Source organism: Ambystoma mexicanum, chromosome 13 (genome assembly GCF_040938575.1).
Source record: "Ambystoma mexicanum isolate Mex_15411 chromosome 13, UKY_AmexF1_1, whole genome shotgun sequence".
NCBI classification, from domain to species: domain Eukaryota; kingdom Metazoa; phylum Chordata; class Amphibia; order Caudata; family Ambystomatidae; genus Ambystoma; species Ambystoma mexicanum.
This window is the reverse complement of record NC_090938.1, coordinates 780293413-780495854: the sequence shown is the minus strand read 5'-3', so window position 1 is coordinate 780495854 and position 202442 is coordinate 780293413. Positions and strand designations below refer to the sequence as shown.

Here is a 202442-nt window from a genome sequence, read left to right as displayed (position 1 = left end):
CGTCTATGGATGTGTGCTCATAGAAAGACACACACCACGGACAGGCAATGCGGGCCTGATTCACGGAATGACAAATTAGAGTTTTGAGACCAGGTGATTATAAAATGTGTATGCACGCATGTCACCGGCTGCGTAGGGTCTGGGCACCGGTAGATCACAACTGCTGTCACGCATGTGTGATAACCATGGGTGGAGCATGGCAAATGACTTGTAGATGCAAGGGATGAGAACCACTGGGGGTCACAAGGCGTGCCCTTGCCAATGCAGTGCACAGAACCGGTTGGCAGTGGTACACCTCACACAACATATGCCTATCCAAAGTTGAAAAGGAGTAAGGACCCTTGTGTGTTCTGCCTCGCGTATTAAGAACTATCAGGAACAGTCAATGGGATTCAGGTGGGGTATAGCATTAGAAACGGTCCCTGTTAGGCTATACCAGCACCACCATTTTAGGGATTTGCCTGGTCTTCTATTAGAATCGCCATGAAGGGTTTCTAAATGTGCCAGAATAATTTTCCATGGTGACATATGAGAAGGGTTCCAACTCTCTTTTCCTGTCCTCTGTTTTCAGATACAGTCCCAACAGAACCCAAAACCACACTTAACCACAACCGCACAACACTGGAGCTATGGCAATACTCAAAGTATTGGGTAGTTCAGTAGTGTGCAAAGGGTGTGGGATAGCACATCAAGTGGCTTACCATTGACTTCACTGTGCCACAATGAATGCTTTGTTGTAATGTGTCTATCTTTCCCATCTCCCTGGCATGCTGTTCAGGATGTTTGTTTGCATGTATGAGGTAACTAGTGCTCAGAGTATTCACTGTCCTATGAGTGCGCTGCTTTCCCTATTTTGCCAACCTCTAAAGCCTGAAAAGTAGATGCACGCAGGATTGACATGCGGCCAAAATTTCACCAGACGTACAGATGGATGAACTTATCTGGTCTGTTGTTAAATCTCAGTTACCAGTTTAATAATAATAATAATAATAATAATAATAATTAATGGTATCCACACTACGGAATAATTGCTCATTTTACTATAGCTGATATGATAGCTCAGTGAGTTGAGCGCTTGCTGCTGCGATGTGTGTGTGATCTGCAGGTTGCAGGTTTGAACGGTTCCATGTAATAATGTCGCCACAAAAATCTCGCCATACAAAAATATTGCCGAAAAATAGCCCTTTTTTGTGGCGACATTATTGCATGCAACATATGGGGGACACCCCCGCAACCCCCAAACTTTTTTTTTTGTAAATGTTTTTTTTTTGCCCCTGTCCCCATATATATGGTCACCCATATAATATCGCCGCAACCTTTTCCCGGAGATATTATTTACAGCGACCATATATATGGGGATAATATTACTTGATACCATTCGAACCATCTCAGCCTCTCATCCTTCTGAGGTCGATAAATGAGAACCAACACAGGTTGGGTGATATTGTATGCACATTTGTTCTATAAAAAAGAGCTTAAGCGTAAGTGCTATACAATAACATATTATCATTTGGCCGTGGACGTCTGTTTGCATTCACAGTAATTTGACAATATGGATCTATACACACAGATATTAATGGAACATATGGTGATCCATTATTGTAGAAATGTACATCACATTAGTGAAATTATAACCATATTTTTCGTAGTGTACTTAGGAGCAATGCTATTCGATGCCACTTCCTGTTTTGTCAAGGGGTGAAAGGTCGTGTTCATGCTACTCCTGCGCCTCGGAGCTGTGGACCCTGTCACAGAACTGTATGCAAAGTTATGTTATTTTATGAGTTGTAATGTAACAGACACATGAACCCTCCATAAGTAGCATTTTCTGTAAAGTCATGAATTGACGCAATTCACAGATGATGGTTTGAGGTCCACGGGGTGGGCCACTCTTTTGAGGCGAGGGGTGGGCCACTCTTTTGAGGCGAGGGGTGGGACACTTTTCTTTGTTGTCCGGGCTTATTTCTTGTCCCAGTCTGACCCTGGTTAATGGACAATATAGACCCTAATTTCCTAAAACGCACAGATTGCACAGAGGAGGCTGCACATATATGTATGTATGTGGACTACCGCCCCCCCCACCCCTCTGTGTGCAGTTTTGAATCATTGCACAAAAATGTGCACAAGTAACATGTAGATCAGAGAGGACTGCCCGGTGAAAGGCAATTCCAATGGATTCCTATGGGACTGCCTGATGAAAGGCATTTCCAACGGTGAAAGGCAATTCCAATGGATTCCTATGGGACTGCCTGATGAAAGGCATTTCCAATGGATTCCTATGGGACTACCTGGTGAAAGGCATTTCCAATGGATTCCTATGGGACTGCCTGGTGAAAGGCATTTCCAATGGATTCCTATGGGACTGCCTGGTGAAAGGCATTTCCAATGGATTCCTATGGGACTACCTGGTGAAAGGCATTTCCAATGGATTCCTATGGGACTGCCTGGTGAAAGGCATTTCCAATGGATTCCTATGGGACTACCTGGTGAAAGGCATTTCCAATGGATTCCTATGGGACTGCCTGGTGAAAGGCATTTCCAATGGATTCCTATCGGACTACCTGGTGAAAGGCATTTCCAATGGATTCCTATGGGACTGCCTGGTGAAAGGCATTTCCAATGGATTCCTATAGGACTGCCCGGTGAAAGGCATTTCCAATGGATTCCTATGGGACTGCCTGGTGAAAGGCATTTCCAATGCATTCCTATGGCACCGGATGGATTCCATCTGCTTTTTGCTAGAAGCAGGGCCATTGCGTGGGAATCCAATGTGTAAATGCCTTCATTTCCGGCAGGCAGAGAACGGGTAAGGGGGCAACGAAAACCTTAATTTCATTCAAACTTTGCCCCACCCGGATTGCAAAAAAGTGAATATGCTTGGATTGTTAAATCAAGTGTAAAACCACGCGTACACCATTTACGCCTGTTTTTACACATGATTTAGAAGTCCCGGATCTTCAAACTGTGCCCCAGAGTGTCTTAGGGTGCAGCACGGGCAGGATCTCACACACACAGTGGCTAGTGTTCAGGGCCAGCGACTGCCCAAATGCAGGACCAAGGGTGAGGGTGAGCTGAGCTTCCTACCGCCCCCCATGTCTCTGCTTCAGGGGAAAGTACCCGGGGTGAAGCCTTGTATTGTAGTATATTCTGAAACAATAGTGTGTGGGGGAAAGAAAGAAAAGGTGGGAGGAGAGAGAGATCAAGAAAGGGCTGGAGAGAGAGAGAGAAATAGAGAAAGGGCTAGAGATAGAGGGATAGAGAAAGAAAGAAAGGGCTGAAGAGAGAGAGGAGTATACAGAGGTCAAAGTGGGAGGGAACTAAAGGGTACGACGTTCCCGTACGTCTTGGGGAAATCTGCCATTGTTCCCTTACTTTATGTGACCCTGGAGTACCATTCCAGGACAGTAGGAAAGGCCACCTTTGTTTTTATTTTTTTTACTTTTCCCCTGCAGGGGATCCGCACCTAGGCCCTGCCAATAACAATGCAGTGTCACATCTCATAGCACTCTCTCATATGTACTGGATTGGCCTTTTAAAAATGTAAATGGCCTCTTTGGGACATAAAGCCCATTCCCAAGCAGTCAAAAGGCCCAGCTTGGCAGTGGTCTGGGAATTGCTGTAGGTGGAGTGGAGTTTGCAGGTCACGGTGGGAGCTGTCAGTGGCTATAGTCCTGGGCATGTCCTTTAGGAGGTGCCAATGGTTGAGTGGGCTTCATAAAGCAGCATGCTGAGGAGGACAATGACACACTAATGGTGGTCTTTTAAATGCATAGAGGTTACCAGTGAGAAAAACATCATCAAAATATAGTGATTGACAATACTGGCTATAACCACTAGATGGCACCATCAGCCATGTTTAGCAACACATCCCCTGTCCAAGACATTTGAAATTAGGATTTTTTGGTTTTTAACACTGATGGATTTGTTTTTCAACATGAAAGGAAGAGAAAATATAGAGAAAATATTTTTTGAAGACTTGTACTTCGAATGATTTAATAAAATAAATACACATGAACCACTCTTTCAAAGGATCGATTGGACTGTGCACAGATTTATTTTGATCTGATTTCGATTTTATCCCCTGGACAATCCTTCCTCCCATAGAAAATCCACTGGACAATCCTTGCACCCATGGGAAATCCCCCGGACAACCCTTCCTCCCATAGAAAATCCACTGGACAATCCTTGCACCCATGGGAAATCCCCTGGACAATCCTTCCTCCCATAGAAAATCCACTGGACAATCCTTCCTCCCATAGAAAATCCACTGGACAATCCTTGCACCCATGGGAAATCCCCTGGACAACCCTTCCTCCCATAGAAAATCCACTGGACAATCCTTGCACCCATAGAAAATCCACTGGACAATCCTTGCACCCATGGGAAATCCCCTGGACAATCCTTCCTCCCATAGAAAATCCACTGGACAATCCTTTCACCCATGGGAAATCCCCTGGACAACCCTTCCTCCCATAGAAAATCCACTGGACAACCCTTGCACCCATGGGAAATCCCCCGGACAACCCTTCCTCCCATAGAAAATCCACTGGACAATCCTTGCACCCATGGGAAATCCCCTGGACAATCCTTCCTCCCATAGAAAATCCCCTGGACAATCCTTCCTCCCATAGAAAATCCCCTGGACAATCCTTGCACCCATGGGAAATCCCCCGGACAACCCTTCCTCCCATAGAAAATCCACTGGACAATCCTTGCACCCATGGGAAATCCCCTGGACAATCCTTCCTCCCATAGAAAATCCACTGGACAATCCTTCCTCCCATAGAAAATCCACTGGACAATCCTTGCACCCATGGGAAATCCCCTGGACAACCCTTCCTCCCATAGAAAATCCACTGGACAATCCTTGCACCCATAGAAAATCCACTGGACAATCCTTGCACCCATGGGAAATCCCCTGGACAATCCTTCCTCCCATAGAAAATCCACTGGACAATCCTTTCACCCATGGGAAATCCCCTGGACAACCCTTCCTCCCATAGAAAATCCACTGGACAACCCTTGCACCCATGGGAAATCCCCTGGACAATCCTTCCTCCCATAGAAAATCCACTGGACAATCCTTTCACCCATGGGAAATCCCCTGGACAACCCTTCCTCCCATAGAAAATCCACTGGACAATCCTTGCACCCATGGGAAATCCCCTGGACAATCCTTCCTCCCTTATACAATCCACTGGACAATCCTTCCACCCAAGGGAAATCACCTGGACAATCCTTCCACCCATGGGAGATTCCCAGACAATCCTTCCACGCATGGGAAATCCCACAAACATTCTTCCACCCATGGGAAATCCCCTGGACAATCCTTCTACCCATGGGAAATACCCTAGACAATCTTTCCACCCATTGCAAATACCCTAGACAATCCTTCCACCCATGGGAAATCCCCTGGACAATCCTTTCACCCATTGGAAATCCCCTGGCCAACCCTTCCATTAGCGATTCCCTGGACAATCCCTCCACCCATGGGAAATCCCCTGGACAATCCTTCCCCAGGGAAATCTCCTGGACAATCTTTCCACCCATTGCAAATACCCTGGACAATCCTTGCACCCGTGGGAAATCCCCTGGACAATCCTTCCACCCATGGGAAATCTCCCTGAACAATCCTTCCACCCATGGAAAATCCCCTGGACAATCCTTCCACCCATGGGTGATTCCTCTGGACAATCCTTCCACCATGGGTCATCTGCTAGCTAACCCATCCACCCATAGGTTATCCCCTAGAGCAGGGGTGCAAAACTGATTTTGACAGAGGGCCGAAAGTATCTTACAAGATGGCTATAGTGGGCCAAAAAGTAAATGTGGGTGGGGCGGTAGGCGCGGTGGGGCGTGGTGTGGCAGGAGGCTTTTTCAACCCCCTATTTTTATTAAACACTATGCCCCATAGCCCCCACCCCTCAAGCAAACACTATGCCCCATGGCTCCCACCCCCAAACACTATGCCCCATGACACCCACCCCTCATGCAAACACTATGCCCCATGGCCCCCACCCCTCATGCAAACACTATGCCCCAAGACACCCACCCCTCAAGCAAACACTATGCCCCATGGCTCCCACCCCTCAACCAAACACTATGCCCCATGACACCCACCCCTCATGCAAACACTATGCCCCATGGCCCCCACCCATCATGCAAACACTATGCCCCAAGACACCCACCCCTCATGCAAACACTATGCCTCAAGACACCCACCCCTCATGCAAACACTATGCCCCAAGACACCCACCCCTCATGCAAACACTATGCCCCAAGACACCCACCCCTCAAGCAAACACTATGCCCCATGACACCCACCCCTCATGCAAACACTATGCCCCATGGCCCCCACTCATCATGCAAACACTATGCCCCAAGACACCCACCGCTCAAGCAAACACTATGCCCCATGGCCGCGACCCCTCATGCAAACACTATGCCCCAAGACACCCACCCCTCATGCAAACACTATGCCCCAAGACACCCACCCCTCAAGCAAACACTATGCCCCATGACACCCACCACTCATGCAAACACTATGCCCCATGGCCCCCACTCATCATGCAAACACTATGCCCCAAGACACCCACCGCTCAAGCAAACACTATGCCCCATGGCCCCGACCCCTCATGCAAACACTATGCCCCAAGACACCCACCCCTCAACCAAACACTATGCCCCATGGCCCCGACCCCTCATGCAAACACTATGCCCCAAGACACCCACCCCTCAACCAAACACTATGCCCCATGACACCCACCCCTCATGCAAACACTATGTCCCATACTCATACAGACCCCAACCCCCCCACCCCTGCATACAAACCCACAAGCATACACCATGCACCCATACAGACCCGAACCCCCCACCCCCAACTCAGCACACAAACCCACAAGCATACACCATGCACCCATACAAACTCGAGCCCCCCTAACTCAGCACACAAACTCGCAAGCATGCACGCATACAGACTCGGACCCCCCACATCTCAACATACACTGAACGTGCACACAACAACAACAAACATTCAGGCAGACCCGACCCCACCCTCCCAGCATCTCAACATACACTGCACTTGCACACAAACATATTCAGGCAGACCCGACCCCACCACCCCCCCACATCTCAACATACACTGCACTTGCCCACAAACACATTCAGGCAGACCCGACACCCCCCCCCCCCCGTCCGCATCTCAACACACACTGCACTTGCACACAAACACATTCAGGCAGACCCGACACACACCCCCTCTCCGCATCTCAACATACACTGCAGACATACAAATACAAACACACCCATAGACACCCGACACCCCCCCCACCTCCGCATCTCAACATACAATGCAGACATACAAATACAAACACACCCGACACACACCCCCACCTCCGCATCTCAACATACATACAAAAACAAAAAACACAGGACGGAGCCGAGACAGACACACACACAAACATACAGCCCCCCCACCATGTACTTACCCAGACGTCCTGGAACGCTGGCGAGGCTTCTGGCACTGCCCAAATCGTTTTGGGTTGGGTGTACCTCTACATCTGTGCACCCCGGTGCACAGATGTAGAAGTATACCCAACCTAAAACGATTTTTAGAAATTGAGGGACAGATGCAAAGCAAGAGCCTCTTTTTTCTCCGGCTTTTACCCGGGCCGCCAGAGAGAGACAGTATGGATGGAACAAAGGGCCATCCATACTGCCCCTCTTCTGTGCTGCCCGTGGGGGGGTGGGGATTGCTCAGCCCCGACTTCATTCTGCCGGGGGTGGGGGGGAGGAGGGCCCCGCAGCCCCCCCTACTCTGCACCCCTGCCAGGGCAGATTAGGTCACTGAGCCCCAGCTTCCCTGGCAGCATACACACACACACTGCGTGACTCACGGCCCGGCAAGGAAAACAAAGACTTTCTTAATGGAGGGCGACCTTTGCTGCTTGCGGGCCGCCTTCCATTAGGAAAGTCTTCAACCCTGCCGGGCCGCATCCAGCAGCATCACGGGCCGCACTTGGCCCGCGGGCCGTATGTTGTGCACCCATGCCCTAGAGTAACCTACCCACGGGGGACCCCCAAAATAATCCACCTGACTAATGACCTTGAAGAAACCTTCCATCCAAGAGTAATTCTCTAGATCAATCCTACACATGGGTGATGCCCTAGAATAAATCTTCAGCCATTGGGTGATCCCCAGGCCTAGACCAAAGGTCTGCAACCTGTGCTTTGAAACGCTTTGGACCCCAGCTCTCATAATCCTTCACCATTCTCAATACTGGCTAGGGCAGATGGGAGTGGTAGCACAAAACATTTGGGGAGCTTAGACCAATGTTTCCACCCCTGGGCAGCACTCTAGCTCTCCCACATCTACCGTGGCTCTTCAACAGCTACCTTGCCCCTCTGGGCCACCTGTACTCCTTCTCTCCTCCCTTGCACTGTTACGCAGGCAACACGTAGCTCTCCTTCAAGCTTCCCTCTACTGCCTCCTCTTCCTCCTCTCTTATCCCTGACTGTCTGACTGTTATTCAGGCATTGTGTGCTGCCAATGATCTCTGTCTTAATGCCAGTAAGACTGAGATCCTTCTCATTGGGACCCCAGCTCCCTCCTACCCTCTGGCCGCCATCTATGGGTCCCCTCTCCTCACCCTCTTGTAAGGCAAGAAATCTTGGTGTCATCTTTCACTCCTCTCTCTCCTTCTCTTCTCACATCGTGGACCTTGCCAAGAAGGCCCACTATCAGCGACACCTCCTCAGGGGCATTCTCCCTTTCCTCACTTTCCCCAGGAAACTCAATGTCTCCAGAGCTCTGGTCCTCTCCAGGCTGGACTACTGCAACAGCCTCTTCCTCTTCCTCAAGCTTCCTTTATCTTCCCTTCGCCCCCTTCAACTAATCCAGAATAGGACCCCAAGACCTATCCTTGGCCTCAAGCCCAGGGACCCCATCTCTTCAGCCCTAAAATCTCTCCACTGGCTCCCGGTTGCTGTGAGGATCAAGTTCAAGACTCCCTGCATCATCCACAAGGATTTCTAGGGCCTGGGACCCTGCTACATCCAACTCTCTCTCCCTAAATATCTCCCTGCTAGAGCCCTTCGGTCTTCTAGCTCCACCTTTCTGCAGTTCAGACGCTTCGCTAAGCAGAGAGCGGGGGGTAGATCTCTCTCTTTTGCAGGAGCCTCCCACTGGAATTGTCTCCCTGCCCCTCCCAGGCTTGAGCTGGATCTCCTTAAGTTCTGCAAGCTCCTCAAGACCCTCCTTTTCTCTTCTTCCTTCCGTCTCCCCCTCCCCTGCTAACACCCATGTCTGTTGCAGTGACTGGCTGCCAGGTTCCCTCTGAGTTCAACAAGGCACCAGCCCCCCCCACTCAGTCCAGCCCCCTCCTCGCACTTAGCTTGCAGACCATCACCCCCTGCACCTCTTGCAATCCCTTGCACTTGCCCTCCTGGCCTACCCTTAGCACTCGTCGTGCCCCTGTGGCACACTCCCCACCACCCCCTGTTTTCACTTGCACTCTCTCCTCTTTATCCTGCACTTTCCTTCCCATCATAGGACTTTGCATTTTGTGGAGACCGCCCCTCTCTCCTTTGCACTTCTTGTTACGGCACTTGTACGATCCGAATGCCACAAGGCCTAGTAGGACCATTCTTATCTTTCTCCCTTGTCCCCCCCACCCCCTTTTTGTCTTGTGACCCATTGATACACCATTTGTTGTATGGGTGCCTTACAAATATCCCATAAATAAAATCCATTCTCCAGCTTGATCAACTGGGTGCATGCCACTGGCCTGATCACCCAAACAGATCCCTCTGCTGATTGCACCCGTGTGCTGCTTTTGGTCATCCATATGTGTTCACCTAGGCTGCCATTCAGGCCGAACCCCCGGGACTGCACTTGAGCCTGATCTTCACTCACTGTCCAGGATGATGAATGGGGCAGATCACTGGAGGGGAAGTTGACCGCACCGTCTGGTCGAACCCTCGTTCCCAGACCCCTGATCCGTACAGGGGCCTGGGCACAAGAAGGAACATTAACATGACGCTTCTGGAGGATCCTGTGACTTTGACCCCCGGGTACAAGTCTTCGCTTATTTTCTGCTGCCTTGCACCTGGGACTGGCTTTTACTGGGGTGTACTGGTAAGTACAACTCAAGCTGTCATCGGCAAGTCCTTATATATTCCATCTCAAGGATTTTTAACCAAATTTAACATGGATTCCCATCCTTGAACAATTTATTGTCAGCCAATCAGATTCTCTCCTGTTCCATTGCCCTTCCAGAGCTTCTCCTGATTGGTTCATGGGCACACTCATAACCTGGCACAAGCTGAAAGGTTTTCAGGGAAGCACAGGCCTTTGCAGATTGGACAGAAATGTGAGAGCAATGAGCAGTGAGAGGGAATTCAACTTCCTAATTGATTGTATTTTTTTAATTAAAAGTCAATTAACACAAGCTTTCCAAGAAGCCTCAAAACACACACATATTCATATCTATATATACTTGAAAAAGACTTTAACGCGTTGTGTTTAACATCATTGGGTAGAGCTTGGCACCAGGCGGACACAACAGGGAAAGTAAAAATATCTATACTCAGCCCAACCAAAAACACAGCCCCAGATTTTAAGATTATGAAATGGGCCCTAATTCTTTTTGCCATAGCAAGCCAATTGATGACTGAATCATTACTAACAGCACCTGCTTGCCTTTTCAAGGCCTTCTGAGGATGCAGCCTGACCCACATAAAAACAAGGAGACTTCCTTACAGCCCGCTCCTCTGAAAGACCACTAGTGCTTGGATAGAGAGTCACATGTCATGTGTATGTGACCCCATTCCAGACCAACTGGCCTGTTAGAATACCTCCCAATTCCACCAAGCTTTAGTTTGTCCCTGGAGGTTGCTCTCAAAATGCAGCGCCTCCTCTCCCCCACCCCCACCCGCAGACAGAAGCCCCTCCCATTTTCCCCAAGCACGCATGTGGTTACAGCAGTTGGGCCAGGAGAACCATGGAGGCCACCAGTGCCACTAGCAGGGAGGGCCGGGCCAGCCCGGTGCTGCCAGAGTTGCAGAAGTCTCCATCACAGCAGGTGAAAGTGGAGGTGTAGTTGACGCCAAGGTAGGCTGTCGTCTCGGTGATGCCGCACTGCGCTGCCTCAAGGCATTTCTTCTTGGTGAGCACCTGATGGCCGGCTGTGGGGAGGAGGGGAAAAGGTATATAATTACACTTTGAATTTAAAATAAATTGACAATCGTTGGCCTTTCAAATACACATTGAATGCCCAGGAACATCTGGCTTGCTATCATGGAAGAGCAATGGGCATCTTTTGCCAACCACAGAGAAGCAGCCCCTCTCTCAGATGGTCCCATCTTAATCTACAGGCTAGATTGTGACTGAAAATAACAATTCTGATTGGCTAGCTCATGCTCATACAGACCACTCCCCGCCTTGCTCACGTAGGAGCTGCCCCTGAGCACCCATGCAGAGAATCCTGGAAAAATGCCAACATTTCCGCCACAGTTTCCCCAGACATTTTTCTGTGGCTCACTTTCAATCCTATTTGTGGATATTGCCCCAGATTAATCTGGTTAACTAGAGGTCACAGTTGCACAGGTTACCTGAATAAATAGGCATCAGGGACTACAGTGTCTTGCGTAAATCAAACACAGACACCAGCAAATGAATCAGCCTTCTCCCCAGAGTATGCAAAGCATAATCTACAGCAGGCGCCTGCAAGCCTCGGCTCTTCAGATGTTTCACAAAACAATTCCTACCAGTCCTATGCACTAAAGTTGATGTTGAGGGATTATGGGAGTGCTAGTTCAAAACATCTGACACGTCAATCATTGCAGAGCCACCATATTCTGCTTGGAACTTCTTTGAGATGTTTATATTTCTTCTAATAATCATTATAATAATACACAATACGTTCCAAGTGCAAAAGTACCCAACCTTTCCTGCACAATAAGCCACAATGATTTAGCAGGAAAGGTGGAGTGTTCAAATGTTAGTACACATTTTAAGCGAAGAGGAATTGACCATAACCGCTCATTAAGAAGCTCTGTAAAATCTTATCAGTTCAACATCCAATGACAAGTTTTGTACCGAAAAAACACAAACATCCGTCACTCCACTGAACCTTAACCTCTAACTCCAGCCCGTTCAGTTGTCCCCAGCCCATTCTTTATTCTTGAAAATCAGGTAACAGACTATTAACTTGTTTCTTCAACCAATGATGCTTATAATAGAGGCTGCTTCAACTGCATTCAGAACTTGGAAGAACTATCGGACATGCCTAGATTTGCACTCTTTCAGGAACACGTTTTTGGGTTTCACCACAGAGTTACTGCTACGGGTACTTGAATTATTTGTGTTAAAAAAATGTATGTTATTATGGTACACATTCAAATTCAAGGAACAGCGATGGGGGCCAGGATAGGACCAAACTGTGTAATAATTTTTCTGCCAGACATGAAATAGCAAACACTGATACATCTTCATCAATGAGGTTCATGTTTCAACAACTGGTACAGTTTCATTGATGATATGCTTTGGTTATCAAATGACCAAAGTGTACAACTGCAAGAGTTTACCAATTGGATGCATTTGTATTTTTTGTATTTATTTTATCTAAATGATCTCAGGTTTAAACAACCCCTACACATATTAAAGGCAGTGAACAGTGGATCATCACACTTTGATATAAAACGTGAGTTCAAAATGGTTAACAATCCATCACAAATATTACAAAAACGTCCAGCATGTCTAATTTGTGTTACCAATATGCAAACACTTCATATTTGTATATTAGGTTAATAACATCCAATTGCTAATTACTTTTAAAAAGTTCATAACAATGTAACAATCAAATAAGTATGAAATGTGTCTCTCTAATATAATAAATGTGACCACCTCTGTCCACACCTGCGTACTCCATCTTGCTCCTCTCCCCCTTCCAGGCATGCCCCTAATACAAAGACCCTAGGAAGTTGAAGGCCATGTTGATGCTCTTCTGTGTGCCTCATTAGTTGTGTATATTTATATTTCCAAATACATTTTAAGAATTCAGAGGTTTTTATTACACAATTCCAATTTTGAATGAGCAATTATTGCTCAATTGCACCTCGATGAGTCCAGAATTAGACCACCATTATTATGAGCAATAGCATATGCTAGCAGAAATTCTGCATGGTGTGGGAATTCTATATTTTAGATTAATGTAAGACACTTCTGTATCTGTGTATTCTGCAAATTCCAAAGAAAGTGATCCTAACAAGTGATTTCCAACAGGAGGAATTCTCAAGAGAGGAGACAGCAAATATTGGGATACTTGTATGGATTTAGCATTCAAATTGAGTACTGTGATATTGGTAAGGATTTACATTAGAAAACACAATCAGGTTCAAAGTGCCCAGAATACTGCTGTGACCACAGAGTTTAATCATGAACATCCATGTAGTACTGGCCACCTGGATACAACTCGGAAGACGCAGGTAATAAGATGACTCACAAAGGTGCTGGGAAGATGACCTTGAATGTGGATTATTTTTTGCTCTTGAAAGGTGAGTAGGGAGAGGAATCCCCAATGTGGATACAAGTGTTGACTGCGATGTTGCTGCCTCTGAACTCTGCAGCTTCATTTCCTCCCATCTCTGCAGCTTTATAGCCACTGAACATTACAGCCTTGATGTCAATGAACTCTGCAGTGTTTCAGACTCTGAATTCTGAAGCCTCATTGCCTCAATTCTCTAGCCTCGTTGCCTATGCACTCTGCGGTCTCGATGCCTCTGAAATCTGCAGTCTCAATGCCTCTGAACTCTCCAGTCTCAATGCCCGCGGAAATGTGCAGCTTCATTGCCCTTGAATTCCTCACTCACCGTACATCTGAATGTTGGTTCCTCTGAACACTGCTAGCTGCAACACGTGCTGCTGTTACACCTTTGCCTGCACGGGGATCCTGCTTGCAGACACTGACTGTAACAGTGAGTACAGCCTTGCACAAGGATTGGGATTGCTCTGGTATTGAGACAAAGAAGATGGCTATGGAATTGTACCGCTGGAACAGCCAGGCATGTCCAGCTAAGAAGTTTCACTATTGTCAGCAATTGAACTTAATGATCCACACCTGTGGTCATTTTACAATTCCAATGAGTATAAAAAGCCTTGCTGCACAGCACGAAGGGGAACAGAGAAGCGGGCTGGAGCAAAGCAGCTGGCTGGAGAAAGAGGATCGGGAGTCCGAACACGTGTAGAGCAGGTGAGAGGGATGTCATGTCAGAGGCTGGCCAAAAGAGGGTCTGGAAGCCCTGTAAGCCCTCCCACGCAGTGGGTCTCTATTGCCTCCGCGAAGGGAGAGCAGAGTAACGGGAAGCCGGAAAGCAGCACGAGGCACAGAGAGAAGCCAAAGGGAGCTGCAGTGTGGAGCTGGTGAGTGAAAACAAGCAAACACTCCTAACGGGGTGCTCTGGGAGCCTGAAACAAGCACTCTTGAATATCGAATGAACTGAAAATGATTAAAAGCACTTTTGAATGCCGAAAAAATTGCTTTAGAAAACCGAATGAACTGAAAGTTGTTATTACCTCTTTTGAAGACTTAAACAGATAGTTTTGTATACCAAACAAATTGGAAAACATTATAAGCACTTTTGAATGGTGCTCAGAACAAAAGCAAGTTATGAGTATTTGTGAACAGAATGAGAGTAAGGTGGTTCAAGTAGCAGAAACCATGGTGTAGAGAAGAAGCCCAGTACTCCTACCGGAAGTCCCGCCCCCATCCTGCCTATATGTTGACAACCGGAAATTGCGACATGCGCAAGGCCAGTAATGGTACCTATACCGCGAAGAGTGCTTGAAACAAGGTATCCATTGACAAAACCCTATATGTATCCGTGGAGAAATGATGGTCTTCTGAAGGAAGTTCCGGAAGAAGTGTGAAAGAAAATGGAAGAGAAGACTGGTGACGTCACACAAAGAAGAAATGACGCACCCAGAAGAGATGCTGATGAAGAAAGAATATAGACCTTATAGAATCTGATGATGAAGTAGCGAATTAAGCAACATTTCAGGAGCGAAATGAAGACTGCTCGTGCGGAGAAGCACTGAAGAAAATGTCAAACCATTTTACAATTGTACAGATGCAGTAACGCAAGTAGACGAAGTAATCATAAGGCTGGCTAAGTAGTAAATAGATTGCAGGCGGTGTGCCATTGTATTTGTATAGGAATGTATAGGATCTGGATGTTCCACGACACATTGAAGTAAACTCGGACCACGTGAATGAAAAGGCTGGAAATGTGGCGCAGCGAAGGAAGATTTGAGAAAGGCTTGCCTGGCACAGTGTCAAGAGTCGGGGCCACCGAGAGCCTGGTTATCTACTTAGAAGGATACAATAACATGAGAAGTAAGCTGAGCTCCTGTTTGAGGTGTAATGGAAAAACATTAGAAGCACCAGGTTTTCTCCATTTAATAATATAAAATGCAACAAAGGAGCTCACAACATGGTCTTGAGTCACATGGTCAGATGAAAATAGACTTTGGGGCGAGCTACACCGAGACCAGAAGATAAGGTCATGCCTTCACTCCCTTTTTTTCTCAGGCACGGAGAGCCTGCACAAGACCAAGTTCAAACATAGTAACTGAATGGTAGACGGCAGGAGTGATGATGGATGTTGGGCTAATTGGCTGTGGAGGCATGACTAGGCTGACCTCCTAGCACCAGGGTACCAGCCTGTGTGCAGCTATGGAGTGGAATATTCCAGAAGGGTACAAGTGTGGCATCCAATTATAGAGGGCCACGTATCAAAGAGCCCTATAGTTTGAGAAGCCAATAGGACATTGTGTATTAGTCCAACACGGAAGATGACTCGCACTTGGGGTGGGCTTAGTTGTCCACCTGACTTTAGAAACCCAATCACAACTCCATACCCCATAGAAAGTATATGTAGATGTTCCCCGTAGACCAACCACAATCCCACTTAGGTTTTCTTATTTTGCCACGTAGTATGATGTCACTTGTGATGATTTTTTGCTATATAAGGATGTTTTTTATTAAATGCTTCGAGTGAATGTTGTGCGGCGTCCGTTGATGCCCGCTGTACTCCCCGTTTTAACAAATGGTATTAAACCAGCTGCGATTTTTTTCCCAAACTTCCTGAGTCGTTCTGAATATTGATATATGAGTAAGGTCTGCATCCCCATCCATCTCAGATACTGTTACCTCGTCTTAAAGGGCCCAACACGGGTTCACTAGAATTAATGGTTTGAGACACAAGTGCTGGCAAAGCCAAGAGAAAAACCAAGAAGGGTATGAAATGAGAAACCAAGTATTGGGCAAAGTAAAAAGAGTTCAAGAATCTCCTGGTTAAGAGGACACCCGTATTGGCTAGAGCCAGAAGAATACAAAAGGTGTAACATGGACAGTGACAAACAAGACCACGGCAAAGTGTTGGAACAGTCTTACACTGATGAAAGAGACAAGTGTCAAAGACAAAGGAAAGCAGTGGACAATTGTTAATGGGAAGCTTAATGGGTATTGGTTGCGTGACCTAGAATGGGTGGACCGTGTGGTACGACAACTGCGCCTAGACCGAGTGACCCCCTGTATGGAAAAAGCCTATGAAAGTACCCATAAAGAAGCTGATGACATAAGAGCTGGTAAGTGTCCCAAAGAATGATGTTGTTTTGAAAAGGTGGAAGATTTGAACTCTTGGGCAAGGGAACCCCGATACATTGTGAACTGTTTTTGACCTGTGGAAGGGGGTGCTGATTACAAATCGGGAGCTAGAAGAAGCTCAGAACTTTCTTTTCAACACTATTCATTTTGATGTTGACATCCCTACACATTGCATTCCGTTAGTTTTGAGGACAAGTATAGGTTTTGGACACAGACAGACTTTTAAGTTGAATTTACTGACTCAGACTATCCTTAGTTTATTTAGGTAGGGAAATCCCACCTTAGCATCGGGCAAGTTAGCCCTTACTCCATCCTGACATTTAAGCTAATAACGTTTTTGATATCCTATTCTGAATCTGTTGTCTGTGTCTACTCCATGATGCCATCACAATAGCCCCAACAATGTGTTGTCCCCTCCCTCTGCTCCTCGATCACTAATGACCCACTCATGCCGTTACTGGGTTATGTGCTCATGCGTACTCTTTTGGCAAGTCTGGAATCTTTTCTGTTGAGGGTTTAACTTCCTGCACTGGAATCCCTGCCAGAGTCTTCCCTTCCTTATCATCCTCGTAAGACTGAAACAATGGGATCCCAGCTCTCCAAACACTTGACTTAGACCTAGCCAAGTTTAGAATCCAGGTCAAAATCTTGTATATCGTCCTCTGTTTCCTCTACGACAGGGGCCCAGACTCCACAGAGAAGCTATTCACCTGCTTCGCACCTGTCGGAACGCTCCGATCCAGCAATGCAGCTCTCGTAACAGTCCGATACTTCAACCTGAAGTGGCATGGACGATGCTCCTTCTCATTTCTGGCAACCACCACATGGAGCACCATATCGAGGTGTGCCCGTGCATTGGAACACAGCCTCACCGTCAGAAAATCACTTAGAGGGTTGTTGTTTCCCAGACAATAGCAGACAACAGTGGAATGTACACAGACCATTACAGACGTGGGTTCCATGACCCACTGTGAGCACAAAGCCGCAAACGTGAACACTGTTTCGGCCAAACTCATTTGGGTAGGAATCACCAAATGTCCTCCATTACAGACACAAGATACCAACCCCACCCCGCAAGCCCATGTCCAGCCCAGTCCCAGTACATACAGAGTAGGCCACACATACTTCATAAGAGCCAGGGGACCTCACCACCACCCCAGAGCAAGAACCGTAACACAGAGACCATTGCAATCCACCGAATCACAATCAAGTAACCGCCCACATCGGACACAGGAAGTGACATCTATTCCTTCCCAACATCCCTGATGTACCGACCTGCTGGCCGAAGTCTTACCTGGTGAGCTCGCCCACCAGCCACAGAAGCCACAGATATCAGAATGCTGATCCCCCGGACCGGCATTAGGAGCACCATGCAGAGGCATCACTAGCAGGGTGTGGGGGGGCTATATCCCTGGGTCTTAGGTTGTAGCCCCGGATAGAAGCTCAGGTGCTACAATCAAAGGCTAGCTAACAGTCCCAACATTTGCATAGCCACAGATTTTTTCCAGACCTAGCAACACCCCTGACTGTTACCAGCAAGGTGGAGGATCCGGACACAGGGTTTCCGCATCATGCAGGAACTCTCTCCAACCTCAACAGAATGCTGTGAACCCAGAGGAAGCAACAAAAACATTTTTATGCGTCAAGATGAGGTTGAACGTTTCATTTAGGTCACCTCCTTGTAATCTACATTTAGGGTTCCTCATCCCTCTTAACTGTACCCTGTGTTTCTCTATACCTATAGTGTGCTGTCATTGGTTTGCCTGAACCATGTGGTTCTCTGCATTTACAGATTCTCAATACCAGCCCACTAAACCCCTGTCTTAGTTTTTTGTTCGGTTTTTTATCTCCCGCCCACTAAACCCCTGTCTTTGTTGCATTTTCAGTTTCTCAGCTCCAGTCCACTTAATCTTTTATTTTTCTATGCTAGGATTTGGCTAAACCCTTTATTTATCTGTATTCAGTTTTTCATTCATTCCCACTGAACCCTGTCTTAGTTGTATTTTCAGTTTCTCATCACCATCCACACTAAACCCCTGTCTTAGTTGTATTTTCAGTTTCTCATCACCATCCCCACTAGACCCTGTCTTAGTTGTATTTTCAGTTTCTCATCACCATCCCCACTAAACCCCTGTCTTAGTTGTATTTTCAGTTTTTCATCTCCAGCCTAGCAAACCCCTATATTAGTTGTATTTTCAGTTTTACAAAAGTAGCGGGCGCCCCTCTCTTGCAAGAACAGACATGATAACCTGTTCAGTGGTTATTAACCACTTGAGAGTTCGCAGCCACTGCTTTTACTCACTGTGCCTTTCACAGATGGGAAATATCCATTTGCATATCAGTCTTTGTCCTGCCCACGGGCAGTCCAGCAGCGAAATACAATGGCAATTCCAATCTGAACGAGAGTACCACCAGCAACCCCATACACGTGTTTCACCCTTGTTGGGGATCATCAGTGAGGTGAAACTGATGCCTCTCTAAGCACAGTGAGAGGGAGACCACGTCTGGTTGCCCCCAGGAGACCTAGGGTTACCAATCCCAGGTTCCTTAAAAAATAGTTTTACAAAAGTAGCGGGCGCCCCTCTCTCGCAAGAACAGACATGATAACCTGTTCAGTGGTTATTAACCACTTGAGAGTTCGCAGCCACTGCTTTTACTCACTGTGCCTTTCACAGATGGGAAATATCCATTTGCATATCAGTCTTTGTCCTGCCCAGGGGCAGTCCAGCACCGAAATACAATGGCAATTCCAATCTGAACGAGAGTACCACCAGCAACCCCATACACGTGTTTCACCCTTGTTGGGGATCATCAGTGAGGTGAAGCTGATGCCTCTCTAAGCACAGTGAGAGGGAGACCACGTCTGGTTGCCCCCAGGAGACCTAGGGTTACCAATCCCAGGTTCCTTAAAAAAATAGTTTTACAAAAGTAGCGGGCGCCCCTCTCTCGCAAGAACAGACATGATAACCTGTTCAGTGGTTATTAACCACTTGAGAGTTCGAACTCTCAAGTGGTTAATAACCACTGAACAGGTTATCAGGCCTTGTTCTGTCGAGAGAGGGGCGCCCGCTACCTTTGCAAACTAAATTTCAAGGAACCTGGGATTGGTAACCCTAGGTCTCCTGGGGGCAACCAGACGTGGTCTCCCTCTCACTGTGCTTAGAGAGGCATCAGCTTCACCTCACTGATGATCCCCAACAAGGGTGAAACACGTCTATGGGGTTGCTGGTGGTACTCTTGTTCAGGTTGGAATTGCCATTGCATTTCGGTGCTGGACTGCCCCTGGGCAGGACAAAGACTGATATGCAAATTGATATTTCCCATCTGTGAAAGGCACAGTGAGTAAAAGCAGTGGCTGCGAACTCTCAAGTGGTTAATAACCACTGAACAGGTTATCAGGCCTTGTTCTGTCGAGAGAGGGGCGCCCGCTACCTTTGCAAACTAAATTTCAAGGAACCTGGGATTGGTAACCCTAGGTCTCCTGGGGGCAACCAGACGTGGTCTCCCTCTCACTGTGCTTAGAGAGGCATCAGCTTCACCTCACTGATGATCCCCAACAAGGGTGAAACACGTGTATGGGGTTGCTGGTGGTACTCTTGTTCAGGTTGGAATTGCCATTGCATTTCGGTGCTGGACTGCCCCTGGGCAGGACAAAGACTGATATGCAAATGGATATTTCCCATCTGTGAAAGGCACAGTGAGTAAAAGCAGTGGCTGCGAACTCTCAAGTGGTTAATAACCACTGAACAGGTTATCAGGCCTTGTTCTGTCGAGAGAGGGGCGCCCGCTACCTTTGCAAACTAAATTTCAAGGAACCTGGGATTGGTAACCCTAGGTCTCCTGGGGGCAACCAGACGTGGTCTCCCTCTCACTGTGCTTAGAGAGGCATCAGCTTCACCTCACTGATGATCCCCAACAAGGGTGAAACACGTGTATGGGGTTGCTGGTGGTACTCTTGTTCAGGTTGGAATTGCCATTGCATTTCGGTGCTGGACTGCCCCTGGGCAGGACAAAGACTGATATGCAAATGGATATTTCCCATCTGTGAAAGGCACAGTGAGTAAAAGCAGTGGCTGCGAACTCTCAAGTGGTTAATAACCACTGAACAGGTTATCAGGCCTTGTTCTGTCGAGAGAGGGGCGCCCGCTACCTTTGCAAACTAGTTGTATTTTCAGTTTCTCATCTCCAGCCCACTAAACCCCTGTCTTAGTTGTATTTTCAGTTTCTCATCTCCAGCCCACTAAACCCCTGTCTTAGTTGTATTTTCAGTTTTTCATCTCTAGCCCACTAAACCCCTGTCTTAGTTGTATTTTCAGTTTCTCATCACCATCCCCACTAAACCCCTGTCTTAGTTGTATTTTCAGTTTTTCATCTCCAGCCCAGCAAACCCCTATATTAGTTGTATTTTCAGTTTCTCATCTCCAGCCCACTAAACCCCTGTCTTAGTTGTATTTTCAGTTTCTCATCTCCAGCCCACTAAACCCCTGTCTTAGTTGTATTTTCAGTTTTTCATCTCCAGCCCACTAAACCCCTGTCTTAGTTGTATTTTCAGTTTCTCATCACCAGCCCACTAAACCTCTGTCTTAGTTGTATTTTCAGTTTCTCATCTCCAGCCCACTAAACCCCTGTCTTAGTTGTATTTTCAGTTTCTCATCACCAGCCCACTAAACCCCTGTCTTAGTTGTATTTTCAGTTTCTCATCTCCAGCCCACTAAACCCCTGTCTTAGTTGTATTTTCAGTTTCTCATCTCCAGCCCACTAAACCCCTGTCTTAGTTGTATTTTCAGTTTTTCATCTCCAGCCCACTAAACCCCTGTCTTAGTTGTATTTTCAGTTTCTCATCACCAGCCCACTAAACCCCTGTCTTAGTTGTATTTTCAGTTTCTCATCTCCAGCCCACTAAACCCCTGTCTTAGTTGTATTTTCAGTTTCTCATCTCCAGCCCACTAAACCCCTGTCTTAGTTGTATTTTCAGTTTTTCATCTCCAGCCCACTAAACCCCTGTCTTAGTTGTATTTTCAGTTTCTCATCACCAGCCCACTAAACCCCTGTCTTAGTTGTATTTTCAGTTTCTCATCAGCAGCCCACTAAACCCCTGTTTTAGTTGTATTTTCAGTTGTTCATCTCCAGCCCACAAAACCCCTGTCTTAGTTATATTTTCAGTTTCTCATATCCAGTCCACTTAATCTTTTATTTCTCTATTATAGGATTTGGCTAAAACCTTTATTTATCTGTATTCAGTTTTTCATTCATTCCAACTGAACCTTTTGTTTCCTTATGCTTATAGTTTATCATCTCTGTCTACAGCTGCCCATGTTTCTCTGCACGCACAGTTTCTCATTGCCTGCTCACTGAACATTTTGTATTTTTTATGTGTAGAGTTTGTGTTACGCGGTCCACTAAAGTCTTTGTTTCTCTGTATTTACATGTTCTCATTGCCTGCCCACTGAATCCTTTGATTCTTTGTAGGGACAGTTTCTCATTGCCTACCATCTGAGGGGCGTGCTTGTCTGTATTTACATTTTACCATTACCTGCCCACTGAGCCATGCGTTTCTCTGTATTTCTAAATGCTCACCACCTGCCTGCTAAACCCTGTGTTATCTGCATTTACAAGTTCCCTTTGGCTGTCTACTAAACCCTTTGTTTCTCATTAGTTAAAGTTTCTTACTGCCTGACCTTTGAGCCCTGTGCTTTTCTTCATTTGGAGTTGCCCGCCCACTAAACTCTGTATTTCTCTGTATTTGCAGTTTATAATTGCCTGCCCAATGAACCATGTGTCTCTCTGTATTTACATTTTATCATTGCCTGCCCAATGAAACATGTGTCTCTCTATATTTACAGTTTATCATCACCTGTGCATTGAATCTTCTGTTTCTATGTATTAAGAGTTTAACATAATTTGTCATCAAACCCTTTGTTTTTCTGTATTTGGTTTCTCATTCATGCACTCTGAACCTTTTGTTCTCTACACATAGAGTTTACCATAGTCCACAAAAACGGTGTTTCTCTGTAGGCATAATTTATCTTTGCCTGCCCACTGAACCTTTTGTTTCTCTAATACTTACTATGTCATAGTCTTTTGACTGAACCCTGTGTTTCACTTTAGTTATAGTTTCTCATTGCTGCCCACTGAACCTTTTGTTTCTCTGTACTTTGTCATAGTCTTTTTACTGAACCCTTTGTTTCTCTGCAGATAAAGTTTCTCATCGCTGCCCACTGAACCCTTTGTTTCTCTGTAGTTACAGTTTCTCATCGCTGCCCACTGAACCTTTTGTTTCTCTATACTTACTTTGTCATAGTCTTTGGCTGAACCCTGTTTTTCTCTGCATTTACAGTTTCTCATTGCCTGCCCACTGACGTTTGTGTTTCTCTGTATTTATAGCTTCTCATCCCCTTCCCACTGAAGCCTTGTTTCTATATATTTACAGTTTCCTATTGATGCCTACTGAACCCTGTCTTTCTCTATATTTGCAATTTCTCACCACCTGCCTACTAAGCCGTGTTTCGTTGCCTGCCCAGTTTGTCACTGCCTGCCCACTGATCATTTTGTGTTTCTATATGTGGAGCTTGTCATACTCTGTCCACTAGACTCTGTTCCTCTGTATTTACATCCTCTCATTGCCTGCCCAGTGTACCTTGTGTTTCTCTGTATTTGCAGTTTCTCACCACCTACTGGCTGAATCCTGTGTTTATCTGCATTTACAATTTCCTTTTGCCTTTCCACTAAACCCTGTTTTTTCTTTATTTACAGTTTCTCGCCACCTGCCCACTGAATCCTTTGTTTATCTGTATTAAAGAGTTTATCATAATTTGTCATTAAACCCTTTGTTTCTATGCATTTGGTTTCTCATTCATGCGCACTGAACCTTTTTTTTCTATACATAGATCTTATCATAGCCTGTCCACAAAAACCTGTGTTTCTCTGTATGCACAATTTCTGGTTGCCTGCCCACTGAACCTTTTGTTTCTTCATATGTAGAGTTTGTCGCAGTTTGTCCACTGAACCCTGTGTTTTTCTGTTTTAGAGTTTCTCATCGCCTGCCTTCTGAAACCTTTGTTTATCTTCATTTACAGTTTCTCTTTGCCTGTCCACTAAAGGCCTGATTCTGAGGTGCATGCCAACATAGGAAAGTGTTCTTCCCTGAAGGAAGAACACTTTCCTTAAAAGAACTATGTTCTGTCAAAGTGAAAATAGGACTGCCTGTAATCAAAGCCTCTTTTGCCTGATTTACGTCTTGACAACAGCCCTAGCAACCATCGGGAGTGCAGTCACTGCGAGGGGACTCTCCTTTTAAAAGTCCTGGTTTGCATGTCACAAAAATGAGTTAAAATACGGCACTAGGCTGCAGCGCCACATTTCTAGTTTACTGAAAGCTTAAGAAAACCTTCTTAAATTAGAAAAGAGGCAGTCTTTTAGGAAATGCTCACAGTGCCACTGGTGCATGAGTTTCTATCAAAACAATACATTTTTGCAGCATTCGTTGCTGGAAAGCGCGCCACCTCCCCTCCAATTCTTCTGCCCCTCTCAGAATGGTGATGCTGGACACTGGGGCAGAGAAGGCCTGATTTCTTCACAAGGTTTCGCACAAGCTCAATATATCGGGCCCGACATGGCAAATGTCTCTGTATTTGCACATCATGCACCTGCAGGCCACGCCTCCGTCGTCGTCGGTGCACCTACCTGCGTGGCCGACGATGGTGGCGCACACCTCCCCCGGATCGCAGATCTCGGTGGTGGTGTAGCAGGGGATGTTGCCGAGCGTGAACTTGCACTTTAGGCACTTGCGCGGCGCGTCCCCTTCTTCACCTGTCCATGAACACAGAGAGAGAGAAAAAGAGAGAGAGAGAAGGCTGGGTGAATCCGGGGGTGAAGTACTACTAAGAGTAGGAGGCAGCATCATGAATAAACACATTCCACATCTAGCGCTTGCTCTCAGTCTCGCAACTTCCAAGCGCGTTACTGGTTAGAAGCAACACTACGACACTTATGTGGCAACTGGTAAATCTTACAGACAGTGGAGTAACTTTGGTGAAAATGTTGGGAGGCGGGGTGTGATATCTAAATGAAAGGGGCCCCTGCCAAATGAGTGGGACGAAAGGATCTATGTTATAACCCCGAAAAAAATAACTGGGCTGAAAAAATGATTTTTTTAAATCGAATTTGAAAATTCTTTTTTTGGACTTTTTTTTCTATTTTAAATGTGGGGGAGAACCCCTGCAGCCTCCCCCCACACCAACATTCCCCCTTCCTTAAAGTATTCCCATAATTTTTTTTTATTTTTTTTTTTGCCTTTTCCGTGATCCTGAGTCTTGTCCCTTGAGCGTTAAGATCGAGTTCTGCACACATTGTGTGGTTTTTCGGCGGATTAGTTAACCAGGTAGTCTCCAGCAGATTGTGGTCACTGTCCCTTGTTTTAATCACTTTGAAGGAATTAATGTGTAGTAATAGAGGACGTGATACCAGAATGTAGTCGATTGTGGAGTTTGAATTCGCTCCTTCCCATGTAGGGAGTCTGTTTGGGTCAGCAAAGACTTGATCCAGGTTGTCGAAAGATCTCGATTTCATAAGGTTTTGCCATTTGATGGATCTCTGGTCAGTTGGACGTTTTTTACATTTGGATGCCTTTGACTTTTCGCTCTGCTGGCTATGGATGTTTAGATCTCCGCATAGGACTACGTAGTCTGGGTGGTGTGTGACTTGCGCCCAGTCCAGTTCTTGTTCTATTGTTTTGATAAATTTCCCACACTCAACAGTTGCCGGGTTCCAATAGATGGTGACAATTATGATTTTCTTCGTTGTTAGTTTATTTGATTTTTCATCTGTTGTTTTCCAGTTTAGTTTGACCATCATCATGAAGTGATTTTCTTTTATTTTATATGAGTCCGTTAGGCCTCGGCCACCGCGGATTGCGATGAGCAGCCCCGCTGTAGGGCGGCCTAAGAGGCCCTTCTTGGCCACCACTGTGTGGGTCTCGTAGCCGTCGAGAATTGGGGGTAGAAGAAGCCATGTCTCCTGAAGACAGATAATGTCGTAGACTGTTAAGTTCGTGGATCCTGGGGTTGTTAGGTGAAGAAAACCTCGGGTGTTCCACGAACACATTTTTATTTGGTCTTGGGCTTTGGGGATCTGATGGGTGTAGGTGTTGCTGAGAGATCTTCTCTTGGGTGGCTATTTTTGTAAGTTTTGTTTGAGGGCTTTCGGCAGCCAGGACCAAAATGAATGGGGAGGTGAGGGTTGAGATGTGCTTACAGCCCCCTGGTATGTCTCATATTGGACTGTCCTTTGGAGCTTTGGAAGTTCTTTTGAGTATTTGGTTATTGCAGTTGTCGTAGGTTTTTCAATTTTCTTGAGCGCTGGAGTCGAGTTTTCCAAGCTTTTAGCGGGTCTAGTGTGATTTTGCTTTTGGTTCGCTTTGCTCATAGCTGGTTTTTGGACCCGCACGGGGGTGTTTGCTGGTTTTTTTCTGGACGGAGGCCGGGCTTGGTATGACGATTGATAGTATTCAGTTTTTCTTTTGGGCTCTTGAGCGTATTTGTTTTCTCGACAATCACGTGGATTAATTTCTCTTAATGATCTCGTAAGGTCATATCCCATAATTAAGAGTTCTTCAAGGGCAGACTTGAAAGCGTTGTTTATTGTTTGTGACGCTATGTATAAATGAGAAATAGCTTTGGGACCCTTATGGCTAGGGTCGACAATCTGGAGGTCGGCTGATTTGACTGAACTGAGTGTCGGGATATAACTAAACAGGTCCATCACTCCTCTTCTGTTTAGTATCACTTTGTCAGTGTTGCCCGGTATCTGCTCAAGTTTCCATATCCATCTTGTTTGAGTTTTTGAATGATATTTATCAGTTTTTGATTTGTAGGTTGTCCTCGTAGGTTCCTTTACATGGTTTCTGGTTTGTGATTTCTGCGACTGAGCTTTGAGTCTGCAAGAAGGGGGGCTACTGCTCGATCTTCGGGTAAACCTTATTGGTTGCCGACAAGGTTGTGCTTCGCGTTTATCGCTTTCTGGCTTGTAGGGTTTGGAGTTCAGTTCGGCCCTCGTCTTTCCCAGTAAGCGGTCTTTTGAGATGCGATTAGTCATGGTCGACCGCTGTTTTCGTTCTTTGTCGGTGAAAAAAGGTCGTTCCATGGTCGCTCGTTTTGTGTCGAGGTTTTCATCCGGGGTTGTACTTGTTGTTTGTAGGGCTGTTGTTCCTTGCACCTCTTGGGATTGGGTTATGGATTGGTCTGTAAAATGTTGAGTGATGTTCAGGAGGTCTTCGTCGTTCAGAGAAGTTTCAACTTCTTTTTCGTGGTTGATCTTGTTTACTTCACGGTGTAGTTTGGCTGTTCCTTTCTCTTTTGACTGGGTTGTTGTATATGGGTAGCTAACACTGCTGAATTAGCAGGGACCTGTTGTTGGAAGATTGGTTCGAGTGCCATGGTTCCGTTTCTTTTAGGGTTTACTTCTTTCCCTCCTTTTGGTGACGTGGAGTTCTCTTTCGTGGTGATTGGAGGTACAGTTAAATCTATGAATGAATGGGTTTGCGTGCCTTTGGAAGTTTTTTGTGTCATTTCTTGTGAGGAGGGGCACTTGATTTGAGGCTGTTTTTGGAGTGAGAGTATGGAAGGTTCTTGAATTTGTTTTTTCTCTGACGACTGGATCTTTGCTTCTAAGGCCAAGATGTAGCCTTCCAAGAAAGTTAATTTATTTAGCATTGTCGTTTGAATCGATGTGTGGTCTTTCATCGTGTCTCCGATTGTTTCATACAATTTGACGAATGGATTTAGCGCTATTGATAGAGCTGACATCAGAGTGCAAGTGTCCAGTTTTTTGGGCTGAGAGTCGTTTAAGGGTATGTGACTTTGTGAAGACGGTCTGCTTTTGGAGGGTGATGGGAGTCGTATGCCAGGTGTCATGGCAGTTGTTGATCTTCTGGATGGAAGGTCAAAAGAGTGTCTTCTTTGGTTGTTGTAATTGTCCAAGTTTGAGTAGAAAGAGTCTAAAGTTTTCTCAAACTGGAGACTATTTTTTGATCTGACAAGGTGATTTCTTTCAGGGACTCTTTCCTGGGGTTGGTTTGTGGGCTTGGACGCCTCTCCTAGGGGTGGCGGCACAGGCTCTGTAGGTTGTTCATTTTGGGCGTTGTTGTCGCTTTGCCGAGGACTTAGGGCCTTTTCAAGTATCAAGACTTGTGGTACTGGTGGAGTGATGCTCGTCGAAGTGAGGTCTGATGGATCCAATGGCGTCAAACTATGTCGAAGGGGTGTGGACCTCTCCTCTTCCCGTATCTCTTGATTTGGAGGGTGCGGTAGAGTCTGGGTTTCTTGGACTGTGTTAGTATGGCTATGTAGGAGAGGCTGAGTAAAAGCTGACGTTAAGGCCGTTGTGTTGCTAACTGGAGGAGCAACTAGTATAGATATGGGAATTGGTGGTGGGGATGAAGTTTGCGCGTTCGTCTCGTTCTCGTTTTCAGAGGTTATTTGTGGAATTGTTGGTGTTACTTGTCCAGAAAAGTGACTTTTTATCGGGTCCCTAGCGGGTGCAGCTCTATTGTCTTTGTTTGAAGGAAGGTAGGGTAATTTTCGGTTTGCTTGTATCAGCCTGCGATGTTTTCGAGGGGGAGTAATTGCGTCTGCTGCCTCGAGGATTTCAGCATCTGTCAGTTCTTTACATTTTTGTTGAATGGCTTTAGAATGCTTGTGAAAGAAGTCTGATAAGAGCTTCAAGGGGTGTTGAGGTTTTTTGAGGCCCTTTCTTGGTATTTTGGGAGTCATCCGTGATGTTTTGGTGGAGCTCACTTGTTTTGATAAGGGCTCGGTTTTTTTGTTGAGGTCGTCAATCAACCGAGGTCTCTTTTTTATTGTGTTATCAGAGGGTGTAACCCTCGTTTTACTGGGTCGTAGGGGGTCTAAGACGATCCTCTCAGTTTTGTCAGCGTTAGCCTGGGCTAGTGTGGAATTTGGGGCTTCATCGTCGTGGATTGATGTGACTGACTGGGCTCCCGCCAGAGGAGGCGCTGTTGTAGATTCACTCCTGCTTGCCGGCGTCGGAAGCGCACCTTCCGCTCCTGGTCTCCTCTGGCCCGACGGCTTTTGATCCTCAAGTCGGCGCCCCCCCGACAGGACGGGTGCCGCTGCCCTCGTCTTCCCCAAAGGGGGGGGAGAGGAATCTCCTTCCGGCGAGGCGTCGTCCGGGTCAGCCGATTTCTTCTCCAGGCTCGATGTGCTCTCCGATGCTGGTCCGCTCTGCACCGGCTCCCCTCCGGGAGGCCATGGAGCCGCGGCCGCAGTCGGGGTCGGCCCATCAGGCGTCGGCAGGCTCTTCGATGGTGGGGGTCCATGATCCGGAGCGGTCCCGTCCCCTGGCGGCTGACGGCTGTCCAGCACGACCACCCGCGGCAGGTCCAGCAACGGAGCCTGGGAAGTCGACGCGGCCGCCCCTCCGGGCTGTCGCGGAGTTCCCGTCGGTACCGAGCCAGCCCGCGGCGGTGGAGTGGAGACCCCAGGCATCAGGGACGGTGGAAGTTCAGCGTCGTGTAGATCCGGTGACATAGCGTTTTCATCCGGTGAGTCCGCTTCGTTAAAGTTTTGGAGTTGTTTAGAGTTGCGGGCATCAAAGGGCGGATTAGTAGGTTTATTGCCATTGCCTTGCCCCAAGGTCGTGCGTCTTTTACCCAGATGCGCTAATGTTTTAGGGCCGGGGCTCTGGGATGGTGGATGGTCCTCTGATATTTCTCCCTGAATCACAGGGGAATGATTGCAGTTGGCTGGGTTAATTGCGAAAGTGTTTTTAGAAGACTGTTTGGCATTACTCCTTAGAAATCGACTTGTCGTGTCTTCAACGTCAAGTAACTGTGGTTTAGATGGTAAGGTGGCGGTCGAGCCCGACCTGCCTGACATGACTGCAGGACTGCCACTCGCCGCCACTCCGCGCCGCTCCGCGGGGTAAATGGTGTTTTATGGTGAGAGGTGTAACAGGAAACACACCCCCAGCAGTAAAACTAAGAGAAAGACTGGACGTAGAGAGTTCACTGCAGGACTGCCACTCGCCGCCACTCCGCGCCGCTCCGCGGGGTAAATGGTGTTTTATGGTGAGAGGTGTAACAGGAAACACACCCCCAGCAGTAAAACTAAGAGAAAGACTGGACGTAGAGAGTTCACTGCAGGACTGCCACTCGCCGCCACTCCGCGCCGCTCCGCGGGGTAAATGGTGTTTTATGGTGAGAGGTGTAACAGGAAACACACCCCCAGCAGTAAAACTAAGAGAAAGACTGGACGTAGAGAGTTCACTGCAGGACTGCCACTCGCCGCCACTCCGCCCATAATAATAGTAATTCAATAAAACAATTCGGCCTTTTCGGCCTCGCTATTTTTAACTTTGTTTTCTTCAGGCGATACTGGACAAAAAAGGTGTGGCACAAAAGTTGAGGGGACAAATACTCTTGTCCCCCCCTAAAATTACGCCCATGCTTACGGAAGCAGCAGACCAACGAAATGCACATGGCTTTTGGATGAAGAAAAGGGACCAAGATAGTGAAGTAAATACCATGGGATTGAAGAGATTAGTTCTGTGCGTGAGAAGCAAAGATGAGAAACATAACATTGCATTCAAGAGGCATCCTAAGCTGGACTCCTAAATGAGAGTTTCAGAGTCCTGATGAAGGTCAGAGGGACACCAGAGCTGCTGTTTACCCTAAAATACAGGCCGAAACACGGAGTGTTGACATAGTGCAGTGCGAAGAGTCAGATGACATTTGTATATTACAGAACAAAAGACTTCATATTTTAGCCACATTGCTGACGGGCGATAATTATGGCACCGATGGAAGTTGTAAAGAGAGCACACATAAATATGACACCTAGGTCTGTTCAGAGAGTTTACATATATGCATACATGTATTTCTCATGAGACCAATGTACATTTACGATGAACTGGAACAATGTTGTAGTGTCATTCATAAGCTTTGTTGGCACCCCGAGAATGCCACAGGGACATGCTCTGACTGTGAGCTGCAGTTCTGAACAAAGCACACATGCCCCACGCATCTCTTGACTTTCAATCAATTCGCTCATTTCGGGACAAACCCCAGAAAACAGCGCTGATAGTGATCAAAAGGCAATTTATTGCGACACAATTTTGCTACTCACATCAAACATACTGAGCATTAATATGAATAAATACATTACCTCCCCAATTTAAAGGTTCAATAAATTCACATTCTGTACAATTTCCCCGAAGCACAATGGGGAATTTGCTACTACAAAAACCTGAAAATGTGCATACATGGATGCCTGGCTATGCACAGTCCTTCCAGTCAAGCAGAAAGTCCCACCTTGCACCCTAGAGTGCCACGCCCTTAGCATCTTGTCTGCTCCACGGCCCCACCTTGAGGCTGCGTATCTGCTATGCTTGGACCCCTAGTGGCGTATCATGATCGGGAAGCATTGATACCACTCAACTGCCCTCGCTGCCGCAGGTGATGTGGGAGGTGTGAGAAACCTGAGGGCGTCCTCACAACTGCTCCTCAGGCATCTTCTGTTTAGGTGGCTAGGGAAAGGCCATCGCTTTTGGATCCCGATCCTGGGGGTGAACTAGCGAGGGAGGATCACCTGTGCGGAGGGTCCCTCCGGATTGGGGAGAGGGTGCCACAGGGCAAGACACGGTGTCTCCCTTTTCTGACATGGCCTACCCTCCATCAGCCTTTGTAAGATATTGTTGTACATATCCTCATCTTCCCCCTGAAATCTCCCAAAGGACTGAGGAGAGGAAGATGCCACAAAGAGTAATGCAGATAACCTATAGAAAACACCACTATGGTACTGGGACTAAGAGGAGGGATCCTGATGAACACCAAGCTAAAGGTCAGGCATGTCCCAGTAATTGGCTTAATTGGAGTCAGGCAAACCAGGCAAGTGACTCACACCTAAAACCTCTTGAGGGGGCCCAGGTGTATAAATGTGGAACAGAGAAAGCAGAAAGCGAGCAGGACCTGGAGCAAGAGGAGGAAGGCCAGCACAGCCCGCTAGAAGCCAGAGAAAAATGAGACACTGTGACGCTGAAGGACTGCATGGTGAAGCAGAGTATTATTGCGTGGCAAGGGAGCCGTGTCTCTAGGGAGCCGGAGAAGGGAATGATGGAAGTTGTCGGGACGTTCACTTTGGCCGGGAAATGCTTGTTTCCCTGATGGAAGAGCCATCCGGTGGTGTATCTGGGGCAGGCGGTGAGACCCTGACCTCAAATCCCAGAAAGCATCATAACAAAGAAACACAAGAAAGCAACGCTGCAACCGGGGGGTTTCAAAGAAATGCGCAGAAACACGGTGCATGTATGAAATTGAATGAATTACAATGAAGCGGAGTGGTCGCGTGCAGACGGCATGTTCTTGAAAGCCTCCAAGTGAAGTGGAAGAATGAAATGACATGAATGCAAGACACTGAAAGGATTTTTGTGGAAACACTATAGAGAAAGTAAACCAACATGAGAATCCTATGAATAAAAAGCTGAAAGCTGTGGATGAGCAGCCTAGGGGAGCAAGTGAAGTGCGCGTAAAAAGGGGAGCCAGGGAAGGGCAAGCAAAATGCTGAATGCGCAAAACTATGTTGAATAAGTAGAATGAAGGCTGTAAATAAAAGCCACCAAAGTACATTATAGAAAAGAGAGCCCAAGAAGTGTCAAGAAAGGCAGATTCTTAGCCTGTGAACTTGTGAGTATTAGTGAATCGCCAAAGAAGCAGGAATCTGGGCAATGGCAACTGGTTGCGTGACATGTAATGGGGGGGCCATGCAGCCTAACACCTGCGCCTAGACCAGCAAGCCCCAACACATCCAGTAGAAGGGCGAAAACAACCCTAAAACAAGATAAAGCTGAACATTGTGAGATTGTTCTGTGAACCACTGCTTCAAGCTTGGGGAAATGGAACCCTAAGCTCCTTTGGAACATTGTTTTTGGGAACAGTTTTTGAAGCTTGGGGAAGGCAACACTGAACTCTTTTGGACATTGCTTTGTGAAGCAGTGCTTTAAGCTTGGGGAAGTGAACCCTGAGCTCCATTGGAACATTGTTTGTGGGAACTAGTGCTTTAAGCTTGGGGAAGTGAACCCTGAGCGCCATTGGAACATTGTTTGTGGGAACTAGTGCTTTAAGCTTGGGGAAGTGAACCCTTAGCTCCTTTTGGAACATTGTTTTAGGAACCAGTGCTTGAAGCTTGGGGAAGTGAACCCTGAGCTCCTTTGTAACAGTGTTTTATGAACCAGTGCTTGAAACTTAGGGAAGGGAACACTATGCTCCTTTGTTACATTGTTTTATGAACCAGTGCTTTAAGCTTGGGCAAGTGAACCCCTAGCTCCTTTGTAACATTGTTTTATCAACCAGTTCTTTAAGCTTGGGGAAAGGAAACCTGAGCTCCTTTGTAACATTGTTTTATGAACCAGTGCTTTAAGCTTGGGGAAGGGAACCCTGAGCTCCTTTGTAACATTGTTTTATTAACCAGTGCTTTAAGATCGCGGAAGGGAACCCTGAGCTCCTTTGGAACATTGTGTGTGGGTACCAATGCTTGAAGCTTGGGCAAGTGAACCCTGAGCTCCTTTTGTAACATTGTTTTATGAACGAGTGCTTGAAGCTTAGGGAAGGGATCCCTGAGCTCCTTTGGAACATTGTGTGTGGGAACCAGTGCTTGAAGCTTGGGGAAGTGAACCCTGAGGTCCTTTGTAACATTGTTTTATGAACCAGTGCTTGAAGCTTAGGGAAGGGAAGCCTGAGCACCTTTGTAACATTGTTTTATTAACCAGTGCTTTAAGATCGCAGAAGGGAACCCTGAGCTCCTTTGGAACATTGTGTGTGGGAACCAATGCTTGAAGCTTGGGCAAGTGAACCCTGAGCTCCTTTGTAACATTGTTTTATGAACGAGTGCTTGAAGCTTAGGGAAGGGATCCCTGAGCTCCTTTGGAACATTGTGTGTGGGAACCAGTGCTTGAAGCTTGGGGAAGTGAACCCTGAGGTCCTTTGTAACATTGTTTTATGAACCAGTGCTTGAAGCTTAGGGAAGGGAAGCCTGAGCACCTTTGTAACATTGTTTTGTGAACCAGTGCTTGAAGCTTGGGGAAGGGAACCCTGAGCTCCACTGGAACATTGTGTGTGGGAACCAGTGCTTGAAGCTTGGGCAAGTGAACCCTGAGCTCCTTTGTAACATTGTTTTATGAACCAGTGCTTGAAGCTTAGGGAAGGGAAGCCTGAGCACCTTTGTACCATTGTTTTATTAACCAGTGCTTTAAGATCGCGGAAGGGAACCCTGAGCTCCTTTGGAACATTGTGTGTGGGAACCAGTGCTTGAAGCTTGGGGAAGTGAACCCTGAGGTCCTTTGTAACATTGTTTTATGAACCAGTGCTTGAAGCTTAGCGAAGGGAAGCCTGAGCACCTTTGTAACATTGTTTTGTGAACCAGTGCTTGAAGCTTGGGGAAGGGAACCCTGAGCTCCACTGGAACATTGTTTGTGGGAAACAGTGCTTGAAGCTTGGGGAAGTGAACCCTGAGCTCCTTTGGAACATTGGTTTTGGGAACCAGTGCTTGAAGCTTGGGGTAGGGAACCCTGAACTCTTTTGTACATTGCTTTGTGAAGCAGTGTTTATAGCTCGGGGAAGCCTAAGCTCCTTTTGAACTGTGTATAGTGAAACAAAGTGACTTTGGCAAAGAAACACTAAAGTCCTGAAGGAACATTTGAAACCGATAATTGTTGGAACTGTATCCTGAACTTGGGGATGGGAGCTACAGACTGCTCCAGACGTTATGTTGAACACTAGTTGAGTTAAAATAACCCTACACTCTGTTCTGTTGTTACCTCTGGAAAGTGCTCAGTTATGTATCTGTACTGTTGTACACCTCTGTAAAGCGCTCTGTTGTTTCTCGAAGCCAGGTTCACTCTCAATTAATACAATAATAATAATAACAATAATAATAAATAATAAAATGACCAGCTCAGGCTTCAGTCTAGGGGTCTCATTCCGAGTTTGGAGGCACCATGGCTGCCTCCAAACTTGGGTCTGGGTCCGTGGTGTCGGAATGGGGACTTACCGGGAAATTCCGACCTATGTGGACCGGGTAAGTCCCCATTTCGAAAACCATTCCCCATTCCTATTTGAGCCCCCATAGGGCTCAATGGGAATGGGGAAGGAGCTAATAACGGGCCCGCAAATTGCGGGCCCGTTATTAGCTCCATGGTGCCTTAACAGGTCCCACTAAGACAGGCTGATAAAACCAGCTGGTCCTGGTGGGACCCGCTAAGGGACCTCGTAATAGGGCGGTAGAGGGTTAACGGCACCGACATCCTTACCGTTGCCGTTAACCCCCTACCACCAGGGTCAGAATGACCCCCTAGGTCTCTGTTGGCCACCTACTGCTGGCAGGGCCATGAATTTCCACAGGTAGACCAGGTCTACGCGATGCACGTGATTCTGCACCTCGCCCTCTGCTCCACCCAGGGCCGCATTGATACTCCCCGATTTATTTACTGTCAGACAGAGTCTGGATGCCTGCTTTTGGATCCACTGGATGTTCTGGATCTCTTTCCCTGGGGATCTTGCAGTAGTAATCTAGACAGGAGAGAACTGAGGTTCCAGTGACCTGTGTCTAGAAGAAGGAAGACTTCCTGGTGACAACTGCGATTGATGGAGGGGACCACATGCATGTGAGAAACCAGATTCTAATACTTTCCAACTTCTCTACTGCTTTCTGTGGAGGCCCAGCTCTTGGCACCAGCAGGAAGGAATACTATTACCATTGGCTCGATCGGGCACCATGACCTCTGGTCTTGACTGGTTGAAGAACAGAAGTAGTCTTGGGAGGCTTCTGTTGGAAGCCGATTGTTCTCCTGATCCACTGTCCTGGATTACTCCTCGGCCTAAGGGAGCCGGGACCTGTATGTCTCGCCTCAGCTCAGGGCAACCGGTACATCTTGAATAGCACTGGGGATAAGGGGAGGACTTGGGGTCAGACAGTGGTGACATGGTGGTGCAGGGGCGTTTCTGATTTGTTGGCTCCCCGGTTGATCGTAGAGTCTAATGGAGCGATGATAATGAGAAACCAGCCCATTTTTCCAGGTGATCCTGTAGATTTAATGATCCACTGTGTTGTTAGCTGCTGAGAGGTCAGGGAGGATAAAGGCTTCTGGTTGGCCAACAGTGAGTGATGAGAGTAGACCAACTTTTGTCTGATTAGATGCCCAATAGAGTTCTAATGTATTTATAGTTTATTTATACAGTGCTTATACACAGGTGAAGTGCTTCAAAGCGGGAAGGTAACAAGGGAATACAGTAATCATTCTTAGGCCTTGAAGATTCCGAATGATCAAAACAGAGAAAGAAAACTAGAATACTAGGCCTGACAACATTTCTCCTAGTGTACGTGCATGAAGTGTTATAATTGCGACCAAGCTCGGGAGTGGGAGACGAGAAAGAGTGAGGGGAGGGGAGGGTAGACAGGACAGACAATAAACTAGTCCTAGAACATTTAGGTAATGCATACGTACATACGGAGGTGCGGGATGGGGACGGGGAGGGGGGAACAAAACGAGTCCCATCCAGCAGGGCCCTGGGTTAAGTGCAGAGAGGTTGCCCCGCTCATGGAGCATTAGCTGAAAGTGCAGTAATGCTGAAAAAAGTGCAGCGGCACGGAGGCAAGTGCAAAAGACTGGCGGGGGAGCCTGGGACCTGTAAGGCCCTGGAAGTGAACCAGGAAACCTGTCAGCAAAACAGAACAGAGTTAGTGGGGGAAGGGAAGGAGGGAGGAGAGAAAGAAAGGAGGTTAGCAAGGGAGAAGAAGTGAGGAGAAGGGAAAAGGAAGGTATTGAGTAGTTTCCAGAGAGAGGAAGGGAGGCTGTTTAAGAGGGAGGCACCTGCAGAAGATCAAGATCTACCCCCAAATCTCTGTTCGTGAAAGCGGCTCACCCGCAGAAAGTTGGAGGAGGACGAGTGGAGGACTCTAGAGGGAGCGTATTTACGAAGAGAGTGTTGTAGATAGTGTGGGGCCTGGCCCCAGAAAGCCTTGTGGATTATTCAGAGGATCTTGAACTTGCAGCCACGGGGAGCCAGTGCCGAAGAAATGTGGTCCCAGGGTTTGAGGCCAAGGATAAGTCTTGCAGCTCTGTACTGGGTGAGTTGTAGAGGACGGAGAGTAGAAGCAGGAAGATTGAGAAAGAGGCTGTTGCAATAGTCCAGTCTAGAGAGAATCAGGGCTCTCAAGGTGATGAGCTTCTCGGGGAAAGTGAGAAAAGGTAGAATACCTCTGAGGAGGTGCAGCTGATAGTGTGACTTCTTAGAGACATCAGAGATGTGAGGAGAGAAGGAGAGTTTGGAGTCGAAGATGACCCCAAGATTTCTTTCCTCATTGGTAGGCGAAGGTGCAGGGCCAAGGGAGGAAGGCCAGTGAGAGAGTGGGAAAGCGGGAGCAGGGGTCTCAATGAGTACGATCTCGGTCTTACTGGCATTCAGGCAGATATCATTGGCAGCACGCCAAGCCTGAATTGAGGATAGACAATCCGGGATAAGCGAGGAGGAGGAGGCCGAGGTTAGCCTGAAAGAGAGCTGCGTGTCATCCACATAACACTGAAAGTTAGAGGTAAAGGTAGAGATTCTGGGGGTGCAGGGCCAAGGGGGCCATGTGGATGTTGAAAAACCAGGGGAAAGGTTAGATCCCTGGGGGACACAACACATAGAGAGACTGGTAGAGGAGAGAAAAGGCCTGCATTCCACCTGGGAGGGCCGGTCAGAGAGAAAGGAGGCGAGCCATGCCAGTGCCTGATCTGTGATGCCCAGGGTATCACGGAGACGGGTGATCAGGATGTTGTGGTTTACCATATCGAAAGCAGAAGAAAGATTGAGAAGAATGAGGACAGAGGGAGAGCTGGTGTCAAGATTTGAGTGCAGGTCTTCACGGATGTTCAGAAGAGCAGTTTCCGTGCCTCTGGTTTCTCTAAAGCCAGACTGAGGGTCATGGAAACAACCAACAGATTCAGTATTGAGGGTAAGTTGAGTGATAGCCAGCTTCTCCAGGAGTTTTTCCAGGAAAGAGGTGATGGAGATCAGGCAATAGTTTGCCAGAATGGACGGATCGGCGGAGAGTTTTTGAGCAGAGGGTGCACAAGAGAGTGCTTGAGAGGAGAGGGGAAAACGCCAGTGGCAAAAGAGAGGTTGCAGAGGTCGGCCAAGGCTGGAGCGAGAGTACAATATTTTCCTTGATGTTTTTGGAGGGGCAGGGACCCACCTGTTTGGAAGAGGCTTTCATAGACCAGACTTGTCTAGCGACCTCATCAGGTGTGACCTGGGGGAGGGAGGAGAGAAGAGGGGCAAGGGTGGAGGCAGCCAAAGGGGGCCCAGGAGATGTTGGAGCAGGAAGGGGAGCGGAAGAGAATGTTGACAGGATGTCCTGTGTTTTGGTGGTGAAATGTGCGGCCAGGGCTGAGCAAAGGGTCTGGGTGGGTGCAGTAGAGGATGCAGCTGCAGTAGGGTTGGCCAGCTCCTTGCAGACTTTAAAAGGTTTGCTCATGTTGTTAGATGCCGTGGAGATGCAGGCTTGAATGTAAACTCTTTTCTTGGTATGGACGCAGAGTCTATATTGCCTTTGAAGAAGATGGCAAGCTAGCTTGTCAGAGGGTGCACCTGAAGATCCCCATTTCCGTTTGGCTGCCCTGCACTTGCATTTAAGGGCAGCCAGATCGGAGTGGTACCAAGAGTTGCACTTTTTGTCAGGCTTCAGTCAGACCCTCATGACAGGGGCAAGAATGTCAAGAGTGTTGGAGATGGAACGGTGAAGATTAGAGAGGGCTGTATCAGGGTGTGAGTCAGCCGCCGGAGTAGAAGAAGGAGAGTAGGTGGAGGCAAAGGTAGCCATTGACACTCTATTCATGGGTCGGGTGACCTTGAAGGCAGGAGGTGGTGTAGGGTGTGCCAGTGCTAGAGGAGAAGAGAGCTTCATGTGGGAAGAGAGAAGAGAAGCCCAGATTGGTGGTCTGGGAGTACAAGGTTCATGCCCGTCAGTTCCAGCAGCTGCCCTCTGACCTCACCCTCCATGATCGTGCTCGGAAAGAGAGGCTCAGTTTGAGGTGATACTTTGGCCACGTTGTTTTGGTAGGCCAGTGCCTTTTTGGGTAACGCTGTTAAAATAATGTGGGTGATGGCTAAGTGGCCTGAACTTCATGCCAAGGATGCGTTTCTCAGACAAAATGCCTGTAGCTGAGATGTCTCCAAGGCCTTTGATATTTACCCAGGCATGCTGGCACCAGCTGGTAGCACGCCCTCATCTTCCCAGCAGCCGAGAATGCTGGGGGAGGGGTATAGTGATGAAAGAGTTAAAAGGTGCTTGGGTCTCGGTGGTGAGAGGATGGGAGGGGATTGACTCGTTCTGGATGAGACCTGGGACGCTTTTGGATTTTTCCTCCAAAGAACGATAGGAGGTCCTTGCAAAGATGGGCGAGGCATGTGTGGGGTTGTTGGTCCATTCGGAGTCTGCCACTTTTTTAAAGACTCTGCCCACCTCACAGCTTTGTGTGGGTGCCTTGGTGTCCAGTAGAGCTGTCCTGACGTCTTCTGATTGGCCCTGGCTTGATCAGCCTGGTCTGCTTAGCTTTTCCAGTGTTCCCTAGTATGTCCCATCCTGTTCATTTTGGATACCTATCCCTTACGGCATTGCTTTCTTTGCCGGGCTTGGTTTTTTAGGCCACCTGGTGTTACCACCGGAGTTGGACCCGAGTCTCCAATACATTTTTCCCTGAAAGTGGTAGTGGGTTTGGGTGGTCAGTGCCGGATCGATGGATTCCGTGAGGCACCTTTGTTTCTGGACCGGCAAACTTGTAATGAGGCCCATTTTCTGTGAAAGTGCTCATGTCCACGCTGTGGCTCTGGCAGGCATGATTATGTGGCATGGAGTGGACTTACTGTGGCATTGATGGGCACTAGTTTGCAATCCTGGTTTAGTTTATAGGATGTTGTGCACATAGTGTGCCACTGGCAGGCATGAATATGTGGCATGGAGTGTGATTACTGTGGCATTGATGGACACTAGTTTGCAATCCTGGTTTAGTATATAGGATGGTGTACACATAGTGTGGAACTGGTTGGCATGAATATGTGGCAGAAAGTGGGCTTACTCTGGCATTGATGAACCCTAGTTTGCAATCTTGGTTTAGTATATAGGATGGCGTACACATAGCTTGGCAGTGTGGAACTGGCTGGCATGAACATGTGGCATGGAGTGTACTTACTGTGGCATTGATGAACCCTGGTTTGCAATCCTGGTTTAGTATATAGGATGGCGTGCACATAGTTTGGCAGAGTGGAACTGGCTGGCATGAATATGTGACATGGAGTGTATTTACTGTGGCATTGATTAACCCTGGTTTGCAATCCTGGTTTAGTATATAGGATGGCGTGCACATAGTGTGGCAGAGTGGCACTGGCTGGCATGAATATGTGGCATGGAGTGTACTTACTCTGGCATTGATGAACCCTAGTTTGCAATCCTGGTTTAGTATAGAGGATGGCGTGCACATAGTGTGGCAGAGTGGCACTGGCTGGCATGAATATGTGGCATGGTGTGTACTTACTCTGGCATTGATGAACCCTAGTTTGCAATCCTAGTTTAGTATAGAGGATGGTGTGCACATAGTGTGGCAGATTGGCACTGGCTGGCATGAATATGTGGCATGGAGTGTACTTACTCTGGCATTGATGAACTCTAGTTTGCAATCCTGGTTTAGTATAGAGGATGGTGTGCACATAGTGTGGCAGAGTGGCACTGGCTGGCATGAATATGTGGCATGGAGTGTACTTACTCTGGCATTGATGAACCCTAGTTTGCAATCCTGGTTTAGTATAGAGGATGGTGTGCACATAGTGTGGCAGAGTGGCACTGGCTGGCATGAATATGTGGCATGGTGTGTACTTACTCTGGCATTGATGAACCCTAGTTTGCAATCCTGGTTTAGTATAGAGGATGGTGTGCACATAGTGTGGCAGAGTGGCACTGGCTGGCATGAATATGTGGGATGGTGTGTACTTACTCTGGCATTGATGAACCCTAGTTTGCAATCCTGGTTTAGTATAGAGGATGGTGTGCACATGGTGTGGCAGAGTGGCACTGGCTGGCATGAATATGTGGCATGGAGTGTACTTACTCTGGCATTGATGAACCCTAGTTTGCAATCCTGGTTTAGTATAGAGGATGGTGTGCACATGGTGTGGCAGAGTGGCACTGGCGGGCATGAATAAGTGGCATGGTGTGTACTTACTCTGGCATTGATGAACCCTAGTTTGCAATCCTGGTTTAGTATAGAGGATGGTGTGCACATAGTGTGGCAGAGTGGCACTGGCTGGCATGAATATGTGGCATGGAGTGTACTTACTCTGGCATTGATGGACACTAGTTTGCAATCCTGGTTTAGTATAGAGGATGGTGTGCACATAGTGTGGCAGAGTGGCACTGGCTGGCATGAATATGTGGCATGGAGTGTACTTACTCTGGCATTGATGGACACTAGTTTGCAATCCTGGTTTAGTATAGAGGATGGTGTGCACATAGTGTGGCAGAGTGGCACTGGCTGGCATGAATATGTGGGATGGTGTGTACTTACTCTGGCATTGATGAACCCTAGTTTGCAATCCTGGTTTAGTATAGAGGATGGTGTGCACATAGTGTGGCAGAGTGGCACTGGCTGGCATGAATATGTGGGATGGTGTGTACTTACTCTGGCATTGATGAACCCTAGTTTGCAATCCTGGTTTAGTATAGAGGATGGTGTGCACATAGTGTGGCAGAGTGGCACTGGCTGGCATGAATATGTGGCATGGAGTGTACTTACTCTGGCATTGATGAACCCTAGTTTGCAATCCTGGTTTAGTATAGAGGATGGTGTGCACATGGTGTGGCAGAGTGGCACTGGCGGGCATGAATAAGTGGCATGGTGTGTACTTACTCTGGCATTGATGAACCCTAGTTTGCAATCCCGGTTTAGTATAGAGGATGGTGTGCACATAGTGTGGCAGAGTGGCACTGGCTGGCATGAATATGTGGCATGGTGTGTACTTACTCTGGCATTGATGAACCCTAGTTTGCAATCCCGGTTTAGTATAGAGGATGGTGTGCACATAGTGTGGCAGATTGGCACTGGCTGGCATGAATATGTGGCATGGAGTGTACTTACTCTGGCATTGATGAACCCTAGTTTGCAATCCTGGTTTAGTATAGAGGATGGTGTGCACATAGTGTGGCAGAGTGGCACTGGCTGGCATGAATATGTGGCATGGTGTGTACTTACTCTGGCATTGATGAACCCTAGTTTGCAATCCTGGTTTAGTATAGAGGATGGTGTGCACATAGTGTGGCAGAGTGGCACTGGCTGGCATGAATATGTGGCATGGTGTGTACTTACTCTGGCATTGATGAACCCTAGTTTGCAATCCTGGTTTAGTATAGAGGATGGTGTGCACATAGTGTGGCAGATTGGCACTGGCTGGCATGAATATGTGGCATGGAGTGTACTTACTCTGGCATTGATGAACCCTAGTTTGCAATCCTGGTTTAGTATAGAGGATGGTGTGCACATAGTGTGGCAGAGTGGCACTGGCTGGCATGAATATGTGGCATGGTGTGTACTTACTCTGGCATTGATGAACCCTAGTTTGCAATCCTGGTTTAGTATAGAGGATGGTGTGCACATAGTGTGACAGATTGGCACTGGCTGGCATGAATATGTGGCATGGAGTGTACTTACTCTGGCATTGATGAACCCTAGTTTGCAATCCTGGTTTAGTATAGAGGATGGTGTGCACATAGTGTGACAGATTGGCACTGGCTGGCATGAATATGTGGCATGGAGTGTACTTACTCTGGCATTGATGAACCCTAGTTTGCAATCCTGGTTTAGTATAGAGGATGGTGTACACATAGTGTGGCAGTGTGGCACTGGCTGGCATGAATATGTGGCATGGTGTGTACTTACTCTGGCATTGATGAACCCTAGTTTGCAATCCTGGTTTAGTATAGAGGATGGTGTGCACATGGTGTGGCAGTAACAAGCTATTTTCTTTGGTGCTAAATTAGTGCCCTGCCACCGACACACTATTCTTTGCACATTGCGTGTGCACTGCGGCACTGCAGTCCAATAGTCTCTGGCATAAAAGAACGCCTGGAGACATCCTCTGGGTGGTAGCGTTGCACGGTATAAATCAACATAGCATAACATAAGGATGACTGTGCTTTACGTAAGAGGAAACTTCACGATGCATGTGCGACAATTTCGAACTGATTACAGTAGTAATTTCATGCTGGCTGGGATAGTCAATTGTTATGGTAATAGCATGCTACCTGTAGGCTAATTTCATGCGGATTGCCATTGTAATTGCATGGCACCTGTAGGGTAATTTCATGCTGATTGTCATGGTATGGGGATTTCGTGCTGATTATCATGATAATTGCTTGCCACCTGCGGGGTAATTTCATGCCGATTGTTAATGTAATGGTAATAGTATGCCACCTGTAGGGTAATTTCATGCTGATTGTCATGGTATGGGGATTTCATGCTTATTCTCGTGGTACTAGCTTGCTGATTGTGATGGTAATTGCATGCCACCTGTAGGGTAATTTCACGCTGATTTTCATGTTAACTACATGCCACCTGTGGGGTCATTTCATGCTGATTGTCATGGTAATTGCATGCTGATTGCCATGGTAATAGTATGCCACCTGTAGGGTAATTTCATACTGATTGTTATGGTAATGGTAATAGTATGCCACCTGTAGGGTAATTTCATGCTGATTGTGATTATGATTTCACGCTAATTGTAAGGTAATTGTATGCATGTTACGTCACTAAGCTGTGTACTGCACCGAATCCCTACCATAGAGGTTTCACAGCACTGAATCCTTATCTGAGGTGCATGGTGCGTCTGACCAGGGTCCCCAGACCTTGGTCTGCTGGGAAGACTAGCATGAGCAAGCTTGAAGTGAGAAGGAGCGAAAGCGTGAAAGGAGTTTGCCGACAAAGGGAGGTAGTTAGGCAGGGCTAGTGGGGATGCGTCTTTGTGCATTATATGTGGACATCTTCTATAGAATGATGACACTGAAGAGTATGTGTTGAGCTGATATACGAACTGGGAGTCCATTTAGAGGGGCCCGAGAGCGTGCTTGGGTAATCCTGGTCGATATGGAGGCTTAAAATACCTGCCATGTCTTTTTATGGTACCGCAGTCTAATTCAATAGAAGCAGATGTGAGAGGTGAATGTTGTTGATAACAAAATGCAAGGGAGTGGAATTGATAAAGTAAATATGTCATGTGTGTCTCTAGGTGTAAAGTAAATGATGTACTGTATAGTGCTTGATGCCAGTCTGGCCACCTCACAGCACTGAGGAGTGTGGAGGGGATGCTTTCAGGCTGCAAGCCAACAATACATGCATGTATGTGCCCAAAGAGCAGTACTGAAGGCACCGCCAGGCACGCAAGGCCACTTGCATAGTAGGGCTAAGTGGGTGACCCGGAAGACACCTCCGGGTTAGGGTGGGCTTTAGTTTACACCTTCCGGATACAGCCCCGCAGGCTGCGGCCTGAGCAGGCATGCCGCTAACTTGGAATGTCACCTTCCTTGTGGTTGCTATGGTAGTCACTACACTTGTGGTCATTTCATGCTGATTTTTATGGTAATTTGACAGTGATGATAATTTCAGCCGACTGGATTTCATACCAGTTGAGGGTAATTTTATGCTGAATGCATGGGCAATTTCATGCGAGCTGTAGGGTAAATTTATGCTGACTGTGATGGTAATTTCCTTATTATTAAAGGGTTTTTATACTGTGCCAGTTCTCCTCTGTAATAGTCCTCCCTCTCCTCTATCTCTACCTGTGGTGTTCCCCAGGAGTCTACCCTCTCTCCCTGGCTGTTCAACCAATACATGGCACTTTTGCCAACCTCATCGCTGCTCTCTGTCCCAACTTCCAGTGCTATGCGGATGACACTCGGCTCATTTTCAGGCTACACTCAGTCACCTCTTCTCTCTCTCTCATTTCCAACTGTCTGTCCGCCATCCAGGAGTGGTGTGCCGCCAATGATCTCTGCCTTAATGCCAGTAAGACCGAGATTCTCTTCATCGACATGCCCACTCCCTCCTTTCCTGTCACTCTCTGTCCGGCCTCTCTTGGCCCTCAACCTGCTCCCACCTGTGAGGCTAAAAACATCGGGGTCATCTTCCACTCCACACTCTCCTTCTCTCCCCACATCACTACCAGCTGCACCTCCTCAGAGGTATTCTCCCTTTCCTCTCCTTCCCCCAGAAGCTCACTGTCTCCAGAGCTCTGGTTCTCTTTAGGCTCGACTATTGCAACAGCCTCTTTCTAAATCTGCCTGCTTCTACTCTCCGCCCTCTGCAACTCATCCAGAACAGGACTGTGAGACTTCCTTGCCTCAAGCCCAGGGATCGTATCTCTCCAGGACTGAAATCTCTGCACTGGCTCCCAGTGGCTGCGAGGATAAAGTTGAAGAGCCTCTGCATTGTCCAGAAGGCCTTCTGGGGCCACAATACCTTCAACTCTCTCTTCCTAAATATTTTCCTTCTCAAGCTCTTCGCTCATCCGCCTCCAACTCCCTTAGGCTCAGTCGCTTCTCCAAGCAACGAGTTGGTGGTAGATCTCTCTCTTCGGCTGGGGCCTCCCTCTGGAACAGCCTCCTTCCCTCCCTGAAACTTGAGGAGAATCATCTCCGGTTCCGGAAGCACCTCAAAACATTTCTCTTTGCTTCTGCTTTTTCTCCTCCTCTACCCTGCTGACTTTCTGGCTGAAACTGAATCTGCACTGGTCACTTGGCCACCCTCTGTTCTCTGGCCCAGGTCCCCTCCCACGCCAGTCGCACACCTGCACTGCCTTCCTGGCAACCCCCATACTTGGGAGTGTTTCTGTATCCCTACAGTCCCAATAGCACCACTTACACCTGATTTCTGCACTTATCCCTGCACTTGCCAACTGATGTCTGCACTTACCCTTACACTCGCCAGCAGCTGGCTGTACCGTACTTATTTATTCTATTATCCTATGTACTGCACTGTCCCTTCCCCCTTTCCATGCACTTGCGCGATCTGCATGACACCTGGCCTAGTAGGATCGTTGTCTCTGTCTTCCCTCTGTTCCCCCTCCCTTGCCTCGTCGCGCCTTGAAACACTTGTGTATAGGCGCGTTATAAATGCCATATCATATCATATATCATATCAGTCTCAAACCACGTAAACCTTATCCGAATTAGGGGAATTCCGTCCTTCCCAGGGAACGCGGGACGCAAGTCTGCCTGAAGGCATGGACCGGAAAATAATTTGGTGCAACAGAAAGAAAGTAGAGTCTGTTGTAGTTGGAATGGTGTGTATTTAAAAACGGGAAAATGTGTGTAAGCGAGTGCTTGAATTATAGCGTGGAGGTGTTCTGAGTGCACATGTGAAGTTTGGGCGTGTGAGGGCCTCAATGTGTGCTCGGGCAGTCCTAAGCATGCTGTGGGCCAGGTTTGAGAAGGTTGTGGTAGGTGGGCTGACCAAAGACCCTGGATAGCAATCCTGAGTGTACGTGTTGATTGTGTGAAGAAAATTGAAATAGAAAAGGGACCATAACACTATATGGACGGAATCAAGAGCCATGTTTTTCATTCTCAATAATTACCCTCTAGCCACGAGCCCCACAGCTATTAATAATCAGTGCCATATCCATGCACACGCAGGAGAAATAGAATAACAGATAATATCTAGTTCTTATATAGCTGCACACCCATGGGTCTCAGAGCGCTGAAATAATAGATGACATGACTATCCCACAGAGTGGTACTCATTTTATCGACCTCCGAAGGATGAAAGGCCGAGTTGACCTTGAGGGGGGAGGGGATTTGAACCTGCCACAGCACGCTGCGCACCGATATCAGGGGCTGTGCTATCTGCCCGACGCAACACTGGGCGGATATCTCATTCATATTGTGAGGTTCCATGTATGCAGCGAGCCCCGTGCAGCCCAAAGTTGTGCCAATGCAGAGCACTTCCTGCTTATTGCTGTGCTCATGTCTTGCCAGCTATGTAATGTAGTGGCCCTTTAAAGGGGGCGTGGTTAGGAGACACGGGTTACCACCACGTCACCAAGTTAATAAAAGGGGCCACTGCAGGCACGTGAGATATTGCAGTGGAGACCCAGTTAGCGGCAACTCCTGGCTCCTGTGGTCCTTGTGTCGTGTCTTACTGTGGCTGTCTGGGCTTGTGTGACCACAGTGCCCAGGCGTTGTGTGCTTGGTGCCCCCAGTGCTACATTAGCAGCGGGTGATCCCGCGACCTGAGGGTGATCCCTCTTGCATCCTGAAGAGCGTGCCTGCTGTAGATCCAGGTCATCCTGGGGTCCCGTGGCCTGCTCTGGTGCCCCGGAGCACGCCATCACACTGGCGACGAAGGTGGTGTGGCATACGCTGCAGAAGAACCCGAGAGGCGGCATTGGCCGCGTGTTGCAAGGAGGCGTGGACTTCATTCGAGAAGGCAGCGGGAGGAAAGAAGGACCGCCGGTGGCCTGTTTTGAGGATGCGGTGCACGGGAGGAAAGCGAGCAGTGATCGGCCACGGAAGATGGAGAAGGAGTGAGCGGTGTGAATGCAGTAAGTGGAGCCTACAGCGGGATGGCCAAGCCGGTGGCCCACCTCGCGGCTGCTACAGGTGCCCCTCGGAGGGGCTGTGCCGTTTCAGACAAGGGAACGGACACAAGTGAGGTGCGGCGTCGGCCACTTAGCATAAGGAGTGAAGCCGGGCCTGCGGCGGTGAAACTGTTACAAATGCAGCTGTGTGAAGCTGCAAGCACCCTGTAGTCCTCAGAAAGGCAAATCGGGGCAAGGGGCCAATCACTGCCAGAGCCCACGCATTCCCCACCTGGGATATCAAAAATAAATGAAATAAAATAAAAAATGTGGACAGGTGCAGAAGAACCACTCTCCAGCCCACCAGAGAGGGCAACGCCATTCCACCCCACCTGGAGCAGTGTCCAGCCCACCAGAGAGGGCAACGCCATTCCACCCCACCTGGAGCAGTGTCCAGCCCACCAGAGAGGGGCAACACCATTCCAGCCCACCAATCTTTTGCCCCACCAACAAGTACTGCAAAAAAAGGGGTGTCTAAGACAAGGACACCACACGTGACAAACCCCAAACACACCGCAAGGGTAGCGGCTCCACCCAGGAGTGCTTGTGTGCCCTGGCGTCAGTGGGGGACCCACATAAGGGACCATCATGAGTACGGAGGATGTTGACGACCAGGGGTCATTCCTAAAAAGTGGTCAACTCGCCCCATTACGGATCTTCGACGTGGTGGGAGCACCTGCCAGCTTGGGCCCTCGCCGGGCGGCGTGGGTCGAAGATCTAGAGTTAGATTTTGAAGCCGTAGAGATCAAGGACAAAGCAAAACTACCAACCCTCCTATATTCAGCCGGCCCCGCAGTCCAGAGACTGTTTAATATATTGCAGCCCACGGACCAATCGTACGCAGCAGCAATTAGAGCCCTGAAGGCATATTTCATGCCGATGGTAAACAGGGACTACGAGAGGTTCCGTATGTGCAGCACGAGACAAGAAGAAGGGGAGAGCCTGGACGCATTCCATGGGAGGCTTCGGGGCATTGCGCTGTCTTGTGCCCCGGGAAATGTCAAGGAAGATGAGGTGAGAGCACAAATAATATACGGATGCAGCTCCACCAAGCTGCGCAGGCAAGTTCTCAGCGAACCAGGGCTGAGCCTAGACATGATCCTGGAGTTAGGCCGGGCCCAAGAGCTGGCGGAGGTGCCCGCCTCAGTCATGGATAACTCAATGCAGTTCATCAAGCTTGAGGAGCCTTTACAGTGAGTGAAGCTGGAGGAGGCATACGCTGTGGGCAGATGGCAAGGTGGCAGAACCACCAGAAGAGGGGAATGGCCGCGGAAGGTGGCAGGCAACATGTGCCCCCAGTGCGGATGGGACCTGCCGCACGCCAATGAGTGTCCTGCGAAAGGGCACACATGCGGGAGGTGCGGGCAAAGATGGATACTTTGCCTGGGGGTGCCTCGCACCGGCACCCGTCAGCGAAGCCAGCACCCAAGGAGGAAGCCAGGCAACGACAAACGTCGAGAAGGAAGTACCCCAAGTGCGAAGTGGTCCATGCAGCGGACAACCAGGAGCATCAGTACATGCTCGAAGACGAGGAAGACGAAGAGGATGGGCTCCTCCTATAGTGGGGCGGCACCGACGGCCAGCAACAGTCTGGGAGAAGGAGCTCTGTTGGGAAAGGACGTGTCCCGCCAGGACAGTTTGACCCTGGCATACTATGAACAGCCTGGAGCCTGGAAGAAGGCATTCGTGGGAGGGGCACCAACATGTTCAGAATGTGTTACCGTTAATCAACAATGGTGCGGACTGGAAGACACCAAACATGTTTGTGGCTAGCAAGCCTGTGTTAAATGTTAATGTTGTTTGTTTCATAATAATAAAGGAGGGATGTAATGTAGTGGCCCTTTAAAGGGGGCGTGGTCAGGAGACACAACCACCATGTCACCAAGTTAATAAAAGGGGCCACTGCAGGCATGTGAGGTATTGCAGTGGAGGTCCTTGTGTCGTGTCTTACTGTGGCTGCCTGGGCCTGTGTGACCACAGTGCCCAGGCGTTGTGTGCTGGGTGCCCCCAGTGCTACATTAGCAGTGGGTGATTCCGCGACCTGAGGGTGATCCCTGCCTGCTGTAGATCCAGGTGATCCTGGGATCCCGTGGCCTGCTCTGGTGCCCCGGAGCACGCCATCACAAGCTAGAGAGTAAGTGCAGCTGCCTGTGATGGGAATTTCAAACTGGCTGCATGACCTCCGGGAAGTGAACGGAAGCGGAAGTACCCCTGAGCCGCACATATTATGCAGAGAACCTGCACATTCTGGGCAAATCGTGTTTAAATGGACTTTTCAATTATGCTATTGTCTATAAATAATCAGCGGGTGCGCACCCCTCGCCCGCCCTTCTGTACATGTTGTACCCACTTACTCTCTGGGCATGGCTGTGTCTGCCAGGACGCCCACAGGCAGGAGTGTCCTTTGCAGAGGGCTGGCTTGCTTTCTGCCGGACACCGTGGGAGGCTGTGGAATGTCACAGGAGCGCGCCGGGCTGCCAGGCCCTGCCTCACATGAGCCGACACCCCGATGAGCTTTTTCCATCTGCCCAGTGCCGCCTGCCAGGGCGCTGACGAGAAAACAGGACAGAAAGTACTCGCGGGGCCTTCAGGGCACCGGGGTTCAACATTCCGCGCACACCCGCCCAGCCCGTGTATGTTTATGGGGCGAGGTCTGGCAGCCTGAAAGCGGAAGCAGCCACCCCACTCTGAGCCGCAGAGAGGCACAACAGGTCCACCCTGGCCTGCAGGAGAACGCAACCCCTGCACCCAGGCCTGCAGGACCACCCGACCACTCCACCCTGGCCTTCAGGAGAATGCAACCACTCCACCCTGGCCTACAGGAACACGCGACCACTCCACCCTGGCCTTCAGGAGAATGCAACCACTCCACCCTGCCCTGCAGGAACACCCGACCACTCCACCCTGCACTGCAGCAACACCCTACCACTCCACCCTGCAGGAACACCCGACCACTCCACCCTGGCCTGCAGGAAAATGCAACCACTCCACCCTGGCCTGCAGAAACACACAGCCACTCCATCCTGCCCTGCCGGAAAAGCGATTACTCCACCCTGGCCTGCAAGCGAACGCAACCACACCACGCTGGCCTGCAGGAGAACACAACCACTCCACACTGGCCTGCAAGAACACCCGACTTCTCCACCCTGCCCTGCAGGAACACCAGACCACTCCACCATGGCCTGCAGCAACACCCGACCACTCCACCCTGGCCTTCAGGAGAATGCAACCACTCCACCCTGCCCTGCAGGAACACCCGACCACTCCACCCTGCACTGCAGCAACACCCTACCACTCCACCCTGCAGGAACACCCGACCACTCCACCCTGGCCTGCAGGAAAATGCAACCACTCCACCCTGGCCTGCAGAAACACACAGCCACTCCACCCTGCCCTGCCGGAAAAGCGATTACTCCACCCTGGCCTGCAAGCGAACGCAACCACCCCACGCTGGCCTGCAGGAGAACACAACCACTCCACACTGGCCTGCAAGAACACCCGACTTCTCCACCCTGCCCTGCAGGAACACCCGACCACTCCACCATGGCCTGCAGCAACACCCGACCACTCCACCCTGGCCTTCAGGAGAATGCAACCACTCCACCCAAAACTACAGGAACACCCGACCACTCCACCCTGGCCTGCAGGAGAATGCGACCAGTCCACTCTGGCCTGAAGGAGAACGCAACCAGTCCACCATGGCCTGTAGCAGCACCCGACCACTCCACCCTGGCCTGCAAAACACAACCCCCGTATTTGCATTTATTGGGGAACAGGGTGTCATTTAAAACAAAAATCACTTACAAAGTAAACAATAACAAGGTTTCCTTTACACAAGAGCATTGTTTGGTTAAGTGACGTACACCGGGTGGGGAAAGGATAGGAGTGGGAACATCTTCTAGGGACAGGACCTGGAGGATATAACAATATTATTTAACATTGACAACAATCCACCCAGAACACAGCTACTCTGCCCTGGCCTGGAGAAGGACACAGCTACTCTGCCCTGAACTGGAGTAGGACACAACTACTCTGCCAGGGCCTGAACGACAACACAGCTACTCTGCCCTGACCTGGAGTAGGACACAGCGACTCTGTCCTGACCTGGATTAGGACACAGCGACTCTGCCCTGATCTGGAGTAGGACACAGCTACTCTGCCCTGAACTGGAGTAGGACACAGCTACTCTGTCTGGGTTCTGGAGGATAACACAGCTACTCTGCCCTGTCCTGGAGTAGGACACACCTACTCTGTCCTGATCTGAGTAGGACACAGCTACTCTGCCCTCACCTGGAGGAGAACACAGCTACTCTGCCCTGACCTGGAGTAGGGCACATCGATTCTGCCCTGACCTGGAGTAGGACACAGCTACTCTGCCCTGACCTGGAGTAGTACACAGCTACTTTGTCCTGGCCTGGATGATAACACAGCTAATCTGCCCTGACCTGGAGGACAACACAGCATCTCTGCCCTGACCTGAAGGAGAGCACAGCTACTCTGCACTGACCTGGAGGAAAACACAGCATCTCTGCCCTGACCTGAAGGAGAGCACAGCTACTCTGCACTGACCTGGAGGAAAACACAGCTACTCTGCCCTGGCCCGGAGGAGAACACAGCTACTCTGCCCTGACCTGGAGGAAAACACAGCTACCCTGCCCTGACCTGGAGGAAACACAGCTATGCTGCCCTGACCTGGGGTAGGACACAGCTACTCTGCGCTGATCTGCAGTAGGACACAGCTACTTTGCCCTGATCTGGAGTAGGACACAGCTACTCTGCCCTAACCTGGAGTAGGACACAGCTACTCTGCCCTGGCCTGGAGAAGAACACAGCTACTCTGCCCTGGCCTGGAGAAGAACACAGCTACTCTGCCCTGAACTGGAGTAGGACACAGCTACTCTGCCCTGACCTGGAGTAGGACACAGCTACTTTGTCCCTGGCCTGGATGATAACAAAGCTAATCTGCCCTGACCTGGAGGAAAACACAGCTACTCTGCCCTGACCTGAAGGAGAGCACAGCTACTCTGCCCTGACCTGAAGGAGAGCACAGCTACTCTGCACTGACCTGAAGGAGAGCACAGCTACTCTGCCCTGGCCTGGTGGAGAACACGGCTACTCTGCCCTGACCTCAAGGAAAACACAGCTACTCTGCCCTGGCCTGGAGAAGAACACAGCTACCCTGCACTGACCTGGAGGAAACACAGCTACTCTGTGCTGACCTGGAGTAGGACACAGCTACTCTGTGCTGATCTGGAGTAGGACACAGCTACTCTGCCCTGATCTTGAGTAGGACACAGCTACTCTGCCCTAACCTGGAGTAGGACACAGCTACTCTGCCCTGGCCTGGAGAAGAACACAGCTACCCTGCACTGACCTGGAGGAAAACACAGCTACTCTGCCCTGACCTGGAGGAGAACACAGCTACTCTGCCCTGACTTGGAGGAAAACACAGCTACTCTGCACTCACCTGGAGTAGGACACAGCTACTCTGCCCTGGAGGAAACACAGCTACTCTGCCCTCACCTGGAGTAGGACACAGCTACTCTGCGTTGCTCTGGAGTAGGACGCAGCTACTCTGCCCTGAATTGGAGTAGGACCCAGCTACTCTGCCCTGACCTGGAGTAGGACACAGCTACTTTGTCCCTGGCCTGGATGATAACAAAGCTAATCTGCCCTGACCTGGAGGATAACACAGCTACTCTGCCCTGTCCTGGAGTAGGACACACCTACTCTGTCCTGATCTGAGTAGGACACAGCTACTCTGCCCTCACCTGGAGGAGAACACAGCTACTCTGCCCTGACCTGGAGTAGGGCACATCGATTCTGCCCTGACCTGGAGTAGGACACAGCTACTCTGCCCTGACCTGGAGTAGTACACAGCTACTTTGTCCTGGCCTGGATGATAACACAGCTAATCTGCCCTGACCTGGAGGACAACACAGCATCTCTGCCCTGACCTGAAGGAGAGCACAGCTATTCTGCACTGACCTGGAGGAAAACACAGCATCTCTGCCCTGACCTGAAGGAGAGCACAGCTACTCTGCACTGACCTGGAGGAAAACACAGCTACTCTGCCCTGGCCCGGAGGAGAACACAGCTACTCTGCCCTGACCTGGAGGAAAACACAGCTACCCTGCCCTGACCTGGAGGAAACACAGCTACGCTGCACTGACCTGGGGTAGGACACAGCTACTCTGCGCTGATCTGCAGTAGGACACAGCTACTTTGCCCTGATCTGGAGTAGGACACAGCTACTCTGCCCTAACCTGGAGTAGGAAACAGCTACTCTGCCCTGGCCTGGAGAAGAACACAGCTACTCTGCCCTGAACTGGAGTAGGACACAGCTACTCTGCCCTGACCTGGAGTAGGACACAGCTACTTTGTCCCTGGCCTGGATGATAACAAAGCTAATCTGCCCTGACCTGGAGGAAAACACAGCTACTCTGCCCTGACCTGAAGGAGAGCACAGCTACTCTGCCCTGACCTGAAGGAGAGCACAGCTACTCTGCACTGACCTGAAGGAGAGCACAGCTACTCTGCCCTGGCCTGGTGGAGAACATGGCTACTCTGCCCTGACCTCAAGGAAAACACAGCTACTCTGCCCTGGCCTGGAGAAGAACACAGCTACCCTGCACTGACCTGGAGGAAACACAGCTACTCTGTGCTGACCTGGAGTAGGACACAGCTACTCTGTGCTGATCTGGAGTAGGACACAGCTACTCTGCCCTGATCTTGAGTAGGACACAGCTACTCTGCCCTAACCTGGAGTAGGACACAGCTACTCTGCCCTGGCCTGGAGAAGAACACAGCTACCCTGCACTGACCTGGAGGAAAACACAGCTACTCTGCCCTGACCTGGAGGAGAACACAGCTACTCTGCCCTGACTTGGAGGAAAACACAGCTACTCTGCCCTCACCTGGAGTAGGACACAGCTACTCTGCCCTGGAGGAAACACTGCTACTCTGCCCTCACCTGGAGTAGGACACAGCTACTCTGCGTTGCTCTGGAGTAGGACGCAGCTACTCTGCCCTGAATTGGAGTAGGACCCAGCTACTCTGCCCTGATCTGGAGTAGGACACAGCTACTCTGCCCTGATCTGGAGTAGGACACAGCTACTCTGCCCTGGCCTGGAGTAGGACACAGCTATTCTGACCTGGAGTAGGACAGCGCTACTCTGCCCTGACCTGGAGTAGGAAACAGCTACTCTGCCCTGACCTGGAGTAGGGCACAGCTACTCTGCCCTGATCTGGAGTAGGCTACAGCTACTCTGCCCTTGTATGGATGGAACACAGCTACTCTGCCCTGACCTGGAGGACAACACAGCTACTCTGCTCTGACCTGGAGGAGAACACAGCTACTCTGCATTGACCTGGAGGAGGAAAACACAGCTACTCTGCCCTGGCCTGGTGGAGAGCACAGCTACTCTGCCCTGACCTGGAGGAAAACACAGCTACTCTGCCCTGGCCTGGAGGAGAACACAGCTACTCTGCACTAGCCTGGAGGAAAACACAGCTACTCTGCACTGGCCTGGAGGAGAACACAGCTACTCTGCCCTGACCTGGAGGAGAACACAGCTACTTCGCCCTGACCTGGTGGAAAACACAGCTACTCGGCCCTGACCTGGAAGAAAACACAGCTACTCTGCCCTGGCCTGGAGGAGAACATGGCTACTCTGCCCTGGCCTGGAGGAGAACATGGCTACTCTGCCCTGACCTGGAGCAGAACAGAGGTACTCTGCCCTGACCTGGAGCAGAACAGAGGTACTCTGCCCTGATCCTGGATGAGAACACAGGCACTCTGCCTGACTTGGCGGAGAACACAGCTTCTCTGCTCTGACCTGGAGGAAAACACAGCTACTCTGCCCTGGCCTAGAGTAGGACACAGCTACTCTGCCCTGATCTGGAGTAGGACACAGCTACTCTGCTGTGATCTGGAGTAGGACACAGCTATTCTGACCTGGAGTAGGACAGCGCTACTCTGCCCTGACCTGGAGTAGGAAACAGCTACTCTGCCCTGAGCTGGAGTAGGGCACAGCTACTCTGCCCTGATCTGGAGTAGGCTACAGCTACTCTGCCCTGACCTGGAGGAGAACACAGCTACTCTGCATTGACCTGGAGGAGGAAAACACAGCTACTCTGCCCTGGCCTGGTGGAGAACACAGCTACTCTGCCTTGACCTGGAGGAAAACACAGCTACTCTGCCCTGGCCTGGAGGAGAACACAGCTACTCTACACTAACCTGGAGGAAAACACAGCTACTCTGCACTAACCTGGAGGAAAACACAGCTACGCTGCCCTGACCTGGAGGAGAACACAGCTACTCTGCCCTGACCTGGTGGAAAACACAGCTACTCTGCACTGACCTGGAAGAAAACACAGATACTCTGCCCTGGCCTGGAGGAGAACATGGCTACTCTGTCCTGACCTGGAGCAGAACAGAGGTACTCTGCCCTGATCCTGGACGAGAACACAGGCACTCTGCCTGACTTGGCGGAGAACACAGCTTCTCTGCTCTGACCTGGAGGAAAACACAGCTACTCTGCCCTGGCCTGGAGTAGGACACAGCTACTCTGCCCTGATCTGGAGTAGGACACAGCTACTCTGCCCTGGCCTGGATGAGAACACAGCTACTCTGCCCTGGCCTGGATGAGAACACAGCTACTCTGCCCTGACCTGGAGTAGGACACAGCTACTCTGCCCTGGCCTGGTGGAGAACACGGCTACTCTGCCCTGACCTCAAGGAAAACACAGCTACTCTGCCCTGGCCTGGAGAAGAACACAGCTACCCTGCACTGACCTGGAGGAAACACAGCTACTCTGTGCTGACCTGGAGTAGGACACAGCTACTCTGTGCTGATCTGGAGTAGGACACAGCTACTCTGCCCTGATCTTGAGTAGGACACAGCTACTCTGCCCTAACCTGGAGTAGGACACAGCTACTCTGCCCTGGCCTGGAGAAGAACACAGCTACCCTGCACTGACCTGGAGGAAAACACAGCTACTCTGCCCTGACCTGGAGGAGAACACAGCTACTCTGCCCTGACTTGGAGGAAAACACAGCTACTCTGCACTCACCTGGAGTAGGACACAGCTACTCTGCCCTGGAGGAAACACAGCTACTCTGCCCTCACCTGGAGTAGGACACAGCTACTCTGCGTTGCTCTGGAGTAGGACGCAGCTACTCTGCCCTGAATTGGAGTAGGACCCAGCTACTCTGCCCTGACCTGGAGTAGGACACAGCTACTTTGTCCCTGGCCTGGATGATAACAAAGCTAATCTGCCCTGACCTGGAGGATAACACAGCTACTCTGCCCTGTCCTGGAGTAGGACACACCTACTCTGTCCTGATCTGAGTAGGACACAGCTACTCTGCCCTCGCCTGGAGGAGAACACAGCTACTCTGCCCTGACCTGGAGTAGGGCACATCGATTCTGCCCTGACCTGGAGTAGGACACAGCTACTCTGCCCTGACCTGGAGTAGTACACAGCTACTTTGTCCTGGCCTGGATGATAACACAGCTAATCTGCCCTGACCTGGAGGACAACACAGCATCTCTGCCCTGACCTGAAGGAGAGCACAGCTATTCTGCACTGACCTGGAGGAAAACACAGCATCTCTGCCCTGACCTGAAGGAGAGCACAGCTACTCTGCACTGACCTGGAGGAAAACACAGCTACTCTGCCCTGGCCCGGAGGAGAACACAGCTACTCTGCCCTGACCTGGAGGAAAACACAGCTACCCTGCCCTGACCTGGAGGAAACACAGCTACGCTGCCCTGACCTGGGGTAGGACACAGCTACTCTGCGCTGATCTGCAGTAGGACACAGCTACTTTGCCCTGATCTGGAGTAGGACACAGCTACTCTGCCCTAACCTGGAGTAGGACACAGCTACTCTGCCCTGGCCTGGAGAAGAACACAGCTACTCTGCCCTGAACTGGAGTAGGACACAGCTACTCTGCCCTGACCTGGAGTAGGACACAGCTACTTTGTCCCTGGCCTGGATGATAACAAAGCTAATCTGCCCTGACCTGGAGGAAAACACAGCTACTCTGCCCTGACCTGAAGGAGAGCACAGCTACTCTGCACTGACCTGAAGGAGAGCACAGCTACTCTGCCCTGGCCTGGTGGAGAACATGGCTACTCTGCCCTGACCTCAAGGAAAACACAGCTACTCTGCCCTGGCCTGGAGAAGAACACAGCTACCCTGCACTGACCTGGAGGAAACACAGCTACTCTGTGCTGACCTGGAGTAGGACACAGCTACTCTGTGCTGATCTGGAGTAGGACACAGCTACTCCGCCCTGATCTTGAGTAGGACACAGCTACTCTGCCCTAACCTGGAGTAGGACACAGCTACTCTGCCCTGGCCTGGAGAAGAACACAGCTATCCTGCACTGACCTGGAGGAAAACACAGCTACTCTGCCCTGACCTGGAGGAGAACACAGCTACTCTGCCCTGACTTGGAGGAAAACACAGCTACTCTGCCCTGACTTGGAGGAAAACACAGCTACTCTGCCCTCACCTGGAGTAGGACACAGCTACTCTGCCCTGGAGGAAACACTGCTACTCTGCCCTCACCTGGAGTAGGACACAGCTACTCTGCGTTGCTCTGGAGTAGGACGCAGCTACTCTGCCCTGAATTGGAGTAGGACCCAGCTACTCTGCCCTGATCTGGAGTAGGACACAGCTACTCTGCCCTGGCCTGGAGTAGGACACAGCTATTCTGACCTGGAGTAGGACAGCGCTACTCTGCCCTGACCTGGAGTAGGAAACAGCTACTCTGCCCTGACCTGGAGTAGGGCACAGCTACTCTGCCCTGATCTGGAGTAGGCTACAGCTACTCTGCCCTTGTATGGATGGAACACAGCTACTCTGCCCTGACCTGGAGGACAACACAGCTACTCTGCTCTGACCTGGAGGAGAACACAGCTACTCTGCTCTGACCTGGAGGAGAACACAGCTACTCTGCATTGACCTGGAGGAGGAAAACACAGCTACTCTGCCCTGGCCTGGTGGAGAGCACAGCTACTCTGCCCTGACCTGGAGGAAAACACAGCTACTCTGCCCTGGCCTGGAGGAGAACACAGCTACTCTGCACTAGCCTGGAGGAGAACACAGCTACTCTGCACTGGCCTGGAGGAGAACACAGCTACTCTGCCCTGACCTGGAGGAGAACACAGCTACTTCGCCCTGACCTGGTGGAAAACACAGCTACTCGGCCCTGACCTGGAAGAAAACACAGCTACTCTGCCCTGGCCTGGAGGAGAACATGGCTACTCTGCCCTGGCCTGGAGGAGAACATGGCTACTCTGCCCTGACCTGGAGCAGAACAGAGGTACTCTGCCCTGACCTGGAGCAGAACAGAGGTACTCTGCCCTGATCCTGGATGAGAACACAGGCACTCTGCCTGACTTGGCGGAGAACACAGCTTCTCTGCTCTGACCTGGAGGAAAACACAGCTACTCTGCCCTGGCCTAGAGTAGGACACAGCTACTCTGCCCTGATCTGGAGTAGGACACAGCTACTCTGCTGTGATCTGGAGTAGGACACAGCTATTCTGACCTGGAGTAGGACAGCGCTACTCTGCCCTGACCTGGAGTAGGAAACAGCTACTCTGCCCTGAGCTGGAGTAGGGCACAGCTACTCTGCCCTGATCTGGAGTAGGCTACAGCTACTCTGCCCTGACCTGGAGGACAACACAGCTACTCTGCCCTGACCTGGAGGAGAACACAGCTACTCTGCATTGACCTGGAGGAGGAAAACACAGCTACTCTGCCCTGGCCTGGTGGAGAACACAGCTACTCTGCCTTGACCTGGAGGAAAACACAGCTACTCTGCCCTGGCCTGGAGGAGAACACAGCTACTCTACACTAACCTGGAGGAAAACACAGCTACTCTGCACTAACCTGGAGGAAAACACAGCTACGCTGCCCTGACCTGGAGGAGAACACAGCTACTCTGCCCTGACCTGGTGGAAAACACAGCTACTCTGCACTGACCTGGAAGAAAACACAGCTACTCTGCCCTGGCCTGGAGGAGAACATGGCTACTCTGTCCTGACCTGGAGCAGAACAGAGGTACTCTGCCCTGATCCTGGACGAGAACACAGGCACTCTGCCTGACTTGGCGGAGAACACAGCTTCTCTGCTCTGACCTGGAGGAAAACACAGCTACTCTGCCCTGGCCTGGAGTAGGACACAGCTACTCTGCCCTGATCTGGAGTAGGACACAGCTACTCTGCCCTGGCCTGGATGAGAACACAGCTACTCTGCCCTGGCCTGGATGAGAACACAGCTACTCTGCCCTGGCCTGGATGAGAACACAGCTACTCTGCCCTGACCTGGAGTAGGACACATCTATTCTGCCCTGACCTGGTGTAGGACACAGCTACTCTGCCCTGACCTGGAGGAAAACACAGCTACTGTGCCCTGAACTGGAGTAGGACACAGCTACTCTGCCCGGGAATGGAGGACAACACAGCTACTGTGCCCTGTCCTGGAGTAGGACATAGCTACTCTGTCCTGATCTGGAGTAGGACCCAGCTACTCTGCCCTGACCTGGAGGAGAACACAGCTACTCTGCCCTGACCTGGAGTAGGGCACATCTATTCTGCCCTGACCTGGAGTAGGACACAGCTACTCTGCCCTTGTATGGATGAGAACACAGCTACTCTGCCCTGACCTGGAGGACAACACAGCTACTCTGCCCTGACCTGGAGGAGAGCACAGCTACTCTGCACTGACCTGGAGGAAAACACAGCTACTCTGCCCTGGCCTGGAGGAGAACACAGCTACTCTGCCCTGACCTGGAGTAGGACACAGCTACTCTGTGCTGATCTGGAGTAGGACACAGCTACTCTGCCCTGATGTGCAGTAGGACACAGCTACTCTGCCCTGACCTGGAGTAGGACACAGCTACTCTGCCCTGACCTGGAGTAGGACACAGCTACTCTGCCCTGGCCTGGAGAAGAACACAGCTACCCTGCACTGACCTGGAGGAAAACACAGCTACTCTGCCCTGACCTAGAGTAGGACACAGCTACTTTGCCCTGATCTGGAGTAGGACACAGCTACTCTGCCCTGCCCTGGAGTAGGACACAGCTACTCTGCCCTGGACTGGATGAGAACACAGCTACTCTGCCCTGTCCTGGAGTATGACACAGCTATTCTGCCCTGACCTGGAGTAGGACTGCGCTACTCTGACCTGACCTGGAGTAGGACACAGCTACTCTGCCCTGACGTGGAGTAGGACACAGCTACTCTGCCCTTGTATGGATGAGAACACAGCTACTCTGCCCTGACCTGGAGGACAACTCAGCTACTCTGCCCTGACCTGGAGGAGCACACAGCTACTCTGCCCTGACCTGGAGGAGCACACAGCTACTCTGCCCTGACCTGGAGGAGCACACAGCTACTCTGCCCTGACCTGGAGGAAAACATAGCTACTCTGCCCTGGCCTGGTGGAGAACACAGCTACTACACATTGACTTGGAGGAAAACACAGCTACTCTGCCCTGACCTGGAGTAGGACACAGCTACACTGCCCTGGCCTGGAGGAGTACACAGCTACTCTGCCCTGACCTGGAGCAGAACACAGGTACTCTGCCCTGACCTGGAGTAGGACACATCTATTCTGCCCTGACCTGGTGTAGGACACAGCTACTCTGCCCTGACCTGGAGGAAAACACAGCTACCCTGCCCGGAACTGGAGTAGGACACAGCTACTCTGCCCGGGCATGGAGGACAACACAGCTACTGTGCCCTGTCCTGGAGTAGGACATAGCTACTTTGTCCTGATCTGGAGTAGGACCCAGCTACTCTGCCCTGACCTGGAGGAGAACACAGCTACTCTGCCCTGACCTGGAGTAGGGCACATCTATTCTGCCCTGACCTGGAGTAGGGCACAGCTACTCTGCCCTTGTATGGATGAGAACACAGCTACTCTGCCCTGACCTGGAGGACAACACAGCTACTCTGCCCTGACCTGGAGGAGAGCACAGCTACTCTGCACTGACCTGGAGGAAAACACAGCTACTCTGCCCTGGCCTGGAGGAGAACACAGCTACTCTGCCCTGACCTGGAGTAGGACACAGCTACTCTGTGCTGATCTGGAGTAGGACACAGCTACTCTGCCCTGATCTGCAGTAGGACACAGCTACTCTGCCCTGACCTGGAGTAGGACACAGCTACTCTGCCCTGACCTGGAGTAGGACACAGCTACTCTGCCCTGGCCTGGAGAAGAACACAGCTACCCTGCACTGACCTGGAGGAAAACACAGCTACTCTGCCCTGACCTAGAGTTGGACACAGCTACTTTGCCCTGACCTGGAGTAGGACACAGCTACTCTGCCCTGCCCTGGAGTAGGACACAGCTACTCTGCCCTGGACTGGATGAGAACACAGCTACTCTACTCTGCCCTGTCCTGGAGTATGACACAGCTATTCTGCCCTGACCTGGAGTAGGACTGCGCTACTCTGCCCTGACCTGGAGTAGGACACAGCTACTCTGCCCTGACGTGGAGTAGGACACAGCTACTCTGCCCTTGTATGGATGAGACCACAGCTACTCTGCCCTGACCTGGAGGACAACTCAGCTACTCTGCCCTGACCTGGAGGAGCACACAGCTACTCTGCCCTGACCTGGAGGAGCACACAGCTACTCTGCCCTGACCTGGAGGAGCACACAGCTACTCTGCCCTGGCCTGGTGGAGAACACAGCTACTACACATTGACTTGGAGGAAAACACAGCTACTCTGCCCTGACCTGGAGTAGGACACAGCTACACTGCCCTGGCCTGGAGGAGTACACAGCTACTCTGCCCTGACCTGGAGCAGAACACAGCTACTCTGCCCTGACCTGGAGTAGGACACATCTATTCTGCCCTGACCTGGTGTAGGACACAGCTACTCTGCCCTGACCTGGAGGAAAACACAGCTACCCTGCCCGGAACTGGAGTAGGACACAGCTACTCTGCCCGGGCATGGAGGACAACACAGCTACTGTGCCCTGTCCTGGAGTAGGACATAGCTACTCTGTCCTGATCTGGAGTAGGGCCCAGCTACTCTGTGCTGATCTGGAGTAGGACACAGCTACTCTGCCCTGATCTGCAGTAGGACACAGCTACTCTGCCCTGACCTGGAGTAGGACACAGCTACTCTGCCCTGACCTGGAGTAGGACACAGCTACTCTGCCCTGGCCTGGAGAAGAACACAGCTACCCTGCACTGACCTGGAGGAAAACACAGCTACTCTGCCCTGACCTAGAGTAGGACACAGCTACTTTGCCCTGATCTGGAGTAGGACACAGCTACTCTGCCCTGCCCTGGAGTAGGACACAGCTACTCTGCCCTGGACTGGATGAGAACACAGCTACTCTGCCCTGTCCTGGAGTATGACACAGCTATTCTGCCCTGACCTGGAGTAGGACTGCGCTACTCTGCCCTGACCTGGAGTAGGACACAGCTACTCTGCCCTGACGTGGAGTAGGACACAGCTACTCTGCCCTTGTATGGATGAGAACACAGCTACTCTGCCCCGACCTGGAGGACAACTCAGCTACTCTGCCCTGACCTGGAGGAGCACACAGCTACTCTGCCCTGACCTGGAGGAGCACACAGCTACTCTGCCCTGACCTGGAGGAGCACACAGCTACTCTGCACTGACCTGGAGGAAAACATAGCTACTCTGCCCTGGCCTGGTGGAGAACACAGCTACTACACATTGACTTGGAGGAAAACACAGCTACTCTGCCCTGACCTGGAGTAGGACACAGCTACACTGCCCTGGCCTGGAGGAGTACACAGCTACTCTGCCCTGACCTGGAGCAGAACACAGGTACTCTGCCCTGACCTGGAGTAGGACACATCTATTCTGCCCTGACCTGGTGTAGGACACAGCTACTTTGCCCTGACCTGGAGGAAAACACAGCTACCCTGCCCGGAACTGGAGTAGGACACAGCTACTCTGCCCGGGCATGGAGGACAACACAGCTACTGTGCCCTGTCCTGGAGTAGGACATAGCTACTCTGTCCTGATCTGGAGTAGGACCCAGCTACTCTGCCCTGACCTGGAGGAGAACACAGCTACTCTGCCCTGACCTGGAGTAGGGCACATCTATTCTGCCCTGACCTGGAGTAGGGCACAGCTAGTTTGCCCTGGCCTAGATGATAACACAGCTACTCTGCCCTGACCTGGAGGAGATTACAGCTACTCTGCACTGACCTGGAGGAAAACACAGCTACTCTGCCCTGGCCTGGAGGAGAACACAGCTACTCTGCCCTGACCTGGAGTAGGACACAGCTACTCTGTGCTGATCTGGAGTAGGACACAGCTACTCTGCCCTGATCTGCAGTAGGACACAGCTACTCTGCCCTGACCTGGAGTAGGACACAGCTACTCTGCCCTGACCTGGAGTAGGACACAGCTACTCTGCCCTGACGTGGAGTACGACACAGCTACTCTGCCCTGGCCTGGAGAAGGACACAGCTACCCTGCACTGACCTGGAGGAAAACACAGCTACTCTGCCCTGACCTAGAGTAGGACACAGCTACTTTGCCCTGATCTGGAGTAGGACACAGCTACTCTGCCCTGCCCTGGAGTAGGACACAGCTACTCTGCCCTGGACTGGATGAGAACACAGCTACTCTGCCCTGTCCTGGAGTATGACACAGCTATTCTGCCCTGACCTGGAGTAGGACTGCGCTACTCTGCCCTGACCTGGAGTAGGACACAGCTACTCTGCCCTGACCTGGAGGAGAACACAGCTACTCTGCCCAGACCTGGTGGACACAGCTACTCTGCCCTGACCTGGCGGAGAACACAGTTACTCTGCCCTGGAAGAGAACACAGCTACTCTGCCCTGACCTGAAGGAGAACACAGCTACTGTGCCCGGACCTGGCGGAGAACACAGCTACTGTGCCCTGGAAGAGAACACAGCTACTCTGCCCTGATCCTGGAGGAGAACACAGCTTCTCTGTCCTGATCCCGGAGGAGAACACAGCTACTCTGTCCTGAGCTGGAGAACACAGCTACTCTGCCCTGGAAGAGAACACAGCTACTCTGCCCTGATTCTGGAGGAGAATACAGCTACTCTGCCCTGACCTGGCGCAGAACACAGCTACTCTGCCCTGAGCTGGAGGGCAGCACACCTGTAAGAGGCTGCCAAATATAGGAGAGATTGGTGTTGCCCCACTCCCCCATCTTCCCCGATACACCTAAAAAGTATGACTTCTCAGCACTCCTGAAACTTTCTAAACCACTCAGAATGTGCTTCGTGGAAGCTAGCAACGTGCTTACGCTGGTTTCTCATGTAGCGCTTGGACCACTCTCAGGCGGCTGTGGAGCGCTGAGGGGCAAGGCGAGAGAAGAAAGGGGGAGTAAACAAAAGAGACCCCCTTTACCTGCAGGAATCAATGGTGCTTCTGTCAGAGCAGCCAATCACTGAAACCCACCTGGTAGGAAACCTTCTCTCGAGAAAGGGACAGGGGGCCCGGGGCCTGTGGAGAGGCTGGGGTACCCAAGAAAGGCCGAGCTGGAAGAATTCAGACAGAACCATCACCCCAGGTGCTAATGGCAGATCCTGAGAGGCCCTGAGGGACCTCAGCCACGCCTATGACGCCAGGTGCTGACAGGAGATCTTGAGAGCCCCAGAGGGACCTCAGCCACGTCTATGACGCCAGGTGCTGACAGGAGATCCTGAGAGGCCCTGGGGGAGCTCATCCATGCCTATGACCCCAGGCACTGACAGGAGATCCTGAGAGGCCCTGAGGGAGCTCGGTCACGACTGACACCCCGGGTGCTGACAGGAGATCCTGAGAGGCCCTGATGGAGCTCAGTCATGCCTATGACCCCAGGCACTGACAGGAGATCCTGAGAGGCCCTGAGGGAGCTCGGTCATGACTGACACCTCAGATGCTGACAGGAGATCATGAGAGACCCTGAGGGAGCTCAGTCATGCCTATGACCCCCAGGTGCTGACAGGAGATCCTGAGAGGCCCTGATAGTGCTCAGCCATGCCTATGACCCCAGGTGCTGATAGGAGATCCTGAGAGGCCCTGATGGAGCTCAGCCATGCCTATCACCCCAGGTGCTGTCAGGAGATCCTGAGAGGCCCTGGGGGACCTCAGTCATGCCTATCACCCCAGGTGCTGACAGGAGACCCTGAGAGGCCCTGGGGAGCTCAGCCATACCTATCACCCCAGGTGCTGACAGGAGATCCTGAGAGGCCCTGAGGGAATGACCTCAGCCATGCCTATGGCCTCAGGTGGTGACAGGAGATCCTGAGAGCCCCTGAGGGACTTCATTCATGACTGACACCCCAGGTGCTGACAGGAGATCCTGAGAGGCCATGGGGGAGCTCAGCCATGCCTATGACCCCAGGCACTGACAGGATATCCTGAGAGGCCCTGAGGGAGCTCGGTCATGACTGATACCTCAGGTGCTGACAGGAGATCCTGAGAGGCCCTGATGGAGCTCAGTCATGCCTATGACCCCAGGCGCTGACAGGAGATCCTGAGAGGCCCTGAGGGAGCTCGGTCATGACTGACACCCCAGGTGCTGACAGGAGATCATGAGAGACCCTGAGGGAGCTCAGTCATGCCTATGACCCCCAGGTGCTGACAGGAGATCCTGAGAGGCCCTGATAGTGCTCAGCCATGCCTATGACCCCAGGTGCTGTCAGGAGATCATGAGAGGCCCTGGGGGACCTCAGTCATGCCTATCAGCTTAGGTGCTGACAGGAGATCCTGAGAGGCCCTGGGGATCTCAGCCATGCCTATCACCCCAGGTGCTGACAGGAGATCCTAAGAGCCCCTGAGGGACCGACCTCAGCCATGCCTATCACCCCAGGTGCTGACAGGAGCTCCTGAGAGGCCCTGAGGGACCAACCACAGCCATGCCTATCACCCCAGATGCTGACAGGAGACCCAGAGATGCCCTGGGGAGCCCAGCCATGCCGATCACCCCAGGTGCAGACAGGAGATCCTGAGAGCCCCTGAGGGACCTCAGTCATTCCTATGGCCGCAGGTGCTGACAGGAGATCCTGAGAGCCCCTGAGGGACCTCAGTCATTCTTATAGCCCCAGGGGCTGACAGAAGATCCTGAGAGCCCTGGGGCACCTCAGTCATGCCTATGCTCCCAGGTGCTGACAGGAGGCCCTGAGGGACCTCATTCATGACTGACACTCCAGGTGCTAACAGGAGATCCCGAGAGGCCCTGAGGGAGCTCAGCCACGCCCATCACTTGATGATGCTGACAGCAGATCCTGAGAGTCCCTAAAGGGACCTCAGCCATGCCTATCACCCTAGGTGATGACAGGAGATCCCGAGAGGCCCTGAGGGACCTCACCCATGACTGACACCCCAGGTGATGACCAGAGATCCTGATAGGCCTTGAGGGACAACAGTCGTGACTGACACCCCAGGTGCTGACAGGAGATCCTGAGAGGTCCTGAGGGAGCTCAGCCATGCCTATCACCCCAGGTGCAGACAGGAGATCCTGAGAGCCCCTAAGGGACCTCAGTCATGCCTATCACCCCAGGTTCAGACAGGAGATCCTGAGAGCCCCTGAGGGACCTCAGTCATTCCTATGGCCCCAGGTGCTGACAGGAGATCCTGAGAGCCCTGGGGGACCTCAGTCATGCCTATGCCCTCAGGTGCCGACAGGAGGCCCTGAGGGACCTCATTCATGACTGACACCCCAGGTGCTGACAGGAGATCCTGAGAGGCCCTGAGGGAGATCAGCCACGCCCGTCACTTGATGATGATAACAGGAGATCCTGAGAGTCCCCGAGGGACCTCAGCCATGCCTATCACCCCAGGTGATGACAGGAGATCCTGAGAGGCCCTGAGGGACCTCGGTCATGACTGACACCCCAGGTGCTGACAGGAGATCCTGGGAGGCCCAGAGGGAACTCATTCATGACTGTCACCGCAGGTGGTGACAGGAGATCCTGAGAGGCCCTGAGGGACCTCAGTCATGACTGACACCCCAGATGGTGACAGGAGATCCTCAGAGGCCCTGAGGGACCTCAGCAATACCTATCGCCCCAGTTGATGACAGGAGATCCTGAGAGGCCATTAGGGCCCTCAGTCATGACTGACACCCCAGGTGCTGACAGGAGATCCTGAGGGGTCCTGAGGGAGCTCAGCCATGTCCGTCACTTGATGGTGCTGACAGGAGATCCTCAGAGGCCCTGAGGGACCTCAGCCATGCCTATCATCCCAGGTGCTGACAGGAGATCCTGAGAGGCCCTGAGGGACCTCAGTCATGATTGACACCCCAGGTGCTGACTGGAGATCCTGAGGGGTCCTGAGGGAGCTCAGTCATACCTATGACCCCAGGTGCTGACAGGAGATCCTGAGAGGCCCTGAGGGAGCTCATTCATGCCTTTCACCCCAGGTGCTGACAGGAGATCCTGAGAGCCCCCGAGGGACCCCAGTCATGCCTATCACTCCAGGTGCTGACAGGAGATTCTGAGAGGCCCTGAGGGACCTCAGCCATGCCTATCACCCCAGGTGTAGACAGGAGATCTGAGAGGCCTTGAGGGAGCTCAGCCATGCCTATCACCCCAGGTGCTGACAGTGGATCCTGAGAGCCCCCAAGGGACCTCAGCCATGCCTATCACCCCAGGTGATGACAGGAGATCCCGAGAGGCCCTGAGGGACCTCACCCATGACTGACACCCCAGGTGCTGACAGGAAATCCTGAGAGGTCCTGAGGGAGCTCAGCCATGCCTATCACCCCAGGTGCAGACAGGAGATCCTGAGAGGCCCTGAGGGACCTCAGCCATGCCTACCACCCCAGGTGCAGACAGGAGATCCTGAGAGGCCCTGAGGGAACTCAGCCATGCCTACCACCCCTGGTGTGACAGGAGATCCTGATAGGCCCGGAGGGACCTCAGCCATGCCCATCACCGCAGGTGAAGATAAAAGCGCAGGAGAGAACTGAAGATGCCTTGTCCTTCGCCCAGGTCTCCAGCGAGGAAATCTAGGCCTACCTTCACACTGAAAGAGTGGACAGCTCCGAGGACTCCTGCACCATCCCTCTGACAGTGCAGGGATGGAGAACTGACCTGAACACCCCTCACGCACCCTCCTGAATCATGTGTAATCCGCTGGACCTGAGGCACCTCACTGTTAGAGAACACCCATCCCTCCGGCACAGATTCTTTTGTAGAAAACAGATTATATCTTCCTATGCAAATATCTTCTAAATCTCCTGAAAACTTGGTTCTCACCCATGGAGCTTCTCTTTATGTCTGTGGTGTTTCTCTGCCCCCCCCCCGTCCCACATTTCAGGGAGAGAGACACCCCTGGAGCATCCTAAAAGAAGGGGAGTGGATGAACCAGAGAGCGAGGCACAGGGATCCACCAACCATTTTGGTTGAAATGGGCCCAAGCCTCAGGGAGGCCCCCACCAGTTGCCCTCATGTTGGCAATGTTATGGCACAGCAACATCTCTATATATACAATGCTAAGGTATGTTTTGTATTCGGCTGATGCAATTTATGAGTGTTAGGTTGCCCTCTGCTGTCCAAATGGCAAATAGCACCTACTTCAACAACAGCTACAATTTCAACAAACAGAGGGAAACGCCATAGGACGAATGCCTCCTCACGAGCTAACACTGAAAGTAGGTGCTGTAATTATTCTACTACGTACACTTATGCCGTCATGGGAACTCAGCAATGGAAATAGGTTGACAATTACCCTTCTACAAAGACACATCATAGAGGCCTGTGTAATCAATGGACCTTAGATACTGTTCTTATACCGTGCACACCACTCATTCCATCTGATATGTTTAGCCTCTTCACTGACCATTAATACGTCACAGGGACCTACGCCCCCTTCCTGGAAGCGATCAGTGGTAATTCCGACATTTATGAAGGGGGACAGAAGTGACCCTATGAATTACCAACCAATACTGGCCTTCAAGACATGCTAGGGCGGCGTATGTTACGCCGGAACAGCCAGTTTTCTTTAAATTAGGACATTAAGTGAGCGCTTTGCAATGCGCACATTACAGGCTGCGTTGCTGGTACCGTCAGGCCATCACCTGGGCCCGCGGCCCTTCCCAGTATCCAGCAAGGTTCTTATCACCTTTCTGCCCTTTTACCGCGGTGTCGTCTGCATAATCACTCTTTGTCAGCAAGGTGCTAAACAGCTTTTCAGTGGAAAACACCATCTCAGTCACACCGCCGCAGATTTACCCCATGTGGCTCACACTACCCAAGTGCCACCCCCTGTGGGTCTCACTACCCAAGTGCTAGCACATCTGGCTCTCACTACCCAAGTGCTAGCAGACGTGGATCTCACTACCCAAGAGCTAGTTGATGCAGCTCTCTCTACGCAAGTGCTACCCTCTGTGGCTCACACAACGCAAGTGCTAGCTCATGTGGATCTCACTACCCAAGTGCTAGCACATCTGACTCTCACTACCCAAGTGCTAGCACATCTGACTCTCACTACCCAAGTGCTAGCACATCTGACTCTCACTACCCAAGTGCTAGCACATCTGACTCTCACTACCCAAGTGCTAGCCCATGTGACTCCCACTATTCAAGTGCTAGCCGAGGTGGCTCTCACTACCAAAGTGCTAGTCCATGTGACTCTCACTACCCAAGTGCTAACCCATGTGACTCCCACTACCCATGTGCTAGCCCATGTGGCTCTCACTACCCAAGTGCTAGCCGAGGTGGTTCTCACTACCAAAGTGCTAGTCCATGTTACTCTCACCACCCAGGTGCCACCCCCTCAGGCTCCCACTACCAAAGTGCTGGCCCATGTGACTCTCACTATTCAAGTTCTAGCCCATGTGGCTCTCACTATCCAAGTGCTAGTCCATGTGGCTCTCATTATCCAAGTACTAGCCCATGTGACTCTCACTACCCAAGTGCTAGGACATCTGGTTCTCACTACCCAAGTGCTAGGACATCTGGTTCTCACTACCCAAGTGCTAGCCTGTGTGGCTCTCACTACCCAAGTGCTAGCCTGTGTCGCTCTCACTACCCAAGTGCTAGCCCATGTGGGTCTCACTATCCAAGTGCTAGCCCATGTGTCTCTCACCACCCAAGTGCTAGCCCATGCAGCTCTCCCTACCCAAGTGCTACCCCTGTATCTCTCACTACCAAAGAGGTAGCCCATGCGTCTCTCACTACCCAAGTGCTAGCCTATGTGGCTCTCATTATCCAAGTGCTAGCCCAGGTGACTCTCACTACCCAAGTGCTAGCCCATGTGACTCTCACTACCTAAGTGCTAGGACACCTGGTTCTCACTTCCCAAGTGCTAGCCCATGCAGCTCTCCCTACCCAAGTGCTAGGACATCTGGTTCTCACTACCCAAGTGCTAGCCCATGCGTCTCCCACTACCCAAGTGTATCCCATGTGGCTCTCACTACCCAAGTGCTAGCCCATGTGGCTCTCACTGCACAAGTGCTAGTCCATGTGGCTCTCACCATCCAAGTGCTAGCCCCTGCAGCTCTAACTACCCACGTGCTACCCCTGTGGCTCTCACTACCAAAGCGCTAGCCCATGCGTCTCTCACTACCCAAGTGCTAGCCCATGTGGCTCTCATTATCCAAGTGCTAGCCCATGTGACTCTCACTACCCAAGTGCTTGTCCATGTGGATCTTACTACCTAAGTGCTAGGACATCTGGTTCACACTACCCAAGTGCTAACCCATGTGGCTCTCACTGCCCAAGTGCTAGCCCATGTGGCTCTCACTGCCCAAGTGCTAGCCCATGTGGCTCTCACTCCATCTGTGCTTGCTGACCCTCCTTTAGCCACCCTCCCACCATCCTTCTCGTCCTTTCCTCTTTTCACCCCTGACGAGGTTGCTAGACAAGTCCGATCTATGAAAGCCTCTTCAAAACAGGTTCATCCCTGTTCCTCTAAAACCATCAAGGACCACATTGACACCCTTGCTCCGGCCCTTGCTGACTTTTGAAACCACTCCTTGGCCTCTGGAGAAGCACTCCTTTGTGCATCCTCTTCTCAAGAAACCCACAGTTGATCCTTCTTGTCCAGCTAACTATCGCCCAATTTCCATTACTCCCTTTCTTGGCAAACTCCTGGAAAAGTTGGCCCTCTCTCAGCTTAACCTTCATTCCAATTCTGTTGGCTGTCTCCATGACCACCAGTCTGGCTTCAGAGCTGCCAGAAGCACAGAAACTGCTCTCCTAAACATCCGTGAAGATCTGCTCACCAACCTTGACTCTAACATTCCCTCTGTCCTCATCCTCCTCGATCTCTCTTCTGCCTTCGACACGGTCAACCATACCATCCTGCTCAACGGTCTCTGGGAAAACCTGGGTATCACTGATCAGGCTCTGGCCTGGGTGACCTCTTTCCTCTCAGATCGACCCTCCCAGGTCCAACTTGGGTCCTTCCTTTCATCTATCTTCCTCTCTACCTGTGGTGTTCCCCAGGGGTCTAACCTCTCGCCCTGGCTTTTCAACCAATACCTGACAACTCTTGCCCACTGCATTGCCATTTTCTGCTCAAATTTTCAGTGCTACGCTGACGACACTTAACTCATTTTCAGGCTTCCATCTGCCACCTCCTCTCCCTCTCTCATCTCTGATTGCCTAACTGCCATTCAAGATTGGTGTGCCGTCAATGATCTTTGTCTGAATGCCAACATGACGGAGATCCTCCTCATCGGCACACCTTCACCATCCTTTCCCCTCACTCTCTGGCTGGACTCCCTTGGCCCTCCTCCTACCTCCACCTGCGAGGCTGAGAACCTCGGGGTCCACTCTTTCCTTCTCCGCCCACATCTCTGAGGTCTCTAAAAAGTCAAATTTCCGACTGCACCTCCTCAGAGGTACTTTGCCTTTCCTCTCCTTCCCCCAGAAGCTCATGGTATCTCAAGCTCTAGTTCTCTCTAGCTTGGACTATTGTAACATCCTCTATCTAAATCTACCTGCCTCTACTCTCTGCCCTCTGCAACTAATCCAGAACAGGACTGCGAGACTTGTCCTTGGCCTCAAGCCCTGGGATCGTATCTCTCCAGCTCTGAAATCTCTCTACTGGCTCCCAGTGGATGCAAGGATTAAATTCAAAACCCTCTGCATTGTTCACAAGGCTTTCTGGGGCCTGGGTCCAAACTACCTTCAGCTATCCCTCTGCAAATACCTCCCCTCTCAAGCTCTTCGCTCCTCTACCTCGAACTCACTCAGGGTCAGTCGTTTTTCTAAGAAACGAGCTGGGGGTAGATCTCTGTCTTCGGCTGGGGCCTCCCTCTGGAACAGCCTCCCTGCCACTCTAAAACCTGAGGAGAACCATCTCTGGTTCCGGAAGCACCTCAAGACCTTCCTCTTTTCTTCTGCCTTCGCTCCCCCTCTCCCCTGCTGATCTGTTCTCTCTTGGCACCGTGCACCTGGCCACCCTCTGTCTTTTGGGCCCAGGTACCTGCTCATCCTGCCACCCTCCCGCACTGCCGCCGGGCCACCCCTTGCACTGGGGTCTGTATCTGTACCCATACTGCCCCCCTTTTTCTTCCTGCACTTATCAGACCTACCCTGTCTGCTTCCTTAAACCTAGCACTTGCAAATTGCTGGCTGCATTACCACTGTTTGTTGCCTTTATAATTTATTTATTGTTATCTATCTGTTTCTCCTCTGCTTCGCACTTTCCACCTCTCCCCCTTCCATGCACTTTTCCCCTCCCCTCCTCTCCCATGCAAATGCGCGTTCGCAATGTCACTGGGCCTAGTAAGATCGCTGTTTTTGTTCTCCCTGTTCCCCTCCCTTGCCTTGTCGCGCTCTGAAACACTTGTGTACGAGCGCGATAGAAATAAAATATCTATCAATCAATCAATCAATCAATCCAAGTTCTAGCACATGTGGCTCTCACTAATTGCTTCTGATGATGCAAATTCACAAATTCAACATCAAGTCATGAATTTGAAATGTCTTGAAAGAGGAAATCCAGAAGCACTTGCTGAAAAAATATAAAATACAAACTTTCCCTTCCAATAGAATTACAAAAAGCAGAATCTCCGAAAACATCTCTGGAATGATTCTTTATATCTGCCTACTCCTCACAAAGTGTCAGGATGAAGGCATTTCTACTACAGAGATTGATACAACCACAGTGCGCAAATACACACATGACTTTATAAAAAAAAATTGATATGTTAGATACAGCCTGTGGAGGAGCCGAACAAGGCCTCTTTCACTCTGCATGCATTCACTCAATCAGTGGACGGGAGACGGAGCTAAGGTTACCAACGTGCACCTTTATTAAAGTATAACTTCCAACTGCCGGCGTCCCGGCCAGCCCCTCCCTAACCCCCAACGTCACTTCCCATTCCCTCGAACAGCCTGCAACGGCAGACTCCCACATAACGATGTGGGCGGGCCGTCATGTGACCCGAGGTTTCGCAGCCTGACATCTCCCGCCTTTCTTAACTCATCAGTTCTCTGGTGTCTTTTACCACATTTCTTCTATGAGTCTCTGCGGCTTCATACGACTTTGTTGGGGTCGTCCAGATCTCTCTGGGATTGTTTGTCGGGCGCGTTCCGGCGTGCATCGTTCAGGGTCCTCATCTTCCGACGTTTCTCTGTCTCCTAGGTAGGGTTTGTCTGCTTCGTGCCAGTCTCTGGAGTCCTCATTTTATTCCCATCTCCTGCTGAGTGGTGTTTGCACCCTTTTGAACTGCAACACGTTTCGTGTTATCGAGAATCGTCCTTCTCTCTCCGTGGTGACCATGGTGCCCTTCCTTCTCGTTACTGTCAGTTGCTCGGGCGCGAATGGCGCGTCTTCTTTTCTGCCTGTGGCCTGGCGCATCAGCACCTGGTCGCCTGGTTCGACGTTTGACTCTTGCGCATTCCGGAGCATGTCTGACGTCTGTTTCATTTTCTCTTTTTCTTCTCAATCTGTTTCTCTGGCTTGAAGCTCCAGTGGTGTCTGGGCCTTCGGCGTCGAGTCCTCCGGTAGTTTTGTCTTTACGGGTCGCCGAAACATGTGGTCGGCCAGGCCGTGGTGCTGTGTGGGGTGTGTCTGTATTCCCTTAGGAGTTGGTATAAGGCTTGCTCAAAAGGTTTGTTTAGTATGTTAGCAATTTGTAGGGCTCTTTGATATTGGCCATGAACCTCTCGATGGTACTGTTGGCTTGGGGCCATCTCAGAGTTATCTTCCTATGGTTAAAACCCATATACCTGGCGAAGTTCTGGAAGTCTGCATGGGCAAAGGGCGGGCCGGTGTCTGATTTTATCACCCTGGGGACACCGTACGCAGACAGCATGCGGTCCAGGGCTGGTATGATGCATGTGGCAGCCGGGTTTTCCATGATCTGTGCTTCCAGGAATCGTGAGTGTTCATCCACTAGCACTAGTACATATGTGCCATTCCGCATGGGTGCAAACAGATCTACCGCCAGTTCGTCCCAGACTCTCTCTGGCATCTTGGACATTTGCATCGGGCTTGGGTGTGGTGGGGGAGCGAGTTGGGCCCATGTTGTGCATCTGCCTACTAGTGAGTCCACCATGGCATCGAGCTTTTGGAACCAGACTTTTTGTCTTAGGAGTCGTTTTGTTGCTGCTACTCCTCTACGCCCTTCATGTGCCAGTTGTATTGTCCTTTCTCGCAGTGATTCAGGTATTATAACTTTGCAGCCTTTTAGTATGATGTGATCGTCCACGACTGATAGTTCATCCCTCACTTGGTCGATCCACCAGATGTCGTCTCTCACTTTCTCTGGTTCCTGTTTTGCCTGTTGTTTCATGTGCGCTCGTTTGTCCGTTTGTATGCAGTGATTGACGATTTGTAGCACTGGATCTTGTTCACATTTGCTTATCACTTCCTCCCATTTTATGGGGAACGGCTGCAGGTGGTGTACCACATAGTTGATGTATGCATCCGCTATGGACGGTTGGGCCTGTGCCGGGCCCGAAGGGTGTCTGGACAAATAGTCTGCTGGATTGTCCTCCTTTCCCGGGCGATGTTTGATGTTGAATTTATAGTCCTGTAGCCTCAACCCCCACCTTGCTATTCTAGGAGGCATCCTGGCTTTGGGATCGCCGTAAATAGTGAGTAGAGCTTGATGGTCGGTGACGACTGTAAACTCTTTTCCGTACAGGAACAGGTGAAAATACTCACAGGCCCACACCACGGCCAGACTCTCTTTCTCGGCCTGGGAGTAGGCCTGTTCTGTGGACGTGAGGCTCCTGCTGGCGTAGGCCACTATGAATACTTTGGCCGGGTCTTCAGGGTCTTTTTGGGATAGGATGGCCCCCGGCCCTACGGGGCTGGCATCGACGATGACCTATGTGTCCCTTCTGGAGTCGAAGTATGTCATGTGTTCTGCCCTTGAGATGGACTGTCTGATGGACGCGAACGCTTGTTGACAGTCTCCTGACCACGTGAATGGTTGGTCTTTCCGTGTGAGCAGTTGTAGTGGGTTGCTTACCATCGCATAGTCTTTGAGATATCTCGAGCAATAGCTTGCGAGTCCTAGAAAAGAGCGTAGCTCTGATGTGTTTGTGGGGGGTAGCGTCGTGTTGAGTGCTGCGACCTTCTCTGGGTCAAGCCGCATGCCCTTTTCAGAAAAGATGTGCCCAAAGAATCTCAGTGAGCCCTTGCCAAACTCACACTTGTCTTTGTTGAGTGTGAGGCCGGCGGATTCCATGGCGGCACACACTCGGTGTAAGGCTGTGTCATGTTCCTCCTTGGTTTTGCGTAAGGAGGTGGATCATGTCAGTGATCCTCAGTGCTTGGTGTCTCTCCCTTTCGATGGCGACGTTGGCTCTCCTTATGTCCACGCATAGACATATCGAACCATCTGGGGATTTCTTCGGGACTGGGATAATTGGTGACACCCACGGTGTGGGCCCCTGTACGGGCTCGATGACTTGCAGCTTTATTAGTTTTTCGAGTTCCTCCACTAGTTGTTTTTGTATGTTAACTGGTATGCCCCTATAATGTTGTGCCACTGGTGGCATGTCCGTGTTAATTTAGAGGTGAACCTTTCTGTTTTTCAGCTTGCCTAGTCCTTTAAATAGTTTCGGGAATGCCTCATGGATCGCCTTAGGTGTAGCAAAGTATTTATGCGCCATTAGCTGGTATAGGATGTGCACCAGTCCCATGTCGACCGCCGTTTTAAAGCTTAGGCTGCATCCACTGTTAGCCTCCGTGTTTAGGATTTACAAGGGGATCTTTGCTGCATGCGATTTGTGTGAGCACCACGCAGTGATGGTGCCCTTGCACGGCAGTGGGGTGGTTGCACCGTAGGGGTAAATGTCAACGGTGGCCTTGCATACTTTTGGCTGACGAGATAGAGAGTTGAATGCTTGTTCACTGATAATGTTCACTGTAGCCCCCGTAGCAATTAGGAATTCTATTGAGGTATAATTTACTTGTAGCTTGATGATCGGGATATGCTGGGTGGCTGTCGCGTTGTTGAGGGCCCAGGCATATCCTTTTTTCTGTTGATCGTCCTCTGATGATGGTGTCTCTCTGCTGGATGGCAAGCGCATTTCTATGTATTGGACGAATAGTCGTCTCTGGCTGTGCCTCCCCCCTTCTTGTGGCCACCTGTCCTCTCTGGTATAGGTGTTTCTGCGTTCTTTGTCTTCTCTTCGTGAGGATGTGTGGTCCCATTCAGCCCTGTTGCTTGTTGGGCTGTGGCAGGTCGTCCTGCGGCGGTCTTGTATTCTCTGCCTGCTGGAACCAGCTGGGGGGGCGTTTTTGCACATCGCCCGGAAGTGGTCCATGCCCCCACATGCGGCACATTGTTGCCCTACGGCGGGGCAGTCCCTTGTGTGCGGGTATTTGTATCTGCACCTGTAACATGTGGCCTCCGGTCGTCACCCCACTGGATTTGCGGATGATTCCAGTCTGTTGACTGTGTCTGCAGGCAACGTGGGCTGTTGGATGTCGATTTTGCCTAGATTGTCTAGTTGTGTTTCGACAGTGGCTTCCATTCTGGCCAAGGTCAGGATTTCTTCTAGCGATCTTTGTTTTTGTAACAGTTGTTTTCTGAAAGATTGCGATTGACAGCCTGTGATCACTTGCGACCCTAGGGCTTCCTCATTTGAATAGCAGTGAAATTCACAGTAATTTTGTTTAATGCGCAGGTGCATAACATAGTTATCTAGCGATTCTCCTTTTCTTGTCGTGTGGAGTGAAAGATGTGGCGCTCATAATCGACATTTGTGTGTGGAGCAAAGTACTCAGACAGTTTGCGGTGAACCTCCTCATATGTTGCCGTGTCCCAATTGATTAATTTGCCTGCGATGTCTCTTATGGCTGGTCTTATGGCCATGGACAGTGTGTACTTCAGCCTGTCATCCTCTGCAAGGTCCACTGCTCCCGCATAGAATTTAAAGTCTCGCAGCCATGTGGCCCACCTGGGTCCCAGATAGGTTGTGTCTCGAATGTCAAATGGGTTTGGCATGTGCATCACTTGCGCAGCCCCTGCTGCCGCTGGTGTCTGGATGGCATTTCCTCCTGTGGCTCCCTCTGTACCCGCTGCTGCAGCTGTGGGTGCTGACGATGAGGCCATAGGTGCGGATGACGATGCCTGGTCTGTCATGGTGGGGCGCTAGTGATGTGTCTCACAGTCTGTTCTTTCTCCCGTGCTGTAGGATATGATAATGATGCAACTTTTACTTCCTTGATACTTTCTATGTTATGATTCTGTGTCTCCAGGCAAGCGGGCCTGTCTGCTGTCTTATCCGCAGCGTGTGGACCTTTTGCTTGTGCAGGGTACTTGTGTGGTGCCGTGGGTTGCCCTTCCAGGGTTGAACTTTGCAGCTTCTGTTTTCCCCCTCGCTCCTGATGCCTCTCACCTGTGTTTCCTCATGAGGGTGAGGGGGGGGGGGGCAGGGCGGTGACGTTTGCCGCGGGCTAGGTCTCTCCGCGGCCTACTGTGTTCCTTCTCTGGGTGTGGCTCTGCACCAGCCGTGCTGGGAGTGTTGCCGGCGCTCCCTCGTGGGCTGCGGGCGGGGCTCTGGTCAGTGTGCTTGTGGTGCAGCCTGCTGATTGTGGGCGGTGCCGCTGCTCACGTGCTACTCAGCACAGGGTCCAGGGTCTAGTGCGTGTCAGGGGCGCCGACGCGCAGCACTGCCCGACGGCAGCCCTCGGCATGCGTGGCATTCGGATCCATCGCCAGTGTGGAGGAGCCGAACAAGGCCCCTTTAACTCTGCATGCATTCACTCAATCAGTGGACTAGAGACGGAGCTAAGGTTACCAACGTGCACCTTTATTAAAGTATAACTTCCAACTGCTGGCGTCCGGGCCAGCCCCTCCCTAACCCACAACGTCACTTCCCATTCCCTCGAACAGTCCGCAACTCCGGACTCCCACATAACGTTGTGGGTGGGCCGTCATGTGACCTGAGGCTTCGCAGCCTGACACAGCCGACACGTGTTTCGACCACAGGTCTTCTTCTTAGGCTTGAACTTCTTGTTAATCCCACAACTGTGGGGTACGTACTAATGCAATCAATAATTAACTACAATGCGCAGAATAGATTTCAATTTCCGACAATAACTCTGCAAGTGCGGGATACTCATTCTTACGTCTCAACTATTTTTAGCTGGAATGTTGTGTATTTGTGCGGTGTGGTTGTACCAATCTTTGTAGTTGACTAATTGGTGGATCCCCTGGGTAGGGGGTTTCACGTCTCGACGCAACCACCTGCAGCTGCCTTACAATTGGCTATTAATTAGGTTGCACTTGATGAGACTGTTTTGTTATTAACTTGACAAGCACTGTGGCTCCCAGTCTCTTCTTCTGCCCTGGTTAATGTGTTAAGACATTTCTACTCAACAATTGGTGAATATTGAAATCAGTTCATAGAACATGTGAACTGTTTGCTAATATGTATACCGTTAGCGTAATAACGCAAATGTTTTTGAGCCAAACACAAGCAGCACTTATCCACACCTTTGTTGTCAAAACTGTAACAACTGCATGAGATATAAAACTATCTGACACCCTCATAGTGGCAAAGAAATTACATTTCTATTATATGATTCACGTGACAGCGATCACATGTCCATGTGGGATTTACTATGTACAATGCAGAACAACAAAATCCAATGTCTGGTGGAACAAACACTGCTCAAAATGTGAACTAAAGACTTTGGGCCCGATTTATGGAAAAGTGCGCAGAGATCCGGCAAAGCCTGTTCGCCGAGAATGACTCAGGGCGCAGAAGTTTTTCTGGACACTCAGCGTATTCATGGAATTGTCTGCGCAAAGAAACTGCAAACACAAGTTGCAGCCGGAACTCCCCCGAGACACCCACACGCAATTCAAAAACAGCCAGAACAGCTACCTTTGCATACTCCCCTGGGTGCAAATGCATGCACCCTTCAAGCAGTGCATAGGTTCCCCCGCATGCAGGCCTGCATCTGTGGGACCCTGCACTGTGGTGCCCCTTGACTGTTAGGCACCCCAACAACATGCGTACGATTTATCGTAATTCGGTTCAACTCGGAAAATCTGCATGCAAAGCCCTGTAAACCATTTCTGCACCCTGGTACACTGCGTATGCACACCCCTAAGTTAGATCGGAACCCTAGCTGCATACACGCACACCTAAATCTGAAACCCGATCTTACCTCAGCGTAGTGAATCCTATATGCAAGTGTCTGTACGCCTGCCTTCGTGTGGCGAATAGTATGAGGCTTTGAGTGGCCATTTCCCTGCTGAGAGGTTTCATGCTTGTATCCATGACTACAGATCATTTAACGCAATAGTGGGCATACAATGGACCGCCTGCGTGCCGACCCTCGTAAGGCCCATATTTTCCCTTGTTCTTCCTCATTTGCCGAGTTCTGCCCTCCCCCTACCCTGCCCTCGGCACAAGCCATGCCCACGCTCTGCAAGATGTCTGAGGCAAGGCACCTGGCCTCTCGCAGTGACGTGCCAAACCTGCCCGGAGTCCCTGCAAAGTGTGAAAAAAGTACAGCACAGTCGATTCCATGAATCGACAAACTGGATTTTGCATGCAGATTATTCCATGAATCGCACCCTATGTTTCCATATTGTACAAACTGAGAGAAAAACAACAAGCAATGGTAACAGGGCAGGGTACTATCACAAAGATAAGCTTTCTGGATTGTTTGTCTTCACACAGTAAGTCCATGGGGCTTGAACGAAAAATAACATTTGATTGTGTTTGATCTAATGTGTTGACTGAGATTCCCTGAATATACTTACATTTCTCCTTGATGTTTGAACTAAAATACTAGCATCTGTTCTATTTGTATCAGTCTATTTCTTGATGCCTGCCTTTGATCACTCTGCTTTTAGGTTATTTCGACACCTTTTGTCATGTTTAGTTTTTAATTGTTGTATTCACTGTACTGTGAACGCCGTTTAACTATTCATGAGTTGATTTTTAAAATACTTTCTGGTATTCAATTGGTTCTGATATGTTTTGGGCGCTTACATTCATTACATTCAATTACTCTGCTGATTGTGATTTTGTTTTCTTTTGTCACTGCTTTGTGTCTCCAATCTTCACTTGTGTATTTATTTACATCCAAATAAATACAAAACAAAAGGACCGACCCTCAAGGAGGCAAATGATTGCTTGCTGGTGGACCACGGGTTCATGTAACACAAATGATATACCCAGTTGTCAAAATATATACCTCAATTTATTCACAATGTATCAAAAAACACAGCCAAGATAACAAAAAAATTAGTTAAAGCAACAACCAGATCACACTGATGTGCACTTTCTGGTGTATTTTGTGAGGTTAGTGTGTGCAACACAATACACATCAAATTCTTATTTCATTGGAAACATCGAACGATACTCATACCCATGCAGACAGAATATGTCTCTGAGAAAGACGGATTTTGTGTTTTGAGCAGAAGGCACTACAGGTAACGGAGTAAAGTGTTACAAAAAACAAAGATAAGTTCCCTAGTTGGGAACTCACGTCCCCTGCACACTTTCACTGACGGGAAAACCAGACCAACAATTAGTTGTGTTTAAATTATAAATTTAGTAGTTACAAATGCTTTAGAAATGCAATAACTTAAAGAAAAGCTCATTAACACAAACTTAGGTCACAATAAACCGTCTTCTTTTTATTCATTTTCATGATGTGGTAGTCAAAAGGGGCCCAACGCGTTTCGAGTATTACACACTCTTCATCAGGGGCAATAAGCGATTTCTAAGAAAGAAATATATATTTACATCCATATTAGTGGCGGGTCAATCTTAGTGTAAACACAATACATTACTGACTGTCATTACATGATTACATCCTTTTTTCTAAAAGTAGACATTGTCTTTGAATAGAAGCATTTTAGCATAAGCTCAGTTGTGAAGACCTGATCCACATTTCTATACCTATGGGTTTCAATAAATTTGAACCAATCTTTTTTATAAATCAATGAGCAACAGAAAACGTTCTGGTTACGAATCCTGGTGTGCAGTGGATAGTATTAAAGAGAAAGAGAGAAACAAAGGATGCTGACCTTGTGATTGTTATTATCCATACGAAAATATTATGGAGCTTGAAAGAAGTTGTCAAAGTGGAAAAGTCCAGTTTACAAACTCATCTGTATCATTCTCCTGGTAAAGGCTTGGCTTCTGCTTCTAAAATCTCGAGGAACCCGCTACCTGTAAGTAAGGCCAAGGTTATAACTCTAAACACGAGAGGGGTCCACTAAATTGAGTGAGCCAAAGAATTTGTACTTACTTAGAAGCACTGAGGATATTTCTCTATGTGCGAGTCCAGCATGTGCCTTATCTCTAAGATTCGAGGTCCCAAAGCGCAGCCACCTCGGTGTCAACACGAATTCTAAGGGATACAAAGTCACAAATAAAAAAGGGGGGATAAAACTAAAGATGGTCTAATAAAGTTCCTAAATAGGAAGGGTTGTATAACTATGCTAACTATTCTCTATAGGGAGTATGGTCTCACCTGTAGCATGTACTCCAGTCCAACCGAAAGCAGGAACCATCACGAGTGACCGTACCCGTGCTAATCTGTGTGGTATCTTTTAAGGGGTGCATACTGATGACATCATCACGCGCATGCACGTGTGACACATCATCTTGAAATAATGAGCGCTCGGGCTCTCGTTAATAAAGAGCGCAATGTTATAGACCATGTTGGGGTAAACTAAGTGTGAGTAAGGAAACTCACAAACAAATGTTTTCAGTGTATCTCTGACAATTAGGAGGACGCGCTCTTTTTTTACATTGTGACGTAATCACGCGGCTCACGTGCATGACGTCACATGTAAACAACGGCCGGCCGAACGAACGCGCACTAGAATAATATAAGCGGGCTGTATATTACATAATATTAAAAGGTAAAAAAAGGGCTCTAAGTTCCTTCTTGATTAGTTCAGTGTTAGTGTGGAGGTGCAAATGGAGGCAATATGGAGATAGAAGTGGAAGGATGCTGGAGCATCAGAACAAGAGAAAACAAGTGAGAATCAGATAGACTACCCCTCTCTTTTAGTCTTATATGGAGCTTAGAAGAGAGTATCAGGAAACCTAACTGTATCAATGATTAGGAAATCGCCAGCGGAGAAAAAATTACACTGAACAATTCAAAATGTAACAAAGGTTCTGTCTCTTTAATAGTCATAAAACGTTTTTAAAAAAACAACATTTGTGAATTAACACTCAATCATACCACTCATTCTACATACATCTCATCTAACAGGGGAATTCTAAAGTGAATCTAAATCTTTATAGGCATAACATTGCTGTTTGAATGTGCATTTATGACAAAGGAAAAAACCATTTGTTTTTCCTAGAACAGTCGACATATGTTTCGGCCCGTTGTGATGTACCACTTTTGTCAACGGTGGTCACCCAAATAAATGTAAGGCCATCTTCAGGACGCCAATTGCTTTGTAGTTGATCAATCTTGATCCCCTTTTAGTACATACACACATCTGCAAAAGAATTTTTCATATATCAATGTAAATCTATTAATCTTATATTAGACTTTGCTGTAAAACATTTGTTTTTGTAAAATGAAAACGACAGACCAAGGTGCATTTCTCCCTAGAAACTCAATTTAAGAGTGATGGCTAGTTGTATATTGGGCTAAACCTACCTTTACCCCACTAAGACCATCTTAAGCTATTTAGACTATTGAGAAAAAATATATATACAGTCGAACGGTGTCTCTAAACTGTACTACTACTTTCGTCTTGGGTTGGTGTCACTTAATGGGACCCTGTGATCTGAATTCTCTTTAAACCATTTGCCAGATTTCGAAATATATTGAATACACTTACAACTACTTTCGTCTTGGGTTGATGTCACTTAATGAGACCCTGTGATCTAAATTCTCTTTAAACCATTTGCGAGGTTACAAAATATTTTAAATACACTTACATGTACACGTTCTATGTGACTAGAATTCTGCGTTTGTCTCGCTTGTCTGAGCTTGTTGTATTTGAATCTTCTAGCGCAGGTGTTTTTGGATTGCGCTCTATGATGCTGGTGCCTAAAATTAATTAAAGGAACTGTTTAGAGAAAGCACCTATGGATAATTTTGTATCGCTATTTAAATATATTACAATTCGTCACTGGCCTCTTCTACTAGAGTGAAAAAAGGTAATGACTTACAGATTAGTATCAGCTGTTGATAGTTGTTAATGCCTTAGTGGAAAGTTGCCGGATGTCTTCTAGTAGTTTAAGGTGGACTGAAGGGCTGTGAGTAGATTTGTTTCCTGTGGTACAAGACACCGAAGCTAAATGAGCCCGAAAGCACTTCAATGCGTGAAAAAACAGTTATACAAGTATTTGTAAATAGAAGCTCTATTCAGGCTGAGAGGCACGCAAACATTGCAAGTGTCTTTATTATTGTTTTGAAATTCATTGTTGCCACAACCCATCGGTTTTTATGCCGTTGGTATTAGATGTGCCCTGAAGCTGTTTGCTAGCCGACATATTATTGGATGCATTCTAATGCGAAAAAAGGACTCATTGGTTTCGTTATTTTAAATCTGTGTGAGTCTATTGGTTAATTACACTCCTAGAGGTATAAAAGACAGGAAAGGCAGGCCAATGATATTTTCCTGTTACAATCACTCAGATAGAAAGGCTATTTTGCCTTTAGAAGTCGAACAGAAAGAGCGCATATTTTACCTCTATTAGCTCTTTGGTCCTCGGCAGGCATTCGCTCGATGGCTAACTTGTCGCGGGCTTCGGTAACTAAGCTTGAAGTGAAATTAGGTCTAATTTATATACGGTCACATGATCTACAGTTGTCGACACGTGATCGCCAGTCTATTGTTGCACGCCTGAAGGATGATGGAACTGGTAGTTTAAAACACTACCGTGATCACAATATAATTGTTAGGTGTTACCGTTCTATATATTTAGCAAAGTGGTCTTTACTTGGGTTTGTTTGATCTAAATGTGTACATACAACTCGCGCGGTAGTAGAAATACTGTTGAAAGCCTAAATATAGGTAAAACTAGTGATGTATAACACTGTGACCTATATTAGTTCAGTTTTTAGTTCGTATTTACCAAACGTGTTTTTCTAGATTTTATCTGATTTTCATATATACGCTCAGATGGATTGAGCGAACTAATTAAGACTGTTACTCTGTGTAACTTTGGTGAAGCGTCTTGAAAGAACTATTAGTCGATGTAATTTTAGGCCCTATGACGGAGCCTAGTTTCTAATTTGTGCTTTTTGAGTAATGTTTCTATTTGGTATATTTATTTGACGTGATGGGTGTTCTGTGATAGTAGCGCGGGGGTCATGACCCTTAGGTTCGAAGAGCCGCGTCTCTGTGTACCTTAAAGAAGTGTGTTCCATTCTATGCCGATATTAAGGCCATGTTTCACAGTATCAAGGTTGTATATCCATTTCTGCTCGCATCTGGACAGGTTAAGGTCCATGTTGCCACCCTGGGGGATGATTGGATCACTTGGATTACACACCAAAGTAATTCTGTATATTTGTGTCCTTTGAGAACATAATGGGCCACCAAAGGTTTGTTATCTAGTTTGTTTCGAATACAGCATTTGTGTTCGCAAATTCTTTGGCGTACCTGTCGTTTGGTTTTGCCTATGTAAACTAAATCACATGGACATTTAATAGCGTACACTGCCCATTTGGTGAGGCAGTTGGTAAAGGTCTTCAAATGGATGGTGGTGTTACATAGTTGAATGCTTTTCATTGTCATGGTCTGTGCACATACAGAGCAATTGCCGCAACGATGATGGCCTATCACCGGTGGTAAGCCCCACAATTGGGTTTGGGTGGTGTTTGCCTTTGGGGGTCTCGGATATGTGTGGACTATGAGATCTTTTATATTACGTTGCCTTTTAAATGCAAAACGGGGCATAGAGGGACTAAAATCCTCCGTTTTAATCATGTGCCAGTGTCTTTTAACGATTTTTCTGAGATGGCTACTAATCGGGCTATATGTACTGACACATGTGATTTTGTCTTCTTTGTTGCGTTGAATGGGTTCTAGACATGTGGTTCTATTCATGTGTAGTGCTCTTTTGTATGCCTGCTGCACAGTTTTTTTCGGGTAGCCTCTATCTTGTAGCCTTTTCTTTAGTGATTTTCCATGTTGTTTATACATCTCTATTTGTGTACAGTTCCTGCGTACACGCAGAAATTGCCCATATGGCAGGCCTTCTTTCAAACCCAATGGGTGAAAGCTTTGGTAATTCAGCAAAGTGTTTTTATCTGTCGGTTTTCTATATAGACTGGTTGCTATGTCTCCTGTGTTTGTCTTTTGTATTTGAAGATCTAAGAAAGGAATGGTATATAAATCTGTGTGAATGGTGAACTGTATGTTGGGGTTTTGAGTGTTCAACCATTTATGAAAGAGGGCCAAATTGTCTGGCGTGTCTCTCCATATCATATAGACATCATCTATATATCGTAACCATGTTATGATTGATTTTGAGTAAGGATTTGCTAGATCGAAAATGGAGTGATGTTCCAAGTCGTCCATATATAAATTGGCCAAGTCTGGGGCGAAAGTTGCTCCCATGCTTGTGCCTTTGAGTTGATTGTAATAACGTCCGTTATATAAAAAGAAGTTTTCAGTGAGCGCTAGTCTAATGCATTCTAATATGAATGCTGTTGGGACGCTATCAAGTGTGCTAGTGCGTCTATTTAAATACTTAGCCATCACTCTTAAACAATCGTTTTGTGGGATGCTTGTATATAAGCTAACCACATCTAGAGTAACCAAGATATCTGTTGAATTTACATGGAACATTTCCAAAGTCTTAAGCATACTGGTGGTGTCTTTCACATATGACTTCATTTGAGACACAAAAGGTCTCAAAAACCAATCTGAATAGATAGAAAGGGGCTCAAGAATGGAATTGATGGCCGCTACGATTGGTCTACCTGGAGGTGTTTTCTCGTTCTTATGAATTTTGGGTAAAATATAAAAAGCCGGGGTGGTAGGGTGTAAATTGACTAGAAAATCTTTCTCTTCCGGATCTATCCATCCCTCTTCCGTCGCATGTTTCATTAGACTGGCTATTTCATCTTGCAGCCTAGGTGTAGGGTCTTGTGCCAGTTCCCTGTACGAAGTATTGTCATTCAGATGTTTCATGACTTCTGTTTCATAAGCGTCTTTCCCCCATAGGACTATTCCGCCCCCCTTATCTGCTGGCTTGATTACGAAAGAATCATTTAGCTGTAGAGATTTGAGGGCTTCTCTTTCTGATTTTGTGAGATTATCTCTGGAATTGTTTTTAGTATTAATGATTGTTTGGATTTCATGGGAAATCCTTTGTTCGAAAGCCACTATAGCTGGACTGACCATTGTGTTGGTTGGAGTGAATTTTGAAGGAGGTTTTAAACCTGTAGTTGTTGGTTCTTTTCTAGTGGACGTGGGATTCCGAAAAAAATACTTAAGGAGTATTTTTCGGTAGAATTCTTGCAGTTCCATTTCCGTCTCAAAGGATTTTGCTCTTGTTGTGGGTACGAAAGACAGCCCTTTGGATAGAACACTGATTTCCATAGCAGAAAGTACATAGGGACTGAGATTGAAAATGGGGACTACCATATCGGTGGAGGCCCCTGCCAGTTCCTGGTGTTCATTCTGGGTGGTCCTTGGTTCTTGTTGCGGCCCCGTTGTCCTCGTCCTCGAAAAAATTGTGGAGGGGGTCCTGCTTGGTCATTGTCTGAACCGCTACTTGTGGACGCATTGGAAGAGTTAGAGAAATTTACATAAGGTTGCTTCCTGTTTCCTATGTTGTAGCCTCTACCTTGATTGGCTTTCTGTAAATCTTCATAGTAACTTTCTATCAGATATGGATAGGTTTTTGTCTCTTTGTCTCCAAGCATCAGAACAAGGCCTGAGGGAGCACAGCCTGAGGGCGCTGAGTGAAGATCACGGCAGGACCTAGGGAGAGCAGCCGAGCCCATCATCTCAGGGTGCTGGTACATCAGAACAAGGCCTGAGGGAGCTCAGCCACATTCATTGCCTGAGGGTGTTGAGTGAAGATCAGGGTAAGACCTAAGGGAGTTCAGCCGAGCCCATCATCTCAGGGGTGCTGGAGCATCAGAACAAGGGCTGAGGGAGCTCAGCCACATTCATGGCCTCAGGGTGCTGAGTGAAGATCAGGGCAAGATCTAAGGGAGAGCAGCCGAGTCCATCATCTCACAGTGCTGGAACATCAGAACAAGGCCTGAGGGAGCTCAGCCACATTCATTGCCTGAGGGCGTGAGTGAAGATCAGGGCAACACCTAAGTGAGTGCAGCCGAGCCCATCATCTCAGGGTGCTGGAGCATCAGAACAAGGCCTGAGGGAGCACAGCCACATTCATGGCCTGAGGGCGCTGAGTGAAGATCAGGGCAGGACCTAGGGAGAGCAGCCGAGCCCATCATCTCAGGGTGCTGGTACATCAGAACAAGGCCTGAGGGAGCTCAGCCACATTCATTGCCTCAGGGCGCTGAGTGAAGATCAGGGCAAGATCTAAGGGAGTTCAGCCGAGCCCATCATCTCAGGGGTGCTGGAACATCAGAACAAGGCCTGAGGGAGCTCAGCCACATTCATGGCCTGAGGGCGCTGAGTGAAGATCAGAGCAAGACCTAAGGGAGTTCAGCCGAGCCCATAATCTCATAGTGCTGGGACATCAGAACAAGGCCTGAGGGGACTTAGCCCCGCCTTTCACTTCAGGGTGCTGGCTTAAGAACAGGACAAGGTGTGGGGGTGCAGACCCGCACTCCTCACCACAGGGTGCTGGTAGGTAACCCCAGAGGTGTAGATAGGGCCTCGGGCCCAACTACTTTAGCTTCAGGTCCCACTTGTTAGACAACCCTGGCTACGCCTCTGGGTAACCCCCTGGCCATATAAGGTTATTATTATCACAAGAGTCATAACTGCATGGGATTCAGTCGTCAGAGCCACGTGCCTGTGAGTAATCGCCACCACCCCGTCATCTTCCTCCCAAGTGTTATTTTCCAATAAACACAGCACTCAGAAACTCTCCTTTCCGCTTTCCCGCCCTGCCCGCTGCCCACGTGACGTGTAATCAAGCGGTGCCACTCCCGCCCGCGTTTCATCAGGAAACTGAAATGCGTCACAAGTGTTCCTCATGGCGGCTGAATGTTATTTTTGGAAAGGCAGCTGTCCAACAAAGTGCGCAACATTAAAAAAAAGAAACCTTGAAGAAATAAATAAAACGGGCACAGACTTGAACCACACCCTCGAAGAGGGCGTGTGCTCCTGGGCCCTGCCTCAAAGGCCTCTCCCCAACACTAGAAGCCGCTGGCGGCAGATATTGCTCATTTCGCCTCGACTTTTGGTGTTGCCAGTGGTTCCTCATGAACTTGTGGTGGTGATGGAGTAAGTGCCTGGTTTATCCACTGTGCCTGCATGGCGCACCCCGTCCCCACACCACCATGTGAGGCCTGTAGTTGGCTCTGTGAAGGCTGCTCCCTGTCTCCTGACTTTGGCCACCTGCTGTGAAGTAACATCAAAGCCCTCTTCTGAGAGTTAATGACGTAGGGCCTGATTCACCTGTGTTTTCTAATGTCGCAATCCCATAGGAACATGTTCTGTGAATCAGGCCCTTAATGGGGGCAGTAAATGCGCTACTGGTGTAATAAAAATGTCTTAATCAGATCTGTTTTCAGCCACTCAACTTATAAGCACTATGCAGCTTAATACCAAGCATTAGTGAATCATTTATTATAGAGATCAGATCCCTAAGCTGGGAGCGGGGTTCGAACTGGAGTTGCTCTGCATTGTCTTGCTTGCAAAACAAACACAGCGCCCCTGTGCTATCCTCCTGGACCATTTAGCAAAGTCAAGAATGTATACTTCTGCATAAGGCATTTGCCAGGCATTGCTATATATGCCGAGGTACCCTCAGCATTTTACAGCTGCTACCATTGAATGCCAGTTAATACCACTATGGCAGTGCCCAGCAAATGCCTTTCCAAAACGGTTGGCATTGCCAATACTTGTTTCAACAAGATTTCATCCGTCTTGATAGTGCTATTGTAAAACACAGCGTTGTAGGGTGGAGTGTAAGTAAGGAAACAACCAGATATGGGGTTTGAAGGTGGGGGTTGGGGAGTATGGGGATGGGGTTAAAGAGCACAGGGCAGGGGAGGGGACACAATTCCGCTACTTTTTCTTTTTTTTTTTACAGTTTAACCCCTGCGTGCTGCTGCGTGATGGAATAGACACGAAGGTGTGGCCACAGGGCCCAGGGTAGTGCAACAACTTGGACCTGAGAACACAACCATCAAAGAAAAGGCCGGGGCCCGAACCCCACCTTGTGGATGCAAACACTTGGGGTTTGCACCTGTTACGAAATGTCCACGGTTCTTATGGGAGCCAGTTAAAATATAGACCACAAATGATAGAATGTGCTAAATGTCGATGGAAACTCCGGGAAACACAGAATATTGAATTTGAAAATGATGATCAAACAAAAAAGTTTAATCTTAAGATCAACAGCCAGAGGTTGGATGGAGGAGAAGAGGTGCAGCAGGAGGAGAAGAGGTGCAGCGGGAGGAGAAGAGGTCCAGCAGGAGGAGAAGAGTCCAGCAGGAGGAGAAGAGGTCCAGCAGGAGGAGAAGAGTCCAGCAGGAGGAGAAGAGGTGCAGCAGGAGGAGAAGAGGTGCAGCAGGACGAGAAGAGGTGCAGCAGGAGGAGAAGAGGTGCAGCAGGAGGAGAAGAGGTCCAGCAGGAGGAGAAGAATCCAGCAGGACGATAAGAGGTGCAGCAGCAAGAGAAGAGGTGCAGCAGGAGGAGAAGAGGTGCAGCAGGAGGAGAAGAGGTCCAGCAGGAGGAGAAGAGGTGCAGCAGGAGGAGAAGAGGTCCAGAGGAGAAGAGTCCAGCAGGACGATAAGAGGTGCAGCAGCAAGAGAAGAGGTGCAGCAGGAGGAGAAGAGGTGCAGCAGGAGGAGAAGAGGCGCAGCAGGAGGAGAAGAGGTCCAGCAGGAGGAGAAGAGTCCAGCAGGAGGAGAAGAGGTGCAGCAGGAGGAGAAGAGGTGCAGCAGGAGGAGAAGAGGTCCAGCAGGAGGAGAAGAGTCCAGCAGGAGGAGAAGAGGTGCAGTAGGAGGAGAAGAGGTCCAGCAGGAGGAGAAGAGTCCAGCAGGAGGAGAAGAGGTGCAGCAGGAGGAGAAGAGGTGCAGTAGGACGAGAAGAGGTGCAGCAGGAGGAGAAGAGGTGCAGCAGGAGGAGAAGAGGTCCAGCAGGAGGAGAAGAGTCCAGCAGGACGATAAGAGGTGCAGCAGCAAGAGAAGAGGTGCAGCAGGAGGAGAAGAGGTGCAGCAGGAGGAGAAGAGGTCCAGCAGGAGGAGAAGAGGTGCAGCAGGAGGAGAAGAGGTCCAGCAGGAGGAGAAGAGGTCCAGCAGGAGGAGAAGAGGTGCAGCAGCAAGAGAAGAGGTGCAGCAGGAGGAGAAGAGGTGCAGCAGGACGAGAAGAGGCTCAGCAGGACGAGAAGAGGCTCAGCAGGACGAGAAGAGGTGCGGCAGGAGGAGAAGAGGCGCAGCAGGACGAGAAGAGGTGCAGCAGGAGGATAAGAGGGGCAGCAGGAGGAGAATAGGTGCGGCAGGAGGAGAAGAGGTCCAGCAGGAGGAGAAGAGGTGCAGCAGGAGGAGAAGAGGTGCAGCAGGAGGAGAAGAGGTCCAGCAGGAGGAGAAGAGTCCAGCAGAAGGAGAAGAGGTCCAGCATGAGGAGAAGAGGTGCAGCAGGAGGAGAAGAGGTCCAGCAGGAGGAGAAGAGTCCAGCAGAAGGAGAAGAGGTCCAGCAGGAGGAGAAGAGTCCAGCAGAAGGAGAAGAGTCCAGCAGGAGGAGAAGAGTCCAGCAGAAGGAGAAGAGGTGCGGCAGGAGGAGAAAAGGCGCAGCAGGACAAGAAGAGGTGCAGCAGCAAGAGAAGAGGTGCAGCAGGACGAGAAGAGGTGCAGCAGGAGGAGAAGAGGCGCAGCAGGACAAGAAGAGGTGTGACAGGAGGAGAAGAGGTGCGGCAGGAGAAGAAGAGGTCCGGCAGGAGGAGAAGAGGTGCAGCAGGAGGAGAAGAGGTGCAGCAGGAGGAGAAGAGGTCCGGCAGGAGGAGAAGAGGTGCAGCAGGAGAAAGTGGGCAGCAGGAGGAGGAGAGGTGCAGCAGGAGGAGAAGAGGTGCAGCAGGAAGAGAAGAGGTGCAGCAGGAGGAGAAGCGATGCAGCAGGAGGAGGAGAGGTGCAGGGGGAGGTGGAGCAGGAGAATAAGAGGTGCAGGAGAAGAAGAGGTGCAGCAGGAGGAGGAGAGGTGCAGCAGGAGGAGAAGAGGTGCAGCAGGAGAGATGCAGCAGGAGGAGAAGAGGTGCAACAGGAGGAGGAGAGGTGCAGCAGGAGGAGAAGAGGTGCAGCAGGAGGAGAAGACATGCAAAAGGAGGAGAAGAGGTGCAGCAGGAGGAGAAGAGTTACAGCACCCTGGAGCAGTAATCCTGCGTAGGGAGGGAGTAGGCCAGAGTAAAATATTGTCACGGGATTAAAAAGATGATGTTTTAAATACTTTTAAGGGTTACAAATAAGCAGATTTGGGGATGCACCACTTTCTGCACCACTTTCTGTTTCTAAGGAAAGACAGACATTTTTTCGAAACCAGGCAGAGTCGTTCTGTCATTGAAATTACACTGTTTCCATTCAAAATACACCTCATTTACTTCCAAGATTTTCATATGCGATCAGGGGTGGAGCGGCCACCAGAAGTGGCCTGGGGATGTTTCTCAAAGTGGCCCCGCACTACACTGTGTGAGCGAGACCAACCTCTCCTAGGACAGCAAGCGAGATATCTGAAAACACTCGCTTCAAATGGGATTAACAAGTACTTAACCATAGTGCCAACTCAGTACAAAGTCATTTTTGCAGCACAAAATGAGCTTTCCTCTGACTTTTACTTGCAAAAATACCTTTTGCACAGTTTCCAAAGTCACTTTTCAGCAGTGCAAAGTCACTTTGAAGCGTGCAGAAAATTCTGTGAATCGAGTCCTAAGTCTTTGCTTTAAAGAGATGTGAGGAAAGAGACTAGATGGAAAGAAGGCGTGGGGGGACTAGGGATGACCGAACAGAAAAAAACAGACGACCCAATGACTGCATAGACCCAGTTGTATATGGTGTGTCCTTTGCACGGCCTCTTTATTTATTCACATTTGTTAAGCGCACAGCAGCCCGTGGGCATTGTGGCGCTGGTTACAGTAGATGTTCATATCTTAGTTACAGTAGTCACATAAATACATACAGCATGAGATGGCATTGTGGCTTATAGCGCATAGATGCAGGGAGCATAGCAGTGCGCAGGTGCATACAGTGAGCTAGCAGCTAGTTGAAGAGTGTGGTTTTTAGATTTTTTTGGAAGGCCTGGAGAGAGGTTTCCGCTCTGAGGGCTGTGGGTAGCGTGTTCCAGAGTTTAGGTGCCAGATAGGGGAATCCTAGACCTCCTGCCTTGGCCCTGGTGATACGTGGCACTGTGAGTTGGTTGGTGTACTCGAGTCTGGTGGGTTTAGTGGATTGTGTTCTGACTAAAGAGTCCGATAAGTAAGAGGGTGCCGTTAGGTTGATGCATTTGTGTACGGTGGAGAGAATCTTGAAAGAGATTTCGGTCTTTAACTGGTAGCCAGTGAGGCTTCTCTCTTGCTTGGGAGATGTGCTATCTTTTGGAAATACTTAGAGCTGCTCTGAGAGAGTTGTTTTGAGTGGTTTGGAGTCTGGCTAAGTTTTTTTTTATGTCCCCTCTTGGAGGGAATTGCAGTAATCCAATTTAGCTCCTATTGTGGCTCTTGCAATGGAGAGGCAATTGTCTTTTGTTAGAAAAGGCTCTATGGCATTGATTAGTTTCGTACTCAGAGCGGAGGCTGATACAATGGCGCTAACTTGTTTATCCATAGATAGAGTAACATCAATGTGGACTCCGAGCGTTTTGACTGACGATAGGACTGGGATGATACAGTTGTCAATGCAGAAGTTTTGATAGGATGGACCCAGTTTGGCTAGCGTGGATTTTTGACCGAGAATGAGGATTTCAGTTTTATCCCTGTTGAGGCATAATCCATTGGTGGCCATCCAAGCTTGGATTGTGGAGTAAATTTGTTGAAGGGTAGAAGCGTCTTTGATATAGCTCCCGGTGAGGGGAAGGAGCACCTGAGTATCATCAGCATAGTTTGTGTATGTGATCCCAAGTGCATCCAGTTTATCAAAAAGGAGTTTAGTAAATAGATTGTAAAGCATAGGGGCAGCACAGGATCCCTGGGGAACACCACAGTGTATGACAGTGGGTTCAGCGTTTGCTATGTTGGAGAACACTTTCATGGCTCTGCCTTGTAGGAAGGACGTGATCCATGTTGCTGCGTGATTGGAGAAATGCGCAGCATGCGTTAGGTGGTTGGTGAGGGTGTTATGGTCAATGAGATCAAACGCTGCTGAGAGGTCTAGGAGCAGGAGTAAGGCAGGCTTACCCATGTCAAGTATGGAAGTGATTTGGTTTTTCAGATCTAGTAATGCGGATTCTGTTCCGTGTCCTTTGTGGAACCCTGATTTTCTCTTACCAAGGATAGAGTTGGTTTCGAGGTACAGTTGGATTTGCCTGTGGGCAGCCTTATCTAATATTTTAAGAAGAAATGGGACGGTAGTAATTGGTCTATAATTATTGGGTTGGGAGGGGTCTAATGTGGTTTTTTAGGAGTGGACATACCCACGCCTCTTTGAGGCAGTTGGGGACTATACCTGTTTTGAATGAGGCGTTTATGAAGGCTGTGATTAGTGGAGCAAGCTGCTCCGCGCATTCTTTGATAATTTTTGGGGGGTATACATCACCCTTGCATAGCGATGGTTTGAGATGTTTTAGGATGTCTAGGACATCTGTCTCAGATATTTCAGAGAAGGAGAAATTGGGATGGATGATGCCTGAGGGCTTGTGGTGGGTTTGCTTCTGGTGCTTCTGTTTAGGTAGTGCTTTGTAATGGTCAGAGATTTTGTTCTGGGGGAGGTCTATTTTTTTTTGCATGGCAGCTTGTATGCTGGAGCACCAGGCTGCATCTTTAACGATTTCGTCAGTGCAGATGGGAGGTATTGTTAATTCTTTAAAGATGGTAAAGAGCTCTTTGGATTGTGAGTTGGCCGAGGAGATTCTATTGTTGTAGGCTTCTGCTTTGGCTTTGAATATAGATTCTTTGTATTTTTTTGCGATGGTTCGGAAGATCTCTTTAGTGGTGTCACAGGGGTTAGCCTGCCAAGTTTTTAGCGCCTGCCGTTGGAGTTGCGCAGGTTAAGGAGCTCTTCTGTGAACCACGAGTTGGAGTGGAAGGATTTCTTTTCTTTTTTGTTTTCTAGCGGGACGACTGTGTTGATGGCGTTGGTCAATGTGTCTCTGAATAATTCCGCTAATATGACAGGGTCAGAAGAAAATGGTGGTGCTAGGCAGGGGAGGTTGAGATAGCCACTGATGTTCTCTGCAGTGAGTTTTTTTGCGCTTCTGGCTACTGTGGCCGGTGCTGTAGTGGTGGGCTTGGCGCATGGCGTTATGGGGATGGTGAATAGCAGGCAGTTATGGTCTGTCCATGGGAGGGCAGTATTGGAAACCATGTCTATAATCCAATCTAAGATGCAACCTTTTGCATGTGTGTGAGAAGTGACTTTCTGAGAGAAGCCAAGGTCACTAAGGTCCTTCGTGAAGGATGTGGCAGTTTTGTCATTGACGTCGTTGAAACCTAGATTGATGTCGCCTAGGAGTAGCGTTTTGGTGGATTTTTTTATATTGTTTCCTAAGAGGTGGGTAACTTGTCCTATGAAGTCTGACGGAGTTCCTGGAGGGCGGTAAAGCACATATACATTCATGGTACATTTTGGTGATAGGGCTATTTTGGCGGATAGGATGTCCACCTTTCCTTCTCCCTGGTGGGGTATAGGTTTGATAGATATGCTCTCTTTGAATATTAAGGCTATTCCTTCTCCTGTTTTGGCTAGCCTGTCCTGTCTGAGGATAGAGTAACCTTTGGGAAGTGCGATTGTGATAGCTGGGCCGGAGGCTTCGTGGAGCCAGGTCTCCGTGAAGGCAATTATGACTAGATCTTGGTTGGAGATAAGATTATTGACTTCTAGCGCATGGGCATTGAGCGAGTGAACATTGATTAGGGTGCATTTGTAGCGAAGGTGTTGGTGGTTAGTTTTATTAGGTTCTTTGATTTCTGATTTAAGAGATGAAGAGGATTGTTTAGTATTCTTGTAGGAGGGAGTCTGGTGGCGCACCTTAGTGCTGGAATTAAAATGTTGGCCAGAGGTGATTGGCGTTAGCTTTGCGTGTGGTCCTAGATCCTAGGTGCTTATTTCTGAGTGAGATAGAGGGGTGTAGGGTGGCAAGGTTCATAGGCTGAGTGCGGTTCCTAAGTCTGAATAGTCTGGAGTGCAGTGTAGTGGGGTGCATGGCTGCGAGCGTGGTGTGTTGGGAGGGCCTAGGCAGGAAGACTATGGTGTTGGAGTTAAGGCTGCTGTTGTACACGTGGGTGTCTTGACCTGGCCTGCGATCGCGTGTGAGCAGGTTGCCTAGCATGCATATGAGTAGTGTCAGGATGTGCATGTTGGAGTGGGGTGGCAGTCAAGACTTGTCAGTCTATCTGGCGTTTATTCCTTAGGGTAGTGATAACCTGGAGCGGCTGTTAGCACTATGGGCAATATGCAATTACTAGAGAATAAGGATCAATACTAGCAGTGCAGTCAATACAAGCTGGAGACAATAGTGGCAATGCAGTTACTAGAGAATAAGGATCAATACTAGCAATGCCGTCAATACAAGCTGGAGACAATAGTGGCAATGCAGTTACTAGAGAATAAGGATCAATGCTAGCAATGCCTTCAATACAAGCTGGAGACAATAGTGGCAATGCAGTTACTAGAGAGTAAGGATCAATGCTAGCAGTGCCGTCAATACAAGCTGGAGACAATAGTGGCAACGCAGTTACTAGAGAATAAGGATCAATGCTAGCAGCGCCGTCAATACAAGCTGGAGACAATAGTGGCAACGCAGTTACTAGAGAATAAGGATCAATGCTAGCAGTGCCGTCAATACAAGCTGGAGACAATAGTGGCAACGCAGTTACTAGAGAATAAGGATCAATGCTAGCAGTGCCGTCAATACAAGCTGGAGACAATAGTGGCAACGCAGTTACTAGAGAATAAGGATCGATGCTAGCAGTGCCGTCAATACAAGCTGGAGACAATAGTGGCAACGCAGTTACTAGAGAATAAGGATCAATACTAGCAGTGCCGTCAATACAAGCTGGAGACAATAGTGGCAACGCAGTTACTAGAGAATAAGGATCAATACTAGCAGCGCCGTCAATACAAGCTGGAGACAATAGTGGCAACGCAGTTACTAGAGAATAAGGATCAATGCTAGCAGTGCCGTCAATACAAGCTGGAGACAATAGTGGCAACGCAGTTACTAGAGAATAAGGATCAATGCTAGCAGTGAAGTCAATACAAGCTGGAGACAATAGTGGCAACGCAGTTACTAGAGAATAAGGATCAATGCTAGCAGCGCCGTCAATACAAGCTGGAGACAATAGTGGCAACGCAGTTACTAGAGAATAAGGATCAATGCTAGCAGCGCCGTCAATACAAGCTGGAGACAATAGTGGCAACGCAGTTACTAGAGAATAAGGATCAATGCTAGCAGCGCCGTCAATACAAGCTGGAGACAATAGTGGCAACGCAGTTACTAGAGAATAAGGATCAATGCTAGCAGCGCCGTCAATACAAGCTGGAGACAATAGTGGCAACGCAGTTACTAGAGAATAAGGATCAATACTAGCAGTGCCGTCAATACAAGCTGGAGACAATAGTGGCAGCGCAGTTACTAGAGAATAAGGATCAATACTAGCAGCGCCGTCAATACAAGCTGGAGACAATAGTGGCAACGCAGTTACTAGAGAATAAGGATCAATACTAGCAGCGCCGTCAATACAAGCTGGAGACAATAGTGGCAACGCAGTTACTAGAGAATAAGGATCAATGCTAGCAGCGCCGTCAATACAAGCTGGAGACAATAGTGGCAGTGCAGTTACTAGAGAATAAGGATCAATACTAGCAGCGCCGTCAATACAAGCTGGAGACAATAGTGGCAACGCAGTTACTAGAGAATAAGGATCAATGCTAGCAGCGCCGTCAATACAAGCTGGAGACAATAGTGGCAGTGCAGTTACTAGAGAATAAGGATCAATACTAGCAGTGCAGTCAATACAAGCTGGAGACAATAGTGGCAGCGCAGTTACTAGAGAATAAGGATCAATGCTAGCAGCGCCGTCAATACAAGCTGGAGACAATAGTGGCAACGCAGTTACTAGAGAATAAGGATCAATGCTAGCAGTGCCGTCAATACAAGCTGGAGACAATAGTGGCAACGCAGTTACTAGAGAATAAGGATCAATACTAGCAGTGCCGTCAATACAAGCTGGAGACAATAGTGGCAACGCAGTTACTAGAGAATAAGGATCAATACTAGCAGTGCCGTCAATACAAGCTGGAGACAATAGTGGCAACGCAGTTACTAGAGAATAAGGATCAATACTAGCAGCGCCGTCAATACAAGCTGGAGACAATAGTGGCAGCGCAGTTACTAGAGAATAAGGATCAATGCTAGCAGCGCCGTCAATACAAGCTGGAGACAATAGTGGCAACGCAGTTACTAGAGAATAAGGATCAATACTAGCAGCGCCGTCAATACAAGCTGGAGACAATAGTGGCAGCGCAGTTACTAGAGAATAAGGATCAATGCTAGCAGCGCCGTCAATACAAGCTGGAGACAATAGTGGCAGCGCAGTTACTAGAGAATAAGGATCAATGCTAGCAGCGAAGTCAATACAAGCTGGAGACAATAGTGGCAACGCAGTTACTAGAGAATAAGGATCAATGCTAGCAGCGCCGTCAATACAAGCTGGAGACAATAGTGGCAGCGCAGTTACTAGAGAATAAGGATCAATACTAGCAGTGCAGTCAATACAAGCTGGAGACAATAGTGGCAACGCAGTTACTAGAGAGTAAGGATCAATACTAGCAGCGCCGTCAATACAAGCTGGAGACAATAGTGGCAACGCAGTTACTAGAGAGTAAGGATCAATACTAGCAGTGCCGTCAATACAAGCTGGAGACAATAGTGGCAACGCAGTTACTAGAGAGTAAGGATCAATACTAGCAGCGCCGTCAATACAAGCTGGAGACAATAGTGGCAACGCAGTTACTAGAGAATAAGGATCAATGCTAGCAGTGCCGTCAATACAAGCTGGAGACAATAGTGGCAGCGCAGTTACTAGAGAATAAGGATCAATACTAGCAGTGCCGTCAATACAAGCTGGAGACAATAGTGGCAGTGCAGTTACTAGAGAATAAGGATCAATGCTAGCAGCGCCGTCAATACAAGCTGGAGACAATAGTGGCAACGCAGTTACTAGAGAATAAGGATCAATACTAGCAGTGCCGTCAATACAAGCTGGAGACAATAGTGGCAACGCAGTTACTAGAGAATAAGGATCAATGCTAGCAGCGCCGTCAATACAAGCTGGAGACAATAGTGGCAGCGCAGTTACTAGAGAATAAGGATCAATGCTAGCAGCGCCGTCAATACAAGCTGGAGACAATAGTGGCAGCGCAGTTACTAGAGAATAAGGATCAATGCTAGCAGCGCCGTCAATACAAGCTGGAGACAATAGTGGCAGTGCAGTTACTAGAGAATAAGGATCAATACTAGCAGCGCCGTCAATACAAGCTGGAGACAATAGTGGCAGTGCAGTTACTAGAGAATAAGGATCAATACTAGCAGTGCCGTCAATACAAGCTGGAGACAATAGTGGCAGTGCAGTTACTAGAGAATAAGGATCAATACTAGCAGCGCCGTCAATACAAGCTGGAGACAATAGTGGCAACGCAGTTACTAGAGAATAAGGATCAATACTAGCAGCGCAGTCAATACAAGCTGGAGACAATAGTGGCAACGCAGTTACTAGAGAATAAGGATCAATACTAGCAGCGCCGTCAATACAAGCTGGAGACAATAGTGGCAACGCAGTTACTAGAGAATAAGGATCAATGCTAGCAGTGCTGTCAATACAAGCTGGAGACAATAGTGGCAACGCAGTTACTAGAGAATAAGGGTCAATACTAGGAGTGCAGTCAATACTGGCTAAGGAACAAGGTGCTTACTATAAGCTATGGAGCGATAGTGGCAGTACTGGGGATGTCTGAGCAAAGCTTGACTAGTAAACAAGAATGTTTGGAGCATTAGGAGTCTAGCATGGTAACCCGTCTGCAGTTCCAGACGCTGTAACTGATTACACAAGGTAAGAGACGACGTACATAGTGACTGTGCCTATGTTATATATGTGTCCACTAAGGCAGTTAAGCAATATGCTACAGACTGTGCGATAAAACTTAATGAGGTATGAGTTTGTTGCATTACAGAGGGTTTGCTGGCATGTGGGTACAGAGTGGCAGAGATCCCTTATAGAAAGTGTGTGTTTTATGAGTCTATGCACGGTTCATTGTTATAGTGTGAAACCGTGAGAGTTAGTTTACAGAGAGCACTGTAGAAGGTGTGCTTACCTAGGGCTGAGCGGTGGGCAGAGTTCTGGGCCCCAGGCTCCTTTGGCTCTGGACAAGCTAAGACAGGGCTGCCTTGTTGGGCAGCCTTAGTGGGTGTGCCGTTGTTCGCCGGCCGGCGAGCGTGATTGGCTGATGTTGAATCAGAGAGCCAATCACATCGGCTGCATCCTGCAGAGGGCTGTGGCATCACAGGTAGATTTTCGGGTGGCCATGATGAAGCGGCGGCTGCCTCGTGGAGGACAATGGTGTCTGGGAGAAGGTGGCGGTGTTTGGCAAGCAGTGCCAAATTATTTCCCAGAAACTTAGATTTACTGCAGCTCACGTGCAATTATGGAGCGCAATGCTGGGATCAATTCAGATTTTGATGGCGAGGGTCCACGATGGTGCAGCGATCACTGCAACACGGCGTTGCATCCCAAAGCCTCCCTTGGGGAGGGGGCACTGCTCCTGCAGTGGTGAGAGGCCCTGTGCCTCCGAGCTTGATGCTTTGGGTGGGGTTGCTCACTGTTTTAATTAATCTTTTATAGCAGAAACCAAGTGCAGGACCGGGATTCGAACCTGTGTCGCTCTGACAGGTTTGGCATCGTTGCTGTTTGTTTGTATCTCTGTTTTGGGTATTTCTATTGCAAACTGACTTGGTCCTAGGTGCTCAGGCCCTGAACCACTCACAAAACACCGAAAGGGAGTCCGACATTTTAGGGGAAGCATTCCACCAAGGAGGGGTTTATTTATTTATTCATTCATTTATAAAACGCTCAAAACCCAAAGGTAGCTAGGCGCTGATATAAACTTAAGAAGATGGTTACAGGTATTTGGAACATAGCGTAATGGTTGCAGAGTTACACTTTGACCCAAGAAACCTTTCCCTCTGTGGGAGGAGCCTGCCAGCTGCTAGCAGGCCCTGAGGAGATGAGCGGAGAGTGTGAGTACGCACATGGGCAGTTATCTAGTTCATCAGACATCCAGGCGCCAATCCATGAATGCCTTTAAAGGCCAGACACAAAGGGGCCCATTACAAGTTCCAAGGTCCAGAAAAAAAAATGAATTGGTAAAAAGACTGGTAATACCGGCACCTGCACTTTTTCCGGTCCGGGGAACCACAAGTTTACCGATGGGGGCACTGACTTCCCGAAAGGCCTGACCTGCCGGTACATCATGCCCCTACTGCCAAATGAATGCCGGAATGACTGACACCAGTACTACCGTTGCCAGTGATTCTGGCAACCCCATCCATGGATGGGAACTTACCGCCCTTTGCGCTACTTGTAATATCCTGGCATTACTGGGATAGCAGGTGGTGGAAATGGTAGGGGCAGTTTGCTGGTAGCCCTCCGGAGTTACCGACGGGATACCGGAAAACTCATAACGAGCCCCAAAGTCTTGAAGAAGATTTAGTTCTTCACCTGCACCAGTGCAAGGAACAAGGGAGGTCTGAAGTGGGGTCTCTGCAGTCAAGGCCAAATATCTGCTGAACTGCTGCACCCTGGCCACCTTGCCACTAGCTAGACTGGTATATCTGCTGTGCCGCCGCACTCTGGGAACCTTGCCACTAGCTAGACTGGTATATCTGCTGAGCCGCCACACTATGGGAACCTTGCCACTAGCTAGACTGGTATATCTGCTGAGCAGCCGCACTCTGGGAACCTTGCCCCTAGCTAGACTGGTATATCTGCTGAGCCGCCGCACTCTGGAACCCTTGCAACTAGCTAGACTGGTATATCTGCAGAGCCGCCGTTCTCTGGGCCGCCTTGCCACTAGCTAGACTGGTATATCTGCTGAGCCGCCACACTCTGGGCCGCCTTGCCACTAGCTAGACTGCTATATCTGTTGAGCCGCTGCACTCTGGGCCACCTTGCCACTTGCTAGACTGGTATATCTGCTGAGCCGCTGCACTCTGCCCACCTTGCCACTAGCTAGACTGGTATATCTGCTGAGCCGCCGCACTCTGGCCACCTTGCCACTAGCTAGACTGGTATATCTGCTGAGCCGACTGCAACCTGATGAGTATTTGCCAAATCTGGTGAATTTCAGGGTCCACTTCCCAAAGGTCTCCCAAGTTTGAGGTTTGATTGCTTAGGACCTATCCAGACCCAAACAGTCAGGAGCCATTGGAGCTGCTTTCTGAATTTAATGGCGTGGGCGAAACAAGAACATCTCTGATTTCAATGCATTGATTTTCTGACCACTATAATTCATCCGTGTAACAGTTTCTTGCCCACAAGTAATGAACTGGGAGACACTTTCCGATAGCCCAATAACCTGCATATAAGCTTGCGTGTCCTCAGCACACGAGTAAAATAAGGACTGTGTGCACCTAATCAGAGGTAAGAGCGGTCTGATATAAATGTTAAACAAAACAGGTGAGAGTGTGGCCTTTCCTAGTCTCACTCCTTGGTCCCCATTGGTCAATAAGATTGGAACCAGAATAGGGCAGGGTCTGAAATGCCGGCCACCGCAAGGAGGCGGTGTAATACGCGTTCATGATTGATAGTATCAAAGACTGCGGACGGGTCCAACTTCACTAACAGTGAACAATGACTCATCTGCAACCCTGAAGATATTGACAGCATCGAAGACCCTGGACAGGTCCAACATCACTAACAGTCAACGATGACTCAACCCTTAAGATATTGACAGTATCGAATACTGCGGACAGGTCCAACCTCACTAACAGTGAATGATGACTCATCGCCAACCCTGAAGATATTGACAGTATCGAAGACTGCAGACAGGTCCAACCTCACTAACAGTGAAGGATGACTCATTGGCAACCCTCAAAGTATGGACAGTATTGAAGACCGCGGACAGGTCCAACATCACTAACAGCGAAAGATGACTCAACCCTCAAGATATTGACAGTATCAAAGACTGCGGACAGGTCCAAAATCACTAACACTGAACGATGACCCAACCTTTAGGATATTGACAGCATTGAAGACTGCGGACAGGTCCAACATCACTAACAGTGATTGATGACTCAACCCTCAGGATATTGACAGTATCAAAGACTGCGGACAGGTCCAAAATCACTAACAGTGAAGGATGACTCATGGGCAACCCTCAATGTATGGACAGTATTGAAGACCGTGGACAGGTCCAACATCACTTACAGCGAAGGATGACTCAACCCTAAAGATATTGACAGTATTAAAGACTGCGAACAGGTCCAACATCACTAACAGTGATTGATGACTCAACCCTCAAGATATTGACAGTATCAAAGACTGCGGACAGGTCCAACATCACTAAAAGTGAACGATGACTCAACCTTTAGGATATTGACAGCATCGAAGACTGCAGACAGGTCCAACATCACTAACAGTGAAAGATGACTCAATCCTCAAGATATTGACAGTATCAAAGACTGCGGACAGGTCCAACATCACTAACAGTGAACAATGACTCAACCCTCAAGATATTGACAGTATCAAAGACTACGGACAGGTCCAACATCACTAACAGTGAAGGATGACTCATTGGCAACCCTCAAGGTATGGACAGTATTGAAGACCGCGGACAGGTCCAACATCACTAACAGTGATTGATGACTCAACCCTCAAGATATTGACAGTATCAAAGAGTGCGGACAGGTCCAACATCACTAACATTGAACAATGACTCAACCTTCAAGATATTGACAGCATCGAAGACTGCGGACAGGTCCAACATCACTAACAGTGAACAATGACTCATTGGCAACCTTCAAGATATTGAGATGACTCATTGGCAACCTTCAAGATATTGACAGTATCGAAGACTGCGGACAGCTCCAACATCACTAACAGTGAACGATGACTCATTGGCAACCTTCAGGATATTGGCAGTATCGAAGACTGTGGACAGGTCCAACATCACTAACAGTGAACGATGACACATTGGCAACCTTCAAGATATTGACAGCATCGAAGACTGCGGACAGGTCCAACATCACTAACAGTGAACGATGACTCATTTGCAACCCTCAAGGTATGGACAGTATTGAAGACTGCGGACAGGTCCAACATCACTAACAGTGAACGATGACTCATTTGCAACCTTCAGGATATTGGCAGTATCGAAGACTGTGGACAGGTCCAACATCACTAACAGTGAACAATGACTCATTGGCAACCTTCAAGATATTGACAGTATGTCATGAACCACCGAATACGTCCATTCTGGACTTCATGGTCCATGATGCACCGTGGTCTGAACTCCGTGATCCTTCCAACATGGTCGTCAGTTTCGAAACGCTGCATACCAGCCCTTGCGCGTTACATTCAACTTCCTACTAAACAGCTACGCCCCCGCTGCTCTGTGCGTCTCAACGCTACTGCTAGGAGTAGTTCGATGTGTGTTGTCGGAGTCCGCTCCGTGCTCTCTTTTGAATCCTTGTTCCCATCTTCCTATTTCTAGTTTCCGTTCGTTCCCTTTCCTTTCCTTACCTACTCTGCGGTTCATTCCTGGATCTTTTCTGTGCTCGGTACTACGACGCTTCCGAACCTCCGAGCCTGGACACTGTTTCCTTCATGGTTCCCCATACTCGATGCTGAACGCTACCCAGCGAAGGACACTCGTAAAACTCACGCTGGAATCCGAAGGCCCGCGCACAGGCCTGTATAAATCTCGGACAGTACGAAAGAAGGAAGCCACTTCCAAGAAGGTTGCAAGTAAAGAGAAACAGGTGAGAAGGGGAGAAACTTGTGACAGATTGAGACGCCTCAAACCTGATACAAAGGCCGAAATGGAAGCTGCAGTTCAAGACCTCATGTGAGGTATACAGGAATTAACCACTGAATTCCAAAACCTCAAGGCAGAGAATGCAGCATTAATCAGTTAGCCTTATCTCGTGAATCTGCAGCCAAAGAAAGTGTCCTGTTGGGAGGAGTAGTGGACAAATACGATGGCTCATCAAAAACCCTCCGTGCCTTCTTTGATTCCTGTTTAGTACATTTTACCTTCAAACCATAGTATTTTTGCACCCCAAGAGCAAAGGTGGGATTCATGATTTCTCATCTCACTGGCAATGCCTTAACCTGGGCAACTCCCTTAGTCAATACAGGTGATGCTCTCCTGGATGATTACGATGGCTTTGTGGAAGCCCTTAAGGCCATGTTTGATCACCTAGAACTTGTTTACAGTGCACAAGAAAGACTGTTTGAATTCCAACAAGGAACTCAGGATATGCTCACTTATGTGACTTGCTTTAAACAGCTAGTAAAAGAAGCCAATTGGTCCCAAGAAGCCAGCTTCACCCTCTTTCGAAGAGGTTTGAATGATGAGATAAAGGATGAATTAGCTAGGGTAGCTCACCCAAGCTCCTTCCAAGCTCTCATGGACCTCTCCCTACAGATTGATTTCCGGATCCAGGAAAGAAAGGCAGAGAAAAAGAAGTCTAAGTCAACATCCCCAAAGGCAACCACAGATTACCCCTGCCAAAAAGAAACAACTGTATCACAAGCCTCAGATCCAGAACCCATGCAACTAGGCACCTTCCGAAGACCAATTACTCCCCAAGAAAGGACCAGTCGGATTATTACAGGACTGTGCATGTACTGTGTCTCTGATAAACACCTTGTAAGAGAGTGTCCTATAGTGCCACCTCGGCGTTCGGGAAATGCCAGCTCCCGATCCCAAGTGGAGCACAGTTTCGGGAGAAAGATGTCTGCTCCTCATCTATTCCTTCCTTGAAATCACCAGGACAGAACAATTTCGTGATTCTACAGACTTTTCTGTCACCTTCCAAAAAGAATCCTTCCCCATCCTGGCCTTAGTGGACTGCAGAGCCATGGGCATTTTCAAAGATCATGATGGGGCTGTCAGCCATCACATTCCCTGGGAAACATTGATGGCAGACCCTTGTCTTCTTGACCCATAACTCATCAAACCAAGGAGATACTACTTTCGATAAACAACCATCAAGAAATGATTAGATTTGATATCATAAAATCTGCCCACTACCCCATGGTTTTAGGCATGCCTTGGCTACAGAAACAGAATCCATACATCAATTGGGCAGCAGGGTCCTTGTTTCTCGGTTCAGAACATTGTATGTCCCATTGTTTATCTCTTGCCACATTGCAAAGTCCTTCAGCAGACTTCCAGGAGCCCAAGCAACCAGTCGTAACTGTATCCAACATTATCCAGATTCACCAGGTATACCAAGCTTACTCAGATGTGTTTTCAACAACCATTGTTCAAGCTCTTCCACCTTATAGACCCAAGGTTTGTGACATTGATACAGACCCAGCTGCGGTAATTCCCTTCGGGAGAATGTTCATTTTGTCTGAACCTAAAAAGAAAGCCCTTCGAGAATATCTGGCCACCAATTTGACAAACGGTGCTAACCGACCTTCCAAGTCTCCAGCCGGTGCTTCTCTCTTCTTTGTTCCTAAAAAAGACAATAAGGAACTTGGACCTTGTCCGGATTACCGTGGTCTTAGCGGACGCACACTCAAGGACCGCTTTCCATTACCACTTATTTCAGACATTCTGGAGGCAGTGAGAGGTGCTGTCATTTTCACTAAACTCGATCTCAGGGGTGCTTACCACCTCATTCGCATAAGAGAAGGCGATGAGTGTAAAACTGCCTTCAGGACTCCCTTTGGCCACTTTGAGTATCTGGTGATGCCCTTTGGTCTCGCCAATGCCCCTGCAGTGTTTCAACGCTTCATGGATCGGGTCTTTTCTGATATGCTGTTCCTTTTTGTCATAGTCTATCTGGACGATATACTAATTTACTCCAAAGAACCTCAGGCCCATCAAGAACTTGTACAAGCAGTTTTACAACGCCTACGTGAACACAAGCTCCTGGCCAAGCCTGAAAAATGCCTTTTCGATGTATCAACCGTTCATTATCTTGGCTTTGTGTTTAGTTCCAAAGGTATCGGAATGGATCCATCCAAGGTTGATTCTATCCTGTCTTGGCCCGTTCCCACTTCAGTAAAACAGATCCAATCCTTCCTGGGACTTGCAAATTTTTACAGGAAATTCATACCCACATTTTCTGACATAGTTCATCCCATTGTAACTCTCTTAAAGAAAGACACTCCATTCCATTGGTCTGCGACTCAAGAGACGGCCTTTCAACAACTGAAACTGGAATTCACTCCTGCTCCAATCCTAGCTCAACCTGATATAGATCGACCCTTCTTGGTAGAGACAGATGCATCCGACTATGCCATTGGAGCAGTGTTAAAACAAGAACTTGAGGACAAGACGGAGCATCCTATTGCATACCTATCCCAACCCTTGACTCCCAGTGAGACTCATTATTCCATCCTGGAGAAGGAACTGTTAGCTATCCGACAAGCCATCACCAACTGGCCTCATCTTCTTTTGGGTGCCAAACACCCGGTACAAGTTCGCACAGATCACCGAAACGTACAAATCCTACAGTCCTTGGAATGCAGAAATAGCCGTCAGGCCCGTTGGGCCTTCTTTTTTGCCCAATATCAATTTCAAATCCACCACCTTCCTGGAACACATAACATCATAGCTGATGCCTTGTCCAGATATCCTGATTATGAACCCCTTGTAGCTCGGACCTTTCCCAAGATGTTTCCTAACACAGTGTTCGTAGCTCAAGCCATTACTCTCCTGGAGGATATTTGTGCTAAGACACCTTCTTCCGAACTCTGGAAGGAATATAAAGGAGGCAATCTAAGGAACCTCATGATGAAGGACGGATATCTCTTCAAGGAAACACGGCTGGTTATTCCCACACAAGAGCTGAGACATAAAATCACAAATCTATCCCATGATACCCTCCATTCAGGACACTGAGGGATCACCAACACCCTCTGTCTTATACAGAGGCAGTTTTGGTGGCCAAGGATGAAAGACGACATAAGAACCTATGACCACTCCTGTGCAGTGTGCAATCAGAATAAATATGATAACAGAAGACCAGCGGGTCTCTTACACCAACCAGCAATGCCAACACGACCTTGGGAAATCATCGCCACAGATTTTATCGTGGAATTAACCCATCCAGAGGATACACAACCATAATGGTTACCATCAATTTGTTTACACATATGGCTCACTTTACACCCTTGTTCAAGCTACCATCCTCATCTGAACTGGCTGGGATTTTCCTGGAACATATATTCAGGCTTCATGGACTACCTTCCAAAATCATCTCTGACAGAAGGCCCCAATACATATCCCAGTTTTGGAAACAACTATGTCAAATATTGGGAATCCAGCATGCGTTGTCCTTGGGGTATCATCCACAGACCAATGGAGCAACTGAACAAGTCAACCAGGCCCTAGAACAGTACCTTTGTTGCTTCGCCACCAAAGTCCAGGATGATTGGTCACTCTTGATTCCTGTAGCTGAATTTGCTTACAACAATTCGGATCATTCAGCTATCGAGACCAGTCCATTCTTTTGTAGTCAAGGGTTTCACCCCTCAGTTCTACCATCTGTTCTTCTACATCCTACCCCAGTTCCTGCGGTCGATTCCTGGATTGAAACACTGATCAACGTACACAAGGATGCCAAGGAACGTCTGGAAAAGGCCAGAAAAGATGTCAAACAATATGCAGACACCAAAAGGAGGCCTAGTCCTTCTTATGCAGTGGGGGATAGGATTTGGGTGTCTTCACAACTCCTTCCTCGACATCTGCAACCAAATAAACTGGCTCCCAGGTTTTATGGACCCTTCTCCATAAAGGAAATTATTAATCCAGTGGCCTTTCGACTCAAACTTTCAGAGTCGTGGAAAAGGATTCATCCAGTCTTCCACACTTCCTTGTTAAAACCATTTGTACAATCCACTCGAACTGCTCCAAGACCTACTCCAGTAATTGTCAATAATCAACTTGAATTCGAAGTCTCCAGGATATGTGACTCCAGGTACAGACAAGGTCAACTCCAGTATCTGGTCGAATGTAAAGGATTTCCTCCCAGTGAGCGCACCTGGGTACCTGTCTCAAACATGAATGCCCCCCGATTGATACAAAGATATCATTGTATCCACCCAGGCAAACCCGGAGGTGCAGGGCTTAGGAGGCGGCATACTGTCATGAACCGCTGAATATGTCCATTCTGGACTTCATGGCCCATGATGCACCATGGTCTGAAATCTGTGATCCTTCCAACATGGCAATCAGTTTCGAAATGCTGCATACCAGCCCTTGTGCATTACGTTCAACTTCCTACTAAACAGCCACGTCCCCGCAGCTATGCGTGTCTCAACGCTACTGCTTGGAGTAGTTAGACGTGTGTTGTCGGAGTCTGCTCCGTGCTCTCTTTTGAATCCTTGTTCCCATCTTCCTATTTCTAGTTTCCGTTTGTTCCCTTTCCTTTCCTTACCTACTCTGCGGTTCATTCCTGGATCTTTTCTGTGCTCGGTCCTACGACGCTTCCGAACCTCCTAGCCTGGACACTGTTTCCTTCCTGGTTCCCCGTCCTGGATGCTGAATGCTACCCAGCGAAGGACACTCGTAAAACTCACACTGGAATCCGAAGGCCCGCGCACGGGCCTGTATAAATCTCGGACAGTACGAAAGAAGGAAGCCACTTCCAAGAAGGTCGCAAGTAAAGAGAAACAGGTGATAAGGGGAGAAACTTGTGACACAGTATCGAAGACTGCAGACAGGTCCAACATCACTAACAGTGAAGGATGACTCATTGGCAACCTTCAAGATATTGACAGCATAGAAGACTGCAGACAGGTCCAACATCACTAACAGTGAAAGGTGACTCGCACCTTGAAACACTTGTGTATAGGCGCGTTACAAATGCCATATCATATCAGGTCCACCATCACTAACAGTGAACAATGACTCATTGGCAACCTTCAAGATATTGACTGTATCGAAGACTGCGGACAGGTTGAACATCACTAACAGTGAACAATGACTCATTGGCAACCTTCAAGATATTGACACTATCGAAGACTGCTGACAAGTCCAACATTACTAACAGTGAACGATGACTCATTGGCAATCCTCAAGGTATGGACAGTATTGAAGACCGCGGACAGGTCCAACATCACTAACAGTGAACAATGACTCATTGGCAACCTTCAAGTTATTGACAGTATCAAAGACTGTGGACAGTTTCAACATCACTAACAGTGAACAATGACTCAACCTTTAGGATATTGACAGCATTAAAGACTGCAGACAGGTCCAACATCACTAACAGTGAACAACGACTCATTGGCAACCTTCAAGATATTGACAGCATCGAAGACTGCAGACAGGTCCAACATCACTAACAGTGAACGATGACTCATTGGCAACCTTCAAGATATTGACAGCATCAAAGACTGCAGACAGGTCCAACATCACTAACAGTGAACGATGACTCATCGCCAACCCTGAAGATATTGACAGTATCAAAGACTGTGGACAGGTCCAACATCACTAACAGTGAACAATGACTCAACCTTTAGGATGTTGACAGCATCGAAGACTGCAGACAGGTCCAACATCACTAACAGTGAACGATGACTCATTGGCAACCTTCAAGATATTGACAGTATCAAAGACAGCGGACAGGTCCAACATTACTAACAGTGAACGATGACTCATTGCCAACCCTGAAGATATTGACAGTATTGAAGACTGCGGACAGGTCCAACATCACTAACAGTGAACGATGACTCATCGCCAACCCTGAAGATATTGACAGTATCGAAGACTGCGGACAGGTCCAACATCACTAACATTGAACGATGACTCAACACTCAAGATATTGACAGTATCAAAGACTGCGGACAGGTCCAACATCACTAACAGTGAAAGATGACTCATTGCCAACCCTGAAGATATTGACAGCTTTGAAGACTGCGGACAGGTCCAACATCACTAACAGTGAACGATTGACTCATTGGCAACCTTCAAGATATTGACAGTATCAAAGACAGCAGACAGGTCCAACATCACTAGCAGTGAAGGATGACTCAGTGGCAATCCGTCCCATGTCTGGGTCGAAAGCCTGATTGACAGACATCCACAATAATTCCCTGAGGTGTCCGCATGAGTTTACTGTGCTACACTTGCAGCACGGGCTTCCTTCTTTGCGTTGGGAGTAGGATGGGGAGTGGGTCAGGATAGGACAAGGAAAGGAGCGCCCATGTATTCATTGAACAGGAAAGACCTGCACGGTAAATAAAAGCGTAGCAAAGACACAGAACCAATCCTGAAGCTGTAAAGTACCCATTTCTCCAGTATTTTCGAAAGCCAAGGCAGTCCTGCTATTGGTCTGAAGTTATTCAAGGCTCAAGGTGAGGTTTCTATAACACAGCTGCGCATCAGATGGCCATGTGCTGGTGCATAGTAAGAGACACGCAGTGACGGGTGCGCCTGGCAGGGCTAGAGCTCCGGGTGGACTGGGAACCAAGATAGGCCCTGGAAATAATTTTCAGAGCGGCCCCATATTACACATTTTCAGCAAGTCCTACCCTTTTCCTATGAGAACATTTGGAAATACCACACGAAAGAGGACCAGGGTGCAGAGGACTACTGGGAACTCTGCAGAGTTCCCTATAGGCCAGTCCACTCCTGGCCAGGGTGCAGAGGACTACAGGGAAATCTGCAGAGTTCCCTATAGGCTAGTACATCCCTCCCCAGGGTACAGAGGACTGCAGGGAAATCGCTAGAGTTCCCTGTAGGCCAGTTCACCCCTGCCCAGGTTGCAGAGGCTTACCAGAAAATCTCCTGAGTCCCCTATAGGCCAGTCCACCCTTGTCCACGTTGCAGAGGACTGCAGGGAAATCTCTGAAGTTCCCTATAGGCCAGCACATCCCTTCCCAGGGTGCAGAGGACTACCGAGAAATCTTCAGAGTTCCCTATAGGCCTGTCCAGGGTGCAGAGGACTGCAGGGAAATCTCCACAGTTCCCTATAGGCCAGTCCACCCCTGCCCAGGGTGCAGAGGCCTACCAGGAAATATCCAGAGTTCCCTATAGGCCATTCCCCTGTCCAAGGTGCAGAGGCCTAGCAGGAAATCTCCACAGTTCCCTATAGGCCAGTCCACCACCCGAGGAGGGTGCAGAGGACTGCAGGGACATCTCCACAGTTGCCTATAGGCCAGTCCACCCCTGCCCAGGGTGCAGAGGCCTACCACAAAATCTCCAGAGTCCCCTATAGGCCATTCCCCCTGTCCAGGGTGCAGAGGGCTGCAGGGAAATCGCCAGAGTTCCCTATAGACCAGTCCACCCTTGCCCAGGGTGCAGAGGACTGCAGGGAAATCTCCACAGTTCCCTATAGGCCAGTCCACCACCCGAGGAGGGTGCAGAGGACTGCAGGGACATCTCCACAGTTGCCTATAGGCCAGTCCACCCCTGCCCAGGGTGCAGAGGCCTACCACAAAATCTCCAGAGTCCCCTATAGGCCATTCCCCCTGTCCAGGGTGCAGAGGCCTACCACGAAATCTCCAGAGTCCCCTATAGGCCATTCCCCTTGTCCAGGGTGCAGAGGCCTAGCAGGAAATCTCCAGAGTTCCCCATAGGCCAGTCCACCCCTGTCCAGGGTGCAGAGGACTACAGGGAAATCTGCAGAGTTCCCTATAGGCCAGTCCATCCCTCTCCAGGGGGCAGAGGACTGCAGGGAAATATCCAGAGTTCCCTATAGGCCAGTCCACCCCTGGCCTTGGGAAAGGCGCCCCGTTGCCCAGTGGCCGAGCTCATCATCAGGGTCACCGGCGGACACCCCAACCCTTGCAGCCGCGGCGCTTTGCATTACCACCTGTGTTGCACAGCCTCGGAGTCTCGGAGCCCTGCACACAGGACTTCTTGTGTGTTCTTGGCTACGTGAACATTAGGCACCGTCCCTATCTGAAAGGAGAGGGCGCGCTTTAACCCCCCCCCACCCCATATGAAGGTGACCAGAGTATTAGGGGTTTATATGTCTGGGACCCGTGCACGGATGAGATACCAAGGGATTGCAAGCCGAACCTTCCCACAAACAATTCTGTTCATCCGTGTATTCCTCACGAGGACACCAGCCACGGCGATAGCGTTCCCCCGACCTCTCCTTCTGGGGGGACCCTCTCTGGTGCTCCATAAACTGTCAGGGTGTATTCCTCACGAGGACACCAGCTACGGCGATAGCGTTCCCCCGACCTCTCCTTCTGGGGGGACCCTCTCTGGTGCTCCATAAACTGTCAGGGTGAATTCCTCACGAGGACACCAGCCACGGCGATAGCGTTCCCCCGACCTCTCCTTCTGGGGGGACCCTTGGTGCTCCATAAACTGTCAGGGTGAATTCCTCACGAGGACACCAGCCACGGCGATAGCGTTCCCCCGACCTCTCCTTCTGGGGGGACCCTCTCTGGTGCTCCATAAACTGTCAGGGTGAATTCCTCACGAGGACACCAGCCACGGCGATAGCGTTCCCCCGACCTCTCCTTCTGGGGGGACCCTCTCTGGTGCTCCATAAACTGTCAGGGTGAATTCCTCACGAGGACACCAGCCACGGCGATAGCGTTCCCCCGACCTCTCCTTCTGGGGGGACCCTCTCTGGTGCTCCATAAACTGTCAGGGTGAATTCCTCACGAGGACACCAGCCACGGCGATAGCGTTCCCCCGACCTGTCCTTCTGGGGGGACCCTCTCTGGTGCTCCATAAACTGTCAGGGTGAATTCCTCACGAGGACACCAGCCACGGCGATAGCGTTCCCCCGACCTCTCCTTCTGGGGGGACCCTCTCTGGTGCTCCATAAACTGTCAGGGTGAATTCCTCACGAGGACACCAGCCACGGCGATAGCGTTCCACCCACCTCTCCTTCTGGGGGGACCCTATCTGGTGCTCCATAAACTGTCAGGGTGAATTCCTCACGAGGACACCAGCCATGGCGATAGCGTTCCACCCACCTCTCCTTCTGGGGGGACCCTATCTGGTGCTCCATAAACTGTCAGGGTGTATTCCTCACGAGGACACCAGCCATGGCGATAGCGTTCCCCCGACCTCTCCTTCTGGGGGGCCCCTTGGTGCTCCCTAAACTGCCAGTGTGTATTCCTCACGAGGCCACTAGCCATGGCGATAGCGTTCCCCCGACCTCTCCTTCTGGGGGGACCCTCGGTGCTCCATAAACTGTCAGGGTGTATTCCTCACGAGGACACCAGCCACGGCGATAGCGTTCCCCCGACCTCTCCTTCTGGGGGGACCCTCTCTGGTGCTCCATAAACTGTCAGGGTGAATTCCTCACGAGGACACCAGCCATGGCGATAGCGTTCCCCCGACCTCTCCTTCTGGGGGGACCCTCTCTGGTGCTCCATAAACTGTCAGGGTGAATTCCTCACGAGGACACCAGCCATGGCGATAGCGTTCCCCCGACCTCTCCTTCTGGGGGGACCCTCTCTGGTGCTCCATAAACTGTCAGGGTGAATTCCTCACGAGGACACCAGCCATGGCGATAGCGTTCTACCCACCTCTCCTTCTGGGGGGACCCTCACTGGCGTTCCGCCCACCTCTCCTTCTGGGAGGACCCTCTCTGGTGTTCCACCCACCTCTCCTTCTGGGGGGACCCTCTCTGTTGCTCCATAAACTGTCAGGGTGTATTCCTCACGAGGACACCAGCCATGGCGATAGCGTTCTACCCACCTCTCCTTCTGGGGGGACCCTCACTGGCGTTCCGCCCACCTCTCCTTCTGGGAGGACCCTCTCTGGCGATCCACCCACCTCTCCTTCTGGGGGGACCCTCACTGGCGTTCCGCCCACCTCTCCTTCTGGGAGGACCCTCTCTGGCGATCCACCCACCTCTCCTTCTGGGGGGACCCTTGGTTCTCCATAAACTGTCAGGGGACACCCTCCTTCTCCCTTCCCGCCTCTGGGAGCTGCAGGGGTGAGGACAACATGAACTCATATATGGGGTGTTTCGGCAGCCAGTCACTGCACACGCACCCACGCTTTGGGCACTCCATGATTAACCAGGGCCACTGCATGCCAGCTAGTTTGAGGGCATCCTGTATAAGTGTGCGAGCCCCCTCAGCTACACACCCGATATGAATGGCTCTTACGAAATCCTGTTGTTTTCATTGTAATTAACAATATTGATAATAACACTATATCCATGCCTTTGCTGCATGGTGCTTGCTGCATCGCCCCCACTCCCCCACCCCGCCACATGTTTAAATTGCAGATGCTCCTTTTAGCTCAGTTCATGGTGCGCTGCCGTTGGGGTCTTCTCCATTTCCCATTCGAAGCAGAAGACTACAAGTCCCAGCATGCACAGGGCTGTTGACTGAAAAGCCAGGACTGGATTCCGACTCTGATGACATGGTTCCATTTGGCAGTTATGCTTCCAGTCACATGGATGTGTGCATTGGAGATTGTGACAGCTCACAGTAAGCCTCGGAAGCGAGCGGAGCACTTTTCAATTAAGTTACACAGCTTGGGGCACAGAGGCGCGTGCCCGGTAATGAGGGCCCACCGCAGGGCAGGCTCTGCAATTACACGACAGCCTCGCCATTGTCAGCCTCCCCGGCAGTCTGGTCAGACTCCAGCTGGGCGTGGTTCACACTTCGTCATAACCCTCCTGTGAGCAGGGGTGGGGGCCATTCAGGCTGACCAGGGGTTCAGGGCCTGGCCCCGCCCATGGAAGACGAAGAACGACTGGCCGCTGAACCCGGGAAGAACGCAGCTCAGCGGAATAGCGCACCTGCTGCAGCAGAGGGCTCTGCTTAACCACAGCTCTCAGGTGACCCGCTGCCACCCACGAGGCGGACACCCAGTACTGTATTAGCTGTGAATGCTGGGACGTGTAGTTTTTCTAAATTTCAAATGAGAAATAAAAAACTACAAGCCACAGAATCCAAAGGACAAAAACAGAACTGGAGTACCTTTTCATGCATGGGCACGGGAGCTTGAGCGCCCTGGCTTACCCTGCAAGTCATGGGTTCCAACCTTGCCAGGCTGCAATTGAACACTGGCACACAGACTCCCAGCCAGGAGTGCATGTTTAGTGGGGCCTGCCCCCCAGTAATGACACCAGCATAAACAGTGCAATGAGGAATGTCTTTAACATATATTATCAATTATGCATTCTGGCAAACAGTTTACTGCTTACATAAAACACAGAGTGTGCCGCAGTGTGCGACATGTGCTCAGCAGTTTGGCAGTTGAAGCTGCTTTACCTGGGACATGCAGGGTCCGATTTCCCTGTTCACCGAGGGGGCGTGCCCAGGTGGTCTGGTGAACAGCTAAATACTTACACACAGTGTGTACGTTCGGTGTGTGACATGAGTTCAGCAGTTTGGCAGTAGAGGCTGCTTTATCTGAGAGCTGCATTGTCTGTTTTCCCTGTTGGTGGAGAAGGAGGAGTGCCCGGGTGATTCTGGCAAACAGTTTACTGCTTACATAAAACACAGAGTGTGCCGCGGTGTGCGACATGTGCTCAGCAGTTTGGCAGTTGAAGCTGCTTTACCTGGGACATGCAGGGTCCGTTTTCCCTGTTCACCGAGGGGGCGTGCCCAGGTGGTCTGGTGAACAGCTAAATACTTACACACAGTGTGTACGTTCGGTGTGTGACATGAGTTCAGCAGTTTGGCAGTAGAGGCTGCTTTATCTGAGAGCTGCATTGTCTGTTTTCCCTGTTGGTGGAGAAGGAGGAGTGCCCGGGTGATTCTGGCAAACAGTTTACTGCTTACATAAAACACAGAGTGTGCCGCAGTGTGCGACATGTGCTCAGCAGTTTGGCAGTTGAAGCTGCTTTACCTGGGACATGCAGGGTCCGATTTCCCTGTTCACCGAGGGGGCGTGCCCAGGTGGTCTGGTGAACAGCTAAATACTTACACACAGTGTGTACGTTCGGTGTGTGACATGAGTTCAGCAGTTTGGCAGTAGAGGCTGCTTTATCTGAGAGCTGCATTGTCTGTTTTCCCTGTTGGTGGAGAAGGAGGAGTGCCCGGGTGATTCTGGCAAACAGTTTACTGCTTACATAAAACACAGAGTGTGCCGCAGTGTGCGACATGTGCTCAGCAGTTTGGCAGTTGAAGCTGCTTTACCTGGGACATGCAGGGTCCGTTTTCCCTGTTCACCGAGGGGGCGTGCCCAGGTGGTCTGGTGAACAGCTAAATACTTACACACAGTGTGTACGTTCGGTGTGTGACATGAGTTCAGCAGTTTGGCAGTAGAGGCTGCTTTATCTGAGAGCTGCATTGTCTGTTTTCCCTGTTGGTGGAGAAGGAGGAGTGCCCGGGTGATTCTGGCAAACAGTTTACTGCTTACATAAAACACAGAGTGTGCCGCAGTGTGCGACATGTGCTCAGCAGTTTGGCAGTTGAAGCTGCTTTACCTGGGACATGCAGGGTCCGTTTTCCCTGTTCACCGAGGGGGCGTGCCCAGGTGGTCTGGTGAACAGCTAAATACTTACACACAGTGTGTACGTTCGGTGTGTGACATGAGTTCAGCAGTTTGGCAGTAGAGGCTGCTTTATCTGAGAGCTGCATTGTCTGTTTTCCCTGTTGGTGGAGAAGGAGGAGTGCCCGGGTGATTCTGGCAAACAGTTTACTGCTTACATAAAACACAGAGTGTGCCGCAGTGTGCGACATGTGCTCAGCAGTTTGGCAGTTGAAGCTGCTTTACCTGGGACATGCAGGGTCCGTTTTCCCTGTTCACCGAGGGGGCGTGCCCAGGTGGTCTGGTGAACAGCTAAATACTTACACACAGTGTGTACGTTCGGTGTGTGACATGAGTTCAGCAGTTTGGCAGTAGAGGCTGCTTTACCTGAGAGCTGCATTGTCTGTTTTCCCTGTTGGTGGAGAAGGAGGAGTGCCCGGGTGATTCTGGCAAACAGTTTACTGCTTACATAAAACACAGAGTGTGCCGCGGTGTGCGACATGTGCTCAGCAGTTTGGCAGTTCGGCAGGACACTTGAGACAACAGTGAATGAAGACATCTAAGGCCCAACCGTTATAACAGAGGTGAGCGCTTACCTCCAAAATGTCAAGCTCTGGGCTTACTGGGTCTGTAGGTCTCCAGGTCATTGCCTTTGTGTGTACCAACTGCCCAGTAGCTCAAAACCAGCAAAGTTGGTTGTCATGCCTGAAGAACCATCTAAAGTCTTCCAAATGATAATGGATTTATCCCTGCCACTCCGCCCGGGGGAAGGCCCCCCTGGAGGCACCTTGAATGTAGTGGGAAATTCCACAACTCATGTCCCAAGCATTAGAAACGCCCTTGAAGTAGCCATGAAAAATACCAATATTAATCCGGCAAAGATTACTTTGTTCTTTAATCAGTCAGCCCCTCCAATGAACAATACAAGCTCTCAACACGAGTAATGGGTCACGTCAGTATCACATCGTTCAGTAATTACGGATGAGGTGCTTTTAAGTGTACCCGACTTTGTGCCGTTACAGCCGGCTGCAAAAGATCTCCCCTTGTATGAAGCCTCCCCAGATTTATTGGAGGTTTCCTTACAGGATTAGCACCCTGTAGGGGGAACCAATCAATCAAGAGGCTTGGAATGTGGACTGAAACTGGCCCTCGTTAAAGGCCCTCGCTTCACTCGAGCCTTCAACTCGTGCCGCTGGGCCGGGCCGTTACCACAATTTCCAGCCCTTGGAACGGGTGCTTAACGCCATTTTCAGACACTTCAATTTCCTCAGGTTTGCCCCCCTTCTGAGGTACCTCGGAGGAGATTGTCAGCTCCGCTTAAACATGTGGATAGCAAAATCTCGGAGGGAGCGGGCCACAGCGGGGGGCCTTATTACATGAAATGAATCAAGTCTTTCGGGTTCTAGCCTCCCTTAATCAAGGGCTGAAAGCAGAATCTAAAAGTCACTCTACTTTCTTAGAATCGTTACTCTAAATTCAATAACATCGGTGCACAAACCAGGCTTAAAGAGATTTTTAATTTGAAACAGATGTGTGAATATTCTGTCGGGAATGTGGAATTTCAATCTAAAAATAACTATCGATTAAAGATTTTTCCAGTTTCAGTTACTCAGGGTCATGTTCAACCGCCTTCTCATATAGGCGCAACTTCAGAAGTTGTTTGCCTTGGAACGTTGGACGCGCAATTGCCTGTATAATATGGCATTGGTTGCAACCGTTCTAAGTCCTGCTGTAGTCCAGTGAGTGCATTAAAGAACGGCTCTGATGTGATATCGGGTGGAACAAAGAGAAAGACAGGCGGAAAAGCCGAAAGGGTGAGGAGAAGAAGGCGAAAAACAAACCAACAAAAAAACAAGGCTAATCAGTCATTCAGAAAACGCACCCGTAATCTCTCCAGGCAGCCCTTCATGATGCCGCATTGAGAGACCAATTCATCCAAGAACGTCAACAAAGGGGGCCGTGCCCCTGATTTGGATGCTGTTTCTCAACTTGATTCCATTGCTTTGGTGACTTCTGCGGAAAAATGTACTATGATATCTCCAGAGAAACCGTTTCACGCTGTGTTCAGACGGAGGATCCATGGATGGCTCCTGTATGGTCAGTGCCCGCTGTGATGCCCTCATGTATTGAAGGTACTATCAGTGAATGCTCATAGAGCGCTTAGAAGGATGCTTTACCCTCCAGAGCGGCTCGTTCTGATTCAACCCACTCAATTAAATCAATGCAAGGCACCACAGGCAGTGTTTATCCTACTCACACGAGTGGATATGGAGCTGACGACGGAAAAATCAGCCCAAGATGGAGGAGGCAGCAGGGTAACCCCTGCGGGGTCATGCCGCCAGGACCGGGGACCCTCCCCTTGGGGTCAAAAGGCGAAGGGCGGAACGGCGCCAAAGGCCTAATGGCCCAAAAACCCGCGAAGGGTCAAACAAAGGAAACGGGGCGGGGCCACCAGGATATAAGCAGGCGGGACCGGGGTGCCAGGCATCTCGCTCCTGCACTGGGACCAGGTCGCCGCCTCGCAAGTGTAAGGAATTTCGTTTTGTTTGGAGAGATCGGGTCGTGGACGCCGGAGGACCGCCCAGCGGACTGAGGGAAGCACAGCTGACCGGGGCTGTGGAGTCGCTGCAAGAGGAGGCCGCGAAGGACCAGCAGCAGGATCGCCCAGCGGATCAGGGAGCGGACGCCGGAGGACCGCCAGCAGACGGAGGAGAGCCCAGCTGATCCGGCGGGTCGGGGACGCAGGAGGAGCGCCCGGCAGACGGAGGAAAGCCCAGCTGATCAGGACCGTGGAGCAGCTGCAAGAGGAGGCCGCGAAGGACCAGCAGCAGGATCGCCCAGCGGATCAGGGAGCGGACGCCGGAGGACCGCCAATGGACGGAGGAGAGCCCAGCTGATCCGGCGGGAGGAAGCGCGCACAGCGTTGAGGCGGGGCTGGAGCCCGGACCTGGGGCGGAGCGGCACAGGCGGACGGGAGACGAGCTGGAAAGGAGCCCGCTCGATTCAGCGAACGGCCGGGGGGCGGATCAGGTGAACAGCTCCAGGGCCTAGGAAGGGCAGGGGCCCAAGGGGCAAGGAGGCGCGGCAAGGACACCCGGGGCAGCAACCCGGATCCGAGCAAGCCCAAACCTCGGCAACCCTTCTCCCATACGGACAGAAGCGGCTCGAACAAAGGGCCTGGCCAGAAGCTACGGAGGGACATCAGCTCACAGGCGCCCCCCCCCCAGGAACAGCCACAGGGGAGGAACGCTCTTACCAGGAGAAAGGGCAGGAGAGGAGGCACCAGCGGGGGGGCAAAGGAAACACGAGCAACAGCAGCAGGCTGCCCGGGGAGGTCAAGAAGCACGGTCTTGCACAGTGAGTGGTCAGCAAGCAATGGATCTGGCAGCATTTATGGAGATGTCCAGGGTGGCAGCGGCAACCCATGGCCCGGACTGGATGACAAGGATGGTGGCCCAACCTAGCCAGGAAGGGCCCAGCCAGAGGGTGGAGAGCTCCCCTCTGATGTTTCAGGACAGCGGCAGTGAAGCCACAGTGGTCGAGGCAGAGATTCACAGCGTGGAGGAGGAAGAAGAGGAGGTGATCCAAGTGAGCAAAAGGAAAAGGACAATGACGGCCAAGGCCAAGGCAAGCAAGGAACAGGCCAGCAGCACCAAAAGACCGCGGCAAAAGGGGAGGGTGCAGGAGGATGTGGCTTTAACGGCTCCTACACCTGCTGAGGCTCCGGGGAACCATGTGAGCCCACCCAGCACTCCTGTGACCAGAACGGTGGAGGTCGCTGACGGAGGAACCACATCCCTGGAGACGGTAAAAGGTATGGTGAATGAATGCATGCAGGCCTGGGGGAAGAATGTGCAAATGCCAAATGTTGTTGCCAATACTAGTATGTTAGAGGGAATGGTGTCTCAAGGGGTTATAGCTACGCAACCAGGGGCACCACAGGGGCTAGGGGGGCCATGGTGCGGAGGTAGGAGTCAGGGCTGGTCACAGTCAGGGGGACTAAGTCAGCTGCCACAGAGGAGTGGGATCCCGCCCGGGGGTTTCTTAGCGGTTGGTCTGCCTAGTGTGGGCCCACCTATGGGGGGCGGTCAACTGGCACAGATGGCGGGGCCTCCTTGGGGACAGGAATGGGCGGGCCAAGGGCCAAGGGCACCTATGAACGGGGAGATGGCCCAGCAGTTTGCTACAGGGGTACCAACAGCGGCACAGGTGACTCAAAAGGGAGTGGGGCCTGGGCCAGGGGCGGTCTTGCCGGGTGGGCAGAGCGCAGCACAGCTGCCGGCGGTGGGCCCGAGCAGCGGGGAATCAGGGGGAGTGTGGGGCCAGGCAACCCAGTATGGGAGACCAATGCTGGGGTTCGCACCAATGCGGGCTACGGTAAACTCCTTGGTGTGGCACATTCCGTGGGGGGTCAAGGAGAGGTTGTGGAGGAAAGAATTTATTGACATCTTTGACTTATTAGGGATTGTACCCACGGGGGGAGGGCTGAAGGAGTTGTCTGAGAAAGAGAAGGAGAAGAGGGAAAGAGAGTGCACCAAGGTGGAGCGCTCCATTAACAACTGGCTAAAAGCTTATAGGATGTATATGTCAGTCATGTTGGAGAGGTACCCGCAGGATGCACTGGCAATGATAGCGTACAAGCAATATGTGCATGATTTGTACCAGAAATATGGTGGCGAGGGTTGGCTGGATTATGACCAGGGCTTTAGGTTAAAGATGCAAATATGGCCAGCAATGTCATGGGACGAAATGGATGTCGGGGGGTATATGGACAAAGTGGTCCCCTGCAGGGAACCCCAGGACAAGCCCCATGGGGAGAGATCCGGGGGGGGGAGCGGCAGGGGGGGTTCTCGCAACAGGGGAGAGGGTCCTTTCGCAGGCCCTCCTCCTGGGTGTATCGGGCAGCAGCTCACCAGGGGGAGCAAGAAATCTGCTGGAGGTTTGCAGAGGGGTACTGCTCATACGGGAAGGCATGCAGATACAAACACCAGAAGGGTGGTGGCCCGGGCCCCCGCAAAGCTACTCCAGGGGTGGCTAAGCCCAGGGAAAGTGGTAAACCAAAGGAGAAAACAAATGGTGATTGATGCGCTGGCAAAACTAGGCGTTGTTAAGGAAGTGGTGAATGACAAATGTATGATTAAAGGGACACTGCCCACACCAGTTAACCTTCTTGCCATGACTCCCTTTCTAAATATATATCACAACAAGGCCGACGCAAAGTTGTTGTGGCAAGGGTTCAGGTGGGGCTTTCGGATCCCTGGGACAGGTGCCCAAGGGGGGAGGGAGGCGGCCAACTTACGGTCTGCACTGGAGAACCCTGAGGTGGTGGAAAGGAAGGTCAACAAAGAAGTGGGGCTGGGGAGAGTGGCCGGCCCATTTACGCAGTGGTCGAAGTGTACGAAAAAAAGTAGTGGATCTATGTTCCCTGCTGGCCTGCACCCACTCCCCACAAACCCCATCACCACGTCCCCTCCCACACACAATACACACACCAAAACACTTTCACCTGCTTTTTAAGGGAACGTTCAATGCAGTGCACTAAAAGTGCAAGTTTCAACTTCTTCCTACACTTTTATTTTAAAACGAAACCATTCCGGAACGGTTTCTTTTTAAAATAAAAGTATAGGAGCTGTAAAAGGTAATTTAAAAAAGTAGAGGAGCACCGCTCCCGACCGCTCCCGCTCACTTCGACCACTGCATTTACGGGGCCTCCCATGAGCAATCTGGTGGTTTCTCCACTGGGACTGGTGCCCAAAAAGGAAGAGGGACAATTCCGCCTGATACACCACCTGTCCTTCCCCGAGGGTCAGTCGGTGAATGATGGCATCCCGGAGGAGCAGTGCAGGGTGCATTACGCCTCCCTGGAGGACGCAATACAAATGGTGAAAGCAGCAGGGGAAGGGGCACTATTGGGAAAGGCAGACATAGAATCGGCCTTCCGATTGCTACCAATCCACAAGGATAGTTTCCACTTGTTGGGTTTTAAGGTGGGGGACAAGTACTACTACGACAGATGCCTACCCATGGGTTGCGCGACTTCCTGTTCATACTTTGAAGCATTCAGTTCCTTTCTGGAGTTTACGGTTAAACTAGGGAGAGAAGGGACGGATGAATGCGTGGCCCTGATGGAGGCATTCCAAAAATGAATGGAGCAGCTGGGGGTCCCCCTACCACCAGGGAAGACCACGGGTCCAGCAACAACATTGACTTTTTTGGGGATTGAGATTGATTCAGTTAAGGGGGAATGTAGGCTCCCGCAAGACAAGGTACAAAAATTGAGGGGCCTGATTCAGGAGCTATTGGAGAGAAACAAAGCAACTTTACGGGAGTTGCAGTCACTGGCAGGGAACCTCAATTTTGCAGGCAGAGTGATACCGGCCGGGAGGGCATTTGCCAGGAGTGTGGAGCTAAAAACTGTGGGCTTACAACACGCCTCACAGCACGTCCGATTGGGTTCAGAGGTAAAGGAGGATCTCCGGATGTGGGAAAGCTTCTTGACAGACTCCAACGGGGTGGCGATCTGGAGGGCTGACTGGGCAAGTAGCCAGAAGCTCAAACTGTTTACAGATTCATCTGGGTCCCTGGGTTTTGGGGCAATCCTGGGGACAGTTGGTGCGGCAAAGCATGGCCACTGGAATGGCACAGGGGGGGGGGTCACAAAGGACATTACGCTGCTGGAACTTTTCCCCATAGTGGTTGCATTTAAGTTGTGGGGGGGGCAGCTGCGGAATTCAAGGGTCGCCCTATGGTCAGATAACTTGGCGGTGGTACAGATTATTAACACAGGGTCATCCATCAATCTGAGGGTTTTGAGGCTCCTCAGGGAACTCACCAGAAGTCTGTTAATGCTGAACATCGAGGGTAGGGCAGGCACATTCCAGGAGTAAAAAATATGGCTGCTGATTCTCTGTCTCGTTTACAGTGGGACCGGTTCTGAGACAGCTGCCCCGAAGCAAGGGAGGAGATGACCCCATTCGAGGAACAGTGGTGGGGGATGATTGGGGCGACCTGACCTCGCTGGTAGAGACTGCCCTGGCCCCAGGTACAGCCAAAAGGTACAGGGCTTGTTGGGATCGTTTCATGCAGTTCCAGGAGGGGGTGCTGGCAGGTGGCCGGGCGGAGAACCTGGTGAGGGCATTCATAGGCTGGTGCTGGAAGACAGGGAAGACCCGGGCGTGGGTGGGCCACCACCTGGCGGCCATAGCACATTACGCAAAAGTAAAAGGGGAGAAGGACCCCACTAAGGAACACTACGTCTTGCTGGCCATGAGAGGCTGGGCTAGACGAACCATAGCAAAGCCAGACGAGAGGCGGCCAATCGATATTGGGAAATTGCACGGGTTGGTTAAATGTCTAGGTGCAGTGTGTAGTGAGGAGGCAGAGAGATTGCTCTTCACGGCCGCCTTCACGGTGGCATTTTTTGGGGCTCTCAGGATCAGCGAATTGGTGCCGGAGAACAAGGCCGGCAAAGGGAATGGGTTCTTGCGCGTCAGGGACGTCCAAGTGGGAAGCGCTCAAGTCGTCATTTATGTAAGGAGATCAAAAACGGATCAGAAAGGAAAAGGGGTGGCGTTGACCTTACAGGCAATTCAGGCAAGCAGGGTTTGCTCGGTGGCGGCAAACTTTATGCAGCAGCGGCGGCCATCAGGGGCTCAGGCGCCGTGGCTCATGCACAGGGATGGGTCCGCACTAAGCCGCTTTCAGTTCAGGAAAGTGATGGCGCTAGGTTTGGATAACATGGGCCTGGCAGGGGGGCGGTTTGGGACGCATTCATTTTGGATAGGGGCCGCCACCTCCGCGGCAGTCGAGGGGTTAGGGGCGGAGGACATCAAGAAGCTGGGGAGATGGTCTTCAGGATGTTATAAACGTTATGTCAGACCAGAAAAAATGTAAAGATAACCATGGCGTTCCCACCATTTCATTTCCCAGCAGTGCGCCAAAGGAAACTACGCACAGTGTGGGTAGTGGGGCATTCATTCATCTCAAGGGCAAAGGCGAGCTGGACGCAACAGCAAGAGGTCTTGACGGCTGGAGAGTTCAGGATCGAGTGGCTTGGGGTGCCAGGGATGAAATGGGCGCAGCTGAGGGGGCAATTGCAAAAGCTGCTGAGTTGGCGGCAGAGGCCGGACGTGTTGGTGATACATTTAGGAGGAAATGACCTGACCAGCCTGGGGAGGGGGGTCTTGCTGAGGGACATTACAAACTCACTACAAGAGATATCGGCACAAGTGGGGGAAACAGAGATCATCTGGTCTGAGGTGATTCCCCGGGCACAATGGAGAGGGGCAGAGGGCCATTCAGCAGTGGAGAAATCAAGGAGGAAGCTGAGCGGGGCCGTTGCCAAGTTCTGCAGGGGCAGAGGTTTCCATCAGATCAGACACGGCCTGATTGACGGGAAGGCACCCGAGTACTTCCTGGCGGATGGGGTACACCTGTCCAAAAAAGGAATGGAGCTCTTTTTCTGGAACATTTGTACCAAATTGCTGGAGTTGTGAGAGGAATTGTGGAAATGGGGAGCCACGGTGGGCGGGAACCCACCAGTTGGCGTGGCGGTGTTTGGGCAACCAAGCACAAATGATAGACTCCGGACGAGCCAGAAGGAAACGGAATGGGTCTTCGCTCTGCCGGACCAGCGTCTCTTGGGGGCCTAAACGGCGGGGGCGTCTGGTAGGGACAAATAAGGCTCAGCTTCCCCCAAAACAAACGGCGCTCTCCCCACCCACGGACACCTGCACAGGCAGGTTTGGAACAGGTACAATGGGGCAGGGGAGTTGGGGGCCTACTTTACCAAGTATAGGGGGAAGCAAAGGAAATCCGGCAAGCAAAGCGCCACCCGTACAGAATGAAGTTCACAATGTGCACAAATAATTCTGTTGTCATGGAAATAAAACTGCGGCCAAGTTTGCCATTTGAAATTCTGTGTCATGCCAATTTGTGGGGATAAGGAATAATGCATTGGGGTGCATGCGCAAAGAATAATTGGCAGTAAAGGCAAATGGACGGCTGCAGGGGTTATGGAAGTGTGCACAGGCTGCCTCCTATGCCTCCCCGTCAGGGTCTGTGCGCAGGCTGCCTCCTATGCCTCCCCACTGGTGTCTGTGCACAGGCTGCCTCCTATGCCTCCCGTCAGGGTCTGTGCACAGACTGCCTCACATGCCTCCCCACTGGTGTCTGTGCACAGGCTGCCTCCTATGCCTCCCGTCAGGGTCTGTGCACAGACTGCCTCACATGCCTCCCCACTGGTGTCTGTGCATAGGCTGCCCCCTATGCCTCCCCCTCTGGGTCTGTGCCCAGGCTGCCCCCTATGCCTCCCCCTCTGGGTCTGTGCCCAGGCTGCCCCCTATGCCTCCCCCTCGGGGTCTGTGCACAGACTGCCTCACATGCCTCCCCACTGGTGTCTGTGCACAGGCTGCCTCCTATGCCTCCCGTCAGGGTCTGTGCACAGGCTGCCTCCTATGCCTCTCGTCAGGGTCTGTGCACAGGCTGCCTCCCCTATGCCTCCCCCTCTGGGTCTGTGCCCAGGCTGCCCCCTATGCCTCCGCCTCGGGGTCTGTGCACAGGTTGCCTCTCCTATGCCTCCCCCTCGGGGTCTGTGCATAGGCTGCCTCCTATGCCTCCCCATCGGGGTCTGTGCACAGGCTGCCTCTCCTATGCCTCCCCATCGGGGTCTGTGCACAGGCTGCCTCTCCTATGCCTCCCCATCGGGGTGTGTGCACAGGCTGCCTCTCCTATGCCTCCCCATCGGGGTGTGTGCACAGGCTGCCTCTCCTATGCCTCCCCATCGGGGTGTGTGCACAGGCTGCCTCTCCTATGCCCCCCCCCCCCCATCGGGGTCTGTGCACAGGCTGCCTCTCCAATGCCTCCCCATCGGGGTGTGTGCACAGGCTGCCTCTCCTATGCCCCCCCCCCATCGGGGTCTGTGCATAGACGGCCTCCAATGCTTCGCCCTCGGGGTCTGTGCACAGGCTGCCTCCCGTCAGGGTCTGTGCACAGGCTACCTCTCCTATGCCTCCCCCTCGGGGTCTGTGCACAGGCTGCCTCTCCTATGCCTCCCGTCAGGGTCTGTGCACAGGCTGCCTCTCCTATGCCTCCCCCTCGGGGTCTGTGCACAGGCTGCCTCTCCTATGCCTCCCCATCGGTGTCTGTACACAGGCTGCCTCCTATATCTCCCCACCCGATACTGTGCATAGACTGCCTCCTAGGCCTCCAATGCCTCGCCCTCGGGGTCTGTGCACAGGCTGCCTCCCGTCAGGGTCTGTGCACAGGCTGCCTCTCCTATGCCTCCCCCTCGGGGTCTGTGCACAGGCTGCCTCCCGTCAGGGTCTGTGCACAGGCTGCCTCTCCTATGCCTCCCCCTCGGGGTCTGTGCACAGGCTGCCTCTCCTATGCCTCCCCCTCGGGGTCTGTGCACAGGTTGCCTCTCCTATGCCTCCCGTCAGGGTCTGTGAACAGGCTGCCTCTCCTATGCCTCCCCCTCGGGGTCTGTGCACAGGCTGCCTCTCCTATGCCTCCCCATCGGTGTCTGTACACAGGCTGCCTCCTATATCTCCCCACCCGATACTGTGCATAGACTGCCCCCTAGGCCTACAATGCCTCGCCCTCGGGGTCTGTGCACAGGCTGCCTCCCGTCAGGGTCTGTGCACAGGCTGCCTCTCCTATGCCTCCCCCTCGGGGTCTGTGCACAGGCTGCCTCCCGTCAGGGTCTGTGCACAGGCTGCCTCTCCTATGCCTCGCCCTCGGGGTCTGTGCACAGGCTGCCTCTCCTATGCCTCGCCCTCGGGGTCTGTGCACAGGCTGCCTCCCGTCAGGGTCTGTGCACAGGCTGCCTCTCCTATGCCTCCCCCTCGGGGTCTGTGCACAGGCTGCATTGTGCCACGGGAAGCCTGGCTGCCCCTGGCTTTGCATAGAACGGCTGCCCGTGGTTTACGTTTCTTAGAACCTCCGTCCCTTTCTTTCTCTGCCACAGGTGCCCGCCCATCCGTTTCTGGGCCTCATCATTAGCTTCGGGCAGAGTTCGAGAATGTGAACATAACAGCCAGGAAGAGTTGCATCTTGGGACTTGAAGTTTAAACTCCGGGGAATACACTCGGGAGTGCTGGCATTGGGGCCTGAGGACCCAGGTTCCGCGAGGCACTGAGCTATTGAATACACCAATGAGAAGCGCCGCCACCTGCCGCGTGAACGCCAAAGACTCAAGTGACTGGTGGCACGAACTGCACGCTGGGAGCTGCAGTCCAAACACACCAAGGAGTGGGCCCTCATATCCAGAACCCCGGGGGCCCAACTGGGGCAAGGCTTCGCGTTCCACGCACCTGGCAAGGGGCACCAACAATGATCTAACAACATCTGTGAACTCTAACCTTTGCTTTCATGCCATCTCTGTGGAACAGTCTCACCCCGCCACGCCGGGGCTCCCCTACAGTGTGTGCCAACTCTTCACACAAACAAGTCACACATGATACAAACATGCACAGCAGGTCTCGGCACTCGGTAGGGCGTCAGGGGCGTTGGCATAACACATAGTTGTGTAGGTAGGAGGAACTCTGTGGCAGGTATACACACCAGCCTGCCCCCCGCCCCCCACCCTTGCCGCCTCAAGTCCATGCTCACATGTGTCTTGGTCCTCCCACTCTTGCACTAGAGGCAGCAGCCATGTGACTGACGCTGCCCCGGCCCTCCCAGACGCTCGGGTGCACCGGCCCGCCAGGGCTGTCATGTGCCAGGGTTCTGTTTAGCAGCGCAAGCAAGCCCGGGGGGGGGGGGGCACTATTTTGGGAGCAGCTTCCCTGTTGACCAACTTCAGGCCTGGAACTGATGTCCCCTGGGAGATACTTTCTATTTTTGAGGACTGCAAAGTGCTCTCGGAGCCCAGGCGGGCGCCCCGACTTCTCCAGCGAGGGGCCTGCATTATTCAGCCCAAAAAAGTACATTTCTCTGAAGCATCTCCGCCCCGGTGGAACGCGAAATATGCCACAGGAGTGGAGGAACCCCCCCTCCCCCCTCCGGGGTTTTGGCACACTTGTTGACTTTCCTAAGCCTGGGAGTCAGCAGAAGCAGGCGGCTTGCCTCACCCACCCTCCTTAGGAACAGAACCTGTTTCTCTTACTGCCCCCTGCCCCCACCTCGCGGCTCCTGCCACCCTGCCACTGCCCCCGGCCCCCGCCTCGAGACTCCTGCCTCCCTGCCACTGCCCCCTGCCACCGCCTCGCAGCTTCCTGCCACTGCCCCCTGCCACCGCCTCGTGGCTCCTGCCTCCCTGCCACCGCCTCGCGGCTCCTGCCTCCCTGCCACTGCCCCCTGCCACCGCCTCGTGGCTCCTGCCTCCCTGCCACTGCCCTCTGCCACCGCCTCGCGGCTCCTGCCTCCCTACCACTGCCGCGCCTCGCGGCTCCTGCCTCCCTGCCACTGCCCTCTGTCACCGCCTCGCGGCTCCTGCCACCCTGCCACTGCCCCCGCCTCTCTGCTTACTACTTCCCTGCCACCGCCTCGTGGCTCCTGCCTCCCTGCCACTGCCCCCTGCCACCGTCTCGTGGCTCCTGCCTCCCTGCCACCGCCTCACGGCTTCATGCCTCCCTGCCACTGCCCCCTGCCACCGCCTCGCGGCTCCTGCCTCCCTGCCACTGCCCCCTGCCACCGCCTCGCGGCTCCTGCCTCCCTGCCACCGCCTCACGGCTTCATGCCTCCCTGCCACTGCCCCCTGCCACCGCCTCGCGGCTCCTGCCTCCCTGCCACCGCCTCACGGCTTCATGCCTCCCTGCCACTGCCCCCTGCCACCGCCTCGCGGCTCCTGCCTCCCTGCCACTGCCCCCTGCCACCGCCTCGTGGCTCCTGCCTCCCTGCCACCGCCTCGCGGCTCCTGCCTCCCTGCCACTGCCCCCTGCCACCGCCTCGTGGCTCCTGCCTCCCTGCCACCGCCTCACAGCTTCATGTCTCTCTCCCACTGCCCCCTGCCACCGCCTCGTGGCTCCTGCCTCCCTGCCACAGCCTCGCGGCTCCTGCCTCCCTGCCACTGCCCCCTGACACCGCCTCGTGGCTCCTGCCTCCCTGCCACCGCCTCACGGCTTCATGTCTCTCTGCCACTGCCCCCTGCCACCGCCTCGTGGCTCCTGCCTCCCTGCCACCGCCTCGCGGCTCCTGCCTCCCTGCCACTGCCCCCTGCCACCGCCTCGTGGCTCCTGCCTCCCTGCCACTGCCCTCTGCCACCGCCTCGCGGCTCCTGCCTCCCTGCCACTGCCCTCTGTCACCGCCTCGCGGCTCTTGCCACCCTGCCACTGCCCCCGCCTCTCTGCTTACTGCTTCCCTGCCACTGCCCCTGCCACCGCCTCGTGGCTCCTGCCTCCCTGCCACTGCCCCCTGCCACCGTCTCGTGGCTCCTGCCTCCCTGCCACCGCCTCACGGCTTCATGCCTCCCTGCCACTGCCCCCTGCCACCGCCTCGCGGCTCCTGCCTCCCTGCCACTGCCCCCTGCCACTGCCTCGTGGCTCCTGCCTCCCTGCCACCGCCTCGCCGCTCCTGCCTCCCTGCCACTGCCCCCTGCCACCGCCTCGCGGCTCCTGCCTCCCTGCCACTGCCCCCTGCCACCGCCTCGTGGCTCCTGCCTCCCTGCCACCGCCTCACGGCTTCATGTCTCTCTGCCACTGCCCCCTGTCACCGCCTCGCGGCTCCTGCCACCCTGCCACTGCCCCCGCCTCTCTGCTTACTGCTTCCCTGCCACTGCCCCTGCCACCGCCTCGTGGCTCCTGCCTCCCTGCCACTGCCCCCTGCCACCGTCTCGTGGCTCCTGCCTCCCTGCCACCGCCTCACGGCTTCATGCCTCCCTGCCACTGCCCCCTGCCACCGCCTCGCGGCTCCTGCCTCCCTGCCACTGCCCCCTGCCACCACCTCGTGGCTCCTGCCTCCCTGCCACCGCCTCACGGCTTCATGCCTCCCTGCCACTGCCCCCTGCCACCGCCTCGCGGCTCCTGCCTCCCTGCCACTGCCCCCTGCCACCGCCTCGTGGCTCCTGCCTCCCTGCCACCGCCTCGCGGCTCCTGCCTCCCTGCCACTGCTCCCTGCCACCGCCTCGTGGCTCCTGCCTCCCTGCCACCGCCTCACGGCTTCATGTCTCTCTGCCACTGCCCCCTGCCACCGCCTCGTGGCTCCTGCCTCCCTGCCACAGCCTCGCGGCTCCTGCCTCCCTGCCACTGCCCCCTGCCACCGCCTCGTGGCTCCTGCCTCCCTGCCACCGCCTCACGGCTTCATGTCTCTCTGCCACTGCCCCCTGCCACCGCCTCGTGGCTCCTGCCTCCCTGCCACCGCCTCACGGCTTCATGCCTCTCTGCCACTGCCCCCTGCCACCGCCTCGTGGCTCCTGCCTCCCTGCCACCGCCTCACGGCTTCATGTCTCTCTGCCACTGCCCCCTGCCACCGCCTCGTGGCTCCTGCCTCCCTGCCACCGCCTCACGGCTTCATGTCTCTCTGCCACTGCCCCCTGCCACCGCCTCGTGGCTCCTGCCTCCCTGCCACAGCCTCGCGGCTCCTGCCTCCCTGCCACGGTTAAAGGTTCAGAGACGAGGGGCACGTGCTCTGAAATGCTCCAATAAGGAGGACATTGGACCCTCGCATGTGACATGTCCTTGGTAATCAACAGTTTAAAGTGTCTCCCGCCTTCACCAGACTCCACCGCCCCCTAATACGCCAGAGGCAGGATGGAGGCAAGACTCATTCTTGCCGTTTGATTTATTTGTTTTTTTTAAATGATCACAATGGCCTATTTTAATTTCGAATCCCCTGTCCCCAATGCGTTCAATTCTTACACAATGTTGCACTTGCAGAACAGAAACGCACATTTAAACACTTCTTGCAATAAAAGGAGGGCCCCTTTAATACTATTCATTCCTGCTACGCCCAGCCCCCGTCTCAGTGGCACCAGAGTGCCAAGAAGCCATGCATACAGGGGCCATTTTAGGATCTCCCCAGCACCTACGCCCCCCCTGCCCCCCCCCACACACACAGCTACATGTGTAGTCATCCACCCTAGTCCTCAGCCCGACTGCCCAGTTATCATGTATAGTCCTCGGTTATCCGTTCTGATCCCCAGCCATCAGTCGTAGTCAGTCTTAGTCGTCATTCATCATCCTAGACTTCAGTCATACTCTCCCGTCATCAGTCCTAGTCCTCAATGATGTGTTCTAATCCTAAATCATCCGTCCTTGTCCTCAGTCGGTGCCCATTTCAGGGCATCCCCAGCTCCTACCTCACTCCTCTATTTCTAGTCCATAGTCTTCACCGGTAGTCCTCAGTCTTAGTTCTCCCAGTCTTCTCTCCTATTCCTCAGACCTCCGTCCCAGTCCTCAGTCATCAGTCCCTGTGCCCAGCCATCAGTCCTAGACCACAATCATCAGGCCTACTCATCGGTTCTCAATCTTAGTCTCATGTCACCAGTCCTGCTCCTCAGTCATCAGTCCTCCTCAGCCATCAGTCCTAGACCGAAATCATCATGCCCACTCATCAGTGCTCATCCTTGCTCCCATGTCATCATCCTTCCTCCTCAGTCATCATTCCTAGTCGTTGGTCAACAGTCACACTCCTCAGCACTCAGGCATCGTTTCTAGTCCTCACTCTTCAGCCTCCAACACAGTCATCGGTCCAAGTATAAAGGGCACTAGCAGCGCAGGGGCGTTCCTACTTCTTTGTTACCAGTCCAAGTCCCCAGTGATCAATCAGTCCAAGTCCTCAGTCATCATTCCTGTTAATCAGTTATTCCAAGTCCTTTGTTATCAGACCAAGTCCTCAGTCATCATTCCTGATAATCAGTTATTCCAAGTCCTTTGCTATCAGTCTTAGTCTCAGTCATCAGTCCAAGCCCTCAGACATCATTCCTGATAATCATTTATTCATAGTCCTTTGTTATCAGTCCTGAGTCACCAGTCCAAGTCCTGAGTCACCATTCCTGATAATCAGTTATCATTCCTAGTGCTTTGTTATCAGTCCAAATCCTCGGGCATCAGTCCACGTCCTCGGTCATCATTCCTGATAATCAGTTATCATTATTTTTTTTTATTTGTTGCATTTATATAGGGCACTAGCAGCCCAGGGGGCGTTCCCAGCCCTTTGCTACCAGTCCAAGTCCTCAGTCATCAATCAGTCCAAGTCCTCAGTCATCATTCCTAGTCCTTTGTTATCAGTCCACGTCCCTAGTCATCAGTCCTAGTCCTCAGTCATCAATCCTCAGTCCTAGTCTTGAGGATGTCCTGAAAGGGACACTGCCAATAAAAGGGCAGCGGACGATGGTATGAAACCCAACAACATACCAGGGGTCTTGACACCCGACCCAAGGAGGTCAGTGCGAGGTCCCTTCTGTGTCCCGCCTTCTTGCTGGTGAGAGACAGTCCACCATCACAGCATGAGATGTAAACCGTTATTTGGGGTTGTCTTTCTAGGACACGGGTCTGCAATGGTTGGCTTTCCGGTTACTTTGGACTACAACTCCCATCAGCCCAAGCTGCATAGGTAAAGGCGAGGCATCAGGAGGGGGTAGCTTCAGGTTGCAGACCCTTGTTCTATGAGGTCATTGCGAGTGCATTAGAAGTTAGGAGGCCCTCGTCCCTTGGACCATAGGAAGAGATGGAACATCTGTGTTCTTCACTCTCCTCTTTCCAGCTGCCCCCGCATTCTCTTCTCTTTTGTTGACTGAAGACAGGGCACAAATACCCACTACCTTCAAGTTAGGCAAAGCAGCACAATTCCCCCAAAGGCGATGCAAACTGGGAAGGGCAGGAGCGCAGGGTGTGGGGTATTTAAAAGGCCACTGAAATTACACCGAACGAGCTTGCAAAAGCACACCGGAAGTCCATTCAACATCACCCCTACCCCTTACCCGCACCTCCAGGGTGTGTCCTCGGGAGGCCGTGTTCACCCGAGCCCTGTACTGCTCATGTGGCGTCCATAGCAGTACAAAGTTCCACGCGGCCACAGCCTGGCCGGATGGTCTGAACCCTTCTTCAGGGCTGCTGAGGCGAAACACGTGCCCTTTGGCTGCTCTTCTTGGTTTTGGCGCGGCCAGGCTCCCTCAGCCCCTTGCCTCTGACCTTTTCACAGTGCTGGCCACATCAGCAGGACTGGAGGGGTGAGGCTGTCTGGGTAATAGTGCAATCTTCTGACGTGGGCCCAGGCATGTGACCACAGCTCTGAGTGGCAGCATGCAGCCTCGAGGCCGTGCTGCGTTTCCTGCCAAAGACAAAACCTAAGCAAGCATTGGCAAAGCCAATAGGTTTGGCTTTGCAAAGTGGCGTTTCCAATGCTCGTTTTAAAATATCACCACAACATCATGGACCAACCAGGACGCCGAGATCCCCCTTGAATTAAAGGATGTTTGTGAATAGCTCAGCCAGCACGGTACCCCACTATTGAGAATGTGATGTGCCTACAGCATAAATCTTATCAGTACCCAGAGACCCTCTTTTTAAGTTCATATATTTCCTTCCTGACATTCTCAAATGACATTGGGGTAGGGGTGTAGGGACCATATAGGATGGAGGGGACTTATCCCCCCACTTTCAAGAGTGGGAGCTGGATGAGCAGGTACCCCTCACTTTCCTGAGCAGAGGATGTGGGGCAAAGGGGCGTCACAGGGATGTCTTTAATCAACTACTGTCACAAAAACAAGGGTAAAGGGTAAGAGTTGAATGGCTCTCCCGCTGCCCTGCCCAGGCCCTGCCCATGCCATGGCTCTTCTGCGGCCCTGCCCATGCCATGGCTCTTCCGCAGCCCTGCCCATGCCATGCCTCTCCTGCTGCCCTGCCCATGCCATGGCTCTTCCGCAGCCCTGCCCATGCCATGGCTCTCCATCTGCCCAGCCCATGCAATGGTTTTCCCGCTGCCCTGCCCATGCCATGGCTCTCCATCTGCCCGGCCCATGCCATGGCTCTCCATCTGCCCAGCCCATGCCATGGCTCTCCCGCTGCCCTGCCCAGGCCCTGCACATGCCATGGCTCTCCCGCTGCCCTGCCCATGCCATGGCTCTCTGTCTGCCCTGCCCGTTCCATGGCTCTCCTGCAGCTCTGCACATGGCAAGGCTCTCTGTCTGCCCTGCCCATGCCATGGCTCTCCTGCTGCCCTGCCCATGCCATGGCTCTTCCGCAGCCCTGCCCATGGCATGGCTCTCCTGCTGCCCTGCCCATGCCATGGCTTTCCCGTTGCCCTGCCCATGCCATGGCTGTCCATCTGCCCAGCCCATGCCATGGCTCTCCCGCTGCCCTGCCCATTGCCAGATATCCATGGATGGGAAAAAGTTGGCATACCAAAACACGATCAAATACCTGGGAATGCAGTTGAACCGCTCTGAAGTAGAGAAAGAATGGGTGGAGCAGCTTAAAGTCAAACATGTCCTCCTTAGCCCGCCAAGGTTTAGTGATACCCTCTACATCTGGGAAATACTCTATGAAAGCCATCATAATCTCCCATGGGCAGAAGGCTGCCGCGCTAATCACGTATGGGGGCGAAACGAGGATTCCTTTAAACCAAGCTGCATGGGACTCGCTAGAAGCAGCCTTTTGGCGAGACATTTTAGCGCTGCCCATGAAGTTCCCGGCAGCAAGGATCCGGCACGAGTCAGCAGCACAATCGTCGGAATCCACAGTTACATGGAAACGAATTCATCTATACAGGAAAGTAACCAATGACGATGAAATGGCAGCTATTTCCATCGCAGACACCGCGCTACAAACACGGAAGCTTGCGCTAGAGCCACAACTTCCAGAGAATGGGATCAGCTGGCAAGTGCTCCGCAACCGCCCTCAAGTAGCAAAAACGCGCCTGCAACAAAACCACGGGATTAACACAATCAACGCAAAAAACAAATATCGATTGATCATTAATTGCGAGTTCGATCACAGACCAATCAATTGCTTGCCACAATACTTGACGCGCTTCCCAGATCGCCACATCAGAGATCAATTTCTCAGACTTTGATTAAATCGGCTCCCCCCCCCCCCCCCCGCGAGAATTACTCACAATAACAAGGCAGATCCCAGGGTCGGTCACCTGTATCCACTTAATAACGATGTCCTACAAACTTCACGTAACAGCGCCTCGATGCCGCTGGGCTGTCAGTGCGCTATACAAATGCATATAAATAAATAAATAAATAAATTCTACTGTCGATTCTGTGAACAATTAGACACAGTCGAGACATCACGTAATCATGGAATGCCCTGGCCTAACGGAAAAAAGAAGCTTATTTAGAGAAATGATTGTGAACCCGGGACCAGCACGTGGTCCCAAAGATCGATGGACCCAAATACTTGCAGGAAAAATACAAAATCTGACTATCACCGTCATCCAATTCTGGGGTAACATCACAGAACAATGGAACAAAGGGAAACAAATGACTGAGGCATGAAGACAGAGTTCACTTATATTTTGGAGAAAGGAGAATCGCTTTGCTGTTTGATTGCATGTCCCCGCTAGCGCACATCAGTGCGAACAGTGGTAGATCAATGAAAGGTATTTTAATAAAAACGATGACCAGGTATCCATTAATCAGTGAAAATGACACACATGGGAGTCTTTCGCCTTTGCACACTGGTCTGCCCACAAGATTCTGTGTTCGGAGCGATCGGCTGAGAATCCTGCAGCCGCCGGCCACATGCCGCTTCTTTTCTGCTTCGGCGAGGATAGAGTTAATGTGTGATGAAGGCCTGGAGTGGCGACTGCGCTGTCATGAATACAAGATCAACTACCAGCTGGAAGCACACATGTGTACACACCTGTCATGACAGAGATGCGTCAGGCAATGTCTGACCACGTGGCAATTCGGAGAGTAATCATCTTAGTAATACAGTGATACGCAACTCGGGAGGATAGCTCAGGGGCAACGCGCTCGCCTTGGAAGCAAGAAGGGTATTAAGGGTGTTATCAATAACCAATTACAACTGCCCAGGCTCCCTCTCTCCTGTTCTACCCCCACACCCCTCTAGAATGGGTGCGTTATCAATAACCAATTACAACTGCCCAGGCTCCCTCTCTCCTGTTCTACCCCCACACCCCTCTAGAATGGGTGCGTTATCAATAACCAATTACAACTGCCCAGGCTCTCACTCTCCTGTTCTACCCCCACACCCCTCTAGAATGGGTGCGTTATCAATAACCAATTACAACTGCCCAGGCTCTCTCTCTCCTGTTCTACCCCCACACCCCTCTAGAATGGGTGCGTCTCCTGTGCTCGTGCTTTGCAGGTAGTTGCTGGAGTCTCTTGGACAAATAAGCACACGACACACGTGTTTAAGGAGTTGACTTTGCCGTTCTATGATATACACGTGTGTTCAGTACCATGACAGATGTGTGAATGGTAACAGATAGAAGGGGATGGTGTGCTCATTAGCAAATACACATATAGGAACACGTGTGGATGCTTTCCAAGTCTGTTTCATACAGTAACTAAGAGAGGACGTCTATTGTGTAACTGGTCAACTCAAAGGTGCAGCCAGCTTGGAACCAAAGGACGAGATCAGTAAGGAAGCACAGGTGCACCCCCTGATCTTTCACGCTGCCAAACGAGCAGGTGGACATGATTGGTTGACAGAGTGAACAGCGCCACCTTTTAACGTCCAGTGGTATTGCATTCCCATTCATCCAATGTTGGTGCCAAGTGCCCAACGCCGCCTATTAAAGGCCTGCAGTGGCGGAGTTACCCAACTGGCGGGAAAGCCTGTGAAATTGGAAGAAGCGCAGATTCATACCCACATCTGTCCCCTGGCCACGAGTGGCACCAGGGTGGCTTGGCTGAAGGTGCTTCACTTGTGCAAGACTGCACAGTGCCACCTATTAACCACGCATGGTACGCGACGGATGTCGCGCCACGTTTCATTTTGCCACCAATTAACACGGGAGCGTTCTGCAACCTCGTACACCCAACAGTGGTGGCAAACTGCGCCACGCTGCCCATTAAAGCCTGCCATAGGGCACTCCTGTACACCAAGTGCCGGTGCCAAGCTTCACAGCACTGCACAATGCCACGGCACATAGATTGAAACGGTGGCTTATGCACGCACATCAGAATGGGCCCCTCGTTTATCCAGGTGTCATAGAGCAGGGCAGTTTCTAGCCAACTTGGTGCCCAGGGCGAAACAATATAATGCGCCCGACCCCCACACCCCTGACTGGCTGACGTCACTCCCAAACTACACCTCTGTCGTGCGACAAAGCCCCTCCTGAATATGAATAAATCATTGCTATACGAATGAAGCTGGTTTCATTACATTGTAATTCAAGTACTTTGCAGAAGAAATCTATTGTGAAAACACAGCTGTTGCTGCCCAAGTAAATGGTTCTTCTGTGACCTGCTCTTTGGGCAGGCCTTGCCTGAATGCAGTTTCAAGCTGTCCCTACTGGCACACTGCGGTGTGAACAGCCTAACGGGGTCTGAGGGACCACTGGCCCTGTGTTGCAGGTGTTCTGTTCATAGCACCAACTAGTTTTTGCAAGGGGCAATACTAGACTAACCATATGATTTTTTTTCTGATAGTAGGTTATCATTCCAAGATGGACAGTCTGGTACACTCTTATTGTACTCTTTCATAATACCTCCCTGAGAGTGGGAAAGGGGACACATAGCACCAATGAGGATTCCATTATACTTTGCATTAAATCACACAGCATTTCAGGACTATACCAGGGATCAGAGATCACTACATTTGATAAACAAGTCTGTGATCAAAGGATTGTATGTGTGAATCTCTAAATTCATAACAGACACATGGCTTGGTGCTCACATCACTGTTCACAACACTCACCCTAACATTAAAATGTTTGTAACCATGAACCATACATGCTCATTTGGACAGCTTGCGTTTTTTGACTCGAGTATAAAATGGCTGCACATCAGCCACTCAACTGGGGTACAAGGGCTATTTTGCTTCTTGTTTCTGGAGAATTTTAGATGAGGAGGGGCTGGGTCTCAGTGTGAGCATGCCCAACCCCCATACAGAATCCTCTTTTGGGAATTATATCTACAGACAGGGCAGGATACCGTACAAGAGAGACCCAATAACCAAGGCACAGAAAGGCTACACAGAAAGGATTGTACCACTTTCAAACTTGAGCCTGACCAGTAATAAACTGATGAAATGTTTTAAACAAAACCAGCTTCTAATGCATGGTAGAGGGTCCACAGCTCCTCAGCCACTACCTCCTCCCCATTATGCTGGTTTCCGGAGCTATTTCTGCAAAAAGAGCAGGCCCATGCTTTATCTAACACAGCTGGCATTAGCATCTCTTGTTAGTGCTGACCTCCAGCTAGTGAAAATCATGGTGTGGCAGTGTAGAAAGGGCGCTTGGCCTCGTGGATGTACACTTTGATGCAACTTCCTTGATTGCTTTATGCATTTAAGTGCGGGCACAGTATAGCATACCCGTCAGAGCCACATACACAAAACATCCCAGTGTGCTCTTTTATGGACACAGGACACATCAGACAAAAGCAGTCATATCTGCTGTTACATAAGGGAGCAGCACATAGACGCCATTAACCAACCGGGTGGTGGCTTGTGCAGCGCACACATTATTGCTGCACACATCACTGCATTGATTTGCCACGGACTACTCTCTGCATGGTGACCCACAATGAACTCCACTTTCCTAATTAGGGTGCCACGGGACATTGAGTTGCCATCTGGTGTGCGCACTAGGCAGTGGTTGGCTTGTTTACACAATTAAAAGACCTTTGCGGCTGAGAGGATGCATTTAGTCCATGTCCCAAAGCAGCCACTAGAATACGTAAGCAAGAAAACTAGAGTTACCCTTGCCAGGGATGCGCCAGATGTAACTTAAAAGTAATATACACGTTAATTCTCTTGCATAAGTTTGATCAGCTGAAACTTGTGCTGGCCGGGTGAATACAAAGGACCCATGTTCAGGTCTTAACACTGACATTTTAAGCACATACTGTGTAAAAACAATGTCGTGTTGAATGAGCCATGACTTATAAATTGCCCCCACTTGAAAGGTTGTCAACACAAAGAGTGAGGGGCACAGGGTGTATGTCCCCAGAGCATCTCATATGCTGAGTTTTGAATATGCATTCCTTTGTTTGCACATTCCGAACGCATCGCAGTCATCTACAAGTCAACAGAGATCAGCAGCTGCACATCACAGAGCAGCGCTCACTGGCACAGCAGACTGCTCAATCTGTTGTCCGGCAGCTTTCGGTGCAGGCCCCTTACTCCGCCCACCTCCTGAGCTATTTAGCTCTGCGCCCCGGCCCGTCGCCTGCTCCTCCCCGGGCCAAGAAACGGGGCTGTGATACAGCAGCCTGCTCACTGTACACAAGCATTTGAATTCAAACAAATGCAGGACACAGGTGAAATCAATGCACGAGGCATGGCAGATGAAATGAGTTCTCACAGGCAGCGTCCCACTGTTCTAGCCCCATTTTACACAGTAGCCCGGGCTTTTCCAAAATGCCGATCATACGCGCTCGGAAGCCATTTTGCTCTCGTAACATTATCATCTGTTCTAGCATGGGATAGAGGGAGGGCAATGTTTGTGTTTAGCCATGCATTACTACCTGTGCGCCACTGCACAGCACCACCTATTAACCACATGTGGTACTAGACTGCACAAGTAGCTTGGAAACATTAACTGCACAGGTGTGAAAAACGTTAATGAACTAGGCTGAGTAGACTACAGGAGCTCCTACGGGTGCCATTCTACCAGACCCAGCCTTAGGGGGGGGGTGAGCCTGGCGACAGCCCAGGGTGCCGTGCCCCGCAGGGCGCCATTAGCCCCGCCATGGCAGCTCGGGGGAGTCTTTCAAAAGCTAAGACTCCCCCGAGCTGGCGTAGTGGGAGAAGGCGCAGCAGGCGGGCGCATTCAATGTCAATCGGGTGCCCACTGCCGCGGGCGCCTTCACCAACAAAAGGCTCCATTAGCCCTCCGCCACGCCAGCTCGGGGGAGTCTTTCAAGGGCTCCCCCGAGCTGGCATAGTGGCCAGGCGCCTCATTGTTAGGCAATACGCCCGTGGCAGCGGAACGCATTTAGGAACAATAGGGTGCTGATGCACCGTGTTCATAGAATTACCTCCTCGTCGGAGCGAGGAGATATAAAAAAAAAGTGACCCTCTGTGGCAACGCCCCCTGTTGACAAGGGGCACGCGGGAAGGGGGGGGGCGCCATTTCGCCCAGGGCACTGCTGCCCCTAAGTCCGGCCCTGTATTCTACAACTCTAGCCCCGATTTACACAGTAATCCAGGGTTTCACAAAATGGCCGGTCCTTTGTACTCAGAAGCCAGTAGATATCTAGGCGGAATGGGAGCATTGGGAGGTGGCAGACAGAGCCGGCACTAGTTACCAATTACGTTTTTACCAGATATACGGAAGTAATCATAAATCATAAGCGATTTTGCATTTGTAAAAAGAAATTGGTTATCTACCGAACCTAACGGCAGATGTTGTGAGATCCCACCATATCCGTTGGGAACACTGATCTGAACCAGACAGAGGGAAACGTATTGGTCCTGAAGAAGAGGATACACTTGTGACAACCATCGAAACCGGTCGACCACTCGGACAGACGATATCCCTGAAGACACATGGGATACGGAAAAAACAATACAATGGGAGTGAAGGACGGACCTTCTTCACACCTCACCAGTTGACAAAGTTGTCTATACCACCAAGATCCTTAACTGATGTATACAAAGCACGTGGATATGAAATAATATTGCCATTGGCAAAATATCGATTTTATTAAGCTCATATTTAGATTACCTTGCTGAAAAGGTTCTTAAAATTCTAGGTAACCAAGCAACTGATCTACAGTAAACTGTCAACACACTTCTTCGAAGGTCGAATAAAAGTATAGATGGTCAAAGAGCCCTGAGAAATAGGTCCTCCCAGAAATGTTGCCTTCCTGAACTAGACAGTAATTTGCTTTTTTTATCAATAATTTAAAAACATTGTAGAGCTCGGGACTGCTCTTTTTGCCTATCCCTATTAGATAGGCGGACCACCACTCGCTACCCAGGGGCAGACACCCCGCATGCAGGGAAAGGGTGTCCTTCGTTTTAGGGACTGGTATACAACACATTGATTGCAAGACTAAACATAAAAATATCACGTATATACAGTTGTGTGCCATAGAAGTGTTTGTATGTGTGAAACCGTATGTCCTTAACTAACACTTAAGGCGAAAATGTGTACTCTCAATCAGAATCCCTGATTGTCTTTTTTGCTGCTACCTCTAGCGATGGACTCTCACCTCTGGAGCGTTTCCAGAAGCTGTCTTCTGCTGCTACCTCTAGCCATGGATTCCAACCTCTGGGATTTTCCAGATGCTGTCTTCTGCTGCTACCTCTAGCCATGGATTCCAACCTCTGGGATTTTCCAGATGCTGTCTTCTGCTGCTACCTTTAGCCACGGACTCACACCTCTGGGAGTTTCCAGATGCTGTCTTCTGCTGCTACCTCTAGCCATGGACTCACACCTCTGGGAGTTTCCAGATGCTGTCTTCTGCTGCTACCTTCAGCCACGGACTCACACCTCTGGGAGTTTCCAGATGCTGTCTTCTGCGGCTTCCTCTAGCCATGGACACACACCTCTGGGAATTTCCAGATGCTGTCTGCTGCTGCTACCTCTAGCCATGGACTCACACCTCTGAAAGTTTCCAGAAGCTGCCTTCTGCTGCTACCTCTAGCCATGGACACACACCTCAGGAAGGTTCCAGATGCTATCTGCTGCTACCTCTAGCCATGGACTCACACCTCTAGAATTGTACAGATGCTGTCTTCTGCTGCTACCTCTAGCCATGGACTCACACATCGGAATGTTTTCAGCTGCACTCTTCTGCTGCTACCTCTAGCCATGGACTCACACCTCTGGAAGGTTCCAGATGCTATCTGCTGCTACCTCTAGCCATTGACTCACACCTCTGGAAATGTTCAGATGCTGTCTACTGCTACCTCTAGCCATGGACTCACGCCTCTGAACGTTTCCAGATGCTGTGTCCTGCTTGCGATCTCTAGCCATGGACTCACACCTATGGAAGTTTCCAGATGCTGTCTTCTGCTGCTACCTCTCGCTATGGACTCACTAATATGGAAGTTTCCAGAAACTGTCTTTTGCTGCTACCTCTAGCCTCGAACTCACACATCTGGAGAGTTTGCAGCTGCTGTCTTCGGCTGCATCTTCTAGAAATGGACTCACACCTCTGGTGGTTTCCAGATGCTGCGTTCTGCTGCTACCTCTAGCCGTGGACTGACCGCTCTGGTGGTTTCCAGATGCTGTCTGCTGCTATCTCTAACCATGGACTCCCACCTCTGGAGGTTTCCAGATGCTGCGTTCTGCTGCTACCTCTAGCCATGGACTCACACCTCTGGGAGTTTCCAGATGCTGTCTGCTGCTATCTCTAGCCATGGACTCTCACCTCTGGAGGTTCCCAGGTGCTGTCTTCAGCTGCTACCTCTAGCCACGGACTCCAACCTCTGGGATGTTGCAGATGCTGTCTTCTGCTGTCTTTAGCCATGAACCCACATCTCTGGAAGGTTCCAGATGCTGTCTTCTGCTGCTACCTTTGGCCATGGTCTGACACCTCTGGGAGTTTCCAGATGCTGTCTACTGATACCTCTAGCCATGGACTCACGCCTCTGGAAATTTCCAGATGCTGTCTGCTGCTACCTCTAGCCATGGACTCACACCTCTGGAAGGTTTCAGATGCTGTCTTCTGCTGCTGCTTCTAGCCATAGACTCACACCTGTGGAAGTTTCCAGATGCTGTGTGCTACTACCTCTAACCATTGACCCACACCTCTGGACGTTTCAGATGCTGTGTGCTACCACCTCTAGCCATGGACTCACACCTCTGGGAGTTTGCAGATGCTGTCTTCTGCTGCTACCTCTAGCCATGGATTCACACCTCTGGGAGTTTCCAGATGCTGTCTTCTGCTGCTACCTTCAGCCATGGACTCACACCTCTGGGAGTTTCCAGATGCTGTCTTCTGCGGCTTCCTCTAGCCATGGACACACACCTCTGGGAGTTTTCAGATGCTGTCTGCTGCTGCTACCTCTAGCCATGGACTCACACCTCTGGAAGGTTTCAGATGCTGTCTTCTGCTGCTGCCTCTAGCCATGGACTCAGACCTCTGGAAGTTTCCAGATGCTGTCTGCGGCTACCTTTAGCCATGGACACACTCCTCAGGAAGGTTCCAGATGCTGTCTTCTGCTGCTGCCTCTAGCCATGGACTCACACCTCTGGAAGTTTCCAGATGTTGTCTGCTGCTACCTCTAGCCATGGACACACACCTCAGGAAGGTTCCAGATGCTCTCTTCTGCTGCTGCCTCTAGCCATGGACTCACACCTCTGGAAGTTTCCAGATGCTGTCTGCTGCTGCTACCTCTAGACATGGACTTGCACCTCTGGAAATGTTCAGATGCTGTCTACTGCTACCTCTAGCCATGGACTCACGCCTCTGAACGTTTCCAGATGCTGTGTCCTGCTGCGATCTCTAGCCATGGACTCACACCTAGGGAAGTTTCCAGATGCTGTCTTCTGCTGCTACCTCTAGCCATGGACTCCAACCTCTGGGATGTTCCACATGCTGTCTTCTGCTGTCATTAGCCATGAACCCACATCTCTGGAAGGTGCCAGATGCTGTCTTCTGCTGCTACCTTTGGCCATGGTCTGACACCTCTGGGAGTTTCCAGATGCTTACTACTGATACCTCTAGCCATGGACTCACACCTCTGGAAATTTCCAGATGCTGTCTGCTGCTACCTCTAGCCATGGACTCACACCTCTGGAAGGTTTCAGGTGCTGTCTTCTGCTGCTGCCTCTAGCCATAGACTCACACCTCTGGAAGTTTCCAGATGCTGTGTGCTACTACCTCTCACCATGGACCCACACCTCTGGAAGTTCCAGATGCTGTGTGCTACCACCTCTAGCCATGGACTCACACCTCTGGGAGTTTGCAGATTCTGTCTTCTGCTGCTACCTCTAGCCATGGGCTCACACCTCTGGGAGTTTCCAGATGCTGTCTTCTGCTGCTACCTTCAGCCACGGACTCACACCTCTAGAAGGTTTCAGATGCTGTCTTCTGCTGCTGCCTCTAGACATGGACTCACACCTCTGGAAGTTTCCAGAGTTGTCTGCTGCTACCTCTAGCCATGGACACACACCTCAGGAAGGATCCAGATGCTGTCTGCTGCTACCTCTAGCCATGGACTCACACCTCTAGAATTGTACAGATGCTGTCTTCTGCTGCTACCTCTAGCCATGGACTCACACCTTTGGAAATGTTCAGATGCCGTCTACTGCTACCTCTAGCCATGGACTCACGCCTCTGAACATTTCCAGATACTGTGTCCTGCTGCGATCTCTAGCCATGGACTCACACCTATGGAAGTTTCCAGATGCTGTCTTCTGCTGCTACCTCTCGCCATGGACTCACACATATGGAAGTCTCCAGAAACTGTCTTTTGATGCTACCTCTAGCCTCGAACTCACACATCTGGAGGGTTTACAGCTGCTGTCTTCGGCTGCATCTTCTAGACATCGACTCACACCTCTGGTGGTTTCCAGATGCTGCGTTCTGCTGCTACCTCTAGCCGTGGACTGACACCTCTGGTGGTTTCTAGAGGATGTTTGCTGCTATCTCTAACCATGGACTCTCACCTCTGGAGGTTTCCAGATGCTGCGTTCTGCTGCTACCTCTAGCCATGGACTCACACCTCTGGGAGAATCCAGATGCTGTCTGCTGCTACCTCTAGCCACGGACTCCAACCTCTGGGATGTTCCAGATGCTGTCTTCTGCTGTCTTTAGCCATGAACCCACACCTCCGGAAGGTTCCAGATGCAGTCTGCAGCTACCTCTAGCCATGGACTCACACCTCTGGAAGTTTCCAGATGCTGTCTGCTGCTACCTCTAGCCATGGACTCCTACCTCTGGGAGTTTCCAGATGCTGTCTGCTGCTACCTCTAGTCATGGACTCACACCTCTGGACGGTTCCAGATGCTGTCTGCTGCTACCTCTAGCCATGGACTCACACCTCTGGAATTTTACAGATGCTGTCTTCTGCTGCTACCTCTAACCTAACCATGGACTCACACCTCTGCAAGGTTCCAGATGTTGTCTGCTGCTACTATCACTAGCCATGGACTTGCCACCCAATAGCTCAAACTAAACAGGCCCATTTTGAGACTAGGACCTGTGGCACGCTCTTCTGCTCTGGGGAGCCCGTGCTGTGTGGCTGAGACACCTTGGCCGGGTCAGGGAGTGTGGCACCACTCCGTCACCGAGGCTGACTCAGGCCTTCCCCGCCTCGGGATGAGGGATGAGGTTTGGCATGTGCTCCCGAGATGGAAAGTTTGAGTTTGCTGCTTGTCAGGCAGGACAGGCAAAGGAGTCGCTGAATCCTTAGAAGGCTCCCACTACCGCGGGCACTGCCAGGGGAGCTCAATTTACTGTGCCAAGAATGCCCCAAACACAGGTTCTTCCCCAAGAGCCCCGCCCACACCCATTCACCCCAATTGTCTGCGACACCCCCTTCGCCCAGAATCACCCCAGTCCTGCACTCTTCTCCAGCCTCCCTGAGTCCCCACCCTTCTCCCTGCTGCCAGTGCTCCCAAAATTCTGCCCAAAGGGCCTAGCAATCTTCCTAACTGGTAATATTTCGTTAAGTCTGGGTCCCGGAGCTCGCTGGTGCCGTGGTTGCGCCACACACGGACAGCCCCACGGTGCCATGCCCTGGCTGCCTCTGGGTTCTATGTGTCTGCCATGACCTGCCAGTCCCATGCTGCTATGGATGTGCTATGCCCTGGCAGCCCTGGGATTCTATATGTGTGCTGTGGCCTGCCAGCCCCATGCTGCTATAGATGTGCTATTCCCTGGAAGCCCCAGGGTTCTATGTGTGTGGCATGGCTGCCAGCCACATGCTGCTATGTATGTGCCATGCCCTGGCAGCCTCAGGTTTCTCTGTGTGTGGCATGGCTGCCAGCCACCTGCTGCTATGGATGTGCCATGCCCTGGCAGCCTTAGGTTTCTGTGTATGAGCCATGGTCTTCCAGCCACATGCTGCTATGGATGTGCCATGCCCTTGCAGCCTAAGATTTCTATGTGTGTGTCAGCCATGGCCTGCCAGCCCCGAGGTTCTATGTGTGTGCCCTGGCCTGCCAGCCACATACTGCTATCTGTGTGCCATGTCCTGGCAGCCTCGGGTTTCTATATGTTTGCCATGGCCTGCCCGCTACATGCTGCTATGGATGTGCGATACCCTGACAGTGTTGGGTTTCTATGTGTGTACCATGCTCTGGTAGCCCCAGAGTTCAATGTGTGTGGCATGGCCTGCCAGTGCCATGCTGCTATGTGTGTGCCTTTGTCGAACGGGAAATTATATCGTGCCTCCTATACTGTATGAATATATGTATATTGGCCTACGCCAAGCTGCTTATAAGCCATTTGCGAGGAAATCCGCGTTGCAAGGTTTTGACCATAGATCAGTGTAAGCCGCCATTTTAGGTTTATCCGCCATTTTAGTTTCTCCCTCTAGAAGTCACCCTGTGTTCTAAGATGGAGGACAATGTCATTCTGAATGTAACATGGCCGTCTTGACCTCTGTGTATAAACTAATGCATAACTTGCCTGCAGGCTACATGTTGGGGTCATGAACTGAGACCTTGTCCTTCACTGACCTGTGTGTAGAGGATTACTTGCGCCAACGAAACTAATCCACGCGCATATGTTAAACACAATGTATTCAAATACCGAAATGTGAACACTTGTTTGACTACATTGTATAAAACTGTTTGGGAAGGTTTAACATGAACTCCTAAGATATACTGTTGCCATTGAGGCTTGTTAGTAAATATATTAAAGGTAAACCCTAAATGTACAGATTGACGAACTCGCCACGAACCCTAGATCCGTAATGTATTAACTTATATTAACGTGGAAATGGGTTGAACATCATGATTTCGAGGGTATAAAGAGTGCGACTATTCTAATGTACACTCCCACTCACTGAGCACACCAAACCGAGCTGGAGTTCTGATCGGACCTCCTTAGGATTGATCAGGTGAGTCGTGACCGGATTCTTAAGTATCTTGATAATTTGTTTTGGCACATTGTATCTGCGAATACAATTATTGACCAGGTAACACCAATATTTTGATATGCCTGGGAAATTGTCTACCTGCTTCAGGGCGTTATTCCGCAGTGATAGACAATCTTTGGAATTTAGCCGTCCGGCACCACAGGAGGTGTCGCCGGCTTGTACTATGCACTGTAAGCATGGCATTGGTAGTATAGTGTTTAATGATATTTGGCACAGACAAACCAGACATGCTTCCGAACTTCAGTGGCCGATCAATGGTAGTTTTGAAATCCCTCGCATTGAGTATTTAGAATCCATTTTATTAAAGAAAAAGGCTAGACCTGCAGCCTTTGATGTTTTACAGAATTGGAAGAAAGAAACTTTGTCACAGCTTAAGGGTAGAGAAAAACATGCGCGCCGTCATAAGACGAACGCCGAAAAAGCGTTGTTATATGACCAAGATACAGTCTGAGTCAACTAGGAATATGGATAGGGCTTTCTCACTTGGCATTCAAAAAATCTATCCTTCTAAACACTTTCATGTTTCTGACAAATTTATTGACAAATTGTTAAATGAACGAAGGCCTGGTGCCTCTGCGCCACCTCTGTATGTTCCTCTTCCTGCCGCTTTGCCGCTTCCTGCTGTTAATTCCTGTTCTTCCTGCTTTTGTGCCTGTTGTCCCTGCTCCTCCTGTTGTTCTTCTTCCTCCAGTCGTTGTTCCTCCATCTGCTCCTCCGCCTCTTCCTATTGCACCAGTAATAGTACCTCTGCTGAACTTGCCTACCCTTCCTCTTCCAAGTGGTCCTGCACCGCTTGTAGTTGATCAAGGAGCGAGATCAAGGGTTGTCCCTCGTAATACTGTACCTCTAGAGACGAAGCGGAATTTAATTGCGTGTGCTGAGCATTATATGGAGAGAGATGATCGAGCTAATGTTTTTGCCACACTTTCTAATATGGACAATTTTCCTGAGAAAAATGTTTTTATTGAGGGATTAGGGATACACTATGTGTAATGTGGGACAGACTGAACAATACAGATCTCCCACAAGAGTTGAGGGATCTGAACACATTAGCACTTTCTAGAGACACTGTGGAGAAAGTACAAGAGCATGTTGAGAGGGTATTTGAGTATAGGAAGGAGTTGGAAAGGTTACAGAATGAGGATTACAATGAGGATAGTATGCATGTACAGAAACGGTTCCTTCCTTGTCGTAAATTGATATTCGAAGAATCACAAATTTGTATGAAAGATGCGATTAGATGGATTTCAGACATGTTGATAACTCCAGTTGAAGTATATGACACGTATAGTCAGTATACGCCAGAAATGCAGAGGAAAGTGATACAGGTAATGGTAGAGTACCTACAGGATGAATGTGTGAAAAGAAAGATTTGTTGTCCCACAGAATTATTGAGTATTTATAAGAGAGCTTTTTCACTTGACAGTTCTTCGACTGCTTTAGCGCTCGATTTGGCTCGGTTGCTTATTAAGCGTTCGGAGTTGTCTACTTCTCAGTTGCCTATGAGAGTGGTTCCTCCGACATATTTTCCGAAAGTTGAGATTGCGGCTAATGCTGTAGCAGGTACACCGGCTCGAGAAATTCCTGCACATTATGTGTCGCAGTTTGTTCATGTCCGGTTCTCAAGACACGAAGTGAACACCATTAGACAATCTATTCCCGACATTAGGAAAAATCCGACAGGATTCTATAAAGAAATAGAGTCTGTCTTGCAGTCTTCAGTATTTACCTTAGGTGATATTGATCTGTTATTTCCTGTACTCCTGCCCCTAGATTTGTGGAAACAAGTTAGGACTATAGATGATGTAGCAGTGTTAGGAGATACATGGGCTAACATAATTAGACTCGATGGAGAAAGGCCAGCTGGTGAGAGGCCGCCTCAGGTGATCCTAACTTTACCTGACAGAATTATTGCTAAATTGAAAACTTTAATTCCCGAAAAGAGAATTATTTGGGACAAGCTTACAGCCTGTGTCCAAGGGAAGTCTGAGGGTGCTACCGAGTTCTTTAATTGGTCTGAGCAGGTATTCTCGGATTTCAGTGGACAAGACTTAGGCAAAGAGTCTGTGAAAAGATTATTTGTAGACAAATTTGTGCGTGGATTGTTGCCTGACATTCAGTCGCAAATTATGTCTTCTGAGAGTGCTTGGCAAGCTTAAGTCTCAATCAGAAGTGCTGCACATAGCTCAGTACTATGAGAATCGTGTCAATAATGAAAAGAAAAGAGTCGAGAAGAGAAAAGGTGATTTGAAGACAAAAGTTTTATTGCAGCAAATTGTTAGAAGTCCTAGAGGGGGTAGTTTGCAGATTAGAGGTCAGTATGTTCCGCAAGGAAGTGTGCCCTTGGGTCCTGTAAACATTAACCAGTGTGCCTATTGTAGGCAAGAGGGTCATTGGCGTGCACAATGCCCGGTTCTTCGACAAAGGACAAAGGTCATATAATGCATTTGGAAACATGGGTAGACGATCCAGAGGTCGCCTGGATGGAGGGGGCCCTGGTAGAGGTCAGTTTGCACAGGATCAACAGCAACCTTTTTCACAGGATAATCAGGTACCAAGTGTGGATACTAGAAACATATTCAACCATCCTTCTGCTGCTTACCTCTCTGAAGAACTTCCTTTTGATTACATTCTGTTTCGTTTTTGCTCGAAGCAGGGTTTGGAACCGACGCCTATTCCCGTTAATCAGAAAGGTCCCTACGTTGAGATGATAGTGGGAAATAGGAAAAATCTATTCTTGATAGATACAGGGGCACAGAAGTGTTCCATTGATCATTCTCGGGTTCCAAACATTCCACTGTCAGGGCAAACCAATGTTTCTGTAGGGTTTTCTGGCACACCAGTTGTTTGTCCAGTTTCTTCGCTGGTACCTATTTCTTTGGGTCCCTTTACGGACCACTGTCCATACCTTTTGACTACGAATTGTGGAGAGAATTTGCTGGGGTTGAATCTGTTGAAAGAATTAAATGCGGTAATTAATTGTTCTTCTGACGGAATGCGTTTGACAATTTCACCACAGCAACTTTCTGTCTCTCAATTCTTAACTAGACCTTTGCCGCCAGAATTCAGTAATGTACCAGAGAGTTTATGGGCAATTGACGACAATGATGTCGGTGTTTTGCAGATCAAGTCTGTTAAAATAGTTCTGAAACATGGAGTAAAGCTGCCACGTATTCCACAATATAAGATTTCAGTTGAGGGTGAACAAGCTTTGAAATGCATTGTTTCCGATTTTGTGCATCGAGGGGTGATTGAGGAAATTGCCTGTAGTTTGTGCAATAGTCCAATTTTGTGTCCCAATGTTTGCGAGCTGTCACTGCTGCTGCTGCATCTGTAAAGCAGAGTGAGGGAATGGTCCTAGGCCATGATCTAACCCTGATGGTGCCTCACTCTGTAGATGTTCTATTGAACAGAACTGAAACACAACACCTCACTTCCGCACGGTTGACGAGATATGAATTGATCTTGTTTGCTCCCCACATACAAGTCAAGAGGTGTTGTGTTCTTAATCCGGCTGAACTCTTATCTTTCCCGCAAGGTACTGCTTGCAGTGACGAAGAGTCACATGACTGTCTGTACACTACCGAACAAGAGACAAATGGTAGAATTGATCTAAAGGACACTCCTTTGAATAATCCACAAGGGGAGCTGTTTCGAGATGGCTCCCGCTTCAAACTTCCAGATGGTACATTCACATTTGTGCATCGAGGGGTGATTGAGGAAATTGCCGGTAGTTTGTGCAATAGTCCAATTTTGCCAGTATACAAAAAAGGCGATAATGCAATTCCTTTTTGTTTCATAATTTATCTACGTGCCATCAATAAGGTCGTCGCTCCACAATTTCCAATTGGGCCTGATGTGACGACAATATTAACTGTGATTCTGGCTTCAGCTACTTACTTTAGTGTTGTGGATGTGAATAATGCTTTCTTTAGTATTCCTATACACAAGGGCAGTAGATACTTGTTCGCGTTCATATTAGAGGGACGCTTGTTCACCTTTACCCGTGCACCGCAAGGTTACACGGAAAGTCCTAGCATCGATAGTAGGGCTTTGAAAGAACGGCTTGATACCCTTGAATTGCCCTCTACTTGTACATTGCTTCAGTATGTTGATAACTTGCTTTTGGCTGCCGATTCTGAGAGCGCTTGTAAGGAGGCCACTGTGTTATTACTTATACATCTGGCTAAACATGGACACAAAGCTTCCCTTAAAAAGTTTCAATATTGTTGTCAGGAGGTTGCCTATTTAGGCTATCTCCTGTCAAAGGAGGGAAGAAGATTGACACCTGAACGGATAAAACATATTTCTGGCATGTCTGTCCCAAATACGCAGAAAGAAGTTAGGGCCTTGATAGGAATGGCTTCTTACTGTAGGTTATGGATCCCGAACTTCTCACTAGTGATTAAGCCGATGTTGGCTTTGACAAAGAAGGGCATTTCTTCACCATTGCCGTGGAACATGGAGCACCAGCAAGCATTTGATCTGCTCAAGACCGCATTGTGCTCGGCACCGGTTTTGGGCACAACACACTATGAAAAGGCCTTTGTGTTGTTTGTGCATGAATGTGATGGATTTGCTTTGGCTGTATTAACACAGGAACATGGAGGGAAGAATAGGCCATGAGGTTACTTTTCTTCCACCCTTGATCCTGTAGCATGCGCTTTGCCAAGATGTTTGCGAGCTGTCGCTGCTGCTGCTGTGTCTGTAAAGCAGAGTGAGGGAATGGTCCTAGGCCATGATCTAACCCTGATGGTGCCTCACTCTGTAGATGTTCTATTGAACAGAACTGAAACACAACACCTCACTTCCGCACGGTTGACGAGATATGAATTGATCTTGTTTGCTCCCCACATACAAGTCAAGAGGTGTTGTGTTCTTAATCCGGCTGAACTCTTACCTTTCCCACAAGGTACTGCTTGCAGTGACGAAGAGTCACATGACTGTCTGTACACTACCGAACAAGAGACAAATGGTAGAATTGATCTAAAGGACACTCCTTTGAATAATCCACAAGGGGAGCTGTTTTGCGATCGCTCCTGCTTCAAACCACCGGATGGTACATCCACAGCTGCTTATGCAATTACTACACTAAGCACGGTTGTGGAAACCAAGAGAAGCACGCATAACTCTGCGCAGGCCGCAGAGATTATAGCATTGACCCAAGCTTGTGAACTTTCCGAAGGGCTTACAGTAAACATATATACTGATAGTATGCCTTTGGGGTGGTTCACAACTTTGGTAGACTTTGGTCAGAAAGAGGGTTCTTAACTTCACATGGTACAAAGATTCAGCATTGCTCCCTAATAATACAACTGTTCTCAGCGCTTGCACTCCCTACTCACTTAGCTGTCGTGAAATGTGCAGCACATCAAAAGATTGTAGATGATATAGGATAAGGGAACGCTTTCGCTGATCAGATAGCTAAACAGACTGCCACCCATCTTTCCACAGAGAGGTACATTTCAAGGGAGACCGTAAATGCCTATGTAATGGATGAGGGTGTTGACTCTGTAAAGGACATCCAAGCCGATGCCATACTATAAGAATCCAAGAGATGGGCAGAAGGCTTTGGGAAACTCGATGATGATGGGTGTTGGGTGGCCATAGTTGAAGGAAAATGGCTACTTCCTGACGCATACGTAATGATGATGGTGGTCATGGCTCATGGCCCTACCCATATATGTGCCCGGAAGCTTACACGAATGTTGGAGAAAGTTTGAGCAAATGACAAAATCTCTAAAATAGCTGAGCGTTATGTTCAGAATTGCATGATCTGCTTACAGCATAATGTGGGAAAGGGAACATCAACTCAACATTTTGTCGCTGCTGTAATTCTGCAGATATGTGCTGCATTACAAATCAACAAATGGTTCCATTCGGCCAGACACGCGCAGAGTGCCGGATTAGTAGAAAGACACAACGGCATCATCAAGAACAAGCTCGCTAAGACGTGTGCCGACACCAAACTAAAATGGCGAACGCCTTAACGATCGTGTTGCTAGCTATGCGTACACCCTCTCAAACTAGGACTGGGCTCTCACCATTTGAGGTGGTAATGGGGAGACCTGCAAATATCTGGAACCTTCCGAAATGTCGGTCTATGAGGAATGTTGAAAATGTATTTCTTTCAGATTACTGTACCCAGTTGACTAAAAACCTGTATTTGATTTATCACCAGGTGCGAGAGGCTTTACCTGTACGATACGAGGGCCCGGGTCACAGCATTCGGCCCAGAGACTCGGTGTTAACAAAGGCATTTGAGCGATCTTCTTGCCTTGAACCTCAGTGGCGGGGCCCTTTCCAGGTCCTGCTGGTCACACAGAATGTGGTGCGTGTCGCAGGCAGAAAAAATTGGATCCACCAGACGCATGTCAAGTGACTTCCACACCCGGTGCCACACGATACAGAAGAAACAGAACCCCTCACCAATACTGCAACCGACGATCCCCAAGCATTAAACAGCAACGAGAGTGCATCGGAGTCTCTCTCTGAACCCGGGAGGCCTGGGGAATCAGCCATTTTGTCTCTGCACTCTCCGAAAGTTTTGTTTCCGGAAACTGTTGTTCCGGATCTTGCATCTTCACTTGCTCTTAATACGTCGCTTCCAACAGGAAGTGATGACACATTGTTCTCGGATCAATCAGTACTCGGGGCAAAGAGGTACAATTTGCGTCCAAGGAAATAGACTTACGGCACGGTTCGGCTGTGCATTCGAAGAAGAAAGGAACATTGAGGGCTTGCTTTCTGCCCAAGTAATTGTTCAAAAAGGGGATTCTGTTGGCTAGGGTTGTGGAAGAACTAAGAAGTCGCTTGGCCAGGAGGTCGCCAGCAAAAAAACATTGGGGTTTTTCGTTTGAAGACTGCAATGCCTGCAACTGCTACTGCTCGTACAGGACTGATAAATGACCGTGTGACCAGCAGTGAGAATGGACAAACTGTTTGGGCCCCGAAAACGTACTGCTGTCTTTTTATAATGTCAATTGGTTTTATAATAGTAACTGTGTTAAGCTTTTGGTATCTGGAAGAAGTGCATCCATTCGAAACCTTGTTACCGACTGAAAATGTACCCACTGTCCCTACTCCTTTTGTGCATCTGCATACATTATCTCCTAGAGACTCTCAGCATAGACAGAGATATTACAACAATACATTGTTACTTATCATGAATGCTACACATGCCATTTTTAATAAATCCAACTGTTGGGTCTGTTTGCATTTACCGCGACACAGGGATAAGGGGCTAGGTTGGTATATTTATCCTTTACCTTTGACAACTGCTTGTTATGCCTCTCTTAGAGCACTATTCTTTGGCCGATGGAATGATAGCATCTCTGGGAACTTTGATGGTACTAATTTGAATAGTTTTGAGAAACGTGTTCGGGATGCTCGCTTTTCGCAAATAGGAGCAAGCTCAACATTGCTTTTATTAGGCCTTCTGATAGACTGTCTCGTCCTTTTCTGTCTTTGATTTCTTTTAAGATGGCTCCTATAGGCAATAAGGATGCCATGCCTCCTTCTTACACTGTTAACCATAGCCCCGATTCAGTTTCTTTCTGCATACAGAGGAATGGTACTCAGTCAATGGGAAATTTTAAAGGTTGCGCCAACGTTGCGAATTTGACTGGGGAAGACAAACCTTTGTATGTAGGAGAACCTGTCTACTTTGTTTGCGGTAATGTAGCATTTACATAGTTACCCAGGGATTGGCAGGGAACTTGTTATTTAGGCATCTTGTTACTCGGGTATTCATAGCCAGTACTGTAGAGGTTTCAAAGGCTCGCCCACAACGGGATGAGAATGGTGATTCTCCAGCACAGGTTCTGGGAGACATAGCGAAATCCTTTGTCCCATTTTGGGGACAAATAGGAAACTCTGGAGACATCAGGAAACTAGCGAGAGTACTGGAGAGAACCATCAACTGGACCACGGACATACTCTATAATATGACATTAGAACAGAAAGCAATAAGATTAGTAGCACTTCAGAACCGAATGGCATTAGATGTCATTCTGGCTGAACGTGGTGGAGTGTGTAAATTGGTGGGGTCCGCTTGCTGTGTTTTCTTGCCAGATTCCTCCCCAACTATCTTCAAGGCAATACAGAATCTGCACGTCCTTAGTTCAGAAGTGCATGTTCCCGAGGGAAACTGGGATCTTAGCGCTTGGTTCTGGGACTTCGTGCGATCTTGAGGTTGGAAGGTGCTTTCGGTCTTGCTGATCATTTTGGGAATTCTGTTGTTTCTTTGATGCTGTATACAGTGTTTACCTAGTATATGTTCGATGCTAGGGGGATGTTTCGCACAGGCGATAGGTACAATAGGACACAAGGTATATGCCCCAGATAAGAGTTACAAACAGTATGTGCTGGAAGAGATTTTGATAGACGATCTAATGGGAATAGATATTTCTGACAGCGGTTCAGGGTGTGTGGATGTTGTGGCGTTGTTCATAAAGTGACCAGAAGCAGTTTAGTGCTTGGCATAGGCCAAAAGGAGGGTTTGTCGAATGGGAAATTATATTGTGCCTCCTATATTGTATGAATATATGTATATTGGCCTACGCCACGTTGCTTCTAAGCCATTTGCGAGGAAATCCGCGTTGCAAGGTCTTGACCTTAGATCAGTGTAAGCCGCCATTTTAGGTCTATCCGCCATTTTAGTTGCTCCCTCTAGAAGTCACCCTGTGTTCTAAGATGGAGGACAATGTCATTCTGAATGTAACATGGCCGTCTTGACCTCTGTGTATAAACTAATGTATAACTTGCCTGCAGGCTACATGTTGGGGCCATGAACTGAGACCTTGTCCTTCGCTGACCTGTGTGTAGAGGATTACTTGCGCCAACAAAACTAATCCGCGAGCATATGTTAAACACAATGTATTCAAATACCGAAATGTGAACACTTGTTTGGCTACATTGTATAAAACTGTTTGAGAAGGTTTCACATGAAATCCTAAGATATACTGTTGCCATTGAGGCTTGTTAGTGAATATATTAAAGGTAAATCTTAAATGTACAGATGGACGAACTCGGCACGAACCATAGATCCGTAATGTATTAACTCATATTAACGTGGAAATGGGTTAAACATCATGATTTTGAGGGTATAAAGAGTGCGACTATTCTAATATACAGTCCCACTCACTGAGCACACCGAACTGAGCTGGAGTTTGCTGTGTTGTACTGAGGGCCGATAGCTATCTGTTGCTTTGTCCTTTGAAACTGTTCAGTATAAAATAAAGATCTTTTGTATGTTCCTTTGTAACCCACGTTTGGTGTATTTCCTTTTGGGGTACTCAGCCTCGATATCTTCTTCTTGTTTTCACACCATGCCCTGACAGCCTCAGGGATTCTATGTGTGTGCCATGGCCTGCCAGCCCCGGGTTCCATATGTGGGCCATGGCCTGCCAGCCACAAGCTACTATGGATGTGCTATGCCCTGGCAGCCTCAGGTTTCTATGTGAGTGCCATGGCTTGCCAGCCCCAGGTTCCATATGTGGGCCATGACCTGCCAGCCACATGCTACTATGGATGTGCCATGCCTTGACAGTGTCGGGTTTCTATGTGTGTACCATGCTCTGGTAGCCCCAATGTTCAATGTGTATGGCATGGCCTGCCAGCTACATGCCACTATGTTTGTGCCGTGACCTGGCAGCCTCAGGGATTCTATGTGTGTGCCATGCCCTGGCAGCCTCAGGGATTCTATGTGTGTGCCATAGCCTGTCATCCACAGAGAAAACAATCACTGAAGCCTTTCTCTTTTGGAGGAAGCCGCACTGTGCAGAGGAACCAACTACTTGACGCAGTTTATTACCTGGTCAGACTCAACTCAGGGAGTTACTTTCCCACCAATCAAGGTGGCGCACACCAAAGGACTATTAGTTTGTTAAGGTTCTCTTTGGTAAGAACCCCCCAACCAGTCTTGCACCCAACCCCAACCCCAACAAATACCCGGTACCACAATGGACTAGGAACCAGGCCGGTGTGTAGTAAGAATATAGATTTATCAATTTATTTAAACCTTAAAATTTGACAAACAGACTAACATCAGCCACCAATGCTGTGGCAACACAAGAACAAAAATGACTTCCGTAATGGCACCAACACAGAGATAATACTGAGATATGCAGTCTCAATTTCCCGCAGCTTTCTTTTCAAATCACCCACCAATGCAGAAAAAGAACAATGCAAGGCACACAGCGATTGCTGATTTGGTTATAATACTTTTCTCCCAGCAACCCCCACCCTGCAAACATCAATTAGACTTGACCCCTCTGATTTGAAGGCAAGTGGCAGAGAGTGGGAACACAATGGGAAAATCGTTTTGGGGTTCTGATGAAAATGCACTCTTTTGAAAAAGGGATTCAAGGGGCAAAATCATTGTTTTCCTTATTACCACAGATGCAATACAAGGGAAAGAAAAGCAATGGGAAAATTCGTTTTGCCACACCTGAAAAGAACAGGCAGGGCTTTGTGGTTTTCGTAAGAGCACAATGGGAAAAAAGGGGCAATTTTGTTTTGCACCCTGCGCACTCACGTGGAAACAGGGTTTTGGGATTAATTATTTTGGCAAATCTTTGTGTCTATACCGGCTCAAAACAAACTGTGTGACGGTTTATTACATGACACACGCCAGCCAGGAAACTCCTTCCCCTACAATGAATGTGGCCTACAATATAATGCTTTTTTTTTTATATACTACGGATTCGTTTTGAGTTGGCCTCCAACCTGTTATGCATCCAACCTCCACCAGCACCCCATGTCACAATGGACTAGGAACCAGGCCGGTGTGTATTAACAAGATATTGTATTAATTTATTATTCACTGTAAATGAAGATAATCAAAATACAACAGCCACCAAAATTGTGGCATCAAAAATGCAATATCCTATCTAGAGCGACCAGGTTGAGCTAGACTGTTACACTCGCTTTTGTTTTAATGAAAAAACAGTAAAATAACAATTCCACACAACGTGGTAGCACCTAAAGTTAAGCACCCCCCCCTGTAACACTCACCCCCAAACATCAATTGCACTTGGTTCCTTTGAATGGAAGGCAATGGCAAGGAGTAGGAATATAGGGGGGGAATAGATTTTGGGGTGAAGCCCACCACCCCAATATGGGAAGCCAGCAAAGAAAGGAGAAACCAGTTTTTGGCACAAAATGGAAGACTCAGGTTTTTATTATTTCTCACAACTGCTAGGGGACAGAATAGAAGAACATGTCTACTGCTTACATTTAGTCAGGCACAGTTTTTGAGAATACTAATCAGCACATCAGGGAAAATAGAAATGGAGTAGGAAAATCTTTTTTGGGAGATAGCAAATGCAAAGGGAAAATACAGTGGCAAATGAAAATGTGTTTGCACTGAAGCTTACAATGTCAGGTAGGCTCTTGGAAAGGGGTTTAGCTCACAATAATAAAGTCGGTTTTGATTCAGGTAGACAGATGCAAAAAGGAATGACACTGGCAAATGAAAATTCGTTTAGCAGGGTATAATTTAAACACAGGTACACATTTGGTTTTCAGCTCACATGGGGATTCATTCTTTTGGGCAATACTTTAATGACTATAACAATTAACAAGAACACTGGGAAACAGATTGGTGGTTTCGAACACCACCAATCCCGCTCCTGTGAACTTCAATGGGGGACTTAATTGATTTACTTGCAAAAATACTAAGGGTTTACACAGACAAATGAGGGGTCTTTCAATGAGGATATGCTAACATACACAGGCAAACAAGAGATTCTTCTATGGGGAGATGACTTAACTGCACTGGCAATTGGGGTTTTCAATGGGGAAATACTGGATGTATTGCTACAATATGAACTGCTTATGCAATTCAGGGCTGGGGTTATTGCTACTTACACAGCAAGCCTTCGTTTAAGGATCAGGAAAGCCAGCTGCATCTCAGGACACTCTGGAAAGAAAGTGCAGGTGGTCTGATCACTCCACTCTCAAGAATGGTAAGTTTGAGCTGTCTTCTCGCCGTCCTCCTTTTCTGTCTCCTCGGTTTTGGTGTGTCTCTCTCTGTCCTAGTACAGTCCCCCTTAGATAGCAGTAATTATTTTACTAATTTTAAAATCTAGAGGAAGTACCCTGGCATAATCCCTGCTGCTAGGATTGGACAGTTACCCTCTATCTCTCCGCCCTCAGTCAGGATTGGTTTAGGGGATTTGGAGCAACATCTGTCTTTTCCCATTTATCACCCTCCTTTGTTCTCCTTTCAACTTTTTGGCAAAAACGAGTTATGTATCATAACTATATAATTATACTAGCAACTGCCATACGAAACATATATTCTGTTTTAGCTGATCATGGAGAATTAGATAAGCCGACCACCAAATCCGTACAATGTAGCATGGCCATGTGTCACATTTTAGTTGTTTTCATAAAATGTACAAAAGTTATAAAGATGTAAGTTATCAAGCATATTCCTAACTTTCAATTCCCACCTTTTCACCCATTGTCACATTTGTAATATGTTCAGATCAGCCAGCAAACGAGTCTAACAGGCCATTGCAGTTCCCAGAGTCACATGTAGATGCATTCTATACCCCAAAACTGCCTGGAAATTACATGGAAAATGGTTAAATAAATTAAATCGATCCACAGTATGGCTGCTTGCCAAAATATCTAAAGTGAATACAGTCTTTTAAATCAAAAGTGAGTGTTTCTGTTCATCAAATGGGATGGCTGCTTCATCCCCGAAAGCCATCTGTCCCCCTGTGCCAGCTTGTGACCAGAGGTTTTTATGAGTCTCTTTGAAGTTATTGTGAGCTCTTTGCAATGGTTGCAACAGGGATTCACACCTTTTAGTCATGCTCCAGGCAAGGATGGCTTTTCTTTTGAAGCCCCTGCTTTCCTGCCAGCCAGTCTGCAGAATAGGGAATTTTGACGCCTTCAGCAGCATCACATTTTATTGTGGGGTTATTAAATGGGAGGTGTGACATCCCGCTGGAGTGGGGCTTTTCATTGTGAAGTTTCTGCACCCAGCGAGAACAGGTTTTTCCTGAAGTAAGTGTCTCTCCAAATGACACTGGAGTTCTGTGGGTGAAACATATATACATTGCTTTGGTCAACCCACACATCCTATTCTGCTTTCCTGACATTTTTCTGTGAGCAGTGATAGCTTTTTCCATGGTGGCTTTTTAAAGCTGTTTTTATTTGCAAACACATGTGCAGGCCATTTTTTTCTTCCAATGTTTAAAAATCCTGATTTCCATGTCACATGATTCTTTGATTCCTCCTTCTTTTGTGATGTAACTGCTGCTTTTCCATTGATAATGGTAGGTAAGTCCCTTTCCCCATGGTGCTTTAATTTTACATGAACAACAAAGGACACCCAGGCCATTTGTGTTGCATTGTTTAAAGTCCTGCCCTTCATGTGACAGGGAAAGCAAAAGCCAGGCCATTTTTGTTGCAGTGTTTAAATTTCTGCCATTCATGTGACAGCGAAAGCAAAAGCCAGGCTGTTTTTGGTTTCAGTGTTTAAATGGCTGCTATGCTTGTGAAAGGGACTTCTGTTTGGGGCCTTAATGCGCCCCACAACTGGGAAGAGCTTGATGGCTTCAAATGCCAACAAAACACATCCTGTGATTTCTATAGGGGAATTAATCGATTTACTTTAATTAAATATGCTAAGGATCTACGCAGACAAACAGGATATTTTGCGATGGGGAAAAACTAAAACAATGCTTCAAAATGCAAGACGTTGGGGATAGTTTTACTTAAAGGAGAGGCCTTGTAATGAGCATCAGGGAACAGCAGGGCACCTCCGGGACAGCAAGGGTGTCAGTCCAGGATAATCCCCTCTGGCTCCTCCAAGGGATCCCAGCCATCTATGATGTCTCCTGGTCCCTGTCTCCAATGTAAGATTTGGGGCCTCACTGCTTGGATGTTTCTCGCAAGAGTTCAGCAGCAGGTTACCTCCCGGAGTAAGTGGAAAAGGCCCTGTTCAAATGCAAACTGGTTTACTTATAGGGCAAATGACATCAAAATTGTGTCATGATTCCAGCAAAAGGGATTTGTTGGTTTTCTCTACCCATCTCCCACCTGTGTGCTAATAGGACAAAGAGATGAGGGGTATGAGTTAGAAAAGCTGTGGGAGGAGAAAGCTTTGTCATCCCAAACTGACATGTGAGCTTGTCATGTTCAAAACTCTGAACAACTATCAACATGGCAAGTACCCTAATTTTTCTAATCGTTCCATGTAGGGATATATTTTTAAGAACTACATTTTAAAGCCAAGCATATGATGCTAACCTGTAGTCGGCATGCGCTTCCCATGCATGGATACAGTTTTTCTTCATTTACTCAGGAGCCGTATCCGTGAAAAATATGTCACTTCGTAGATCCCATGTTAATTTTGTCCTTCACGCATACACCAACTTTCAAAACTCTATGAATCAAAGGAAGGCCCAAATCACATTTTCATTAATAACTTTAGTTATATTTATCACACAAAAATCGTTTTAGCATGGTTCAAAGGGGGTTACTGTCTCATTTAATAAATGTCTGGAATGACCGTTGTGGCATAATACACTGCTCCTTTTACACAATAATATGTATTTTTCTATTAACTAAACTCCAGTTTTTATTTTTTTTATTCGCTTTCAGTTTCATTTCCCATTGGGCATGTGATCAGCCAGAGGCTGGCTCATGTTTATCTTTGCCTCTCCCTTCAGGCCGTAATGGCCCTGTCTGCAACTCTAATGGACATTTTATGAGACTTGTGACCTCAAGGTCACTTCTGCTAAAAGAACAGGCATGTCTTTATCTGTTTCTACTGTGGTTTAAATCTAGACAGTGTATTTCTTTCTATATTTTTAAGCAAAGGCCCTGATGATGGTTGACAACCAAACCTCCCTCTACAGGATCAGCCGAGGAAAGGTCTTGGAGGTTAAGTTTCATCTTTAGGAGAAATGACTGTCTGCATGTCAAATTCTGCAAGCAAATGGCTTTTAAACCCACACACAATAAATTTTACCTGACATTTTATAAGGCACCTGGTCCTTATACTCAAGTGTAATCTACTTCTTTAATCTCACAGTTGCAAAATACATGAATATCACTTGTGGATTGTCCATACGTATGGGGCAGTTATATGAGAAAACCAAGTTCAAACTCTGAAAGTCTAGTGAGCACTTCTCTTAGGATACTGCCATTTGGATGAGGAAAAGGGAAGTTCTTTTATTTCTTATAATTGCATTGAGCTCGGTTACACATGAGATGACTGGAGCACAATCTGGTATTACATTGAAGATAATGTAGACATTGCTATCTGTCATCTCTTTAAGGAAAAGTGCAGCTCTCCATGGATTTAATAAAACAATATTGTCCGCCACATGTCTTTCTTTTCCATGCTGAAATGCGATGCGCATATCTTTGCACTTCTGAGATTCAAGTCCACTTTCTTTCCTTTGAGACTTAGGCCTGTTTTTGGTTCAATAGGTCGCATGTCTGACATCACCATTTCTGTGCTGACCCTATACTTCACAAATCACTCTGGCCTCTTTATTTCTGGCATGCAGGGGCTATATTTCACCCCACACACGGAAGCCCCAACAATGGGAGGAAGCCACACTGCACAGGGGAAACAACCACTGAAGCCTTTGGGTATAGGAGGAAGCCACACTGCACAGAGGAAACAATCGCTGAAGTCTTTCTATGTTGGAGGAAGCCACACTGCGTAGAAGAAATTACCACTGAAGCCCTCAGTTACGGGAGTAAGCCACACCACACAGTGGAAGCAATCACTGAAGCCTTTCTCTATTGGACTAGGCCACACTGCGCAGAGGAAACAACCACTGAAGCTTCCAGCTGCGCAAGGAAGCCACAATGTGCAGAGGAAACAACCACTGAAGCCTCCGGCTATGGGAGGAAGCCACATTGTGCAGAGGAAGCAACACCGAAGCCTTTGCTTGCAGGAAGAAGCAACACTGTGCAGAGGAAATAACCACTGAAGATTTTGATTGCAGGAAGAAGCCACATTGTGCAGAGGAAACCATCAGTGAAGCCTTTGATTGCAGGAAGAAGCCACACTGTGCAGAGGAAACCACCACTGATGCCTTTGACTATAAGAGGAAGTTACACACACTGTGCAGAGGAAATAACCACTAAAACCTTTGATTGAAGGAGGAAGCCACACTGTGCATAGGAAACCACCACTGATGCATTTGACTATAAGAGGAAGTTACACACACTGTGTAGAGGAAATAACCACTAAAACCTTTGATTGAAGGAGGAAGCCACACTGTGCAGCGGAAACCACCACTGACGCCTTTGACTATAAGAGGAAGTTACACACACTGTGCAGAGGAAATAACCACTAAAACCTTTGATTGAAGGAGGAAGCCACACTGCGCAGCGGAAACCACCACTGAAGCGTTTGGCTACAAGAGGAAGTTACACACACTGTGGAGAGGAAATAACCACTAAAACCTTTGATTGAAGGAGGAAGCCGCACTGCGCAGAGGAAACCACCACTGATGCCTTTGACTACAAGAGGAAGTTACACACACTGTGCAGAGGAAATAACCACTAAAACCTATGATTGAAGGAGGAAGCCGCACTGCGCAGAGGAAACCACCACTGAAGCCTTTGACTACAAGAGGAAGTTACACACACTGTGGAGAGGAAATAACCACTAAAACCTTTGATTGAAGGAGGAAGCTACAATGCACAGCGGAACCCACTACTGAAGCCTTTGATCGAAGGACGAAGTCAGACTTGCCAGAGAACCCGACTACTCTGGTGCTTCCCTTTAGGAAGGTGCCTCGTCAGATTTACTGGAGTGTGCACTAACAGGTGCTTTTGGACTGGTTATGAGAACTGAAACAATTCATGCACAAGGAACTACTAACACCCATGAGAAAAGGAGACCCCAAACGTTTATAATCCCTCCTGTGGGAGGGAAAATGCACGGGAGGCAGCAACACGGTGGAGCTTCCGGCAGCCATACACTGATCTAATTAGGAAATGAAACTTTCCATGAAATCTAAGATCCCTTACCACACAGGAGGGGGCATTGATTTCACTCCAGTCCCTACTGTGCTTCTAGCAATAATCACATCACAAATGTGAGCTGCGCAATCGATTTCACCCACGAGTGTACTGTGCTTATCACAATAAGACACTGACAAATGTGAGCTGTGCAATCGATTTCACCCAAGTCTGTACTGTGCTTATCACAATAAGACACTGACAAATGTGAGCTGTGCAATTGATTTCACCCAAGTCTGTGCTGTGCTTATCACAATAAGACACTGACAAATGTGAGCCGTGCAATCAAAAACTGTTACCCTGGGTTACTCTGCTAGTCTCTGAAAATCCATTGTGTAAGCGGTGTTGCCTTCACCCTTTTAGGTGCAGGGAAGGTTCACGTGAGGAAGGGAGAGGGGGGGGGGGGTCCAACAGGGTGTGAGTGTCACAAATGTTTTTTTGTATTTCAGTAGTACGTAGGTGCTTTCAAGCAGAGAGGAGTGGGCGAAGAGGCGATTGCCCCTCCAACCCCGCCACTATATACTATGCTTGTCTGAAAGAACCCTTTACACATTACTGTGGGGGTGGGGGGAATAGGTTGCCTTGCCAGGCGGTCGGACCCCCCCTTCCCAGACGGTGGCGGGCCTCGAGTTCACCCACGTCTGGACGTGCCCGCCAGACGCCAACCAGCACTGCTTTAATTACAGAGCAGAGCTTCAAATCTCTCCAAAGCCGCCCTTGGCAAAAACAGCTTTCCTCCTCAGTCTCGGAGCCCAGCCCCCTCCCTCCCAAGTTTTCCGACCTCATCCCTCAAACGGCGACAGTCGGCCAAAGCTCCCCCCCACCCCCCTCTCCCCGAAGGCCAGCGAGTCTTCCTGGCTGCCTGGCTAACTCACGGGTTGCCCCGATAAGTACAGGGGGTGGGCACGTGTTTCCCGTCGTGTCTACATGGAGAAGGCGCAGGGCCTGGGTGTAGGAAACTGGCACCTAGGTTTAAAAGCAGGAGACGTCCTTCCGTGGCAGACTGGCTCCCGAAATAGGCCAGTCCAGGGCAGCGGGGGGCCTGCGCCCATCCTCCCAAAACCCCTTTCAACAGATGAACAGAGTGCCCATCAGTATTCTTGGATACACCTTTTAACTCAAAGGTAAGTGCAGGTTTGGGAGGGACACAGATACGGAAGCATCTACATGAGTTGAACCTGCCAATCACGGGTGAACTGGCAGTGGGTGGCACTGGCCAGCAGCAGCCTGGCAGCTACGTCAACATGTCCAATAAGACACATACCTGAGGCAGAAAAGTCCGAGGTTTTTTTAATTCGAATTCTTCGACTTTTTTGCACTCTTTATTTTCAAGACCCCCTGCCCCCTGCAGGGCCCAACAGCCCCCTCTCCTATTTTATTCCCTTAGCCCACTCTCTATTTGCAAAAAAGGTGCAAAAAGGTTAAAACAAATCGACAAAAATCCTCTGCATTTTCAGCCTCGTTATTTTGGTATTCGACATTTTTGGGGATTACAGCAGCCTTGGCAGTATGCGACACCAGCCCAGTTAATTAAAAAAAAAACGTTTGGACTAGTCCCCTGGCTACGCCATCGTGAACCTTGCTGTGCCCCGAAGCAATGCCACAACAAGCATTGGCAATGCCAGCAGTGTTGGCTTTTGTGTAGCGATGGGACAGGTGTTTGCCAGGTACTAACTATAAATGGCGCGAGTACCTGGGCATATAATAGCAGTGCCTGGCAAAGGCTTATCTAATACATGTACACAAGTAAACCTGGTGGCTTTGCCAATGCTTGTGATTCACAGGACTTCCGTGAAGGGCACGCTTGGTCGAGTGGCTGAAGGCAGAACTGGTTAAGACATATGTATTACCCCAGAGGGCCGTTTATAGCTCCAATTAAGTCCTTAACCCTCAGAAGCCTGCTTTGAAAAACATGGGCAGCCACATTGAATGTAAAGTTTGATGGTAAGGGGGCAGGGTGCGCTCGCATACTGGGAGGCAGCCCGAAAACATGAAGGGGCCAGTGCTGAAGTCTCCAGTGCTACTGGTCCACAGCTGCCAGGTGCACATATCAAATGCCAGGCATTGCCATGAACGGTCAGCCCACATTAAATGCCAGGTTTCAGAGTGAAATGATGTGAGCTCACACTGCATAGTCGATATTACAATCCAATGCCATATGCCAAGCACTGGCAGCCAGTGCCATCACATGACCAGGTACTTGCATCCTGTGGCAAGTATTGCCATCCGATGCCAGGTTCTCACACTGGCAGCCAGTGCCATCACATGACAAGTTCCTTGCATCATATGCTGGGTGATGCTTGAATGCCAGGTACTTGCATCATGTGGCAAGTATTGCCATCCGATACCAGGTTATTACACTGGCAACCAGTGCCATCACGTCACCAGGTACTTGCATCCTGTGGCATGTATTGCCATCCAATGCCAGGGTCTCACACTGGCAACAAGTGCCATCACATCACCAGGTACTTGCATCCTGTGGCAAGTATTGCCATCCGATGCCAGGGTCTCAAACTGGCAACCAGTGCCATCACATACCAGGTCCTTGCCTCATATGCCAGGTGATCCTCGAATGCCAGGTACTTGCATCCTGTGGCAAGTATTGCCATCCGATGCCAGGTTCTCACACTGGCAGCCAGTGCCATCACATCACCAGGTACCTGCATCCTGTGGCAAGTATTGCCATCCGATGCCAGGTTCTCACACTGGGAGCCAGTGCCATCACATGACCAGTTCCTTGCATCATATGCTGGGTGATGCTTGAATGCCAGGTACTTGCATCATGTGGCAAGTATTGCCATCCGATACCAGGTTATCACACTGGCAACCAGTGCCATCACGTCACCAGGTACTTGCATCCTGTGGCAAGTATTGCCATCCGATGCCAGGGTCTCACACTGGCAACCAGTGCCATCACATCACCAGGTACTTGCATCCTGTGGCAAGTATTGCCATCCGATGCCAGGGTTTCAAACTGGCAACCAGTGCCATCACATCACCAGGTCCTTGCCTCAAATGCCAGGTGATCCTCGAATGCCAGGTACTTGCATCCTGTGGCAAGTATTGCCATCCGATGCCAGGTTCTCACACTGGCAGCCAGTGCCATCACATCACCAGGTACCTGCATCCTGTGGCAAGTATTGCCATCCGATGTAAGGTTCTCACACTGGCATCCAGTGCCATCACATCACCAGGCCCTCGCATCACATGCTGGGTGATGCTTGAATGCCAGGTACTTGCCTCCTGTGGCAAGTATTGCCATCCAATGCCAGGTTCTCACACTGGCATCCAGTGCCATCACATCACCAGGCCCTCGCATCACATGCTGGGTGATGCTTGAATGCCAGGTACTTGCCTCCTGTGGCAAGTATTGCCATCCAATGCCAGCTTCTCACACTGGCAACCAGTGCCATCACATCACCAGGTCCTTGCCTCCTGTGGCAAGTATTGCCATCCGATGCCAGCTTCTCACACTGGCAACCAGTGCCATCACATCACCAGGTCCTTGCCTCCTGTGGCAAGTATTGCCATCCAATGGCATGTTCTCACACTGGCATCCAGTGCCAGCACATCACCAGGCCCTCGCATCACATGCAGGGTGATGCTTGAATGCTAGGTACTTGCTTTTGTTTGTTTGTTTGTTTATTTGGTGTAGCGCAGGCCAAAACCCTCAAGTAGCTGGGCACGAACAGTACAAGGATACTTAAGAAGCTTAGTTACAGAGCATACAAGATATATAGGAGATTTGGTTACATCGTTAGGTAGGTACATACAATGTGTAAAAGCAGTTATAAACAGTAATAGCTAGAAGATTAGCAGTGAGCAAGTTTCCCAATAGAAAAACCAAGATACAGGCAGCGGGATGCCAGAGATTCAGCAGCTGGGCAGCATGGCAATCCTTAGGAGGTAATTCAAGAGAGGGAAGAGCAGGGGTAGGAGAGGTCGAAGGGGGTTAGCAGGTCAGAGGGGCGGTCAGGTTAAATGTCATTAGTCCGTAGTCAAGTGAGGAGTTTCCGTCTGAATGTGGAGTAAGGTTGGTCAATTCTGAGATCTAGAGGGAGTCCATTCCAGGACTGAGCGGCTAGAACCAGGAAGCTAGAGCCGCCGGCTGTAATCCGTTTGTATCTAGGAACTTCTAGCTTGAAGGCGTAAGATATTCTCGTGGGCCTGTCAGGCATTCTCTTGTTTACTCTTTCTGCAAGGTAGGGGGCGCTATGTTATTGAGGCATTTGGATGTGAGAGAGAGGGTTTTGAGGGATATTCTGTCCTTAATTTTAAGCCAATGGGCATTTCTTCTGAATGCGGAGATATGCTCTCTGTTCAGGATATTTAATGCTGCTCTGAGGGCATTATTTTGGAGTCTTTGCAGTTTATCAATAATGTACTTATTACATCCCACATGTAGAGCATTACAATAATCCAGTCTGGATAGAATGAGTGCATTGGCCAGTCTGATACAGCTGGTCTCAGAAAGGAATGGTCTGCAGGCTCGGATCAGTTTACACGTATAAACTGTAGAAAAAGCTAGAGAGTTCATTTGCTTCTTGAAGGTGAGTGCCGAGTCAAGGTAGAAGCCGAGAGTTTTAACAGCAGGCATCACTTTGATTACATTGTTATCGATGTTGAATGATGCGTAGCTGGGGTTAAGTTTTTTTTATGGCAGTCTCTGAGCCTAGGATCAGTATCTCAGTTTTGTCGTCGTTCAGGCAGAGGCCATGGGAGGCCATCCATGCCTGAATGAGGAGGTATATCTTATTCACCAAGGCTGAGTCCTCCAAGAAGTTGCCCGAAAGGGGTATGAGGATATGAGTGTCATCTGCGTAATTAGTGTAGGTGACACCCAGTCTATCCAACTTGTCAAACAAGGGCTTAGTAAAAATATTGTACATGGTAGGAGATACACATGATCCTTGAGGAATGCCGCAAGAGACATGTATGGGGTCAGCAGCTGCTAGAGGGGAGAAGACTCTCATTGTGCAGTTTGCGAGGAAGGATTGTACCCAGGTTATGGGCTCACTTGAGAAATGGGCAGCTGACCTAAGATGATTGCATAAGACTGCATGATCTACTAGGTCAAAGGTTTGCATGCTGTGGCAAGTATTGCCATCCGATGCCAGGTTCTCACACTGGCAGCCAGTGCCAGCACATCACCAGGTCCTTGCATCATATGCCAGGTGATCCCTGAATGCCAGGTACTTGCATCCTGTGGCAGGTGTTGCCATCCAATGCCAGGTTCTCACAGGGTATGGCAGGCATTGCAATCCATGCTAAGTGTTATATATGGAACTACACTATAATCGATTAAAGTATGAATGAGGCTTTTTGAATAGACCTCCCAGTGAACGTTATTACGCGTAGGGACTGGCACATTGGAAAGATACAGTACAGTGAGAATAAATGAGGTGCCCAGGATCACACATTTTGGTGAAGTGGTGAAGCTGGGATCTGAGCACAGCCTGCAATTCAGGCACTTGGCCACATCAATCCACAGATCTATGTCTATACAGACAGGTCCAGGTGTTTGTGAATGCCCTGCTTTCAAGAGCGAAAATGGTACTTCATGACGCTGAAATCACCATGGCGAACTAACCTAAGGAGACACGCGCACACTCACACATAATAAATCAAATGCATAAATATGCACATAGAGTCAAACACATCCTTATATGAACTTGTTGAGCAAAACGAGTATGCTTGTAGGTTCAGTTCCTGATGTGTTCCTTTTCTGTGCTTCAATGGGAAATTACAAGAACCACAATGCAACCTTCCTTAAGCTTAAGCAATCTGCTGTAGGGTTTACTAGCCTACCTTAACGATTGGAGGAGCCCAGTGCTGTTCTACATAAATGATGCTTCCCCACTCGCAGCAGAGTGCGGTGGAGGGGGCAAGGGGGGAAACACTGGCGGGGTGGGGGGTGTGGGGGTGGAGGTATGGACCTCTCAGAAGTACAGCTTTCATTGTAGGGCAGCTGCGAGCCTACTTGATCAAAAGAGGGTTCACCTTTCCCTCTCAAAGCCATCCCCCCTGCACCCCTTTCCAAGTCTAGCCTGATTGTGTCCTTGTTATGCCCCCTTCTTGTACAATGCCCTTCTGCTCTATAGAAACAAGCATTGGCAATGCCAACACTTTGCGCTCTGGTGTAGGCATGGTGAAGGCACTTACCAGGACCCGCTGTAGTGGTATTAACTGCCCATTGATGGTAGCAGCTGCAAGATGGTGCGAGCAGCTGGGCATCTAATAGCAGTGCCGGCAAATACCTAATACTTATACTCAAGCCAAAACTGCTGGCTTTGCCAATGCTTGTTTTTAACAGGGCTTCAGTGAAGGACACCCAGAGTGCTTATAAAACAAGTGACTGAAGGCAGACCTGGTTACGACATTTCTATTACACTACACCAGTGCCGGGTTTACAGCTCCAATTAACGCATGAACTCTTGGAAGATTACCTTGTAAAACCCACTGGCAGGCACTTCGAGTGCAAAGGTTCATGGTAAGGCTTGAAGAAAGCGAGCTCAGAGTTCCCCAGATGGGATGTTTTGGGCGGGGAGGGGCATGCACGGGGTGGGAATGGCTTTAGGGATTAGCATGGCCAGGGGCAGTCAAATAACCAAACACCTACAAGCTGTGTGTCCCTCCTCATGTGCCATTTCTTCCTATCTGTACTCGAATGCAATAGTTTTGACTCATAGGTGGCGCAAGCGCAACCTAACAGCCGAAACTAACCGGCACACACATACGCATACATACTTAAACACACCCAACAAAGGGAAGGGACGCGGCCATCTGCTTGTACACACCGATGGGCCTTGTTTATGATTTCAAGATGACAAACTTCTTCTAAAGGAGCAACCAAGATAGTGGACGAGTTTACTCGTCCTTTTTACATAGACTTCAATAATAGCCTGGCACTTTAGAATATATTTAAACTTTCATGCAGTGCCAGCCCTGCCCAGAGGGCCTGGGGGCGCCTGAACCAAGTTCAAAGGGATGCGGTGAAAAGAAGTTACACTTTTTTAGAACAGGATAGGAAGATCAGGAAAGGTAGAGGGTAGTGGAGGTCTGGGGGGAGGGGGAGGGGGCGGCGGGGGCTGTGGCTGGATAAAGAACAGCTTCATTTCCTGCCTCGCGTTGATTGTTGGCTTCAAATAATTCGCAGCCGTGGGGGCAAGTAGAACTCAAGCAGCTCGTAATGGCGGGTACACTGCCACCCATCGGAGGACTCGTCACAGACAATGCCAACGCCGTTAGTCCATTCCACACGTCGGAGACAAGTCCATTTAAGGAACAGGTCCAAGTATTGGATGGCAGAATAGCGCCTTGAAACGGGAGGACGTTTTCAAAGCACCTGGAGAGGGGGGTGGAGATTAGAGAGGGGAATAGCCAAGCAAAGAAAACAAGGGGGCGGAGGGGGTCCTTTTAACTCGGAGCTGTAGCAAAACAGGGACATTAGAATACTTCCTAACAGTCAGAAGAGCGGGACGCAGCGCCCAAAACATGTTTCCCAACTTCGTGGCTCTTTTCCGTTTTGGAAAGCCAAGCAGGAGGGGCCTGTGTTGCTCCCGCACGAAGACACCAGCAAACATGGGCAGCCATTAAAAAAAAAAAAAGAAATTGGTGAAAGCAAATAAACCATCAGGCAGGATCGCTTTCAAGCCACACACGAAAGGAACCAACATGTTGAAGCCTGCGTCACGTCTATAGTGCCTCGAAGCGATTCACCTCCCAGAGCGCTAGACACTATACTGGTTTGCGGGTTTGTTTGTGCGTTTTCATGCTGTGTAGGAGCAGGGCGTGTCATTATTTTGGGAAATTTCGACTTGAAAGTCGGCACATTGCAACACGTGCTGCCACGTACCCAGTAGACGGTAACATGTCACGACATGTCACAGGGAGCGCAAGCTTCGCCGCACTTCATAACTTAGAAAACATCTCTGTGCTGGGTGAAAGTCAAAGCGCTTTGACATCTCTGCGACAAGCGCATTAACCCGCCGCTCTATCCTACCGTCTGAGCTATACATAACAACAATGTGCTAGCAAGCTCTTGTGTGTATTTGTGAGTTTTGAACTTGTGCCCGCCTCCCCCTGCTGTTTCCACGCGTGCAGTAGCTGTTGCACTAGAATTCCGTGTGATGTCACAGCAGCTGCCCCCCACCCCCTCCTCAAAGCTGGAATTAATTTTGAGGAGACAGTGACGTAATGGAGTGTTTAATAGTCCATTGGGAGCACCTGGCATGACGCATTATCTACCATAGTTCAATATGAGGTACAGGCATGGTGACGTAACGCCTGGAGGCGGCTCGGCGCTCAGTGTGGCGCTACCTGGCGTGCAATCTCTCTTCTACAGCGCTGCCGCTGTGTTCCTGTATTGAGTGATATTGTGGCGCCCTAGGCGGGTCGCTTCGAAGTGTTATAAAGAGGTAACAGCGCTTTACACCTGCATGTACGAAGGGAGGGGCCCCTTACCTGAAGCGCAGCAGAGGAGGGCGGCGAGCGCCACGAGGAGGCCTGTGTTCATGTCGGCGCTGTCCGGACGCGCTCTCCTGGAGGTTGCAAGTCCTGAGCCGGTGGTGCTGGAGGTGCTGGCAGTGCTGGAGTCTGGGCGGGCTGGCAGTGCTGCACAGACCGTTATTCATTCACTATAAATAGCAATTTACCAGGGCCTGGAGGCAGCCAATCCCAGGGCGCGCGTCACAGCCCGGCCCAGGCACAGGGCGAGGGTGGGGCACGCGCAGAGTGTCAGGGGAGAACAGAGGGCCCCTCTGTGCCCTCCAGCCAGGTACTGGCAGACCCCACACGTGCCATGCAGCCAGCCACTCACTCATGCCCCACTGTGCCCTCCAGCAGGCAATTTTATGGGCACTCTCCCCCCTGAGCCAGTTCCCCTCAGGTCCCCCATGTGTTATGCAGCCAGCCACACCCTCAGGCCCCTCTGTGCCCTCCAGCAGGCACTTCTATGGGCACTCTCCCCCTGTGCCAGGTACCCCTCAGACCTCACATGTGCCCTGCAGCCACTCCCTCATGCCCCTCTGTGCCCTCCAGCAGACACTTCTATGGGCGCTCTACCATCTGAGCCTGGTGCCACGCAGACCCCACATGTGCCATGCAGCCAGCCACACCCTCAGGGCCACTCTCTGACCTCCAGCAGCCACTCCTAAGGGCACTTTAATCCCTGTGCTAGGTACCCTCAGGCCCCACATGTGCCATGCAGCCAACCACACCCTCAGGCCACTGTGTGCCTTCCAGCAGGCACTTCTATGGGCACTCTCCCCCTGTGCCAGGTACCCCTCAAACCCAGCATGTGCCTTGCAGCCAGCCACTCCCTCGGACCCTCTGTACCATCAGGAGGCACTTCCATGGGCACTCTCCCCCCATAGCCCGGTGCCCCTCACACCCCACATATGCCATGCAGCCAGCCACTCCCGCAGGCCCCTATGTGCCCTCCAGCAGACCCTTCTATGGGCACTCTCCCCCTGTGCCAGGTACTCCTATGGCACCACATGTGCCATGCAGCCAGTCTCTCCCTCAGGCCCCTCTGTACCCTCCAGCAATCAATTCTATGGGCACTCTCCCCCTGTGCCAGGTCCCCCCAGGCCCCACATGTGCCATGCAGCCAGCCACTCCCTCAGGCCCCTCTGTGCCCTCAAGCAGGCACTTATATGGGCACTCTGCCCCCTGAGCCAAATACCCCTCAGGCACCACTGTGCCCTCCAGCCAGGTACTTGCAGAGCCAACATGTGCCATGCAGCCATTCACTGCCTCAGGCCCCTCTGTGCCCTCCAGCAGGCACTTCTATGGGCACTCCCCCCCCACCTGAGCCAGGTACCCCTCAGACCCCACATGTGCCATGCAGCCAATCTCGCCCCCAAGCCCCTCTGTGTCCTCCAGCAGCCACTTCCACGGGCACTCTCCCCCCTGTGGCAGGTACTCCTATGGCACCACATGTGCCATGCAGCCAGTCTCTCACTCAGGCCCCTCTGTACCCTCCAGCAGTCAATTCTATGGGCACTCTCCCCCCTGTGCCAGGTCCCCCCAGGCCCCACATGTGCCCTGCAGCCACCCACTCCGCCATGCCCCACTGTGCCCTCCAGAAGGCACTTCTAAGGGACGCTGCCCCCTCCGCCAGGTACCTCACAGGCCACACTTGTGTCATCCATCTAGGCATTTCTCATGGGCCCCTCTGCCTCCCGCAGGCACCTTTGCTGGACGCTCCCCTCCTTCAGCTAGATACCTGGAATTCGCTTGTGGAACTGCGTGGGGCACAATTCAGCTGGCAGGCAATTCCTAAACTCCGGATGATGGTGGGGTTAATGTTGCATGTAATCCCTCCCCCGTGACAGCATCCTCGCCCTCGCCCTTGACAGGTGAGGTGCCTCAAACTGAAAGAATAAGCGAGGAATTGGAACATTTGCTGGTTGGTATTGATTGCAATATCCACGAGGGTCTGACAATAGCCTCTAATGTTGCCACAGTCATTGTAGATGTGCCCAGGACTCTGGGAACTAACTCAACAGTAGACATTGTTGGGGGTGTTCACACATCGTTGCAAGAGTTGCTCCTGGAGCCCAGTGCACTACCAGAAACATTGACCCTCCCCAACACGGACAAAGTATACCCTAATACCCAAAGTATACCTAATACCCGCCTCGACTACTCAAGCATCATTATTGAGCTTTCTCTAAGGTCTATGCGAATACCCACTGACCACGCATAACTATCCCAGCGAAAAATAAACTACCGTTGCCCTGCTAGTATGTTCATTGAGCCTGCTATTCACCAAGTATGCGAGCAAGAGGATATGCTATTTCCCTCTGCTAACCTAATAACCGCCAAGTAAGACTACTATGTTAACTGCATTGTTATTCACCATGTTCCCTTACTGCATTGATATTCGCCATGTTCCCTTACTGCATTGTTATTCATCATGTTCCCTTACTCCATTGTTATTCATCATGTTCCCTTACTGCATTGTTGTTCACCATGTTCCCTTACTGCATTGTTATTCACCATGTTCCCTTACTGCATTGTTATTCATCATGTTCCCTTACTGCATTGTTATTCATCATGTTCCCATACTTCATTGTTATTCATCATGTTCCCTTACTGCATTGTTATTCGCCATGTTCCCTTACTGCATTGATATTCGCCATGTTCCCTTACTGCATTGTTATTCATCATGTTCCCTTACTCCATTGTTATTCATCATGTTCCCATACTGCATTGTTATTCATCATGTTCCCATACTGCATTGTTATTCATCATGTTCCCTTACTGCATTGTTATTCACCATGTTCCCTTACTGCATTGTTATTCACCATGTTCCCTTACTGCATTGTTATTCACCATGTTCCCTTACTGCATTGTTATTCATCATGTTCCCTTACTGCATTGTTATTCATCATGTTCCCATACTTCATTGTTATTCATCATGTTCCCTTACTGCATTGTTATTCACCATGTTCCCTTACTGCATTGTTATTCATCATGTTCCCTTACTGCACTGTTATTCATCATGTTCCCTTACTGCATTGTTATTCACCCATGTTCCCTTACTGCATTGTTATTCATCATGTTTCCTTACTGCATTGTTATTCACCATGTTCCCTTACTCCATTGTTATTCACCATGCTCCTTTACTCCTTTGTTATTCACCATGTTCCCTTACTGCATTGTTATTCACCATGTTCCCTTACTGCATTGTTATTCATCATGGTCCCTTACTGCATTGTTATTCACCATGTTCCCTTACTGCCTTGTTATCAATCATGTTCCCTTACTGCATTGTTATTCACCATGTTCCCTTACTCCATTGTTATTCACCATGCTCCTTTACTCCTTTGTTATTCACCATGTTCCCTTACTGCATTGTTATTCACCATGTTCCCTTACTGCATTGTTATTCATCATGTTCCCTTACTGCATTGTTATTCATCATGTTCCCTTACTGCATTGTTATTCATCATGTTCCCATACTTCATTGTTATTCATCATGTTCCCTTACTGCATTGTTATTCACCATGTTCCCTTACTGCATTGTTATTCATCATGTTCCCTTACTGCACTGTTATTCATCATGTTCCCTTACTGCATTGTTATTCACCCATGTTCCCTTACTGCATTGTTATTCATCATGTTTCCTTACTGCATTGTTATTCACCATGTTCCCTTACTCCATTGTTATTCACCATGTTCCTTTACTCCTTTGTTATTCACCATGTTCCCTTACTGCATTGTTATTCACCATGTTCCCTTACTGCATTGTTATTCATCATGGTCCCTTACTGCATTGTTATTCACCATGTTCCCTTACTGCCTTGTTATCAATCATATTCCCTTACTGCATTGTTATTCACCATGTTCCCTTACTCCATTGTTATTCATCATGTTCCCTTACTGCATTGTTAACGACTGCACCCCTTGCACAGGGAACTCCTTTGTTGCCCAAGGAAATGGCCTCTTCAAAATTGGGTGCTATAGGCATCATCCCATTCCTTGCCCAACACCTTTTCTGCCTGCAACACCCGTCTTCCCACCCCCCTTGCAGCGCTGCAGTCCCTCAATCACTACCATGATTCCAAATACACCCGAGCCCACGATTACCCAACACAGCACACCTATACTCCTTGACTTCTCGACCACTGACCCCACCTCCACCAAACCCATCCTGGGTATAACTAGACAATTGAGATTAAGATCACGGACTAAGCCACGGACCATGGGCCATTGAAGCCCTAATACTAATCAGCGGGCTGATCACAAGCAGCCTTTAGATTATAAGCACAAACCCCAAAAACAAACCCCCATCAATTGCGCCCACAGCATCCACTCAATCCTACGCCACTTCCAATCAACCACCCAAAATAATGACACCCAGTACATGTAAACCTCCTCCCTCAGAACACCTTACTAACATTAAATGCGCTCTACTTAATGCCCGCTCACTTGGAGCTCACGCCATCGAGATCCATGACCACATTATTGATCACAAACTAGACCTCCTGGCGGTCACAGAAACCTGGTTACATCAAGCCTCTGGCCCTCTCCTAGCACTAGCATTGCCACCTGGCTTCCACATCCTCCGGGAGGCCGAGTGGCTACAATAGCCAAAGACAACCTTCTCATCAGGCCCTGTCCCCTGGATCAAATGGATGGATAGGAACTCCTTCTAGCCAAAATAACGACCAACCCTAATACCACCATTAATATTCTGCTCATTTACAGATCACCCAATAAATATTCTAATCCGGACCTAGATATACCGTTACTTCTCTCTCCATATCTAAAACCCAATACTAAATGTATCATACTCGGGGACATTAACGTACGATTTAACGATAAATCTGATCATAAAGCATCCACTTTCTATGAGGCACTCACAGATATGAACTTCACCCAATTTACCGATGCCCCCACTCACAACAAAGGAAGAATCCTCGACTGGGTACTCTCGGTTAACACTCTGATACCCCTTGATTCTATCCTCCCACTAGATTGGTCAGACCACCACAGTGTTAATTGTACCTTAAACTACCCCGGTAGGCCTAACGACACCTTGAACAACACGGTAACCTATGAAACTAGAAATATACGTAAATCTACAGCTTACTCTCTCTCCCCTAGTCTGAATGAAATCCCCCAAACCAACACAGTCAACTCAAATAACCCCAATCTGTTAGCAGATATCTACCAAAACTGCCTCACCAATACTATTGACGCTTTAGCTCCTGTGACCACCAAAACTCGAAAAGTTAAAAAACGTAAAAGCTTTTGGTTCAATGATGAGCTAGTAGCACTTAGACGCACTAAACGATCACTGGAACATCTGTGCAAAAAAAAAAAAACACCGGAAACACCTTTAGAGTAGCTAATAAAACGTTCAAATCAACTATCATCAGGCACGACACGAATGTGTATAACACACGCATCTCTAATGCGAACTCCGATGCCAAAGAACTCTTTAATATCCTTAGAGAATTGGAGAACCCTATTCCAAACACCACCCCAATTAACTCAAGCAAAGTCTGGGGCACCACCCTTCAAAGTGCCCTAGCCTCTAAGATTGACCTACTTCAAAGAAAGGTCAACAAAAAAAGGAATCTGCTAGCCGAAATAAATGGTCCTAACAGGGGAGTTGCTACGCCTGGAAAAGACCCGGGGCTAAGCTGATGTCAGAACTGTTGGGACTGGGGGCTAGCTAGTCTTTTGGCTGTAGCTCCTGAGATTCTATCCGGGGCTACAACCAAAAGATCAGGGGCTATAGCCCCCTTAGCCCCCCCCTAGCAACGCCCCTGGGTCCTAACAACACCTCTAAAGTGTCCCCTGGTAGTGCCAATTTGCTCTTTTATTTCACGCCAGTCACCCAGGAACAAGTATTAAAAACCCTAACCAAACCAAAAGCCTCCAACTGCAAGGGTGTTTAATTCCCAGTCCACCTAGTCAAACTCTGTACACCTACCCTCACCCCAATCATCACTGATTTCGTCAACGCATCATTCAGCTCCAACGTGGTCCCAGCAAGCATTAAAGAAGCTTGGGTAACCCCATTACTAAAAAAAAAAACACCCCTTGACCCACTGTCCCCACCAATTACCGTCCCATCACCACAGTCCCCTTTCTGTTAAAAAATATAGACAAAACAGCTTACACCCAAATCCAGGACCACCTAGAACAAAACCAGCTTCTACGCGCCAGACCATTTGGATTTCGCCCTAGCCATAGTACGGAAACTGCCCTTCTTGATCTCAAAATCCAGATGGATGCCATCAGAGATGCAGGGAAACTATGTATCCTGCTACTATTAGACCTATCGGCAGCATTTGAGCTTGTTGATCAAGACAAACTTTGCACTACTTTAGCCAATGATTTTAGTTTCTCTAATGAAGCAACCCTCTGGGTCAAATCCTTCCTTGCAGACCGCATGTCTAGAATCTGCATAGGCAAAGAAGCAGCCGATCCTATTTCAGTCCCAATAGGCTTCCCCCAAGAGTCATGCGTCTCCCCCACTCTATACAACACCTACACCAAACCTCTATTTGCATCTTTTGATGGAATGGGTGTCATCTATACCAACTTTGCCGACGACACCCAAATTCTCATACCTATTTCAGGGAACTACGAGCAAGACACTATCCTAATAAACACCATCTACACAATCATACAAAACTGGATGGCCCTAAACAGCCTTTGTCTTAACGATGAGAAAACGGAGATCCTCATTGTGGGCTCCCCAACTAAAATCAATGCCCTCCACACAGCCTAATCCTCCATCAACTTTGACGGCACCCGCATACCCGTCCTCAAACAAGTTAAAAGACTCAGGGTTTATCTCGATGCCAACCTAACCATGACCAAACACACAAATGCCCCTTGCTTCTTCCACTTCCTACGCAGCTAAACACATAGCCCTCAGCCGCCAGTTCCTAAACCCCAGCCAAGTGCATTACATTAGCTAGAGCTTTAATACTTTCCAAAGTAGATTATTGTAATGCTCTCCTACTAGGCACATCCAAGGCAAATACAGCCAAACTCCGACTCATACAAAATAAAGCCTTACGTGCATCCCGAGGGCTAAGAAAATCAGACCAAAGAGAGGTCCATTGGCTGCCAATCAAAGCTAGAATCTTACTTAAAGCCTTATGTCTTCCCCATAAATGTATCAACAAGAAAGCACCCAGCTACCTCAACAAATCCGCCACAAAAAAAGAAGTGAACCGATTGCTGAGATCCTCATAACGCCCACGCTATAAGAGAAGTAGAGCTGGGGGCAAGAGTTTCCCAGTCCTGGCACCCACTCATTGGAACACCCTCCCAATTAACATGAAAAATGAAACCTCCTTCCCTATCTTTAAGAAATTACTAAAAACATGGCTATTTAATGTAGCCTAATCCAGCAGGGCCAGACAACAACCCACTGATTTACATTTGTCCTTAAACGCCCAATGTAGCTCCTTGTAACTGTGCTGAACTTATTCTGCATTCCTGCATGCTGGTATGGATTTTGAATAATTGACTGTAAAGAGTATCCGAAACTGTCTGTAACTGAATGCCACCATGTTTCTGTTATCATATTGAATAATGCCTGCAATCATTTCCCTAAGGTGTCTGTAGCTGCGCTGTGATACCTCAGGGTCTGGGCGTGCAACAAAGGTAATAAATAAATAAATAAATGCATACATTTAAAAAAATGAAGAAAGTAAACACCGGCAGTACAATAGACAATCCTTTACCAACACCTAGAGTGGCGTTAAGCGCCCGTTCCAACTGCTACAACGGTTGGTAATGGCCCGGCGGCCCGAGTTAAAGGCCTGAGCCAAGCGAGCTTAACGCCATTAGCACCCGTCCCATGGGCTGTAACGGGGCTAATTTAAAGTATTTTCGTTCCGTGAACGGGTCGCCTCGCTACCAACGCCTTTTTAGCCCTCAGTGCCCCTCAGGCCCTTTATCTAATCACTGAATAGCATTCTAACCATCCATGCCCCCCAGGGCCCACTGTGCCCGCCTGTGCGGTCTCCGTGTGTCCATCTGTGCCATCTGACCATTCTGTGAGAACCTTTCGGTGCCCTCTGGACCAGGCATCCACTCCGAATCACCTGCTGTGCCCTCTTTCCTAGCACCCCCAGGGCCACACTGTTACCCTCAGCTGTTCCCCAGATTGCCCCCCTACGCCCTCCTGACACCCCATTCCCTTTCTGCTCGGCGCCCCAACATCGCCCAACCGTGCCCCTGGCGTAGGCCCACCTAAAGGGGCTTCTGTGTCCTTCAGCCAGGCGTCCTTGCGAGGGCACCGCTCTGCCATCCAGTCATCCCCGAGTGATATTCCTTGCCACTCACCTCTATCCAGACCGGGCCATTACACTGTCGCTGCGCCCCCATGCCCCACTGCCCCGGCTTCTGACACCCCTCTGTCTCCTGAAAGCCCCTCTGTGACCATCAGGCAGGCATACCCTCATGACCCCCTGTGCCCTCCACCTAGACCAGTGCTCTTTACACTGTGCATGTACTTACCCCAGGGGGTGCCCAGAGGCTGTGTGGGGGGTGGGTCGAGGTTCTTTAAAAAGAGGGGGCAGTGAATGCTTTTAATAGAAACACAAGTAGTTCTTGCATCCGGGGGCCCACTGATAGCTTACTCAAAGGGGGAAGGGGCAGGGGCTCAACATGAACAGTACCACTTCATGTGACCCTTGCAATGCCGCCGATGAATGTCTTTTGCCCCCCTGAAAGCTGCCCTTTCATGCCCACACCCTTTTATCCCTTCACTGAGTGCCCTGCGCTCTGACAAACCCTCAGCAAAAATCCCTTCAGTTCTTAACATTCTGTGCCCACCCCCTACCCAGAAAGCACAATGTGCCCATCAGACAGTCCCTGCCCAGCTCCCCAGTGCACCACCCATCGCTCCACCGAGGGGGCAGTGCCAACCAGCAACCCCCCCCCCCAGAAGCCGCACCTGCACCTTTCATACTACCCCTGAGTTCCCCCCAGAAAATGGACCCTTGCTTCCCTGTGTGCCACCTCTTCCCGTACCTTTCAACCGCCCCACCCTTAACGACCTCTCTGTGCCCTCTTGTGTCCTTTTTCACCCTGCAGCCTCCCCTCCTCTGAAGGCCCCCAGATAGCCCCTCTCTGCCCATGTGTTACCCATTCCTGCAGATAGCCGAGCCACTGCCCCTCTCTCCCTGCCTACTGCCACAGTGCCCATCTGTGCCCTGCACAAGGGCCAGTAGCCTGCCTGGCAGCCACGTTCTCCAGCCAGCCCTACTCTCAGTGCCCCCCGCCCAGTCTACCGTCCTTACACTCCTTCTCTCTCCCTTTTTGGCTCTCCTCTCCTATTCTATCCCTTCACTCATGCTCCTCCCTATACCCCCCCTCTTCCTTTTAACCCTTCCCTCTCTCTTTATGTTCACCTCTCCTATTTTCACTTATTGTGACAAACACATGTCTAGGCCCCGCCCTTCAGCAGCGACTAAAATGGCACTGACCCCTGAACCCTGTGCAGCGTCACCAGACTTGAGAGGGTTACATGCTTACCGCAGGTGACTATTGTTGCATTAATGAGCAATTACTGTATATTACCATTAGATAATTAAACACCACCCAACTTAGAGGTCTTGAGCTAAAGGTCAATTATGTCATGATAATGTACTATAGAATGTTATGTTATGATGATTTATTCCGCGCACTGCTGCCATTTGCATGGTCTCCCGGCGGTCAAGTGGCCCCGTAAGAAAAGTGGGTGGGGTTAGTTAGTGAGGGAAGAGGGATAGGATAGAAGTTGTGCTCTTCTGCTGATAGGCGCAGAACCAGGAGGAACTGGTGCCTCTGCTTGTGAGCTTTCTGGGTGTGATTTGTTGTGTGCCGTGGGTTTGTTGTTTCTGGAGGGGTAGCTTCCAGTGTCTGAGATGTTTGTTGTTTGCAGCTATTTTGTTTAGTAGCAGTGTGTGTGCTTTGCTGTGTGGTTTCTCTGCCCTTTTTGGGTGGGTGTAGTAACTGAGAGGTGTGAGGTTGTGGAAAAGAGGAGGGGTGTGGTTAATCGGTTTATATTTGGCTCTGGGTGTGGGGTCATTTTATTGTTGGTTCTTCAATCTGCATTGCCCCTTGTCTGCTTTGGTCCCCGAGTATGCTTTTTGGGGGTGCATGTTTTTGTGCCTGTCTCTGTGAATTGAATAGCCAGGGTTTTAGTCATTTTCTGAATGTTAGGTGGTCTTCCATCAGCCATATATCCTTTGTCATCGAGTTCCATAGTTTGGCTATCAGAAAGGAGAAGGCAGTTCCTCCCAATGGCCTTTTCCCGTAGTGTTTTGTTTCTATTTGGACATTGTTGCTCGATCTCAGGCTTCTTTCTGGTTGGGAACGTGTGATTCTAGCTTGGAGAAATGTGCCTCCTGGCTCGTATAGTGATTTGTGGGCGATGCAGAGGGCTTTAAAGTTCATGTGCTTTTTACAGCTAGCCAGCAGACTTCTCAGGGCTGGTGTGATGTGGCCTTCGTGCTCTTACAATGTGCTTGGTAGGAGCAGTAAACCTCCACTTCTGCCTTTCAGTTTAAGATTTGCCTAATATCCTGGAGGGACAATGTCACTGTACAGAAAGGTGCTGGGGCTGGAACAGGCTGATTCCAAGAAGCACCCTGAAGTCGTGGGCTACAAAAGGGAACCGCCTTTCTTCCCAGATGCTAACAAGCTGGGGTGACCAGATTCTCAAAATAAAAACCCGGGATGGCTACAAACAAAAAAGTAGGACCACAACACTAACTACGCCCAACCCGGCACCACCCACCAACCGTGTTGCTGGTGACATCACACAGTAAATAATAAACACTTTCCAATGCCAGCACTGCTGCAGGATATACACTGCACTGTTTTACCTGTACATGGAAGCACTAAAAAACAAAGGTGCCTTTGCTTTTACTGCTTTTTCATGCCTTGATATATATCTGCTTCTCAGCCGCCAGTCTCACATGGCACAATGAGTTAATGCAGTAGTACTGTTACCTGAAAGGTTGGGGGTTCGAATCCATCATGGGATGCCGGAGAAGTGTTGTAAAACTGCTAAAATGTTTGATTTATAAATGATTTGTTAAATTGTTTGTAGATAGTAAATATTGGAGTGGTTGCTATCCATTTCCTCTAAACTGAAATGGGGGTTTTAAATACAAAATTCTCTCGGGACGTCTGGCCACACTCTTGATTTTTTCCCTGTGTCTGAGATGTAGCCCCCAACAGTCTGTCTGCTCTTTCTCTTGGTCTGGTCTTCGTCTGCGCCTGAGATTTAGCCCCCAGAGGCTCCTTGCTCTTTCTTTTGGCATAGTATTCCTCTGTGTCTGAGATGTAGCCCCCAGCAGTATGTTTGCTCTTTCTTTTGGTCTGGTCTTGCTCTGCACCTGAGATGTAGCCCCCAGCAGGCTCCCAACTCTTCCACTTGATCTAGTCTTCCTCTGTGTCTGAGATGTATACCCCAGCAGATTTTCTGATCTTTTGCTTGGTCTAGTCTTTCTCTGCGCCTGAGATGTAGCCCCCGCAGTCTGTCTGCTCTTTCCCTTGGTCTGGCCTTCCCCTGTGCCTGAGATGTAGCCCCCAGAAGGCTGTCTGCTCTTTCTCTTGGTCTGGTCTTCCTCTATGCCTGAGATGTAGCCCCCAGCAGGCTCCCTGCACTTCCATTTGGCCTAGTCTTCATCTGTGTCTAAGATATATACCCCAGCAGGTTTGCTGCTCTTCCCCTTGGTCTAGACTTTCTCTGCACCTGAGATGTAGTACCCAGCAGGCTCACTGCTCTGTCGCTTGGTCCAGTCTTCCTATGCATCTGAGATCTAGCCCCCAGCAAACTCGCTGCTCTTTCGCTTGATCTAGTCTTTCTCTGCACCTGAGATGTAGTCCCCAGCAGGCTTGCTGCTCTTGTCCTTGGTCTAGTCTTCCTATGCATCTGAGATGTAGCCCCCAGCAAGCTTTCTGCTCTATCGCTTGCTCTGCTCTCTCTCTGCACCTGAGATGTAGCCTCCAGCAAGCTCCCTGCTCTTCCACTTGGTCTAGTCTTCCTATGAATCTGAGATGTAGCCCCCAGCAAGCTTGCTGCTCTTCCGCTTGGTCTTGTCTTCCTATGCATCTGTGATGTAGCCCCCAGCCATCTGTCTGCTCTTCCGCATGCTCTAGTCTTCCTCTGTGTCTGAGATGTAGCACCCAGTAGCTTCAATGCTCTTCAGCTTGGCCTAGTCTTCCTATGCATATGAGATGTAGCCCCTATCAGGCGCTCCACTGTTCATCTTAGTCTGGTCTCCCTCTGTGTCTGAGATATAGCCCCCAGCAGTCTGTCTGCTCTTTCCCTTGGTCTGGTCCTCCCCTGTCTCTCAGATGTAGCTCACAGCAGGCTCTTTGCTGTTCTGCTTGCTCTAGTCTTCCTCTGTATCTGAGATGTATCCTCCAGCAAGCTAGCTGCTCTCCCACCTGGTCTAGTCTTCCTCTGTGTCTGAGAATATATACCCCAACAGGTTTGCTGTTCTTCTGCTTGGTCTAGTCTTCCTCTGCATATGAGATGTAGCCCCAGCAGTCTGTCTGCTCTTTCTCTTGGTCTGGTCCTCCGCTGTCTCTCAGATGTAGCCCCATCAGTCGGTCTGCTCTTTCTCTTGGTCTGGTCCTCCCCTGTCTCTCAGATGTAGGCCCCAGCAGTCTGCCTACTCTTTCTCTTGGTCTGGTCCTCCATTGTATCTCAGATGTAGCCCCCAGCAGTCTGTCTGCTGTTTCTCTTGGTCTGGTCTTCCTCTGCACTGAGATTCAGCCTCCAGCAGGCTCTCTGCCCTCCCTCTTGGTCTAGTCCTCTTCTGTGTCTGAGATGTAGCCCCCAGCAGGCTCGCTGCTTTTCCGTTTGGACTAGTCTTCCTCTGCATATGAGATGTAGCCCCCAGCAGTCTGTCTGCTCATTTCCTTGATCTGGTCCTCCCTTGTCTCTCAGATGTAGCCCCAGCAGTCTGCCTACTCTTTCTCTTGGTCTGGTCCTCCCCTCTCTCTCAGATGTAGCCCCAGTAGTCTCTATGGTCTTTCACTTGGTCTGCCCTTCCTCTGCACCTGAGATGTAGCCTCCAGCAGGCTCCCTGCTCTTTTACTTGGTCTAGACTTCCATGTGTCAGAGATATATACGGGAGCAGATTTGCTGCTCTTCTGCTTTGTCTAGCCTTCCTCTGCATATGTGATGTAGCCCCCAGCAGTCTATCTGCTCTTTCTCTTGGTCTCGTCTTCCCTTGTCTCTCAGATGTAGCCCCCAGCAGGCTCCCTGCTCTTCCACTTGGTCTAGTCTTCCTCTGTGTCAGAGATATATATCCCAGCAGGTTTGCTGCTCTTCCGCTTGGACTAGTCTTCCTCTGCATATGAGATGTAGCCCCCAGCAGTCTGTCTGCTCTTCCTCTTATCTGGTCCTCCCCTGTCTCTCGGATGTAGCCCCCAACAGTCTGCTTACTCTTTCTCTTGGTCTGGTCCTCCCGTGTCTCTCAGATGTAGCCCCCAATAGTCTCTCCAGTCTTTCACTTGGTCTGGCCTTCCTCTGCGCCTGAAATGTAGCCTCCAGCAGGCTCCATGCTCTTCTACTTGGTCTAGTCTTTCATCTGCGTCAGAGATATATACCCGAGCAGGTTTGCTGCTCTTCCGCTTTGTCTAGTCTTACTCTGCATATGGGATGTAGCCCCCAGCAGTCTGCATGCCCTTTCTCTTGGGCTGGTCCTCCCCTGTCTCTGAGATGTAACACCCAGCAGTCTGCCTACACTTTATCTTGGTCCGGTCCTCCGCTGTATCTCAGATGTAGCCCCCAGCAGTCTGTCTGCTGTTTCTCTTGGTCTGGTCTTCCTCTGCACTGAGTTCAGCCTCCAGCAGGCTCTCTGCTCTTCCACTTGGTCTAGTCTTCTCTGTGTCTGAGATGTAGCCCCCAGCAGGCTTGCTGCTTTTGCGCTTGAACTAGTCTTCCTCTGCATATGAGATGTAGCCCCCAACAGTCTTTCTGCTCTTTCTCTTGGTCTGGTCCTCCCTTGTCTCTCAGATGTAGCCCCCAGCAGGCTCCCTGCTCTTCCACCTGGTCTAGTCTTCCTCTGTGTCTGAGATATATCCCCAGTAGGTTCGCTGCTCTTCTGCTTCGTCTAGTCTTCCTCTGCATATCAGATGTAGCCGCCAGCAATCTCTCTGCTCTTCCTCTTGATCTGGTCCTCCCCTGCTATCAGATGTAGCCCCCAGTAGTATCTCTAGTCTTTCACTTGGTCTGGCTTTCCTCTGCGTCTGAGATGTAGCCTCCAGCAGGCTCCATGCTCTTCCACTTGATCTAGTCTTCCTCTGTGTCAGAGATATATACCCGAGCAGGTTAGCTGCTCTTAGGCTTTGTCTGGTCTTCCTCTGCATATGGTATGTAGCCCCCAAGAGTCTGTCTGCTCTTTGTCTTGGGCTGGTCCTCTCCTGTCTCTCAGATGTAGGCCCCAGCAGTCTGCCTACTTTTTCTCTTGGTCTGGTCCTCCCATGTCCTCAGATGTAGCCGCCAGCAGGCTCGCTGCTATCCCACTTGGTCTAGTCTTCCTCTGTGTCTGAGATATATACCCCAACAGGTTTGCTGTCCTTCCACTCGGTCTAGTCTTCCTCTGCATATGGTATGTAGCCCCCAAGAGTCTGCCTACTCTTTCTCTTGGTCTGGTCCTCCCCTGTCTCTGAGATGTAGGCCCCAGCAGTCTGCCTACTTTTCTCTTGGTCTGGTCCTCTGCTGTATCTCAGATGTAGCTCCCAGCAGTCTGTATGCTCGTTCTCCTGGTCTGGTCTTCCTCTGAGCCTGAGATGCAGTCTCCGGCAGGCTCACTGCTCTTCCACTTGGTCTAGTCTTCCTCTGCATATGAGATGTAGCCCCAAGCAGTCTGTCTCCTCTTTTTCTTGGTCTGGTCCTCCTGTGTCTCTCAGATGTAGACCCTGGCCTTCTCTCTGGTTTTTCTCTTTGTCTGGTCTTCCTCTGCACCTGAGATGTAGCCTATAGCAGACTCTCTGCTCTTCCACTTGGTCTAGTATTCCTCTGTGTCTGAGATATATACCCCAGCAGGTTTGCTGCTCTGTCGCTTGGTCCAGTCTTCCTGTGCATCTGAGATGTAGCCCCCAGCAAACTCGCTGCTCTTTCGCTTGATCTAGTCTTTCTGTGCACCTGAGATGGAGTCCCCAGCAGGCACGCTGCTCTTTTCCTTGGTCTAGTCTTCCTATGCATCTGAGATGTAGCTCCCAGCACGCTCACTGCTCTTTCGCTTGGTCTAGTCTTTGTACGCATAGATGTAGCCCCCTGCAGGCTTTCTGCTCTATCGCTTGGTCTAGTCTCTCTCTGCACCTGAGATGTAGCCCCCAGCAAGCTCCCTGCTTTTCCACTTGGTCTAGTCTTCCTATGAATCTGAGATGTAGCCCACAGCAAGCTTGCTGCTCTTCCGCTTGGTCTCGTCTTCCTATGCATCTGAGATGTATCCCCCAGCAGTCTGTCCGCTCTTCCGCTTGCACTAGTCTTCCTCTATGTCTGAGAGGTAGCCCCCAGTAGCCTTCATGCTCTTCCGCTTTGTCTCGTCGTCCTATGAATCTGAGATGTAGCCCCCAGCAAGCTTGCTGCTCTTCCGCTTGGTTTCGTCTTCCTATGCATCTGAGATGTAGCCCCCAGCAGTCTGTCTGCTCTTCCGAGTGCTCTAGTCTTCCTCTGTGTGTGAGATGTAGCACCCAGTAGCCTCGCTGCTCTTCCGCTTGGTCTAGTCTTCCTATGCGTATGAAATGTAGCCCCTATTAGGTGCTCCACTCTTCGTCTTAGTCTGGTCTCCCTCTGTGTCTGAAATATAGCCCCCAGCAGTCTGCCTGCTCTTTCTCTTGGTCTGGTCCTCCCCTGTCTCTCAGATGTAGCCCCCAGCAGGCTCTTTGCTCTTCTGCTTGCTCTAGTCTTCCTCTGTATCTGAGATGTAGCCCCCAGCAAGCTAGCTGCTCTTCCACTTGGTCTAGTCTTCCTCTGCCTTTGAGATGTAGCCCCCAGATGTCTGTCAGCTCTTTCCCTTTGTCTGGCCCCCTGTCTCTCAGATGTAGCCCCCAGCAATATGCCTACTCTTTCTCTTGGTCTGGTTCTCCCTTGTCTCTCAGACGTAGCCCGTAGCAGGCTCCCTGCTCTTCCACTTGGTCTAGTCTTTCTCTGTGTCAGAGATATATACCCGAGCAGGTTTGCTGCTCTTCCGCATTGTCTAGTCTTCCTCTGCATATGGGATGTAGCCCCCAGCAGTCTGTCTGCTCTTTCTCTTGGGCTGGTCCTCCCCTGTCTCTCGGATGTAGCCCCCAGCAGTCTGCCTACTCTTTCTCTTGGCCTGGTCCTCCGCTGTCTCTCAGATGTAACCCCCAGAAGTATGCCTGCTCTTTCACTTGGTCTGGTCTTCCTCTGCACCTGAGATGTAGCCTCCAGCAGACTCTCTGCGCTCCCACTTGATCTAGTCTTCCTCTGTGTCTGAGATATATACCCCAACAGGTTTGCTGTTCTTCCGCTTGGTCTAGTCTTCCTCTGCATATGAGATGTAGCCCCCATCGGTCCGTATGCTCTTTCTCTTGGTCTGGTCCTCCGCTGTCTCTCAGATGAAGCCCCCAGCAGTCGGTCTGCTCTTTCTCTTGGGCTGTCCTCACATGTCTCTCAGATGTAACTCCCAGCAGTCTGCCTACTCTTTCTCTTGGTCTCGTCTTCCCTTGTCTCTCAGATGTAGCCCCCAGGATGCTCCCTGCTCTTCCACTTGGTCCAGTCTTCCTCTGTGTCATAGATGTATATCCCAGCAGGTTCGCTGCTCTTCTGCTTGGTCTAGTCTTCCTCTGCATATGAGATGTAGCCCCCAGCAGTCTGTCTGCTCTTCCTCTTATCTGGTCCTCCCCTGTCTCTCAGATTTAGCCCCCAGTAGTCTGCCTACTCTTTCTCTTGGTCTGGTCCTCCCCTGTTCTTAAATGTAGCCCCCAATAGTCTCTCCGGTCTTTCACTTGGTCTGGCCTTCCTCTGCGCCTGAGATGTAGCCTTCAGCAGGCTCCATGCTCTTCCACTTGGTCTAGTCTTTCATCTGCATCAGAGATATATACCCGAGCAGGTTTGCTGCTCTTCTGCTTTGTCCAGTCTTCCTCTGCATATGGGATGTAGCCCCCAGCAGTCTTTATGCCCTTTCTCTTGGGCTGGCCCTCCCCTGTCTCTCAGATGTAGCCCCCAGCAGTCTGCCTACACTTTCTCTTGGTCTGGTCCTCCCTTGTCTCTCAGATGTAGCCCCCAGCAGGTTCCCTGCTCTTCCACCTGGTCTAGCCTTCCTCTGTGTCTGAGATATATACCCCAGCAAGTTCACTGCTCTTCTGCTTGGTCTAGTCTTCCGCTGCATATGAGATGTAGCCCCCAGCAGTCTGTCTGCTCTTCCTCTTGATCTGGTCGTCCCCTGTCTCTCAGATGTAGGCCCCAGCAGTCTGCCTATTCTTTCTCTTGGTCTGGTCCTCCCCTGTCTCTCAGATGTAGCTCCCAGCAGTCTGTCTGCTCGTTCTCTTGGTCTGGTCTTCCTCTGCGCTGAGATGCAGTCTCCGGCAGGCTCACTGCTCTTCCACTTGGTCTAGTCTTCCTCTGCATATGAGATGTAGCCCCAAGCAGTCTGTCTGCTCTTTCTCTTGGTCTGGTCCTCCCCTGTATCTCAGATGTAGACCCTGGTATTCTCTCTGGTCTTTCTCTTTGTCTGGTCTTCTTCTGCACCTGAGATGTAGCCTACAGCAGACTCTCTGCTCTTCCACTTGGTCTAGTATTCCTCTGTGTCTGAGATATATACCCCAGCAGGTTTGCTGCTCTTCCACTTGGTCCAGTCTTTCTCTGCCCCTGAGATGTAGCCCCCATCAGGCTTCTGGCTCCTCTGCTTGCTCTAGTATTCCTCTATGTCTGAGATGTATACCCCGGAAGTCTGTATGCTCTTTCGCTTGGTCTAGTCTTCCTCTACATCTGCGATGTAGCCCCCAGCAGGCTCCCTGCTCTTCCACTTGGTTTAGTCTTTCCCCGCATCTGAGCTGTAGCCCTTAGCAGGCTCCCTGCTCTTCCACTTGGTCTATTTTTCCTGTGCATCTGAGATGTAGCCCCCAGCAGGTTCGCTGCTCTTTTGCTTGCTACCGTCTTCCTATGCATCTGAGATATAGCCCCCAGCAGTCTGTCTGCTCTTCCACTTGTTCTAGTCTTCCTCTGTGTCTGAGATTTAGCCCCCAGCAGGCTTGCTGCTCTTTCGCTTGGTCTAGTCTTCCTCTGCGCCTGAGATGTAGTCCCCAGCAGTCTTTCTGCTCTTGCTCTTGGTCTGGCCTTCCTCTGCGCCTGAGATGTAGCCCCCAGCAGGCTCCCTGCTCTTCCGCTTGGTCTAGTATTCCTCTGTGTCAGAGATATATACCCTAGCAGGTTTGCTGCTTGTCTGCTTTGTCTAGTCTTCCTCTCCATATGGGATGTAGCACCCACGAGTCTGTCTGCTCTTTGTCTTGGTCTGGTCCCCCCGTCTCTCAGATGTAGCCTCCAGCAGGCTCTCTGCTCTCCCACTTGGTCTAGTCTTCCTCTGTGTTTGAGATATACACCCCAACAGGTTTGAGGTTCTTCTGGTTGGTCTAGTCTTCCTCTGCATATGAGATGTAGCCCCCATCAATCTGTCTGCTCTTTCTCTTGGTCTGGTCCTCTGCTGTCTCTCAGATGTAGCCCCCAGCAGTATGCCTACTCTTTCTCTTGGTCTGGTCCTCCCCTGTCTCTCAGATTTAGGCCCAAGCAGTCTGCCTACTCTTTCTCTTGGTCTGGTCCTCCCCTGTCTCTCAGATTTAGGCCCCAGCAGTCTGCCTACTTTTTCTCTTGGTCTGGTCCTCCGCTGTATCTTAGATGTAGTTCCCAGCAGTCTGTCTGCTCGTTCTCTTGGTCTGGTCTTCCTCTGCGCCCGAGATGCAGCCTCCAGCAGGCTCACTGCTCTTCCACTTGGTCTAGTCTTCCTCTGCATATGAGATGTAGCCCCAAGAAGCCTGTCCGCTCTTTCTCTTGGTCTGGTCCTCCCCTGTCTCTCAGATTAGACCCTGGCATTCTCTCTGGTCTTTCTCTTTGTCTGGTCTTCCTTTGCGCCAGAGATGTGCCTGAGAGGTAGCCTACAGCAGGCTCTCTGCTCTTACACTTGGTCTAGTATTACTCTGTGTCTGAGATATATACCCCAGCAGGTTTGCTGCTCTTTCGCTTGGCCTAGTCTTCCTCTGCATCTGAGACGTAGTCCCAGCAGGTTTGCTGCTCTTTCGCTTGGCCTAGTATTCCTCTGCATCTGAGATGAAGCCCCCAGATGTCTGTCAGCTCTTTCTCTTGGTCTCGTCTTCCCTTGTCTCTCAGATGTAGCCCCCAGCAGGCTCCCTGCTCTTCCACTTGGTCTAGTCTTCCTCTGTGTCAGAGATATATACCCGAGCAGGTTTGCTGCTCTTCCGCTTTGTCTAGTCTTCCTCTGCATATGGGATGTAGCCCCCAGCAGTCTGTCTGCTCTTTCTCTTGGGCTGGTCCTCCCCTGTCTCTTAGATGTAGCCCCCAGTAGTCTGCCTACTCTTTCTCTTGGTCTGGTCCTCCCCTGTCTCTCAGATGTAGCCCCAGAAGGCTGTCTGCTCTTTCTCTTGGTCTGGTCTTCCTCTGTGCCTGAGATGTAGCCTCCAGCAGGTTCTCTGCTCTCCCACTTGGTCTAGTCTTCCTCTGTGTCTGAGAATATATACCCCAACAGGTTTGCTGTTCTTCTGCTTGGTCTAGTCTTCCTCTGCATATGAGATGTAGCCCCAGCAGTCTGTCTGCCCTTTCTCTTGGTCTGGTTCTCCGCTGTCTCTCAGATGTAGCCCCATCAGTCGGTCTGCTCTTTCTCTTGGTCTGGTCCTCCCCTGTCTCTCAGATGTAGGCCCCAGCAGTCTGCCTACTCTTTCTCTTGGTCTGGTCCTCCACTGTATCTCAGATGTAGCCCCCAGCAGTCTGTCTGCTGTTTCACTTGGTCTGGTCTTCCTCTGCACTGAGATTCAGCCTCCAGCAGGCTCTCTGCCCTCCCTCTTGGTCTAGTCTTCTTCTGTGTCTGAGATGTAGCCCCCAGCAGGCTCGCTGCTTTTCCGCTTGGACTAGTCTTCCTCTGCATATGAGATGTAGCCCCCAATAGTCTTTCTGCTCTTTCTCTTGGTCTGGTCCTCCCTTGTCTCTCAGATGTAGCCCCAAGCAGGCTCCCTGCTCTTCCACTTGGTCTAGTCTTCCTCTGTTTCAGAGATATATACCCCCACAGGTGCGCTGCTCTTCCGCTTGGTCTAGTCTTCCTCTGCATATGAGATGTAGCCCCCAGCAGTCTGTCTGCTCATTCTCTTGATATGGTCCTCCCTTGTCTTCCAGATGTAGCCCAAGCAGTCTGCCTACTCTTTCTCTTGGTCTGGTCCTCCCCTCTCTCTCAGATGTAGCCCCAGTAGTCTCTATGGTCTTTCACCTGGTCTGCCCTTCCTCTGCACCTGAGATGTAGCCTCCAGCAGGCTCCCTGCTCTTTTACTTGGTCTAGTCTTCCATGTGTCAGAGATATATACGGGAACAGATTTGCTGCTCTTCTGCTTTGTCTAGCCTTCCTCTGCATATGTGATGTAGCCCCCAGCAGTCTATCTGCTCTTTCTCTTGGTCTCGTCTTCCCTGGTCTCTCAGATGTAGCCCCCAGCAGGCTCCCTGCTCTTCCACATGGTCTAGTCTTCCTCTGTGTCAGAGATATATACCCGAGCAGGTTTGCTGCTCTTCCGCTTGGTCTAGTCTTCCTCTGCATATGAGATGTAGCCCCCAGCAGTCTGTCTGCTCTTCCTCTTATCTGGTCCTCCCCTGTCTCTCGGATGTAGCCCCCAACAGTCTGCCTACTCTTTCTCTTGGTCGGGTCCTCCCCTGTCTCTCAGATGTAGCCCCCAATAGTCTCTCCGGTCTTTCACTTGGTCTGGCTTTCCTCTGCGCCTAAAAGGTAGCCTCCAGCAGGCTCCATGCTCTTCTACTTGGTCTAGTCGTTCATCTGCGTCAGAGATACATACCCGAGCAGGTTTGCTGCTCTTCTGCTTTGTCTAGTATTACTCTGCATATGGGATGTAGCCCCCACCAGTCTGCATGCCCTTTCTCTTGGGCTGGTCCTCCCCTGTCTCTCAGATGTAACCCCCAGCAGTCTGCCTACACTTTATCTTGGTCCAGTCCTCCGCTGTATCTCAGATGTAGCCCCCAGCAGTCTGTCTGCTGTTTCTCTTGGTCTGGTCTTCCTCTGCACTGAGATTCAGCCTCCAGCAGGCTCTCTGCTCTCCCTCTTGGTCTAGTCTTCTCTGTGTCTGAGATGTAGCCCCCAGCAGGCTCGCTGCTTTTCCGCTTGGACTAGTCTTCCTCTGCATATGAGATGTAGCCCCCAAGAGTCTTTCTGCTCTTTCTCTTGGTCTGGTTCTCCCTTGTCTCTCAGATGTAGCCCCAAGCAGGCTCCCTGCTCTTCCACTTGGTCTAGTCTTCCTCTGTGTCAGAGATATATACCCCAGCAGGTGCGCTGCTCTTCCGCTTGGTCTAGTCTTCCTCTGCATATGAGATGTAGCCCCCAGCAGTCTGTCTGCTCTTCCTCTTGATCTGGTCCTCCCTTGTCTCTCAGATGTAGCCCAGCAGTCTGCCTACACTTTATCTTGGCCTGGTCCTCCCTTGTCTCTCAGATGTAGCCCCCAGCAGGCTCCATGCTCTTCCACCTGGTCTAGTCTTCCTCTGTGTCTGAGATATATCCCCAGCAGGTTCGCTGCTCTTCCACTTGGTCCAGTCTTTCTCTGCACCTGAGATGTAGCCCCCATCAGGCTTCTGGCTCCTCTGCTTACTCTAGTATTCCTATATGTCTGAGATGTATACCCCGGAAGTCTGTATGCTCTTTCGCTTGGTCTAGTCTTCCTCTATATCTGAGCTGTAGCCCCCAGCAGGCTCCCTGCTCTTCCACTTGGTCTAATTTTCCTGTGCATCTGAGATGTAGCCCCCAGCAGGTTCACTGCTCTTTTGCTTGGTACTGTCTTCCTATGCATCTGGGATATAACCCCCAGCAGTCTGTCTGCTCTTCTACTTGCTCTAGTCTTCCTCTGTGTCTGAGATTTAGCCCCCAGCAGGCTTGCTGCTCTTTCGCTTGGTCTAGTCTTCCTCTGCGCCTGAGATGTAGTCCCCAGCAGTCTTTCTGCTCTTTCTCTTGGTCTGGCCTTCCTCTGCACCTGAGATGTAGCCCCCAGCAGGCTCCCTGCTCTCCCGCTTGGTCTAGTATTCCTCTGTGTCAGAGATATATACCCGAGCAGGTTTGCTGCTTGTCCGCTTTGTCTAGTCTTCCTCTCCATATGGGATGTAGCACCCACAAGTCTGTCTGCTCTTTGTCTTGGTCTGGTCCTCCCGTCTCTCAGATGTAGCCTCCAGCAGGCTCTCTGCTCTCCCACTTGGTCTAGTCTTCCTCTGTGTTTGAGATATACACCCCAACAGGTTTGAGGTTCTTCTGGTTGGTCTAGTCTTCCTCTGCATATGAGATGTAGCCCCCATCAATCTGTCTGCTCTTTCTCTTGGTCTGGTCCTCTGCTGTCTCTCAGATGTAGCCCCCAGCAGTATGCCTACTCTTTCTCTTGGTCTGGTCCTCCCCTGTCTCTCAGATTTAGGCCCAAGCAGTCTGCCTACTCTTTCTCTTGGTCTGGTCCTCACCTGTCTCTCAGATTTAGGCCCCAGCAGTCTGCCTACTTTTTCTCTTGGTCTGGTCCTCCGCGGTATCTTAGATGTAGCTCCCAGCAGTCTGTCTGCTCGTTCTCTTGGTCTGGTCTTCCTCTGCGCCCGAGATGCAGCCTCCAGCAGGCTCACTGCTCTTCCACTTGGTCTAGTCTTCCTCTGCATATGAGATGTAGCCCCAAGAAGTCTGTCCGCTCTTTCTCTTGGTCTGGTCCTCCCCTGTCTCTCAGATTAGACCCTGGCATTCTCTCTGGTCTTTCTCTTTGTCTGGTCTTCCTTTGCGCCAGAGATGTGCCTGAGATGTAGCCTACAGCAGGCTCTCTGCTCTTACACTTGGTCTAGTATTACTCTGTGTCTGAGATATATACCCCAACAGGTTTGCTGCTCTTTCGCTTGGCCTAGTCTTCCTCTGCATCTGAGACGTAGTCCCAGCAGGTTTGCTGCTCTTTCGCTTGGCCTAGTCTTCCTCTGCATCTGAGATGTAGTCCCCGGCAGTCTTTCCGCTCTTTCTCTTGGTCTGGTCTTCCTCTGCATCTGAGATGTAGTCCCCGGCAGTCTTTCCGCTCTTTCTCTTGGTCTGGTCTTCCTCTGTGCCTGAGATGCAGCCCCCAGCACGCTCCCTGCTCTTCCGCTTGGTCTAGTATTCCTCTATGTCTGAGAAGTAGCCCCCAGCACGCTTGCTGCTCTTTTACTTGGTATAGTCTTTCTCTGCATCTGGGATGTAGCCCCCAGCAGGCTTCTGGCTCCTCTGCTTGCTCTAGTATTCCTCTATGTCTGAGATGTAGCCCCCAGTAGGCTCCCTGCTCTTCCACTTGGTTTAGTCTTTCCCTGCATCTGAGCTGTGGCCCCCAGCAGGCTCCCTGCTCTTCCACTTGGTGTCACGACCCTCGCCCAAAACCCCCTCTGGCAAAACCCATTGGCCAGGTGGAGTCAGGACTGGGGCCTCTAGAGCCTGGCATCCTCTTCACAAGCACTCATGGGGCCAGTCCTGGCGCCTATGGCGCCAGGCTCATACACCATGAACAACAATATGCTTGGGAACTACTTTATTGTATTGTCAGCCAACATGGAGGCATCCACATATCCACATAGCTTGGTTCCTAAGAACCAAGCTATGCGTGCTAGTGTTTTCGGTGTGGCAGTCCTGGAACTACTTTCCCTGGTACTACTTTACCTGGGCTATATAAACCACACCCTGACAGCAGAACATGCTTTGTGTTACTTTTTCGTACCCATCAAGGGAACCCGGACCTTTCATCCCAGATTCTTAGGACCCTATACCATTAAGGCAATTATCAACCCAGCAGCTGTGAAACTCAATTTACCACCTAATCTACACATCCACCCGGTATTCCATGTGTCCCTCCTGAAACCAATGCAACCCGGTACACGGATTGGGACACCACCTAAACCCATACTTGTTGACAGAGAACCAGAATTTGAAGTGAAAGATATATTGGACTATAAATACTCTAGGACCAAGCTATATCATCTCGTCAATTGGAAAGGTTTTGGACCACAAGATAGATCCTGGGAGCCCAGTGAGAATATCCACGCACCACATCTAATCAGGAAATTCCATCGGAACTTCCTAACCAAACCTGGGCCAGACAGAAGGAACACCACGGGAGGGGCCTTAGGGGGGAGTGCTGTCACGACCCTCGCCCAAAACCCCTTCTGGCAAACCCATTGGCCAGGTGGAGTCAGGACTTGGGCCTCTAGAGCCTGGTATCCTCTTCAAAAGCCCTCATGGAGCCAGTCCTGGTGCATATGGCCCCAGGCTCATACACCATGAACAACAATGTGCTTGGGAACTACTTTATTTATTTATTTTTTTTATTTTTTATTTTTTTTTTTTTTTTATTTTTCATTCAGTTTTTACAAACTTTTGAAAACTTTTCAACAAAATCGCAAAACACTTTTTAAAATGTAGCAATTGCCTCTAAAAGCAAGAGTGTACATTGCAACTGGAAGACATTTTTTCCCCTTTACTTGTCTCGCCTACACATTGATGTCTCTCTATGTTCTGGCGATTTTTCTAGTTCTCTTTTCGTTCTGTACGCTTTGTGCCTTCCGTTTTCAGAACTCTGGATGTAGAATTGATGACTTCCTTGATCCGTGTCTCCACTGTTCGTCTAATCATTCGTTTGTGGTTGATTTGACCTTATCGTGTGGAGAGATTTCCTCTAGCCGCATTTGCATTTGGTCGAGGAATCGCATCAATGAGAACAGCAGGGATTTACTTTCTCCGATGTGGAGGTGTGTCCACCATTCCTCCATACCATATGACAAGACTCGACATCTCTCTTTCTTTAAGCATATTTCTCGTTGAACTTTGAGTTCAGGACAGTGCAGGACTAGGTGCTTTAGGTTTTCATCTTCTTCTGCGCATAACCTGCATTTCAAATTTCTTGCCGCGATCTTCCTTCGATTTATTAGGATCTCTTTCGTTTCATAGATGTTTAAGCGAAATTTCAAGTATAGTCTTCGCAGTCGTTTGCATGGTGATAGCATTAGGTATTTCGCTATTGTGTTACGTCTTTTTGCTTCAGGTGGAGTATTCAGCATACTTTTGTGCGAAGCTCTTTTTTCGTAAGTTTCTATCCAGTCCCTGTCTAGTAGTTTTCGTTTTACTAGCTCTGGATTCTGCCATAGGGTGTCTTCATCTGAACCCAACTGCGCCAAGATTTCTTTACATTGGTGTTTCCACTCCCCTGATGCTGAATTTCGTTGTCCTTTGTCTTCGGTCAGGAATTTGGCGGGGGGTAAGTTTGCTGCTTCATGGGTTTTTCTGAATAGCGCTAATTTGTTCCAGGTGATTCTCGCGTTAGGAGTGGAGAGACCCATCTCATACAGTACGCACGCTGTGGGTGTACTTAGTGGGATCTGGAGAATCTTTTTCCAGAAGATGCTTTCACAACGGGCCCATATTTTGTGGTCGCACCCGAACATGTTCTCGGCACCATACGTGAGAATTGGGCATACTTTACTTTGGTAGAATCTTCTTACCGCTTCATAAGAAAATTTGCCATATTTTTGCTGTAGAATGGTGCCTTGTGCTGTTAATAATTTGCAGCTGTTTAAGAGTTTTTTTGTCATTGGGGTGTCATTTATACTCGAGTTGATTATTGTCCCCAAGTATCTTGTGTGCGGCACTTTGTTTAATTTGTTTGTTCCTATGGACCATGTTGTTTTTTTTTTATTTGTGAGTCTTCCCCTTTGGTTTTCCAATACTAGGATCTCCGATTTAGCCACATTAATCTCAAGGCCTAACTCTTCAACAAAGGTTCTTAGAGCTGTGAGTTTTCTTTGAAGCCCTATGGGAGTCTGGTCTATAATTACCATGTCATCCGCATACATGATGTGGTTTATTGGGACTCCATTTATGAGTGGCGGGAATGCGACCACTGAAGATAATGCTGTTCCAACTTCCGATATGTAGAAGTTAAACAGGGTCGCTCCTAGCGGGCACCCTTGTTTCACGCCCCTCTCTGTTGGTATGGGGTTGGTGAGATTTCCTTCACGATCTAATCTCACCTGTATATAGGTGTCAGAGTATAGATCTTTGATGGCATGGATGAGGCTCGCATTACATCCTCTTTCTTTAAGTTTTTCCCATAGGATTTCTCTATCCACACCGTCAAATGCGTTCGCCATGTCGATAAAGGCGAGGTATATTTTTCTTCCTGATCTTATGGCGTCAATTTTTAACAGGTTCAGTATCAGCAAGTTTATACTACAGCCTGTACCTTTGACAAAGCCTGACTGGCGTTCGTCGTATACTTTGTTTTGTTGGATCCACTTAGTCAACTGGGCTAATAACATCGATGCGAACACTTTTCCCACAACATCGAGTAGGGCTATTGGGCGATAGTTGGCGGGGTCAGTACGCGCGCCCTTCTTGTAAATTGGAACTATAATCCCGGCTTTCCATGTCCCTGGGATTTTTCCTTCTTTTTTTATTGCTTTGAACAGTGTATAACAAAAATTTGACCATTCGTCGATGTTTTCTTTTAGGTCTGCATTTGACAGGCCATCAGGTCCCGCCGCACGGGAAGTGTTACATCTTTCGATGGTCGCTCGAATTTCATCTTTTTCCATCTCAATTTCCCACGGCTGTCTAGTGCCTTCAATTGATATCTCTGATGTTTTTCTCCTTTGAAATAACGTTGTGTAGTGTTTTACCCACTCTTTTTCTTGCACCATGCTTGCTAGCAGTGCCTTGTCGGAGTTCTGTGTGTTATTAATAATGTCCCAAAATCCTCTGGTGTTCTTTCGATTTAGTGCCATCAGCATTGACTCTGCATCTCTTTGTTCTGCTATTACTCTACGTTGTTTGTTCCAGTTATTGTACTTGTTTTTCGCCTTTTTTATCTGAGTTTCCATGTCGGTTGCCTGATGTGCCCTGCATTTCCGTATTAGTTTCCTTAATTCTCTTTTTTTTCGTGCGACTTCTGGATCAAACTGATGCTTTCTGTGTTCTAGTCTCAACGATAACGTTTTCTTTTTGACTTTATAGATTTCAAGCAATTGTTGGTATTCTGTTGCCGTCGGAAGATTCTGTTCGTGCGATCTCCCTACTAGTTCGGTGATTGCCTCAATATCGCGTCGTTTCAAGCGCAATCTGTTTCGGCCAGGCACCACAGAAGGATCTTGTCTCCATTGCTTCCGCTCCTCAGGGATGTTCTTGTTCCATTCAGCTACTACTATGTTGTGATCGCTGTGGTTAGTCAAGACTACCTGGAAGGAGTCGATTTCCTGGAATATGTTGTCAGAGACAAAGATGTAGTCTAGTATTGATTTTTGTGTTCCTCGTGTCCAGGTTGGATTAGCTGGGGTGTCACCATTTATCGCTCCGTTTAGCATTACTAGGTTTCTTAGGGACATTTCGTTGAGCCAACGTTCGCAGTTTGTTTTTTCTCTATGATTTACTAATACCTTAGCTTTCGCGGTCTCAATCAGCTTCATATTGAGATCTCCACACAGTATTAGTAGTGCGTTTGGGTCGCCTTCTAGTGTGCTGTCGATTGCATCTAAGATGTCATCCTCAAATTGTCGATGTGAATTCGCTGTTGTGTTCCAGTACACATTTAAAACATAGATTGTCTGGTTGTTAGTTTTTGACGAACACACTGCTTCAATACTAGTTTTTTGTAAGTGGGATGATAGATTCCACGTTTCTTTAATTCTCATACCTCTTTTCCTTTTAATTAGAGTTAGTTGTCCTGACATTGGGCGACCTTTTCCATTGCAGATTGCCGGGTTGAAAGCTATTTCATAGCCTTCTATGTAAGGTATACAAGATAGCCATGTTTCTTGCATACAGACAATGTCGGCATTTCTCAAGGCCTCTGGTGTTGAATTCAGTAGGTGGTTAAACCCCCTCGTGTTCCAGGAGGTTATTACCAGTTTTACCTTTTGGCATTAGCTCATAGGTGCCTCATTTAAGGATTTTGCTATCCATCTCCATGATTGGGAGTCTTCTTCAGTGTTCAGTGTGTTTTTGCATCTTGTCCTCTTTGGAT

General features: G+C 49.8%; 1 protein-coding gene across 3 annotated transcripts; it reads right to left on the bottom strand.

Annotated features, from left to right (window-relative positions):
• Window positions 1-10397: 10397 nt before the first annotated feature.
• Window positions 10398-174348, bottom strand: LOC138521944 (sperm acrosome membrane-associated protein 4-like). Of its 3 annotated transcripts, none has more exons than XM_069635116.1 (4): window positions 162981-163019; window positions 81369-81480; window positions 24348-24473; window positions 10398-11184 (listed from the first exon to the last, which is right to left on the bottom strand). In XM_069635116.1, the coding sequence occupies exons 1-4, from the start codon at window positions 163002-163004 to the stop codon at window positions 10976-10978; spliced, it is 471 nt and encodes a 156-aa protein (XP_069491217.1). In that variant the 5' UTR covers window positions 163005-163019; the 3' UTR covers window positions 10398-10975. The 3 variants fall into 3 exon arrangements, with proteins under 3 accessions (XP_069491217.1, XP_069491218.1, XP_069491219.1); XM_069635117.1 differs by lacking the exon at window positions 162981-163019 and adding an exon at window positions 81788-81823; XM_069635118.1 differs by lacking the exons at window positions 81369-81480; window positions 162981-163019 and adding an exon at window positions 174183-174348.
• Between the last annotated feature and the right edge of the window lie 28094 nt (window positions 174349-202442).

Coding starts and splice junctions, on each gene's coding strand:
- LOC138521944 (XM_069635116.1), bottom strand. CDS start 163,004: ATGGGAAGCGCATGCCGACTACAG. Junction 81,481..162,980: donor GAAGCGCATGCCGACTACAG/GTTAGCATCATA, acceptor TTTCTTTCTTAG/AAATCGCTTATTGCCCCTGA. Junction 24,474..81,368: donor GACGGTTTATTGTGACCTAA/GTTTGTGTTAAT, acceptor GTTCATGGACAG/GTGAAGAAGGGGACGCGCCG.